This window comes from Schistocerca gregaria, unplaced genomic scaffold (assembly GCF_023897955.1).
Source record: "Schistocerca gregaria isolate iqSchGreg1 unplaced genomic scaffold, iqSchGreg1.2 ptg000169l, whole genome shotgun sequence".
NCBI classification, from domain to species: domain Eukaryota; kingdom Metazoa; phylum Arthropoda; class Insecta; order Orthoptera; family Acrididae; genus Schistocerca; species Schistocerca gregaria.
The window spans coordinates 16,305,213-16,593,570 of record NW_026061724.1 but is presented as its reverse complement, the minus strand read 5'-3'; positions in this window follow the sequence as shown (position 1 = coordinate 16,593,570).

Genomic DNA, 288,358 nt, shown 5'->3' with positions numbered 1-288,358 from the left:
AATTAAAATGAGGGGATTGGTCTTTAGCTTGTAACACACAATTAAAATCGCCCCCCAATATCAAGGTCGCAGGATTTTTTCGTAAAAGGTAAATCAGATCCTCTTTATAAAAACGAGACCTTTCCTGCCGCTTGCTAGAACCAGAGGGGGCATAAATGTTAACCAAGGTCGTGTCAAATAACCGACAACCAATGCCCCGTCCCGAGTCTAAAAGCTCAATTTCGGTAACGGGGATACCGTCACGAATTAGGAAAGCAGTACCTGCAGAAAACTCAGGTGCAAAATTTATAATAGTGCGAAATCCAGGAACAAACAGGTGTGCAACGGAGACTTCCTGCAGGAAAACAATATCAGCTGCAGAGTCATAAATAAACTGCTGCAGAGACGCTAACTTCAGAGCAGATTGAATGCCATTTATATTTAAGGTAATAAACGTGTACGCCTGCAACATCAACCAAAAAATGGGAAATGAACCCAAATTACACCACACTAGAAGCAACTACATCCATATCATCAACATCAGACATGGCAGAGGGTGATTGTCCAGAATCAACGGAATCAGAGTCGTCCTTCGCATGCTTATGTTTCTTCCGCACCGCGTGGAGATTGGGGGGCACTTTCACCCGACGACGTATCTGATGCACACCAGATTCAAGAGCAGGTGGAGTGGGGGGTTCGAGATCAGGCACGTCAACCAAAGCGTCCGAAGGATTAGCAGGGCGAGAGGAGTCAGAAGGAGGAGCCATCAAGGGGAAAACTGCATCAGGAACATCGGCAACGGTTTCAGAATGTGTAGGTATTGGAAGTGTAGGAGGTGGTAAGATAGGTTTGGAGTCTGCTGATGCGGAGCGCGCAGTTCTAGGAGCGGTTTTCCGACAAACAGCCGTCTCCACCGAAGTGTCGTCAACATGTTGTGATGCCTGTGGCGGTGGGGATGTCAACAACACCTCGACCGAATGTTGTGGCTCTTGCGCCGACGGCATGGCAGCAAGTTTGACGTCATCAGGCAAAGCAGGAGACACAGCGGGAACAGATTCCGAAACAGGCATGGGAGATTCTGGAATTCTTTCATCAGATTCGCAAACCGGCTGCGAAACAGCAGCTTCGTCATCAGTGCTACCGGTATCACTAGCACGACGGCGTTTGTTGTTGGAAACAGACGGAATCGGTATAGGAGCAGCCGATACGTCTGGGCGAGTGGGTAGCGGAGGAAAACCTGCATCAGGGGAGGGTGACACCTGTTGTGAAGAAGCTACTGCAGGAGGCAGATAGGAAACAGTGGAGGAAGCCGCTGGCACAAGATCGGCAACCGTTAATTTGCGGCGATGTGCTAGGCCATTTTTAAGCACAAATACCCGCTTAGGGCAATTAGCTCGAACATGACCATGTTCATTACATAGGAAACATGTACCAAGCTGCCCCTCATAAGTAAGATGTACACGATAACCACATACAATCAGATGGGACGGTATATTAGACTTAATATGCATTTCAACTGATCTGACACCATTATAACATTGCAGCTTATGTTGTGCAGACCAACGTTCATTTCGAATTGACCGAACAGTACCATAACCAAGCAAAGCTTCCTTAAGATAGGTGTTGTCAACTTCAGGGGGTAAATTATAAACCCGAACTGTGGTATACGTAATTTCAGCATTTGAAACAGTAACACTGCTAACAGAACCATCCCTATGACGGAACGACACTTGCTCACCATGTTTAAGTAATATCTTATCCAGCAAAACCGGGTTCAACAATTTCACAAAAAAGCAGTATAATTCTGTATCAAAATACGCCGTATGTACCTGGTCCGATGTAATGCCAATTGTGTCCACAATCCATTCGTGAATTTCCAACGATGTCGGTTGGACATTCCTGGTAGACTTGTTAAACTGAAAACTGAGAGTACACTTCCGCGGAAACAACCGGGAAGCCATAACACTTAATTAATGCGGCAAAAGCCGCAATACAACGCAAGACACAAAACAAACACTAAGGCAAAGAAACAACGAAAAACAGAAGACAAAGAAACGTCACACACAGAAGGTAAATATTCACAACCCGAGGGTAACGGCGGATCGAATACACAGCACGTCCGATCGCTGTCGCGTCTCAAGCGGAACTGACATTAGGCCACACGGTCACTGACGACCAACATTTACATGTATACGACTCATCTCGAAACGCTCACACCCCTGAGGATTTGTGTTTTCGTTCTACACAGCCGCTGCCCCTTGCTCTTTCCCACCCATTCGTTACATTCAACCTCTGACGTGACCGACCAAATATAGACTGAGAAACAAGACCACACACTTTGTGCATTCGGAATCGAAGGCAGGGCGTCCCTCGCCGCATTTGCTACGATTGCCATTTGCTACTTCTGCAGAAGCGGCGGCGGCGACGACGACGACGACGACGACGACGAATATCGCGAGAGGCTCTGAGATATGTGAGAAATACATCTATAAAATGTAATTCAGACTGCCTCGTCCCACGTTATGCTGTACCGCTTTGGCAAATGCTTTATCTGCGCCATTCGCCTTAATCGCATCTGAGAGTAATTCTTAAAAAAACGCCTGTCGCTAATTGTTCGTCATCACAGGTACTGTTTGCAATACGGCCACGACGCGCAACTGATTTCCAAAATTCATCTTTCTCCTGTGAGGATGGAACTTACGACCCCTGGTTTATTACACCAGTGCTCTACCACTGAGCTAAAGAGGCGCGGCCTAGCGGTACTCTTGGGTACTTCGTCCTAACGGTCGTCTGCATCATCAGACTTTAGCTGACAACACTTCATATTACCGGCTAATATTTGCAGCTATGGCGACAAATTACTGCTTGGCTACACATCTGACACGTAACCGATGTGCTCTCCAAACAACAACACTTGCATTTCAGAACATGTCTTTCACACATGTCTACAAAATCACCTTCACCTTCAAATACAGTTTCCTTGCGACTGACAGAGACGTAGGCAAAGTTTCAAGTTGCTATTTCCATTAAATCTCGTTAATCAGAAAAACGGTGATTTACACCGGCAGTGGAACAAAATTCCGTTCCGCCCAGCGTCTGGCTCGAACCCACGACCCTGGGTTTAAGAGTCTGACGCTCTACCGACTGAGCTAGCCGGCTACCTCGGTGAATACCTGCCGGGTAGCACGTCACACAGTACTCGTTTGGGTTGGGTGGTCCCATACAGAATCTCTCCATGATGCCTAATGTTTTCCTAACGTCACACTCGTCACGTACTTCACTTTTATGTCATAATCATTTCTGAGAGGTAAAGAAATTGCATGACAACATGCAGAGCTAGTGGCGTCAAAATTAACACACATACTTTATGTGACTCAAAAGCCGAACGAGTTACTTTCCGACGTTGTTTTAGATGTGCAAGTGATAGTCAAAACTCGCTGTGTCGGCACTCTGCCGACCATTTCGCTAGTTAACACCGGTCTTGTTGTGTGTGTTTCAAGCTGAAGAGCATCTCCAAGCAAAAAATGGTCAACAGCAACATTCAGACTGTTTCGTACTGCTCAATTGCTACATTAAAACGTTATGTTTCTTTTTCAGAACTGGAAAAACACAAGCGTGACAGCATTCGAACCTGTAATCTTCACATCCGAAGTCCGACGTCTTATCCATTAGGCCACACGGTCACTGACGACCAATATTTACATGTATACGACTCATCTCGAAACGCTCACACCCCTGAGGATTTGTGTTTTCGTTCTACACAGTCGCTGCCCCTTGCTCTTTCCCACCCATTCGTTACATTCAACCTCTGACGTGACCGACCAAATATAGACTGAGAAACAAGACCACACACTTTGTGCATTCGGAATCGAAGGCAGGGCGTCCCTCGCCGCATTTGCTACGATTGCCATTTGCTACTTCTGCAGAAGCGGCGGCGGCGACGACGACGACGACGACGACGACGACGAATATCGCGAGAGGCTCTGAGATATGTGAGAAATACATCTATAAAATGTAATTCAGACTGCCTCGTCCCACCTTATGCTGTACCGCTTTGGCAAATGCTTTATCTGCGCCATTCGCCTTAATCACATCTGAGAGTAATTCTTAAAAAAACGCCTGTCGCTAATTGTTCGTCATCACAGGTACTGTTTGCAATACGGCCACGACGGGCAACTGATTTCCAAAATTCATCTTTCTCCTGTGAGGATGGAACTTACGACCCCTGGTTTATTACACCAGTGCTCTACCACTTTTTTTTTTTTTTTTTTTTTTTTTTTTTGGTGGGCCTCCCATCACCCCTTTTAGCCCATCCTTGCGCTCTCCATAATTCGCCTTCATCGGCGTCGGCTTCTCACGCCATGTACATTACCATAAACTGATGAGACGAAGTTAACCCCTTTATCGTGGAGAAACTAATGTACCCCTTCTTTGGGCTTATTGATAATGTGAAAAAAGAATGAAGTCTGCAGTAGGTAGAAACAGAAGTTATGTTCAGTTTGTTTCCTTCTTCATCGCTGTTTTTTGTTGTCACACTTAAAGCAAATAGTCTTCCTTGACAAAGAAACGTCAGAGGGCATTTCGAAACTGCCTCTTCTCTCTGAAAATGCTTAAAAAACAAACCATATTCGGTGAGAAGCAACTATTTATAATGGCTTCTTGAAAAATAAATTAATAAACGTTGAACTCAAAGAACGGCAATTCCGGTAAAAACTAAAATAATTTTTTTTTTTTTTTTTCACGATTGTTAAGTAAGTTAGTAGTGGTGAACACTCTCTTACGTTTGTCTTCTGTGTCCGCAGATATTTCTTGTTAATTCTTTTACATCAAGGTCTTGATTAAAAAATTTGCGTATGTTTCTTTATATTTACTAGTCTTCAGTAACATGTGATGCTCAGTTAGCAGAGAGATCCAAAAATCCTCTTGGCTTTTCTCTTCCTTCGTGAAGAGGTAATGGACCGTTGCCGCTTTCAGCCAATTGACTGCGTTGCGTTTCGTGTTAGGAAAGGGTACATCATCCGGTGTCAAAAAGTCCGCAGGCGTTATAGCGTTAGGTGACGTTCGAAGGATGAGTGCCAGCTTTCGTCGGACATTCAGCCAGATATCTTTAACCTTGTCGCACACGAAACGATGTTCTTCGTTATCAATTAAACTACACGTTGCACACAAAGGCGAATCCGCTAAGTGGATCGAATGAAGTTTCGAGTTTGTTGCAACTTTCCTATTTACAACAATGTACCATGTTGCTTTCAGATGAGTAGCTAAGTTACGGTTATGAATATTTGCCCATATCACTTTCCAGTTAGAACATGGATAGTTTTGTTCTATTTTGTTGTTCTTCTTTTCTCCCATCAATTTGCCAATATTTCTTTTACGTTTGTCATGTCTTTTTCCGGAATTCTTGAACGTAGGTAGCTATATTCTATTAAAAACCATCGTAAATGGTAAAGTCCGCTCGGTATGTGCTGCACATTAATGGGTGGAGAGAGGTCATCTGGAGCTATTGCAGATAGCAAGTGCGCGGCGATACAGCTGCCGGATTGTCTTCATTGTTGAAATGTATTGGAGATGTACAGAGCCTGCGACTTTTTAGTAACATTCGTTAAGTTTAAGCCGCCATTATTGGTGGCGAGCGTCAGAGTGTCATACTGGATTTTAAATATGTGGCCACGGCTCACAAAATAGCCTATTGCTGACATAATTTGTTTGGCGATGCCGGCGGGTATTGGCAGTATCTGGGCGACATCATTGACTTTGGAAGTAATAGAGACGTTCGCTAAAGACACTCTCTGAATTTCATTTAATTGTCGAATACTATGTGTCCGTACACTAGCTCGTATGGTAGTTAGTACTTGTCTATAGTTGGCCGCAATAGTTTGACGTATATTTTTTCGGAAATCAATGCCGAGACACTTCAAGGCTGTTAGCTCACGTAAGTGACCGTGTGTGCGCATGCCAATGCCACATCCGATATTGAATATGCCGGACTTGGTTTTGTTTAACCTCGCGGCTGACGCTCGTTCGTATTTTTCTATTATGTGCATTGCCGTCTCGACTTCCGCTACATTCATAACGAGAAACCCAACATCGTCCGCATAAGCTTTACATATTATTTTGTTTCCTCGTATTTGCAATCCTTGTAACCGCTGAGTCAAGGTAGCGAGCAAAGGTTCGATGGCCATGGCAAAAAGTGCCATGGACAACGGACAACCTTGCCTGACGGAACATGCGATCTCGACTGGCCGGCTAGGCTGTCCATTTATGATGATTCTGGAGGAGTTATTCGTTACCAAACGTCGTATGAGGTCGACGAATCTCGGCGGAAAACCCATTGCGCCCATCGTTTTCAGGAGGTAGGAGTGGCTGATCCTGTCGAAGGCTTTATCGAAATCTAACGACACGATGGCACATTTTAGTCGACATACTTCTGCTATTGAAATTATGTCGCGGTAGTCGGACAGCGTCTGCTGAATTTTCCTATCTTTGCCCACGCTAGACTGATATGGGCCGGTGACGCTGGCCATTACATTTTTAAGTCTGTGGGCTAAGAGCCGCGAAAAAATTTTATAGTCACTGTTCAGCAGAGTGATTGGTCTCAAATTTCCAATTTTCTTGCCAGCCGATTTTTTTGCGATTAACACTATCATACCTTCACGAAAATCTTTCGGTATCTCCTTATTGAGGTTCAGAAGTTCATTACAGATGCATGTAATTCTATGCTTTATATGTTCCCAGAAGACTTGATAAAATTCTGCTGGTATGCCGTCAGATCCAGGGGATTTATTTTTTGCACTTTGATAGACAGCATAGTGTACATCGTCTTCGGTCGCCTCCGCTATTAGAGCTTCCGCGTACGCATTACCAACGCGTCCTTGCAGGTGGGTCAGTAAATCGTCCTGTGCTTTTTCGTCTACCTCTTTATGTGAAAACAAGTTGTCGAAATGGGTTAGTATTTCTGCTTTTATGTCGTTGTGCATTCTCAAGGTGGTTCCATTATCAGTTTTAAGCTCCGTCAGTATTTTGCGAAATCCTCGTTTAGTTTCACGAATCACATGATATATCGAAGTGGCTTCTTTTTGCGCCACAATCTCTGCTCTTGACCTTATTTGGTATCCTTCAAGCTGTTGTCGCCTTAATGTCAGTATTTTTGCCTGGAATTTTTTAATTCTCCCATGGTTCCCAATAGCTGTAGCACCTTGCAGGTAGAGTTCTCGGAGACAATGAAAGTAAAATTCTATCGTTCTTTTCCGCCAAAAGCTCTTCTCCCGGGAGTAGTTGATGAAACATCTCCGGATCTGAGGTTTGGCGCATTTGAGCCACCAATCCAAGGTCGAGTGGTAAGAGCTGAGTTTGGTCTCGCAGGCTCTCCAAGTGGTGAGAAAGGCTTCTCGACAGGCAGGATCTTTTAAGTGTGAAACATTAAGTTTCCATGGCCCTTTATATCGACAGGTTCCTTGTCGTTCCAAATTTAATGTGCATATATATGCAGCGTGGTCCGAAAAAACGGTTGGCCAAACTTCAGACTGCAGGATGCGGTGTTTCAGATTGGGCGAGACATATATTCGATCCAACCGGCTCGCTGAATGATTAGTGAGGTGGGTAAAGCCGGGTGCCGCGCCGTGCTTTTGCTCCCACGAATCAGTTAAACGGAGGTCGGTGACGATACGTTCCAGGTCCGGCGATTTGTTGTAGTTCGGAGTTTGGTCTTTGGCATGTATGACACTGTTAAAGTCGCCTCCAAGGATGGTATGGGTGCAGTGTACACCAAACAAAGGAACAATTCCCTCCTTAAAAAACTGTGCTCGTTGGCACCGATTGGTAGAACCAGATGGGGCATAGACATTAATAATCCTGGTGTTATAAAGCGTGCCGGCAATGCCTCTGCCGTTAGGCAGTTTTGTTACGTCTGTAATGACGACGCCCTCTTTGAAAAGAAATGCGGTACCCAAATCACATCCAATTCCAGGATTGACTATAGCATTATACCCCTGTATGAAGTCAAATTCGATGTTTGTTACTTCTTGTAAAAACAAAATGTCCACATCAGCTGCATACAGGAAATCTTTTAAATTTTGTAAATTAAATGGGCTACAAATTTTATTGATGTTCAGCGTAGCGATCTTATAGGCCTGCAACGGAACTACGTTAGCCAAGACGGGAGTGTAATTAGGAAAAACTCTGGCAACATATCATTTCGAAAAAACATTAAGAAATCTGACCCGAGAGACATGTGGACACAAGTCAGTAAAACTGTTCAGACTAGAAATATTCATGACTTGGGAAGGGATCAGTCGGCTTCTCCGTGTCTGGGACAGTATCCGTCGCGGCGATGACATTCAAGACGACGTCATCGCGTGGTGTGGCCATCGTGGTGACTGTAACGGTTCCTGTGGTGTCCATAATTTCGTCCTCCTTTGTAGTGTCGTCGACATCGTCTGCCCACGGATTCGACAGCCCTGTCATCGGTTCGTCATTAAGTGGTGCACTATATTCAGGTGTTTGCTGGTGATTTTTATCTTCGGTTCGAGTAATTGCTACGTCATCGGAGGGCAAACTGGCAGAACCGGAGGTACTATCCAAGGACACAGGGTCTTCGTTAGATGACTGCTGATTGCACTGCAAGTTCTCAGATGCAGATTGACGTATTTTGCCCCCTATTTGCTTCGCCTGTTCACGCAGTTGTGGTGCAGTCTGCTCTGCACCTTGACGCGCGATCCTCCGTTTTTTAGATTTCTTGGGAGATGCGTCTCGTGGTGGACTTTGGACGGTACCTGAAGAAGCCTCAGGTTGCAAAGTAGCACTACTCGAAGTGACTGACGCAAGGTCTGATTTCATTGCACTTGACGGGCTGTGGTCAGTGCCTAAGGCAGCTGCAGGATTCGGAAGAGCACCACTAGAAACGGCTGGTTGCGAGTCCGTTTTCTGTGCACCTGATACGCTTTTGATACCTCCTAAATAAGCTCCAGGATGCAGAGGAGCACTACCCGAAGCGACTGAGGTCGCGTCCGTATCCATTGCCTCATTGGGCGATTCCACGGCGACAAGGGCAGGAGCAGATATGTCTTCGCAGGAGGGTTGAGTGTCTACAGATGCTACACCTGAGTCGGTCGGTTGGTCGGTCGCTTGTGGGTCGGTATTCGTAGTAACTTCGGGGGGCGCAGTGGCACTTGCAAAACCGCGCGCTACGGCGACATACGTCATGGGCAGCGTTGACATAGCAGGGGGCCTGACGGCATCGCCGGCAGGCAGTTGCGCCACTCGCCTTTGAACACAGTCTGCACGAACGTGGCCTGGTAAATTGCAGACAGCACACGTTTTCGGTTGGTCATCATACATCACAACAGCTCTATATCCGCAGACGTTTATAAACGACGGAATGTGCTTCTGCAATTCGACTTTTAATTGGCGCACACCATTCAAAACAGGGAATTTGTGTGCAGCAGACCACCGTTCGGCAATATTACTCAAAACTTTCCCGTATGGAGCAATAACAGCATTTATCTGGTCACTTGTAATTTCAAAGGGAAGTTCAAAGACTCGCACGGTCCGAATACCTAGACCAGCATGGGCAACGGTAACCTCCCCAACATTTCCGTCAGCATGTTTAAATTTCAGAATGCCACCACAAGATCGAACTATCCTTTCACACAATTCTGGACTGGCAAGTTTCACGAAAACCACACTGTTCATAATCGAGAAATGTATGCCGATAATATCATCAAGTCCTATTTTAACAACATCCCCTAACCACTGTTCAACATCAAATGACCTCGGTCGGACAAAGTTGCGATCAAACGTGAATTTCAAAGTATCTTTTCGTTGCGGTTGCGACATCTCTTAATTCTTTTTCATGTCTACACAAATACTATAGACAGCGACGCGTTGCAGCAAGAGCAGAGACTTACCACGCGGAGCTAACGCAGCACAGCACACAGCACGGCACGTCCGACCTCCAGCGCAGCCGCTGGCTGACTGTGAAATTCCGTTCCGCCCAGCGTCTGGCTCGAACCCACGACCCTGGGTTTAAGAGTCTGACGCTCTACCGACTGAGCTAGCCGGCTACCTCAAAATTCCATTCCGCCCAGCGTCTGGCTCGAACCCATCCTTAATCTTTCTCCTGTTAGGATGGAACTTACGACTCCTGGTTTATTAGACCAGTGCTCTACCGCTGAGCTAAAGAGGCGCGGCCTTTTTTTTTTTTTTTTTTTAAACCTAACTAACCTAAGGACATCACACAACACCCAGTCATCACGAGGCAGAGAAAATCCCTGACCCCGCCGGGAATCGAACCCGGGAACCCGGGCGTGGGAAGGGAGAACGCTACCGCACGACCACGAGCTGCGGACAAAATTCATCTTTCTTCTGTGAGGATTGAACTTACGACCGCTGGTTTATTAGACCAGTGCTCTACCACTGAGCTAAAGAGGCGCGGCCTAGCGGTACTCTTGGGTACTTCGTCCTAACGGTCGTCTGCATCATCAGACTTTAGCTGACAACACTTCATATTACCGGCTAATATTTGCAGCTATGGCGACAAATTACTGCTTGGCTACACATCTGACACGTAACCGATGTGCTCTCCAAACAACAACACTTGCATTTCAGAACATGTCTTTCACACATGTCTACAAAATCACCTTCACCTTCAAATACAGTTTCCTTGCGACTGACAGAGACGTAGGCAAAGTTTCAAGTTGCTATTTCCATTAAATCTCGTTAATCAGAAAAACGGTGATTTACACCGGCAGCGGAACAAAATTCCGTTCCGCCCAGCGTCTGGCTCGAACCCACGACCCTGGGTTTAAGAGTCTGACGCTCTACCGACTGAGCTAGCCGGCTACCTCGATGAATACCTGCCGGGTAGCACGTCACACAGTACTCGTTTGGGTTGGGTGGTCCCATACAGAATCTCTCCATGATGCCTAATGTTTTCCTAACGTCACACTCGTCACGTACTTCACTTTTATGTCATAATCATTTCTGAGAGGTAAAGAAATTGCATGACAACATGCAGAGCTAGTGGCGTCAAAATTAACACACATACTTTATGTGACTCAAAAGCCGAACGAGTTACTTTCCGACGTTGTTTTAGATGTGCAAGTGATAGTCAAAACTCGCTGTGTCGGCACTCTGCCGACCATTTCGCTAGTTAACACCGGTCTTGTTGTGTGTGTTTCAAGCTGAAGAGCATCTCCAAGCAAAAAATGGTCAACAGCAACATTCAGACTGTTTCGTACTGCTCAATTGCTACATTAAAACGTTATGTTTCTTTTTCACAACTGGAAAAACACAAGCGTGACAGCATTCGAACCTGTAATCTTCAGATCCGAAGTCCGACGCCTTATCCATTAGGCCACACGGTCACTGACGACTAACATTTACATGTATACGACTCATCTCGAAACGCTCACACCCCTGAGGATTTGTGTTTTCGTTCTACACAGCCGCTGCCCCTTGCTCTTTCCCACCCATTCGTTACATTCAACCTCTGACGAGACCGACCAAATATAGACTGAGAAACAAGACCACACACTTTGTGCATTCGGAATCGAAGGCAGGGCGTCCCTCGCCGCATTTGCTACGATTGCCATTTGCTACTTCTGCAGAAGCGGCGGCGGCGGCGACGACGACGACGACGACGACGAATATCGCGAGAGGCTCTGAGATATGTGAGAAATACATCTATAAAATGTAATTCAGACTGCCTCGTCCCACCTTATGCTGTACCGCTTTGGCAAATGCTTTATCTGCGCCATTCGCCTTAATCGCATCTGAGAGTAATTCTTAAAAAAACGCCTGTCGCTAATTGTTCGTCATCACAGGTACTGTTTGCAATACGGCCACGACGCGCAACTGATTTCCAAAATTCATCTTTCTCCTGTGAGGATGGAACTTACGACCCCTGGTTTATTACACCAGTGCTCTACCACTGAGCTAAAGAGGCGCGGCCTAGCGGTACTCTTGGGTACTTCGTCCTAACGGTCGTCTGCATCATCAGACTTTAGCTGACAACACTTCACATTACCTGCTAATATTTGCAGCTATGGCGACAAATTACTGCTTGGCTACACATCTGACACGTAACCGATGTGCTCTCCAAACAACAACACTTGCATTTCAGAACATGTCTTTCACACATGTCTACAAAATCACCTTCACCTTCAAATACAGTTTCCTTGCGACTGACAGAGACGTAGGCAAAGTTTCAAGTTGCTATTTCCATTAAATCTCGTTAATCAGAAAAACGGTGATTTACACCGGCAGCGGAACAAAATTCCGTTCCGCCCAGCGTCTGGCTCGAACCCACGACCCTGGGTTTAAGAGTCTGACGCTCTACCGACTGAGCTAGCCGGCTACCTCGGTGAATACCTGCCGGGTAGCACGTCACACAGTACTCGTTTGGGTTGGGTGGTCCCATACAGAATCTCTCCATGATGCCTAATGTTTTCCTAACGTCACACTCGTCACGTACTTCACTTTTATGTCATAATCATTTCTGAGAGGTAAAGAAATTGCATGACAACATGCAGAGCTAGTGGCATCAAAATTAACACACATACTTTATGTGACTCAAAAGCCGAACGAGTTACTTTCCGACGTTGTTTTAGATGTGCAAGTGATAGTCAAAACTCGCTGTGTCGGCACTCTGCCGACCATTTCGCTAGTTAACACCGGTCTTGTTGTGTGTGTTTCAAGCTGAAGAGCATCTCCAAGCAAAAAATGGTCAACAGCAACATTCAGACTGTTTCGTACTGCTCAATTGCTACATTAAAACGTTATGTTTCTTTTTCAGAACTGGAAAAACACAAGCGTGACAGCATTCGAACCTGTAATCTTCACATCCGAAGTCCAACGCCTTATCCATTAGGCCACACGGTCACTGACGACCAACATTTACATGTATACGACTCATCTCGAAACGCTCACACCCCTGAGGATTTGTGTTTTCGTTCTACACAGCCGCTGCCCCTTGCTCTTTCCCACCCATTCGTTACATTCAACCTCTGACGTGACCGACCAAATATAGACTGAGAAACAAGACCACACACTTTGTGCATTCGGAATCGAAGGCAGGGCGTCCCCTCGCCGCATTTGCTACGATTGCCATTTGCTACTTCTGCAGAAGCGGCGGCGACGACGACGACGACGACGACGACGACGACGACGACGACGAATATCGCGAGAGGCTCTGAGATATGTGAGAAATACATCTATAAAATGTAATTCAGACTGCCTCGTCCCACGTTATGCTGTACCGCTTTGGCAAATGCTTTATCTGCGCCATTCGCCTTAATCGCATCTGAGAGTAATTCTTAAAAAAACGCCTGTCGCTAATTGTTCGTCATCACAGGTACTGTTTGCAATACGGCCACGACGCGCAACTGATTTCCAAAATTCATCTTTCTCCTGTGAGGATGGAACTTACGACCCCTGCTTTATTACACCAGTGCTCTACCACTGAGCTAAAGAGGCGCGGCCTAGCGGAACTCTTGGGTACTTCGTCCTAACGGTCGTCTGCATCATCAGACTTTAGCTGACAACACTTCATATTACCTGCTAATATTTGCAGCTATGGCGACAAATTACTGCTTGGCTACACATCTGACACGTAACCGATGTGCTCTCCAAACAACAACACTTGCATTTCAGAACATGTCTTTCACACATGTCTACAAAATCACCTTCACCTTCAAATACAGTTTCCTTGCGACTGACAGAGACGTAGGCAAAGTTTAAAGTTGCTATTTCCATTAAATCTCGTTAATCAGAAAAACGGTGATTTACACCGGCAGCGGAACAAAATTCCGTTCCGCCCAGCGTCTGGCTCGAACCCACGACCCTGGGTTTAAGAGTCTGACGCTCTACCGACTGAGCTAGCCGGCTACCTCGGTGAATACCTGCCGGGTAGCACGTCACACAGTACTCGTTTGGGTTGGGTGGTCCCATACAGAATCTCTCCATGATGCCTAATGTTTTCCTAACGTCACACTCGTCACGTACTTCACTTTTATGTCATAATCATTTCTGAGAGGTAAAGAAATTGCATGACAACATGCAGAGCTAGTGGCGTCAAAATTAACACACATACTTTATGTGACTCAAAAGCCGAACGAGTTACTTTCCGACGTTGTTTTAGATGTGCAAGTGATAGTCAAAACTCGCTGTGTCGGCACTCTGCCGACCATTTCGCTAGTTAACACCGGTCTTGTTGTGTGTGTTTCAAGCTGAAGAGCATCTCCAAGCAAAAAATGGTCAACAGCAACATTCAGACTGTTTCGTACTGCTCAATTGCTACATTACAACGTTATGTTTCTTTTTCACAACTGGAAAAACACAAGCGTGACAGCATTCGAACCTGTAATCTTCAGATCCGAAGTCCGACGCCTTATCCATTAGGCCACACGGTCACTGACGACCAACATTTACATGTATACGACTCATCTCAAAACGCTCACACCCCTGAGGATTGGTGTTTTCGTTCTACACAGCCGCTGCCCCTTGCTCTTTCCCACCCATTCGTTACATTCAACCTCTGACGTGACCGACCAAATATAGACTGAGAAACAAGACCACACACTTTGTGCATTCGGAATCGAAGGCAGGGCGTCCCTCGCCGCATTTGCTACGATTGCCATTTGCTACTTCTGCAGAAGCGGCGGCGACGACGACGACGACGACGACGACGACGACGACGACGAATATCGCGAGAGGCTCTGAAATATGTGAGAAATACATCTATAAAATGTAATTCAGACTGCCTCGTCCCACCTTATGCTGTACCGCTTTGGCAAATGCTTTATCTGCGCCATTCGCCTTAATCGCATCTGAGAGTAATTCTTAAAAAAACGCCTGTCGCTAATTGTTCGTCATCACAGGTACTGTTTGCAATACGGCCACGACGGGCAACTGATTTCCAAAATTCATCTTTCTCCTGTGAGGATGGAACTTACGACCCCTGGTTTATTACACCAGTGCTCTACCACTGAGCTAAAGAGGCGCGGCCTAGCGGTACTCTTGGGTACTTCGTCCTAACGGTCGTCTGCATCATCAGACTTTAGCTGACAACACTTCATATTACCGGCTAATATTTGCAGCTATGGCGACAAATTACTGCTTGGCTACACATCTGACACGTAACCGATGTGCTCTCCAAACAACAACACTTGCATTTCAGAACATGTCTTTCACACATGTCTACAAAATCACCTTCACCTTCAAATACAGTTTCCTTGCGACTGACAGAGACGTAGGCAAAGTTTCAAGTTGCTATTTCCATTAAATCTCGTTAATCAGAAAAACGGTGATTTACACCGGCAGTGGAACAAAATTCCGTTCCGCCCAGCGTCTGGCTCGAACCCACAACCCTGGGTTTAAGAGTCTGACGCTCTACCGACTGAGCTAGCCGGATACCTCGGTGAATACCTGCCGGGTAGCACGTCACACAGTACTCGTTTGGGTTGGGTGGTCCCATACAGAATCTCTCCATGATGCCTAATGTTTTCCTAACGTCACACTCGTCACGTACTTCACTTTTATGTCATAATCATTTCTGAGAGGTAAAGAAATTGCATGACAACATGCAGAGCTAGTGGCGTCAAAATTAACACACATACTTTATGTGACTCAAAAGCCGAACGAGTTACTTTCCGACGTTGTTTTAGATGTGCAAGTGATAGTCAAAACTCGCTGTGTCGGCACTCTGCCGACCATTTCGCTAGTTAACACCGGTCTTGTTGTGTGTGTTTCAAGCTGAAGAGCATCTCCAAGCAAAAAATGGTCAACAGCAACATTCAGACTGTTTCGTACTGCTCAATTGCTACATTAAAACGTTATGTTTCTTTTTCAGAACTGGAAAAACACAAGCGTGACAGCATTAGAACCTGTAATTTTCAGATCCGAAGTCCGACGCCTTATCCATTAGGCCACACGGTCACTGACGACCAACATTTACATGTATACGACTCATCTCGAAACGCTCACACCCCTGAGGATTTGTGTTTTCGTTCTACACAGCCGCTGCCCCTTGCTCTTTCCCACCCATTCGTTACATTCAACCTCTGACGTGACCGACCAAATATAGACTGAGAAACAAGACCACACACTTTGTGCATTCGGAATCGAAGGCAGGGCGTCCCTCGCCGCATTTGCTACGATTGCCATTTGCTACTTCTGCAGAAGCGGCGGCGGCGACGACGACGACGACGACGAATATCGCGAGAGGCTCTGAGATATGTGAGAAATACATCTATAAAATGTAATTCAGACTGCCTCGTCCCACCTTATGCTGTACCGCTTTGGCAAATGCTTTATCTGCGCCATTCGCCTTAATCGCATCTGAGAGTAATTCTTAAAAAAACGCCTGTCGCTAATTGTTCGTCATCACAGGTACTGTTTGCAATACGGCCACGACGCGCAACTGATTTCCAAAATTCATCTTTCTCCTGTGAGGATGGAACTTACAACCCCTGGTTTATTACACCAGTGCTCTACCACTGAGCTAAAGAGGCGCGGCCTAGCGGTACTCTTGGGTACTTCGTCCTAACGGTCGTCTGCATCATCAGACTTTAGCTGACAACACTTCATATTACCTGCTAATATTTGCAGCTATGGCGACAAATTACTGCTTGGCTACACATCTGACACGTAACCGATGTGCTCTCCAAACAACAACACTTGCATTTCAGAACATGTCTTTCACACATGTCTACAAAATCACCTTCACCTTCAAATACAGTTTCCTTGCGACTGACAGAGACGTAGGCAAAGTTTCAAGTTGCTATTTCCATTAAATCTCGTTAATCAGAAAAACGGTGATTTACACCGGCAGCGGAACAAAATTCCGTTCCGCCCAGCGTCTGGCTCGAACCCACGACCCTGGGTTTAAGAGTCTGACGCTCTACCGACTGAGCTAGCCGGCTACCTCGGTGAATACCTGCCGGGTAGCACGTCACACAGTACTCGTTTGGGTTGGGTGGTCCCATACAGAATCTCTCCATGATGCCTAATGTTTTCCTAACGTCACACTCGTCACGTACTTAACTTTTATGTCATAATCATTTCTGAGAGGTAAAGAAATTGCATGACAACATGCAGAGCTAGTGGCATCAAAATTAACACACATACTTTATGTGACTCAAAAGCCGAACGAGTTACTTTCCGACGTTGTTTTAGATGTGCAAGTGATAGTCAAAACTCGCTGTGTCGGCACTCTGCCGACCATTTCGCTAGTTAACACCGGTCTTGTTGTGTGTGTTTCAAGCTGAAGAGCATCTCCAAGCAAAAAATGGTCAACAGCAACATTCAGACTGTTTCGTACTGCTCAATTGCTACATTAAAACGTTATGTTTCTTTTTCAGAACTGGAAAAACACAAGCGTGACAGCATTCGAACCTGTAATCTTCACATCCGAAGTCCAACGCCTTATCCATTAGGCCACACGGTCACTGACGACCAACATTTACATGTATACGACTCATCTCGAAACGCTCACACCCCTGAGGATTTGTGTTTTCGTTCTACACAGCCGCTGCCCCTTGCTCTTTCCCACCCATTCGTTACATTCAACCTCTGACGTGACCGACCAAATATAGACTGAGAAACAAGACCACACACTTTGTGCATTCGGAATCGAAGGCAGGGCGTCCCCTCGCCGCATTTGCTACGATTGCCATTTGCTACTTCTGCAGAAGCGGCGGCGACGACGACGACGACGACGACGACGACGACGAATATCGCGAGAGGCTCTGAGATATGTGAGAAATACATCTATAAAATGTAATTCAGACTGCCTCGTCCCACGTTATGCTGTACCGCTTTGGCAAATGCTTTATCTGCGCCATTCGCCTTAATCGCATCTGAGAGTAATTCTTAAAAAAACGCCTGTCGCTAATTGTTCGTCATCACAGGTACTGTTTGCAATACGGCCACGACGCGCAACTGATTTCCAAAATTCATCTTTCTCCTGTGAGGATGGAACTTACGACCCCTGCTTTATTACACCAGTGCTCTACCACTGAGCTAAAGAGGCGCGGCCTAGCGGTACTCTTGGGTACTTCGTCCTAACGGTCGTCTGCATCATCAGACTTTAGCTGACAACACTTCATATTACCTGCTAATATTTGCAGCTATGGCGACAAATTACTGCTTGGCTACACATCTGACACGTAACCGATGTGCTCTCCAAACAACAACACTTGCATTTCAGAACATGTCTTTCACACATGTCTACAAAATCACCTTCACCTTCAAATACAGTTTCCTTGCGACTGACAGAGACGTAGGCAAAGTTTAAAGTTGCTATTTCCATTAAATCTCGTTAATCAGAAAAACGGTGATTTACACCGGCAGCGGAACAAACTTCCGTTCCGCCCAGCGTCTGGCTCGAACCCACGACCCTGGGTTTAAGAGTCTGACGCTCTACCGACTGAGCTAGCCGGCTACCTCGGTGAATACCTGCCGGGTAGCACGTCACACAGTACTCGTTTGGGTTGGGTGGTCCCATACAGAATCTCTCCATGATGCCTAATGTTTTCCTAACGTCACACTCGTCACGTACTTCACTTTTATGTCATAATCATTTCTGAGAGGTAAAGAAATTGCATGACAACATGCAGAGCTAGTGGCGTCAAAATTAACACACATACTTTATGTGACTCAAAAGCCGAACGAGTTACTTTCCGACGTTGTTTTAGATGTGCAAGTGATAGTCAAAACTCGCTGTGTCGGCACTCTGCCGACCATTTCGCTAGTTAACACCGGTCTTGTTGTGTGTGTTTCAAGCTGAAGAGCATCTCCAAGCAAAAAATGGTCAACAGCAACATTCAGACTGTTTCGTACTGCTCAATTGCTACATTAAAACGTTATGTTTCTTTTTCAGAACTGGAAAAACACAAGCGTGACAGCATTCGAACCTGTAATCTTCAGATCCGAAGTCCGACGTCTTATCCATTAGGCCACACGGTCACTGACGACCAACATTTACATGTATACGACTCATCTCGAAACGCTCACACCCCTGAGGATTGGTGTTTTCGTTCTACACAGCCTCTGCCCCTTGCTCTTTCCCACCCATTCGTTACATTCAACCTCTGACGTGACCGACCAAATATAAACTGAGAAACAAGACCACACACTTTGTGCATTCGGAATCGAAGGCAGGGCGTCCCTCGCCGCATTTGCTACGATTGCCATTTGCTACTTCTGCAGAAGCGGCGGCGACGACGACGACGACGACGAATATCGCGAGAGGCTCTGAGATATGTGAGAAATACATCTATAAAATGTAATTCAGACTGCCTCGTCCCACCTTATGCTGTACCGCTTTGGCAAATGCTTTATCTGCGCCATTCGCCTTAATCGCATCTGAGAGTAATTCTTAAAAAAACGCCTGTCGCTAATTGATCGTCATCACAGGTACTGTTTGCAATACGGCCACGACGCGCAACTGATTTCCAAAATTCATCTTTGTCCTGTGAGGATGGAACTTACGACCCCTGCTTTATTACACCAGTGCTCTACCACTGAGCTAAAGAGGCGCGGCCTAGCGGTACTCTTGGGTACTTCGTCCTAACAGTCGTCTGCATCATCAGACTTTAGCTGACAACACTTCATATTACCGGCTAATATTTGCAGCTATGGCGACAAATTACTGCTTGGCTACACATCTGACACGTAACCGATGTGCTCTCCAAACAACAACACTTGCATTTCAGAACATGTCTTTCACACATGTCTACAAAATCACCTTCACCTTCAAATACAGTTTCCTTGCGACTGACAGAGACGTAGGCAAAGTTTCAAGTTGCTATTTCCATTAAATCTCGTTAATCAGAAAAACGGTGATTTACACCGGCAGCGGAACAAAATTCCGTTCCGCCCAGCGTCTGGCTCGAACCCACGACCCTGGGTTTAAGAGTCTGACGCTCTACCGACTGAGCTAGCCGGCTACCTCGGTGAATACCTGCCGGGTAGCACGTCACACAGTACTCGTTTGGGTTGGGTGGTCCCATACAGAATCTCTCCATGATGCCTAATGTTTTCCTAACGTCACACTCGTCACGTACTTCACTTTTATGTCATAATCATTTCTGAGAGGTAAAGAAATTGCATGACAACATGCAGAGCTAGTGGCGTCAAAATTAACACACATACTTTATGTGACTCAAAAGCCGAACGAGTTACTTTCCGACGTTGTTTTAGATGTGCAAGTGATAGTCAAAACTCGCTGTGTCGGCACTCTGCCGACCATTTCGCTAGTTAACACCGGTCTTGTTGTGTGTGTTTCAAGCTGAAGAGCATCTCCAAGCAAAAAATGGTCAACAGCAACATTCAGACTGTTTCGTACTGCTCAATTGCTACATTAAAACGTTATGTTTCTTTTTCACAACTGGAAAAACACAAGCGTGACAGCATTCGAACCTGTAATCTTCAGATCCGAAGTCCGACGTCTTATCCATTAGGCCACACGGTCACTGACGACCAACATTTACATGTATACGACTCATCTCGAAACGCTCACACCCCTGAGGATTGGTGTTTTCGTTCTACACAGCCGCTGCCCCTTGCTCTTTCCCACCCATTCGTTACATTCAACCTCTGACGTAACCGACCAAATATAGACTGAGAAACAAGACCACACACTTTGTGCATTCGGAATCGAAGGCAGGGCGTCCCTCGCCGCATTTGCTACGATTGCCATTTGCTACTTCTGCAGAAGCGGCGGCGACGACGACGACGACGACGACGACGACGAATATCGCGAGAGGCTCTGAGATATGTGAGAAACACATCTATAAAATGTAATTCAGACTGCCTCGTCCCACCTTATGCTGTACCGCTTTGGCAAATGCTTTATCTGCGCCATTCGCCTTAATCGCATCTGAGAGTAATTCTTAAAAAAACGCCTGTCGCTAATTGTTCGTCATCACAGGTACTGTTTGCAATACGGCCACGACGGGCAACTGATTTCCAAAATTCATCTTTCTCCTGTGAGGATGGAACTTACGACCCCTGGTTTATTACACCAGTGCTCTACCACTGAGCTAAAGAGGCGCGGCCTAGCGGTACTCTTGGGTACTTCGTCCTAACGGTCGTCTGCATCATCAGACTTTAGCTGACAACACTTCATATTACCGGCTAATATTTGCAGCTATGGCGACAAATTACTGCTTGGCTACACATCTGACACGTAACCGATGTGCTCTCCAAACAACAACACTTGCATTTCAGAACATGTCTTTCACACATGTCTACAAAATCACCTTCACCTTCAAATACAGTTTCCTTGCGACTGACAGAGACGTAGGCAAAGTTTCAAGTTGCTATTTCCATTAAATCTCGTTAATCAGAAAAACGGTGATTTACACCGGCAGCGGAACAAAATTCCGTTCCGCCCAGCGTCTGGCTCGAACCCACGACCCTGGGTTTAAGAGTCTGACGCTCTACCGACTGAGCTAGCCGGCTACCTCGGTGAATACCTGCCGGGTAGCACGTCACACAGTACTCGTTTGGGTTGGGTGGTCCCATACAGAATCTCTCCATGATGCCTAATGTTTTCCTAACGTCACACTCGTCACGTACTTCACTTTTATGTCATAATCATTTCTGAGAGGTAAAGAAATTGCATGACAACATGCAGAGCTAGTGGCGTCAAAATTAACACACATACTTTATGTGACTCAAAAGCCGAACGAGTTACTTTCCGACGTTGTTTTAGATGTGCAAGTGATAGTCAAAACTCGCTGTGTCGGCACTCTGCCGACCATTTCGCTAGTTAACACCGGTCTTGTTGTGTGTGTTTCAAGCTGAAGAGCATCTCCAAGCAAAAAATGGTCAACAGCAACATTCAGACTGTTTCGTACTGCTCAATTGCTACATTAAAACGTTATGTTTCTTTTTCACAACTGGAAAAACACAAGCGTGACAGCATTCGAACCTGTAATCTTCAGATCCGAAGTCCGACGTCTTATCCATTAGGCCACACGGTCACTGACGACCAACATTTACATGTATACGACTCATCTCGAAACGCTCACACCCCTGAGGATTGGTGTTTTCGTTCTACACAGCCGCTGCCCCTTGCTCTTTCCCACCCATTCGTTACATTCAACCTCTGACGTAACCGACCAAATATAGACTGAGAAACAAGACCACACACTTTGTGCATTCGGAATCGAAGGCAGGGCGTCCCTCGCCGCATTTGCTACGATTGCCATTTGCTACTTCTGCAGAAGCGGCGGCGACGACGACGACGACGACGACGACGACGAATATCGCGAGAGGCTCTGAGATATGTGAGAAACACATCTATAAAATGTAATTCAGACTGCCTCGTCCCACCTTATGCTGTACCGCTTTGGCAAATGCTTTATCTGCGCCATTCGCCTTAATCGCATCTGAGAGTAATTCTTAAAAAAACGCCTGTCGCTAATTGTTCGTCATCACAGGTACTGTTTGCAATACGGCCACGACGGGCAACTGATTTCCAAAATTCATCTTTCTCCTGTGAGGATGGAACTTACGACCCCTGGTTTATTACACCAGTGCTCTACCACTGAGCTAAAGAGGCGCGGCCTAGCGGTACTCTTGGGTACTTCGTCCTAACGGTCGTCTGCATCATCAGACTTTAGCTGACAACACTTCATATTACCGGCTAATATTTGCAGCTATGGCGACAAATTACTGCTTGGCTACACATCTGACACGTAACCGATGTGCTCTCCAAACAACAACACTTGCATTTCAGAACATGTCTTTCACACATGTCTACAAAATCACCTTCACCTTCAAATACAGTTTCCTTGCGACTGACAGAGACGTAGGCAAAGTTTCAAGTTGCTATTTCCATTAAATCTCGTTAATCAGAAAAACGGTGATTTACACCGGCAGCGGAACAAAATTCCGTTCCGCCCAGCGTCTGGCTCGAACCCACGACCCTGGGTTTAAGAGTCTGACGCTCTACCGACTGAGCTAGCCGGCTACCTCGGTGAATACCTGCCGGGTAGCACGTCACACAGTACTCGTTTGGGTTGGGTGGTCCCATACAGAATCTCTCCATGATGCCTAATGTTTTCCTAACGTCACACTCGTCACGTACTTCACTTTTATGTCATAATCATTTCTGAGAGGTAAAGAAATTGCATGACAACATGCAGAGCTAGTGGCGTCAAAATTAACACACATACTTTATGTGACTCAAAAGCCGAACGAGTTACTTTCCGACGTTGTTTTAGATGTGCAAGTGATAGTCAAAACTCGCTGTGTCGGCACTCTGCCGACCATTTCGCTAGTTAACACCGGTCTTGTTGTGTGTGTTTCAAGCTGAAGAGCATCTCCAAGCAAAAAATGGTCAACAGCAACATTCAGACTGTTTCGTACTGCTCAATTGCTACATTAAAACGTTATGTTTCTTTTTCACAACTGGAAAAACACAAGCGTGACAGCATTCGAACCTGTAATCTTCAGATCCGAAGTCCGACGTCTTATCCATTAGGCCACACGGTCACTGACGACCAACATTTACATGTATACGACTCATCTCGAAACGCTCACACCCCTGAGGATTGGTGTTTTCGTTCTACACAGCCTCTGCCCCTTGCTCTTTCCCACCCATTCGTTACATTCAACCTCTGACGTAACCGACCAAATATAGACTGAGAAACAAGACCACACACTTTGTGCATTCGGAATCGAAGGCAGGGCGTCCCTCGCCGCATTTGCTACGATTGCCATTTGCTACTTCTGCAGAAGCGGCGGCGACGACGACGACGACGACGACGACGACGAATATCGCGAGAGGCTCTGAGATATGTGAGAAATACATCTATAAAATGTAATTCAGACTGCCTCGTCCCACCTTATGCTGTACCGCTTTGGCAAATGCTTTATCTGCGCCATTCGCCTTAATCGCATCTGAGAGTGATTCTTAAAAAAACGCCTGTCGCTAATTGTTCGTCATCACAGGTACTGTTTGCTATACGGCCACGACGCGCAACTGATTTCCAAAATTCAGCTTTCTCCTGTGAGGATGGAACTTACGACCCCTGGTTTATTACACCAGTGCTCTACCACTGAGCTAAAGAGGCGCGGCCTAGCGGTACTCTTGGGTACTTCGTCCTAACGGTCGTCTGCATCATCAGACTTTAGCTGACAACACTTCATATTACCGGCTAATATTTGCAGCTATGGCGACAAATTACTGCTTGGCTACACATCTGACACGTAACCGATGTGCTCTCCAAACAACAACACTTGCATTTCAGAACATGTCTTTCACACATGTCTACAAAATCACCTTCACCTTCAAATACAGTTTCCTTGCGACTGACAGAGACGTAGGCAAAGTTTCAAGTTGCTATTTCCATTAAATCTCGTTAATCAGAAAAACGGTGATTTACACCGGCAGTGGAACAAAATTCCGTTCCGCCCAGCGTCTGGCTCGAACCCACGACCCTGGGTTTAAGAGTCTGATGCTCTACCGACTGAGCTAGCCGGCTACCTCGGTGAATACCTGTCGGGTAGCACGTCACACAGTACTCGTTTGGGTTGGGTGGTCCCATACAGAATCTCTCCATGATGCCTAATGTTTTCCTAACGTCACACTCGTCACGTACTTCACTTTTATGTCATAATCATTTCTGAGAGGTAAAGAAATTGCATGACAACATGCAGAGCTAGTGGCGTCAAAATTAACACACATACTTTATGTGACTCAAAAGCCGAACGAGTTACTTTCCGACGTTGTTTTAGATGTGCAAGTGATAGTCAAAACTCGCTGTGTCGGCACTCTGCCGACCATTTCGCTAGTTAACACCGGTCTTGTTGTGTGTGTTTCAAGCTGAAGAGCATCTCCAAGCAAAAAATGGTCAACAGCAACATTCAGACTGTTTCGTACTGCTCAATTGCTACATTAAAACGTTATGTTTCTTTTTCACAACTGGAAAAACACAAGCGTGACAGCATTCGAACCTGTAATCTTCAGATCCGAAGTCCGACGCCTTATCCATTAGGCCACACGGTCACTGACGACCAACATTTACATGTATACGACTCATCTCGAAACGCTCACACCCCTGAGGATTGGTGTTTTCGTTCTACACAGCCGCTGCCCCTTGCTCTTTCCCACCCATTCGTTACATTCAACCTCTGACGTGACCGACCAAATATAGACTGAGAAACAAGACCACACACTTTGTGCATTCGGAATCGAAGGCAGGGCGTCCCTCGCCGCATTTGCTACGATTGCCATTTGCTACTTCTGCAGAAGCGGCGGCGACGACGACGACGACGACGAATATCGCGAGAGGCTCTGAGATATGTGAGAAATACATCTATAAAATGTAATTCAGACTGCCTCGTCCCACCTTATGCTGTACCGCTTTGGCAAATGCTTTATCTGCGCCATTCGCCTTAATCGCATCTGAGAGTAATTCTTAAAAAAACGCCTGTCGCTAATTGTTCGTCATCACAGGTACTGTTTGCAATACGGCCACGACGGGCAACTGATTTCCAAAATTCATCTTTCTCCTGTGAGGATGGAACTTACGACCCCTGGTTTATTACACCAGTGCTCTACCACTGAGCTAAAGAGGCGCGGCCTAGCGGTACTCTTGGGTACTTCGTCCTAACGGTCGTCTGCATCATCAGACTTTAGCTGACAACACTTCATATTACCGGCTAATATTTGCAGCTATGGCGACAAATTACTGCTTGGCTACACATCTGACACGTAACCGATGTGCTCTCCAAACAACAACACTTGCATTTCAGAACATGTCTTTCACACATGTCTACAAAATCAACTTCACCTTCAAATACAGTTTCCTTGCGACTGACAGAGACGTAGGCAAAGTTTAAAGTTGCTATTTCCATTAAATCTCGTTAATCAGAAAAACGGTGATTTACACCGGCAGTGGAACAAAATTCCGTTCCGCCCAGCGTCTGGCTCGAACCCACGACCCTGGGTTTAAGAGTCTGATGCTCTACCGACTGAGCTAGCCGGCTACCTCGGTGAATACCTGCCGGGTAGCACGTCACACAGTACTCGTTTGGGTTGGGTGGTCCCATACAGAATCTCTCCATGATGCCTAATGTTTTCCTAACGTCACACTCGTCACGTACTTCACTTTTATGTCATAATCATTTCTGAGAGGTAAAGAAATTGCATGACAACATGCAGAGCTAGTGGCGTCAAAATTAACACACATACTTTATGTGACTCAAAAGCCGAACGAGTTACTTTCCGACGTTGTTTTAGATGTGCAAGTGATAGTCAAAACTCGCTGTGTCGGCACTCTGCCGACCATTTCGCTAGTTAACACCGGTCTTGTTGTGTGTGTTTCAAGCTGAAGAGCATCTCCAAGCAAAAAATGGTCAACAGCAACATTCAGACTGTTTCGTACTGCTCAATTGCTACATTAAAACGTTATGTTTCTTTTTCACAACTGGAAAAACACAAGCGTGACAGCATTAGAACCTGTAATCTTCAGATCCGAAGTCCGACGCCTTATCCATTAGGCCACACGGTCACTGACGACCAACATTTACATGTATACGACTCATCTCGAAACGCTCACACCCCTGAGGATTGGTGTTTTCGTTCTACACAGCCGCTGCCCCTTGCTCTTTCCCACCCATTCGTTACATTCAACCTCTGACGTGACCGACCAAATATAGACTGAGAAACAAGACCACACACTTTGTGCATTCGGAATCGAAGGCAGGGCGTCCCTCGCCGCATTTGCTACGATTGCCATTTGCTACTTCTGCAGAAGCGGCGGCGACGACGACGACGACGACGACGAATATCGCGAGAGGCTCTGAGATATGTGAGAAATACATCTATAAAATGTAATTCAGACTGCCTCGTCCCACCTTATGCTGTACCGCTTTGGCAAATGCTTTATCTGCGCCATTCGCCTTAATCGCATCTGAGAGTAATTCTTAAAAAAACGCCTGTCGCTAATTGTTCGTCATCACAGGTACTGTTTGCAATACGGCCACGACGGGCAACTGATTTCCAAAATTCATCTTTCTCCTGTGAGGATGGAACTTACGACCCCTGGTTTATTACACCAGTGCTCTACCACTGAGCTAAAGAGGCGCGGCCTAGCGGTACTCTTGGGTACTTCGTCCTAACGGTCGTCTGCATCATCAGACTTTAGCTGACAACACTTCATATTACCGGCTAATATTTGCAGCTATGGCGACAAATTACTGCTTGGCTACACATCTGACACGTAACCGATGTGCTCTCCAAACAACAACACTTGCATTTCAGAACATGTCTTTCACACATGTCTACAAAATCACCTTCACCTTCAAATACAGTTTCCTTGCGACTGACAGAGACGTAGGCAAAGTTTAAAGTTGCTATTTCCATTAAATCTCGTTAATCAGAAAAACGGTGATTTACACCGGCAGTGGAACAAAATTCCGTTCCGCCCAGCGTCTGGCTCGAACCCACGACCCTGGGTTTAAGAGTCTGATGCTCTACCGACTGAGCTAGCCGGCTACCTCGGTGAATACCTGCCGGGTAGCACGTCACACAGTACTCGTTTGGGTTGGGTGGTCCCATACAGAATCTCTCCATGATGCCTAATGTTTTCCTAACGTCACACTCGTCACGTACTTCACTTTTATGTCATAATCATTTCTCAGAGGTAAAGAAATTGCATGACAACATGCAGAGCTAGTGGCGTCAAAATTAACACACATACTTTATGTGACTCAAAAGCCGAACGAGTTTCTTTCCGACGTTGTTTTAGATGTGCAAGTGATAGTCAAAACTCGCTGTGTCGGCACTCTGCCGACCATTTCGCTAGTTAACACCGGTCTTGTTGTGTGTGTTTCAAGCTGAAGAGCATCTCCAAGCAAAAAATGGTCAACAGCAACATTCAGACTGTTTCGTACTGCTCAATTGCTACATTAAAACGTTATGTTTCTTTTTCACAACTGGAAAAACACAAGCGTGACAGCATTAGAACCTGTAATTTTCACATCCGAAGTCCGACGCCTTATCCATTAGGCCACACGGTCACTGACGACCAACATTTACATGTATACGACTCATCTCGAAACGCTCACACCCCTGAGGATTTGTGTTTTCGTTCTACACAGCCGCTGCCCCTTGCTCTTTCCCACCCATTCGTTACATTCAACCTCTGACGTGACCGACCAAATATAGACTGAGAAACAAGACCACACACTTTGTGCATTCGGAATCGAAGGCAGGGCGTCCCTCGCCGCATTTGCTACGATTGCCATTTGCTACTTCTGCAGAAGCGGCGGCGACGACGACGACGACGACGACGACGAATATCGCGAGAGGCTCTGAGATATGTGAGAAATACATCTATAAAATGTAATTCAGACTGCCTCGTCCCACCTTATGCTGTACCGCTTTGGCAAATGCTTTATCTGCGCCATTCGCCTTAATCGCATCTGAGAGTAATTCTTAAAAAAACGCCTGTCGCTAATTGTTCGTCATCACAGGTACTGTTTGCAATACGGCCACGACGGGCAACTGATTTCCAAAATTCATCTTTCTCCTGTGAGGATGGAACTTACGACCCCTGGTTTATTACACCAGTGCTCTACCACTGAGCTAAAGAGGCGCGGCCTAGCGGTACTCTTGGGTACTTCGTCCTAACGGTCGTCTGCATCATCAGACTTTAGCTGACAACACTTCATATTACCGGCTAATATTTGCAGCTATGGCGACAAATTACTGCTTGGCTACACATCTGACACGTAACCGATGTGCTCTCCAAACAACAACACTTGCATTTCAGAACATGTCTTTCACACATGTCTACAAAATCACCTTCACCTTCAAATACAGTTTCCTTGCGACTGACAGAGACGTAGGCAAAGTTTCAAGTTGCTATTTCCATTAAATCTCGTTAATCAGAAAAACGGTGATTTACACCGGCAGTGGAACAAAATTCCGTTCCGCCCAGCGTCTGGCTCGAACCCACGACCCTGGGTTTAAGAGTCTGATGCTCTACCGACTGAGCTAGCCGGCTACCTCGGTGAATACCTGCCGGGTAGCACGTCACACAGTACTCGTTTGGGTTGGGTGGTCCCATACAGAATCTCTCCATGATGCCTAATGTTTTCCTAACGTCACACTCGTCACGTACTTCACTTTTATGTCATAATCATTTCTGAGAGGTAAAGAAATTGCATGACAACATGCAGAGCTAGTGGCGTCAAAATTAACACACATACTTTATGTGACTCAAAAGCCGAACGAGTTTCTTTCCGACGTTGTTTTAGATGTGCAAGTGATAGTCAAAACTCGCTGTGTCGGCACTCTGCCGACCATTTCGCTAGTTAACACCGGTCTTGTTGTGTGTGTTTCAAGCTGAAGAGCATCTCCAAGCAAAAAATGGTCAACAGCAACATTCAGACTGTTTCGTACTGCTCAATTGCTACATTAAAACGTTATGTTTCTTTTTCACAACTGGAAAAACACAAGCGTGACAGCATTAGAACCTGTAATTTTCACATCCGAAGTCCGACGCCTTATCCATTAGGCCACACGGTCACTGACGACCAACATTTACATGTATACGACTCATCTCGAAACGCTCACACCCCTGAGGATTTGTGTTTTCGTTCTACACAGCCGCTGCCCCTTGCTCTTTCCCACCCATTCGTTACATTCAACCTCTGACGTGACCGACCAAATATAGACTGAGAAACAAGACCACACACTTTGTGCATTCGGAATCGAAGGCAGGGCGTCCCTCGCCGCATTTGCTACGATTGCCATTTGCTACTTCTGCAGAAGCGGCGGCGACGACGACGACGACGACGACGACGACGACGAATATCGCGAGAGGCTCTGAGATATGTGAGAAATACATCTATAAAATGTAATTCAGACTGCCTCGTCCCACCTTATGCTGTACCGCTTTGGCAAATGCTTTATCTGCGCCATTCGCCTTAATCGCATCTGAGAGTAATTCTTAAAAAAACGCCTGTCGCTAATTGTTCGTCATCACAGGTACTGTTTGCAATACGGCCACGACGGGCAACTGATTTCCAAAATTCATCTTTCTCCTGTGAGGATGGAACTTACGACCCCTGGTTTATTACACCAGTGCTCTACCACTGAGCTAAAGAGGCGCGGCCTAGCGGTACTCTTGGGTACTTCGTCCTAACGGTCGTCTGCATCATCAGACTTTAGCTGACAACACTTCATATTACCGGCTAATATTTGCAGCTATGGCGACAAATTACTGCTTGGCTACACATCTGACACGTAACCGATGTGCTCTCCAAACAACAACACTTGCATTTCAGAACATGTCTTTCACACATGTCTACAAAATCAACTTCACCTTCAAATACAGTTTCCTTGCGACTGACAGAGACGTAGGCAAAGTTTAAAGTTGCTATTTCCATTAAATCTCGTTAATCAGAAAAACGGTGATTTACACCGGCAGTGGAACAAAATTCCGTTCCGCCCAGCGTCTGGCTCGAACCCACGACCCTGGGTTTAAGAGTCTGATGCTCTACCGACTGAGCTAGCCGGCTACCTCGGTGAATACCTGCCGGGTAGCACGTCACACAGTACTCGTTTGGGTTGGGTGGTCCCATACAGAATCTCTCCATGATGCCTAATGTTTTCCTAACGTCACACTCGTCACGTACTTCACTTTTATGTCATAATCATTTCTGAGAGGTAAAGAAATTGCATGACAACATGCAGAGCTAGTGGCGTCAAAATTAACACACATACTTTATGTGACTCAAAAGCCGAACGAGTTACTTTCCGACGTTGTTTTAGATGTGCAAGTGATAGTCAAAACTCGCTGTGTCGGCACTCTGCCGACCATTTCGCTAGTTAACACCGGTCTTGTTGTGTGTGTTTCAAGCTGAAGAGCATCTCCAAGCAAAAAATGGTCAACAGCAACATTCAGACTGTTTCGTACTGCTCAATTGCTACATTAAAACGTTATGTTTCTTTTTCACAACTGGAAAAACACAAGCGTGACAGCATTAGAACCTGTAATCTTCAGATCCGAAGTCCGACGCCTTATCCATTAGGCCACACGGTTACTGACGACCAACATTTACATGTATACGACTCATCTCGAAACGCTCACACCCCTGAGGATTGGTGTTTTCGTTCTACACAGCCGCTGCCCCTTGCTCTTTCCCACCCATTCGTTACATTCAACCTCTGACGTGACCGACCAAATATAGACTGAGAAACAAGACCACACACTTTGTGCATTCGGAATCGAAGGCAGGGCGTCCCTCGCCGCATTTGCTACGATTGCCATTTGCTACTTCTGCAGAAGCGGCGGCGACGACGACGACGACGACGAATATCGCGAGAGGCTCTGAGATATGTGAGAAATACATCTATAAAATGTAATTCAGACTGCCTCGTCCCACCTTATGCTGTACCGCTTTGGCAAATGCTTTATCTGCGCCATTCGCCTTAATCGCATCTGAGAGTAATTCTTAAAAAAACGCCTGTCGCTAATTGTTCGTCATCACAGGTACTGTTTGCAATACGGCCACGACGGGCAACTGATTTCCAAAATTCATCTTTCTCCTGTGAGGATGGAACTTACGACCCCTGGTTTATTACACCAGTGCTCTACCACTGAGCTAAAGAGGCGCGGCCTAGCGGTACTCTTGGGTACTTCGTCCTAACGGTCGTCTGCATCATCAGACTTTAGCTGACAACACTTCATATTACCGGCTAATATTTGCAGCTATGGCGACAAATTACTGCTTGGCTACACATCTGACACGTAACCGATGTGCTCTCCAAACAACAACACTTGCATTTCAGAACATGTCTTTCACACATGTCTACAAAATCACCTTCACCTTCAAATACAGTTTCCTTGCGACTGACAGAGACGTAGGCAAAGTTTAAAGTTGCTATTTCCATTAAATCTCGTTAATCAGAAAAACGGTGATTTACACCGGCAGTGGAACAAAATTCCGTTCCGCCCAGCGTCTGGCTCGAACCCACGACCCTGAGTTTAAGAGTCTGATGCTCTACCGACTGAGCTAGCCGGCTACCTCGGTGAATACCTGCCGGGTAGCACGTCACACAGTACTCGTTTGGGTTGGGTGGTCCCATACAGAATCTCTCCATGATGCCTAATGTTTTCCTAACGTCACACTCGTCACGTACTTCACTTTTATGTCATAATCATTTCTCAGAGGTAAAGAAATTGCATGACAACATGCAGAGCTAGTGGCGTCAAAATTAACACACATACTTTATGTGACTCAAAAGCCGAACGAGTTTCTTTCCGACGTTGTTTTAGATGTGCAAGTGATAGTCAAAACTCGCTGTGTCGGCACTCTGCCGACCATTTCGCTAGTTAACACCGGTCTTGTTGTGTGTGTTTCAAGCTGAAGAGCATCTCCAAGCAAAAAATGGTCAACAGCAACATTCAGACTGTTTCGTACTGCTCAATTGCTACATTAAAACGTTATGTTTCTTTTTCAGAACTGGAAAAACACAAGCGTGACAGCATTAGAACCTGTAATTTTCACATCCGAAGTCCGACGCCTTATCCATTAGGCCACACGGTCACTGACGACCAACATTTACATGTATACGACTCATCTCGAAACGCTCACACCCCTGAGGATTTGTGTTTTCGTTCTACACAGCCGCTGCCCCTTGCTCTTTCCCACCCATTCGTTACATTCAACCTCTGACGTGACCGACCAAATATAGACTGAGAAACAAGACCACACACTTTGTGCATTCGGAATCGAAGGCAGGGCGTCCCTCGCCGCATTTGCTACGATTGCCATTTGCTACTTCTGCAGAAGCGGCGGCGACGACGACGACGACGACGACGACGACGACGAATATCGCGAGAGGCTCTGAGATATGTGAGAAATACATCTATAAAATGTAATTCAGACTGCCTCGTCCCACCTTATGCTGTACCGCTTTGGCAAATGCTTTATCTGCGCCATTCGCCTTAATCGCATCTGAGAGTAATTCTTAAAAAAACGCCTGTCGCTAATTGTTCGTCATCACAGGTACTGTTTGCAATACGGCCACGACGGGCAACTGATTTCCAAAATTCATCTTTCTCCTGTGAGGATGGAACTTACGACCCCTGGTTTATTACACCAGTGCTCTACCACTGAGCTAAAGAGGCGCGGCCTAGCGGTACTCTTGGGTACTTCGTCCTAACGGTCGTCTGCATCATCAGACTTTAGCTGACAACACTTCATATTACCGGCTAATATTTGCAGCTATGGCGACAAATTACTGCTTGGCTACACATCTGACACGTAACCGATGTGCTCTCCAAACAACAACACTTGCATTTCAGAACATGTCTTTCACACATGTCTACAAAATCAACTTCACCTTCAAATACAGTTTCCTTGCGACTGACAGAGACGTAGGCAAAGTTTAAAGTTGCTATTTCCATTAAATCTCGTTAATCAGAAAAACGGTGATTTACACCGGCAGTGGAACAAAATTCCGTTCCGCCCAGCGTCTGGCTCGAACCCACGACCCTGGGTTTAAGAGTCTGATGCTCTACCGACTGAGCTAGCCGGCTACCTCGGTGAATACCTGCCGGGTAGCACGTCACACAGTACTCGTTTGGGTTGGGTGGTCCCATACAGAATCTCTCCATGATGCCTAATGTTTTCCTAACGTCACACTCGTCACGTACTTCACTTTTATGTCATAATCATTTCTGAGAGGTAAAGAAATTGCATGACAACATGCAGAGCTAGTGGCGTCAAAATTAACACACATACTTTATGTGACTCAAAAGCCGAACGAGTTACTTTCCGACGTTGTTTTAGATGTGCAAGTGATAGTCAAAACTCGCTGTGTCGGCACTCTGCCGACCATTTCGCTAGTTAACACCGGTCTTGTTGTGTGTGTTTCAAGCTGAAGAGCATCTCCAAGCAAAAAATGGTCAACAGCAACATTCAGACTGTTTCGTACTGCTCAATTGCTACATTAAAACGTTATGTTTCTTTTTCACAACTGGAAAAACACAAGCGTGACAGCATTAGAACCTGTAATCTTCAGATCCGAAGTCCGACGCCTTATCCATTAGGCCACACGGTTACTGACGACCAACATTTACATGTATACGACTCATCTCGAAACGCTCACACCCCTGAGGATTGGTGTTTTCGTTCTACACAGCCGCTGCCCCTTGCTCTTTCCCACCCATTCGTTACATTCAACCTCTGACGTGACCGACCAAATATAGACTGAGAAACAAGACCACACACTTTGTGCATTCGGAATCGAAGGCAGGGCGTCCCTCGCCGCATTTGCTACGATTGCCATTTGCTACTTCTGCAGAAGCGGCGGCGACGACGACGACGACGTCGACGACGACGAATATCGCGAGAGGCTCTGAGATATGTGAGAAATACATCTATAAAATGTAATTCAGACTGCCTCGTCCCACCTTATGCTGTACCGCTTTGGCAAATGCTTTATCTGCGCCATTCGCCTTAATCGCATCTGAGAGTAATTCTTAAAAAAACGCCTGTCGCTAATTGTTCGTCATCACAGGTACTGTTTGCAATACGGCCACGACGGGCAACTGATTTCCAAAATTCATCTTTCTCCTGTGAGGATGGAACTTACGACCCCTGGTTTATTACACCAGTGCTCTACCACTGAGCTAAAGAGGCGCGGCCTAGCGGTACTCTTGGGTACTTCGTCCTAACGGTCGTCTGCATCATCAGACTTTAGCTGACAACACTTCATATTACCGGCTAATATTTGCAGCTATGGCGACAAATTACTGCTTGGCTACACATCTGACACGTAACCGATGTGCTCTCCAAACAACAACACTTGCATTTCAGAACATGTCTTTCACACATGTCTACAAAATCACCTTCACCTTCAAATACAGTTTCCTTGCGACTGACAGAGACGTAGGCAAAGTTTCAAGTTGCTATTTCCATTAAATCTCGTTAATCAGAAAAACGGTGATTTACACCGGCAGTGGAACAAAATTCCGTTCCGCCCAGCGTCTGGCTCGAACCCACGACCCTGGGTTTAAGAGTCTGATGCTCTACCGACTGAGCTAGCCGGCTACCTCGGTGAATACCTGCCGGGTAGCACGTCACACAGTACTCGTTTGGGTTGGGTGGTCCCATACAGAATCTCTCCATGATGCCTAATGTTTTCCTAACGTCACACTCGTCACGTACTTCACTTTTATGTCATAATCATTTCTGAGAGGTAAAGAAATTGCATGACAACATGCAGAGCTAGTGGCGTCAAAATTAACACACATACTTTATGTGACTCAAAAGCCGAACGAGTTTCTTTCCGACGTTGTTTTAGATGTGCAAGTGATAGTCAAAACTCGCTGTGTCGGCACTCTGCCGACCATTTCGCTAGTTAACACCGGTCTTGTTGTGTGTGTTTCAAGCTGAAGAGCATCTCCAAGCAAAACATGGTCAACAGCAACATTCAGACTGTTTCGTACTGCTCAATTGCTACATTAAAACGTTATGTTTCTTTTTCACAACTGGAAAAACACAAGCGTAACAGCATTAGAACCTGTAATTTTCACATCCGAAGTCCGACGCCTTATCCATTAGGCCACACGGTCACTGACGACCAACATTTACATGTATACGACTCATCTCGAAACGCTCACACCCCTGAGGATTTGTGTTTTCGTTCTACACAGCCGCTGCCCCTTGCTCTTTCCCACCCATTCGTTACATTCAACCTCTGACGTGACCGACCAAATATAGACTGAGAAACAAGACCACACACTTTGTGCATTCGGAATCGAAGGCAGGGCGTCCCTCGCCGCATTTGCTACGATTGCCATTTGCTACTTCTGCAGAAGCGGCGGCGACGACGACGACGACGACGACGAATATCGCGAGAGGCTCTGAGATATGTGAGAAATACATCTATAAAATGTAATTCAGACTGCCTCGTCCCACCTTATGCTGTACCGCTTTGGCAAATGCTTTATCTGCGCCATTCGCCTTAATCGCATCTGAGAGTAATTCTTAAAAAAACGCCTGTCGCTAATTGTTCGTCATCACAGGTACTGTTTGCAATACGGCCACGACGGGCAACTGATTTCCAAAATTCATCTTTCTCCTGTGAGGATGGAACTTACGACCCCTGGTTTATTACACCAGTGCTCTACCACTGAGCTAAAGAGGCGCGGCCTAGCGGTACTCTTGGGTACTTCGTCCTAACGGTCGTCTGCATCATCAGACTTTAGCTGACAACACTTCATATTACCGGCTAATATTTGCAGCTATGGCGACAAATTACTGCTTGGCTACACATCTGACACGTAACCGATGTGCTCTCCAAACAACAACACTTGCATTTCAGAACATGTCTTTCACACATGTCTACAAAATCAACTTCACCTTCAAATACAGTTTCCTTGCGACTGACAGAGACGTAGGCAAAGTTTAAAGTTGCTATTTCCATTAAATCTCGTTAATCAGAAAAACGGTGATTTACACCGGCAGTGGAACAAAATTCCGTTCCGCCCAGCGTCTGGCTCGAACCCACGACCCTGGGTTTAAGAGTCTGATGCTCTACCGACTGAGCTAGCCGGCTACCTCGGTGAATACCTGCCGGGTAGCACGTCACACAGTACTCGTTTGGGTTGGGTGGTCCCATACAGAATCTCTCCATGATGCCTAATGTTTTCCTAACGTCACACTCGTCACGTACTTCACTTTTATGTCATAATCATTTCTGAGAGGTAAAGAAATTGCATGACAACATGCAGAGCTAGTGGCGTCAAAATTAACACACATACTTTATGTGACTCAAAAGCCGAACGAGTTACTTTCCGACGTTGTTTTAGATGTGCAAGTGATAGTCAAAACTCGCTGTGTCGGCACTCTGCCGACCATTTCGCTAGTTAACACCGGTCTTGTTGTGTGTGTTTCAAGCTGAAGAGCATCTCCAAGCAAAAAATGGTCAACAGCAACATTCAGACTGTTTCGTACTGCTCAATTGCTACATTAAAACGTTATGTTTCTTTTTCACAACTGGAAAAACACAAGCGTGACAGCATTAGAACCTGTAATTTTCACATCCGAAGTCCGACGCCTTATCCATTAGGCCACACGGTCACTGACGACCAACATTTACATGTATACGACTCATCTCGAAACGCTCACACCCCTGAGGATTTGTGTTTTCGTTCTACACAGCCGCTGCCCCTTGCTCTTTCCCACCCATTCGTTACATTCAACCTCTGACGTGACCGACCAAATATAGACTGAGAAACAAGACCACACACTTTGTGCATTCGGAATCGAAGGCAGGGCGTCCCTCGCCGCATTTGCTACGATTGCCATTTGCTACTTCTGCAGAAGCGGCGGCGACGACGACGACGACGACGACGAATATCGCGAGAGGCTCTGAGATATGTGAGAAATACATCTATAAAATGTAATTCAGACTGCCTCGTCCCACCTTATGCTGTACCGCTTTGGCAAATGCTTTATCTGCGCCATTCGCCTTAATCGCATCTAAGAGTAATTCTTAAAAAAACGCCTGTCGCTAATTGTTCGTCATCACAGGTACTGTTTGCAATACGGCCACGACGGGCAACTGATTTCCAAAATTCATCTTTCTCCTGTGAGGATGGAACTTACGACCCCTGGTTTATTACACCAGTGCTCTACCACTGAGCTAAAGAGGCGCGGCCTAGCGGTACTCTTGGGTACTTCGTCCTAACGGTCGTCTGCATCATCAGACTTTAGCTGACAACACTTCATATTACCGGCTAATATTTGCAGCTATGGCGACAAATTACTGCTTGGCTACACATCTGACACGTAACCGATGTGCTCTCCAAACAACAACACTTGCATTTCAGAACATGTCTTTCACACATGTCTACAAAATCACCTTCACCTTCAAATACAGTTTCCTTGCGACTGACAGAGACGTAGGCAAAGTTTCAAGTTGCTATTTCCATTAAATCTCGTTAATCAGAAAAACGGTGATTTACACCGGCAGTGGAACAAAATTCCGTTCCGCCCAGCGTCTGGCTCGAACCCACGACCCTGGGTTTAAGAGTCTGATGCTCTACCGACTGAGCTAGCCGGCTACCTCGGTGAATACCTGCCGGGTAGCACGTCACACAGTACTCGTTTGGGTTGGGTGGTCCCATACAGAATCTCTCCATGATGCCTAATGTTTTCCTAACGTCACACTCGTCACGTACTTCACTTTTATGTCATAATCATTTCTGAGAGGTAAAGAAATTGCATGACAACATGCAGAGCTAGTGGCGTCAAAATTAACACACATACTTTATGTGACTCAAAAGCCGAACGAGTTTCTTTCCGACGTTGTTTTAGATGTGCAAGTGATAGTCAAAACTCGCTGTGTCGGCACTCTGCCGACCATTTCGCTAGTTAACACCGGTCTTGTTGTGTGTGTTTCAAGCTGAAGAGCATCTCCAAGCAAAACATGGTCAACAGCAACATTCAGACTGTTTCGTACTGCTCAATTGCTACATTAAAACGTTATGTTTCTTTTTCACAACTGGAAAAACACAAGCGTGACAGCATTAGAACCTGTAATTTTCACATCCGAAGTCCGACGCCTTATCCATTAGGCCACACGGTCACTGACGACCAACATTTACATGTATACGACTCATCTCGAAACGCTCACACCCCTGAGGATTTGTGTTTTCGTTCTACACAGCCGCTGCCCCTTGCTCTTTCCCACCCATTCGTTACATTCAACCTCTGACGTGACCGACCAAATATAGACTGAGAAACAAGACCACACACTTTGTGCATTCGGAATCGAAGGCAGGGCGTCCCTCGCCGCATTTGCTACGATTGCCATTTGCTACTTCTGCAGAAGCGGCGGCGACGACGACGACGACGACGACGAATATCGCGAGAGGCTCTGAGATATGTGAGAAATACATCTATAAAATGTAATTCAGACTGCCTCGTCCCACCTTATGCTGTACCGCTTTGGCAAATGCTTTATCTGCGCCATTCGCCTTAATCGCATCTGAGAGTAATTCTTAAAAAAACGCCTGTCGCTAATTGTTCGTCATCACAGGTACTGTTTGCAATACGGCCACGACGGGCAACTGATTTCCAAAATTCATCTTTCTCCTGTGAGGATGGAACTTACGACCCCTGGTTTATTACACCAGTGCTCTACCACTGAGCTAAAGAGGCGCGGCCTAGCGGTACTCTTGGGTACTTCGTCCTAACGGTCGTCTGCATCATCAGACTTTAGCTGACAACACTTCATATTACCGGCTAATATTTGCAGCTATGGCGACAAATTACTGCTTGGCTACACATCTGACACGTAACCGATGTGCTCTCCAAACAACAACACTTGCATTTCAGAACATGTCTTTCACACATGTCTACAAAATCAACTTCACCTTCAAATACAGTTTCCTTGCGACTGACAGAGACGTAGGCAAAGTTTAAAGTTGCTATTTCCATTAAATCTCGTTAATCAGAAAAACGGTGATTTACACCGGCAGTGGAACAAAATTCCGTTCCGCCCAGCGTCTGGCTCGAACCCACGACCCTGGGTTTAAGAGTCTGATGCTCTACCGACTGAGCTAGCCGGCTACCTCGGTGAATACCTGCCGGGTAGCACGTCACACAGTACTCGTTTGGGTTGGGTGGTCCCATACAGAATCTCTCCATGATGCCTAATGTTTTCCTAACGTCACACTCGTCACGTACTTCACTTTTATGTCATAATCATTTCTGAGAGGTAAAGAAATTGCATGACAACATGCAGAGCTAGTGGCGTCAAAATTAACACACATACTTTATGTGACTCAAAAGCCGAACGAGTTACTTTCCGACGTTGTTTTAGATGTGCAAGTGATAGTCAAAACTCGCTGTGTCGGCACTCTGCCGACCATTTCGCTAGTTAACACCGGTCTTGTTGTGTGTGTTTCAAGCTGAAGAGCATCTCCAAGCAAAAAATGGTCAACAGCAACATTCAGACTGTTTCGTACTGCTCAATTGCTACATTAAAACGTTATGTTTCTTTTTCACAACTGGAAAAACACAAGCGTGACAGCATTAGAACCTGTAATTTTCACATCCGAAGTCCGACGCCTTATCCATTAGGCCACACGGTCACTGACGACCAACATTTACATGTATACGACTCATCTCGAAACGCTCACACCCCTGAGGATTTGTGTTTTCGTTCTACACAGCCGCTGCCCCTTGCTCTTTCCCACCCATTCGTTACATTCAACCTCTGACGTGACCGACCAAATATAGACTGAGAAACAAGACCACACACTTTGTGCATTCGGAATCGAAGGCAGGGCGTCCCTCGCCGCATTTGCTACGATTGCCATTTGCTACTTCTGCAGAAGCGGCGGCGACGACGACGACGACGACGACGAATATCGCGAGAGGCTCTGAGATATGTGAGAAATACATCTATAAAATGTAATTCAGACTGCCTCGTCCCACCTTATGCTGTACCGCTTTGGCAAATGCTTTATCTGCGCCATTCGCCTTAATCGCATCTGAGAGTAATTCTTAAAAAAACGCCTGTCGCTAATTGTTCGTCATCACAGGTACTGTTTGCAATACGGCCACGACGGGCAACTGATTTCCAAAATTCATCTTTCTCCTGTGAGGATGGAACTTACGACCCCTGGTTTATTACACCAGTGCTCTACCACTGAGCTAAAGAGGCGCGGCCTAGCGGTATTCTTGGGTACTTCGTCCTAACGGTCGTCTGCATCATCAGACTTTAGCTGACAACACTTCATATTACCGGCTAATATTTGCAGCTATGGCGACAAATTACTGCTTGGCTACACATCTGACACGTAACCGATGTGCTCTCCAAACAACAACACTTGCATTTCAGAACATGTCTTTCAAACATGTCTACAAAATCACCTTCACCTTCAAATACAGTTTCCTTGCGACTGACAGAGACGTAGGCAAAGTTTCAAGTTGCTATTTCCATTAAATCTCGTTAATCAGAAAAACGGTGATTTACACCGGCAGTGGAACAAAATTCCGTTCCGCCCAGCGTCTGGCTCGAACCCACGACCCTGGGTTTAAGAGTCTGATGCTCTACCGACTGAGCTAGCCGGCTACCTCGGTGAATACCTGCCGGGTAGCACGTCACACAGTACTCGTTTGGGTTGGGTGGTCCCATACAGAATCTCTCCATGATGCCTAATGTTTTCCTAACGTCACACTCGTCACGTACTTCACTTTTATGTCATAATCATTTCTGAGAGGTAAAGAAATTGCATGACAACATGCAGAGCTAGTGGCGTCAAAATTAACACACATACTTTATGTGACTCAAAAGCCGAACGAGTTACTTTCCGACGTTGTTTTAGATGTGCAAGTGATAGTCAAAACTCGCTGTGTCGGCACTCTGCCGACCATTTCGCTAGTTAACACCGGTCTTGTTGTGTGTGTTTCAAGCTGAAGAGCATCTCCAAGCAAAAAATGGTCAACAGCAACATTCAGACTGTTTCGTACTGCTCAATTGCTACATTAAAACGTTATGTTCCTTTTTCACAACTGGAAAAACACAAGCGTGACAGCATTCGAACCTGTAATCTTCAGATCCGAAGTCCGACGCCTTATCCATTAGGCCACACGGTCACTGACGACCAACATTTACATGTATACGACTCATCTCGAAACGCTCACACCCCTGAGGATTGGTGTTTTCGTTCTACACAGCCGCTGCCCCTTGCTCTTTCCCACCCATTCGTTACATTCAACCTCTGACGTGACCGACCAAATATAGACTGAGAAACAAGACCACACACTTTGTGCATTCGGAATCGAAGGCAGGGCGACCCTCGCCGCATTTGCTACGATTGCCATTTGCTACTTCTGCAGAAGCGGCGGCGACGACGACGACGACGACGACGAATATCGCGAGAGGCTCTGAGATATGTGAGAAATACATCTATAAAATGTAATTCAGACTGCCTCGTCCCACCTTATGCTGTACCGCTTTGGCAAATGCTTTATCTGCGCCATTCGCCTTAATCGCATCTGAGAGTAATTCTTAAAAAAACGCCTGTCGCTAATTGTTCGTCATCACAGGTACTGTTTGCAATACGGCCACGACGGGCAACTGATTTCCAAAATTCATCTTTCTCCTGTGAGGATGGAACTTACGACCCCTGGTTTATTACACCAGTGCTCTACCACTGAGCTAAAGAGGCGCGGCCTAGCGGTACTCTTGGGTACTTCGTCCTAACGGTCGTCTGCATCATCAGACTTTAGCTGACAACACTTCATATTACCGGCTAATATTTGCAGCTATGGCGACAAATTACTGCTTGGCTACACATCTGACACGTAACCGATGTGCTCTCCAAACAACAACACTTGCATTTCAGAACATGTCTTTCACACATGTCTACAAAATCACCTTCACCTTCAAATACAGTTTCCTTGCGACTGACAGAGACGTAGGCAAAGTTTAAAGTTGCTATTTCCATTAAATCTCGTTAATCAGAAAAACGGTGATTTACACCGGCAGTGGAACAAAATTCCGTTCCGCCCAGCGTCTGGCTCGAACCCACGACCCTGGGTTTAAGAGTCTGATGCTCTACCGACTGAGCTAGCCGGCTACCTCGGTGAATACCTACCGGGTAGCACGTCACACAGTACTCGTTTGGGTTGGGTGGTCCCATACAGAATCTCTCCATGATGCCTAATGTTTTCCTAACGTCACACTCGTCACGTACTTCACTTTTATGTCATAATCATTTCTGAGAGGTAAAGAAATTGCATGACAACATGCAGAGCTAGTGGCGTCAAAATTAACACACATACTTTATGTGACTCAAAAGCCGAACGAGTTACTTTCCGACGTTGTTTTAGATGTGCAAGTGATAGTCAAAACTCGCTGTGTCGGCACTCTGCCGACCATTTCGCTAGTTAACACCGGTCTTGTTGTGTGTGTTTCAAGCTGAAGAGCATCTCCAAGCAAAAAATGGTCAACAGCAACATTCAGACTGTTTCGTACTGCTCAATTGCTACATTAAAACGTTATGTTTCTTTTTCACAACTGGAAAAACACAAGTGTGACAGCATTCGAACCTGTAATCTTCAGATCCGAAGTCCGACGCCTTATCCATTAGGCCACACGGTCACTGACGACCAACATTTACATGTATACGACTCATCTCGAAACGCTCACACCCCTGAGGATTGGTGTTTTCGTTCTACACAGCCGCTGCCCCTTGCTCTTTCCCACCCATTCGTTACATTCAACCTCTGACGTGACCGACCAAATATAGACTGAGAAACAAGACCACACACTTTGTGCATTCGGAATCGAAGGCAGGGCGTCCCTCGCCGCATTTGCTACGATTGCCATTTGCTACTTCTGCAGAAGCGGCGGCGACGACGACGACGACGACGACGACGACGACGAATATCGCGAGAGGCTCTGAGATATGTGAGAAATACATCTATAAAATGTAATTCAGACTGCCTCGTCCCACCTTATGCTGTACCGCTTTGGCAAATGCTTTATCTGCGCCATTCGCCTTAATCGCATCTGAGAGTAATTCTTAAAAAAACGCCTGTCGCTAATTGTTCGTCATCACAGGTACTGTTTGCAATACGGCCACGACGGGCAACTGATTTCCAAAATTCATCTTTCTCCTGTGAGGATGGAACTTACGACCCCTGGTTTATTACACCAGTGCTCTACCACTGAGCTAAAGAGGCGCGGCCTAGCGGTATTCTTGGGTACTTCGTCCTAACGGTCGTCTGCATCATCAGACTTTAGCTGACAACACTTCATATTACCGGCTAATATTTGCAGCTATGGCGACAAATTACTGCTTGGCTACACATCTGACACGTAACCGATGTGCTCTCCAAACAACAACACTTGCATTTCAGAACATGTCTTTCAAACATGTCTACAAAATCACCTTCACCTTCAAATACAGTTTCCTTGCGACTGACAGAGACGTAGGCAAAGTTTCAAGTTGCTATTTCCATTAAATCTCGTTAATCAGAAAAACGGTGATTTACACCGGCAGTGGAACAAAATTCCGTTCCGCCCAGCGTCTGGCTCGAACCCACGACCCTGGGTTTAAGAGTCTGATGCTCTACCGACTGAGCTAGCCGGCTACCTCGGTGAATACCTGCCGGGTAGCACGTCACACAGTACTCGTTTGGGTTGGGTGGTCCCATACAGAATCTCTCCATGATGCCTAATGTTTTCCTAACGTCACACTCGTCACGTACTTCACTTTTATGTCATAATCATTTCTGAGAGGTAAAGAAATTGCATGACAACATGCAGAGCTAGTGGCGTCAAAATTAACACACATACTTTATGTGACTCAAAAGCCGAACGAGTTACTTTCCGACGTTGTTTTAGATGTGCAAGTGATAGTCAAAACTCGCTGTGTCGGCACTCTGCCGACCATTTCGCTAGTTAACACCGGTCTTGTTGTGTGTGTTTCAAGCTGAAGAGCATCTCCAAGCAAAAAATGGTCAACAGCAACATTCAGACTGTTTCGTACTGCTCAATTGCTACATTAAAACGTTATGTTTCTTTTTCACAACTGGAAAAACACAAGCGTGACAGCATTCGAACCTGTAATCTTCAGATCCGAAGTCCGACGCCTTATCCATTAGGCCACACGGTCACTGACGACCAACATTTACATGTATACGACTCATCTCGAAACGCTCACACCCCTGAGGATTGGTGTTTTCGTTCTACACAGCCGCTGCCCCTTGCTCTTTCCCACCCATTCGTTACATTCAACCTCTGACGTGACCGACCAAATATAGACTGAGAAACAAGACCACACACTTTGTGCATTCGGAATCGAAGGCAGGGCGACCCTCGCCGCATTTGCTACGATTGCCATTTGCTACTTCTGCAGAAGCGGCGGCGACGACGACGACGACGACGACGAATATCGCGAGAGGCTCTGAGATATGTGAGAAATACATCTATAAAATGTAATTCAGACTGCCTCGTCCCACCTTATGCTGTACCGCTTTGGCAAATGCTTTATCTGCGCCATTCGCCTTAATCGCATCTGAGAGTAATTCTTAAAAAAACGCCTGTCGCTAATTGTTCGTCATCACAGATACTGTTTGCAATACGGCCACGACGGGCAACTGATTTCCAAAATTCATCTTTCTCCTGTGAGGATGGAACTTACGACCCCTGGTTTATTACACCAGTGCTCTACCACTGAGCTAAAGAGGCGCGGCCTAGCGGTACTCTTGGGTACTTCGTCCTAACGGTCGTCTGCATCATCAGACTTTAGCTGACAACACTTCATATTACCGGCTAATATTTGCAGCTATGGCGACAAATTACTGCTTGGCTACACATCTGACACGTAACCGATGTGCTCTCCAAACAACAACACTTGCATTTCAGAACATGTCTTTCACACATGTCTACAAAATCACCTTCACCTTCAAATACAGTTTCCTTGCGACTGACAGAGACGTAGGCAAAGTTTAAAGTTGCTATTTCCATTAAATCTCGTTAATCAGAAAAACGGTGATTTACACCGGCAGTGGAACAAAATTCCGTTCCGCCCAGCGTCTGGCTCGAACCCACGACCCTGGGTTTAAGAGTCTGATGCTCTACCGACTGAGCTAGCCGGCTACCTCGGTGAATACCTACCGGGTAGCACGTCACACAGTACTCGTTTGGGTTGGGTGGTCCCATACAGAATCTCTCCATGATGCCTAATGTTTTCCTAACGTCACACTCGTCACGTACTTCACTTTTATGTCATAATCATTTCTGAGAGGTAAAGAAATTGCATGACAACATGCAGAGCTAGTGGCGTCAAAATTAACACACATACTTTATGTGACTCAAAAGCCGAACGAGTTACTTTCCGACGTTGTTTTAGATGTGCAAGTGATAGTCAAAACTCGCTGTGTCGGCACTCTGCCGACCATTTCGCTAGTTAACACCGGTCTTGTTGTGTGTGTTTCAAGCTGAAGAGCATCTCCAAGCAAAAAATGGTCAACAGCAACATTCAGACTGTTTCGTACTGCTCAATTGCTACATTAAAACGTTATGTTTCTTTTTCACAACTGGAAAAACACAAGTGTGACAGCATTCGAACCTGTAATCTTCAGATCCGAAGTCCGACGCCTTATCCATTAGGCCACACGGTCACTGACGACCAACATTTACATGTATACGACTCATCTCGAAACGCTCACACCCCTGAGGATTGGTGTTTTCGTTCTACACAGCCGCTGCCCCTTGCTCTTTCCCACCCATTCGTTACATTCAACCTCTGACGTGACCGACCAAATATAGACTGAGAAACAAGACCACACACTTTGTGCATTCGGAATCGAAGGCAGGGCGTCCCTCGCCGCATTTGCTACGATTGCCATTTGCTACTTCTGCAGAAGCGGCGACGACGACGACGACGACGACGACGACGAATATCGCGAGAGGCTCTGAGATATGTGAGAAATACATCTATAAAATGTAATTCAGACTGCCTCGTCCCACCTTATGCTGTACCGCTTTGGCAAATGCTTTATCTGCGCCATTCGCCTTAATCGCATCTGAGTGTAATTCTTAAAAAAACGCCTGTCGCTAATTGTTCGTCATCACAGGTACTGTTTGCAATACGGCCACGACGGGCAACTGATTTCCAAAATTCATCTTTCTCCTGTGAGGATGGAACTTACGACCCCTGGTTTATTACACCAGTGCTCTACCACTGAGCTAAAGAGGCGCGGCCTAGCGGTACTCTTGGGTACTTCGTCCTAACGGTCGTCTGCATCATCAGACTTTAGCTGACAACACTTCATATTACCGGCTAATATTTGCAGCTATGGCGACAAATTACTGCTTGGCTACACATCTGACACGTAACCGATGTGCTCTCCAAACAACAACACTTGCATTTCAGAACATGTCTTTCACACATGTCTACAAAATCACCTTCACCTTCAAATACAGTTTCCTTGCGACTGACAGAGACGTAGGCAAAGTTTAAAGTTGCTATTTCCATTAAATCTCGTTAATCAGAAAAACGGTGATTTACACCGGCAGTGGAACAAAATTCCGTTCCGCCCAGCGTCTGGCTCGAACCCACGACCCTGGGTTTAAGAGTCTGATGCTCTACCGACTGAGCTAGCCGGCTACCTCGGTGAATACCTGCCGGGTAGCACGTCACACAGTACTCGTTTGGGTTGGGTGGTCCCATACAGAATCTCTCCATGATGCCTAATGTTTTCCTAACGTCACACTCGTCACGTACTTCACTTTTATGTCATAATCATTTCTGAGAGGTAAAGAAATTGCATGACAACATGCAGAGCTAGTGGCGTCAAAATTAACACACATACTTTATGTGACTCAAAAGCCGAACGAGTTACTTTCCGACGTTGTTTTAGATGTGCAAGTGATAGTCAAAACTCGCTGTGTCGGCACTCTGCCGACCATTTCGCTAGTTAACACCGGTCTTGTTGTGTGTGTTTCAAGCTGAAGAGCATCTCCAAGCAAAAAATGGTCAACAGCAACATTCAGACTGTTTCGTACTGCTCAATTGCTACATTAAAACGTTATGTTTCTTTTTCACAACTGGAAAAACACAAGCGTGACAGCATTCGAACCTGTAATCTTCAGATCCGAAGTCCGACGCCTTATCCATTAGGCCACACGGTCACTGACGACCAACATTTACATGTATACGACTCATCTCGAAACGCTCACACCCCTGAGGATTGGTGTTTTCGTTCTACACAGCCGCTGCCCCTTGCTCTTTCCCACCCATTCGTTACATTCAACCTCTGACGTGACCGACCAAATATAGACTGAGAAACAAGACCACACACTTTGTGCATTCGGAATCGAAGGCAGGGCGACCCTCGCCGCATTTGCTACGATTGCCATTTGCTACTTCTGCAGAAGCGGCGGCGACGACGACGACGACGACGACGAATATCGCGAGAGGCTCTGAGATATGTGAGAAATACATCTATAAAATGTAATTCAGACTGCCTCGTCCCACCTTATGCTGTACCGCTTTGGCAAATGCTTTATCTGCGCCATTCGCCTTAATCGCATCTGAGAGTAATTCTTAAAAAAACGCCTGTCGCTAATTGTTCGTCATCACAGGTACTGTTTGCAATACGGCCACGACGGGCAACTGATTTCCAAAATTCATCTTTCTCCTGTGAGGATGGAACTTACGACCCCTGGTTTATTACACCAGTGCTCTACCACTGAGCTAAAGAGGCGCGGCCTAGCGGTACTCTTGGGTACTTCGTCCTAACGGTCGTCTGCATCATCAGACTTTAGCTGACAACACTTCATATTACCGGCTAATATTTGCAGCTATGGCGACAAATTACTGCTTGGCTACACATCTGACACGTAACCGATGTGCTCTCCAAACAACAACACTTGCATTTCAGAACATGTCTTTCACACATGTCTACAAAATCACCTTCACCTTCAAATACAGTTTCCTTGCGACTGACAGAGACGTAGGCAAAGTTTAAAGTTGCTATTTCCATTAAATCTCGTTAATCAGAAAAACGGTGATTTACACCGGCAGTGGAACAAAATTCCGTTCCGCCCAGCGTCTGGCTCGAACCCACGACCCTGGGTTTAAGAGTCTGATGCTCTACCGACTGAGCTAGCCGGCTACCTCGGTGAATACCTGCCGGGTAGCACGTCACACAGTACTCGTTTGGGTTGGGTGGTCCCATACAGAATCTCTCCATGATGCCTAATGTTTTCCTAACGTCACACTCGTCACGTACTTCACTTTTATGTCATAATCATTTCTGAGAGGTAAAGAAATTGCATGACAACATGCAGAGCTAGTGGCGTCAAAATTAACACACATACTTTATGTGACTCAAAAGCCGAACGAGTTACTTTCCGACGTTGTTTTAGATGTGCAAGTGATAGTCAAAACTCGCTGTGTCGGCACTCTGCCGACCATTTCGCTAGTTAACACCGGTCTTGTTGTGTGTGTTTCAAGCTGAAGAGCATCTCCAAGCAAAAAATGGTCAACAGCAACATTCAGACTGTTTCGTACTGCTCAATTGCTACATTAAAACGTTATGTTTCTTTTTCACAACTGGAAAAACACAAGTGTGACAGCATTCGAACCTGTAATCTTCAGATCCGAAGTCCGACGCCTTATCCATTAGGCCACACGGTCACTGACGACCAACATTTACATGTATACGACTCATCTCGAAACGCTCACACCCCTGAGGATTGGTGTTTTCGTTCTACACAGCCGCTGCCCCTTGCTCTTTCCCACCCATTCGTTACATTCAACCTCTGACGTGACCGACCAAATATAGACTGAGAAACAAGACCACACACTTTGTGCATTCGGAATCGAAGGCAGGGCGTCCCTCGCCGCATTTGCTACGATTGCCATTTGCTACTTCTGCAGAAGCGGCGACGACGACGACGACGACGACGACGACGAATATCGCGAGAGGCTCTGAGATATGTGAGAAATACATCTATAAAATGTAATTCAGACTGCCTCGTCCCACCTTATGCTGTACCGCTTTGGCAAATGCTTTATCTGCGCCATTCGCCTTAATCGCATCTGAGTGTAATTCTTAAAAAAACGCCTGTCGCTAATTGTTCGTCATCACAGGTACTGTTTGCAATACGGCCACGACGGGCAACTGATTTCCAAAATTCATCTTTCTCCTGTGAGGATGGAACTTACGACCCCTGGTTTATTACACCAGTGCTCTACCACTGAGCTAAAGAGGCGCGGCCTAGCGGTACTCTTGGGTACTTCGTCCTAACGGTCGTCTGCATCATCAGACTTTAGCTGACAACACTTCATATTACCGGCTAATATTTGCAGCTATGGCGACAAATTACTGCTTGGCTACACATCTGACACGTAACCGATGTGCTCTCCAAACAACAACACTTGCATTTCAGAACATGTCTTTCACACATGTCTACAAAATCACCTTCACCTTCAAATACAGTTTCCTTGCGACTGACAGAGACGTAGGCAAAGTTTAAAGTTGCTATTTCCATTAAATCTCGTTAATCAGAAAAACGGTGATTTACACCGGCAGTGGAACAAAATTCCGTTCCGCCCAGCGTCTGGCTCGAACCCACGACCCTGGGTTTAAGAGTCTGATGCTCTACCGACTGAGCTAGCCGGCTACCTCGGTGAATACCTGCCGGGTAGCACGTCACACAGTACTCGTTTGGGTTGGGTGGTCCCATACAGAATCTCTCCATGATGCCTAATGTTTTCCTAACGTCACACTCGTCACGTACTTCACTTTTATGTCATAATCATTTCTGAGAGGTAAAGAAATTGCATGACAACATGCAGAGCTAGTGGCGTCAAAATTAACACACATACTTTATGTGACTCAAAAGCCGAACGAGTTACTTTCCGACGTTGTTTTAGATGTGCAAGTGATAGTCAAAACTCGCTGTGTCGGCACTCTGCCGACCATTTCGCTAGTTAACACCGGTCTTGTTGTGTGTGTTTCAAGCTGAAGAGCATCTCCAAGCAAAAAATGGTCAACAGCAACATTCAGACTGTTTCGTACTGCTCAATTGCTACATTAAAACGTTATGTTTCTTTTTCACAACTGGAAAAACACAAGCGTGACAGCATTCGAACCTGTAATCTTCAGATCCGAAGTCCGACGCCTTATCCATTAGGCCACACGGTCCCTGACGACCAACATTTACATGTATACGACTCATCTCGAAACGCTCACACCCCTGAGGATTGGTGTTTTCGTTCTACACAGCCGCTGCCCCTTGCTCTTTCCCACCCATTCGTTACATTCAACCTCTGACGTGACCGACCAAATATAGACTGAGAAACAAGACCACACACTTTGTGCATTCGGAATCGAAGGCAGGGCGTCCCTCGCCGCATTTGCTACGATTGCCATTTGCTACTTCTGCAGAAGCGGCGACGACGACGACGACGACGACGACGACGACGAATATCGCGAGAGGCTCTGAGATATGTGAGAAATACATCTATAAAATGTAATTCAGACTGCCTCGTCCCACCTTATGCTGTACCGCTTTGGCAAATGCTTTATCTGCGCCATTCGCCTTAATCGCATCTGAGTGTAATTCTTAAAAAAACGCCTGTCGCTAATTGTTCGTCATCACAGGTACTGTTTGCAATACGGCCACGACGGGCAACTGATTTCCAAAATTCATCTTTCTCCTGTGAGGATGGAACCTACGACCCCTGGTTTATTACACCAGTGCTCTACCACTGAGCTAAAGAGGCGCGGCCTAGCGGTACTCTTGGGTACTTCGTCCTAACGGTCGTCTGCATCATCAGACTTTAGCTGACAACACTTCATATTACCGGCTAATATTTGCAGCTATGGCGACAAATTACTGCTTGGCTACACATCTGACACGTAACCGATGTGCTCTCCAAACAACAACACTTGCATTTCAGAACATGTCTTTCACACATGTCTACAAAATCACCTTCACCTTCAAATACAGTTTCCTTGCGACTGACAGAGACGTAGGCAAAGTTTAAAGTTGCTATTTCCATTAAATCTCGTTAATCAGAAAAACGGTGATTTACACCGGCAGTGGAACAAAATTCCGTTCCGCCCAGCGTCTGGATCGAACCCACAACCCTGGGTTTAAGAGTCTGACGCTCTACCGACTGAGCTAGCCGGCTACCTCGGTGAATACCTGCCGGGTAGCACGTCACACAGTACTCGTTTGGGTTGGGTGGTCCCATACAGAATCTCTCCATGATGCCTAATGTTTTCCTAACGTCACACTCGTCACGTACTTCACTTTTATGTCATAAACATTTCTGAGAGGTAAAGAAATTGCATGACAACATGCAGAGCTAGTGGCGTCAAAATTAACACACATACTTTATGTGACTCAAAAGCCGAACGAGTTACTTTCCGACGTTGTTTTAGATGTGCAAGTGATAGTCAAAACTCGCTGTGTCGGCACTCTGCCGACCATTTCGCTAGTTAACACCGGTCTTGTTGTGTGTGTTTCAAGCTGAAGAGCATCTCCAAGCAAAAAATGGTCAACAGCAACATTCAGACTGTTTCGTACTGCTCAATTGCTACATTAAAACGTTATGTTTCTTTTTCACAACTGGAAAAACACAAGCGTGACAGCATTCGAACCTGTAATCTTCAGATCCGAAGTCCGACGCCTTATCCATTAGGCCGCACGGTCACTGACGACCAACATTTACATGTATACGACTCATCTCGAAACGCTCACACCCCTGAGGATTGGTGTTTTCGTTCTACACAGCCGCTGCCCCTTGCTCTTTCCCACCCATTCGTTACATTCAACCTCTGACGTGACCGACCAAATATAGACTGAGAAACAAGACCACACACTTTGTGCATTCGGAATCGAAGGCAGGGCGTCCCTCGCCGCATTTGCTACGATTGCCATTTGCTACTTCTGCAGAAACGGCGGCGACGACGACGACGACGACGACGAATATCGCGAGAGGCTCTGAGATATGTGAGAAATACATCTATAAAATGTAATTCAGACTGCCTCGTCCCACCTTATGCTGTACCGCTTTGGCAAATGCTTTATCTGCGCCATTCGCCTTAATCGCATCTGAGAGTAATTCTTAAAAAAACGCCTGTCGCTAATTGTTCGTCATCACAGGTACTGTTTGCAATACGGCCACGACGGGCAACTGATTTCCAAAATTCATCTTTCTCCTGTGAGGATGGAACTTACGACCCCTCGTTTATTACACCAGTGCTCTACCACTGAGCTAAAGAGGCGCGGCCTAGCGGTACTCTTGGGTACTTCGTCCTAACGGTCGTCTGCATCATCAGACTTTAGCTGACAACACTTCATATTACCGGCTAATATTTGCAGCTATGGCGACAAATTACTGCTTGGCTACACATCTGACACGTAACCGATGTGCTCTCCAAACAACAACACTTGCATTTCAGAACATGTCTTTCACACATGTCTACAAAATCACCTTCACCTTCAAATACAGTTTCCTTGCGACTGACAGAGACGTAGGCAAAGTTTAAAGTTGCTATTTCCATTAAATCTCGTTAATCAGAAAAACGGTGATTTACACCGGCAGTGGAACAAAATTCCGTTCCGCCCAGCGTCTGGCTCGAACCCACGACCCTGGGTTTAAGAGTCTGATGCTCTACCGACTGAGCTAGCCGGCTACCTCGGTGAATACCTGCCGGGTAGCACGTCACACAGTACTCGTTTGGGTTGGGTGGTCCCATACAGAATCTCTCCATGATGCCTAATGTTTTCCTAACGTCACACTCGTCACGTACTTCACTTTTATGTCATAATCATTTCTGAGAGGTAAAGAAATTGCATGACAACATGCAGAGCTAGTGGCGTCAAAATTAACACACATACTTTATGTGACTCAAAAGCCGAACGAGTTACTTTCCGACGTTGTTTTAGATGTGCAAGTGATAGTCAAAACTCGCTGTGTCGGCACTCTGCCGACCATTTCGCTAGTTAACACCGGTCTTGTTGTGTGTGTTTCAAGCTGAAGAGCATCTCCAAGCAAAAAATGGTCAACAGCAACATTCAGACTGTTTCGTACTGCTCAATTGCTACATTAAAACGTTATGTTTCTTTTTCACAACTGGAAAAACACAAGCGTGACAGCATTCGAACCTGTAATCTTCAGATCCGAAGTCCGACGCCTTATCCATTAGGCCACACGGTCACTGACGACCAACATTTACATGTATACGACTCATCTCGAAACGCTCACACCCCTGAGGATTGGTGTTTTCGTTCTACACAGCCGCTGCCCCTTGCTCTTTCCCACCCATTCGTTACATTCAACCTCTGACGTGACCGACCAAATATAGACTGAGAAACAAGACCACACACTTTGTGCATTCGGAATCGAAGGCAGGGCGTCCCTCGCCGCATTTGCTACGATTGCCATTTGCTACTTCTGCAGAAGCGGTGGCGACGACGACGACGACGACGACGAATATCGCGAGAGGCTCTGAGATATGTGAGAAATACATCTATAAAATGTAATTCAGACTGCCTCGTCCCACCTTATGCTGTACCGCTTTGGCAAATGCTTTATCTGCGCCATTCGCCTTAATCGCATCTGAGTGTAATTCTTAAAAAAACGCCTGTCGCTAATTGTTCGTCATCACAGGTACTGTTTGCAATACGGCCACGACGGGCAACTGATTTCCAAAATTCATCTTTCTCCTGTGAGGATGGAACTTACGACCCCTGGTTTATTACACCAGTGCTCTACCACTGAGCTAAAGAGGCGCGGCCTAGCGGTACTCTTGGGTACTTCGTCCTAACGGTCGTCTGCATCATCAGACTTTAGCTGACAACACTTCATATTACCGGCTAATATTTGCAGCTATGGCGACAAATTACTGCTTGGCTACACATCTGACACGTAACCGATGTGCTCTCCAAACAACAACACTTGCATTTCAGAACATGTCTTTCACACATGTCTACAAAATCACCTTCACCTTCAAATACAGTTTCCTTGCGACTGACAGAGACGTAGGCAAAGTTTAAAGTTGCTATTTCCATTAAATCTCGTTAATCAGAAAAACGGTGATTTACACCGGCAGTGGAACAAAATTCCGTTCCGCCCAGCGTCTGGATCGAACCCACAACCCTGGGTTTAAGAGTCTGACGCTCTACCGACTGAGCTAGCCGGCTACCTCGGTGAATACCTGCCGGGTAGCACGTCACACAGTACTCGTTTGGGTTGGGTGGTCCCATACAGAATCTCTCCATGATGCCTAATGTTTTCCTAACGTCACACTCGTCACGTACGTCACTTTTATGTCATAAACATTTCTGAGAGGTAAAGAAATTGCATGACAACATGCAGAGCTAGTGGCGTCAAAATTAACACACATACTTTATGTGACTCAAAAGCCGAACGAGTTACTTTCCGACGTTGTTTTAGATGTGCAAGTGATAGTCAAAACTCGCTGTGTCGGCACTCTGCCGACCATTTCGCTAGTTAACACCGGTCTTGTTGTGTGTGTTTCAAGCTGAAGAGCATCTCCAAGCAAAAAATGGTCAACAGCAACATTCAGACTGTTTCGTACTGCTCAATTGCTACATTAAAACGTTATGTTTCTTTTTCACAACTGGAAAAACACAAGCGTGACAGCATTCGAACCTGTAATCTTCAGATCCGAAGTCCGACGCCTTATCCATTAGGCCACACGGTCACTGACGACCAACATTTACATGTATACGACTCATCTCGAAACGCTCACACCCCTGAGGATTGGTGTTTTCGTTCTACACAGCCGCTGCCCCTTGCTCTTTCCCACCCATTCGTTACATTCAACCTCTGACGTGACCGACCAAATATAGACTGAGAAACAAGACCACACACTTTGTGCATTCGGAATCGAAGGCAGGGCGTCCCTCGCCGCATTTGCTACGATTGCCATTTGCTACTTCTGCAGAAGCGGCGGCGACGACGACGACGACGACGACGACGAATATCGCGAGAGGCTCTGAGATATGTGAGAAATACATCTATAAAATGTAATTCAGACTGCCTCGTCCCACCTTATGCTGTACCGCTTTGGCAAATGCTTTATCTGCGCCATTCGCCTTAATCGCATCTGAGAGTAATTCTTAAAAAAACGCCTGTCGCTAATTGTTCGTCATCACAGGTACTGTTTGCAATACGGCCACGACGGGCAACTGATTTCCAAAATTCATCTTTCTCCTGTGAGGATGGAACTTACGACCCCTGGTTTATTACACCAGTGCTCTACCACTGAGCTAAAGAGGCGCGGCCTAGCGGTACTCTTGGGTACTTCGTCCTAACGGTCGTCTGCATCATCAGACTTTAGCTGACAACACTTCATATTACCGGCTAATATTTGCAGCTATGGCGACAAATTACTGCTTGGCTACACATCTGACACGTAACCGATGTGCTCTCCAAACAACAACACTTGCATTTCAGAACATGTCTTTCACACATGTCTACAAAATCACCTTCACCTTCAAATACAGTTTCCTTGCGACTGACAGAGACGTAGGCAAAGTTTAAAGTTGCTATTTCCATTAAATCTCGTTAATCAGAAAAACGGTGATTTACACCGGCAGTGGAACAAAATTCCGTTCCGCCCAGCGTCTGGCTCGAACCCACGACCCTGGGTTTAAGAGTCTGATGCTCTACCGACTGAGCTAGCCGGCTACCTCGGTGAATACCTGCCGGGTAGCACGTCACACAGTACTCGTTTGGGTTGGGTGGTCCCATACAGAATCTCTCCATGATGCCTAATGTTTTCCTAACGTCACACTCGTCACGTACTTCACTTTTATGTCATAATCATTTCTGAGAGGTAAAGAAATTGCATGACAACATGCAGAGCTTGTGGCGTCAAAATTAACACACATACTTTATGTGACTCAAAAGCCGAACGAGTTACTTTCCGACGTTGTTTTAGATGTGCAAGTGATAGTCAAAACTCGCTGTGTCGGCACTCTGCCGACCATTTCGCTAGTTAACACCGGTCTTGTTGTGTGTGTTTCAAGCTGAAGAGCATCTCCAAGCAAAAAATGGTCAACAGCAACATTCAGACTGTTTCGTACTGCTCAATTGCTACATTAAAACGTTATGTTTCTTTTTCACAACTGGAAAAACACAAGCGTGACAGCATTAGAACCTGTAATTTTCAGATCCGAAGTCCGACGCCTTATCCATTAGGCCACACGGTCACTGACGACCAACATTTACATGTATACGACTCATCTCGAAACGCTCACACCCCTGAGGATTTGTGTTTTCGTTCTACACAGCCGCTGCCCCTTGCTCTTTCCCACCCATTCGTTACATTCAACCTCTGACGTGACCGACCAAATATAGACTGAGAAACAAGACCACACACTTTGTGCATTCGGAATCGAAGGCAGGGCGTCCCTCGCCGCATTTGCTACGATTGCCATTTGCTACTTCTGCAGAAGCGGCGGCGACGACGACGACGACGACGACGAATATCGCGAGAGGCTCTGAGATATGTGAGAAATACATCTATAAAATGTAATTCAGACTGCCTCGTCCCACCTTATGCTGTACCGCTTTGGCAAATGCTTTATCTGCTCCATTCGCCTTAATCGCATCTGAGAGTAATTCTTAAAAAAACGCCTGTCGCTAATTGTTCGTCATCACAGGTACTGTTTGCAATACGGCCACGACGGGCAACTGATTTCCAAAATTCAGCTTTCTCCTGTGAGGATGGAACTTACGACCCCTGGTTTATTACACCAGTGCTCTACCACTGAGCTAAAGAGGCGCGGCCTAGCGGTACTCTTGGGTACTTCGTCCTAACGGTCGTCTGCATCATCAGACTTTAGCTGACAACACTTCATATTACCGGCTAATATTTGCAGCTATGGCGACAAATTACTGCTTGGCTACACATCTGACACGTAATCGATGTGCTCTCCAAACAACAACACTTGCATTTCAGAACATGTCTTTCACACATGTCTACAAAATCACCTTCACCTTCAAATACAGTTTCCTTGCGACTGACAGAGACGTAGGCAAAGTTTAAAGTTGCTATTTCCATTAAATCTCGTTAATCAGAAAAACGGTGATTTACACCGGCAGTGGAACAAAATTCCGTTCCGCCCAGCGTCTGGCTCGAACCCACGACCCTGGGTTTAAGAGTCTGATGCTCTACCGACTGAGCTAGCCGGCTACCTCGGTGAATACCTGCCGGGTAGCACGTCACACAGTACTCGTTTGGGTTGGGTGGTCCCATACAGAATCTCTCCATGATGCCTAATGTTTTCCTAACGTCACACTCGTCACGTACTTCACTTTTATGTCATAATCATTTCTGAGAGGTAAAGAAATTGCATGACAACATGCAGAGCTAGTGGCGTCAAAATTAACACACATACTTTATGTGACTCAAAAGCCGAACGAGTTACTTTCCGACGTTGTTTTAGATGTGCAAGTGATAGTCAAAACTCGCTGTGTCGGCACTCTGCCGACCATTTCGCTAGTTAACACCGGTCTTGTTGTGTGTGTTTCAAGCTGAAGAGCATCTCCAAGCAAAAAATGGTCAACAGCAACATTCAGACTGTTTCGTACTGCTCAATTGCTACATTAAAACGTTATGTTTCTTTTTCACAACTGGAAAAACACAAGCGTGACAGCATTCGAACCTGTAATCTTCAGATCCGAAGTCCGACGCCTTATCCATTAGGCCACACGGTCACTGACGACCAACATTTACATGTATACGACTCATCTCGAAACGCTCACACCCCTGAGGATTGGTGTTTTCGTTCTACACAGCCGCTGCCCCTTGCTCTTTCCCACCCATTCGTTACATTCAACCTCTGACGTGACCGACCAAATATAGACTGAGAAACAAGACCACACACTTTGTGCATTCGGAATCGAAGGCAGGGCGTCCCTCGCCGCATTTGCTACGATTGCCATTTGCTACTTCTGCAGAAGCGGCGGCGACGACGACGACGACGACGACGAATATCGCGAGAGGCTCTGAGATATGTGAGAAATACATCTATAAAATGTAATTCAGACTGCCTCGTCCCACCTTATGCTGTACCGCTTTGGCAAATGCTTTATCTGCGCCATTGGCCTTAATCGCATCTGAGAGTAATTCTTAAAAAAACGCCTGTCGCTAATTGTTCGTCATCACAGGTACTGTTTGCAATACGGCCACGACGGGCAACTGATTTCCAAAATTCATCTTTCTCCTGTGAGGATGGAACTTACGACCCCTGGTTTATTACACCAGTGCTCTACCACTGAGCTAAAGAGGCGCGGCCTAGCGGTACTCTTGGGTACTTCGTCCTAACGGTCGTCTGCATCATCAGACTTTAGCTGACAACACTTCATATTACCGGCTAATATTTGCAGCTATGGCGACAAATTACTGCTTGGCTACACATCTGACACGTAACCGATGTGCTCTCCAAACAACAACACTTGCATTTCAGAACATGTCTTTCACATATGTCTACAAAATCACCTTCACCTTCAAATACAGTTTCCTTGCGACTGACAGAGACGTAGGCAAAGTTTAAAGTTGCTATTTCCATTAAATCTCGTTAATCAGAAAAACGGTGATTTACACCGGCAGTGGAACAAAATTCCGTTCCGCCCAGCGTCTGGCTCGAACCCACGACCCTGGGTTTAAGAGTCTGATGCTCTACCGACTGAGCTAGCCGGCTACCTCGGTGAATACCTGCCGGGTAGCACGTCACACAGTACTCGTTTGGGTTGGGTGGTCCCATACAGAATCTCTCCATGATGCCTAATGTTTTCCTAACGTCACACTCGTCACGTACTTCACTTTTATGTCATAAACATTTCTGAGAGGTAAAGAAATTGCATGACAACATGCAGAGCTAGTGGCGTCAAAATTAACACACATACTTTATGTGACTCAAAAGCCGAACGAGTTACTTTCCGACGTTGTTTTAGATGTGCAAGTGATAGTCAAAACTCGCTGTGTCGGCACTCTGCCGACCATTTCGCTAGTTAACACCGGTCTTGTTGTGTGTGTTTCAAGCTGAAGAGCATCTCCAAGCAAAAAATGGTCAACAGCAACATTCAGACTGTTTCGTACTGCTCAATTGCTACATTAAAACGTTATGTTTCTTTTTCACAACTGGAAAAACACAAGCGTGACAGCATTCGAACCTGTAATTTTCAGATCCGAAGTCCGACGCCTTATCCATTAGGCCACACGGTCACTGACGACCAACATTTACATGTATACGACTCATCTCGAAACGCTCACACCCCTGAGGATTGGTGTTTTCGTTCTACACAGCCGCTGCCCCTTGCTCTTTCCCACCCATTCGTTACATTCAACCTCTGACGTGACCGACCAAATATAGACTGAGAAACAAGACCACACACTTTGTGCATTCGGAATCGAAGGCAGGGCGTCCCTCGCCGCATTTGCTACGATTGCCATTTGCTACTTCTGCAGAAGCGGCGACGACGACGACGACGACGACGAATATCGCGAGAGGCTCTGAGATATGTGAGAAATACATCTATAAAATGTAATTCAGACTGCCTCGTCCCACCTTATGCTGTACCGCTTTGGCAAATGCTTTATCTGCGCCATTGGCCTTAATCGCATCTGAGAGTAATTCTTAAAAAAACGCCTGTCGCTAATTGTTCGTCATCACAGGTACTGTTTGCAATACGGCCACGACGGGCAACTGATTTCCAAAATTCATCTTTCTCCTGTGAGGATGGAACTTACGACCCCTGGTTTATTACACCAGTGCTCTACCACTGAGCTAAAGAGGCGCGGCCTAGCGGTACTCTTGGGTACTTCGTCCTAACGGTCGTCTGCATCATCAGACTTTAGCTGACAACACTTCATATTACCGGCTAATATTTGCAGCTATGGCGACAAATTACTGCTTGGCTACACATCTGACACGTAACCGATGTGCTCTCCAAACAACAACACTTGCATTTCAGAACATGTCTTTCACACATGTCTACAAAATCACCTTCACCTTCAAATACAGTTTCCTTGCGACTGACAGAGACGTAGGCAAAGTTTAAAGTTGCTATTTCCATTAAATCTCGTTAATCAGAAAAACGGTGATTTACACCGGCAGTGGAACAAAATTCCGTTCCGCCCAGCGTCTGGCTCGAACCCACGACCGTGGGTTTAAGAGTCTGATGCTCTACCGACTGAGCTAGCCGGCTACCTCGGTGAATACCTGCCGGGTAGCACGTCACACAGTACTCGTTTGGGTTGGGTGGTCCCATACAGAATCTCTCCATGATGCCTAATGTTTTCCTAACGTCACACTCGTCACGTACTTCACTTTTATGTCATAATCATTTCTGAGAGGTAAAGAAATTGCATGACAACATGCAGAGCTAGTGGCGTCAAAATTAACACACATACTTTATGTGACTCAAAAGCCGAACGAGTTACTTTCCGACGTTGTTTTAGATGTGCAAGTGATAGTCAAAACTCGCTGTGTCGGCACTCTGCCGACCATTTCGCTAGTTAACACCGGTCTTGTTGTGTGTGTTTCAAGCTGAAGAGCATCTCCAAGCAAAAAATGGTCAACAGCAACATTCAGACTGTTTCGTACTGCTCAATTGCTACATTAAAACGTTATGTTTCTTTTTCACAACTGGAAAAACACAAGCGTGACAGCATTAGAACCTGTAATCTTCAGATCCGAAGTCCGACGCCTTATCCATTAGGCCACACGGTCACTGACGACCAACATTTACATGTATACGACTCATCTCGAAACGCTCACACCCCTGAGGATTGGTGTTTTCGTTCTACACAGCCGCTGCCCCTTGCTCTTTCCCACCCATTCGTTACATTCAACCTCTGACGTGACCGACCAAATATAGACTGAGAAACAAGACCACACACTTTGTGCATTCGGAATCGAAGGCAGGGCGTCCCTCGCCGCATTTGCTACGATTGCCATTTGCTACTTCTGCAGAAGCGGCGGCGACGACGACGACGACGACGACGACGACGAATATCGCGAGAGGCTCTGAGATATGTGAGAAATACATCTATAAAATGTAATTCAGACTGCCTCGTCCCACCTTATGCTGTACCGCTTTGGCAAATGCTTTATCTGCGCCATTGGCCTTAATCGCATCTGAGAGTAATTCTTAAAAAAACGCCTGTCGCTAATTGTTCGTCATCACAGGTACTGTTTGCAATACGGCCACGACGGGCAACTGATTTCCAAAATTCATCTTTTTCCTGTGAGGATGGAACTTACGACCCCTGGTTTATTACACCAGTGCTCTACCACTGAGCTAAAGAGGCGCGGCCTAGCGGTACTCTTGGGTACTTCGTCCTAACGGTCGTCTGCATCATCAGACTTTAGCTGACAACACTTCATATTACCGGCTAATATTTGCAGCTATGGCGACAAATTACTGCTTGGCTACACATCTGACACGTAACCGATGTGCTCTCCAAACAACAACACTTGCATTTCAGAACATGTCTTTCACACATGTCTACAAAATCACCTTCACCTTCAAATAGAGTTTCCTTGCGACTGACAGAGACGTAGGCAAAGTTTAAAGTTGCTATTTCCATTAAATCTCGTTAATCAGAAAAACGGTGATTTACACCGGCAGTGGAACAAAATTCCGTTCCGCCCAGCGTCTGGCTCGAACCCACGACCCTGGGTTTAAGAGTCTGATGCTCTACCGACTGAGCTAGCCGGCTACCTCGGTGAATACCTGCCGGGTAGCACGTCACACAGTACTCGTTTGGGTTGGGTGGTCCCATACAGAATCTCTCCATGATGCCTAATGTTTTCCTAACGTCACACTCGTCACGTACTTCACTTTTATGTCATAATCATTTCTGAGAGGTAAAGAAATTGCATGACAACATGCAGAGCTAGTGGCGTCAAAATTAACACACATACTTTATGTGACTCAAAAGCCGAACGAGTTACTTTCCGACGTTGTTTTAGATGTGCAAGTGATAGTCAAAACTCGCTGTGTCGGCACTCTGCCGACCATTTCGCTAGTTAACACCGGTCTTGTTGTGTGTGTTTCAAGCTCAAGAGCATCTCCAAGCAAAAAATGGTCAACAGCAACATTCAGACTGTTTCGTACTGCTCAATTGCTACATTAAAACGTTATGTTTCTTTTTCACAACTGGAAAAACACAAGCGTGACAGCATTAGAACCTGTAATCTTCAGATCCGAAGTCCGACGCCTTATCCATTAGGCCACACGGTCACTGACGACCAACATTTACATGTATACGACTCATCTCGAAACGCTCACACCCCTGAGGATTGGTGTTTTCGTTCTACACAGCCGCTGCCCCTTGCTCTTTCCCACCCATTCGTTACATTCAACCTCTGACGTGACCGACCAAATATAGACTGAGAAACAAGACCACACACTTTGTGCATTCGGAATCGAAGGCAGGGCGTCCCTCGCCGCATTTGCTACGATTGCCATTTGCTACTTCTGCAGAAGCGGCGGCGGCGACGACGACGACGACGACGACGAATATCGCGAGAGGCTCTGAGATATGTGAGAAATACATCTATAAAATGTAATTCAGACTGCCTCGTCCCACCTTATGCTGTACCGCTTTGGCAAATGCTTTATCTGCGCCATTCGCCTTAATCGCATCTGAGTGTAATTCTTAAAAAAACGCCTGTCGCTAATTGTTCGTCATCACAGGTACTGTTTGCAATACGGCCACGACGGGCAACTGATTTCCAAAATTCATCTTTCTCCTGTGAGGATGGAACTTACGACCCCTGGTTTATTACACCAGTGCTCTACCACTGAGCTAAAGAGGCGCGGCCTAGCGGTACTCTTGGGTACTTCGTCCTAACGGTCGTCTGCATCATCAGACTTTAGCTGACAACACTTCATATTACCGGCTAATATTTGCAGCTATGGCGACAAATTACTGCTTGGCTACACATCTGACACGTAACCGATGTGCTCTCCAAACAACAACACTTGCATTTCAGAACATGTCTTTCACACATGTCTACAAAATCCCCTTCACCTTCAAATACAGTTTCCTTGCGACTGACAGAGACGTAGGCAAAGTTTAAAGTTGCTATTTCCATTAAATCTCGTTAATCAGAAAAACGGTGATTTACACCGGCAGTGGAACAAAATTCCGTTCCGCCCAGCGTCTGGATCGAACCCACAACCCTGGGTTTAAGAGTCTGACGCTCTACCGACTGAGCTAGCCGGCTACCTCGGTGAATACCTGCCGGGTAGCACGTCACACAGTACTCGTTTGGGTTGGGTGGTCCCATACAGAATCTCTCCATGATGCCTAATGTTTTCCTAACGTCACACTCGTCACGTACTTCACTTTTATGTCATAATCATTTCTGAGAGGTAAAGAAATTGCATGACAACATGCAGAGCTAGTGGCGTCAAAATTAACACACATACTTTATGTGACTCAAAAGCCGAACGAGTTACTTTCCGACGTTGTTTTAGATGTGCAAGTGATAGTCAAAACTCGCTGTGTCGGCACTCTGCCGACCATTTCGCTAGTTAACACCGGTCTTGTTGTGTGTGTTTCAAGCTGAAGAGCATCTCCAAGCAAAAAATGGTCAACAGCAACATTCAGACTGTTTCGTACTGCTCAATTGCTACATTAAAACGTTATGTTTCTTTTTCACAACTGGAAAAACACAAGCGTGACAGCATTCGAACCTGTAATCTTCAGATCCGAAGTCCGACGCCTTATCCATTAGGCCACACGGTCACTGACGACCAACATTTACATGTATACGACTCATCTCGAAACGCTCACACCCCTGAGGATTGGTGTTTTCGTTCTACACAGCCGCTGCCCCTTGCTCTTTCCCACCCATTCGTTACATTCAACCTCTGACGTGACCGACCAAATATAGACTGAGAAACAAGACCACACACTTTGTGCATTCGGAATCGAAGGCAGGGCGTCCCTCGCCGCATTTGCTACGATTGCCATTTGCTACTTCTGCAGAAGCGGCGGCGACGACGACGACGACGACGACGACGACGAATATCGCGAGAGGCTCTGAGATATGTGAGAAATACATCTATAAAATGTAATTCAGACTGCCTCGTCCCACCTTATGCTGTACCGCTTTGGCAAATGCTTTATCTGCGCCATTCGCCTTAATCGCATCTGAGAGTAATTCTTAAAAAAACGCCTGTCGCTAATTGTTCGTCATCACAGGTACTGTTTGCAATACGGCCACGACGGGCAACTGATTTCCAAAATTCATCTTTCTCCTGTGAGGATGGAACTTACGACCCCTGGTTTATTACACCAGTGCTCTACCACTGAGCTAAAGAGGCGCGGCCTAGCGGTACTCTTGGGTACTTCGTCCTAACGGTCGTCTGCATCATCAGACTTTAGCTGACAACACTTCATATTACCGGCTAATATTTGCAGCTATGGCGACAAATTACTGCTTGGCTACACATCTGACACGTAACCGATGTGCTCTCCAAACAACAACACTTGCATTTCAGAACATGTCTTTCACACATGTCTACAAAATCACCTTCACCTTCAAATACAGTTTCCTTGCGACTGACAGAGACGTAGGCAAAGTTTAAAGTTGCTATTTCCATTAAATCTCGTTAATCAGAAAAACGGTGATTTACACCGGCAGTGGAACAAAATTCCGTTCCGCCCAGCGTCTGGCTCGAACCCACGACCCTGGGTTTAAGAGTCTGATGCTCTACCGACTGAGCTAGCCGGCTACCTCGGTGAATACCTGCCGGGTAGCACGTCACACAGTACTCGTTTGGGTTGGGTGGTCCCATATAGAATCTCTCCATGATGCCTAATGTTTTCCTAACGTCACACTCGTCACGTACTTCACTTTTATGTCATAATCATTTCTGAGAGGTAAAGAAATTGCATGACAACATGCAGAGCTAGTGGCGTCAAAATTAACACACATACTTTATGTGACTCAAAAGCCGAACGAGTTACTTTCCGACGTTGTTTTAGATGTGCAAGTGATAGTCAAAACTCGCTGTGTCGGCACTCTGCCGACCATTTCGCTAGTTAACACCGGTCTTGTTGTGTGTGTTTCAAGCTGAAGAGCATCTCCAAGCAAAAAATGGTCAACAGCAACATTCAGACTGTTTCGTACTGCTCAATTGCTACATTAAAACGTTATGTTTCTTTTTCACAACTGGAAAAACACAAGCGTGACAGCATTCGAACCTGTAATCTTCAGATCCGAAGTCCGACGCCTTATCCATTAGGCCACACGGTCACTGACGACCAACATTTACATGTATACGAGTCATCTCGAAACGCTCACACCCCTGAGGATTGGTGTTTTCGTTCTACACAGCCGCTGCCCCTTGCTCTTTCCCACCCATTCGTTACATTCAACCTCTGACGTGACCGACCAAATATAGACTGAGAAACAAGACCACACACTTTGTGCATTCGGAATCGAAGGCAGGGCGTCCCTCGCCGCATTTGCTACGATTGCCATTTGCTACTTCTGCAGAAGCGGCGGCGGCGACGACGACGACGACGACGACGACGAATATCGCGAGAGGCTCTGAGATATGTGAGAAATACATCTATAAAATGTAATTCAGACTGCCTCGTCCCACCTTATGCTGTACCGCTTTGGCAAATGCTTTATCTGCGCCATTCGCCTTAATCGCATCTGAGTGTAATTCTTAAAAAAACGCCTGTCGCTAATTGTTCGTCATCACAGGTACTGTTTGCAATACGGCCACGACGGGCAACTGATTTCCAAAATTCATCTTTCTCCTGTGAGGATGGAACTTACGACCCCTGGTTTATTACACCAGTGCTCTACCACTGAGCTAAAGAGGCGCGGCCTAGCGGTACTCTTGGGTACTTCGTCCTAACGGTCGTCTGCATCATCAGACTTTAGCTGACAACACTTCATATTACCGGCTAATATTTGCAGCTATGGCGACAAATTACTGCTTGGCTACACATCTGACACGTAACCGATGTGCTCTCCAAACAACAACACTTGCATTTCAGAACATGTCTTTCACACATGTCTACAAAATCACCTTCACCTTCAAATACAGTTTCCTTGCGACTGACAGAGACGTAGGCAAAGTTTAAAGTTGCTATTTCCATTAAATCTCGTTAATCAGAAAAACGGTGATTTACACCGGCAGTGGAACAAAATTCCGTTCCGCCCAGCGTCTGGATCGAACCCACAACCCTGGGTTTAAGAGTCTGACGCTCTACCGACTGAGCTAGCCGGCTACCTCGGTGAATACCTGCCGGGTAGCACGTCACACAGTACTCGTTTGGGTTGGGTGGTCCCATACAGAATCTCTCCATGATGCCTAATGTTTTCCTAACGTCACACTCGTCACGTACTTCACTTTTATGTCATAATCATTTCTGAGAGGTAAAGAAATTGCATGACAACATGCAGAGCTAGTGGCGTCAAAATTAACACACATACTTTATGTGACTCAAAAGCCGAACGAGTTACTTTCCGACGTTGTTTTAGATGTGCAAGTGATAGTCAAAACTCGCTGTGTCGGCACTCTGCCGACCATTTCGCTAGTTAACACCGGTCTTGTTGTGTGTGTTTCAAGCTGAAGAGCATCTCCAAGCAAAAAATGGTCAACAGCAACATTCAGACTGTTTCGTACTGCTCAATTGCTACATTAAAACGTTATGTTTCTTTTTCACAACTGGAAAAACACAAGCGTGACAGCATTCGAACCTGTAATCTTCAGATCCGAAGTCCGACGCCTTATCCATTAGGCCACACGGTCACTGACGACCAACATTTACATGTATACGACTCATCTCGAAACGCTCACACCCCTGAGGATTGGTGTTTTCGTTCTACACAGCCGCTGCCCCTTGCTCTTTCCCACCCATTCGTTACATTCAACCTCTGACGTGACCGACCAAATATAGACTGAGAAACAAGACCACACACTTTGTGCATTCGGAATCGAAGGCAGGGCGTCCCTCGCCGCATTTGCTACGATTGCCATTTGCTACTTCTGCAGAAGCGGCGGCGACGACGACGACGACGACGACGACGACGAATATCGCGAGAGGCTCTGAGATATGTGAGAAATACATCTATAAAATGTAATTCAGACTGCCTCGTCCCACCTTATGCTGTACCGCTTTGGCAAATGCTTTATCTGCGCCATTCGCCTTAATCGCATCTGAGAGTAATTCTTAAAAAAACGCCTGTCGCTAATTGTTCGTCATCACAGGTACTGTTTGCAATACGGCCACGACGGGCAACTGATTTCCAAAATTCATCTTTCTCCTGTGAGGATGGAACTTACGACCCCTGGTTTATTACACCAGTGCTCTACCACTGAGCTAAAGAGGCGCGGCCTAGCGGTACTCTTGGGTACTTCGTCCTAACGGTCGTCTGCATCATCAGACTTTAGCTGACAACACTTCATATTACCGGCTAATATTTGCAGCTATGGCGACAAATTACTGCTTGGCTACACATCTGACACGTAACCGATGTGCTCTCCAAACAACAACACTTGCATTTCAGAACATGTCTTTCACACATGTCTACAAAATCCCCTTCACCTTCAAATACAGTTTCCTTGCGACTGACAGAGACGTAGGCAAAGTTTAAAGTTGCTATTTCCATTAAATCTCGTTAATCAGAAAAACGGTGATTTACACCGGCAGTGGAACAAAATTCCGTTCCGCCCAGCGTCTGGCTCGAACCCACGACCCTGGGTTTAAGAGTCTGATGCTCTACCGACTGAGCTAGCCGGCTACCTCGGTGAATACCTGCCGGGTAGCACGTCACACAGTACTCGTTTGGGTTGGGTGGTCCCATACAGAATCTCTCCATGATGCCTAATGTTTTCCTAACGTCACACTCGTCACGTACTTCACTTTTATGTCATAATCATTTCTGAGAGGTAAAGAAATTGCATGACAACATGCAGAGCTAGTGGCGTCAAAATTAACACACATACTTTATGTGACTCAAAAGCCGAACGAGTTACTTTCCGACGTTGTTTTAGATGTGCAAGTGATAGTCAAAACTCGCTGTGTCGGCACTCTGCCGACCATTTCGCTAGTTAACACCGGTCTTGTTGTGTGTGTTTCAAGCTGAAGAGCATCTCCAAGCAAAAAATGGTCAACAGCAACATTCAGACTGTTTCGTACTGCTCAATTGCTACATTAAAACGTTATGTTTCTTTTTCACAACTGGAAAAACACAAGCGTGACAGCATTCGAACCTGTAATCTTCAGATCCGAAGTCCGACGCCTTATCCATTAGGCCACACGGTCACTGACGACCAACATTTACATGTATACGAGTCATCTCGAAACGCTCACACCCCTGAGGATTGGTGTTTTCGTTCTACACAGCCGCTGCCCCTTGCTCTTTCCCACCCATTCGTTACATTCAACCTCTGACGTGACCGACCAAATATAGACTGAGAAACAAGACCACACACTTTGTGCATTCGGAATCGAAGGCAGGGCGTCCCTCGCCGCATTTGCTACGATTGCCATTTGCTACTTCTGCAGAAGCGGCGGCGGCGACGACGACGACGACGACGACGACGAATATCGCGAGAGGCTCTGAGATATGTGAGAAATACATCTATAAAATGTAATTCAGACTGCCTCGTCCCACCTTATGCTGTACCGCTTTGGCAAATGCTTTATCTGCGCCATTCGCCTTAATCGCATCTGAGTGTAATTCTTAAAAAAACGCCTGTCGCTAATTGTTCGTCATCACAGGTACTGTTTGCAATACGGCCACGACGGGCAACTGATTTCCAAAATTCATCTTTCTCCTGTGAGGATGGAACTTACGACCCCTGGTTTATTACACCAGTGCTCTACCACTGAGCTAAAGAGGCGCGGCCTAGCGGTACTCTTGGGTACTTCGTCCTAACGGTCGTCTGCATCATCAGACTTTAGCTGACAACACTTCATATTACCGGCTAATATTTGCAGCTATGGCGACAAATTACTGCTTGGCTACACATCTGACACGTAACCGATGTGCTCTCCAAACAACAACACTTGCATTTCAGAACATGTCTTTCACACATGTCTACAAAATCACCTTCACCTTCAAATACAGTTTCCTTGCGACTGACAGAGACGTAGGCAAAGTTTAAAGTTGCTATTTCCATTAAATCTCGTTAATCAGAAAAACGGTGATTTACACCGGCAGTGGAACAAAATTCCGTTCCGCCCAGCGTCTGGATCGAACCCACAACCCTGGGTTTAAGAGTCTGACGCTCTACCGACTGAGCTAGCCGGCTACCTCGGTGAATACCTGCCGGGTAGCACGTCACACAGTACTCGTTTGGGTTGGGTGGTCCCATACAGAATCTCTCCATGATGCCTAATGTTTTCCTAACGTCACACTCGTCACGTACTTCACTTTTATGTCATAATCATTTCTGAGAGGTAAAGAAATTGCATGACAACATGCAGAGCTAGTGGCGTCAAAATTAACACACATACTTTATGTGACTCAAAAGCCGAACGAGTTACTTTCCGACGTTGTTTTAGATGTGCAAGTGATAGTCAAAACTCGCTGTGTCGGCACTCTGCCGACCATTTCGCTAGTTAACACCGGTCTTGTTGTGTGTGTTTCAAGCTGAAGAGCATCTCCAAGCAAAAAATGGTCAACAGCAACATTCAGACTGTTTCGTACTGCTCAATTGCTACATTAAAACGTTATGTTTCTTTTTCACAACTGGAAAAACACAAGCGTGACAGCATTCGAACCTGTAATCTTCAGATCCGAAGTCCGACGCCTTATCCATTAGGCCACACGGTCACTGACGACCAACATTTACATGTATACGACTCATCTCGAAACGCTCACACCCCTGAGGATTGGTGTTTTCGTTCTACACAGCCGCTGCCCCTTGCTCTTTCCCACCCATTCGTTACATTCAACCTCTGACGTGACCGACCAAATATAGACTGAGAAACAAGACCACACACTTTGTGCATTCGGAATCGAAGGCAGGGCGTCCCTCGCCGCATTTGCTACGATTGCCATTTGCTACTTCTGCAGAAGCGGCGGCGACGACGACGACGACGACGACGACGACGAATATCGCGAGAGGCTCTGAGATATGTGAGAAATACATCTATAAAATGTAATTCAGACTGCCTCGTCCCACCTTATGCTGTACCGCTTTGGCAAATGCTTTATCTGCGCCATTCGCCTTAATCGCATCTGAGAGTAATTCTTAAAAAAACGCCTGTCGCTAATTGTTCGTCATCACAGGTACTGTTTGCAATACGGCCACGACGGGCAACTGATTTCCAAAATTCATCTTTCTCCTGTGAGGATGGAACTTACGACCCCTGGTTTATTACACCAGTGCTCTACCACTGAGCTAAAGAGGCGCGGCCTAGCGGTACTCTTGGGTACTTCGTCCTAACGGTCGTCTGCATCATCAGACTTTAGCTGACAACACTTCATATTACCGGCTAATATTTGCAGCTATGGCGACAAATTACTGCTTGGCTACACATCTGACACGTAACCGATGTGCTCTCCAAACAACAACACTTGCATTTCAGAACATGTCTTTCACACATGTCTACAAAATCACCTTCACCTTCAAATACAGTTTCCTTGCGACTGACAGAGACGTAGGCAAAGTTTAAAGTTGCTATTTCCATTAAATCTCGTTAATCAGAAAAACGGTGATTTACACCGGCAGTGGAACAAAATTCCGTTCCGCCCAGCGTCTGGCTCGAACCCACGACCCTGGGTTTAAGAGTCTGATGCTCTACCGACTGAGCTAGCCGGCTACCTCGGTGAATACCTGCCGGGTAGCACGTCACACAGTACTCGTTTGGGTTGGGTGGTCCCATATAGAATCTCTCCATGATGCCTAATGTTTTCCTAACGTCACACTCGTCACGTACTTCACTTTTATGTCATAATCATTTCTGAGAGGTAAAGAAATTGCATGACAACATGCAGAGCTAGTGGCGTCAAAATTAACACACATACTTTATGTGACTCAAAAGCCGAACGAGTTACTTTCCGACGTTGTTTTAGATGTGCAAGTGATAGTCAATACTCGCTGTGTCGGCACTCTGCCGACCATTTCGCTAGTTAACACCGGTCTTGTTGTGTGTGTTTCAAGCTGAAGAGCATCTCCAAGCAAAAAATGGTCAACAGCAACATTCAGACTGTTTCGTACTGCTCAATTGCTACATTAAAACGTTATGTTTCTTTTTCACAACTGGAAAAACACAAGCGTGACAGCATTCGAACCTGTAATCTTCAGATCCGAAGTCCGACGCCTTATCCATTAGGCCACACGGTCACTGACGACCAACATTTACATGTATACGAGTCATCTCGAAACGCTCACACCCCTGAGGATTGGTGTTTTCGTTCTACACAGCCGCTGCCCCTTGCTCTTTCCCACCCATTCGTTACATTCAACCTCTGACGTGACCGACCAAATATAGACTGAGAAACAAGACCACACACTTTGTGCATTCGGAATCGAAGGCAGGGCGTCCCTCGCCGCATTTGCTACGATTGCCATTTGCTACTTCTGCAGAAGCGGCGGCGGCGACGACGACGACGACGACGACGACGACGAATATCGCGAGAGGCTCTGAGATATGTGAGAAATACATCTATAAAATGTAATTCAGACTGCCTCGTCCCACCTTATGCTGTACCGCTTTGGCAAATGCTTTATCTGCGCCATTCGCCTTAATCGCATCTGAGTGTAATTCTTAAAAAAACGCCTGTCGCTAATTGTTCGTCATCACAGGTACTGTTTGCAATACGGCCACGACGGGCAACTGATTTCCAAAATTCATCTTTCTCCTGTGAGGATGGAACTTACGACCCCTGGTTTATTACACCAGTGCTCTACCACTGAGCTAAAGAGGCGCGGCCTAGCGGTACTCTTGGGTACTTCGTCCTAACGGTCGTCTGCATCATCAGACTTTAGCTGACAACACTTCATATTACCGGCTAATATTTGCAGCTATGGCGACAAATTACTGCTTGGCTACACATCTGACACGTAACCGATGTGCTCTCCAAACAACAACACTTGCATTTCAGAACATGTCTTTCACACATGTCTACAAAATCACCTTCACCTTCAAATACAGTTTCCTTGCGACTGACAGAGACGTAGGCAAAGTTTAAAGTTGCTATTTCCATTAAATCTCGTTAATCAGAAAAACGGTGATTTACACCGGCAGTGGAACAAAATTCCGTTCCGCCCAGCGTCTGGATCGAACCCACAACCCTGGGTTTAAGAGTCTGACGCTCTACCGACTGAGCTAGCCGGCTACCTCGGTGAATACCTGCCGGGTAGCACGTCACACAGTACTCGTTTGGGTTGGGTGGTCCCATACAGAATCTCTCCATGATGCCTAATGTTTTCCTAACGTCACACTCGTCACGTACTTCACTTTTATGTCATAATCATTTCTGAGAGGTAAAGAAATTGCATGACAACATGCAGAGCTAGTGGCGTCAAAATTAACACACATACTTTATGTGACTCAAAAGCCGAACGAGTTACTTTCCGACGTTGTTTTAGATGTGCAAGTGATAGTCAAAACTCGCTGTGTCGGCACTCTGCCGACCATTTCGCTAGTTAACACCGGTCTTGTTGTGTGTGTTTCAAGCTGAAGAGCATCTCCAAGCAAAAAATGGTCAACAGCAACATTCAGACTGTTTCGTACTGCTCAATTGCTACATTAAAACGTTATGTTTCTTTTTCACAACTGGAAAAACACAAGCGTGACAGCATTCGAACCTGTAATCTTCAGATCCGAAGTCCGACGCCTTATCCATTAGGCCACACGGTCACTGACGACCAACATTTACATGTATACGACTCATCTCGAAACGCTCACACCCCTGAGGATTGGTGTTTTCGTTCTACACAGCCGCTGCCCCTTGCTCTTTCCCACCCATTCGTTACATTCAACCTCTGACGTGACCGACCAAATATAGACTGAGAAACAAGACCACACACTTTGTGCATTCGGAATCGAAGGCAGGGCGTCCCTCGCCGCATTTGCTACGATTGCCATTTGCTACTTCTGCAGAAGCGGCGGCGACGACGACGACGACGACGACGACGAATATCGCGAGAGGCTCTGAGATATGTGAGAAATACATCTATAAAATGTAATTCAGACTGCCTCGTCCCACCTTATGCTGTACCGCTTTGGCAAATGCTTTATCTGCGCCATTCGCCTTAATCGCATCTGAGAGTAATTCTTAAAAAAACGCCTGTCGCTAATTGTTCGTCATCACAGGTACTGTTTGCAATACGGCCACGACGGGCAACTGATTTCCAAAATTCATCTTTCTCCTGTGAGGATGGAACTTACGACCCCTGGTTTATTACACCAGTGCTCTACCACTGAGCTAAAGAGGCGCGGCCTAGCGGTACTCTTGGGTACTTCGTCCTAACGGTCGTCTGCATCATCAGACTTTAGCTGACAACACTTCATATTACCGGCTAATATTTGCAGCTATGGCGACAAATTACTGCTTGGCTACACATCTGACACGTAACCGACGTGCTCTCCAAACAACAACACTTGCATTTCAGAACATGTCTTTCACACATGTCTACAAAATCACCTTCACCTTCAAATACAGTTTCCTTGCGACTGACAGAGACGTAGGCAAAGTTTAAAGTTGCTATTTCCATTAAATCTCGTTAATCAGAAAAACGGTGATTTACACCGGCAGTGGAACAAAATTCCGTTCCGCCCAGCGTCTGGCTCGAACCCACGACCCTGGGTTTAAGAGTCTGATGCTCTACCGACTGAGCTAGCCGGCTACCTCGGTGAATACCTGCCGGGTAGCACGTCACACAGTACTCGTTTGGGTTGGGTGGTCCCATACAGAATCTCTCCATGATGCCTAATGTTTTCCTAACGTCACACTCGTCACGTACTTCACTTTTATGTCATAATCATTTCTGAGAGGTAAAGAAATTGCATGACAACATGCAGAGCTAGTGGCGTCAAAATTAACACACATACTTTATGTGACTCAAAAGCCGAACGAGTTACTTTCCGACGTTGTTTTAGATGTGCAAGTGATAGTCAAAACTCGCTGTGTCGGCACTCTGCCGACCATTTCGCTAGTTAACACCGGTCTTGTTGTGTGTGTTTCAAGCTGAAGAGCATCTCCAAGCAAAAAATGGTCAACAGCAACATTCAGACTGTTTCGTACTGCTCAATTGCTACATTACAACGTTATGTTTCTTTTTCACAACTGGAAAAACACAAGCGTGACAGCATTCGAACCTGTAATCTTCAGATCCGAAGTCCGACGCCTTATCCATTAGGCCACACGGTCACTGACGACCAACATTTACATGTATACGACTCATCTCGAAACGCTCACACCCCTGAGGATTGGTGTTTTCGTTCTACACAGCCGCTGCCCCTTGCTCTTTCCCACCCATTCGTTACATTCAACCTCTGACGTGACCGACCAAATATAGACTGAGAAACAAGACCACACACTTTGTGCATTCGGAATCGAAGGCAGGGCGTCCCTCGCCGCATTTGCTACGATTGCCATTTGCTACTTCTGCAGAAGCGGCGGCGACGACGACGACGACGACGACGACGAATATCGCAAGAGGCTCTGAGATATGTGAGAAATACATCTATAAAATGTAATTCAGACTGCCTCGTCCCACCTTATGCTGTACCGCTTTGGCATATGCTTTATCTGCGCCATTCGCCTTAATCGCATCTGAGAGTAATTCTTAAAAAAACGCCTGTCGCTAATTGTTCGTCATCACAGGTACTGTTTGCAATACGGCCACGACGGGCAACTGATTTCCAAAATTCATCTTTCTCCTGTGAGGATGGAACTTACGACCCCTGGTTTATTACACCAGTGCTCTACCACTGAGCTAAAGAGGCGCGGCCTAGCGGTACTCTTGGGTACTTCGTCCTAACGGTCGTCTGCATCATCAGACTTTAGCTGACAACACTTCATATTACCGGCTAATATTTGCAGCTATGGCGACAAATTACTGCTTGGCTACACATCTGACACGTAACCGATGTGCTCTCCAAACAACAACACTTGCATTTCAGAACATGTCTTTCACACATGTCTACAAAATCACCTTCACCTTCAAATACAGTTTCCTTGCGACTGACAGAGACGTAGGCAAAGTTTAAAGTTGCTATTTCCATTAAATCTCGTTAATCAGAAAAACGGTGATTTACACCGGCAGTGGAACAAAATTCCGTTCCGCCCAGCGTCTGGCTCGAACCCACGACCCTGGGTTTAAGAGTCTGATGCTCTACCGACTGAGCTAGCCGGCTACCTCGGTTAATAGCTGCCGGGTAGCACGTCACACAGTACTCGTTTGGGTTGGGTGGTCCCATACAGAATCTCTCCATGATGCCTAATGTTTTCCTAACGTCACACTCGTCACGTACTTCACTTTTATGTCATAATCATTTCTGAGAGGTAAAGAAATTGCATGACAACATGCAGAGCTAGTGGCGTCAAAATTAACACACATACTTTATGTGACTCAAAAGCCGAACGAGTTACTTTCCGACGTTGTTTTAGATGTGCAAGTGATAGTCAAAACTCGCTGTGTCGGCACTCTGCCGACCATTTCGCTAGTTAACACCGGTCTTGTTGTGTGTGTTTCAAGCTGAAGAGCATCTCCAAGCAAAAAATGGTCAACAGCAACATTCAGACTGTTTCGTACTGCTCAATTGCTACATTAAAACGTTATGTTTCTTTTTCACAACTGGAAAAACACAAGCGTGACAGCATTCGAACCTGTAATCTTCAGATCCGAAGTCCGACGCCTTATCCATTAGGCCACACGGTCACTGACGACCAACATTTACATGTATACGACTCATCTCGAAACGCTCACACCCCTGAGGATTGGTGTTTTCGTTCTACACAGCCGCTGCCCCTTGCTCTTTCCCACCCATTCGTTACATTCAACCTCTGACGTGACCGACCAAATATAGACTGAGAAACAAGACCACACACTTTGTGCATTCGGAATCGAAGGCAGGGCGTCCCTCGCCGCATTTGCTACGATTGCCATTTGCTACTTCTGCAGAAGCGGCGGCGACGACGACGACGACGACGACGAATATCGCGAGAGGCTCTGAGATATGTGAGAAATACATCTATAAAATGTAATTCAGACTGCCTCGTCCCACCTTATGCTGTACCGCTTTGGCAAATGCTTTATCTGCGCCATTCGCCTTAATCGCATCTGAGTGTAATTCTTAAAAAAACGCCTGTCGCTAATTGTTCGTCATCACAGGTACTGTTTGCAATACGGCCACGACGGGCAACTGATTTCCAAAATTCATCTTTCTCCTGTGAGGATGGAACTTACGACCCCTGGTTTATTACACCAGTGCTCTACCACTGAGCTAAAGAGGCGCGGCCTAGCGGTACTCTTGGGTACTTCGTCCTAACGGTCGTCTGCATCATCAGACTTTAGCTGACAACACTTCATATTACCGGCTAATATTTGCAGCTATGGCGACAAATTACTGCTTGGCTACACATCTGACACGTAACCGATGTGCTCTCCAAACAACAACACTTGCATTTCAGAACATGTCTTTCACACATGTCTACAAAATCACCTTCACCTTCAAATACAGTTTCCTTGCGACTGACAGAGACGTAGGCAAAGTTTAAAGTTGCTATTTCCATTAAATCTCGTTAATCAGAAAAACGGTGATTTACACCGGCAGTGGAACAAAATTCCGTTCCGCCCAGCGTCTGGATCGAACCCACAACCCTGGGTTTAAGAGTCTGACGCTCTACCGACTGAGCTAGCCGGCTACCTCGGTGAATACCTGCCGGGTAGCACGTCACACAGTACTCGTTTGGGTTGGGTGGTCCCATACAGAATCTCTCCATGATGCCTAATGTTTTCCTAACGTCACACTCGTCACGTACTTCACTTTTATGTCATAATCATTTCTGAGAGGTAAAGAAATTGCATGACAACATGCAGAGCTAGTGGCGTCAAAATTAACACACATACTTTATGTGACTCAAAAGCCGAACGAGTTACTTTCCGACGTTGTTTTAGATGTGCAAGTGATAGTCAAAACTCGCTGTGTCGGCACTCTGCCGACCATTTCGCTAGTTAACACCGGTCTTGTTGTGTGTGTTTCAAGCTGAAGAGCATCTCCAAGCAAAAAATGGTCAACAGCAACATTCAGACTGTTTCGTACTGCTCAATTGCTACATTAAAACGTTATGTTTCTTTTTCACAACTGGAAAAACACAAGCGTGACAGCATTCGAACCTGTAATCTTCAGATCCGAAGTCCGACGCCTTATCCATTAGGCCACACGGTCACTGACGACCAACATTTACATGTATACGACTCATCTCGAAACGCTCACACCCCTGAGGATTGGTGTTTTCGTTCTACACAGCCGCTGCCCCTTGCTCTTTCCCACCCATTCGTTACATTCAACCTCTGACGTGACCGACCAAATATAGACTGAGAAACAAGACCACACACTTTGTGCATTCGGAATCGAAGGCAGGGCGTCCCTCGCCGCATTTGCTACGATTGCCATTTGCTACTTCTGCAGAAGCGGCGACGACGACGACGACGACGACGACGACGAATATCGCGAGAGGCTCTGAGATATGTGAGAAATACATCTATAAAATGTAATTCAGACTGCCTCGTCCCACCTTATGCTGTACCGCTTTGGCAAATGCTTTATCTGCGCCATTCGCCTTAATCGCATCTGAGAGTAATTCTTAAAAAAACGCCTGTCGCTAATTGTTCGTCATCACAGGTACTGTTTGCAATACGGCCACGACGGGCAACTGATTTCCAAAATTCATCTTTCTCCTGTGAGGATGGAACTTACGACCCCTGGTTTATTACACCAGTGCTCTACCACTGAGCTAAAGAGGCGCGGCCTAGCGGTACTCTTGGGTACTTCGTCCTAACGGTCGTCTGCATCATCAGACTTTAGCTGACAACACTTCATATTACCGGCTAATATTTGCAGCTATGGCGACAAATTACTGCTTGGCTACACATCTGACACGTAACCGATGTGCTCTCCAAACAACAACACTTGCATTTCAGAACATGTCTTTCACACATGTCTACAAAATCACCTTCACCTTCAAATACAGTTTCCTTGCGACTGACAGAGACGTAGGCAAAGTTTAAAGTTGCTATTTCCATTAAATCTCGTTAATCAGAAAAACGGTGATTTACACCGGCAGTGGAACAAAATTCCGTTCCGCCCAGCGTCTGGCTCGAACCCACGACCCTGGGTTTAAGAGTCTGATGCTCTACTGACTGAGCTAGCCGGCTACCTCGGTGAATACCTGCCGGGTAGCACGTCACACAGTACTCGTTTGGGTTGGGTGGTCCCATACAGAATCTCTCCATGATGCCTAATGTTTTCCTAACGTCACACTCGTCACGTACTTCACTTTTATGTCATAATCATTTCTGAGAGGTAAAGAAATTGCATGACAACATGCAGAGCTAGTGGCGTCAAAATTAACACACATACTTTATGTGACTCAAAAGCCGAACGAGTTACTTTCCGACGTTGTTTTAGATGTGCAAGTGATAGTCAAAACTCGCTGTGTCGGCACTCTGCCGACCATTTCGCTAGTTAACACCGGTCTTGTTGTGTGTGTTTCAAGCTGAAGAGCATCTCCAAGCAAAAAATGGTCAACAGCAACATTCAGACTGTTTCGTACTGCTCAATTGCTACATTAAAACGTTATGTTTCTTTTTCACAACTGGAAAAACACAAGCGTGACAGCATTCGAACCTGTAATCTTCAGATCCGAAGTCCGACGCCTTATCCATTAGGCCACACGGTCACTGACGACCAACATTTACATGTATACGACTCATCTCGAAACGCTCACACCCCTGAGGATTGGTGTTTTCGTTCTACACAGCCGCTGCCCCTTGCTCTTTCCCACCCATTCGTTACATTCAACCTCTGACGTGACCGACCAAATATAGACTGAGAAACAAGACCACACACTTTGTGCATTCGGAATCGAAGGCAGGGCGTCCCTCGCCGCATTTGCTACGATTGCCATTTGCTACTTCTGCAGAAGCGGCGGCGACGACGACGACGACGACGACGACGACGACGAATATCGCGAGAGGCTCTGAGATATGTGAGAAATACATCTATAAAATGTAATTCAGACTGCCTCGTCCCACCTTATGCTGTACCGCTTTGGAAAATGCTTTATCTGCGCCATTCGCCTTAATCGCATCTGAGTGTAATTCTTAAAAAAACGCCTGTCGCTAATTGTTCGTCATCACAGGTACTGTTTGCAATACGGCCACGACGGGCAACTGATTTCCAAAATTCATCTTTCTCCTGTGAGGATGGAACTTACGACCCCTGGTTTATTACACCAGTGCTCTACCACTGAGCTAAAGAGGCGCGGCCTAGCGGTACTCTTGGGTACTTCGTCCTAACGGTCGTCTGCATCATCAGACTTTAGCTGACAACACTTCATATTACCGGCTAATATTTGCAGCTATGGCGACAAATTACTGCTTGGCTACACATCTGACACGTAACCGATGTGCTCTCCAAACAACAACACTTGCATTTCAGAACATGTCTTTCACACATGTCTACAAAATCACCTTCACCTTCAAATACAGTTTCCTTGCGACTGACAGAGACGTAGGCAAAGTTTAAAGTTGCTATTTCCATTAAATCTCGTTAATCAGAAAAACGGTGATTTACACCGGCAGTGGAACAAAATTCCGTTCCGCCCAGCGTCTGGATCGAACCCACAACCCTGGGTTTAAGAGTCTGACGCTCTACCGACTGAGCTAGCCGGCTACCTCGGTGAATACCTGCCGGGTAGCACGTCACACAGTACTCGTTTGGGTTGGGTGGTCCCATACAGAATCTCTCCATGATGCCTAATGTTTTCCTAACGTCACACTCGTCACGTACTAACACGCGATCTAGTGTTCATTTCTGAGAGGTAAAGAAATTGCATGACAACATGCAGAGCTAGTGGCGTCAAAATTAACACACATACTTTATGTGACTCAAAAGCCGAACGAGTTACTTTCCGACGTTGTTTTAGATGTGCAAGTGATAGTCAAAACTCGCTGTGTCGGCACTCTGCCGACCATTTCGCTAGTTAACACCGGTCTTGTTGTGTGTGTTTCAAGCTGAAGAGCATCTCCAAGCAAAAAATGGTCAACAGCAACATTCAGACTGTTTCGTACTGCTCAATTGCTACATTAAAACGTTATGTTTCTTTTTCACAACTGGAAAAACACAAGCGTGACAGCATTCGAACCTGTAATCTTCAGATCCGAAGTCCGACGCCTTATCCATTAGGCCACACGGTCACTGACGACCAACATTTACATGTATACGACTCATCTCGAAACGCTCACACCCCTGAGGATTGGTGTTTTCGTTCTACACAGCCGCTGCCCTTGCTCTTTCCCACCCATTCGTTACATTCAACCTCTGACGTGACCGACCAAATATAGACTGAGAAACAAGACCACACACTTTGTGCATTCGGAATCGAAGGCAGGGCGTCCCTCGCCGCATTTGCTACGATTGCCATTTGCTACTTCTGCAGAAGCGGCGGCGACGACGACGACGACGACGACGACGAATATCGCGAGAGGCTCTGAGATATGTGAGAAATACATCTATAAAATGTAATTCAGACTGCCTCGTCCCACCTTATGCTGTACCGCTTTGGCAAATGCTTTATCTGCGCCATTCGCCTTAATCGCATCTGAGAGTAATTCTTAAAAAAACGCCTGTCGCTAATTGTTCGTCATCACAGGTACTGTTTGCAATACGGCCACGACGGGCAACTGATTTCCAAAATTCATCTTTCTCCTGTGAGGATGGAACTTACGACCCCTGGTTTATTACACCAGTGCTCTACCACTGAGCTAAAGAGGCGCGGCCTAGCGGTACTCTTGGGTACTTCGTCCTAACGGTCGTCTGCATCATCAGACTTTAGCTGACAACACTTCATATTACCGGCTAATATTTGCAGCTATGGCGACAAATTACTGCTTGGCTACACATCTGACACGTAACCGATGTGCTCTCCAAACAACAACACTTGCATTTCAGAACATGTCTTTCACACATGTCTACAAAATCACCTTCACCTTCAAATACAGTTTCCTTGCGACTGACAGAGACGTAGGCAAAGTTTAAAGTTGCTATTTCCATTAAATCTCGTTAATCAGAAAAACGGTGATTTACACCGGCAGTGGAACAAAATTCCGTTCCGCCCAGCGTCTGGCTCGAACCCACGACGCTGGGTTTAAGAGTCTGATGCTCTACCGACTGAGCTAGCCGGCTACCTCGGTGAATACCTGCAGGGTAGCACGTCACACAGTACTCGTTTGGGTTGGGTGGTCCCATACAGAATCTCTCCATGATGCCTAATGTTTTCCTAACGTCACACTCGTCACGTACTTCACTTTTATGTCATAATCATTTCTGAGAGGTAAAGAAATTGCATGACAACATGCAGAGCTAGTGGCGTCAAAATTAACACACATACTTTATGTGACTCAAAAGCCGAACGAGTTACTTTCCGACGTTGTTTTAGATGTGCAAGTGATAGTCAAAACTCGCTGTGTCGGCACTCTGCCGACCATTTCGCTAGTTAACACCGGTCTTGTTGTGTGTGTTTCAAGCTGAAGAGCATCTCCAAGCAAAAAATGGTCAACAGCAACATTCAGACTGTTTCGTACTGCTCAATTGCTACATTAAAACGTTATGTTTCTTTTTCAGAACTGGAAAAACACAAGCGTGACAGCATTCGAACCTGTAATCTTCAGATCCGAAGTCCGACGCCTTATCCATTAGGCCACACGGTCACTGACGACCAACATTTACATGTATACGACTCATCTCGAAACGCTCACACCCCTGAGGATTGGTGTTTTCGTTCTACACAGCCGCTGCCCCTTGCTCTTTCCCACCCATTCGTTACATTCAACCTCTGACGTGACCGACCAAATATAGACTGAGAAACAAGACCACACACTTTGTGCATTCGGAATCGAAGGCAGGGCGTCCCTCGCCGCATTTGCTACGATTGCCATTTGCTACTTCTGCAGAAGCGGCGGCGACGACGACGACGACGACGACGACGACGAATATCGCGAGAGGCTCTGAGATATGTGAGAAATACATCTATAAAATGTAATTCAGACTGCCTCGTCCCACCTTATGCTGTACCGCTTTGGCAAATGCTTTATCTGCGCCATTCGCCTTAATCGCATCTGAGAGTAATTCTTAAAAAAACGCCTGTCGCTAATTGTTCGTCATCACAGGTACTGTTTGCAATACGGCAACGACGGGCAACTGATTTCCAAAATTCATCTTTCTCCTGTGAGGATGGAACTTACGACCCCTGGTTTATTACACCAGTGCTCTACCACTGAGCTAAAGAGGCGCGGCCTAGCGGTACTCTTGGGTACTTCGTCCTAACGGTCGTCTGCATCATCAGACTTTAGCTGACAACACTTCATATTACCGGCTAATATTTGCAGCTATGGCGACAAATTACTGCTTGGCTACACATCTGACACGTAACCGATGTGCTCTCCAAACAACAACACTTGCATTTCAGAACATGTCTTTCACACATGTCTACAAAATCACCTTCACCTTCAAATACAGTTTCCTTGCGACTGACAGAGACGTAGGCAAAGTTTCAAGTTGCTATTTCCATTAAATCTCGTTAATCAGAAAAACGGTGATTTACACCGGCAGTGGAACAAAATTCTGTTCCGCCCAGCGTCTGGCTCGAACCCACGACCCTGGGTTTAAGAGTCTGATGCTCTACCGACTGAGCTACCCGGCTACCTCGGTGAATACCTGCCGGGTAGCACGTCACACAGTACTCGTTTGGGTTGGGTGGTCCCATACAGAATCTCTCCATGATGCCTAATGTTTTCCTAACGTCACACTCGTCACGTACTTCACTTTTATGTCATAATCATTTCTGAGAGGTAAAGAAATTGCATGACAACATGCAGAGCTAGTGGCGTCAAAATTAACACACATACTTTATGTGACTCAAAAGCCGAACGAGTTACTTTCCGACGTTGTTTTAGATGTGCAAGTGATAGTCAAAACTCGCTGTGTCGGCACTCTGCCGACCATTTCGCTAGTTAACACCGGTCTTGTTGTGTGTGTTTCAAGCTGAAGAGCATCTCCAAGCAAAAAATGGTCAACAGCAACATTCAGACTGTTTCGTACTGCTCAATTGCTACATTAAAACGTTATGTTTCTTTTTCAGAACTGGAAAAACACAAGCGTGACAGCATTAGAACCTGTAATTTTCAGATCCGAAGTCCGACGCCTTATCCATTAGGCCACACGGTCACTGACGACCAACATTTACATGTATACGACTCATCTCGAAACGCTCACACCCCTGAGGATTTGTGTTTTCGTTCTACACAGCCGCTGCCCCTTGCTCTTTCCCACCCATTCGTTACATTCAACCTCTGACGTGACCGACCAAATATAGACTGAGAAACAAGACCACACACTTTGTGCATTCGGAATCGAAGGCAGGGCGTCCCTCGCCGCATTTGCTTCGATTGCCATTTGCTACTTCTGCAGAAGCGGCGGCGGCGACGACTACGACGACGACGACGACGACGACGAATATCGCGAGAGGCTCTGAGATATGTGAGAAATACATCTATAAAATGTAATTCAGACTGCCTTGTCCCACCTTATGCTGTACCGCTTTGACAAATGCTTTATCTGCGCCATTCGCCTTAATCGCATCTGAGAGTAATTCTTAAAAAAACGCCTGTCGCTAATTGTTCGTCATCACAGGTACTGTTTGCAATACGGCCACGACGCGCAACTGATTTCCAAAATTCATCTATCTCCTGTGAGGATGGAGCTTACGACCCCTGGTTTATTACACCAGTGCTCTACCACTGAGCTAAAGAGGCGCGGCCTAGCGGTACTCTTGGGTACTTCGTCCTTACGGTCGTCTGCATCATCAGACTTTAGCTGACAACACTTCATATTACCGGCTAATATTTGCAGCTATGGCGACAAATTACTGCTTGGCTACACATCTGACACGTAACCGATGTGCTCTCCAAACAACAACACTTGCATTTCAGAACATGTCTTTCACACATGTCTACAAAATCACCTTCACCTTCAAATACAGTTTCCTTGCGACTGACAGAGACGTAGGCAAAGTTTAAAGTTGCTATTTCCATTAAATCTCGTTAATCAGAAAAACGGTGATTTACACCTGCAGCGGAACAAAATTCCGTTCCGCCCAGCGTCTGGCTCGAACCTACGAACCTGGGTTTTAGAGTCTGCCGCTCTACCGACTGAGCTAGTCGGCTACCTCGGTGAATACCTGCCGGGTAGCACGTCACACAGTACTCGTTTGGGTTGGGTGGTCCATACAGAATCTCTCCATGATGCCTAATGTTTTCCTAACGTCACACTCGTCACGTACTTCACTTTTATGTCATAATCATTTCTTAGAGGTAAAGAAATTGCATGACAACATGCAGAGCTAGTGGCGTCAAAATTAACACACATACTTTATGTGACTCAAAAGCCGAACGAGTTACTTTCCGACGTTGTTTTAGATGTGCAAGTGATAGTCAAAACTCGCTGTGTCGGCACTCTGCCGACCATTTCGCTAGTTAACACCGGTCTTGTTGTGTGTGTTTCAAGCTGAAGAGCATCTCCAAGCAAAAAATGGTCAACAGCAACATTCAGACTGTTTCGTACTGCTCAATTGCTACATTAAAACGTTATGTTTCTTTTTCAGAACTGGAAAAACACAAGCGTGACAGCATTAGAAACTGTAATTTTCAGATCAGAAGTCCGACGCCTTATCCATTAGGCCACACGGTCACTGACGACCAACATTTACATGTATACGACTCATCTCGAAACGCTCACACCCCTGAGGATTTGTGTTTTCGTTCTACACAGCCGCTGCCCCTTGCTCTTTCCCACCCATTCGTTACATTCAACCTCTGACGTGACCGACCAAATATAGACTGAGAAACAAGACCACACACTTTGTGCATTCGGAATCGAAGGCAGGGCGTCCCTCGCCGCATTTGCTTCGATTGCCATTTGCTACTTCTGCAGAAGCGGCGGCGGCGACGACTACGACGACGACGACGACGACGACGAATATCGCGAGAGGCTCTGAGATATGTGAGAAATACATCTATAAAATGTAACTCAGACTGCCTTGTCCCACCTTATGCTGTACCGCTTTGACAAATGCTTTATCTGCGCCATTCGCCTTAATCGCATCTGAGAGTAATTCTTAAAAAAACGCCTGGCGCTAATTGTTCGTCATCACAGGTACTGTTTGCAATACGGCCACGACGCGCAACTGATTTCCAAAATTCATCTATCTCCTGTGAGGATGGAGCTTACGACCCCTGGTTTATTACACCAGTGCTCTACCACTGAGCTAAAGAGGCGCGGCCTAGCGGTACTCTTGGGTACTTCGTCCTTACGGTCGTCTGCATCATCAGACTTTAGCTGACAACACTTCATATTACCGGCTAATATTTGCAGCTATGGCGACAAATTACTGCTTGGCTACACATCTGACACGTAACCGATGTGCTCTCCAAACAACAACACTTGCATTTCAGAACATGTCTTTCACACATGTCTACAAAATCACCTTCACCTTCAAATACAGTTTCCTTGCGACTGACAGAGACGTAGGCAAAGTTTAAAGTTGCTATTTCCATTAAATCTCGTTAATCAGAAAAACGGTGATTTACACCTGCAGCGGAACAAAATTCCGTTCCGCCCAGCGTCTGGCTCGAACCCACGAACCTGGGTTTTAGAGTCTGCCGCTCTACCGACTGAGCTAGTCGGCTACCTCGGTGAATACCTGCCGGGTAGCACGTCACACAGTACTCGTTTGGGTTGGGTGGTCCATACAGAATCTCTCCATGATGCCTAATGTTTTCCTAACGTCACACTCGTCACGTACTTCACTTTTATGTCATAATCATTTCTTAGAGGTAAAGAAATTGCATGACAACATGCAGAGCTAGTGGCGTCAAAATTAACACACATACTTTATGTGACTCAAAAGCCGAACGAGTTACTTTCCGACGTTGTTTTAGATGTGCAAGTGATAGTCAAAACTCGCTGTGTCGGCACTCTGCCGACCATTTCGCTAGTTAACACCGGTCTTGTTGTGTGTGTTTCAAGCTGAAGAGCATCTCCAAGCAAAAAATGGTCAACAGCAACATTCAGACTGTTTCGTACTGCTCAATTGCTACATTAAAACGTTATGTTTCCTTTTCAGAACTGGAAAAACACAAGCGTGACAGCATTCGAACCTGTAATCTTCACATCCGAAGTCCGACGCCTTATCCATTAGGCCACACGGTCACTGACGACCAACATTTACATGTATACGACTCATCTCGAAACGCTCACACCCCTGAGGATTTGTGTTTTCGTTCTACACAGCCGCTGCCCCTTGCTCTTTCCCACCCATTCGTTGCATTCAACCTCTGACGTGACCGACCAAATATAGACTGAGAAACAAGACCACACACTTTGTGCATTCGGAATCGAAGGCAGGGCGTCCCTCGCCGCATTTGCTACGATTGCCATTTGCTACTTCTGCAGAAGCGGCGGCGACGACGACGACGACGACGACGACGACGACGACGACGAATATCGCGAGAGGCTCTGAGATATGTGAGAAATACATCTATAAAATGTAATTCAGACTGCCTCGTCCCACCTTATGCTGTACCGCTTTGGCAAATGCTTTATCTGCGCCATTCGCCTTAATCGCATCTGAGAGTAATTCTTAAAAAAACGCCTGTCGCTAATTGATCGTCATCACAGGTACTGTTTGCAATACGGCCACGACGCGCAACTGATTTCCAAAATTCATCTTTCTCCTGTGAGGACGGAACTTACGACCCCTGGTTTATTACACCAGTGCTCTACCACTGAGCTAAAGAGGCGCGGCCTAGCGGTACTCTTGGGTACTTCGTCCTAACGGTCGTCTGGATCATCAGACTTTAGCTGACAACACTTCATATTACCGGCTAATATTTGCAGCTATGGCGACAAATTACTGCTTGGCTACACATCTGACACGTAACCGATGTGCTCTCCAAACAACAACACTTGCATTTCAGAACATGTCTTTCACACATGTCTACAAAATCACCTTAACCTTCAAATACAGTTTCCTTGCGACTGACAGAGACGTAGGCAAAGTTTAAAGTTGCTATTTCCATTAAATCTCGTTAATCAGAAAAACGGTGATTTACACCTGCAGCGGAACAAAATTCCGTTCCGCCCAGCGTCTGGCTCGAACCCACGACGCTGGGTTTAAGAGTCTGACGCTCTACCGACTGAGCTAGCCGGCTACCTCGGTGAATACCTGCCGGGTAGCACGTCACACAGTACTCGTTTGGGTTGGGTGGTCCCATACAGAATCTCGCCATGATGCCTAATGTTTTCCTAACGTCACACTCGTCACGTATTTCACTTTTATGTCATAATCATTTCTGAGAGGTAAAGAAATTGCATGACAACATGCAGAGCTAGTGGCGTCAAAATTAACACACATACTTTATGTGACTCAAAAGCCGAACGAGTTACTTTCCGACGTTGTTTTAGATGTGCAAGTGATGGTCAAAACTCGCTGTGTCGGCTCTCTGCCGACCATTTCGCTAGTTAACACCGGTCTTGTTGTGTGTGTTTCAAGCTGAAGAGCATCTCCAAGCAAAAAATGGTCAACAGCAACATTCAGACTGTTTCGTACTGCTCAATTGCTACATTACAACGTTATGTTTCTTTTTCAGAACTGGAAAAACACAAGCGTGACAGCATTCGAACCTGTAATCTTCACATCCGAAGTCCGACGCCTTATCCATTTTTTTTTTTTTTTTTAAAGAATGAAGTCTTCAGTAGGTAGAAACAGAAGTTATGTTCAGTTTGTTTCCTTCTTCATCGCTGTTTTTTGTTGTCACACTTAAAGCAAATAGTCTTCCTTGACAAAGAAACGTCAGAGGGCATTTCGAAACTGCCTCTTCTCTCTGAAAATGCTTAAAAAACAAACCATATTCGGTGAGAAGCAACTATTTATAATGGCTTCTTGAAAAATAAATTAATAAACGTTGAACTCAAAGAACGGCAATTCCGGTAAAAACTAAAATAATTTTTTTTTTTCACGATTGTTAAGTAAGTTAGTAGTGGTGAACACTCTCTTACGTTTGTCTTCTGTGTCCGCAGATATTTCTTGTTAATTCTTTTACATCAAGGTCTTGATTAAAAAATTTGCGTATGTTTCTTTATATTTACTAGTCTTCAGTAACATGTGATGCTCAGTTAGCAGAGAGATCCAAAAATCCTCTTGGCTTTTCTCTTCCTTCGTGAAGAGGTAATGGACCGTTGCCGCTTTCAGCCAATTGACTGCGTTGCGTTTCGTGTTAGGAAAGGGTACATCATCCGGTGTCAAAAAGTCCGCAGGCGTTATAGCGTTAGGTGACGTTCGAAGGATGAGTGCCAGCTTTCGTCGGACATTCAGCCAGATATCTTTAACCTTGTCGCACACGAAACGATGTTCTTCGTTATCAATTAAACTACACGTTGCACACAAAGGCGAATCCGCTAAGTGGATCGAATGAAGTTTCGAGTTTGTTGCAACTTTCCTATTTACAACAAAGTACCATGTTGCTTTCAGATGAGTAGCTAAGTTACGGTTATGAATATTTGCCCATATCACTTTCCAGTTAGAACATGGATAGTTTTGTTCTATTTTGTTGTTCTTCTTTTCTCCCATCAATTTGCCATATATTTCTTTTACGTTTGTCATGTCTTTTTCCGGAATTCTTGAACGTAGGTAGCTATATTCTATTAAAAACCATCGTAAATGGTAAAATCCGCTCGGTATGTGCTGCACATTAATGGGTGGAGAGAGGTCATCTGGAGCTATTTCAGATAGCAAGTGCGCGGCGATACAGCTGCCGGATTGTCTCCATTGTTGAAATGTATTGGAGATGTACAGAGCCTGCGACTTTTTAGTAACATTCGTTAAGTTTAAGCCGCCATTATTAGTGGCGAGCGTCAAAGTGTCATACTGGATTTTAAATATGTGGCCACGGCTCACAAAATAGCCTATTGCTGACATAATTTGTTTGGCGATGCCGGCGGGTATTGGCAGTATCTGGGCGACATCATTGACTTTGGAAGTAATAGAGACGTTCGCTAAAGACACTCTCTGAATTTCATTTAATTGTCGAATACTATGTGTCCGTACACTAGCTCGTATGGTAGTTAGTACTTGTCTATAGTTGGCCGCAATAGTTTGACGTATATTTTTTCGGAAATCAATGCCGAGACACTTCAAGGCTGTTAGCTCACGTAACTGACCGTGTGTGCGCATGCCAATGCCACATCCGATATTGAATATGCCGGACTTGGTTTTGTTTAACCTCGCGGCTGACGCTCGTTCGTATTTTTCTATTATGTGCATTGCCGTCTCGACTTCCGCTACATTCATAACGAGAAACCCAACATCGTCCGCATAAGCTTTACATATTATTTTGTTTCCTCGTATTTGCAATCCTTGTAACCGCTGAGTCAAGGTAGCGAGCAAAGGTTCGATGGCCATGGCAAAAAGTGCCATGGACAACGGACAACCTTGCCTGACGGAACATGCGATCTCGACTGGCCGGCTAGGCTGTCCATTTATGATGATTCTGGAGGAGTTATTCGTTACCAAACGTCGTATGAGGTCGACGAATCTCGGCGGAAAACCCATTGCGCCCATCGTTTTCAGGAGGTAGGAGTGGCTGATCCTGTCGAAGGCTTTATCGAAATCTAACGACACGATGGCACATTTTAGTCGACATACTTCTGCTATTGAAATTATGTCGCGGTAGTCGGACAGCGTCTGCTGAATTTTCCTATCTTTGCCCACGCTAGACTGATATGGGCCGGTGACGCTGGCCATTACATTTTTAAGTCTGTGGGCTAAGAGCCGCGAAAAAATTTTATAGTCACTGTTCAGCAGAGTGATTGGTCTCAAATTTCCAATTTTCTTGCCAGCCGATTTTTTTGCGATTAACACTATCATACCTTCACGAAAATCTTTCGGTATCTCCTTATTGAGGTTCAGAAGTTCATTACAGATGCATGTAATTCTATGTTTTATATGTTCCCAGAAGACTTGATAAAATTCTGCTGGTATGCCGTCAGCTCCAGGGGATTTATTTTTTGCACTTTGATAGACAGCATAGTGTACATCGTCTTCGGTCGCCTCCGCTATTAGAGCTTCCGCGTACGCGTTACCAACGCGTCCTTGCAGGTGGGTCAGTAAATCGTCCTGTGCTTTTTCGTCTACCTCTTTATGTGAAAACAAGTTGTCGAAATGGGTTAGTATTTCTGCTTTTATGTCGTTGTGCATTGTCAAGGTGGTTCCATTATCAGTTTTAAGCTCCGTCAGTATTTTGCGGAATCCTCGTTTAGTTTCACGAATCACATGATATATCGAAGTGGCTTCTTTTTGCGCCACAGTCTCTGCTCTTGATCTTATTTGGTATCCTTCAAGCTGTTGTCGCCTTAATGTCAGTATTTTTGCCTGGAATTTTTTAATTCTCCCATGGTTCCCAATAGCTGTAGCACCTTGCAGGTAGAGTTCTCGGAGACAATGAAAGTAAAATTCTATCGTTCTTTTCCGCCAAAAGCTCTTCTCCCGGGAGTAGTTGATGAAACATCTCCGGATCTGAGGTTTGGCGCATTTGAGCCACCAATCCAAGGTCGAGTGGTAAGAGCTGAGTTTGGTCTCGCAGGCTCTCCAAGTGGTGAGAAAGGCTTCTCGACAGGCAGGATCTTTTAAGTGTGAAACATTAAGTTTCCATGGCCCTTTATATCGACAGGTTCCTTGTCGTTCCAAATTTAATGTGCATATATATGCAGCGTGGTCCGAAAAAACGGTTGGCCAAACTTCAGACTGCAGGATGCGGTGTTTCAGATTGGGCGAGACATATATTCGATCCAACCGGCTCGCTGAATGATTAGTGAGATGGGTAAAGCCGGGTGCAGCGCCGTGCTTTTGCTCCCACGAATCAGTTAAACGGAGGTCGGTGACGATACGTTCCAGTTCCGGCGATTTGTTGTAGTTCGGAGTTTGGTCTTTGGCATGTATGACACTGTTAAAGTCGCCACCAAGGATGGTATGGGTGCAGTGTACACCAAACAAAGGAACAATTCCCTCCTTAAAAAACTGTGCTCGTTGGCACCGATTGGTAGAACCAGATGGGGCATAGACATTAATAATCCTGGTGTTATAAAGCGTGCCGGCAATGCCTCTGCCGTTAGGCAGTTTTGTTACGTCTGTAATGACGACGCCCTCTTTGAAAAGAAATGCGGTACCCAAATCACATCCAATTCCAGGATTGACTATAGCATTATACCCCTGTATGAAGTCAAGTTCGATGTTTGTTACTTCTTGTAAAAACAAAATGTCCACATCAGCTGCATACAGGAAATCTTTTAAATTTTGTAAATTAAATGGGCTACAAATTTTATTGATGTTCAGCGTAGCGATCTTATAGGCCTGCAACGGAACTACGTTAGCCAAGACGGGAGTGTAATTAGGAAAAACTCTGGCAACATATCATTTCGAAAAAACATTAAGAAATCTGACCCGAGAGACATGTGGACACAAGTCAGTAAAACCGTTCAGACTAGAAATATTCATGACTTGGGAAGGGATCAGTCGGCTTCTCCGTGTCTGGGACAGTATCCGTCGCGGCGATAACATTCAAGACGACGTCATCGCGTGGTGTGGCCATCGTGGTGACTGTAACGGTTCCTGTGGTGTCCATAATTTCGTCCTCCTTTGTAGTGTCGTCGACATCGTCTGCCCACGTATTCGACAGCCCTGTCATCGGTTCGTCATTAAGTGGTGCACTATATTCAGGTGTTTGCTGGTGATTTTTATCTTCGGTTCGGGTAATTGCTACGTCATCGGAGGGCAAACTGGCAGAACCGGAGGTACTATCCAAGGACACAGGGTCTTCGTTAGATGACTGCTGATTGCACTGCAAGTTCTCAGATGCAGATTGACGTATTTTGCCCCCTATTTGCTTCGCCTGTTCACGCAGTTGTGGTGCAGTCTGCTCTGCACCTTGACGCGCGATCCTCCGTTTTTTAGATTTCTTGGGAGATGCGTCTCGTGGTGGACTTTGGACGGTACCTGAAGAAGCCTCAGGTTGCAAAGTAGCACTACTCGAAGTGACTGACGCCAGGTCTGATTTCATTGCACTTGACGGGCTGTGGTCAGTGCCTAAGGCAGCTGCAGGATTCGGAAGAGCACCACTAGAAACGGCTGGTTGCGAGTCCGTTTTCTGTGCACCTGATACGCTTTTGATACCTCCTAAAGAAGCTCCAGGATGCAGAGGAGCACTACCCGAAGCGACTGAGGTCGCGTCCGTATCCATTGCCTCATTGGGCGATTCCACGGCGACAAGGGCAGGAGCAGATATGTCTTCGCAGGAGGGTTGAGTGTCTACAGATGCTACACCTGAGTCGGTCGGTTGGTCGGTCGCTTGTGGGTCGGTATTCGTAGTAACTTCGGGGGGCGCAGTGGCACTTGCAAAACCGCGCGCTACGGCGACATACGTCACGGGCAGCGTTGACATGGCAGGGGGCCTGACGGCATCGCCGGCAGGCAGTTGCGCCACTCGCCTTTGAACACAGTCTGCACGAACGTGGCCTGGTAAATTGCAGACAGCACACGTTTTCGGTTGGTCATCATACATCACAACAGCTCTATATCCGCAGACGTTTATAAACGACGGAATGTGCTTCTGCAATTCGACTTTTAATTGGCGCACACCATTCAAAACAGGGAATTTGTGTGCAGCAGACCACCGTTCGGCAATATTACTCAAAACTTTCCCATATGGAGCAATAACAGCATTTATCTGGTCACTTGTAATTTCAAAGGGAATTTCAAAGACTCGCACGGTCCGAATACCTAGACCAGCATGGGCAACGGTAACCTCCCCAACATTTCCGTCAGCATGTTTAAATTTCAGAATGCCACCACAAGATCGAACTATCCTTTCACACAATTCTGGACTGGCAAGTTTCACGAAAACCACACTGTTCATAATCGAGAAATGTATGCCGATAATATCATCAAGTCCTATTTTAACATCATCCTCTAACCACTGTTCAACATCAAATGCCCTCGGTCGGACAAAGTTGCGATCAAACGTGAATTTCAAAGTATCTTTTCGTTGCGGTTGCGACATCTCTTAATTCTTTTTCATGTCTACACAAATACTATAGACAGCGACGCGTTGCAGCAAGAGCAGAGACTTACCACGCGGAGCTAACGCAGCACAGCACACAGCACGGCACGTCCGACCTCCAGCGCAGCCGCTGGCTGACTGTCCATTAGGCCACACGGTCACTGACGACCAACATTTACATGTATACGACTCATCTCGAAACGCTCACACCCCTGAGGATTTGTGTTTTCGTTCAACACAGCCGCTGCCCCTTGCTCTTTCCCACACATTCGTTACATTCAACCTCTGACGTGACCGACCAAATATAGACTGAGAAACAAGACCACACACTTTGTGCATTCGGAATCGAAGGCAGGGCGTCCCTCGCCGCATTTGCTACGATTGCCATTTGCTACTTCTGCAGAAGCGGCGGCGGCGACGACTACGACGACGACGACGACGACGACGACGAATATCGCGAGAGGCTCTGAGATATGTGAGAAATACATCTATAAAATGTAATTCAGACTGCCTCGTCCCACCTTATGCTGTACCGCTTTGGCAAATGCTTTATCTGCGCCATTCGCCTTAATCGCATCTGAGAGTAACTCTTAAAAAAACGCCTGTCGCTAATTGTTCGTCATCACAGGTACTGTTTGCAATACGGCCACGACGCGCAACTGATTTCCAAAATTCATCTTTCTCCTGTGAGGATGGAACTTGCGACCCCTGGTTTATTACACCAGTGCTCTACCACTGAGCTAAAGAGGCGCGGCCTAGCGGTACTCTTGGGTACTTCGTCCTTACGGTCGTCTGCATCATCAGACTTTAGCTGACAACACTTCATATTACCGGCTAATATTTGCAGCTATTTCGACAAATTACTGCTTGGCTACACATCTGACACGTAACCGATGTGCTCTCCAAACAACAACACTTGCATTTCAGAACATGTCTTTCACACATGTCTACAAAATCACCTTCACCTTCAAATACAGTTTCCTTGCGACTGACAGAGACGTAGGCAAAGTTTAAAGTTGCTATTTCCATTAAATCTCGTTAATCAGAAAAACGGTGATTTACACCTGTAGCGGAAAAAATTCCGTTCCGCCCAGCGTCTGGCTCGAAAACACGACCCTGGGTTTAAGAGTCTGACGCTCTACCGACTGAGCTAGCCGGCTACCTCGGTGAATACCTGCCGGGTAGCACGTCACACAGTACTCGTTTGGGTTGGGTGGTCCCATACAGAATCTCTCCATGATGCCTAATGTTTTCCTAACGTCACACTCGTCACGTACTTCACTTTTATGTCATAATCATTTCTGAGAGGTAAAGAAATTGCATGACAACATGCAGAGCTAGTGGCGTCAAAATTAACACACATACTTTATGTGACTCAAAAGCCGAACGAGTTACTTTCCGACGTTGTTTTAGATGTGCAAGTGATAGTCAAAACTCGCTGTGTCGGCACTCTGCCGACCATTTCGCTAGTTAACACCGGTCTTGTTGTGTGTGTTTCAAGCTCAAGAGCATCTCCAAGCAAAAAATGGTCAACAGCAACATTCAGACGGTTTCGTACTGCTCAATTGCTACATTAAAACGTTATGTTTCTTTTTCAGAACTGGAAAAACACAAGCGTGACAGCATTCGAACCTGTAATCTTCAGATCCGAAATCCGACACATTATCCATTAGGCAACACGGTCACTGACGACCAACATTTACATGTATACGACTCATCTCGAAACGCTCACACCCCTGAGGATTTGTGTTTTCGTTCTACACAGCCGCTGCCCCTTGCTCTTTCCCACCCATTCGTTACATTCAACCTCTGACGAGACCGACCAAATATAGACTGAGAAACAAGACCACACACTTTGTGCATTCGGAATCGAAGGCAGGGCGTCCCTCGCCGCATTTGCTACGATTGCCATTTGCTACTTCTGCAGAAGCGGCGGCGGCGACGACGACGACGACGACGACGACGACGACGAATATCGCGAGAGGCTTTGAGATATGTGAGAAATACATCTATAAAATGTAATTCAGACTGCCTCGTCCCACCTTATGCTGTACCGCTTTGGCAAATGCTTTATCTGCGCCATTCGCCTTAATCGCATCTGAGAGTAATTCTTCAAAAAACGCCTGTCGCTAATTGTTCGTCATCACAGATACTGTTTGCTATACGGCCACGACGCGCAACTGATTTCCAAAATTCATCTTTCTCCTGTGAGGATGGAACTTACGACCCCTCGTTTATTAGACCAGTGCTCTACCACTGAGCTAAAGACGCGCGGCCTAGCGGTACTCTTGGGTACTTCGTCCTTACGGTCGTCTGCATCATCAGACTTTAGCTGACAACACTTCATATTACCGGCTAATATTTGCAGCTATTTCGACAAATTACTGCTTGGCTACACATCTGACACGTAACCGATGTGCTCTCCAAACAACAACACTTGCATTTCAGAAAATGTCTTTCACACATGTCTACAAAATCACCTTAACCTTCAAATACAGTTTCCTTGCGACTGACAGAGACGTAGGCAAAGTTTAAAGTTGCTATTTCCATTAAATCTCGTTAATCAGAAAAACGGTAATTTACACCTGCAGCGGAACAAAATTCCGTTCCGCCCAGCGTCTGGCTCGAACCCACGACCCTGGGATTAAGAGTCTGACACTCTACCGACTGAGCTAGCCGGCTACCTCGGTGAATACCTGCCGGGTAGCACGTCACACAGTACTCGTTTGGGTTGGGTGGTCCCATACAGAATCTCTCCATGGTGCCTAATGTTTTTCTAACGTCACACTCGTCACGTACTTCACTTTTATGTCATAATCATTTCTGAGAGGTAAAGAAATTGCATGACAACATGCAGAGCTAGTGGCGTCAAAATTAACACACATACTTTATGTGACTCAAAAGCCGAACGAGTTACTTTACGACCTTGTTTTATATGTGCAAGTGCCAGTCAAAACTCGCGGTGTCGGCACTCTGCCGACCATTTCGCTAGTTAACACCGGTCTTGTTGTGTGTGTTTCAAGCTCAAGAGCATCTCCAAGCAAAAAATGGTCAACAGCAACATTCAGACGGTTTCGTACTGCTCAATTGCTACATTAAAACGTTATGTTTCTTTTTCAGAACTGGAAAAACACAAGCGTGACAGCATTCAAACCTGTAATCTTCAGATCCGAAATCCGACGCCTTATCCATTAGGCCACACGGTCACTGACGACCAACATTTACATGTATACGACTCATCTCGAAACGCTCACACCCCTGAGGATTTGTGTTTTCGTTCTACACAGCCGCTGCCCCTTGCTCTTTCCCACCCATTCGTTACATTCAACCTCTGACGAGACCGACCAAATATAGACTGAGAAACAAGACCACACACTTTGTGCATTCGGAATCGAAGGCAGGGCGTCCCTCGCCGCATTTGCTACGATTGCCATTTGCTACTTCTGCAGAAGCGGCGGCGGCGACGACGACGACGACGACGACGACGACGAATATCGCGAGAGGCTTTGAGATATGTGAGAAATACATCTATAAAATGTAATTCAGACTGCCTCGTCCCACCTTATGCTGTACCGCTTTGGCAAATGCTTTATCTGCGCCATTCGCCTTAATCGCATCTGAGAGTAATTCTTCAAAAAACGCCTGTCGCTAATTGTTCGTCATCACAGATACTGTTTGCTATACGGCCACGACGCGCAACTGATTTCCAAAATTCATCTTTCTCCTGTGAGGATGGAACTTACGACCCCTGGTTTATTAGACCAGTGCTCTACCACTGAGCTAAAGACGCGCGGCCTAGCGGTACTGTTGGGTACTTCGTCCTTACGGTCGTCTGCATCATCAGACTTTAGCTGACAACACTTCATATTACCGGCTAATATTTGCAGCTATTTCGACAAATTACTGCTTGGCTACACATCTGACACGTAACCGATGTGCTCTCCAAACAACAACACTTGCATTTCAGAAAATGTCTTTCACACATGTCTACAAAATCACCTTAACCTTCAAATACAGTTTCCTTGCGACTGACAGAGACGTAGGCAAAGTTTAAAGTTGCTATTTCCATTAAATCTCGTTAATCAGAAAAACGGTAATTTACACCTGCAGCGGAACAAAATTCCGTTCCGCCCAGCGTCTGGCTCGAACCCACGACCCTGGGATTAAGAGTCTGACACTCTACCGACTGAGCTAGCCGGCTACCTCGGTGAATACCTGCCGGGTAGCACGTCACACAGTACTCGTTTGGGTTGGGTGGTCCCATACAGAATCTCTCCATGGTGCCTAATGTTTTCCTAACGTCACACTCGTCACGTACTTCACTTTTATGTCATAATCATTTCTGAGAGGTAAAGAAATTGCATGACAACATGCAGAGCTAGTGGCGTCAAAATTAACACACATACTTTATGTGACTCAAAAGCCGAACGAGTTACTTTACGACCTTGTTTTATATGTGCAAGTGCCAGTCAAAACTCGCGGTGTCGGCACTCTGCCGACCATTTCGCTAGTTAACACCGGTCTTATTGTGTGTGTTTCAAGCTCAAGAGCATCTCCAAGCAAAAAATGGTCAACAGCAACATTCAGACGGTTTCGTACTGCTCAATTGCTACATTAAAACGTTATGTTTCTTTTTCAGAACTGGAAAAACACAAGCGTGACAGCATTCAAACCTGTAATCTTCAGATCCGAAATCCGACGCCTTATCCATTAGGCCACACGGTCCCTGACGACCAACATTTACATGTATACGACTCATCTCGAAACGCTCACACCCCTGAGGATTTGTGTTTTCGTTCTACACAGCCGCTGCCCCTTGCTCTTTCCCACCCATTCGTTACATTCAACCTCTGACGAGACCGACCAAATATAGACTGAGAAACAAGACCACACACTTTGTGCATTCGGAATCGAAGGCAGGGCGTCCCTCGCTGCATTTGCTACGATTGCCATTTGCTACTTCTGCAGAAGCGGCGGCGGCGACGACGACGACGACGACGACGACGACGAATATCGCGAGAGGCTTTGAGATATGTGAGAAATACATCTATAAAATGTAACTCAGACTGCCTCGTCCCACCTTATGCTGTACCGCTTTGGCAAATGCTTTATCTGCGCCATTCGCCTTAATCGCATCTGAGAGTAATTCTTAAAAAAACGCCTGTCGCTAATTGTTCGTCATCACAGATACTGTTTGCTATACGGCCACGACGCGCAACTGATTTCCAAAATTCATCTTTCTCCTGTGAGGATGGAACTTACGACCCCTCGTTTATTAGACCAGTGCTCTACCACTGAGCTAAAGACGCGCGGCCTAGCGGTACTCTTGGGTACTTCGTCCTTACGGTCGTCTGCATCATCAGACTTTAGCTGACAACACTTCATATTACCGGCTAATATTTGCAGCTATTTCGACAAATTACTGCTTGGCTACACATCTGACACGTAACCGATGTGCTCTCCAAACAACAACACTTGCATTTCAGAACATGTCTTTCACACATGTCTACAAAATCACCTTAACCTTCAAATACAGTTTCCTTGCGACTGACAGAGACGTAGGCAAAGTTTAAAGTTGCTATTTCCATTAAATCTCGTTAATCAGAAAAACGGTAATTTACACCTGCAGCGGAACAAAATTCCGTTCCGCCCAGCGTCTGGCTCGAACCCACGACCCTGGGATTAAGAGTCTGACACTCTACCGACTGAGCTAGCCGGCTACCTCGGTGAATACCTGCCGGGTAGCACGTCACACAGTACTCGTTTGGGTTGGGTGGTCCCATACAGAATCTCTCCATGGTGCCTAATGTTTTCCTAACGTCACACTCGTCACGTACTTCACTTTTATGTCATAATCATTTCTGAGAGGTAAAGAAATTGCATGACAACATGCAGAGCTAGTGGCGTCAAAATTAACACACATACTTTATGTGACTCAAAAGCCGAACGAGTTACTTTACGACCTTGTTTTATATGTGCAAGTGCCAGTCAAAACTCGCGGTGTCGGCACTCTGCCGACCATTTCGCTAGTTAACACCGGTCTTGTTGTGTGTGTTTCAAGCTCAAGAGCATCTCCAAGCAAAAAATGGTCAACAGCAACATTCAGACGGTTTCGTACTGCTCAATTGCTACATTAAAACGTTATGTTTCTTTTTCAGAACCGGAAAAACACAAGTGTGACAGCATTCAAACCTGTAATCTTCAGATCCGAAATCCGACGCCTTATCCATTAGGCCACACGGTCCCTGACGACCAACATTTACATGTATACGACTCATCTCGAAACGCTCACACCCCTGAGGATTTGTGTTTTCGTTCTACACAGCCGCTGCCCCTTGCTCTTTCCCACCCATTCGTTACATTCAACCTCTGACGAGACCGACCAAATATAGACTGAGAAACAAGACCACACACTTTGTGCATTCGGAATCGAAGGCAGGGCGTCCCTCGCTGCATTTGCTACGATTGCCATTTGCTACTTCTGCAGAAGCGGCGGCGGCGGCGGCGACGACGACGACGACGACGACGAATATCGCGAGAGGCTTTGAGATATGTGAGAAATACATCTATAAAATGTAATTCAGACTGCCTCGTCCCACCTTATGCTGTACCGCTTTGGCAAATGCTTTATCTGCGCCATTCGCCTTAATCGCATCTGAGAGTAATTCTTAAAAAAACGCCTGTCGCTAATTGTTCGTCATCACAGATACTGTTTGCTATACGGCCACGACGCGCAACTGATTTCCAAAATTCATCTTTCTCCTGTGAGGATGGAACTTACGACCCCTCGTTTATTAGACCAGTGCTCTACCACTGAGCTAAAGACGCGCGGCCTAGTGGTACTCTTGGGTACTTCGTCCTTACGGTCGTCTGCATCATCAGACTTTAGCTGACAACACTTCATATTACCGGCTAATATTTGCAGCTATTTCGACAAATTACTGCTTGGCTACACATCTGACACGTAACCGATGTGCTCTCCAAACAACAACACTTGCATTTCAGAACACGTCTTTCACACATGTCTACAAAATCACCTTCACCTTCAAATACCGTTTCCTTGCGACTGACAGAGACGTAGGCAAAGTTTAAAGTTGCTATTTCCATTAAATCTCGTTAATCAGAAAAACGGTAATTTACACCTGCAGCGGAACAAAATTCCGTTCCGCCCAGCGTCTGGCTCGAACCCACGACCCTGGGATTAAGAGTCTGACACTCTACCGACTGAGCTAGCCGGCTACCTCGGTGAATACCTGCCGGGTAGCACGTCACACAGTACTCGTTTGGGTTGGGTGGTCCCATACAGAATCTCTCCATGGTGCCTAATGTTTTCCTAACGTCACACTCGTCACGTACTTCACTTTTATGTCATAATCATTTCTGAGAGGTAAAGAAATTGCATGACAACATGCAGAGCTAGTGGCGTCAAAATTAACACACATACTTTATGTGACTCAAAAGCCGAACGAGTTACTTTACGACCTTGTTTTATATGTGCAAGTGCCAGTCAAAACTCGCGGTGTCGGCACTCTGCCGACCATTTCGCTAGTTAACACCGGTCTTGTTGTGTGTGTTTCAAGCTCAAGAGCATCTCCAAGCAAAAAATGGTCAACAGCAACATTCAGACGGTTTCGTACTGCTCAATTGCTACATTAAAACGTTATGTTTCTTTTTCAGAACTGGAAAAACACAAGCGTGACAGCATTCAAACCTGTAATCTTCAGATCCGAAATCCGACGCCTTATCCATTAGGCCACACGGTCACTGACGACCAACATTTACATGTATACGACTCATCTCGAAACGCTCACACCCCTGAGGATTTGTGTTTTCGTTCTACACAGCCGCTGCCCCTTGCTCTTTCCCACCCATTCGTTACATTCAACCTCTGACGAGACCGACCAAATATAGACTGAGAAACAAGACCACACACTTTGTGCATTCGGAATCGAAGGCAGGGCGTCCCTCGCTGCATTTGCTACGATTGCCATTTGCTACTTCTGCAGAAGCGGCGGCGGCGACGACGACGACGACGACGACGACGACGAATATCGCGAGAGGCTTTGAGATATGTGAGAAATACATCTATAAAATGTAACTCAGACTGCCTCGTCCCACCTTATGCTGTACCGCTTTGGCAAATGCTTTATCTGCGCCATTCGCCTTAATCGCATCTGAGAGTAATTCTTAAAAAAACGCCTGTCGCTAATTGTTCGTCATCACAGATACTGTTTGCTATACGGCCACGACGCGCAACTGATTTCCAAAATTCATCTTTCTCCTGTGAGGATGGAACTTACGACCCCTCGTTTATTAGACCAGTGCTCTACCACTGAGCTAAAGACGCGCGGCCTAGCGGTACTCTTGGGTACTTCGTCCTTACGGTCGTCTGCATCATCAGACTTTAGCTGACAACACTTCATATTACCGGCTAATATTTGCAGCTATTTCGACAAATTACTGCTTGGCTACACATCTGACACGTAACCGATGTGCTCTCCAAACAACAACACTTGCATTTCAGAACATGTCTTTCACACATGTCTACAAAATCACCTTAACCTTCAAATACAGTTTCCTTGCGACTGACAGAGACGTAGGCAAAGTTTAAAGTTGCTATTTCCATTAAATCTCGTTAATCAGAAAAACGGTAATTTACACCTGCAGCGGAACAAAATTCCGTTCCGCCCAGCGTCTGGCTCGAACCCACGACCCTGGGATTAAGAGTCTGACACTCTACCGACTGAGCTAGCCGGCTACCTCGGTGAATACCTGCCGGGTAGCACGTCACACAGTACTCGTTTGGGTTGGGTGGTCCCATACAGAATCTCTCCATGGTGCCTAATGTTTTCCTAACGTCACACTCGTCACGTACTTCACTTTTATGTCATAATCATTTCTGAGAGGTAAAGAAATTGCATGACAACATGCAGAGCTAGTGGCGTCAAAATTAACACACATACTTTATGTGACTCAAAAGCCGAACGAGTTACTTTACGACCTTGTTTTATATGTGCAAGTGCCAGTCAAAACTCGCGGTGTCGGCACTCTGCCGACCATTTCGCTAGTTAACACCGGTCTTGTTGTGTGTGTTTCAAGCTCAAGAGCATCTCCAAGCAAAAAATGGTCAACAGCAACATTCAGACGGTTTCGTACTGCTCAATTGCTACATTAAAACGTTATGTTTCTTTTTCAGAACCGGAAAAACACAAGTGTGACAGCATTCAAACCTGTAATCTTCAGATCCGAAATCCGACGCCTTATCCATTAGGCCACACGGTCCCTGACGACCAACATTTACATGTATACGACTCATCTCGAAACGCTCACACCCCTGAGGATTTGTGTTTTCGTTCTACACAGCCGCTGCCCCTTGCTCTTTCCCACCCATTCGTTACATTCAACCTCTGACGAGACCGACCAAATATAGACTGAGAAACAAGACCACACACTTTGTGCATTCGGAATCGAAGGCAGGGCGTCCCTCGCTGCATTTGCTACGATTGCCATTTGCTACTTCTGCAGAAGCGGCGGCGGCGACGACGACGACGACGACGACGACGACGACGAATATCGCGAGAGGCTTTGAGATATGTGAGAAATACATCTATAAAATGTAACTCAGACTGCCTCGTCCCACCTTATGCTGTACCGCTTTGGCAAATGCTTTATCTGCGCCATTCGCCTTAATCGCATCTGAGAGTAATTCTTAAAAAAACGCCTGTCGCTAATTGTTCGTCATCACAGATACTGTTTGCTATACGGCCACGACGCGCAACTGATTTCCAAAATTCATCTTTCTCCTGTGAGGATGGAACTTACGACCCCTCGTTTATTAGACCAGTGCTCTACCACTGAGCTAAAGACGCGCGGCCTAGCGGTACTCTTGGGTACTTCGTCCTTACGGTCGTCTGCATCATCAGACTTTAGCTGACAACACTTCATATTACCGGCTAATATTTGCAGCTATTTCGACAAATTACTGCTTGGCTACACATCTGACACGTAACCGATGTGCTCTCCAAACAACAACACTTGCATTTCAGAACATGTCTTTCACACATGTCTACAAAATCACCTTAACCTTCAAATACAGTTTCCTTGCGACTGACAGAGACGTAGGCAAAGTTTAAAGTTGCTATTTCCATTAAATCTCGTTAATCAGAAAAACGGTAATTTACACCTGCAGCGGAACAAAATTCCGTTCCGCCCAGCGTCTGGCTCGAACCCACGACCCTGGGATTAAGAGTCTGACACTCTACCGACTGAGCTAGCCGGCTACCTCGGTGAATACCTGCCGGGTAGCACGTCACACAGTACTCGTTTGGGTTGGGTGGTCCCATACAGAATCTCTCCATGGTGCCTAATGTTTTCCTAACGTCACACTCGTCACGTACTTCACTTTTATGTCATAATCATTTCTGAGAGGTAAAGAAATTGCATGACAACATGCAGAGCTAGTGGCGTCAAAATTAACACACATACTTTATGTGACTCAAAAGCCGAACGAGTTACTTTACGACCTTGTTTTATATGTGCAAGTGCCAGTCAAAACTCGCGGTGTCGGCACTCTGCCGACCATTTCGCTAGTTAACACCGGTCTTGTTGTGTGTGTTTCAAGCTCAAGAGCATCTCCAAGCAAAAAATGGTCAACAGCAACATTCAGACGGTTTCGTACTGCTCAATTGCTACATTAAAACGTTATGTTTCTTTTTCAGAACCGGAAAAACACAAGTGTGACAGCATTCAAACCTGTAATCTTCAGATCCGAAATCCGACGCCTTATCCATTAGGCCACACGGTCCCTGACGACCAACATTTACATGTATACGACTCATCTCGAAACGCTCACACCCCTGAGGATTTGTGTTTTCGTTCTACACAGCCGCTGCCCCTTGCTCTTTCCCACCCATTCGTTACATTCAACCTCTGACGAGACCGACCAAATATAGACTGAGAAACAAGACCACACACTTTGTGCATTCGGAATCGAAGGCAGGGCGTCCCTCGCTGCATTTGCTACGATTGCCATTTGCTACTTCTGCAGAAGCGGCGGCGGCGGCGGCGACGACGACGACGACGACGACGAATATCGCGAGAGGCTTTGAGATATGTGAGAAATACATCTATAAAATGTAATTCAGACTGCCTCGTCCCACCTTATGCTGTACCGCTTTGGCAAATGCTTTATCTGCGCCATTCGCCTTAATCGCATCTGAGAGTAATTCTTAAAAAAACGCCTGTCGCTAATTGTTCGTCATCACAGATACTGTTTGCTATACGGCCACGACGCGCAACTGATTTCCAAAATTCATCTTTCTCCTGTGAGGATGGAACTTACGACCCCTCGTTTATTAGACCAGTGCTCTACCACTGAGCTAAAGACGCGCGGCCTAGTGGTACTCTTGGGTACTTCGTCCTTACGGTCGTCTGCATCATCAGACTTTAGCTGACAACACTTCATATTACCGGCTAATATTTGCAGCTATTTCGACAAATTACTGCTTGGCTACACATCTGACACGTAACCGATGTGCTCTCCAAACAACAACACTTGCATTTCAGAACACGTCTTTCACACATGTCTACAAAATCACCTTCACCTTCAAATACCGTTTCCTTGCGACTGACAGAGACGTAGGCAAAGTTTAAAGTTGCTATTTCCATTAAATCTCGTTAATCAGAAAAACGGTAATTTACACCTGCAGCGGAACAAAATTCCGTTCCGCCCAGCGTCTGGCTCGAACCCACGACCCTGGGATTAAGAGTCTGACACTCTACCGACTGAGCTAGCCGGCTACCTCGGTGAATACCTGCCGGGTAGCACGTCACACAGTACTCGTTTGGGTTGGGTGGTCCCATACAGAATCTCTCCATGGTGCCTAATGTTTTCCTAACGTCACACTCGTCACGTACTTCACTTTTATGTCATAATCATTTCTGAGAGGTAAAGAAATTGCATGACAACATGCAGAGCTAGTGGCGTCAAAATTAACACACATACTTTATGTGACTCAAAAGCCGAACGAGTTACTTTACGACCTTGTTTTATATGTGCAAGTGCCAGTCAAAACTCGCGGTGTCGGCACTCTGCCGACCATTTCGCTAGTTAACACCGGTCTTGTTGTGTGTGTTTCAAGCTCAAGAGCATCTCCAAGCAAAAAATGGTCAACAGCAACATTCAGACGGTTTCGTACTGCTCAATTGCTACATTAAAACGTTATGTTTCTTTTTCAGAACCGGAAAAACACAAGTGTGACAGCATTCAAACCTGTAATCTTCAGATCCGAAATCCGACGCCTTATCCATTAGGCCACACGGTCCCTGACGACCAACATTTACATGTATACGACTCATCTCGAAACGCTCACACCCCTGAGGATTTGTGTTTTCGTTCTACACAGCCGCTGCCCCTTGCTCTTTCCCACCCATTCGTTACATTCAACCTCTGACGAGACCGACCAAATATAGACTGAGAAACAAGACCACACACTTTGTGCATTCGGAATCGAAGGCAGGGCGTCCCTCGCTGCATTTGCTACGATTGCCATTTGCTACTTCTGCAGAAGCGGCGGCGGCGGCGGCGACGACGACGACGACGACGACGAATATCGCGAGAGGCTTTGAGATATGTGAGAAATACATCTATAAAATGTAATTCAGACTGCCTCGTCCCACCTTATGCTGTACCGCTTTGGCAAATGCTTTATCTGCGCCATTCGCCTTAATCGCATCTGAGAGTAATTCTTAAAAAAACGCCTGTCGCTAATTGTTCGTCATCACAGATACTGTTTGCTATACGGCCACGACGCGCAACTGATTTCCAAAATTCATCTTTCTCCTGTGAGGATGGAACTTACGACCCCTCGTTTATTAGACCAGTGCTCTACCACTGAGCTAAAGACGCGCGGCCTAGTGGTACTCTTGGGTACTTCGTCCTTACGGTCGTCTGCATCATCAGACTTTAGCTGACAACACTTCATATTACCGGCTAATATTTGCAGCTATTTCGACAAATTACTGCTTGGCTACACATCTGACACGTAACCGATGTGCTCTCCAAACAACAACACTTGCATTTCAGAACACGTCTTTCACACATGTCTACAAAATCACCTTCACCTTCAAATACCGTTTCCTTGCGACTGACAGAGACGTAGGCAAAGTTTAAAGTTGCTATTTCCATTAAATCTCGTTAATCAGAAAAACGGTAATTTACACCTGCAGCGGAACAAAATTCCGTTCCGCCCAGCGTCTGGCTCGAACCCACGACCCTGGGATTAAGAGTCTGACACTCTACCGACTGAGCTAGCCGGCTACCTCGGTGAATACCTGCCGGGTAGCACGTCACACAGTACTCGTTTGGGTTGGGTGGTCCCATACAGAATCTCTCCATGGTGCCTAATGTTTTCCTAACGTCACACTCGTCACGTACTTCACTTTTATGTCATAATCATTTCTGAGAGGTAAAGAAATTGCATGACAACATGCAGAGCTAGTGGCGTCAAAATTAACACACATACTTTATGTGACTCAAAAGCCGAACGAGTTACTTTACGACCTTGTTTTATATGTGCAAGTGCCAGTCAAAACTCGCGGTGTCGGCACTCTGCCGACCATTTCGCTAGTTAACACCGGTCTTGTTGTGTGTGTTTCAAGCTCAAGAGCATCTCCAAGCAAAAAATGGTCAACAGCAACATTCAGACGGTTTCGTACTGCTCAATTGCTACATTAAAACGTTATGTTTCTTTTTCAGAACTGGAAAAACACAAGCGTGACAGCATTCAAACCTGTAATCTTCAGATCCGAAATCCGACGCCTTATCCATTAGGCCACACGGTCACTGACGACCAACATTTACATGTATACGACTCATCTCGAAACGCTCACACCCCTGAGGATTTGTGTTTTCGTTCTACACAGCCGCTGCCCCTTGCTCTTTCCCACCCATTCGTTACATTCAACCTCTGACGAGACCGACCAAATATAGACTGAGAAACAAGACCACACACTTTGTGCATTCGGAATCGAAGGCAGGGCGTCCCTCGCTGCATTTGCTACGATTGCCATTTGCTACTTCTGCAGAAGCGGCGGCGGCGGCGGCGACGACGACGACGACGACGACGACGACGAATATCGCGAGAGGCTTTGAGATATGTGAGAAATACATCTATAAAATGTAACTCAGACTGCCTCGTCCCACCTTATGCTGTACCGCTTTGGCAAATGCTTTATCTGCGCCATTCGCCTTAATCGCATCTGAGAGTAATTCTTAAAAAAACGCCTGTCGCTAATTGTTCGTCATCACATATACTGTTTGCTATACGGCCACGACGCGCAACTGATTTCTAAAATTCATCTTTCTCCTGTGAGGATGGAACTTACGACCCCTCGTTTATTAGACCAGTGCTCTACCACTGAGCTAAAGACGCGCGGCCTAGCGGTACTCTTGGGTACTTCGTCCTTACGGTCGTCTGCATCATCAGACTTTAGCTGACAACACTTCATATTACCGGCTAATATTTGCAGCTATTTCGACAAATTACTGCTTGGCTACACATCTGACACGTAACCGATGTGCTCTCCAAACAACAACACTTGCATTTCAGAACATGTGTTTCACACATGTCTACAAAATCACCTTCACCTTCAAATACAGTTTCCTTGCGACTGACAGAGACGTAGGCAAAGTTTAAAGTTGCTATTTCCATTAAATCTCGTTAATCAGAAAAACGGTAATTTACACCTGCAGCGGAACAAAATTCCGTTCCGCCCAGCGTATGGCTCGAACCCACGACCCTGGGATTAAGAGTCTCACACTCTACCGACTGAGCTAGCCGGCTACCTCGGTGAATACCTGCCGGGTAGCACGTCACACAGTACTCGTTTGGGTTGGGTGGTCCCATACAGAATCTCTCCATGGTGCCTAATGTTTTCCTAACGTCACACTCGTCACGTACTTCACTTTTATGTCATAATCATTTCTGAGACGTAAAGAAATTGCATGACAACATGCAGAGCTAGTGGCGTCAAAATTAACACACATACTTTATGTGACTCAAAAGCCGAACGAGTTACTTTACGACCTTGTTTTATATGTGCAAGTGCCAGTCAAAACTCGCGGTGTCGGCACTCTGCCGACCATTTCGCTAGTTAACACCGGTCTTGTTGTGTGTGTTTCAAGCTCAAGAGCATCTCCAAGCAAAAAATGGTCAACAGCAACATTCAGACGGTTTCGTACTGCTCAATTGCTACATTAAAACGGTATGTTTCTTTTTCAGAACTGGAAAAACACAAGCGTGACAGCATTCAAACCTGTAATCTTCAGATCCGAAATCCGACGCCTTATCCATTAGGCCACACGGTCACTGACGACCAACATTTACATGTATACGACTCATCTCGAAACGCTCACACCCCTGAGGATTTGTGTTTTCGTTCTACACAGCCGCTGCCCCTTGCTCTTTCCCACCCATTCGTTACATTCAACCTCTGACGAGACCGACCAAATATAGACTGAGAAACAAGACCACACACTTTGTGCATTCGGAATCGAAGGCAGGGCGTCCCTCGCTGCATTTGCTACGATTGCCATTTGCTACTTCTGCAGAAGCGGCGGCGGCGGCGACGACGACGACGACGACGACGAATATCGCGAGAGGCTTTGAGATATGTGAGAAATACATCTATAAAATGTAATTCAGACTACCTCGTCCCACCTTATGCTGTACCGCTTTGGCAAATGCTTTATCTGCGCCATTCGCCTTAATCGCATCTGAGAGTAATTCTTAAAAAAACGCCTGTCGCTAATTGTTCGTCATCACAGATACTGTTTGCTATACGGCCACGACGCGCAACTGATTTCCAAAATTCATCTTTCTCCTGTGAGGATGGAACTTACGACCCCTCGTTTATTAGACCAGTGCCCTACCACTGAGCTAAAGACGCGCGGCCTAGTGGTACTCTTGGGTACTTCGTCCTTACGGTCGTCTGCATCATCAGACTTTAGCTGACAACACTTCATATTACCGGCTAATATTTGCAGCTATTTCGACAAATTACTGCTTGGCTACACATCTGACACGTAACCGATGTGCTCTCCAAACAACAACACTTGCATTTCAGAACACGTCTTTCACACATGTCTACAAAATCACCTTCACCTTCAAATACAGTTTCCTTGCGACTGACAGAGACGTAGGCAAAGTTTAAAGTTGCTATTTCCATTAAATCTCGTTAATCAGAAAAACGGTAATTTACACCTGCAGCGGAACAAAATTCCGTTCCGCCCAGCGTCTGGCTCGAACCCACGACCCTGGGATTAAGAGTCTGACACTCTACCGACTGAGCTACCCGGCTACCTCGGTGAATACCTGCCTGGTAGCACGTCACACAGTACTCGTTTGGGTTGGGTGGTCCCATACAGAATCTCTCCATGGTGCCTAATGTTTTCCTAACGTCACACTCGTCACGTACTTCACTTTTATGTCATAATCATTTCTGAGAGGTAAAGAAATTGCATGACAACATGCAGAGCTAGTGGCGTCAAAATTAACACACATACTTTATGTGACTCAAAAGCCTAACGAGTTACTTTACGACCTTGTTTTATATGTGCAAGTGCCAGTCAAAACTCGCGGTGTCGGCACTCTGCCGACCATTTCGCTAGTTAACACCGGTCTTGTTGTGTGTGTTTCAAGCTCAAGAGCATCTCCAAGCAAAAAATGGTCAACAGCAACATTCAGACGGTTTCGTACTGCTCAATTGCTACATTAAAACGTTATGTTTCTTTTTCAGAACTGGAAAAACACAAGCGTGACAGCATTCAAACCTGTAATCTTCAGATCCGAAATCCGACGCCTTATCCATTAGGCCACACGGTCACTGACGACCAACATTTACATGTATACGACTCATCTCGAAACGCTCACACCCCTGAGGATTTGTGTTTTCGTTCTACACAGCCGCTGCCCCTTGCTCTTTCCCACCCATTCGTTACATTCAACCTCTGACGTGACCGACCAAATATAGACTGAGAAACAAGACCACACACTTTGTGCATTCGGAATCGAAGGCAGGGCGTCCCTCGCCGCATTTGCTTCGATTGCCATTTGCTACTTCTGCAGAAGCGGCGGCGGCGACGACGACGACGACGACGACGACGACGACGAATATCGCGAGAGGCTTTGAGATATGTGAGAAATACATCTATAAAATGTAACTCAGACTGCCTCGTCCCACCTTATGCTGTACCGCTTTGGCAAATGCTTTATCTGCGCCATTCGCCTTAATCGCATCTGAGAGTAATTCTTAAAAAAACGCCTGTCGCTAATTGTTCGTCATCACATATACTGTTGCTATACGGCCACGACGCGCAACTGATTTCTAAAAATCATCTTTCTCCTGTGAGGATGGAACTTACGACCCCTCGTTTATTAGACCAGTGCTCTACCACTGAGCTAAAGACGCGCGGCCTAGCGGTACTCTTGGGTACTTCGTCCTTACGGTCGTCTGCATCATCAGACTTTAGCTGACAACACTTCATATTACCGGCTAATATTTGCAGCTATTTCGACAAATTACTGCTTGGCTACACATCTGACACGTAACCGATGTGCTCTCCAAACAACAACACTTGCATTTCAGAACATGTGTTTCACACATGTCTACAAAATCACCTTCACCTTCAAATACAGTTTCCTTGCGACTGACAGAGACGTAGGCAAAGTTTAAAGTTGCTATTTCCATTAAATCTCGTTAATCAGAAAAACGGTAATTTACACCTGCAGCGGAACAAAATTCCGTTCCGCCCAGCGTATGGCTCGAACCCACGACCCTGGGATTAAGAGTCTCACACTCCACCGACTGAGCTAGCCGGCTACCTCGGTGAATACCTGCCAGGTAGCACGTCACACAGTACTCGTTTGGGTTGGGTGGTCCCATACAGAATCTCTCCATGGTGCCTAATGTTTTCCTAACGTCACACTCGTCACGTACTTCACTTTTATGTCATAATCATTTCTGAGAGGTAAAGAAATTGCATGACAACATGCAGAGCTAGTGGCGTCAAAATTAACACACATACTTTATGTGACTCAAAAGCCGAACGAGTTACTTTACGACCTTGTTTTATATGTGCAAGTGCCAGTCAAAACTCGCGGTGTCGGCACTCTGCCGACCATTTCGCTAGTTAACACCGGTCTTGTTGTGTGTGTTTCAAGCTCAAGAGCATCTCCAAGCAAAAAATGGTCAACAGCAACATTCAGACGGTTTCGTACTGCTCAATTGCTACATTAAAACGTTATGTTTCTTTTTCAGAACTGGAAAAACACAAGCGTGACAGCATTCAAACCTGTAATTTTCAGATCCGAAATCAGACGCCTTATCCATTAGGCCACACGGTCACTGACGACCAACATTTACATGTATACGACTCATCTCGAAACGCTCACACCCCTGAGGATTTGTGTTTTCGTTCTACACAGCCGCTGCCCCTTGCTCTTTCCCACCCATTCGTTACATTCAACCTCTGACGAGACCGACCAAATATAGACTGAGAAACAAGACCACACACTTTGTGCATTCGGAATCGAAGGCAGGGCGTCCCTCGCTGCATTTGCTACGATTGCCATTTGCTACTTCTGCAGAAGCGGCGGCGGCGGCGGCGACGACGACGAATATCGCGAGAGGCTTTGAGATATGTGAGAAATACATCTATAAAATGTAACTCAGACTGCCTCGTCCCACCTTATGCTGTACCGCTTTGGCAAATGCTTTATCTGCGCCATTCGCCTTAATCGCATCTGAGAGTAATTCTTAAAAAAACGCCTGTCGCTAATTGTTCGTCATCACATATACTGTTTGCTATACGTCCACGACGCGCAACTGATTTCTAAGATTCATCTTTCTCCTGTGAGGATGGAACTTACGACCCCTCGTTTATTAGACCAGTGCTCTACCACTGAGCTAAAGACGCGCGGCCTAGTGGTACTCTTGGGTACTTCGTCCTTACGGTCGTCTGCATCATCAGACTTTAGCTGACAACACTTCATATTACCGGCTAATATTTGCAGCTATTTCGACAAATTACTGCTTGGCTACACATCTGACACGTAACCGATGTGCTCTCCAAACAACAACACTTGCATTTCAGAACATGTGTTTCACACATGTCTACAAAATCACCTTCACCTTCAAATACAGTTTCCTTGCGACTGACAGAGACGTAGGCAAAGTTTAAAGTTGCTATTTCCATTAAATCTCGTTAATCAGAAAAACGGTAATTTACACCTGCAGCGGAACAAAATTCCGTTCCGCCCAGCGTATGGCTCGAACCCACGACCCTGGGATTAAGAGTCTCACACTCTACCGACTGCGCTAGCCAGCTACCTCGGTGAATACCTGCCGGGTAGCACGTCACACAGTACTCGTTTGGGTTGGGTGGTCCCATACAGAATCTCTCCATGGTGCCTAATGTTTTCCTAACGTCACACTCGTCACGTACTTCACTTTTATGTCATAATCATTTCTGAGAGGTAAAGAAATTGCATGACAACATGCAGAGCTAGTGGCGTCAAAATTAACACACATACTTTATGTGACTCAAAAGCCTAACGAGTTACTTTACGACCTTGTTTTATATGTGCAAGTGCCAGTCAAAACTCGCGGGGTCGGCACTCTGCCGACCATTTCGCTAGTTAACACCGGTCTTGTTGTGTGTGTTTCAAGCTCAAGAGCATCTCCAAGCAAAAAATGGTCAACAGCAACATTCAGACGGTTTCGTACTGCTCAATTGCTACATTAAAACGTTATGTTTCTTTTTCAGAACTGGAAAAACACAAGCGTGACAGCATTCAAACCTGTAATCTTCAGATCCGAAATCCGACGCCTTATCCATTAGGCCACACGGTCACTGACGACCAACATTTACATGTATACGACTCATCTCGAAACGCTCACACCCCTGAGGATTTGTGTTTTCGTTCTACACAGCCGCTGCCCCTTGCTCTTTCCCACCCATTCGTTACATTCAACCTCTGACGAGACCGACCAAATACAGACTGAGAAACAAGACCACACACTTTGTGCATTCGGAATCGAAGGCAGGGCGTCCCTCGCTGCATTTGCTACGATTGCCATTTGCTACTTCTGCAGAAGCGGCGGCGGCGGCGGCGACGACGACGAATATCGCGAGAGGCTTTGAGATATGTGAGAAATACATCTATAAAATGTAACTCAGACTGCCTCGTCCCACCTTATGCTGTACCGCTTTGGCAAATGCTTTATCTGCGCCATTCGCCTTAATCGCATCTGAGAGTAATTCTTAAAAAAACGCCTGTCGCTAATTGTTCGTCATCACATATACTGTTTGCTATACGGCCACGACGCGCAACTGATTTCTAAAATTCATCTTTCTCCTGTGAGGATGGAACTTACGACCCCTCGTTTATTAGACCAGTGCCCTACCACTGAGCTAAAGACGCGCGGCCTAGCGGTACTCTTGGGTACTTCGTCCTTACGGTCGTCTGCATCATCAGACTTTAGCTGACAACACTTCATATTACCGGCTAATATTTGCAGCTATTTCGACAAATTACTGCTTGGCTACACATCTGACACGTAACCGATGTGCTCTCCAAACAACAACACTTGCATTTCAGAACATGTGTTTCACACATGTCTACAAAATCACCTTCACCTTCAAATACAGTTTCCTTGCGACTGACAGAGACGTAGGCAAAGTTTAAAGTTGCTATTTCCATTAAATCTCGTTAATCAGAAAAACGGTAATTTACACCTGCAGCGGAACAAAATTCCGTTCCGCCCAGCGTATGGCTCGAACCCACGACCCTGGGATTAAGAGTCTCACACTCTACCGACTGAGCTAGCCGGCTACCTCGGTGAATACCTGCCAGGTAGCACGTCACACAGTACTCGTTTGGGTTGGGTGGTCCCATACAGAATCTCTCCATGGTGCCTAATGTTTTCCTAACGTCACACTCGTCACGTACTTCACTTTTATGTCATAATCATTTCTGAGAGGTAAAGAAATTGCATGACAACATGCAGAGCTAGTGGCGTCAAAATTAACACACATACTTTATGTGACTCAAAAGCCGAACGAGTTACCTTACGACCTTGTTTTATATGTGCAAGTGCCAGTCAAAACTCGCGGTGTCGGCACTCTGCCGACCATTTCGCTAGTTAACACCGGTCTTGTTGTGTGTGTTTCAAGCTCAAGAGCATCTCCAAGCAAAAAATGGTCAACAGCAACATTCAGACGGTTTCGTACTGCTCAATTGCTACATTAAAACGTTATGTTTCTTTTTCAGAACTGGAAAAACACAAGCGTGACAGCATCCAAACCTGTAATCTTCAGATCCGAAATCCGACGCCTTATCCATTAGGCCACACGGTCACTGACGACCAACATTTACATGTATACGACTCATCTCGAAACGCTCACACCCCTGAGGATTTGTGTTTTCGTTCTACACAGCCGCTGCCCCTTGCTCTTTCCCACCCATTCGTTACATTCAACCTCTGACGTGACCGACCAAATATAGACTGAGAAACAAGACCACACACTTTGTGCATTCGGAATCGAAGGCAGGGCGTCCCTCGCCGCATTTGCTTCGATTGCCATTTGCTACTTCTGCAGAAGCGGCGGCGGCGACGACGACGACGACGACGACGACGACGAATATCGCGAGAGGCTTTGAGATATGTGAGAAATACATCTATAAAATGTAACTCAGACTGCCTCGTCCCACCTTATGCTGTACCGCTTTGGCAAATGCTTTATCTGCGCCATTCGCCTTAATCGCATCTGAGAGTAATTCTTAAAAAAACGCCTGTCGCTAATTGTTCGTCATCACATATACTGTTTGCTATACGGCCACGACGCGCAACTGATTTCTAAAATTCATCTTTCTCCTGTGAGGATGGAACTTACGACCCCTCGTTTATTAGACCAGTGCTCTACCACTGAGCTAAAGACGCGCGGCCTAGCGGTACTCTTGGGTACTTCGTCCTTACGGTCGTCTGCATCATCAGACTTTAGCTGACAACACTTCATATTACCGGCTAATATTTGCAGCTATTTCGACAAATTACTGCTTGGCTACACATCTCACACGTAACCGATGTGCTCTCCAAACAACAACACTTGCATTTCAGAACATGTGTTTCACACATGTCTACAAAATCACCTTCACCTTCAAATACAGTTTCCTTGCGACTGACAGAGACGTAGGCAAAGTTTAAAGTTGCTATTTCCATTAAATCTCGTTAATCAGAAAAACGGTAATTTACACCTGCAGCGGAACAAAATTCCGTTCCGCCCAGCGTATGGCTCGAACCCACGACCCTGGGATTAAGAGTCTCACACTCTACCGACTGAGCTAGCCGGCTACCTCGGTGAATACCTGCCAGGTAGCACGTCACACAGTACTCGTTTGGGTTGGGTGGTCCCATAAGGAATCTCTCCATGGTGCCTAATGTTTTCCTAACGTCACACTCGTCACGTACTTCACTTTTATGTCATAATCATTTCTGAGAGGTAAAGAAATTGCATGACAACATGCAGAGCTAGTGGCGTCAAAATTAACACACATACTTTATGTGACTCAAAAGCCGAACGAGTTACTTTACGACCTTGTTTTATATGTGCAAGTGCCAGTCAAAACTCGCGGTGTCGGCACTCTGCCGACCATTTCGCTAGTTAACACCGGTCTTGTTGTGTGTGTTTCAAGCTCAAGAGCATCTCCAAGCAAAAAATGGTCAACAGCAACATTCAGACGGTTTCGTACTGCTCAATTGCTACATTAAAACGTTATGTTTCTTTTTCAGAACTGGAAAAACACAAGCGTGACAGCATTCAAACCTGTAATCTTCAGATCCGAAATCCGACGCCTTATCCATTAGGCCACACGGTCACTGACGACCAACATTTACATGTATACGACTCATCTCGAAACGCTCACACCCCTGAGGATTTGTGTTTTCGTTCTACACAGCCGCTGCCCCTTGCTCTTTCCCACCCATTCGTTACATTCAACCTCTGACGAGACCGACCAAATATAGACTGAGAAACAAGACCACACACTTTGTGCATTCGGAATCGAAGGCAGGGCGTCCCTCGCTGCATTTGCTACGATTGCCATTTGCTACTTCTGCAGAAGCGGCGGCGGCGGCGGCGACGACGACGAATATCGCGAGAGGCTTTGAGATATGTGAGAAATACATCTATAAAATGTATCTCAGACTGCCTCGTCCCACCTTATGCTGTACCGCTTTGGCAAATGCTTTATCTGCGCCATTCGCCTTAATCGCATCTGAGAGTAATTCTTAAAAAAACGCCTGTCGCTAATTGTTCGTCATCACATATACTGTTTGCTATACGGCCACGACGCGCAACTGATTTCTAAAATTCATCTTTCTCCTGTGAGGATGGAACTTACGACCCCTCGTTTATTAGACCAGTGCTCTACCACTGAGCTAAAGACGCGCGGCCTAGCGGTACTCTTGGGTACTTCGTCCTTACGGTCGTCTGCATCATCAGACTTTAGCTGACAACACTTCATATTACCGGCTAATATTTGCAGCTATTTCGACAAATTACTGCTTGGCTACACATCTGACACGTAACCGATGTGCTCTCCAAACAACAACACTTGCATTTCAGAACATGTGTTTCACACATGTCTACAAAATCACCTTCACCTTCAAATACAGTTTCCTTGCGACTGACAGAGACGTAGGCAAAGTTTAAAGTTGCTATTTCCATTAAATCTCGTTAATCAGAAAAACGGTAATTTACACCTGCAGCGGAACAAAATTCCGTTCCGCCCAGCGTATGGCTCGAACCCACGACCCTGGGATTAAGAGTCTCACACTCTACCGACTGAGCTAGCCGGCTACCTCGGTGAATACCTGCCGGGTAGCACGTCACACAGTACTCGTTTGGGTTGGGTGGTCCCATACAGAATCTCTCCATGGTGCCTAATGTTTTCCTAACGTCACACTCGTCACGTACTTCACATTTATGTCATAATCATTTCTGAGAGGTAAAGAAATTGCATGACAACATGCAGAGCTAGTGGCGTCAAAATTAACACACATACTTTATGTGACTCAAAAGCCGAACGAGTTACTTTACGATCTTGTTTTATATGTGCAAGTGCCAGTCAAAACTCGCGGTGTCGGCACTCTGCCGACCATTTCGCTAGTTAACACCGGTCTTGTTGTGTGTGTTTCAAGCTCAAGAGCATCTCCAAGCAAAAAATGGTCAACAGCAACATTCAGACGGTTTCGTACTGCTCAATTGCTACATTAAAACGTTATGTTTCTTTTTCAGAACTGGAAAAACACAAGCGTGACAGCATTCAAACCTGTAATCTTCAGATCCGAAATCCGACGCCTTATCCATTAGGCCACACGGTCACTGACGACCAACATTTACATGTATACGACTCATCTCGAAACGCTCACACCCCTGAGGATTTGTGTTTTCGTTCTACACAGCCGCTGCCCCTTGCTCTTTCCCACCCATTCGTTACATTCAACCTCTGACGAGACCGACCAAATATAGACTGAGAAACAAGACCACACACTTTGTGCATTCGGAATCGAAGGCAGGGCGTCCCTCGCTGCATTTGCTACGATTGCCATTTGCTACTTCTGCAGAAGCGGCGGCGGCGGCGACGACGACGACGACGACGAATATCGCGAGAGGCTTTGAGATATGTGAGAAATACATCTATAAAATGTAATTCAGACTGCCTCGTCCCACCTTATGCTGTACCGCTTTGGCAAATGCTTTATCTGCGCCATTCGCCTTAATCGCATCTGAGAGTAATTCTTAAAAAAACGCCTGTCGCTAATTGTTCGTCATCACAGATACTGTTTGCTATACGGCCACGACGCGCAACTGATTTCCAAAATTCATCTTTCTCCTGTGAGGATGGAACTTACGACCCCTCGTTTATTAGACCAGTGCTCTACCACTGAGCTAAAGACGCGCGGCCTAGCGGTACTCTTGGGTACTTCGTCCTTACGGTCGTCTGCATCATCAGACTTTAGCTGACAACACTTCATATTACCGGCTAATATTTGCAGCTATTTCGACAAATTACTGCTTGGCTACACATCTGACACGTAACCGATGTGCTCTCCAAACAACAACACTTGCATTTCAGAACATGTGTTTCACACATGTCTACAAAATCACCTTCACCTTCAAATACAGTTTCCTTGCGACTGACAGAGACGTAGGCAAAGTTTAAAGTTGCTATTTCCATTAAATCTCGTTAATCAGAAAAACGGTAATTTACACCTGCAGCGGAACAAAATTCCGTTCCGCCCAGCGTATGGCTCGAACCCACGACCCTGGGATTAAGAGTCTCACACTCTACCGACTGAGCTAGCCGGCTACCTCGGTGAATACCTGCCGGGTAGCACGTCACACAGTACTCGTTTGGGTTGGGTGGTCCCATACAGAATCTCTCCATGGTGCCTAATGTTTTCCTAACGTCACACTCGTCACGTACTTCACATTTATGTCATAATCATTTCTGAGAGGTAAAGAAATTGCATGACAACATGCAGAGCTAGTGGCGTCAAAATTAACACACATACTTTATGTGACTCAAAAGCCGAACGAGTTACTTTACGACCTTGTTTTATATGTGCAAGTGCCAGTCAAAACTCGCGGTGTCGGCACTCTGCCGACCATTTCGCTAGTTAACACCGGTCTTGTTGTGTGTGTTTCAAGCTCAAGAGCATCTCCAAGCAAAAAATGGTCAACAGCAACATTCAGACGGTTTCGTACTGCTCAATTGCTACATTAAAACGTTATGTTTCTTTTTCAGAACTGGAAAAACACAAGCGTGACAGCATTCAAACCTGTAATCTTCAGATCCGAAATCCGACGCCTTATCCATTAGGCCACACGGTCACTGACGACCAACATTTACATGTATACGACTCATCTCGAAACGCTCACACCCCTGAGGATTTGTGTTTTCGTTCTACACAGCCGCTGCCCCTTGCTCTTTCCCACCCATTCGTTACATTCAACCTCTGACGAGACCGACCAAATATAGACTGAGAAACAAGACCACACACTTTGTGCATTCGGAATCGAAGGCAGGGCGTCCCTCGCTGCATTTGCTACGATTGCCATTTGCTACTTCTGCAGAAGCGGCGGCGGCGGCGGCGGCGACGACGACGACGACGACGACGAATATCGCGAGAGGCTTTGAGATATGTGAGAAATACATCTATAAAATGTAATTCAGACTGCCTCGTCCCACCTTATGCTGTACCGCTTTGGCAAATGCTTTATCTGCGCCATTCGCCTTAATCGCATCTGAGAGTAATTCTTAAAAAAACGCCTGTCGCTAATTGTTCGTCATCACAGATACTGTTTGCTATACGGCCACGACGCGCAACTGATTTCCAAAATTCATCTTTCTCCTGTGAGGATGGAACTTACGACCCCTCGTTTATTAGACCAGTGCTCTACCACTGAGCTAAAGACGCGCGGCCTAGCGGTACTCTTGGGTACTTCGTCCTTACGGTCGTCTGCATCATCAGACTTTAGCTGACAACACTTCATATTACCGGCTAATATTTGCAGCTATTTCGACAAATTACTGCTTGGCTACACATCTGACACGTAACCGATGTGCTCTCCAAACAACAACACTTGCATTTCAGAACACGTCTTTCACACATGTCTACAAAATCACCTTCACCTTCAAATACAGTTTCCTTGCGACTGACAGAGACGTAGGCAAAGTTTAAAGTTGCTATTTCCATTAAATCTCGTTAATCAGAAAAACGGTAATTTACACCTGCAGCGGAACAAAATTCCGTTCCGCCCAGCGTCTGGCTCGAACCCACGACCCTGGGATTAAGAGTCTGACACTCTACCGACTGAGCTACCCGGCTACCTCGGTGAATACCTGCCGGGTAGCACGTCACACAGTACTCGTTTGGGTTGGGTGGTCCCATACAGAATCTCTCCATGGTGCCTAATGTTTTCCTAACGTCACACTCGTCACGTACTTCACTTTTATGTCATAATCATTTCTGAGAGGTAAAGAAATTGCATGACAACATGCAGAGCTAGTGGCGTCAAAATTAACACACATACTTTATGTGACTCAAAAGCCGAACGAGTTACTTTACGACCATGTTTTATATGTGCAAGTGCCAGTCAAAACTCGCGGTGTCGGCACTCTGCCGACCATTTCGCTAGTTAACACCGGTCTTGTTGTGTGTGTTTCAAGCTCAAGAGCATCTCCAAGCAAAAAATGGTCAACAGCAACATTCAGACGGTTTCGTACTGCTCAATTGCTACATTAAAACGTTATGTTTCTTTTTCAGAACTGGAAAAACACAAGCGTGACAGCATTCAAACCTGTAATCTTCAGATCCGAAATCCGACGCCTTATCCATTAGGCCACACGGTCACTGACGACCAACATTTACATGTATACGACTCATCTCGAAACGCTCACACCCCTGAGGATTTGCGTTTTCGTTCTACACAGCCGCTGCCCCTTGCTCTTTCCCACCCATTCGTTACATTCAACCTCTGACGAGACCGACCAAATATAGACTGAGAAACAAGACCACACACTTTGTGCATTCGGAATCGAAGGCAGGGCGTCCCTCGCTGCATTTGCTACGATTGCCATTTGCTACTTCTGCAGAAGCGGCGGCGGCGGCGGCGACGACGACGACGACGACGACGACGAATATCGCGAGAGGCTTTGAGATATGTGAGAAATACATCTATAAAATGTAACTCAGACTGCCTCGTCCCACCTTATGCTGTACCGCTTTGGCAAATGCTTTATCTGCGCCATTCGCCTTAATCGCATCTGAGAGTAATTCTTAAAAAAACGCCTGTCGCTAATTGTTCGTCATCACATATACTGTTTGCTATACGGCCACGACGCGCAACTGATTTCTAAAATTCATCTTTCTCCTGTGAGGATGGAACTTACGACCCCTCGTTTATTAGACCAGTGCTCTACCACTGAGCTGAAGACGCGCGGCCTAGCGGTACTCTTGGGTACTTCGTCCTTACGGTCGTCTGCATCATCAGACTTTAGCTGACAACACTTCATATTACCGGCTAATATTTGCAGCTATTTCGACAAATTACTGCTTGGCTACACATCTGACACGTAACCGATGTGCTCTCCAAACAACAACACTTGCATTTCAGAACATGTGTTTCACACATGTCTACAAAATCACCTTCACCTTCAAATACAGTTTCCTTGCGACTGACAGAGACGTAGGCAAAGTTTAAAGTTGCTATTTCCATTAAATCTCGTTAATCAGAAAAACGGTAATTTACACCTGCAGCGGAACAAAATTCCGTTCCGCCCAGCGTATGGCTCGAACCCACGACCCTGGGATTAAGAGTCTCACACTCTACCGACTGAGCTAGCCGGCTACCTCGGTGAATACCTGCCGGGTAGCACGTCACACAGTACTCGTTTGGGTTGGGTGGTCCCATACAGAATCTCTCCATGGTGCCTAATGTTTTCCTAACGTCACACTCGTCACGTACTTCACTTTTATGTCATAATCATTTCTGAGAGGTAAAGAAATTGCATGACAACATGCAGAGCTAGTGGCGTCAAAATTAACACACATACTTTATGTGACTCAAAAGCCGAACGAGTTACTTTACGACCTTGTTTTATATGTGCAAGTGCCAGTCAAAACTCGCGGTGTCGGCACTCTGCCGACCATTTCGCTAGTTAACACCGGTCTTGTTGTGTGTGTTTCAAGCTCAAGAGCATCTCCAAGCAAAAAATGGTCAACAGCAACATTCAGACGGTTTCGTACTGCTCAATTGCTACATTAAAACGTTATGTTTCTTTTTCAGAACTGGAAAAACACAAGCGTGACAGCATTCAAACCTGTAATCTTCAGATCCGAAATCCGACGCCTTATCCATTAGGCCACACGGTCCCTGACGACCAACATTTACATGTATACGACTCATCTCGAAACGCTCACACCCCTGAGGATTTGTGTTTTCGTTCTACACAGCCGCTGCCCCTTGCTCTTTCCCACCCATTCGTTACATTCAACCTCTGACGAGACCGACCAAATATAGACTGAGAAACAAGACCACACACTTTGTGCATTCGGAATCGAAGGCAGGGCGTCCCTCGCTGCATTTGCTACGATTGCCATTTGCTACTTCTGCAGAAGCGGCGGCGGCGGCGGCGGCGACGACGACGACGACGACGAATATCGCGAGAGGCTTTGAGATATGTGAGAAATACATCTATAAAATGTAATTCAGACTGCCTCGTCCCACCTTATGCTGTACCGCTTTGGCAAATGTTTTATCTGCGCCATTCGCCTTAATCGCATCTGAGAGTAATTCTTAAAAAAACGCCTGTCGCTAATTGTTCGTCATCACAGATACTGTTTGCTATACGGCCACGACGCGCAACTGATTTCCAAAATTCATCTTTCTCCTGTGAGGATGGAACTTACGACCCCTCGTTTATTAGACCAGTGCTCTACCACTGAGCTAAAGACGCGCGGCCTAGCGGTACTCTTGGGTACTTCGTCCTTACGGTCGTCTGCATCATCAGACTTTAGCTGACAACACTTCATATTACCGGCTAATATTTGCAGCTATTTCGACAAATTACTGCTTGGCTACACATCTGACACGTAACCGATGTGCTCTCCAAACAACAACACTTGCATTTCAGAACACGTCTTTCACACATGTCTACAAAATCACCTTCACCTTCAAATACAGTTTCCTTGCGACTGACAGAGACGTAGGCAAAGTTTAAAGTTGCTATTTCCATTAAATCTCGTTAATCAGAAAAACGGTAATTTACACCTGCAGCGGAACAAAATTCCGTTCCGCCCAGCGTCTGGCTCGAACCCACGACCCTGGGATTAAGAGTCTGACACTCTACCGACTGAGCTACCCGGCTACCTCGGTGAATACCTGCCGGGTAGCACGTCACACAGTACTCGTTTGGGTTGGGTGGTCCCATACAGAATCTCTCCATGGTGCCTAATGTTTTCCTAACGTCACACTCGTCACGTACTTCACTTTTATGTCATAATCATTTCTGAGAGGTAAAGAAATTGCATGACAACATGCAGAGCTAGTGGCGTCAAAATTAACACACATACTTTATGTGACTCAAAAGCCGAACGAGTTACTTTACGACCTTGTTTTATATGTGCATGTGCCAGTCAAAACTCGCGGTGTCGGCACTCTACCGACCATTTCGCTAGTTAACACCGGTCTTGTTGTGTGTGTTTCAAGCTCAAGAGCATCTCCAAGCAAAAAATGGTCAACAGCAACATTCAGACGGTTTCGTACTGCTCAATTGCTACATTAAAACGTTATGTTTCTTTTTCAGAACTGGAAAAACACAAGCGTGACAGCATTCAAACCTGTAATCTTCAGATCCGAAATCCGACGCCTTATCCATTAGGCCACACGGTCACTGACGACCAACATTTACATGTATACGACTCATCTCGAAACGCTCACACCCCTGAGGATTTGCGTTTTCGTTCTACACAGCCGCTGCCCCTTGCTCTTTCCCACCCATTCGTTACATTCAACCTCTGACGAGACCGACCAAATATAGACTGAGAAACAAGACCACACACTTTGTGCATTCGGAATCGAAGGCAGGGCGTCCCTCGCTGCATTTGCTACGATTGCCATTTGCTACTTCTGCAGAAGCGGCGGCGGCGGCGGCGACGACGACGACGACGACGACGAATATCGCGAGAGGCTTTGAGATATGTGAGAAATACATCTATAAAATGTAACTCAGACTGCCTCGTCCCACCTTATGCTGTACCGCTTTGGCAAATGCTTTATCTGCGCCATTCGCCTTAATCGCATCTGAGAGTAATTCTTAAAAAAACGCCTGTCGCTAATTGTTCGTCATCACATATACTGTTGCTATACGGCCACGACGCGCAACTGATTTCTAAAATTCATCTTTCTCCTGTGAGGATGGAACTTACGACCCCTCGTTTATTAGACCAGTGCTCTACCACTGAGCTGAAGACGCGCGGCCTAGCGGTACTCTTGGGTACTTCGTCCTTACGGTCGTCTGCATCATCAGACTTTAGCTGACAACACTTCATATTACCGGCTAATATTTGCAGCTATTTCGACAAATTACTGCTTGGCTACACATCTGACACGTAACCGATGTGCTCTCCAAACAACAACACTTGCATTTCAGAACATGTGTTTCACACATGTCTACAAAATCACCTTCACCTTCAAATACAGTTTCCTTGCGACTGACAGAGACGTAGGCAAAGTTTAAAGTTGCTATTTCCATTAAATCTCGTTAATCAGAAAAACGGTAATTTACACCTGCAGCGGAACAAAATTCCGTTCCGCCCAGCGTATGGCTCGAACCCACGACCCTGGGATTAAGAGTCTCACACTCTACCGACTGAGCTAGCCGGCTACCTCGGCGAATACCTGCCAGGTAGCACGTCACACAGTACTCGTTTGGGTTGGGTGGTCCCATACAGAATCTCTCCATGGTGCCTAATGTTTTCCTAACGTCACACTCGTCACGTACTTCACTTTTATGTCATAATCATTTCTGAGAGATAAAGAAATTGCATGACAACATGCAGACTTAGTGCGTCAAAATTAACACACATACTTTATGTGACTCAAAAGCCGAACGAGTTACTTTCCGACGTTGTTTTAGATGTGCAAGTGATAGTCAAAACTCGCTGTGTCGGCACTCTGCCGACCATTTCGCTAGTTAACACCGGTCTTGTTGTGTGTATTTCAAGCTCAAGAGCATCTCCAAGCAAAAAATGGTCAACAGCAACGTTCAGACGGTTTCGTACTGCTCAATTGCTACATTAAAACGTCATGTTTCTTTTTCAGAACTGGAAAAACACAAGCGTGACAGCATTCAAACCTGTAATCTTCAGATCCGAAATCCGACGCCTTATCCATTAGGCGACACGGTCACTGACGACCAACATTTACATGTATACGACTCATCTCGAAACGCTCACACCCCTGAGGATTTGTGTTTTCGTTCTACACACCCGCTGCCCCTTGCTATTTCCCACCCATTCGTTACATTCAACCTCTGACGAGACCGACCAAATATAGACTGAGAAACAAGACCACACACTTTGTGCATTCGGAATCGAAGGCAGGGCGTCCCTCGCCGCATTTGCTACGATTGCCATTTGCTACTTCTGCAGAAGCGGCGGCGGCGACGACGACGACGAGGACGACCACGAATATCGCGAGATGCTTTGAGATATGTGAGAAATACATCTATAAAATGTAATTCAGACTGCCTCGTCCCACCTTATGCTGTACCGCTTTGGCAAATGCTTTATCTGCGCCATTCGCCTTAATCGCATCTGAGAGTAATTCTTAAAAAAACGCCTGTCGCTAATTGTTCGTCATCACAGATACTGTTTGCTATACGGCCACGACGCGCAACTGATTTCCAAAATTCATCTTCCTCCTGTGAGGATGGAACTTACGACCCCTGGTTTATTAGACCAGTGCTCTACCACTGAGCTAAAGACGCGCGGCCTAGCGGTACTCTTGGGTACTTCGTCCTTCCGGTCGTCTGCATCATCAGACTTTAGCTGACAACACTTCATATTACCGGCTAATATTTGCAGCTATTTCGACAAATTACTGCTTGGCTACACATCTGACACGTAACCGATGTGCTCTCCAAACAACAACACTTGCATTTCAGAACATGTGTTTCACACATGTCTACAAAATCACCTTCACCTTCAAATACAGTTTCCTTGCGACTGACAGAGACGTAGGCAAAGTTTAAAGTTGCTATTTCCATTAAATCTCGTTAATCAGAAAAACGGTAATTTACACCTGCAGCGGAACAAAATTCCGTTCCGCCCAGCGTCTGGCTCGAACCCACGACCCTTGGATTAAGAGTCTGACACTCTACCGACTGAGCTAGCCGGCTACCTCGGTGAATACCTGCCGGGTAGCACGTCACACAGTACTCGTTTGGGTTGGGTGGTCCCATACAGAATCTCTCCATGGTGCCTAATGTTTTCCTAACGTCACACTCGTCACGTACTTCACTTTTATGTCATAATCATTTCTGAGAGGTAAAGAAATTGCATGACAACATGCAGAGCTAGTGGCGTCAAAATTAACACACATACTTTATGTGACTCAAAAGCCGAACGAGTTACTTTACGACCTTGTTTTATATGTGCAAGTGCCAGTCAAAACTCGCGGTGTCGGCACTCTGCCGACCATTTCGCTAGTTAACACCGGTCTTGTTGTGTGTGTTTCAAGCTCAAGAGCATCTCCAAGCAAAAAATGGTCAACAGCAACATTCAGACGGTTTCGTACTGCTCAATTGCTACATTAAAACGTTATGTTTCTTTTTCAGAACTGGAAAAACACAAGCGTGACAGCATTCAAACCTGTAATCTTCAGATCCGAAATCCGACGCCTTATCCATTAGGCCACACGGTCACTGACGACCAACATTTACATGTATACGACTCATCTCGAAACGCTCACACCCCTGAGGATTTGTGTTTTCGTTCTACACAGCCGCTGCCCCTTGCTCTTTCCCACCCATTCGTTACATTCAACCTCTGACGAGACCGACCAAATATAGACTGAGAAACAAGACCACACACTTTGTGCATTCGGAATCGAAGGCAGGGCGTCCCTCGCTGCATTTGCTACGATTGCCATTTGCTACTTCTGCAGAAGCGGCGGCGGCGGCGGCGGCGACGACGACGACGACGACGACGAATATCGCGAGAGGCTCTGAGATATGTGAGAAATACATCTATAAAATGTAATTCAGACTGCCTCGTCCCACCTTATGCTGTACCGCTTTGGCAAATGCTTTATCTGCGCCATTCGCCTTAATCGCATCTGAGAGTAATTCTTAAAAAAACGCCTGTCGCTAATTGTTCGTCATCACAGATACTGTTTGCTATACGGCCACGACGCGCAACTGATTTCCAAAATTCATCTTTCTCCTGTGAGGATGGAACTTACGACCCCTGGTTTATTAGACCAGTGCTCTACCACTGAGCTAAAGACGCGCGGCCTAGCGGTACTCTTGGGTACTTCGTCCTTACGGTCGTCTGCATCATCAGACTTTAGCTGACAACACTTCATATTACCGGCTAATATTTGCAGCTATTTCGACAAATTACTGCTTGGCTACACATCTGACACGTAACCGATGTGCTCTCCAAACAACAACACTTGCATTTCAGAACATGTGTTTCACACATGTCTACAAAATCACCTTCACCTTCAAATACAGTTTCCTTGCGACTGACAGAGACGTAGGCAAAGTTTAAAGTTGCTATTTCCATTAAATCTCGTTAATCAGAAAAACGGTAATTTACACCTGCAGCGGAACAAAATTCCGTTCCGCCCAGCGTCTGGCTCGAACCCACTACCCTTGGATGAAGAATCTGACACTCTACCGACTGAGCTAGCCGGCTACCTCGGTGAATACCTGCCGGGTAGCACGTCACACAGTACTCGTTTGGGTTGGGTGGTCCCATACAGAATCTCTCCATGGTGCCTAATGTTTTCCTAACGTCACACTCGTCACGTACTTCACTTTTATGTCATAATCATTTCTGAGAGGTAAAGAAATTGCATGACAACATGCAGAGCTAGTGGCGTCAAAATTAACACACATACTTTATGTGACTCAAAAGCCGAACGAGTTACTTTACGACCTTGTTTTATATGTGCAAGTGCCAGTCAAAACTCGCGGTGTCCGCACTCTGCCGACCATTTCGCTAGTTAACACCGGTCTTGTTGTGTGTGTTTCAAGCTCAAGAGCATCTCCAAGCAAAAAATGGTCAACAGCAACATTCAGACGGTTTCGTACTGCTCAATTGCTACATTAAAACGTTATGTTTCTTTTTCAGAACTGGAAAAACACAAGCGTGACAGCATTCAAACCTGTAATCTTCAGATCCGAAATCCGACGCCTTATCCATTAGGCCACACGGTCACTGACGACCAACATTTACATGTATACGACTCATCTCGAAACGCTCACACCCCTGAGGATTTGTGTTTTCGTTCTACACAGCCGCTGCCCCTTGCTCTTTCCCACCCATTCGTTACATTCAACCTCTGACGAGACCGACCAAATATAGACTGAGAAACAAGACCACACACTTTGTGCATTCGGAATCGAAGGCAGGGCGTCCCTCGCTGCATTTGCTACGATTGCCATTTGCTACTTCTGCAGAAGCGGCGGCGGCGGCGGCGGCGGCGGCGGCGGCGACGACGACGACGACGACGAATATCGCGAGAGGCTCTGAGATATGTGAGAAATACATCTATAAAATGTAATTCAGACTGCCTCGTCCCACCTTATGCTGTACCGCTTTGGCAAATGCTTTATCTGCGCCATTCGCCTTAATCGCATCTGAGAGTAATTCTTAAAAAAACGCCTGTCGCTAATTGTTCGTCATCACAGATACTGTTTGCTATACGGCCACGACGCGCAACTGATTTCCAAAATTCATCTTTCTCCTGTGAGGATGGAACTTACGACCCCTGGTTTATTAGACCAGTGCTCTACCACTGAGCTAAAGACGCGCGGCCTAGCGGTACTCTTGGGTACTTCGTCCTTACGGTCGTCTGCATCATCAGACTTTAGCTGACAACACTTCATATTACCGGCTAATATTTGCAGCTATTTCGACAAATTACTGCTTGGCTACACATCTGACACGTAACCGATGTGCTCTCCAAACAACAACACTTGCATTTCAGAACATGTGTTTCACACATGTCTACAAAATCACCTTCACCTTCAAATACAGTTTCCTTGCGACTGACAGAGACGTAGGCAAAGTTTAAAGTTGCTATTTCCATTAAATCTCGTTAATCAGAAAAACGGTAATTTACACCTGCAGCGGAACAAAATTCCGTTCCGCCCAGCGTCTGGCTCGAACCCACGACCCTTGGATTAAGAATCTGACACTCTACCGACTGAGCTAGCCGGCTACCTCGGTGAATACCTGCCGGGTAGCACGTCACACAGTACTCGTTTGGGTTGGGTGGTCCCATACAGAATCTCTCCATGGTGCCTAATGTTTTCCTAACGTCACACTCGTCACGTACTTCACTTTTATGTCATAATCATTTCTGAGAGGTAAAGAAATTGCATGACAACATGCAGAGCTAGTGGCGTCAAAATTAACACACATACTTTATGTGACTCAAAAGCCGAACGAGTTACTTTACGACCTTGTTTTATATGTGCAAGTGCCAGTCAAAACTCGCGGTGTCGGCACTCTGCCGACCATTTCGCTAGTTAACACCGGTCTTGTTGTGTGTGTTTCAAGCTCAAGAGCATCTCCAAGCAAAAAATGGTCAACAGCAACATTCAGACGGTTTCGTACTGCTCAATTGCTACATTAAAACGTTATGTTTCTTTTTCAGAACTGGAAAAACACAAGCGTGACAGCATTCAAACCTGTAATCTTCAGATCCGAAATCCGACGCCTTATCCATTAGGCCACACCGTCACTGACGACCAACATTTACATGTATACGACTCATCTCGAAACGCTCACACCCCTGAGGATTTGTGTTTTCGTTCTACACAGCCGCTGCCCCTTGCTCTTTCCCACCCATTCGTTACATTCAACCTCTGACGAGACCGACCAAATATAGACTGAGAAACAAGACCACACACTTTGTGCATTCGGAATCGAAGGCAGGGCGTCCCTCGCTGCATTTTCTACGATTGCCATTTGCTACTTCTGCAGAAGCGGCGGCGGCGGCGGCGGCGACGACGACGACGACGACGAATATCGCGAGAGGCTTTGAGATATGTGAGAAATACATCTATAAAATGTAATTCAGACTGCCTCGTCCCACCTTATGCTGTACCGCTTTGGCAAATGCTTTATCTGCGCCATTCGCCTTAATCGCATCTGAGAGTAATTCTTAAAAAAAACGCCTGTCGCTAATTGTTCGTCATCACAGATACTGTTTCCTATACGGCCACGACGCGCAACTGATTTCCAAAATTCATCTTTCTCCTGTGAGGATGGAACTTACGACCCCTCGTTTATTAGACCAGTGCTCTACCACTGAGCTAAAGACGCGCGGCCTAGCGGTACTCTTGGGTACTTCGTCCTTCCGGTCGTCTGCATCATCAGACTTTAGCTGACAACACTTCATATTACCGGCTAATATTTGCAGCTATTTCGACAAATTACTGCTTGGCTACACATCTGACACGTAACCGATGTGCTCTCCAAACAACAACACTTGCATTTCAGAACACGTCTTTCACACATGTCTACAAAATCACCTTCACCTTCAAATACAGTTTCCTTGCGACTGACAGAGACGTAGGCAAAGTTTAAAGTTGCTATTTCCATTAAATCTCGTTAATCAGAAAAACGGTAATTTACACCTGCAGCGGAACAAAATTCCGTTCCGCCCAGCGTCTGGCTCGAACCCACGACCCTGGGATTAAGAGTCTGACACTCTACCGACTGAGCTAGCCGGCTACCTCGGTGAATACCTGCCGGGTAGCACGTCACACAGTACTCGTTTGGGTTGGGTGGTCCCATACAGAATCTCTCCATGATGCCTAATGTTTTCCTAACGTCACACTCGTCACGTACTTCACTTTTATGTCATAATCATTTCTGAGAGATAAAGAAATTGCATGACAACATGCAGAGCTAGTGGCGTCAAAATTAACACACATACTTTATGTGACTCAAAAGCCGAACGAGTTACTTTCCGACGTTGTTTTAGATGTGCAAGTGATAGTCAAAACTCGCTGTGTCGGCACTCTGCCGACCATTTCGCTAGTTAACACCGGTCTTGTTGTGTGTGTTTCAAGCTCAAGAGCATCTCCAAGCAAAAAATGGTCAACAGCAACATTCAGACGGTTTCGTACTGCTCAATTGCTACATTAAAACGTTATGTTTCTTTTTCAGAACTGGAAAAACACAAGCGTGACAGCATTCGAACCTGTAATCTTCAGATCCGAAATCCGACGCATTATCCATTAGGCCACACGGTCACTGACGACCAACATTTACATGTATACGACTCATCTCGAAACGCTCACACCCCTGAGGATTTGTGTTTTCGTTCTACACAGCCGCTGCCCCTTGCTCTTTCCCACCCATTCGTTACATTCAACCTCTGACGAGACCGACCAAATATAGACTGAGAAACAAGACCACACACTTTGTGCATTCGGAATCGAAGGCAGGGCGTCCCTCGCTGCATTTGCTACGATTGCCATTTGCTACTTCTGCAGAAGCGGCGGCGGCGGCGGCGGCGGCGACGACGACGACGACGACGACGACGACGACGAATATCGCGAGAGGCTTTGAGATATGTGAGAAATACATCTATAAAATGTAACTCAGACTGCCTCGTCCCACCTTATGCTGTACCGCTTTGGCAAATGCTTTATCTGCGCCATTCGCCTTAATCGCATCTGAGAGTAATTCTTAAAAAAACGCCTGTCGCTAATTGTTCGTCATCACATATACTGTTTGCTATACGGCCACGACGCGCAACTGATTTCTAAAATTCATCTTTCTCCTGTGAGGATGGAACTTACGACCCCTCGTTTATTAGACCAGTGCTCTACCACTGAGCTAAAGACGCGCGGCCTAGCGGTACTCTTGGGTACTTCGTCCTTACGGTCGTCTGCATCATCAGACTTTAGCTGACAACACTTCATATTACCGGCTAATATTTGCAGCTATTTCGACAAATTACTGCTTGGCTACACATCTGACACGTAACCGATGTGCTCTCCAAACAACAAAACTTGCATTTCAGAACATGTGTTTCACACATGTCTACAAAATCACCTTCACCTTCAAATACAGTTTCCTTGCGACTGACAGAGACGTAGGCAAAGTTTAAAGTTGCTATTTCCATTAAATCTCGTTAATCAGAAAAACGGTAATTTACACCTGCAGCGGAACAAAATTCCGTTCCGCCCAGCGTCTGGCTCGAACCCACGACCCTGGGATTAAGAGTCTGACACTCTACCGACTGAGCTAGCCGGCTACGTCGGTGAATACCTGCCAGGTAGCACGTCACACAGTACTCGTTTGGGTTGGGTGGTCCCATACAGAATCTCTCCATGGTGCCTAATGTTTTCCTAACGTCACACTCGTCACGTACTTCACTTTTATGTCATAATCATTTCTGAGAGGTAAAGAAATTGCATGACAACATGCAGAGCTAGTGGCGTCAAAATTAACACACATACTTTATGTGACTCAAAAGCCGAACGAGTTACTTTACGACCTTGTTTTATATGTGCAAGTGCCAGTCAAAACTCGCGGTGTCGGCACTCTGCCGACCATTTCGCTAGTTAACACCGGTCTTGTTGTGTGTGTTTCAAGCTCAAGAGCATCTCCAAGCAAAAAATGGTCAACAGCAACATTCAGACGGTTTCGTACTGCTCAATTGCTACATTAAAACATTATGTTTCTTTTTCAGAACTGGAAAAACACAAGCGTGACAGCATTCAAACCTGTAATCTTCAGATCCGAAATCCGACGCCTTATCCATTAGGCCACACGGTCACTGACGACCAACATTTACATGTATACGACTCATCTCGAAACGCTCACACCCCTGAGGATTTGTGTTTTCGTTCTACACAGCCGCTGCCCCTTGCTCTTTCCCACCCATTCGTTACATTCAACCTCTGACGAGACCGACCAAATATAGACTGAGAAACAAGACCACACACTTTGTGCATTCGGAATCGAAGGCAGGGCGTCCCTCGCTGCATTTTCTACGATTGCCATTTGCTACTTCTGCAGAAGCGGCGGCGGCGGCGGCGGCGACGACGACGACGACGACGAATATCGCGAGAGGCTTTGAGATATGTGAGAAATACATCTATAAAATGTAATTCAGACTGCCTCGTCCCACCTTATGCTGTACCGCTTTGGCAAATGCTTTATCTGCGCCATTCGCCTTAATCGCATCTGAGAGTAATTCTTAAAAAAACGCCTGTCGCTAATTGTTCGTCATCACAGATACTGTTTGCTATACGGCCACGACGCGCAACTGATTTCCAAAATTCATCTTTCTCCTGTGAGGATGGAACTTACGACCCCTCGTTTATTAGACCAGTGCTCTACCACTGAGCTAAAGACGCGCGGCCTAGCGGTACTCTTGGGTACTTCGTCCTTCCGGTCGTCTGCATCATCAGACTTTAGCTGACAACACTTCATATTACCGGCTAATATTTGCAGCTATTTCGACAAATTACTGCTTGGCTACACATCTGACACGTAACCGATGTGCTCTCCAAACAACAACACTTGCATTTCAAAACACGTCTTTCACACATGTCTACAAAATCACCTTCACCTTCAAATACAGTTTCCTTGCGACTGACAGAGACGTAGGCAAAGTTTAAAGTTGCTATTTCCATTAAATCTCGTTAATCAGAAAAACGGTAATTTACACCTGCAGCGGAACAAAATTCCGTTCCGCCCAGCGTCTGGCTCGAACCCACGACCCTGGGATTAAGAGTCTGACACTCTACCGACTGAGCTAGCCGGCTACCTCGGTGAATACCTGCCAGGTAGCACGTCACACAGTACTCGTTTGGGTTGGGTGGTCCCATACAGAATCTCTCCATGGTGCCTAATGTTTTCCTAACGTCACACTCGTCACGTACTTCACTTTTATGTCATAATCATTTCTGAGAGGTAAAGAAATTGCATGACAACATGCAGAGCTAGTGGCGTCAAAATTAACACACATACTTTATGTGACTCAAAAGCCGAACGAGTTACTTTACGACCTTGTTTTATATGTGCAAGTGCCAGTCAAAACTCGCGGTGTCGGCACTCTGCCGACCATTTCGCTAGTTAACACCGGTCTTGTTGTGTGTGTTTCAAGCTCAAGAGCATCTCCAAGCAAAAAATGGTCAACAGCAACATTCAGACGGTTTCGTACTGCTCAATTGCTACATTAAAACGTTATGTTTCTTTTTCAGAACTGGAAAAACACAAGCGTGACAGCATTCAAACCTGTAATCTTCAGATCCGAAATCCGACGCCTTATCCATTAGGCCACACGGTCACTGACGACCAACATTTACATGTATACGACTCATCTCGAAACGCTCACACCCCTGAGGATTTGTGTTTTCGTTCTACACAGCCGCTGCCCCTTGCTCTTTCCCACCCATTCGTTACATTCAACCTCTGACGAGACCGACCAAATATAGACTGAGAAACAAGACCACACACTTTGTGCATTCGGAATCGAAGGCAGGGCGTCCCTCGCTGCATTTGCTACGATTGCCATTTGCTACTTCTGCAGAAGCGGCGGCGGCGGCGACGACGACGACGACGACGACGACGAATATCGCGAGAGGCTTTGAGATATGTGAGAAATACATCTATAAAATGTAATTCAGACTGCCTCGTCCCACCTTAAGCTGTACCGCTTTGGCAAATGCTTTATCTGCGCCATTCGCCTTAATCGCATCTGAGAGTAATTCTTAAAAAAACGCCTGTCGCTAATTGTTCGTCATCACAGATACTGTTTGCTATACGGCCACGACGCGCAACTGATTTCCAAAATTCATCTTTCTCCTGTGAGGATGGAACTTACGACCCCTCGTTTATTAGACCAGTGCTCTACCACTGAGCTAAAGACGCGCGGCCTAGCGGTACTCTTGGGTACTTCGTCCTTCCGGTCGTCTGCATCATCAGACTTTAGCTGACAACACTTCATATTACCGGCTAATATTTGCAGCTATTTCGACAAATTACTGCTTGGCTACACATCTGACACGTAACCGATGTGCTCTCCAAACAACAACACTTGCATTTCAGAACACGTCTTTCACACATGTCTACAAAATCACCTTCACCTTCAAATACAGTTTCCTTGCGACTGACAGAGACGTAGGCAAAGTTTAAAGTTGCTATTTCCATTAAATCTCGTTAATCAGAAAAACGGTAATTTACACCTGCAGCGGAACAAAATTCCGTTCCGCCCAGCGTCTGGCTCGAACCCACGACCCTGGGATTAAGAGTCTGACACTCTACCGACTGAGCTAGCCGGCTACCTCGGTGAATACCTGCCGGGTAGCACGTCACACAGTACTCGTTTGGGTTGGGTGGTCCCATACAGAATCTCTCCATGATGCCTAATGTTTTTCTAACGTCACACTCGTCACGTACTTCACTTTTATGTCATAATCATTTCTGAGAGATAAAGAAATTGCATGACAACATGCAGAGCTAGTGGCGTCAAAATTAACACACATACTTTATGTGACTCAAAAGCCGAACGAGTTACTTTACGACCTTGTTTTATATGTGCAAGTGCCAGTCAAAACTCGCGGTGTCGGCACTCTGCCGACCATTTCGCTAGTTAACACCGGTCTTGTTGTGTGTGTTTCAAGCTCAAGAGCATCTCCAAGCAAAAAATGGTCAACAGCAACATTCAGACGGTTTCGTACTGCTCAATTGCTACATTAAAACGTTATGTTTCTTTTTCAGAACTGGAAAAACACAAGCGTGACAGCATTCAAACCTGTAATCTTCAGATCCGAAATCCGACGCCTTATCCATTAGGCCACACGGTCACTGACAACCAACATTTACATGTATACGACTCATCTCGAAACGCTCACACCCCTGAGGATTTGTGTTTTCGTTCTACACAGCCGCTGCCCCTTGCTCTTTCCCACCCATTCGTTACATACAACCTCTGACGAGACCGACCAAATATAGACTGAGAAACAAGACCACACACTTTGTGCATTCGTAATCGAAGGCAGGGCGTCCCTCGCCGCATTTGCTACGATTGCCATTTGCTACTTCTGCAGAAGCGGCGGCGGCGACGACGACGACGACGACGACGACGACGACGACGAATATCGCGAGAGGCTTTGAGATATGTGAGAAATACATCTATAAAATGTAATTCAGACTGCCTCGTCCCACCTTATGCTGTACCGCTTTGGCAAATGCTTTATCTGCGCCATTCGCCTTAATCGCATCTGAGAGTAATTCTTAAAAAAACGCCTGTCGCTAATTGTTCGTCATCACAGATACTGTTTGCTATACGGCGACGACGCGCAACTGATTTCCAAAATTCATCTTTCTCCTGTGAGGATGGAACTTACGACCCCTCGTTTATTAGACCAGTGCTCTACCACTGAGCTAAAGACGCGCGGCCTAGCGGTACTCTTGGGTACTTCGTCCTTCCGGTCGTCTGCATCATCAGACTTTAGCTGACAACACTTCATATTACCGGCTAATATTTGCAGCTATTTCGACAAATTACTGCTTGGCTACACATCTGACACGTAACCGATGTGCTCTCCAAACAACAACACTTGCATTTCAAAACACGTCTTTCACACATGTCTACAAAATCACCTTCACCTTCAAATACAGTTTCCTTGCGACTGACAGAGACGTAGGCAAAGTTTAAAGTTGCTATTTCCATTAAATCTCGTTAATCAGAAAAACGGTAATTTACACCTGCAGCGGAACAAAATTCCGTTCCGCCCAGCGTCTGGCTCGAACCCACGACCCTGGGATTAAGAGTCTGACACTCTACCGACTGAGCTAGCCGGCTACCTCGGTGAATACCTGCCAGGTAGCACGTCACACAGTACTCGTTTGGGTTGGGTGGTCCCATACAGAATCTCTCCATGGTGCCTAATGTTTTCCTAACGTCACACTCGTCACGTACTTCACTTTTATGTCATAATCATTTCTGAGAGGTAAAGAAATTGCATGACAACATGCAGAGCTAGTGGCGTCAAAATTAACACACATACTTTATGTGACTCAAAAGCCGAACGAGTTACTTTACGACCTTGTTTTATATGTGCAAGTGCCAGTCAAAACTCGCGGTGTCGGCACTCTGCCGACCATTTCGCTAGTTAACACCGGTCTTGTTGTGTGTGTTTCAAGCTCAAGAGCATCTCCAAGCAAAAAATGGTCAACAGCAACATTCAGACGGTTTCGTACTGCTCAATTGCTACATTAAAACGTTATGTTTCTTTTTCAGAACTGGAAAAACACAAGCGTGACAGCATTCAAACCTGTAATCTTCAGATCCGAAATCCGACGCCTTATCCATTAGGCCACACGGTCACTGACGACCGACATTTACATGTATACGACTCATCTCGAAACGCTCACACCCCTGAGGATTTGTGTTTTCGTTCTACACAGCCGCTGCCCCTTGCTCTTTCCCACCCATTCGTTACATTCAACCGCTGACGAGACCGACCAAATATAGACTGAGAAACAAGACCACACACTTTGTGCATTCGGAATCGAAGGCAGGGCGTCCCTCGCTGCATTTGCTACGATTGCCATTTGCTACTTCTGCAGAAGCGGCGGCGGCGGCGACGACGACGACGACGACGACGACGAATATCGCGAGAGGCTTTGAGATATGTGAGAATTACATCTATAAAATGTAATTCAGACTGCCTCGTCCCACCTTAAGCTGTACCGCTTTGGCAAATGCTTTATCTGCGCCATTCGCCTTAATCGCATCTGAGAGTAATTCTTAAAAAAACGCCTGTCGCTAATTGTTCGTCATCACAGATACTGTTTGCTATACGGCCACGACGCGCAACTGATTTCCAAAATTCATCTTTCTCCTGTGAGGATGGAACTTACGACCCCTCGTTTATTAGACCAGTGCTCTACCACTGAGCTAAAGACGCGCGGCCTAGCGGTACTCTTGGGTACTTCGTCCTTCCGGTCGTCTGCATCATCAGACTTTAGCTGACAACACTTCATATTACCGGCTAATATTTGCAGCTATTTCGACAAATTACTGCTTGGCTACACATCTGACACGTAACCGATGTGCTCTCCAAACAACAACACTTGCATTTCAAAACACGTCTTTCACACATGTCTACAAAATCACCTTCACCTTCAAATACAGTTTCCTTGCGACTGACAGAGACGTAGGCAAAGTTTAAAGTTGCTATTTCCATTAAATCTCGTTAATCAGAAAAACGGTAATTTACACCTGCAGCGGAACAAAATTCCGTTCCGCCCAGCGTCTGGCTCGAACCCACGACCCTGGGATTAAGAGTCTGACACTCTACCGACTGAGCTAGCCGGCTACCTCGGTGAATACCTGCCGGGTAGCACGTCACACAGTACTCGTTTGGGTTGGGTGGTCCCATACAGAATCTCTCCATGGTGCCTAATGTTTTCCTAACGTCACACTCGTCACGTACTTCACTTTTATGTCATAATCATTTCTGAGAGGTAAAGAAATTGCATGACAACATGCAGAGCTAGTGGCGTCAAAATTAACACACATACTTTATGTGACTCAAAAGCCGAACGAGTTACTTTCCGACGTTGTTTTAGATGTGCAAGTGATAGTCAAAACTCGCTGTGTCGGCACTCTGCCGACCATTTCGCTAGTTAACACCGGTCTTGTTGTGTGTGTTTCAAGCTCAAGAGCATCTCCAAGCAAAAAATGGTCAACAGCAACATTCAGACGGTTTCGTACTGCTCAATTGCTACATTAAAACGTTATGTTTCTTTTTCAGAACTGGAAAAACACAAGCGTGACAGCATTCGAACCTGTAATCTTCAGATCCGAAATCCGACGCATTATCCATTAGGCCACACGGTCACTGACGACCAACATTTACATGTATACGACTCATCTCGAAACGCTCACACCCCTGAGGATTTGTGTTTTCGTTCTACACAGCCGCTGCCCCTTGCTCTTTCCCACCCATTCGTTACATTCAACCTCTGACGAGACCGACCAAATATAGACTGAGAAACAAGACCACACACTTTGTGCATTCGGAATCGAAGGCAGGGCGTCCCTCGCCGCATTTGCTACGATTGCCATTTGCTACTTCTGCAGAAGCGGCGGCGGCGACGACGACGACGACGACGACGACGACGACGAATATCGCGAGAGGCTTTGAGATATGTGAGAAATACATCTATAAAATGTAATTCAGACTGCCTCGTCCCACCTTATGCTGTACCGCTTTGGCAAATGCTTTATCTGCGCCATTCGCCTTAATCGCATCTGAGAGTAATTCTTAAAAAAACGCCTGTCGCTAATTGTTCGTCATCACAGATACTGTTTGCTATACGGCGACGACGCGCAACTGATTTCCAAAATTCATCTTTCTCCTGTGAGGATGGAACTTACGACCCCTCGTTTATTAGACCAGTGCTCTACCACTGAGCTAAAGACGCGCGGCCTAGCGGTACTCTTGGGTACTTCGTCCTTACGGTCGTCTGCATCATCAGACTTTAGCTGACAACACTTCATATTACCGGCTAATATTTGCAGCTATTTCGACAAATTACTGCTTGGCTACACATCTGACACGTAACCGATGTGCTCTCCAAACAACAACACTTGCATTTCAGAACATGTGTTTCACACATGTCTACAAAATCACCTTCACCTTCAAATACAGTTTCCTTGCGACTGACAGAGACGTAGGCAAAGCTTAAAGTTGCTATTTCCATTAAATCTCGTTAATCAGAAAAACGGTAATTTACACCTGCAGCGGAACAAAATTCCGTTCCGCCCAGCGTCTGGCTCGAACCCACGACTCTGGGATTAAGAGTCTGACACTCTACCGACTGAGCTAGCCGGCTACCTCGGTGAATACCTGCCGGGTAGCACGTCACACAGTACTCGTTTGGGTTGGGTGGTCCCATACAGAATCTCTCCATGGTGCCTAATGTTTTCCTAACGTCACACTCGTCACGTACTTCACTTTTATGTCATAATCATTTCTGAGAGGTAAAGAAATTGCATGACAACATGCAGAGCTAGTGGCGTCAAAATTAACACACATACTTTATGTGACTCAAAAGCCGAACGAGTTACTTTACGACCTTGTTTTATATGTGCAAGTGCCAGTCAAAACTCGCGGTGTCGGCACTCTGCCGACCATTTCGCTAGTTAACACCGGTCTTGTTGTGTGTGTTTCAAGCTCAAGAGCATCTCCAAGCAAAAAATGGTCAACAGCAACATTCAGACGGTTTCGTACTGCTCAATTGCTACATTAAAACGTTATGTTTCTTTTTCAGAACTGGAAAAACACAAGCGTGACAGCATTCAAACCTGTAATCTTCAGATCCGAAATCCGACGCATTATCCATTAGGCCACACGGTCACTGACGACCAACATTTACATGTATACGACTCATCTCGAAACGCTCACACCCCTGAGGATTTGTGTTTTCGTTCTACACAGCCGCTGCCCCTTGCTCTTTCCCACCCATTCGTTACATTCAACCTCTGACGAGACCGACCAAATATAGACTGAGAAACAAGACCACACACTTTGTGCATTCGGAATCGAAGGCAGGGCGTCCCTCGCCGCATTTGCTACGATTGCCATTTGCTACTTCTGCAGAAGCGGCGGCGGCGTCGACGACGACGACGACGACGATGACGAATATCGCGAGAGGCTTTGAGATATGTGAGAAATACATCTATAAAATGTAATTCAGACTGCCTCGTCCCACCTTATGCTGTACCGCTTTGGCAAATGCTTTATCTGCGCCATTCGCCTTAATCGCATCTGAGAGTAATTCTTAAAAAAACGCCTGTCGCTAATTGTTCGTCATCACAGATACTGTTTGCTATACGGCCACGACGCGCAACTGATTTCCAAAATTCATCTTTCTCCTGTGAGGATGGAACTTACGACCCCTGGTTTATTAGACCAGTGCTCTACCACTGAGCTAAAGACGCGCGGCCTAGCGGTACTCTTGGGTACTTCGTCCTTACGGTCGTCTGCATCATCAGACTTTAGCTGACAACACTTCATATTACCGGCTAATATTTGCAGCTATTTCGACAAATTACTGCTTGGCTACACATCTGACACGTAACCGATGTGCTCTCCAAACAACAACACTTGCATTTCAGAACATGTGTTTCACACATGTCTACAAAATCACCTTCACCTTCAAATACAGTTTCCTTGCGACTGACAGAGACGTAGGCAAAGCTTAAAGTTGCTATTTCCATTAAATCTCGTTAATCAGAAAAACGGTAATTTACACCTGCAGCGGAACAAAATTCCGTTCCGCCCAGCGTCTGGCTCGAACCCACGACTCTGGGATTAAGAGTCTGACACTCTACCGACTGAGCTAGCCGGCTACCTCGGTGAATACCTGCCGGGTAGCACGTCACACAGTACTCGTTTGGGTTGGGTGGTCCCATACAGAATCTCTCCATGGTGCCTAATGTTTTCCTAACGTCACACTCGTCACGTACTTCACTTTTATGTCATAATCATTTCTGAGAGGTAAAGAAATTGCATGACAACATGCAGAGCTAGTGGCGTCAAAATTAACACACATACTTTATGTGACTCAAAAGCCGAACGAGTTACTTTACGACCTTGTTTTATATGTGCAAGTGCCAGTCAAAACTCGCGGTGTCGGCACTCTGCCGACCATTTCGCTAGTTAACACCGGTCTTGTTGTGTGTGTTTCAAGCTCAAGAGCATCTCCAAGCAAAAAATGGTCAACAGCAACATTCAGACGGTTTCGTACTGCTCAATTGCTACATTAAAACGTTATGTTTCTTTTTCAGAACTGGAAAAACACAAGCGTGACAGCATTCAAACCTGTAATCTTCAGATCCGAAATCCGACGCCTTATCCATTAGGCCACACGGTCACTGACGACCAACATTTACATGTATACGACTCATCTCGAAACGCTCACACCCCTGAGGATTTGTGTTTTCGTTCTACACAGCCGCTGCCCCTTGCTCTTTCCCACCCATTCGTTACATTCAACCTCTGACGAGACCGACCAAATATAGACTGAGAAACAAGACCACACACTTTGTGCATTCGGAATCGAAGGCAGGGCGTCCCTCGCTGCATTTGCTACGATTGCCATTTGCTACTTCTGCAGAAGCGGCGGCGGCGGCGGCGGCGACGACGACGACGAAGACGACGAATATCGCGAGAGGCTCTGAGATATGTGAGAAATACATCTATAAAATGTAATTCAGACTGCCTTGTCCCACCTTATGCTGTACCGCTTTGACAAATGCTTTATCTGCGCTATTCGCCTTAATCGCATCTGAGAGTAATTCTTAAAAAAACGCCTGTCGCTAATTGTTCGTCATCACAGGTACTGTTTGCAATACGGCCACGACGCGCAACTGATTTCCAAAATTCATCTATCTCCTGTGAGGATGGAGCTTACGACCCCTGGTTTATTACACCAGTGCTCTACCACTGAGCTAAAGAGGCGCGGCCTAGCGGTACTCTTGGGTACTTCGTCCTTACGGTCGTCTGCATCATCAGACTTTAGCTGACAACACTTCATATTACCGGCTAATATTTGCAGCTATTTCGACAAATTACTGCTTGGCTACACATCTGACACGTAACCGATGTGCTCTCCAAACAACAACACTTGCATTTCAGAACATGTGTTTCACACATGTCTACAAAATCACCTTCACCTTCAAATACAGTTTCCTTGCGACTGACAGAGACGTAGGCAAAGCTTAAAGTTGCTATTTCCATTAAATCTCGTTAATCAGAAAAACGGTAATTTACACCTGCAGCGGAACAAAATTCCGTTCCGCCCAGCGTCTGGCTCGAACCCACGACCCTGGGATTAAGAGTCTGACACTCTACCGACTGAGCTAGCCGGCTACCTCGGTGAATACCTGCCGGGTAGCACGTCACACAGTACTCGTTTGGGTTGGGTGGTCCCATACAGAATCTCTCCATGGTGCCTAATGTTTTCCTAACGTCACACTCGTCACGTACTTCACTTTTATGTCATAATCATTTCTGAGAGGTAAAGAAATTGCATGACAACATGCAGAGCTAGTGGCGTCAAAATTAACACACATACTTTATGTGACTCAAAAGCCGAACGAGTTACTTTACGACCTTGTTTTATATGTGCAAGTGCCAGTCAAAACTCGCGGTGTCGGCACTCTGCCGACCATTTCGCTAGTTAACACCGGTCTTGTTGTGTGTGTTTCAAGCTCAAGAGCATCTCCAAGCAAAAAATGGTCAACAGCAACATTCAGACGGTTTCGTACTGCTCAATTGCTACATTAAAACGTTATGTTTCTTTTTCAGAACTGGAAAAACACAAGCGTGACAGCATTCAAACCTGTAATCTTCAGATCCGAAATCCGACGCATTATCCATTAGGCCACACCGTCACTGACGACCAACATTTACATGTATACGACTCATCTCGAAACGCTCACACCCCTGAGGATTTGTGTTTTCGTTCTACACAGCCGCTGCCCCTTGCTCTTTCCCACCCATTCGTTACATTCAACCTCTGACGAGACCGACCAAATATAGACTGAGAAACAAGACCACACACTTTGTGCATTCGGAATCGAAGGCAGGGCGTCCCTCGCCGCATTTGCTACGATTGCCATTTGCTACTTCTGCAGAAGCGGCGGCGGCGGCGACGACGACGACGACGACGACGAATATCGCGAGAGGCTTTGAGATATGTGAGAAATACATCTATAAAATGTAATTCAGATTGCCTCGTCCCACCTTATGCTGTACCGCTTTGGCAAATGCTTTATCTGCGCCATTCGCCTTAATCGCATCTGAGAGTAATTCTTAAAAAAACGCCTGTCGCTAATTGTTCGTCATCACAGATACTGTTTGCTATACGGCCACGACGCGCAACTGATTTCCAAAATTCATCTTTCTCCTGTGAGGATGGAACTTACGACCCCTCGTTTATTAGACCAGTGCTCTACCACTGAGCTAAAGACGCGCGGCCTAGCGGTACTCTTGGGTACTTCATCCTTCCGGTCGTCTGCATCATCAGACTTTAGCTGACAACACTTCATATTACCGGCTAATATTTGCAGCTATTTCGACAAATTACTGCTTGGCTACACATCTGACACGTAACCGATGTGCTCTCCAAACAACAACACTTGCATTTCAAAACACGTCTTTCACACATGTCTACAAAATCACCTTCACCTTCAAATACAGTTTCCTTGCGACTGACAGAGACGTAGGCAAAGTTTAAAGTTGCTATTTCCATTAAATCTCGTTAATCAGAAAAACGGTAATTTACACCTGCAGCGGAACAAAATTCCGTTCCGCCCAGCGTCTGGCTCGAACCCACGACCCTGGGATTAAGAGTCTGACACTCTACCGACTGAGCTAGCCGGCTACCTCGGTGAATACCTGCCGGGTAGCACGTCACACAGTACTCGTTTGGGTTGGGTGGTCCCATACAGAATCTCTCCATGGTGCCTAATGTTTTCCTAACGTCACACTCGTCACGTACTTCACTTTTATGTCATAATCATTTCTGAGAGGTAAAGAAATTGCATGACAACATGCAGAGCTAGTGGCGTCAAAATTAACACACATACTTTATGTGACTCAAAAGCCGAACGAGTTACTTTCCGACGTTGTTTTAGATGTGCAAGTGATAGTCAAAACTCGCTGTGTCGGCACTCTGCCGACCATTTCGCTAGTTAACACCGGTCTTGTTGTGTGTGTTTCAAGCTCAAGAGCATCTCCAAGCAAAAAATGGTCAACAGCAACATTCAGACGGTTTCGTACTGCTCAATTGCTACATTAAAACGTTATGTTTCTTTTTCAGAACTGGAAAAACACAAGCGTGACAGCATTCGAACCTGTAATCTTCAGATCCGAAGTCCGACGCATTATCCATTAGGCCACACGGTCACTGACGACCAACATTTACATGTATACGACTCATCTCGAAACGCTCACACCCCTGAGGATTTGTGTTTTCGTTCTACACAGCCGCTGCCCCTTGCTCTTTCCCACCCATTCGTTACATTCAACCTCTGACGAGACCGACCAAATATAGACTGAGAAACAAGACCACACACTTTGTGCATTCGGAATCGAAGGCAGGGCGTCCCTCGCTGCATTTGCTACGATTGCCATTTGCTACTTCTGCAGAAGCGGCGGCGGCGGCGGCGGCGACGACGACGACGAAGACGACGAATATCGCGAGAGGCTCTGAGATATGTGAGAAATACATCTATAAAATGTAATTCAGACTGCCTTGTCCCACCTTATGCTGTACCGCTTTGACAAATGCTTTATCTGCGCTATTCGCCTTAATCGCATCTGAGAGTAATTCTTAAAAAAACGCCTGTCGCTAATTGTTCGTCATCACAGGTACTGTTTGCTATACGGCCACGACGCGCAACTGATTTCCAAAATTCATCTATCTCCTGTGAGGATGGAGCTTACGACCCCTGGTTTATTACACCAGTGCTCTACCACTGAGCTAAAGAGGCGCGGCCTAGCGGTACTCTTGGGTACTTCGTCCTTACGGTCGTCTGCATCATCAGACTTTAGCTGACAACACTTCATATTACCGGCTAATATTTGCAGCTATTTCGACAAATTACTGCTTGGCTACACATCTGACACGTAACCGATGTGCTCTCCAAACAACAACACTTGCATTTCAGAACATGTGTTTCACACATGTCTACAAAATCACCTTCACCTTCAAATACAGTTTCCTTGCGACTGACAGAGACGTAGGCAAAGCTTAAAGTTGCTATTTCCATTAAATCTCGTTAATCAGAAAAACGGTAATTTACACCTGCAGCGGAACAAAATTCCGTTCCGCCCAGCGTCTGGCTCGAACCCACGACCCTGGGATTAAGAGTCTGACACTCTACCGACTGAGCTAGCCGGCTACCTCGGTGAATACCTGCCGGGTAGCACGTCACACAGTACTCGTTTGGGTTGGGTGGTCCCATACAGAATCTCTCCATGGTGCCTAATGTTTTCCTAACGTCACACTCGTCACGTACTTCACTTTTATGTCATAATCATTTCTGAGAGGTAAAGAAATTGCATGACAACATGCAGAGCTAGTGGCGTCAAAATTAACACACATACTTTATGTGACTCAAAAGCCGAACGAGTTACTTTACGACCTTGTTTTATATGTGCAAGTGCCAGTCAAAACTCGCGGTGTCGGCACTCTGCCGACCATTTCGCTAGTTAACACCGGTCTTGTTGTGTGTGTTTCAAGCTCAAGAGCATCTCCAAGCAAAAAATGGTCAACAGCAACATTCAGACGGTTTCGTACTGCTCAATTGCTACATTAAAACGTTATGTTTCTTTTTCAGAACTGGAAAAACACAAGCGTGACAGCATTCAAACCTGTAATCTTCAGATCCGAAATCCGACGCATTATCCATTAGGCCACACGGTCACTGACGACCAACATTTACATGTATACGACTCATCTCGAAACGCTCACACCCCTGAGGATTTGTGTTTTCGTTCTACACAGCCGCTGCCCCTTGCTCTTTCCCACCCATTCGTTACATTCAACCTCTGACGAGACCGACCAAATATAGACTGAGAAACAAGACCACACACTTTGTGCATTCGGAATCGAAGGCAGGGCGTCCCTCGCCGCATTTGCTACGATTGCCATTTGCTACTTCTGCAGAAGCGGCGGCGGCGGCGACGACGACGACGACGACGACGACGAATATCGCGAGAGGCTTTGAGATATGTGAGAAATACATCTATAAAATGTAATTCAGATTGCCTCGTCCCACCTTATGCTGTACCGCTTTGGCAAATGCTTTATCTGCGCCATTCGCCTTAATCGCATCTGAGAGTAATTCTTAAAAAAACGCCTGTCGCTAATTGTTCGTCATCACAGATACTGTTTGCTATACGGCCACGACGCGCAACTGATTTCCAAAATTCATCTTTCTCCTGTGAGGATGGAACTTACGACCCCTCGTTTATTAGACCAGTGCTCTACCACTGAGCTAAAGACGCGCGGCCTAGCGGTACTCTTGGGTACTTCGTCCTTCCGGTCGTCTGCATCATCAGACTTTAGCTGACAACACTTCATATTACCGGCTAATATTTGCAGCTATTTCGACAAATTACTGCTTGGCTACACATCTGACACGTAACCGATGTGCTCTCCAAACAACAACACTTGCATTTCAAAACACGTCTTTCACACATGTCTACAAAATCACCTTCACCTTCAAATACAGTTTCCTTGCGACTGACAGAGACGTAGGCAAAGTTTAAAGTTGCTATTTCCATTAAATCTCGTTAATCAGAAAAACGGTAATTTACACCTGCAGCGGAACAAAATTCCGTTCCGCCCAGCGTCTGGCTCGAACCCACGACCCTGGGATTAAGAGTCTGACACTCTACCGACTGAGCTAGCCGGCTACCTCGGTGAATACCTGCCGGGTAGCACGTCACACAGTACTCGTTTGGGTTGGGTGGTCCCATACAGAATCTCTCCATGGTGCCTAATGTTTTCCTAACGTCACACTCGTCACGTACTTCACTTTTATGTCATAATCATTTCTGAGAGGTAAAGAAATTGCATGACAACATGCAGAGCTAGTGGCGTCAAAATTAACACACATACTTTATGTGACTCAAAAGCCGAACGAGTTACTTTCCGACGTTGTTTTAGATGTGCAAGTGATAGTCAAAACTCGCTGTGTCGGCACTCTGCCGACCATTTCGCTAGTTAACACCGGTCTTGTTGTGTGTGTTTCAAGCTCAAGAGCATCTCCAAGCAAAAAATGGTCAACAGCAACATTCAGACGGTTTCGTACTGCTCAATTGCTACATTAAAACGTTATGTTTCTTTTTCAGAACTGGAAAAACACAAGCGTGACAGCATTCGAACCTGTAATCTTCAGATCCGAAATCCGACGCATTATCCATTAGGCCACACGGTCACTGACGACCAACATTTACATGTATACGACTCATCTCGAAACGCTCACACCCCTGAGGATTTGTGTTTTCGTTCTACACAGCCGCTGCCCCTTGCTCTTTCCCACCCATTCGTTACATTCAACCTCTGACGAGACCGACCAAATATAGACTGAGAAACAAGACCACACACTTTGTGCATTCGGAATCGAAGGCAGGGCGTCCCTCGCCGCATTTGCTACGATTGCCATTTGCTACTTCTGCAGAAGCGGCGGCGGCGACGACGACGACGACGACGACGACGACGACGAATATCGCGAGAGGCTTTGAGATATGTGAGAAATACATCTATAAAATGTAATTCAGACTGCCTCGTCCCACCTTATGCTGTACCGCTTTGGCAAATGCTTTATCTGCGCCATTCGCCTTAATCGCATCTGAGAGTAATTCTTAAAAAAACGCCTGTCGCTAATTGTTCGTCATCACAGATACTGTTTGCTATACGGCCACGACGCGCAACTGATTTCCAAAATTCATCTTTCTCCTGTGAGGATGGAACTTACGACCCCTCGTTTATTAGACCAGTGCTCTACCACTGAGCTAAAGACGCGCGGCCTAGCGGTACTCTTGGGTACTTCGTCCTTACGGTCGTCTGCATCATCAGACTTTAGCTGACAACACTTCATATTACCGGCTAATATTTGCAGCTATTTCGACAAATTACTGCTTGGCTACACATCTGACACGTAACCGATGTGCTCTCCAAACAACAACACTTGCATTTCAGAACATGTGTTTCACACATGTCTACAAAATCACCTTCACCTTCAAATACAGTTTCCTTGCGACTGACAGAGACGTAGGCAAAGCTTAAAGTTGCTATTTCCATTAAATCTCGTTAATCAGAAAAACGGTAATTTACACCTGCAGCGGAACAAAATTCCGTTCCGCCCAGCGTCTGGCTCGAACCCACGACTCTGGGATTAAGAGTCTGACACTCTACCGACTGAGCTAGCCGGCTACCTCGGTGAATACCTGCCGGGTAGCACGTCACACAGTACTCGTTTGGGTTGGGTGGTCCCATACAGAATCTCTCCATGGTGCCTAATGTTTTCCTAACGTCACACTCGTCACGTACTTCACTTTTATGTCATAATCATTTCTGAGAGGTAAAGAAATTGCATGACAACATGCAGAGCTAGTGGCGTCAAAATTAACACACATACTTTATGTGACTCAAAAGCCGAACGAGTTACTTTACGACCTTGTTTTATATGTGCAAGTGCCAGTCAAAACTCGCGGTGTCGGCACTCTGCCGACCATTTCGCTAGTTAACACCGGTCTTGTTGTGTGTGTTTCAAGCTCAAGAGCATCTCCAAGCAAAAAATGGTCAACAGCAACATTCAGACGGTTTCGTACTGCTCAATTGCTACATTAAAACGTTATGTTTCTTTTTCAGAACTGGAAAAACACAAGCGTGACAGCATTCAAACCTATAATCTTCAGATCCGAAATCCGACGCATTATCCATTAGGCCACACGGTCACTGACGACCAACATTTACATGTATACGACTCATCTCGAAACGCTCACACCCCTGAGGATTTGTGTTTTCGTTCTACACAGCCGCTGCCCCTTGCTCTTTCCCACCCATTCGTTACATTCAACCTCTGACGAGACCGACCAAATATAGACTGAGAAACAAGACCACACACTTTGTGCATTCGGAATCGAAGGCAGGGCGTCCCTCGCCGCATTTGCTACGATTGCCATTTGCTACTTCTGCAGAAGCGGCGGCGGCGTCGACGACGACGACGACGACGATGACGAATATCGCGAGAGGCTTTGAGATATGTGAGAAATACATCTATAAAATGTAATTCAGACTGCCTCGTCCCACCTTATGCTGTACCGCTTTGGCAAATGCTTTATCTGCGCCATTCGCCTTAATCGCATCTGAGAGTAATTCTTAAAAAAACGCCTGTCGCTAATTGTTCGTCATCACAGATACTGTTTGCTATACGGCCACGACGCGCAACTGATTTCCAAAATTCATCTTTCTCCTGTGAGGATGGAACTTACGACCCCTGGTTTATTAGACCAGTGCTCTACCACTGAGCTAAAGACGCGCGGCCTAGCGGTACTCTTGGGTACTTCGTCCTTACGGTCGTCTGCATCATCAGACTTTAGCTGACAACACTTCATATTACCGGCTAATATTTGCAGCTATTTCGACAAATTACTGCTTGGCTACACATCTGACACGTAACCGATGTGCTCTCCAAACAACAACACTTGCATTTCAGAACATGTGTTTCACACATGTCTACAAAATCACCTTCACCTTCAAATACAGTTTCCTTGCGACTGACAGAGACGTAGGCAAAGCTTAAAGTTGCTATTTCCATTAAATCTCGTTAATCAGAAAAACGGTAATTTACACCTGCAGCGGAACAAAATTCCGTTCCGCCCAGCGTCTGGCTCGAACCCACGACCCTGGGATTAAGAGTCTGACACTCTACCGACTGAGCTAGCCGGCTACCTCGGTGAATACCTGCCGGGTAGCACGTCACACAGTACTCGTTTGGGTTGGGTGGTCCCATACAGAATCTCTCCATGGTGCCTAATGTTTTCCTAACGTCACACTCGTCACGTACTTCACTTTTATGTCATAATCATTTCTGAGAGGTAAAGAAATTGCATGACAACATGCAGAGCTAGTGGCGTCAAAATTAACACACATACTTTATGTGACTCAAAAGCCGAACGAGTTACTTTACGACCTTCTTTTATATGTGCAAGTGCCAGTCAAAACTCGCGGTGTCGGCACTCTGCCGACCATTTCGCTAGTTAACACCGGTCTTGTTGTGTGTGTTTCAAGCTCAAGAGCATCTCCAAGCAAAAAATGGTCAACAGCAACATTCAGACGGTTTCGTACTGCTCAATTGCTACATTAAAACGTTATGTTTCTTTTTCAGAACTGGAAAAACACAAGCGTGACAGCATTCAAACCTGTAATCTTCAGATCCGAAATCCGACGCCTTATCCATTAGGCCACACGGTCACTGACGACCAACATTTACATGTATACGACTCATCTCGAAACGCTCACACCCCTGAGGATTTGTGTTTTCGTTCTACACAGCCGCTGCCCCTTGCTCTTTCCCACCCATTCGTTACATTCAACCTCTGACGAGACCGACCAAATATAGACTGAGAAACAAGACCACACACTTTGTGCATTCGGAATCGAAGGCAGGGCGTCCCTCGCTGCATTTGCTACGATTGCCATTTGCTACTTCTGCAGAAGCGGCGGCGGCGGCGGCGGCGACGACGACGACGAAGACGACGAATATCGCGAGAGGCTCTGAGATATGTGAGAAATACATCTATAAAATGTAATTCAGACTGCCTTGTCCCACCTTATGCTGTACCGCTTTGACAAATGCTTTATCTGCGCTATTCGCCTTAATCGCATCTGAGAGTAATTCTTAAAAAAACGCCTGTCGCTAATTGTTCGTCATCACAGGTACTGTTTGCAATACGGCCACGACGCGCAACTGATTTCCAAAATTCATCTATCTCCTGTGAGGATGGAGCTTACGACCCCTGGTTTATTACACCAGTGCTCTACCACTGAGCTAAAGAGGCGCGGCCTAGCGGTACTCTTGGGTACTTCGTCCTTACGGTCGTCTGCATCATCAGACTTTAGCTGACAACACTTCATATTACCGGCTAATATTTGCAGCTATTTCGACAAATTACTGCTTGGCTACACATCTGACACGTAACCGATGTGCTCTCCAAACAACAACACTTGCATTTCAGAACATGTGTTTCACACATGTCTACAAAATCACCTTCACCTTCAAATACAGTTTCCTTGCGACTGACAGAGACGTAGGCAAAGCTTAAAGTTGCTATTTCCATTAAATCTCGTTAATCAGAAAAACGGTAATTTACACCTGCAGCGGAACAAAATTCCGTTCCGCCCAGCGTCTGGCTCGAACCCACGACCCTGGGATTAAGAGTCTGACACTCTACCGACTGAGCTAGCCGGCTACCTCGGTGAATACCTGCCGGGTAGCACGTCACACAGTACTCGTTTGGGTTGGGTGGTCCCATACAGAATCTCTCCATGGTGCCTAATGTTTTCCTAACGTCACACTCGTCACGTACTTCACTTTTATGTCATAATCATTTCTGAGAGGTAAAGAAATTGCATGACAACATGCAGAGCTAGTGGCGTCAAAATTAACACACATACTTTATGTGACTCAAAAGCCGAACGAGTTACTTTACGACCTTGTTTTATATGTGCAAGTGCCAGTCAAAACTCGCGGTGTCGGCACTCTGCCGACCATTTCGCTAGTTAACACCGGTCTTGTTGTGTGTGTTTCAAGCTCAAGAGCATCTCCAAGCAAAAAATGGTCAACAGCAACATTCAGACGGTTTCGTACTGCTCAATTGCTACATTAAAACGTTATGTTTCTTTTTCAGAACTGGAAAAACACAAGCGTGACAGCATTCAAACCTGTAATCTTCAGATCCAAAATCCGACGCATTATCCATTAGGCCACACGGTCACTGACGACCAACATTTACATGTATACGACTCATCTCGAAACGCTCACACCCCTGAGGATTTGTGTTTTCGTTCTACACAGCCGCTGCCCCTTGCTCTTTCCCACCCATTCGTTACATTCAACCTCTGACGAGACCGACCAAATATAGACTGAGAAACAAGACCACACACTTTGTGCATTCGGAATCGAAGGCAGGGCGTCCCTCGCCGCATTTGCTACGATTGCCATTTGCTACTTCTGCAGAAGCGGCGGCGGCGACGACGACGACGACGACGACGACGACGAATATCGCGAGAGGCTTTGAGATATGTGAGAAATACATCTATAAAATGTAATTCAGACTGCCTCGTCCCACCTTATGCTGTACCGCTTTGGCAAATGCTTTATCTGCGCCATTCGCCTTAATCGCATCTGAGAGTAATTCTTAAAAAAACGCCTGTCGCTAATTGTTCGTCATCACAGATACTGTTTGCTATACGGCCACGACGCGCAACTGATTTCCAAAATTCATCTTTCTCCTGTGAGGATGGAACTTACGACCCCTGGTTTATTAGACCAGTGCTCTACCACTGAGCTAAAGACGCGCGGCCTAGCGGTACTCTTGGGTACTTCGTCCTTACGGTCGTCTGCATCATCAGACTTTAGCTGACAACACTTCATATTACCGGCTAATATTTGCAGCTATTTCGACAAATTACTGCTTGGCTACACATCTGACACGTAACCGATGTGCTCTCCAAACAACAACACTTGCATTTCAGAACATGTGTTTCACACATGTCTACAAAATCACCTTCACCTTCAAATACAGTTTCCTTGCGACTGACAGAGACGTAGGCAAAGTTTAAAGTTGCTATTTCCATTAAATCTCGTTAATCAGAAAAACGGTAATTTACACCTGCAGCGGAACAAAATTCCGTTCCGCCCAGCGTCTGGCTCGAACCCACGACCCTGGGATTAAGAGTCTGACACTCTACCGACTGAGCTAGCCGGCTACCTCGGTGAATACCTGCCGGGTAGCACGTCACACAGTACTCGTTTGGGTTGGGTGGTCCCATACAGAATCTCTCCATGGTGCCTAATGTTTTCCTAACGTCACACTCGTCACGTACTTCACTTTTATGTCATAATCATTTCTGAGAGGTAAAGAAATTGCATGACAACATGCAGAGCTAGTGGCGTCAAAATTAACACACATACTTTATGTGACTCAAAAGCCGAACGAGTTACTTTACGACCTTGTTTTATATGTGCAAGTGCCAGTCAAAACTCGCGGTGTCGGCACTCTGCCGACCATTTCGCTAGTTAACACCGGTCTTGTTGTGTGTGTTTCAAGCTCAAGAGCATCTCCAAGCAAAAAATGGTCAACAGCAACATTCAGACGGTTTCGTACTGCTCAATTGCTACATTAAAACGTTATGTTTCTTTTTCAGAACTGGAAAAACACAAGCGTGACAGCATTCAAACCTGTAATCTTCAGATCCGAAATCCGACGCCTTATCCATTAGGCCACACGGTCACTGACGACCAACATTTACATGTATACGACTCATCTCGAAACGCTCACACCCCTGAGGATTTGTGTTTTCGTTCTACACAGCCGCTGCCCCTTGCTCTTTCCCACCCATTCGTTACATTCAACCTCTGACGAGACCGACCAAATATAGACTGAGAAACAAGACCACACACTTTGTGCATTCGGAATCGAAGGCAGGGCGTCCCTCGCTGCATTTGCTACGATTGCCATTTGCTACTTCTGCAGAAGCGGCGGCGGCGGCGGCGGCGGCGACGACGACGACGACGACGAATATCGCGAGAGGCTTTGAGATATGTGAGAAATACACCTATAAAATGTAATTCAGACTGCCTCGTCCCACCTTATGCTGTACCGCTTTGGCAAATGCTTTATCTGCGCCATTCGCCTTAATCGCATCTGAGAGTAATTCTTAAAAAAACGCCTGTCGCTAATTGTTCGTCATCACAGATACTGTTTGCTATACGGCAACGACGCGCAACTGATTTCCAAAATTCATCTTTCTCCTGTGAGGATGGAACTTACGACCCCTCGTTTATTAGACCAGTGCTCTACCACTGAGCTAAAGACGCGCGGCCTAGCGGTACTCTTGGGTACTTCGTCCTTACGGTCGTCTGCATCATCAGACTTTAGCTGACAACACTTCATATTACCGGCTAATATTTGCAGCTATTTCGACAAATTACTGCTTGGCTACACATCTGACACGTAACCGATGTGCTCTCCAAACAACAACACTTGAATTTCAGAACACGTCTTTCACAAATGTCTACAAAATCACCTTCACCTTCAAATACAGTTTCCTTGCGACTGACAGAGACGTAGGCAAAGCTTAAAGTTGCTATTTCCATTAAATCTCGTTAATCAGAAAAACGGTAATTTACACCTGCAGCGGAACAAAATTCCGTTCCGCCCAGCGTCTGGCTCGAACCCACGACCCTGGGATTAAGAGTCTGACACTCTACCGACTGAGCTAGCCGGCTACCTCGGTGAATACCTGCCGGGTAGCACGTCACACAGTACTCGTTTGGGTTGGGTGGTCCCATACAGAATCTCTCCATGGTGCCTAATGTTTTCCTAACGTCACACTCGTCACGTACTTCACTTTTATGTCATAATCATTTCTGAGAGGTAAAGAAATTGCATGACAACATGCAGAGCTAGTGGCGTCAAAATTAACACACATACTTTATGTGACTCAAAAGCCGAACGAGTTACTTTACGACCTTCTTTTATATGTGCAAGTGCCAGTCAAAACTCGCGGTGTCGGCACTCTGCCGACCATTTCGCTAGTTAACACCGGTCTTGTTGTGTGTGTTTCAAGCTCAAGAGCATCTCCAAGCAAAAAATGGTCAACAGCAACATTCAGACGGTTTCGTACTGCTCAATTGCTACATTAAAACGTTATGTTTCTTTTTCAGAACTGGAAAAACACAAGCGTGACAGCATTCAAACCTGTAATCTTCAGATCCGAAATCCGACGCCTTATCCATTAGGCCACACGGTCACTGACGACCAACATTTACATGTATACGACTCATCTCGAAACGCTCACACCCCTGAGGATTTGTGTTTTCGTTCTACACAGCCGCTGCCCCTTGCTCTTTCCCACCCATTCGTTACATTCAACCTCTGACGAGACCGACCAAATATAGACTGAGAAACAAGACCACACACTTTGTGCATTCGGAATCGAAGGCAGGGCGTCCCTCGCTGCATTTGCTACGATTGCCATTTGCTACTTCTGCAGAAGCGGCGGCGGCGGCGGCGGCGACGACGACGACGAAGACGACGAATATCGCGAGAGGCTCTGAGATATGTGAGAAATACATCTATAAAATGTAATTCAGACTGCCTTGTCCCACCTTATGCTGTACCGCTTTGACAAATGCTTTATCTGCGCTATTCGCCTTAATCGCATCTGAGAGTAATTCTTAAAAAAACGCCTGTCGCTAATTGTTCGTCATCACAGGTACTGTTTGCAATACGGCCACGACGCGCAACTGATTTCCAAAATTCATCTATCTCCTGTGAGGATGGAGCTTACGACCCCTGGTTTATTACACCAGTGCTCTACCACTGAGCTAAAGAGGCGCGGCCTAGCGGTACTCTTGGGTACTTCGTCCTTACGGTCGTCTGCATCATCAGACTTTAGCTGACAACACTTCATATTACCGGCTAATATTTGCAGCTATTTCGACAAATTACTGCTTGGCTACACATCTGACACGTAACCGATGTGCTCTCCAAACAACAACACTTGCATTTCAGAACATGTGTTTCACACATGTCTACAAAATCACCTTCACCTTCAAATACAGTTTCCTTGCGACTGACAGAGACGTAGGCAAAGCTTAAAGTTGCTATTTCCATTAAATCTCGTTAATCAGAAAAACGGTAATTTACACCTGCAGCGGAACAAAATTCCGTTCCGCCCAGCGTCTGGCTCGAACCCACGACCCTGGGATTAAGAGTCTGACACTCTACCGACTGAGCTAGCCGGCTACCTCGGTGAATACCTGCCGGGTAGCACGTCACACAGTACTCGTTTGGGTTGGGTGGTCCCATACAGAATCTCTCCATGGTGCCTAATGTTTTCCTAACGTCACACTCGTCACGTACTTCACTTTTATGTCATAATCATTTCTGAGAGGTAAAGAAATTGCATGACAACATGCAGAGCTAGTGGCGTCAAAATTAACACACATACTTTATGTGACTCAAAAGCCGAACGAGTTACTTTACGACCTTGTTTTATATGTGCAAGTGCCAGTCAAAACTCGCGGTGTCGGCACTCTGCCGACCATTTCGCTAGTTAACACCGGTCTTGTTGTGTGTGTTTCAAGCTCAAGAGCATCTCCAAGCAAAAAATGGTCAACAGCAACATTCAGACGGTTTCGTACTGCTCAATTGCTACATTAAAACGTTATGTTTCTTTTTCAGAACTGGAAAAACACAAGCGTGACAGCATTCAAACCTGTAATCTTCAGATCCAAAATCCGACGCATTATCCATTAGGCCACACGGTCACTGACGACCAACATTTACATGTATACGACTCATCTCGAAACGCTCACACCCCTGAGGATTTGTGTTTTCGTTCTACACAGCCGCTGCCCCTTGCTCTTTCCCACCCATTCGTTACATTCAACCTCTGACGAGACCGACCAAATATAGACTGAGAAACAAGACCACACACTTTGTGCATTCGGAATCGAAGGCAGGGCGTCCCTCGCCGCATTTGCTACGATTGCCATTTGCTACTTCTGCAGAAGCGGCGGCGGCGACGACGACGACGACGACGACGACGACGAATATCGCGAGAGGCTTTGAGATATGTGAGAAATACATCTATAAAATGTAATTCAGACTGCCTCGTCCCACCTTATGCTGTACCGCTTTGGCAAATGCTTTATCTGCGCCATTCGCCTTAATCGCATCTGAGAGTAATTCTTAAAAAAACGCCTGTCGCTAATTGTTCGTCATCACAGATACTGTTTGCTATACGGCCACGACGCGCAACTGATTTCCAAAATTCATCTTTCTCCTGTGAGGATGGAACTTACGACCCCTGGTTTATTAGACCAGTGCTCTACCACTGAGCTAAAGACGCGCGGCCTAGCGGTACTCTTGGGTACTTCGTCCTTACGGTCGTCTGCATCATCAGACTTTAGCTGACAACACTTCATATTACCGGCTAATATTTGCAGCTATTTCGACAAATTACTGCTTGGCTACACATCTGACACGTAACCGATGTGCTCTCCAAACAACAACACTTGCATTTCAGAACATGTGTTTCACACATGTCTACAAAATCACCTTCACCTTCAAATACAGTTTCCTTGCGACTGACAGAGACGTAGGCAAAGTTTAAAGTTGCTATTTCCATTAAATCTCGTTAATCAGAAAAACGGTAATTTACACCTGCAGCGGAACAAAATTCCGTTCCGCCCAGCGTCTGGCTCGAACCCACGACCCTGGGATTAAGAGTCTGACACTCTACCGACTGAGCTAGCCGGCTACCTCGGTGAATACCTGCCGGGTAGCACGTCACACAGTACTCGTTTGGGTTGGGTGGTCCCATACAGAATCTCTCCATGGTGCCTAATGTTTTCCTAACGTCACACTCGTCACGTACTTCACTTTTATGTCATAATCATTTCTGAGAGGTAAAGAAATTGCATGACAACATGCAGAGCTAGTGGCGTCAAAATTAACACACATACTTTATGTGACTCAAAAGCCGAACGAGTTACTTTACGACCTTGTTTTATATGTGCAAGTGCCAGTCAAAACTCGCGGTGTCGGCACTCTGCCGACCATTTCGCTAGTTAACACCGGTCTTGTTGTGTGTGTTTCAAGCTCAAGAGCATCTCCAAGCAAAAAATGGTCAACAGCAACATTCAGACGGTTTCGTACTGCTCAATTGCTACATTAAAACGTTATGTTTCTTTTTCAGAACTGGAAAAACACAAGCGTGACAGCATTCAAACCTGTAATCTTCAGATCCGAAATCCGACGCCTTATCCATTAGGCCACACGGTCACTGACGACCAACATTTACATGTATACGACTCATCTCGAAACGCTCACACCCCTGAGGATTTGTGTTTTCGTTCTACACAGCCGCTGCCCCTTGCTCTTTCCCACCCATTCGTTACATTCAACCTCTGACGAGACCGACCAAATATAGACTGAGAAACAAGACCACACACTTTGTGCATTCGGAATCGAAGGCAGGGCGTCCCTCGCTGCATTTGCTACGATTGCCATTTGCTACTTCTGCAGAAGCGGCGGCGGCGGCGGCGGCGACGACGACGACGACGACGAATATCGCGAGAGGCTTTGAGATATGTGAGAAATACACCTATAAAATGTAATTCAGACTGCCTCGTCCCACCTTATGCTGTACCGCTTTGGCAAATGCTTTATCTGCGCCATTCGCCTTAATCGCATCTGAGAGTAATTCTTAAAAAAACGCCTGTCGCTAATTGTTCGTCATCACAGATACTGTTTGCTATACGGCAACGACGCGCAACTGATTTCCAAAATTCATCTTTCTCCTGTGAGGATGGAACTTACGACCCCTCGTTTATTAGACCAGTGCTCTACCACTGAGCTAAAGACGCGCGGCCTAGCGGTACTCTTGGGTACTTCGTCCTTACGGTCGTCTGCATCATCAGACTTTAGCTGACAACACTTCATATTACCGGCTAATATTTGCAGCTATTTCGACAAATTACTGCTTGGCTACACATCTGACACGTAACCGATGTGCTCTCCAAACAACAACACTTGAATTTCAGAACACGTCTTTCACAAATGTCTACAAAATCACCTTCACCTTCAAATACAGTTTCCTTGCGACTGACAGAGACGTAGGCAAAGTTTAAAGTTGCTATTTCCTTTAAATCTCGTTAATCAGAAAAACGGTAATTTACACCTGCAGCGGAACAAAATTCCGTTCCGCCCAGCGTCTGGCTCGAACCCACGACTCTGGGATTAAGAGTCTGACACTCTACGGACTGAGCTAGCCGGCTACCTCGGTGAATACCTGCCGGGTAGCACGTCACACAGTACTCGTTTGGGTTGGGTGGTCCCATACAGAATCTCTCCATGATGCCTAATGTTTTCCTAACGTCACACTCGTCACGTACTTCACTTTTATGTCATAATCATTTCTGAGAGATAAAGAAATTGCATGACAACATGCAGAGCTAGTGGCGTCAAAATTAACACACATACTTTATGTGACTCAAAAGCCGAACGAGTTACTTTCCGACGTTGTTTTAGATGTGCAAGTGATAGTCAAAACTCGCTGTGTCGGCACTCTGCCGACCATTTCGCTAGTTAACACTGGTCTTGTTGTGTGTGTTTCAAGCTGAAGAGCATCTCCAAGCAAAAAATGGTCAACAGCAACATTCAGACGGTTTCGTACTGCTCAATTGCTACATTAAAACGTTATGTTTCTTTTTCAGAACTGGAAAAACACAAGCGTGACAGCATTCGAACCTGTAATCTTCAGATCCGAAATCCGACGCATTATCCATTAGGCCACACGGTCACTGACGACCAACATTTACATGTATACGACTCATCTCGAAACGCTCACACCCCTGAGGATTTGTGTTTTCGTTCTACACAGCCGCTGCCCCTTGCTCTTTCCCACCCATTCGTTACATTCAACCTCTGACGAGACCGACCAAATATAGACTGAGAAACAAGACCACACACTTTGTGCATTCGGAATCGAAGGCAGGGCGTCCCTCGCCGCATTTGCTACGATTGCCATTTGCTACTTCTGCAGAAGCGGCGGCGGCGACGACGACGACGACGACGACGACGACGACGACGACGAATATCGCGAGAGGCTTTGAGATATGTGAGAAATACATCTATAAAATGTAATTCAGACTGCCTCGTCCCACCTTATGCTGTACCGTTTTGGCAAATGCTTTATCTGCGCCATTCGCCTTAATCGCATCTGAGAGTAATTCTTAAAAAAAATTCCTGTCGCTAATTGTTCGTCATCACAGATACTGTTTGCTATACGGCCACGACGCGCAACTGATTTCCAAAATTCATCTTTCTCCTGTGAGGATGGAACTTACGACCCCTCGTTTATTAGACCAGTGCTCTACCACTGAGCTAAAGACGCGTGGCCTAGCGGTACTCTTGGGTACTTCGTCCTTACGGTCGTCTGCATCATCAGACTTTAGCTGACAACACTTCATATTACCGGCTAATATTTGCAGCTATTTCGACAAATTACTGCTTGGCTACACATCTGACACGTAACCGATGTGCTCTCCAAACAACAACACTTGCATTTCAGAACATGTGTTTCACACATGTCTACAAAATCACCTTCACCTTCAAATACAGTTTCCTTGCGACTGACAGAGACGTAGGCAAAGCTTAAAGTTGCTATTTCCATTAAATCTCGTTAATCAGAAAAACGGTAATTTACACCTGCAGCGGAACAAAATTCCGTTCCGCCCAGCGTCTGGCTCGAACCCACGACCCTGGGATTAAGAGTCTGACACTCTACCGACTGAGCTCGGTGAATACCTGCCGGGTAGCACGTCACACAGTACTCGTTTGGGTTGGGTGGTCCCATACAGAATCTCTCCATGGTGCCTAATGTTTTCCTAACGTCACACTCGTCACGTACTTCACTTTTATGTCATAATCATTTCTGAGAGGTAAAGAAATTGCATGACAACATGCAGAGCTAGTGGCGTCAAAATTAACACACATACTTTATGTGACTCAAAAGCCGAACGAGTTACTTTACGACCTTGTTTTATATGTGCAAGTGCCAGTCAAAACTCGCGGTGTCGGCACTCTGCCGACCATTTCGCTAGTTAACACCGGTCTTGTTGTGTGTGTTTCAAGCTCAAGAGCATCTCCAAGCAAAAAATGGTCAACAGCAACATTCAGACGGTTTCGTACTGCTCAATTGCTACATTAAAACGTTATGTTTCTTTTTCAGAACTGGAAAAACACAAGCGTGACAGCATTCAAACCTGTAATCTTCAGATCCGAAATCCGACGCCTTATCCATTAGGCCACACGGTCACTGACGACCAACATTTACATGTATACGACTCATCTCGAAACGCTCACACCCCTGAGGATTTGTGTTTTCGTTCTACACAGCCGCTGCCCCTTGCTCTTTCCCACCCATTCGTTACATTCAACCTCTGACGAGACCGACCAAATATAGACTGAGAAACAAGACCACACACTTTGTGCATTCGGAATCGAAGGCAGGGCGTCCCTCGCTGCATTTGCTACGATTGCCATTTGCTACTTCTGCAGAAGCGGCGGCGGCGACGACGACGACGACGACGACGACGACGAATATCGCGAGAGGCTTTGAGATATGTGAGAAATACATCTATAAAATGTAATTCAGACTGCCTCGTCCCACCTTAAGCTGTACCGCTTTGGCAAATGCTTTATCTGCGCCATTCGCCTTAATCGCATCTGAGAGTAATTCTTAAAAAAACGCCTGTCGCTAATTGTTCGTCATCACAGATACTGTTTGCTATACGGCCACGACGCGCAACTGATTTCCAAAATTCATCTTTCTCCTGTGAGGATGGAACTTACGACCCCTGGTTTATTAGACCAGTGCTCTACCACTGAGCTAAAGACGCGCGGCCTAGCGGTACTCTTGGGTACTTCGTCCTTACGGTCGTCTGCATCATCAGACTTTAGCTGACAACACTTCATATTACCGGCTAATATTTGCAGCTATTTCGACAAATTACTGCTTGGCTACACATCTGACACGTAACCGATGTGCTCTCCAAACAACAACACTTGCATTTCAGAACATGTGTTTCACACATGTCTACAAAATCACCTTCACCTTCAAATACAGTTTCCTTGCGACTGACAGAGACGTAGGCAAAGTTTAAAGTTGCTATTTCCATTAAATCTCGTTAATCAGAAAAACGGTAATTTACACCTGCAGCGGAACAAAATTCCGTTCCGCCCAGCGTCTGGCTCGAACCCACGACCCTGGGATTAAGAGTCTGACACTCTACCGACTGAGCTAGCCGGCTACCTCGGTGAATACCTGCCGGGTAGCACGTCACACAGTACTCGTTTGGGTTGGGTGGTCCCATACAGAATCTCTCCATGGTGCCTAATGTTTTCCTAACGTCACACTCGTCACGTACTTCACTTTTATGTCATAATCATTTCTGAGAGGTAAAGAAATTGCATGACAACATGCAGAGCTAGTGGCGTCAAAATTAACACACATACTTTATGTGACTCAAAAGCCGAACGAGTTACTTTACGACCTTGTTTTATATGTGCAAGTGCCAGTCAAAACTCGCGGTGTCGGCACTCTGCCGACCATTTCGCTAGTTAACACCGGTCTTGTTGTGTGTGTTTCAAGCTCAAGAGCATCTCCAAGCAAAAAATGGTCAACAGCAACATTCAGACGGTTTCGTACTGCTCAATTGCTACATTAAAACGTTATGTTTCTTTTTCAGAACTGGAAAAACACAAGCGTGACAGCATTCAAACCTGTAATCTTCAGATCCGAAATCCGACGCCTTATCCATTAGGCCACACGGTCACTGACGACCAACATTTACATGTATACGACTCATCTCGAAACGCTCACACCCCTGAGGATTTGTGTTTTCGTTCTACACAGCCGCTGCCCCTTGCTCTTTCCCACCCATTCGTTACATTCAACCTCTGACGAGACCGACCAAATATAGACTGAGAAACAAGACCACACACTTTGTGCATTCGGAATCGAAGGCAGGGCGTCCCTCGCTGCATTTGCTACGATTGCCATTTGCTACTTCTGCAGAAGCGGCGGCGGCGGCGGCGGCGACGACGACGACGACGACGACGAATATCGCGAGAGGCTTTGAGATATGTGAGAAATACACCTATAAAATGTAATTCAGACTGCCTCGTCCCACCTTATGCTGTACCGCTTTGGCAAATGCTTTATCTGCGCCATTCGCCTTAATCGCATCTGAGAGTAATTCTTAAAAAAACGCCTGTCGCTAATTGTTCGTCATCACAGATACTGTTTGCTATACGGCAACGACGCGCAACTGATTTCCAAAATTCATCTTTCTCCTGTGAGGATGGAACTTACGACCCCTCGTTTATTAGACCAGTGCTCTACCACTGAGCTAAAGACGCGCGGCCTAGCGGTACTCTTGGGTACTTCGTCCTTACGGTCGTCTGCATCATCAGACTTTAGCTGACAACACTTCATATTACCGGCTAATATTTGCAGCTATTTCGACAAATTACTGCTTGGCTACACATCTGACACGTAACCGATGTGCTCTCCAAACAACAACACTTGAATTTCAGAACACGTCTTTCACAAATGTCTACAAAATCACCTTCACCTTCAAATACAGTTTCCTTGCGACTGACAGAGACGTAGGCAAAGTTTAAAGTTGCTATTTCCTTTAAATCTCGTTAATCAGAAAAACGGTAATTTACACCTGCAGCGGAACAAAATTCCGTTCCGCCCAGCGTCTGGCTCGAACCCACGACTCTGGGATTAAGAGTCTGACACTCTACGGACTGAGCTAGCCGGCTACCTCGGTGAATACCTGCCGGGTAGCACGTCACACAGTACTCGTTTGGGTTGGGTGGTCCCATACAGAATCTCTCCATGGTGCCTAATGTTTTCCTAACGTCACACTCGTCACGTACTTCACTTTTATGTCATAATCATTTCTGAGAGGTAAAGAAATTGCATGACAACATGCAGAGCTAGTGGCGTCAAAATTAACACACATACTTTATGTGACTCAAAAGCCGAACGAGTTACTTTACGACCTTGTTTTATATGTGCAAGTGCCAGTCAAAACTCGCGGTGTCGGCACTCTGCCGACCATTTCGCTAGTTAACACCGGTCTTGTTGTGTGTGTTTCAAGCTCAAGAGCATCTCCAAGCAAAAAATGGTCAACAGCAACATTCAGACGGTTTCGTACTGCTCAATTGCTACATTAAAACGTTATGTTTCTTTTTCAGAACTGGAAAAACACAAGCGTGACAGCATTCAAACCTGTAATCTTCAGATCCGAAATCCGACGCCTTATCCATTAGGCCACACCGTCACTGACGACCAACATTTACATGTATACGACTCATCTCGAAACGCTCACACCCCTGAGGATTTGTGTTTTCGTTCTACACAGCCGCTGCCCCTTGCTCTTTCCCACCCATTCGTTACATTCAACCTCTGACGAGACCGACCAAATATAGACTGAGAAACAAGACCACACACTTTGTGCATTCGGAATCGAAGGCAGGGCGTCCCTCGCTGCATTTGCTACGATTGCCATTTGCTACTTCTGCAGAAGCGGCGGCGGCGACGACGACGACGACGACGACGACGACGAATATCGCGAGAGGCTTTGAGATATGTGAGAAATACATCTATAAAATGTAATTCAGACTGCCTCGTCCCACCTTAAGCTGTACCGCTTTGGCAAATGCTTTATCTGCGCCATTCGCCTTAATCGCATCTGAGAGTAATTCTTAAAAAAACGCCTGTCGCTAATTGTTCGTCATCACAGATACTGTTTGCTATACGGCCACGACGCGCAACTGATTTCCAAAATTCATCTTTCTCCTGTGAGGATGGAACTTACGACCCCTGGTTTATTAGACCAGTGCTCTACCACTGAGCTAAAGACGCGCGGCCTAGCGGTACTCTTGGGTACTTCGTCCTTACGGTCGTCTGCATCATCAGACTTTAGCTGACAACACTTCATATTACCGGCTAATATTTGCAGCTATTTCGACAAATTACTGCTTGGCTACACATCTGACACGTAACCGATGTGCTCTCCAAACAACAACACTTGCATTTCAGAACATGTGTTTCACACATGTCTACAAAATCACCTTCACCTTCAAATACAGTTTCCTTGCGACTGACAGAGACGTAGGCAAAGTTTAAAGTTGCTATTTCCATTAAATCTCGTTAATCAGAAAAACGGTAATTTACACCTGCAGCGGAACAAAATTCCGTTCAGCCCAGCGTCTGGCTCGAACCCACGACCCTGGGATTAAGAGTCTGACACTCTACCGACTGAGCTAGCCGGCTACCTCGGTGAATACCTGCCGGGTAGCACGTCACACAGTACTCGTTTGGGTTGGGTGGTCCCATACAGAATCTCTCCATGGTGCCTAATGTTTTCCTAACGTCACACTCGTCACGTACTTCACTTTTATGTCATAATCATTTCTGAGAGGTAAAGAAATTGCATGACAACATGCAGAGCTAGTGGCGTCAAAATTAACACACATACTTTATGTGACTCAAAAGCCGAACGAGTTACTTTACGACCTTGTTTTATATGTGCAAGTGCCAGTCAAAACTCGCGGTGTCGGCACTCTGCCGACCATTTCGCTAGTTAACACCGGTCTTGTTGTGTGTGTTTCAAGCTCAAGAGCATCTCCAAGCAAAAAATGGTCAACAGCAACATTCAGACGGTTTCGTACTGCTCAATTGCTACATTAAAACGTTATGTTTCTTTTTCAGAACTGGAAAAACACAAGCGTGACAGCATTCAAACCTGTAATCTTCAGATCCGAAATCCGACGCCTTATCCATTAGGCCACACGGTCACTGACGACCAACATTTACATGTATACGACTCATCTCGAAACGCTCACACCCCTGAGGATTTGTGTTTTCGTTCTACACAGCCGCTGCCCCTTGCTCTTTCCCACCCATTCGTTACATTCAACCTCTGACGAGACCGACCAAATATAGACTGAGAAACAAGACCACACACTTTGTGCATTCGGAATCGAAGGCAGGGCGTCCCTCGCTGCATTTGCTACGATTGCCATTTGCTACTTCTGCAGAAGCGGCGGCGGCGGCGGCGGCGACGACGACGACGACGACGACGAATATCGCGAGAGGCTTTGAGATATGTGAGAAATACACCTATAAAATGTAATTCAGACTGCCTCGTCCCACCTTATGCTGTACCGCTTTGGCAAATGCTTTATCTGCGCCATTCGCCTTAATCGCATCTGAGAGTAATTCTTAAAAAAACGCCTGTCGCTAATTGTTCGTCATCACAGATACTGTTTGCTATACGGCAACGACGCGCAACTGATTTCCAAAATTCATCTTTCTCCTGTGAGGATGGAACTTACGACCCCTCGTTTATTAGACCAGTGCTCTACCACTGAGCTAAAGACGCGCGGCCTAGCGGTACTCTTGGGTACTTCGTCCTTACGGTCGTCTGCATCATCAGACTTTAGCTGACAACACTTCATATTACCGGCTAATATTTGCAGCTATTTCGACAAATTACTGCTTGGCTACACATCTGACACGTAACCGATGTGCTCTCCAAACAACAACACTTGAATTTCAGAACACGTCTTTCACAAATGTCTACAAAATCACCTTCACCTTCAAATACAGTTTCCTTGCGACTGACAGAGACGTAGGCAAAGTTTAAAGTTGCTATTTCCTTTAAATCTCGTTAATCAGAAAAACGGTAATTTACACCTGCAGCGGAACAAAATTCCGTTCCGCCCAGCGTCTGGCTCGAACTCACGACTCTGGGATTAAGAGTCTGACACTCTACGGACTGAGCTAGCCGGCTACCTCGGTGAATACCTGCCGGGTAGCACGTCACACAGTACTCGTTTGGGTTGGGTGGTCCCATACAGAATCTCTCCATGGTGCCTAATGTTTTCCTAACGTCACACTCGTCACGTACTTCACTTTTATGTCATAATCATTTCTGAGAGGTAAAGAAATTGCATGACAACATGCAGAGCTAGTGGCGTCAAAATTAACACACATACTTTATGTGACTCAAAAGCCGAACGAGTTACTTTACGACCTTGTTTTATATGTGCAAGTGCCAGTCAAAACTCGCGGTGTCGGCACTCTGCCGACCATTTCGCTAGTTAACACCGGTCTTGTTGTGTGTGTTTCAAGCTCAAGAGCATCTCCAAGCAAAAAATGGTCAACAGCAACATTCAGACGGTTTCGTACTGCTCAATTGCTACATTAAAACGTTATGTTTCTTTTTCAGAACTGGAAAAACACAAGCGTGACAGCATTCAAACCTGTAATCTTCAGATCCGAAATCCGACGCCTTATCCATTAGGCCACACCGTCACTGACGACCAACATTTACATGTATACGACTCATCTCGAAACGCTCACACCCCTGAGGATTTGTGTTTTCGTTCTACACAGCCGCTGCCCCTTGCTCTTTCCCACCCATTCGTTACATTCAACCTCTGACGAGACCGACCAAATATAGACTGAGAAACAAGACCACACACTTTGTGCATTCGGAATCGAAGGCAGGGCGTCCCTCGCTGCATTTGCTACGATTGCCATTTGCTACTTCTGCAGAAGCGGCGGCGGCGGCGGCGACGACGACGACGACGAATATCGCGAGAGGCTTTGAGATATGTGAGAAATACATCTATAAAATGTAACTCAGACTGCCTCGTCCCACCTTATGCTGTACCGCTTTGGCAAATGCTTTATCTGCGCCATTCGCCTTAATCGCATCTGAGAGTAATTCTTAAAAAAACGCCTGTCGCTAATTGTTCGTCATCACAGATACTGTTTGCTATACGGCCACGACGCGCAACTGATTTCCAAAATTCATCTTTCTCCTGTGAGGATGGAACTTACGACCCCTCGTTTATTAGACCAGTGCTCTACCACTGAGCTAAAGAGGCGCGGCCTAGCGGTACTCTTGGGTACTTCGTCCTTACAGTCGTCTGCATCATCAGACTTTAGCTGACAACACTTCATATTACCGGCTAATATTTGCAGCTATTTCGACAAATTACTGCTTGGCTACACATCTGACACGTAACCGATGTGCTCTCCAAACAACAACACTTGCATTTCAGAACACGTCTTTCACACATGTCTACAAAATCACCTTCACCTTCAAATACAGTTTCCTTGCGACTGACAGAGACGTAGGCAAAGTTTAAAGTTGCTATTTCCATTAAATCTCGTTAATCAGAAAAACGGTAATTTACACCTGCAGCGGAACAAAATTCCGTTCCGCCCAGCGTCTGGCTCGAACCCACGACCCTGGGATTAAGAGTCTGACACTCTACCGACTGAGCTAGCCTGCTACCTCGGTGAATACCTGCCGGGTAGCACGTCACACAGTACTCGTTTGGGCTGGGTGGTCCCATACAGAATCTCTCCATGGTGCCTAATGTTTTCCTAACGTCACACTCGTCACGTACTTCACTTTTATGTCATAATCATTTCTGAGAGGTAAAGAAATTGCATGACAACATGCAGAGCTAGTGGCGTCAAAATTAACACACATACTTTATGTGACTCAAAAGCCGAACGAGTTACTTTACGACCTTGTTTTATATGTGCAAGTGCCAGTCAAAACTCGCGGTGTCGGCACTCTGCCGACCATTTCGCTAGTTAACACCGGTCTTGTTGTGTGTGTTTCAAGCTCAAGAGCATCTCCAAGCAAAAAATGGTCAACAGCAACATTCAGACGGTTTCGTACTGCTCAATTGCTACATTAAAACGTTATGTTTCTTTTTCAGAACTGGAAAAACACAAGCGTGACAGCATTCAAACCTGTAATCTTCAGATCCGAAATCCGACGCCTTATCCATTAGGCCACACCGTCACTGACGACCAACATTTACATGTATACGACTCATCTCGAAACGCTCACACCCCTGAGGATTTGTGTTTTCGTTCTACACAGCCGCTGCCCCTTGCTCTTTCCCACCCATTCGTTACATTCAACCTCTGACGAGACCGACCAAATATAGACTGAGAAACAAGACCACACACTTTGTGCATTCGGAATCGAAGGCAGGGCGTCCCTCGCTGCATTTGCTACGATTGCCATTTGCTACTTCTGCAGAAGCGGCGGCGGCGGCGGCGACGACGACGACGACGAATATCGCGAGAGGCTTTGAGATATGTGAGAAATACATCTATAAAATGTAACTCAGACTGCCTCGTCCCACCTTATGCTGTACCGCTTTGGCAAATGCTTTATCTGCGCCATTCGCCTTAATCGCATCTGAGAGTAATTCTTAAAAAAACGCCTGTCGCTAATTGTTCGTCATCACAGATACTGTTTGCTATACGGCCACGACGCGCAACTGATTTCCAAAATTCATCTTTCTCCTGTGAGGATGGAACTTACGACCCCTCGTTTATTAGACCAGTGCTCTACCACTGAGCTAAAGAGGCGCGGCCTAGCGGTACTCTTGGGTACTTCGTCCTTACAGTCGTCTGCATCATCAGACTTTAGCTGACAACACTTCATATTACCGGCTAATATTTGCAGCTATTTCGACAAATTACTGCTTGGCTACACATCTGACACGTAACCGATGTGCTCTCCAAACAACAACACTTGCATTTCAGAACACGTCTTTCACACATGTCTACAAAATCACCTTCACCTTCAAATACAGTTTCCTTGCGACTGACAGAGACGTAGGCAAAGTTTAAAGTTGCTATTTCCATTAAATCTCGTTAATCAGAAAAACGGTAATTTACACCTGCAGCGGAACAAAATTCCGTTCCGCCCAGCGTCTGGCTCGAACCCACGACCCTGGGATTAAGAGTCTGACACTCTACCGACTGAGCTAGCCTGCTACCTCGGTGAATACCTGCCGGGTAGCACGTCACACAGTACTCGTTTGGGCTGGGTGGTCCCATACAGAATCTCTCCATGGTGCCTAATGTTTTCCTAACGTCACACTCGTCACGTACTTCACTTTTATGTCATAATCATTTCTGAGAGGTAAAGAAATTGCATGACAACATGCAGAGCTAGTGGCGTCAAAATTAACACACATACTTTATGTGACTCAAAAGCCGAACGAGTTACTTTACGACCTTGTTTTATATGTGCAAGTGCCAGTCAAAACTCGCGGTGTCGGCACTCTGCCGACCATTTCGCTAGTTAACACCGGTCTTGTTGTGTGTGTTTCAAGCTCAAGAGCATCTCCAAGCAAAAAATGGTCAACAGCAACATTCAGACGGTTTCGTACTGCTCAATTGCTACATTAAAACGTTATGTTTCTTTTTCAGAACTGGAAAAACACAAGCGTGACAGCATTCAAACCTGTAATCTTCAGATCCGAAATCCGACGCATTATCCATTAGGCCACACGGTCACTGACGACCAACATTTACATGTATACGACTCATCTCGAAACGCTCACACCCCTGAGGATTTGTGTTTTCGTTCTACACAGCCGCTGCCCCTTGCTCTTTCCCACCCATTCGTTACATTCAACCTCTGACGAGACCGACCAAATATAGACTGAGAAACAAGACCACACACTTTGTGCATTCGGAATCGAAGGCAGGGCGTCCCTCGCTGCATTTGCTACGATTGCCATTTGCTACTTCTGCAGAAGCGGCGGCGGCGGCGGCGACGACGACGACGACGACGACGACGACGACGACGACGACGAATATCGCGAGAGGCTTTGAGATATGTGAGAAATACATCTATAAAATGTAACTCAGACTGCCTCGTCCCACCTTATGCTGTACCGCTTTGGCAAATGCTTTATCTGCGCCATTCGCCTTAATCGCATCTGAGAGTAATTCTTAAAAAAACGCCTGTCGCTAATTGTTCGTCATCACATATACTGTTTGCTATACGGCCACGACGCGCAACTGATTTCTAAAATTCATCTTTCTCCTGTGAGGATGGAACTTACGACCCCTCGTTTATTAGACCAGTGCTCTACCACTGAGCTAAAGACGCGCGGCCTAGCGGTACTCTTGGGTACTTCGTCCTTACGGTCGTCTGCATCATCAGACTTTAGCTGACAACACTTCATATTACCGGCTAATATTTGCAGCTATTTCGACAAATTACTGCTTGGCTACACATCTGACACGTAACCGATGTGCTCTCCAAACAACAACACTTGCATTTCAGAACACGTCTTTCACACATGTCTACAAAATCACCTTCACCTTCAAATACAGTTTCCTTGCGACTGACAGAGACGTAGGCAAAGTTTAAAGTTGCTATTTCCATTAAATCTCGTTAATCAGAAAAACGGTAATTTACACCTGCAGCGGAACAAAATTCCGTTCCGCCCAGCGTCTGGCTCGAACCCACGACCCTGGGATTAAGAGTCTGACACTCTACCGACTGAGCTAGCCGGCTACCTCGGTGAATACCTGCCGGGTAGCACGTCACACAGTACTCGTTTGGGTTGGGTGGTCCCATACAGAATCTCTCCATGGTGCCTAATGTTTTCCTAACGTCACACTCGTCACGTACTTCACTTTTATGTCATAATCATTTCTGAGAGGTAAAGAAATTGCATGACAACATGCAGAGCTAGTGGCGTCAAAATTAACACACATACTTTATGTGACTCAAAAGCCGAACGAGTTACTTTACGACCTTGTTTTATATGTGCAAGTGCCAGTCAAAACTCGCGGTGTCGGCACTCTGCCGACCATTTCGCTAGTTAACACCGGTCTTGTTGTGTGTGTTTCAAGCTCAAGAGCATCTCCAAGCAAAAAATGGTCAACAGCAACATTCAGACGGTTTCGTACTGCTCAATTGCTACATTAAAACGTTATGTTTCTTTTTCAGAACTGGAAAAACACAAGCGTGACAGCATTCAAACCTGTAATCTTCAGATCCGAAATCCGACGCCTTATCCATTAGGCCACACGGTCACTGACGACCAACATTTACATGTATACGACTCATCTCGAAACGCTCACACCCCTGAGGATTTGTGTTTTCGTTCTACACAGCCGCTGCCCCTTGCTCTTTCCCACCCATTCGTTACATTCAACCTCTGACGAGACCGACCAAATATAGACTGAGAAACAAGACCACACACTTTGTGCATTCGGAATCGAAGGCAGGGCGTCCCTCGCCTCATTTGCTACGATTGCCATTTGCTACTTCTGCAGAAGCGGCGGCGGCGGCGACGACGACGACGACGACGACGACGACGACGACGAATATCGCGAGAGGCTTTGAGATATGTGAGAAATACATCTATAAAATGTAACTCAGACTGCCTCGTCCCACCTTATGCTGTACCGCTTTGGCAAATGCTTTATCTGCGCCATTCGCCTTAATCGCATCTGAGAGTAATTCTTAAAAAAACGCCTGTCGCTAATTGTTCGTCATCACATATACTGTTTGCTATACGGCCACGACGCGCAACTGATTTCTAAAATTCATCTTTCTCCTGTGAGGATGGAACTTACGACCCCTCGTTTATTAGACCAGTGCTCTACCACTGAGCTAAAGACGCGCGGCCTAGCGGTACTCTTGGGTACTTCGTCCTTACGGTCGTCTGCATCATCAGACTTTAGCTGACAACACTTCATATTACCGGCTAATATTTGCAGCTATTTCGACAAATTACTGCTTGGCTACACATCTGACACGTAACCGATGTGCTCTCCAAACAACAACACTTGCATTTCAGAACACGTCTTTCACACATGTCTACAAAATCACCTTCACCTTCAAATACAGTTTCCTTGCGACTGACAGAGACGTAGGCAAAGTTTAAAGTTGCTATTTCCATTAAATCTCGTTAATCAGAAAAACGGTAATTTACACCTGCAGCGGAACAAAATTCCGTTCCGCCCAGCGTCTGGCTCGAACCCACGACCCTGGGATTAAGAGTCTGACACTCTACCGACTGAGCTAGCCGGCTACCTCGGTGAATACCTGCCGGGTAGCACGTCACACAGTACTCGTTTGGGTTGGGTGGTCCCATACAGAATCTCTCCATGGTGCCTAATGTTTTCCTAACGTCACACTCGTCACGTACTTCACTTTTATGTCATAATCATTTCTGAGAGGTAAAGAAATTGCATGACAACATGCAGAGCTAGTGGCGTCAAAATTAACACACATACTTTATGTGACTCAAAAGCCGAACGAGTTACTTTACGACCTTGTTTTATATGTGCAAGTGCCAGTCAAAACTCGCGGTGTCGGCACTCTGCCGACCATTTCGCTAGTTAACACCGGTCTTGTTGTGTGTGTTTCAAGCTCAAGAGCATCTCCAAGCAAAAAATGGTCAACAGCAACATTCAGACGGTTTCGTACTGCTCAATTGCTACATTAAAACGTTATGTTTCTTTTTCAGAACTGGAAAAACACAAGCGTGACAGCATTCAAACCTGTAATCTTCAGATCCGAAATCCGACGCCTTATCCATTAGGCCACACGGTCACTGACGACCAACATTTACATGTATACGACTCATCTCGAAACGCTCACACCCCTGAGGATTTGTGTTTTCGTTCTACACAGCCGCTGCCCCTTGCTCTTTCCCACCCATTCGTTACATTCAACCTCTGACGAGACCGACCAAATATAGACTGAGAAACAAGACCACACACTTTGTGCATTCGGAATCGAAGGCAGGGCGTCCCTCGCTGCATTTGCTACGATTGCCATTTGCTACTTCTGCAGAAGCGGCGGCGGCGGCGACGACGACGACGACGACGACGACGAATATCGCGAGAGGCTTTGAGATATGTGAGAAATACATCTATAAAATGTAATTCAGACTGCCTCGTCCCACCTTATGCTGTACCGCTTTGGCAAATGCTTTATCTGCGCCATTCGCCTTAATCGCATCTGAGAGTAATTCTTAAAAAAACGCCTGTCGCTAATTGTTCGTCATCACAGATACTGTTTGCTATACGGCCACGACGCGCAACTGATTTCCAAAATTCATCTTTCTCCTGTGAGGATGGAACTTACGACCCCTCGTTTATTAGACCAGTGCTCTACCACTGAGCTAAAGAGGCGCGGCCTAGCGGTACTCTTGGGTACTTCGTCCTTACGGTCGTCTGCATCATCAGACTTTAGCTGACAACACTTCATATTACCGGCTAATATTTGCAGCTATTTCGACAAATTACTGCTTGGCTACACATCTGACACGTAACCGATGTGCTCTCCAAACAACAACACTTGCATTTCAGAACACGTCTTTCACACATGTCTACAAAATCACCTTCACCTTCAAATACAGTTTCCTTGCGACTGACAGAGACGTAGGCAAAGTTTAAAGTTGCTATTTCCATGAAATCTCGTTAATCAGAAAAACGGTAATTTACACCTGCAGCGGAACAAAATTCCGTTCCGCCCAGCGTCTGGCTCGATCCCACGACCCTGGGATTAAGAGTCTGACACTCTACCGACTGAGCTAGCCGGCTACCTCGGTGAATACCTGCCAGGTAGCACGTCACACAGTACTCGTTTGGGTTGGGTGGTCCCATACAGAATCTCTCCATGATGCCTAATGTTTTCCTAACGTCACACTCGTCACGTACTTCACTTTTATGTCATAATCATTTCTGAGAGGTAAAGAAATTGCATGACAACATGCAGAGCTAGTGGCGTCAAAATTAACACACATACTTTATGTGACTCAAAAGCCGAACGAGTTACTTTCCGACGTTGTTTTAGATGTGCAAGTGATAGTCAAAACTCGCTGTGTCGGCACTCTGCCGACCATTTCGCTAGTTAACACCGGTCTTGTTGTGTGTGTTTCAAGCTCAAGAGCATCTCCAAGCAAAAAATGGTCAACAGCAACATTCAGACGGTTTCGTACTGCTCAATTGCTACATTAAAACGTTATGTTTCTTTTTCAGAACTGGAATAACACAAGCGTGACAGCATTCGAACCTGTAATCTTCAGATCCGAAATCCGACGCATTATCCATTAGGCCACACGGTCACTGACGACCAACATTTACATGTATACGACTCATCTCGAAACGCTCACACCCCTGAGGATTTGTGTTTTCGTTCTACACAGCCGCTGCCCCTTGCTCTTTCCCACCCATTCGTTACATTCAACCTCTGACGAGACCGACCAAATATAGACTGAGAAACAAGACCACACACTTTGTGCATTCGGAATCGAAGGCAGGGCGTCCCTCGCCGCATTTGCTACGATTGCCATTTGCTACTTCTGCAGAAGCGGCGGCGGCGACGACGACGACGACGACGACGAATATCGCGAGAGGCTTTGAGATATGTGAGAAATACATCTATAAAATGTAATTCAGACTGCCTCGTCCCACCTTATGCTGTACCGCTTTGGCAAATGCTTTATCTGCGCCATTCGCCTTAATCGCATCTGAGAGTAATTCTTAAAAAAACGCCTGTCGCTAATTGTTCGTCATCACATATACTGTTTGCTATACGGCCACGACGCGCAACTGATTTCTAAAATTCATCTTTCTCCTGTGAGGATGGAACTTACGACCCCTCGTTTATTAGACCAGTGCTCTACCACTGAGCTAAAGACGCGCGGCCTAGCGGTACTCTTGGGTACTTCGTCCTTACGGTCGTCTGCATCATCAGACTTTAGCTGACAACACTTCATATTACCGGCTAATATTTGCAGCTATTTCGACAAATTACTGCTTGGCTACACATCTGACACGTAACCGATGTGCTCTCCAAACAACAACACTTGCATTTCAGAACACGTCTTTCACACATGTCTACAAAATCACCTTCACCTTCAAATACAGTTTCCTTGCGACTGACAGAGACGTAGGCAAAGTTTAAAGTTGCTATTTCCATTAAATCTCGTTAATCAGAAAAACGGTAATTTACACCTGCAGCGGAACAAAATTCCGTTCCGCCCAGCGTCTGGCTCGAACCCACGACCCTGGGATTAAGAGTCTGACACTCTACCGACTGAGCTAGCCGGCTACCTCGGTGAATACCTGCCGGGTAGCACGTCACACAGTACTCGTTTGGGTTGGGTGGTCCCATACAGAATCTCTCCATGGTGCCTAATGTTTTCCTAACGTCACACTCGTCACGTACTTCACTTTTATGTCATAATCATTTCTGAGAGGTAAAGAAATTGCATGACAACATGCAGAGCTAGTGGCGTCAAAATTAACACACATACTTTATGTGACTCAAAAGCCGAACGAGTTACTTTACGACCTTGTTTTATATGTGCAAGTGCCAGTCAAAACTCGCGGTGTCGGCACTCTGCCGACCATTTCGCTAGTTAACACCGGTCTTGTTGTGTGTGTTTCAAGCTCAAGAGCATCTCCAAGCAAAAAATGGTCAACAGCAACATTCAGACGGTTTCGTACTGCTCAATTGCTACATTAAAACGTTATGTTTCTTTTTCAGAACTGGAAAAACACAAGCGTGACAGCATTCAAACCTGTAATCTTCAGATCCGAAATCCGACGCCTTATCCATTAGGCCACACGGTCACTGACGACCAACATTTACATGTATACGACTCATCTCGAAACGCTCACACCCCTGAGGATTTGTGTTTTCGTTCTACACAGCCGCTGCCCCTTGCTCTTTCCCACCCATTCGTTACATTCAACCTCTGACGAGACCGACCAAATATAGACTGAGAAACAAGACCACACACTTTGTGCATTCGGAATCGAAGGCAGGGCGTCCCTCGCTGCATTTGCTACGATTGCCATTTGCTACTTCTGCAGAAGCGGCGGCGGCGGCGACGACGACGACGACGACGACGACGAATATCGCGAGAGGCTTTGAGATATGTGAGAAATACATCTATAAAATGTAATTCAGACTGCCTCGTCCCACCTTATGCTGTACCGCTTTGGCAAATGCTTTATCTGCGCCATTCGCCTTAATCGCATCTGAGAGTAATTCTTAAAAAAACGCCTGTCGCTAATTGTTCGTCATCACAGATACTGTTTGCTATACGGCCACGACGCGCAACTGATTTCCAAAATTCATCTTTCTCCTGTGAGGATGGAACTTACGACCCCTCGTTTATTAGACCAGTGCTCTACCACTGAGCTAAAGAGGCGCGGCCTAGCGGTACTCTTGGGTACTTCGTCCTTACGGTCGTCTGCATCATCAGACTTTAGCTGACAACACTTCATATTACCGGCTAATATTTGCAGCTATTTCGACAAATTACTGCTTGGCTACACATCTGACACGTAACCGATGTGCTCTCCAAACAACAACACTTGCATTTCAGAACACGTCTTTCACACATGTCTACAAAATCACCTTCACCTTCAAATACAGTTTCCTTGCGACTGACAGAGACGTAGGCAAAGTTTAAAGTTGCTATTTCCATGAAATCTCGTTAATCAGAAAAACGGTAATTTACACCTGCAGCGGAACAAAATTCCGTTCCGCCCAGCGTCTGGCTCGATCCCACGACCCTGGGATTAAGAGTCTGACACTCTACCGACTGAGCTAGCCGGCTACCTCGGTGAATACCTGCCGGGTAGCACGTCACACAGTACTCGTTTGGGTTGGGTGGTCCCATACAGAATCTCTCCATGATGCCTAATGTTTTCCTAACGTCACACTCGTCACGTACTTCACTTTTATGTCATAATCATTTCTGAGAGATAAAGAAATTGCATGACAACATGCAGAGCTAGTGGCGTCAAAATTAACACACATACTTTATGTGACTCAAAAGCCGAACGAGTTACTTTCCGACGTTGTTTTAGATGTGCAAGTGATAGTCAAAACTCGCTGTGTCGGCACTCTGCCGACCATTTCGCTAGTTAACACCGGTCTTGTTGTGTGTGTTTCAAGCTCAAGAGCATCTCCAAGCAAAAAATGGTCAACAGCAACATTCAGACGGTTTCGTACTGCTCAATTGCTACATTAAAACGTTATGTTTCTTTTTCAGAACTGGAATAACACAAGCGTGACAGCATTCGAACCTGTAATCTTCAGATCCGAAATCCGACGCATTATCCATTAGGCCACACGGTCACTGACGACCAACATTTACATGTATACGACTCATCTCGAAACGCTCACACCCCTGAGGATTTGTGTTTTCGTTCTACACAGCCGCTGCCCCTTGCTCTTTCCCACCCATTCGTTACATTCAACCTCTGACGAGACCGACCAAATATAGACTGAGAAACAAGACCACACACTTTGTGCATTCGGAATCGAAGGCAGGGCGTCCCTCGCCGCATTTGCTACGATTGCCATTTGCTACTTCTGCAGAAGCGGCGGCGGCGACGACGACGACGACGACGACGACGAATATCGCGAGAGGCTTTGAGATATGTGAGAAATACATCTATAAAATGTAATTCAGACTGCCTCGTCCCACCTTATGCTGTACCGCTTTGGCAAATGCTTTATCTGCGCCATTCGCCTTAATCGCATCTGAGAGTAATTCTTAAAAAAACGCCTGTCGCTAATTGTTCGTCATCACAGATACTGTTTGCTATACGGCCACGACGCGCAACTGATTTCCAAAATTCATCTTTCTCCTGTGAGGATGGAACTTACGACCCCTCGTTTATTAGACCAGTGCTCTACCACTGAGCTAAAGAGGCGCGGCCTAGCGGTACTCTTGGGTACTTCGTCCTTACGGTCGTCTGCATCATCAGACTTTAGCTGACAACACTTCATATTACCGGCTAATATTTGCAGCTATTTCGACAAATTACTGCTTGGCTACACATCTGACACGTAACCGATGTGCTCTCCAAACAACAACACTTGCATTTCAGAACACGTCTTTCACACATGTCTACAAAATCACCTTCACCTTCAAATACAGTTTCCTTGCGACTGACAGAGACGTAGGCAAAGTTTAAAGTTGCTATTTCCATGAAATCTCGTTAATCAGAAAAACGGTAATTTACACCTGCAGCGGAACAAAATTCCGTTCCGCCCAGCGTCTGGCTCGATCCCACGACCCTGGGATTAAGAGTCTGACACTCTACCGACTGAGCTAGCCGGCTACCTCGGTGAATACCTGCCGGGTAGCACGTCACACAGTACTCGTTTGGGTTGGGTGGTCCCATACAGAATCTCTCCATGATGCCTAATGTTTTCCTAACGTCACACTCGTCACGTACTTCACTTTTATGTCATAATCATTTCTGAGAGATAAAGAAATTGCATGACAACATGCAGAGCTAGTGGCGTCAAAATTAACACACATACTTTATGTGACTCAAAAGCCGAACGAGTTACTTTCCGACGTTGTTTTAGATGTGCAAGTGATAGTCAAAACTCGCTGTGTCGGCACTCTGCCGACCATTTCGCTAGTTAACACCGGTCTTGTTGTGTGTGTTTCAAGCTCAAGAGCATCTCCAAGCAAAAAATGGTCAACAGCAACATTCAGACGGTTTCGTACTGCTCAATTGCTACATTAAAACGTTATGTTTCTTTTTCAGAACTGGAATAACACAAGCGTGACAGCATTCGAACCTGTAATCTTCAGATCCGAAATCCGACGCATTATCCATTAGGCCACACGGTCACTGACGACCAACATTTACATGTATACGACTCATCTCGAAACGCTCACACCCCTGAGGATTTGTGTTTTCGTTCTACACAGCCGCTGCCCCTTGCTCTTTCCCACCCATTCGTTACATTCAACCTCTGACGAGACCGACCAAATATAGACTGAGAAACAAGACCACACACTTTGTGCATTCGGAATCGAAGGCAGGGCGTCCCTCGCCGCATTTGCTACGATTGCCATTTGCTACTTCTGCAGAAGCGGCGGCGGCGACGACGACGACGACGACGACGAATATCGCGAGAGGCTTTGAGATATGTGAGAAATACATCTATAAAATGTAATTCAGACTGCCTCGTCCCACCTTATGCTGTACCGCTTTGGCAAATGCTTTATCTGCGCCATTCGCCTTAATCGCATCTGAGAGTAATTCTTAAAAAAACGCCTGTCGCTAATTGTTCGTCATCACATATACTGTTTGCTATACGGCCACGACGCGCAACTGATTTCTAAAATTCATCTTTCTCCTGTGAGGATGGAACTTACGACCCCTCGTTTATTAGACCAGTGCTCTACCACTGAGCTAAAGACGCGCGGCCTAGCGGTACTCTTGGGTACTTCGTCCTTACGGTCGTCTGCATCATCAGACTTTAGCTGACAACACTTCATATTACCGGCTAATATTTGCAGCTATTTCGACAAATTACTGCTTGGCTACACATCTGACACGTAACCGATGTGCTCTCCAAACAACAACACTTGCATTTCAGAACACGTCTTTCACACATGTCTACAAAATCACCTTCACCTTCAAATACAGTTTCCTTGCGACTGACAGAGACGTAGGCAAAGTTTAAAGTTGCTATTTCCATTAAATCTCGTTAATAAGAAAAACGGTAATTTACACCTGCAGCGGAACAAAATTCCGTTCCGCCCAGCGTCTGGCTCGAACCCACGACCCTGGGATTAAGAGTCTGACACTCTACCGACTGAGCTAGCCGGCTACCTCGGTGAATACCTGCCGGGTAGCACGTCACACAGTACTCGTTTGGGTTGGGTGGTCCCATACAGAATCTCTCCATGATGCCTAATGTTTTTCTAACGTCACACTCGTCACGTACTTCACTTTTATGTCATAATCATTTCTGAGAGATAAAGAAATTGCATGACAACATGCAGAGCTAGTGGCGTCAAAATTAACACACATACTTTATGTGACTCAAAAGCCGAACGAGTTACTTTACGACCTTGTTTTATATGTGCAAGTGCCAGTCAAAACTCGCGGTGTCGGCACTCTGCCGACCATTTCGCTAGTTAACACCGGTCTTGTTGTGTGTGTTTCAAGCTCAAGAGCATCTCCAAGCAAAAAATGGTCAACAGCAACATTCAGACGGTTTCGTACTGCTCAATTGCTACATTAAAACGTTATGTTTCTTTTTCAGAACTGGAAAAACACAAGCGTGACAGCATTCAAACCTGTAATCTTCAGATCCGAAATCCGACGCATTATCCATTAGGCCACACGGTCACTGACGACCAACATTTACATGTATACGACTCATCTCGAAACGCTCACACCCCTGAGGATTTGTGTTTTCGTTCTACACAGCCGCTGCCCCTTGCTCTTTCCCACCCATTCGTTACATTCAACCTCTGACGAGACCGACCAAATATAGACTGAGAAACAAGACCACACACTTTGTGCATTCGGAATCGAAGGCAGGGCGTCCCTCGCTGCATTTGCTACGATTGCCATTTGCTACTTCTGCAGAAGCGGCGGCGGCGGCGGCGACGACGACGACGACGACGACGACGACGACGACGACGAATATCGCGAGAGGCTTTGAGATATGTGAGAAATACATCTATAAAATGTAACTCAGGCTGCCTCGTCCCACCTTATGCTGTACCGCTTTGGCAAATGCTTTATCTGCGCCATTCGCCTTAATCGCATCTGAGAGTAATTCTTAAAAAAACGCCTGTCGCTAATTGTTCGTCATCACATATACTGTTTGCTATACGGCCACGACGCGCAACTGATTTCTAAAATTCATCTTTCTCCTGTGAGGATGGAACTTACGACCCCTCGTTTATTAGACCAGTGCTCTACCACTGAGCTAAAGACGCGCGGCCTAGCGGTACTCTTGGGTACTTCGTCCTTACGGTCGTCTGCATCATCAGACTTTAGCTGACAACACTTCATATTACCGGCTAATATTTGCAGCTATTTCGACAAATTACTGCTTGGCTACACATCTGACACGTAACCGATGTGCTCTCCAAACAACAACACTTGCATTTCAGAACACGTCTTTCACACATGTCTACAAAATCACCTTCACCTTCAAATACAGTTTCCTTGCGACTGACAGAGACGTAGGCAAAGTTTAAAGTTGCTATTTCCATTAAATCTCGTTAATCAGAAAAACGGTAATTTACACCTGCAGCGGAACAAAATTCCGTTCCGCCCAGCGTCTGGCTCGAACCCACGACCCTGGGATTAAGAGTCTGACACTCTACCGACTGAGCTAGCCGGCTACCTCGGTGAATACCTGCCGGGTAGCACGTCACACAGTACTCGTTTGGGTTGGGTGGTCCCATACAGAATCTCTCCATGGTGCCTAATGTTTTCCTAACGTCACACTCGTCACGTACTTCACTTTTATGTCATAATCATTTCTGAGAGGTAAAGAAATTGCATGACAACATGCAGAGCTAGTGGCGTCAAAATTAACACACATACTTTATGTGACTCAAAAGCCGAACGAGTTACTTTACGACCTTGTTTTATATGTGCAAGTGCCAGTCAAAACTCGCGGTGTCGGCACTCTGCCGACCATTTCGCTAGTTAACACCGGTCTTGTTGTGTGTGTTTCAAGCTCAAGAGCATCTCCAAGCAAAAAATGGTCAACAGCAACATTCAGACGGTTTCGTACTGCTCAATTGCTACATTAAAACGTTATGTTTCTTTTTCAGAACTGGAAAAACACAAGCGTGACAGCATTCAAACCTGTAATCTTCAGATCCGAAATCCGACGCCTTATCCATTAGGCCACACGGTCACTGACGACCAACATTTACATGTATACGACTCATCTCGAAACGCTCACACCCCTGAGGATTTGTGTTTTCGTTCTACACAGCCGCTGCCCCTTGCTCTTTCCCACCCATTCGTTACATTCAACCTCTGACGAGACCGACCAAATATAGACTGAGAAACAAGACCACACACTTTGTGCATTCGGAATCGAAGGCAGGGCGTCCCTCGCCTCATTTGCTACGATTGCCATTTGCTACTTCTGCAGAAGCGGCGACGGCGGCGACGACGACGACGACGACGACGAATATCGCGAGAGGCTTTGAGATATGTGAGAAATACATCTATAAAATGTAATTCAGACTGCCTCGTCCCACCTTATGCTGTACCGCTTTGGCAAATGCTTTATCTGCGCCATTCGCCTTAATCGCATCTGAGAGTAATTCTTAAAAAAACGCCTGTCGCTAATTGTTCGTCATCACATATACTGTTTGCTATACGGCCACGACGCGCAACTGATTTCTAAAATTCATCTTTCTCCTGTGAGGATGGAACTTACGACCCCTCGTTTATTAGACCAGTGCTCTACCACTGAGCTAAAGACGCGCGGCCTAGCGGTACTCTTGGGTACTTCGTCCTTACGGTCGTCTGCATCATCAGACTTTAGCTGACAACACTTCATATTACCGGCTAATATTTGCAGCTATTTCGACAAATTACTGCTTGGCTACACATCTGACACGTAACCGATGTGCTCTCCAAACAACAACACTTGCATTTCAGAACACGTCTTTCACACATGTCTACAAAATCACCTTCACCTTCAAATACAGTTTCCTTGCGACTGACAGAGACGTAGGCAAAGTTTAAAGTTGCTATTTCCATTAAATCTCGTTAATCAGAAAAACGGTAATTTACACCTGCAGCGGAACAAAATTCCGTTCCGCCCAGCGTCTGGCTCGAACCCACGACCCTGGGATTAAGAGTCTGACACTCTACCGACTGAGCTAGCCGGCTACCTCGGTGAATACCTGCCGGGTAGCACGTCACACAGTACTCGTTTGGGTTGGGTGGTCCCATACAGAATCTCTCCATGGTGCCTAATGTTTTCCTAACGTCACACTCGTCACGTACTTCACTTTTATGTCATAATCATTTCTGAGAGATAAAGAAATTGCATGACAACATGCAGAGCTAGTGGCGTCAAAATTAACACACATACTTTATGTGACTCAAAAGCCGAACGAGTTACTTTACGACCTTGTTTTATATGTGCAAGTGGCAGTCAAAACTCGCGGTGTCGGCACTCTGCCGACCATTTCGCTAGTTAACACCGGTCTTGTTGTGTGTGTTTCAAGCTCAAGAGCATCTCCAAGCAAAAAATGGTCAACAGCAACATTCAGACGGTTTCGTACTGCTCAATTGCTACATTAAAACGTTATGTTTCTTTTTCAGAACTGGAAAAACACAAGCGTGACAGCATTCAAACCTGTAATCTTCAGATCCGAAATCCGACGCCTTATCCATTAGGCCACACGGTCACTGACGACCAACATTTACATGTATACGACTCATCTCGAAACGCTCACACCCCTGAGGATTTGTGTTTTCGTTCTACACAGCCGCTGCCCCTTGCTCTTTCCCACCCATTCGTTACATTCAACCTCTGACGAGACCGACCAAATATAGACTGAGAAACAAGACCACACACTTTGTGCATTCGGAATCGAAGGCAGGGCGTCCCTCGCTGCATTTGCTACGATTGCCATTTGCTACTTCTGCAGAAGCGGCGGCGGCGGCGACGACGACGACGACGACGACGAATATCGCGAGAGGCTTTGAGATATGTGAGAAATACATCTATAAAATGTAATTCAGACTGCCTCGTCCCACCTTATGCTGTACCGCTTTGGCAAATGCTTTATCTGCGCCATTCGCCTTAATCGCATCTGAGAGTAATTCTTAAAAAAACGCCTGTCGCTAATTGTTCGTCATCACAGATACTGTTTGCTATACGGCCACGACGCGCAACTGATTTCCAAAATTCATCTTTCTCCTGTGAGGATGGAACTTACGACCCCTCGTTTATTAGACCAGTGCTCTACCACTGAGCTAAAGAGGCGCGGCCTAGCGGTACTCTTGGGTACTTCGTCCTTACGGTCGTCTGCATCATCAGACTTTAGCTGACAACACTTCATATTACCGGCTAATATTTGCAGCTATTTCGACAAATTACTGCTTGGCTACACATCTGACACGTAACCGATGTGCTCTCCAAACAACAACACTTGCATTTCAGAACACGTCTTTCACACATGTCTACAAAATCACCTTCACCTTCAAATACAGTTTCCTTGCGACTGACAGAGACGTAGGCAAAGTTTAAAGTTGCTATTTCCATGAAATCTCGTTAATCAGAAAAACGGTAATTTACACCTGCAGCGGAACAAAATTCCGTTCCGCCCAGCGTCTGGCTCGATCCCACGACCCTGGGATTAAGAGTCTGACACTCTACCGACTGAGCTAGCCGGCTACCTCGGTGAATACCTGCCGGGTAGCACGTCACACAGTACTCGTTTGGGTTGGGTGGTCCCATACAGAATCTCTCCATGATGCCTAATGTTTTCCTAACGTCACACTCGTCACGTACTTCACTTTTATGTCATAATCATTTCTGAGAGATAAAGAAATTGCATGACAACATGCAGAGCTAGTGGCGTCAAAATTAACACACATACTTTATGTGACTCAAAAGCCGAACGAGTTACTTTCCGACGTTGTTTTAGATGTGCAAGTGATAGTCAAAACTCGCTGTGTCGGCACTCTGCCGACCATTTCGCTAGTTAACACCGGTCTTGTTGTGTGTGTTTCAAGCTCAAGAGCATCTCCAAGCAAAAAATGGTCAACAGCAACATTCAGACGGTTTCGTACTGCTCAATTGCTACATTAAAACGTTATGTTTCTTTTTCAGAACTGGAATAACACAAGCGTGACAGCATTCGATCCTGTAATCTTCAGATCCGAAATCCGACGCATTATCCATTAGGCCACACGGTCACTGACGACCAACATTTACATGTATACGACTCATCTCGAAACGCTCACACCCCTGAGGATTTGTGTTTTCGTTCTACACAGCCGCTGCCCCTTGCTCTTTCCCACCCATTCGTTACATTCAACCTCTGACGAGACCGACCAAATATAGACTGAGAAACAAGACCACACACTTTGTGCATTCGGAATCGAAGGCAGGGCGTCCCTCGCCGCATTTGCTACGATTGCCATTTGCTACTTCTGCAGAAGCGGCGGCGGCGACGACGACGACGACGACGACGAATATCGCGAGAGGCTTTGAGATATGTGAGAAATACATCTATAAAATGTAATTCAGACTGCCTCGTCCCACCTTATGCTGTACCGCTTTGGCAAATGCTTTATCTGCGCCATTCGCCTTAATCGCATCTGAGAGTAATTCTTAAAAAAACGCCTGTCGCTAATTGTTCGTCATCACATATACTGTTTGCTATACGGCCACGACGCGCAACTGATTTCTAAAATTCATCTTTCTCCTGTGAGGATGGAACTTACGACCCCTCGTTTATTAGACCAGTGCTCTACCACTGAGCTAAAGACGCGCGGCCTAGCGGTACTCTTGGGTACTTCGTCCTTACGGTCGTCTGCATCATCAGACTTTAGCTGACAACACTTCATATTACCGGCTAATATTTGCAGCTATTTCGACAAATTACTGCTTGGCTACACATCTGACACGTAACCGATGTGCTCTCCAAACAACAACACTTGCATTTCAGAACACGTCTTTCACACATGTCTACAAAATCACCTTCACCTTCAAATACAGTTTCCTTGCGACTGACAGAGACGTAGGCAAAGTTTAAAGTTGCTATTTCCATTAAATCTCGTTAATCAGAAAAACGGTAATTTACACCTGCAGCGGAACAAAATTCCGTTCCGCCCAGCGTCTGGCTCGAACCCACGACCCTGGGATTAAGAGTCTGACACTCTACCGACTGAGCTAGCCGGCTACCTCGGTGAATACCTGCCGGGTAGCACGTCACACAGTACTCGTTTGGGTTGGGTGGTCCCATACAGAATCTCTCCATGATGCCTAATGTTTTCCTAACGTCACACTCGTCACGTACTTCACTTTTATGTCATAATCATTTCTGAGAGATAAAGAAATTGCATGACAACATGCAGAGCTAGTGGCGTCAAAATTAACACACATACTTTATGTGACTCAAAAGCCGAACGAGTTACTTTCCGACGTTGTTTTAGATGTGCAAGTGATAGTCAAAACTCGCTGTGTCGGCACTCTGCCGACCATTTCGCTAGTTAACACCGGTCTTGTTGTGTGTGTTTCAAGCTCAAGAGCATCTCCAAGCAAAAAATGGTCAACAGCAACATTCAGACGGTTTCGTACTGCTCAATTGCTACATTAAAACGTTATGTTTCTTTTTCAGAACTGGAATAACACAAGCGTGACAGCATTCGATCCTGTAATCTTCAGATCCGAAATCCGACGCATTATCCATTAGGCCACACGGTCACTGACGACCAACATTTACATGTATACGACTCATCTCGAAACGCTCACACCCCTGAGGATTTGTGTTTTCGTTCTACACAGCCGCTGCCCCTTGCTCTTTCCCACCCATTCGTTACATTCAACCTCTGACGAGACCGACCAAATATAGACTGAGAAACAAGACCACACACTTTGTGCATTCGGAATCGAAGGCAGGGCGTCCCTCGCCGCATTTGCTACGATTGCCATTTGCTACTTCTGCAGAAGCGGCGGCGGCGACGACGACGACGACGACGACGAATATCGCGAGAGGCTTTGAGATATGTGAGAAATACATCTATAAAATGTAATTCAGACTGCCTCGTCCCACCTTATGCTGTACCGCTTTGGCAAATGCTTTATCTGCGCCATTCGCCTTAATCGCATCTGAGAGTAATTCTTAAAAAAACGCCTGTCGCTAATTGTTCGTCATCACATATACTGTTTGCTATACGGCCACGACGCGCAACTGATTTCTAAAATTCATCTTTCTCCTGTGAGGATGGAACTTACGACCCCTCGTTTATTAGACCAGTGCTCTACCACTGAGCTAAAGACGCGCGGCCTAGCGGTACTCTTGGGTACTTCGTCCTTACGGTCGTCTGCATCATCAGACTTTAGCTGACAACACTTCATATTACCGGCTAATATTTGCAGCTATTTCGACAAATTACTGCTTGGCTACACATCTGACACGTAACCGATGTGCTCTCCAAACAACAACACTTGCATTTCAGAACACGTCTTTCACACATGTCTACAAAATCACCTTCACCTTCAAATACAGTTTCCTTGCGACTGACAGAGACGTAGGCAAAGTTTAAAGTTGCTATTTCCATTAAATCTCGTTAATCAGAAAAACGGTAATTTACACCTGCAGCGGAACAAAATTCCGTTCCGCCCAGCGTCTGGCTCGAACCCACGACCCTGGGATTAAGAGTCTGACACTCTACCGACTGAGCTAGCCGGCTACCTCGGTGAATACCTGCCGGGTAGCACGTCACACAGTACTCGTTTGGGTTGGGTGGTCCCATACAGAATCTCTCCATGATGCCTAATGTTTTTCTAACGTCACACTCGTCACGTACTTCACTTTTATGTCATAATCATTTCTGAGAGATAAAGAAATTGCATGACAACATGCAGAGCTAGTGGCGTCAAAATTAACACACATACTTTATGTGACTCAAAAGCCGAACGAGTTACTTTACGACCTTGTTTTATATGTGCAAGTGCCAGTCAAAACTCGCGGTGTCGGCACTCTGCCGACCATTTCGCTAGTTAACACCGGTCTTGTTGTGTGTGTTTCAAGCTCAAGAGCATCTCCAAGCAAAAAATGGTCAACAGCAACATTCAGACGGTTTCGTACTGCTCAATTGCTACATTAAAACGTTATGTTTCTTTTTCAGAACTGGAAAAACACAAGCGTGACAGCATTCAAACCTGTAATCTTCAGATCCGAAATCCGACGCCTTATCCATTAGGCCACACGGTCACTGACAACCAACGTTTACATGTATACGACTCATCTCGAAACGCTCACACCCCTGAGGATTTGTGTTTTCGTTCTACACAGCCGCTGCCCCTTGCTCTTTCCCACCCATTCGTTACATACAACCTCTGACGAGACCGACCAAATATAGACTGAGAAACAAGACCACACACTTTGTGCATTCGTAATCGAAGGCAGGGCGTCCCTCGCTGCATTTGCTACGATTGCCATTTGCTACTTCTGCAGAAGCGGCGGCGGCGACGACGACGACGACGACGACGACGAATATCGCGAGAGGCTTTGAGATATGTGAGAAATACATCTATAAAATGTAATTCAGACTGCCTCGTCCCACCTTATGCTGTACCGCTTTGGCAAATGCTTTATCTGCGCCATTCGCCTTAATCGCATCTGAGAGTAATTCTTAAAAAAACGCCTGTCGCTAATTGTTCGTCATCACAGATACTGTTTGCTAAACGGCCACGACGCGCAACTGATTTCCAAAATTCATCTTCCTCCTGTGAGGATGGAACTTACGACCCCTCGTTTATTAGACCAGTGCTCTACCACTGAGCTAAAGAGGCGCGGCCTAGCGGTACTCTTGGGTACTTCGTCCTTACGGTCGTCTGCATCATCAGACTTTAGCTGACAACACTTCATATTAACGGCTAATATTTGCAGCTATTTCGACAAATTACTGCTTGGCTACACATCTGACACGTAACCGATGTGCTCTCCAAACAACAACACTTGCATTTCAGAACACGTCTTTCACACATGTCTACAAAATCACCTTCACCTTCAAATACAGTTTCCTTGCGACTGACAGAGACGTAGGCAAAGTTTAAAGTTGCTATTTCCATTAAATCTCGTTAATCAGAAAAACGGTAATTTACACCTGCAGCGGAACAAAATTCCGTTCCGCCCAGCGTCTGGCTCGAACCCACGACCCTGGGATTAAGAGTCTGACACTCTACCGACTGAGCTAGCCGGCTACCTCGGTGAATACCTGCCGGGTAGCACGTCACACAGTACTCGTTTGGGTTGGGTGGTCCCATACAGAATCTCTCCATGATGCCTAATGTTTTCCTAACGTCACACTCGTCACGTACTTCACTTTTATGTCATAATCATTTCTGAGAGATAAAGAAATTGCATGACAACATGCAGAGCTAGTGGCGTCAAAATTAACACACATACTTTATGTGACTCAAAAGCCGAACGAGTTACTTTCCGACGTTGTTTTAGATGTGCAAGTGATAGTCAAAACTCGCTGTGTCGGCACTCTGCCGACCATTTCGCTAGTTAACACCGGTCTTGTTGTGTGTGTTTCAAGCTCAAGAGCATCTCCAAGCAAAAAATGGTCAACAGCAACATTCAGACGGTTTCGTACTGCTCAATTGCTACATTAAAACGTTATGTTTCTTTTTCAGAACTATAATAACACAAGCGTGACAGCATTCGAACCTGTAATCTTCAGATCCGAAATCCGACGCATTATCCATTAGGCCACACGGTCACTGACGACCAACATTTACATGTATACGACTCATCTCGAAACGCTCACACCCCTGAGGATTTGTGTTTTCGTTCTACACAGCCGCTGCCCCTTGCTCTTTCCCACCCATTCGTTACATTCAACCTCTGACGAGACCGACCAAATATAGACTGAGAAACAAGACCACACACTTTGTGCATTCGGAATCGAAGGCAGGGCGTCCCTCGCCGCATTTGCTACGATTGCCATTTGCTACTTCTGCAGAAGCGGCGGCGGCGACGACGACGACGACGACGACGACGACGAATATCGCGAGAGGCTTTGAGATATGTGAGAAATACATCTATAAAATGTAATTCAGACTGCCTCGTCCCACCTTATGCTGTACCGCTTTGGCAAATGCTTTATCTGCGCCATTCGCCTTAATCGCATCTGAGAGTAATTCTTAAAAAAACGCCTGTCGCTAATTGTTCGTCATCACATATACTGTTTGCTATACGGCCACGACGCGCAACTGATTTCTAAAATTCATCTTTCTCCTGTGAGGATGGAACTTACGACCCCTCGTTTATTAGACCAGTGCTCTACCACTGAGCTAAAGACGCGCGGCCTAGCGGTACTCTTGGGTACTTCGTCCTTACGGTCGTCTGCATCATCAGACTTTAGCTGACAACACTTCATATTACCGGCTAATATTTGCAGCTATTTCGACAAATTACTGCTTGGCTACACATCTGACACGTAACCGATGTGCTCTCCAAACAACAACACTTGCATTTCAGAACACGTCTTTCACACATGTCTACAAAATCACCTTCACCTTCAAATACAGTTTCCTTGCGACTGACAGAGACGTAGGCAAAGTTTAAAGTTGCTATTTCCATTAAATCTCGTTAATCAGAAAAACAGTAATTTACACCTGCAGCGGAACAAAATTCCGTTCCGCCCAGCGTCTGGCTCGAACCCACGACCCGGGGATTAAGAGTCTGACACTCTACCGACTGAGCTAGCCGGCTACCTCGGTGAATACCTGCCGGGTAGCACGTCACACAGTACTCGTTTGGGTTGGGTGGTCCCATACAGAATCTCTCCATGATGCCTAATGTTTTCCTAACGTCACACTCGTCACGTACTTCACTTTTATGTCATAATCATTTCTGAGAGATAAAGAAATTGCATGACAACATGCAGAGCTAGTGGCGTCAAAATTAACACACATACTTTATGTGACTCAAAAGCCGAACGAGTTACTTTCCGACTTTGTTTTAGATGTGCAAGTGATAGTCAAAACTCGCTGTGTCGGCACTCTGCCGACCATTTCGCTAGTTAACACCGGTCTTGTTGTGTGTGTTTCAAGCTCAAGAGCATCTCCAAGCAAAAAATGGTCAACAGCAACATTCAGACGGTTTCGTACTGCTCAATTGCTACATTAAAACGTTATGTTTCTTTTTCAGAACTGGAAAAACACAAGCGTGACAGCATTCAAACCTGTAATCTTCAGATCCGAAATCCGACGCCTTATCCATTAGGCCACACGGTCACTGACGACCAACATTTACATGTATACGACTCATCTCGAAACGCTCACACCCCTGAGGATTTGTGTTTTCGTTCTACACAGCCGCTGCCCCTTGCTCTTTCCCACCCATTCGTTACATTCAACCTCTGACGAGACCGACCAAATATAGACTGAGAAACAAGACCACACACTTTGTGCATTCGGAATCGAAGGCAGGGCGTCCCTCGCTGCATTTGCTACGATTGCCATTTGCTACTTCTGCAGAAGCGGCGGCGGCGGCGGCGGCGACGACGACGACGACGACGACGACGACGACGACGACGAATATCGCGAGAGGCTTTGAGATATGTGAGAAATACATCTATAAAATGTAACTCAGACTGCCTCGTCCCACCTTATGCTGTACCGCTTTGGCAAATGCTTTATCTGCGCCATTCGCCTTAATCGCATCTGAGAGTAATTCTTAAAAAAACGCCTGTCGCTAATTGTTCGTCATCACATATACTGTTTGCTATACGGCCACGACGCGCAACTGATTTCTAAAATTCATCTTTCTCCTGTGAGGATGGAACTTACGACCCCTCGTTTATTAGACCAGTGCTCTACCACTGAGCTAAAGACGCGCGGCCTAGCGGTACTCTTGGGTACTTCGTCCTTACGGTCGTCTGCATCATCAGACTTTAGCTGACAACACTTCATATTACCGGCTAATATTTGCAGCTATTTCGACAAATTACTGCTTGGCTACACATCTGACACGTAACCGATGTGCTCTCCAAACAACAACACTTGCATTTCAGAACACGTCTTTCACACATGTCTACAAAATCACCTTCACCTTCAAATACAGTTTCCTTGCGACTGACAGAGACGTAGGCAAAGTTTAAAGTTGCTATTTCCATTAAATCTCGTTAATCAGAAAAACGGTAATTTACACCTGCAGCGGAACAAAATTCCGTTCCGCCCAGCGTCTGGCTCGAACCCACGACCCTGGAATTAAGAGTCTGACACTCTACCGACTGAGCTAGCCGGCTACCTCGGTGAATACCTGCCGGGTAGCACGTCACACAGTACACGTTTGGGTTGGGTGGTCCCATACAGAATCTCTCCATGGTGCCTAATGTTTTCCTAACGTCACACTCGTCACGTACTTCACTTTTATGTCATAATCATTTCTGAGAGGTAAAGAAATTGCATGACAACATGCAGAGCTAGTGGCGTCAAAATTAACACACATACTTTATGTGACTCAAAAGCCGAACGAGTTACTTTACGACCTTGTTTTATATGTGCAAGTGCCAGTCAAAACTCGCGGTGTCGGCACTCTGCCGACCATTTCGCTAGTTAACACCGGTCTTGTTGTGTGTGTTTCAAGCTCAAGAGCATCTCCAAGCAAAAAATGGTCAACAGCAACATTCAGACGGTTTCGTACTGCTCAATTGCTACATTAAAACGTTATGTTTCTTTTTCAGAACTGGAAAAACACAAGCGTGACAGCATTCAAACCTGTAATCTTCAGATCCGAAATCCGACGCCTTATCCATTAGGCCACACGGTCACTGACGACCAACATTTACATGTATACGACTCATCTCGAAACGCTCACACCCCTGAGGATTTGTGTTTTCGTTCTACACAGCCGCTGCCCCTTGCTCTTTCCCACCCATTCGTTACATTCAACCTCTGACGAGACCGACCAAATATAGACTGAGAAACAAGACCACACACTTTGTGCATTCGGAATCGAAGGCAGGGCGTCCCTCGCCTCATTTGCTACGATTGCCATTTGCTACTTCTGCAGAAGCGGCGGCGGCGACGACGACGACGACGACGACGACGACGACGAATATCGCGAGAGGCTTTGAGATATGTGAGAAATACATCTATAAAATGTAACTCAGACTGCCTCGTCCCACCTTATGCTGTACCGCTTTGGCAAATGCTTTATCTGCGCCATTCGCCTTAATCGCATCTGAGAGTAATTCTTAAAAAAACGCCTGTCGCTAATTGTTCGTCATCACATATACTGTTTGCTATACGGCCACGACGCGCAACTGATTTCTAAAATTCATCTTTCTCCTGTGAGGATGGAACTTACGACCCCTCGTTTATTAGACCAGTGCTCTACCACTGAGCTAAAGACGCGCGGCCTAGCGGTACTCTTGGGTACTTCGTCCTTACGGTCGTCTGCATCATCAGACTTTAGCTGACAACACTTCATATTACCGGCTAATATTTGCAGCTATTTCGACAAATTACTGCTTGGCTACACATCTGACACGTAACCGATGTGCTCTCCAAACAACAACACTTGCATTTCAGAACACGTCTTTCACACATGTCTACAAAATCACCTTCACCTTCAAATACAGTTTCCTTGCGACTGACAGAGACGTAGGCAAAGTTTAAAGTTGCTATTTCCATTAAATCTCGTTAATCAGAAAAACGGTAATTTACACCTGCAGCGGAACAAAATTCCGTTCCGCCCAGCGTCTGGCTCGAACCCACGACCCTGGGATTAAGAGTCTGACACTCTACCGACTGAGCTAGCCGGCTACCTCGGTGAATACCTGCCGGGTAGCACGTCACACAGTACTCGTTTGGGTTGGGTGGTCCCATACAGAATCTCTCCATGGTGCCTAATGTTTTCCTAACGTCACACTCGTCACGTACTTCACTTTTATGTCATAATCATTTCTGAGAGGTAAAGAAATTGCATGACAACATGCAGAGCTAGTGGCGTCAAAATTAACACACATACTTTATGTGTCTCAAAAGCCGAACGAGTTACTTTACGACCTTGTTTTATATGTGCAAGTGCCAGTCAAAACTCGCGGTGTCGGCACTCTGCCGACCATTTCGCTAGTTAACACCGGTCTTGTTGTGTGTGTTTCAAGCTCAAGAGCATCTCCAAGCAAAAAATGGTCAACAGCAACATTCAGACGGTTTCGTACTGCTCAATTGCTACATTAAAACGTTATGTTTCTTTTTCAGAACTGGAAAAACACAAGCGTGACAGCATTCAAACCTGTAATCTTCAGATCCGAAATCCGACGCCTTATCCATTAGGCCACACGGTCACTGACGACCAACATTTACATGTATACGACTCATCTCGAAACGCTCACACCCCTGAGGATTTGTGTTTTCGTTCTACACAGCCGCTGCCCCTTGCTCTTTCCCACCCATTCGTTACATACAACCTCTGACGAGACCGACCAAATATAGACTGAGAAACAAGACCACACACTTTGTGCATTCGGAATCGAAGGCAGGGCGTCCCTCGCTGCATTTGCTACGATTGCCATTTGCTACTTCTGCAGAAGCGGCGGCGGCGACGACGACGACGACGACGACGACGACGAATATCGCGAGAGGCTTTGAGATATGTGAGAAATACATCTATAAAATGTAATTCAGACTGCCTCGTCCCACCTTATGCTGTACCGCTTTGGCAAATGCTTTATCTGCGCCATTCGCCTTAATCGCATCTGAGAGTAATTCTTAAAAAAACGCCTGTCGCTAATTGTTCGTCATCACAGATACTGTTTGCTATACGGCCACGACGCGCAACTGATTTCCAAAATTCATCTTTCTCCTGTGAGGATGGAACTTACGACCCCTCGTTTATTAGACCAGTGCTCTACCACTGAGCTAAAGACGCGCGGCCTAGCGGTACTCTTGGGTACTTCGTCCTTACGGTCGTCTGCATCATCAGACTTTAGCTGACAACACTTCATATTACCGGCTAATATTTGCAGCTATTTCGACAAATTACTGCTTGGCTACACATCTGACACGTAACCGATGTGCTCTCCAAACAACAACACTTGCATTTCAGAACACGTCTTTCACACATGTCTACAAAATCACCTTCACCTTCAAATACAGTTTCCTTGCGACTGACAGAGACGTAGGCAAAGTTTAAAGTTGCTATTTCCATTAAATCTCGTTAATCAGAAAAACGGTAATTTACACCTGCAGCGGAACAAAATTCCGTTCCGCCCAGCGTCTGGCTCGAACCCACGACCCTGGAATTAAGAGTCTGACACTCTACCGACTGAGCTAGCCGGCTACCTCGGTGAATACCTGCCGGGTAGCACGTCACACAGTACTCGTTTGGGTTGGGTGGTCCCATACAGAATCTCTCCATGATGCCTAATGTTTTCCTAACGTCACACTCGTCACGTACTTCACTTTTATGTCATAATCATTTCTGAGAGATAAAGAAATTGCATGACAACATGCAGAGCTAGTGGCGTCAAAATTAACACACATACTTTATGTGACTCAAAAGCCGAACGAGTTACTTTCCGACGTTGTTTTAGATGTGCAAGTGATAGTCAAAACTCGCTGTGTCGGCACTCTGCCGACCATTTCGCTAGTTAACACCGGTCTTGTTGTGTGTGTTTCAAGCTCAAGAGCATCTCCAAGCAAAAAATGGTCAACAGCAACATTCAGACGGTTTCGTACTGCTCAATTGCTACATTAAAACGTTATGTTTCTTTTTCAGAACTGGAAAAACACAAGCGTGACAGCATTCAAACCTGTAATCTTCAGATCCGAAATCCGACGCCTTATCCATTAGGCCACACGGTCACTGACGACCAACATTTACATGTATACGACTCATCTCGAAACGCTCACACCCCTGAGGATTTGTGTTTTCGTTCTACACAGCCGCTGCCCCTTGCTCTTTCCCACCCATTCGTTACATTCAACCTCTGACGAGACCGACCAAATATAGACTGAGAAACAAGACCACACACTTTGTGCATTCGGAATCGAAGGCAGGGCGTCCCTCGCTGCATTTGCTACGATTGCCATTTGCTACTTCTGCAGAAGCGGCGGCGGCGACGACGACGACGACGACGACGACGACGACGACGAATATCGCGAGAGGCTTTGAGATATGTGAGAAATACATCTATAAAATGTAACTCAGACTGCCTCGTCCCACCTTATGCTGTACCGCTTTGGCAAATGCTTTATCTGCGCCATTCGCCTTAATCGCATCTGAGAGTAATTCTTAAAAAAACGCCTGTCGCTAATTGTTCGTCATCACAGATACTGTTTGCTATACGGCCACGACGCGCAACTGATTTCCAAAATTCATCTTTCTCCTGTGAGGATGGAACTTACGACCCCTGGTTTATTACACCAGTGCTCTACCACTGAGCTAAAGAGGCGCGGCCTAGCGGTACTCTTGGGTACTTCGTCCTTACGGTCGTCTGCATCATCAGACTTTAGCTGACAACACTTCATATTACCGGCTAATATTTGCAGCTATTTCGACAAATTACTGCTTGGCTACACATCTGACACGTAACCGATGTGCTCTCCAAACAACAACACTTGCATTTCAGAACACGTCTTTCACACATGTCTACAAAATCACCTTCACCTTCAAATACAGTTTCCTTGCGACTGACAGAGACGTAGGCAAAGTTTAAAGTTGCTATTTCCATTAAATCTCGTTAATCAGAAAAACGGTAATTTACACCTGCAGCGGAACAAAATTCCGTTCCGCCCAGCGTCTGGCTCGAACCCACGACCCTGGGATTAAGAGTCTGACACTCTACCGACTGAGCTAGCCGGCTACCTCGGTGAATACCTGCCGGGTAGCACGTCACACAGTACTCGTTTGGGTTGGGTGGTCCCATACAGAATCTCTCCATGATGCCTAATGTTTTCCTAACGTCACACTCGTCACGTACTTCACTTTTATGTCATAATCATTTCTGAGAGATAAAGAAATTGCATGACAACATGCAGAGCTAGTGGCGTCAAAATTAACACACATACTTTATGTGACTCAAAAGCCGAACGAGTTACTTTCCGACGTTGTTTTAGATGTGCAAGTGATAGTCAAAACTCGCTGTGTCGGCACTCTGCCGACCATTTCGCTAGTTAACACCGGTCTTGTTGTGTGTGTTTCAAGCTCAAGAGCATCTCCAAGCAAAAAATGGTCAACAGCAACATTCAGACGGTTTCGTACTGCTCAATTGCTACATTAAAACGTTATGTTTCTTTTTCAGAACTGGAATAACACAAGCGTGACAGCATTCGAACCTGTAATCTTCAGATCCGAAATCCGACGCATTATCCATTAGGCCACACGGTCACTGACGACCAACATTTACATGTATACGACTCATCTCGAAACGCTCACACCCCTGAGGATTTGTGTTTTCGTTCTACACAGCCGCTGCCCCTTGCTCTTTCCCACCCATTCGTTACATTCAACCTCTGACGAGACCGACCAAATATAGACTGAGAAACAAGACCACACACTTTGTGCATTCGGAATCGAAGGCAGGGCGTCCCTCGCCGCATTTACACGCGATCTAGTGTGCTACTTCTGCAGAAGCGGCGGCGACGACGACGACGACGACGACGACGACGACGAATATCGCGAGAGGCTTTGAGATATGTGAGAAATACATCTATAAAATGTAATTCAGACTGCCTCGTCCCACCTTATGCTGTACCGCTTTGGCAAATGCTTTATCTGCGCCATTCGCCTTAATCGCATCTGAGAGTAATTCTTAAAAAAACGCCTGTCGCTAATTGTTCGTCATCACAGATACTGTTTGCTATACGGCCACGACGCGCAACTGATTTCCAAAATTCATCTTTCTCCTGTGAGGATGGAACTTACGACCCCTCGTTTATTAGACCAGTGCTCTACCACTGAGCTAAAGAGGCGCGGCCTAGCGGTACTCTTGGGTACTTCGTCCTTACGGTCGTCTGCATCATCAGACTTTAGCTGACAACACTTCATATTACCGGCTAATATTTGCAGCTATTTCGACAAATTACTGCTTGGCTACACATCTGACACGTAACCGATGTGCTCTCCAAACAACAACACTTGCATTTCAGAACACGTCTTTCACACATGTCTACAAAATCACCTTCACCTTCAAATACAGTTTCCTTGCGACTGACAGAGACGTAGGCAAAGTTTAAAGTTGCTATTTCCATTAAATCTCGTTAATCAGAAAAACGGTAATTTACACCTGCAGCGGAACAAAATTCCGTTCCGCCCAGCGTCTGGCTCGAACCCACGACCCTGGAATTAAGAGTCTGACACTCTACCGACTGAGCTAGCCGGCTACCTCGGTGAATACCTGCCGGGTAGCACGTCACACAGTACTCGTTTGGGTTGGGTGGTCCCATACAGAATCTCTCCATGATGCCTAATGTTTTCCTAACGTCACACTCGTCACGTACTTCACTTTTATGTCATAATCATTTCTGAGAGATAAAGAAATTGCATGACAACATGCAGAGCTAGTGGCGTCAAAATTAACACACATACTTTATGTGACTCAAAAGCCGAACGAGTTACTTTCCGACGTTGTTTTAGATGTGCAAGTGATAGTCAAAACTCGCTGTGTCGGCACTCTGCCGACCATTTCGCTAGTTAACACCGGTCTTGTTGTGTGTGTTTCAAGCTCAAGAGCATCTCCAAGCAAAAAATGGTCAACAGCAACATTCAGACGGTTTCGTACTGCTCAATTGCTACATTAAAACGTTATGTTTCTTTTTCAGAACTGGAAAAACACAAGCGTGACAGCATTCAAACCTGTAATCTTCAGATCCGAAATCCGACGCCTGATCCATTAGGCCACACGGTCACTGACGACCAACATTTACATGTATACGACTCATCTCGAAACGCTCACACCCCTGAGGATTTGTGTTTTCGTTCTACACAGCCGCTGCCCCTTGCTCTTTCCCACCCATTCGTTACATTCAACCTCTGACGAGACCGACCAAATATAGACTGAGAAACAAGACCACACACTTTGTGCATTCGGAATCGAAGGCAGGGCGTCCCTCGCTGCATTTGCTACGATTGCCATTTGCTACTTCTGCAGAAGCGGCGGCGGCGACGACGACGACGACGACGACGACGACGACGAATATCGCGAGAGGCTTTGAGATATGTGAGAAATACATCTATAAAATGTAACTCAGACTGCCTCGTCCCACCTTATGCTGTACCGCTTTGGCAAATGCTTTATCTGCGCCATTCGCCTTAATCGCATCTGAGAGTAATTCTTAAAAAAACGCCTGTCGCTAATTGTTCGTCATCACATATACTGTTTGCTATACGGCCACGACGCGCAACTGATTTCTAAAATTCATCTTTCTCCTGTGAGGATGGAACTTACGACCCCTCGTTTATTAGACCAGTGCTCTACCACTGAGCTAAAGACGCGCGGCCTAGCGGTACTCTTGGGTACTTCGTCCTTACGGTCGTCTGCATCATCAGACTTTAGCTGACAACACTTCATATTACCGGCTAATATTTGCAGCTATTTCGACAAATTACTGCTTGGCTACACATCTGACACGTAACCGATGTGCTCTCCAAACAACAACACTTGCATTTCAGAACATGTCTTTCACACATGTCTACAAAATCACCTTCACCTTCAAATACAGTTTCCTTGCGACTGACAGAGACGTAGGCAAAGTTTAAAGTTGCTATTTCCATTAAATCTCGTTAATCAGAAAAACGGTAATTTACACCTGCAGCGGAACAAAATTCCGTTCCGCCCAGCGTCTGGCTCGAACCCACGACCCTGGGATTAAGAGTCTGACACTCTACCGATTGAGCTAGCCGGCTACCTCGGTGAATACCTGCCGGGTAGCACGTCACACAGTACACGTTTGGGTTGGGTGGTCCCATACAGAATCTCTCCATGGTGCCTAATGTTTTCCTAACGTCACACTCGTCACGTACTTCACTTTTATGTCATAATCATTTCTGAGAGGTAAAGAAATTGCATGACAACATGCAGAGCTAGTGGCGTCAAAATTAACACACATACTTTATGTGACTCAAAAGCCGAACGAGTTACTTTACGACCTTGTTTTATATGTGCAAGTGCCAGTCAAAACTCGTGGTGTCGGCACTCTGCCGACCATTTCGCTAGTTAACACCGGTCTTGTTGTGTGTGTTTCAAGCTCAAGAGCATCTCCAAGCAAAAAATGGTCAACAGCAACATTCAGACGGTTTCGTACTGCTCAATTGCTACATTAAAACGTTATGTTTCTTTTTCAGAACTGGAAAAACACAAGCGTGACAGCATTCAAACCTGTAATCTTCAGATCCGAAATCCGACGCATTATCCATTAGGCCACACGGTCACTGACGACCAACATTTACATGTATACGACTCATCTCGAAACGCTCACACCCCTGAGGATTTGTGTTTTCGTTCTACACAGCCGCTGCCCCTTGCTCTTTCCCACCCATTCGTTACATTCAACCTCTGACGAGACCGACCAAATATAGACTGAGAAACAAGACCACACACTTTGTGCATTCGGAATCGAAGGCAGGGCGTCCCTCGCTGCATTTGCTACGATTGCCATTTGCTACTTCTGCAGAAGCGGCGGCGGCGACGACGACGACGACGACGACGACGACGACGAATATCGCGAGAGGCTTTGAGATATGTGAGAAATACATCTATAAAATGTAACTCAGACTGCCTCGTCCCACCTTATGCTGTACCGCTTTGGCAAATGCTTTATCTGCGCCATTCGCCTTAATCGCATCTGAGAGTAATTCTTAAAAAAACGCCTGTCGCTAATTGTTCGTCATCACATATACTGTTTGCTATACGGCCACGACGCGCAACTGATTTCTAAAATTCATCTTTCTCCTGTGAGGATGGAACTTACGACCCCTCGTTTATTAGACCAGTGCTCTACCACTGAGCTAAAGACGCGCGGCCTAGCGGTACTCTTGGGTACTTCGTCCTTACGGTCGTCTGCATCATCAGACTTTAGCTGACAACACTTCATATTACCGGCTAATATTTGCAGCTATTTCGACAAATTACTGCTTGGCTACACATCTGACACGTAACCGATGTGCTCTCCAAACAACAACACTTGCATTTCAGAACACGTCTTTCACACATGTCTACAAAATCACCTTCACCTTCAAATACAGTTTCCTTGCGACTGACAGAGACGTAGGCAAAGTTTAAAGTTGCTATTTCCATTAAATCTCGTTAATCAGAAAAACGGTAATTTACACCTGCAGCGGAACAAAATTCCGTTCCGCCCAGCGTCTGGCTCGAACCCACGACCCTGGGATTAAGAGTCTGACACTCTACCGATTGAGCTAGCCGGCTACCTCGGTGAATACCTGCCGGGTAGCACGTCACACAGTACACGTTTGGGTTGGGTGGTCCCATACAGAATCTCTCCATGGTGCCTAATGTTTTCCTAACGTCACACTCGTCACGTACTTCACTTTTATGTCATAATCATTTCTGAGAGGTAAAGAAATTGCATGACAACATGCAGAGCTAGTGGCGTCAAAATTAACACACATACTTTATGTGACTCAAAAGCCGAACGAGTTACTTTACGACCTTGTTTTATATGTGCAAGTGCCAGTCAAAACTCGCGGTGTCGGCACTCTGCCGACCATTTCGCTAGTTAACACCGGTCTTGTTGTGTGTGTTTCAAGCTCAAGAGCATCTCCAAGCAAAAAATGGTCAACAGCAACATTCAGACGGTTTCGTACTGCTCAATTGCTACATTAAAACGTTATGTTTCTTTTTCAGAACTGGAAAAACACAAGCGTGACAGCATTCAAACCTGTAATCTTCAGATCCGAAATCCGACGCCTTATCCATTAGGCCACACGTTCACTGACGACCAACATTTACATGTATACGACTCATCTCGAAACGCTCACACCCCTGAGGATTTGTGTTTTCGTTCTACACAGCCGCTGCCCCTTGCTCTTTCCCACCCATTCGTTACATTCAACCTCTGACGAGACCGACCAAATATAGACTGAGAAACAAGACCACACACTTTGTGCATTCGGAATCGAAGGCAGGGCGTCCCTCGCTGCATTTGCTACGATTGCCATTTGCTACTTCTGCAGAAGCGGCGGCGGCGACGACGACGACGACGACGACGACGACGACGAATATCGCGAGAGGCTTTGAGATATGTGAGAAATACATCTATAAAATGTAACTCAGACTGCCTCGTCCCACCTTATGCTGTACCGCTTTGGCAAATGCTTTATCTGCGCCATTCGCCTTAATCGCATCTGAGAGTAATTCTTAAAAAAACGCCTGTCGCTAATTGTTCGTCATCACATATACTGTTTGCTATACGGCCACGACGCGCAACTGATTTCTAAAATTCATCTTTCTCCTGTGAGGATGGAACTTACGACCCCTCGTTTATTAGACCAGTGCTCTACCACTGAGCTAAAGACGCGCGGCCTAGCGGTACTCTTGGGTACTTCGTCCTTACGGTCGTCTGCATCATCAGACTTTAGCTGACAACACTTCATATTACCGGCTAATATTTGCAGCTATTTCGACAAATTACTGCTTGGCTACACATCTGACACGTAACCGATGTGCTCTCCAAACAACAACACTTGCATTTCAGAACATGTCTTTCACACATGTCTACAAAATCACCTTCACCTTCAAATACAGTTTCCTTGCGACTGACAGAGACGTAGGCAAAGTTTAAAGTTGCTATTTCCATTAAATCTCGTTAATCAGAAAAACGGTAATTTACACCTGCAGCGGAACAAAATTCCGTTCCGCCCAGCGTCTGGCTCGAACCCACGACCCTGGGATTAAGAGTCTGACACTCTACCGATTGAGCTAGCCGGCTACCTCGGTGAATACCTGCCGGGTAGCACGTCACACAGTACACGTTTGGGTTGGGTGGTCCCATACAGAATCTCTCCATGGTGCCTAATGTTTTCCTAACGTCACACTCGTCACGTACTTCACTTTTATGTCATAATCATTTCTGAGAGGTAAAGAAATTGCATGACAACATGCAGAGCTAGTGGCGTCAAAATTAACACACATACTTTATGTGACTCAAAAGCCGAACGAGTTACTTTACGACCTTGTTTTATATGTGCAAGTGCCAGTCAAAACTCGTGGTGTCGGCACTCTGCCGACCATTTCGCTAGTTAACACCGGTCTTGTTGTGTGTGTTTCAAGCTCAAGAGCATCTCCAAGCAAAAAATGGTCAACAGCAACATTCAGACGGTTTCGTACTGCTCAATTGCTACATTAAAACGTTATGTTTCTTTTTCAGAACTGGAAAAACACAAGCGTGACAGCATTCAAACCTGTAATCTTCAGATCCGAAATCCGACGCATTATCCATTAGGCCACACGGTCACTGACGACCAACATTTACATGTATACGACTCATCTCGAAACGCTCACACCCCTGAGGATTTGTGTTTTCGTTCTACACAGCCGCTGCCCCTTGCTCTTTCCCACCCATTCGTTACATTCAACCTCTGACGAGACCGACCAAATATAGACTGAGAAACAAGACCACACACTTTGTGCATTCGGAATCGAAGGCAGGGCGTCCCTCGCTGCATTTGCTACGATTGCCATTTGCTACTTCTGCAGAAGCGGCGGCGGCGACGACGACGACGACGACGACGACGACGACGAATATCGCGAGAGGCTTTGAGATATGTGAGAAATACATCTATAAAATGTAACTCAGACTGCCTCGTCCCACCTTATGCTGTACCGCTTTGGCAAATGCTTTATCTGCGCCATTCGCCTTAATCGCATCTGAGAGTAATTCTTAAAAAAACGCCTGTCGCTAATTGTTCGTCATCACATATACTGTTTGCTATACGGCCACGACGCGCAACTGATTTCTAAAATTCATCTTTCTCCTGTGAGGATGGAACTTACGACCCCTCGTTTATTAGACCAGTGCTCTACCACTGAGCTAAAGACGCGCGGCCTAGCGGTACTCTTGGGTACTTCGTCCTTACGGTCGTCTGCATCATCAGACTTTAGCTGACAACACTTCATATTACCGGCTAATATTTGCAGCTATTTCGACAAATTACTGCTTGGCTACACATCTGACACGTAACCGATGTGCTCTCCAAACAACAACACTTGCATTTCAGAACACGTCTTTCACACATGTCTACAAAATCACCTTCACCTTCAAATACAGTTTCCTTGCGACTGACAGAGACGTAGGCAAAGTTTAAAGTTGCTATTTCCATTAAATCTCGTTAATCAGAAAAACGGTAATTTACACCTGCAGCGGAACAAAATTCCGTTCCGCCCAGCGTCTGGCTCGAACCCACGACCCTGGGATTAAGAGTCTGACACTCTACCGATTGAGCTAGCCGGCTACCTCGGTGAATACCTGCCGGGTAGCACGTCACACAGTACACGTTTGGGTTGGGTGGTCCCATACAGAATCTCTCCATGGTGCCTAATGTTTTCCTAACGTCACACTCGTCACGTACTTCACTTTTATGTCATAATCATTTCTGAGAGGTAAAGAAATTGCATGACAACATGCAGAGCTAGTGGCGTCAAAATTAACACACATACTTTATGTGACTCAAAAGCCGAACGAGTTACTTTACGACCTTGTTTTATATGTGCAAGTGCCAGTCAAAACTCGTGGTGTCGGCACTCTGCCGACCATTTCGCTAGTTAACACCGGTCTTGTTGTGTGTGTTTCAAGCTCAAGAGCATCTCCAAGCAAAAAATGGTCAACAGCAACATTCAGACGGTTTCGTACTGCTCAATTGCTACATTAAAACGTTATGTTTCTTTTTCAGAACTGGAAAAACACAAGCGTGACAGCATTCAAACCTGTAATCTTCAGATCCGAAATCCGACGCATTATCCATTAGGCCACACGGTCACTGACGACCAACATTTACATGTATACGACTCATCTCGAAACGCTCACACCCCTGAGGATTTGTGTTTTCGTTCTACACAGCCGCTGCCCCTTGCTCTTTCCCACCCATTCGTTACATTCAACCTCTGACGAGACCGACCAAATATAGACTGAGAAACAAGACCACACACTTTGTGCATTCGGAATCGAAGGCAGGGCGTCCCTCGCTGCATTTGCTACGATTGCCATTTGCTACTTCTGCAGAAGCGGCGGCGGCGACGACGACGACGACGACGACGACGACGACGAATATCGCGAGAGGCTTTGAGATATGTGAGAAATACATCTATAAAATGTAACTCAGACTGCCTCGTCCCACCTTATGCTGTACCGCTTTGGCAAATGCTTTATCTGCGCCATTCGCCTTAATCGCATCTGAGAGTAATTCTTAAAAAAACGCCTGTCGCTAATTGTTCGTCATCACATATACTGTTTGCTATACGGCCACGACGCGCAACTGATTTCTAAAATTCATCTTTCTCCTGTGAGGATGGAACTTACGACCCCTCGTTTATTAGACCAGTGCTCTACCACTGAGCTAAAGACGCGCGGCCTAGCGGTACTCTTGGGTACTTCGTCCTTACGGTCGTCTGCATCATCAGACTTTAGCTGACAACACTTCATATTACCGGCTAATATTTGCAGCTATTTCGACAAATTACTGCTTGGCTACACATCTGACACGTAACCGATGTGCTCTCCAAACAACAACACTTGCATTTCAGAACACGTCTTTCACACATGTCTACAAAATCACCTTCACCTTCAAATACAGTTTCCTTGCGACTGACAGAGACGTAGGCAAAGTTTAAAGTTGCTATTTCCATTAAATCTCGTTAATCAGAAAAACGGTAATTTACACCTGCAGCGGAACAAAATTCCGTTCCGCCCAGCGTCTGGCTCGAACCCACGACCCTGGGATTAAGAGTCTGACACTCTACCGATTGAGCTAGCCGGCTACCTCGGTGAATACCTGCCGGGTAGCACGTCACACAGTACACGTTTGGGTTGGGTGGTCCCATACAGAATCTCTCCATGGTGCCTAATGTTTTCCTAACGTCACACTCGTCACGTACTTCACTTTTATGTCATAATCATTTCTGAGAGGTAAAGAAATTGCATGACAACATGCAGAGCTAGTGGCGTCAAAATTAACACACATACTTTATGTGACTCAAAAGCCGAACGAGTTACTTTACGACCTTGTTTTATATGTGCAAGTGCCAGTCAAAACTCGCGGTGTCGGCACTCTGCCGACCATTTCGCTAGTTAACACCGGTCTTGTTGTGTGTGTTTCAAGCTCAAGAGCATCTCCAAGCAAAAAATGGTCAACAGCAACATTCAGACGGTTTCGTACTGCTCAATTGCTACATTAAAACGTTATGTTTCTTTTTCAGAACTGGAAAAACACAAGCGTGACAGCATTCAAACCTGTAATCTTCAGATCCGAAATCCGACGCCTTATCCATTAGGCCACACGTTCACTGACGACCAACATTTACATGTATACGACTCATCTCGAAACGCTCACACCCCTGAGGATTTGTGTTTTCGTTCTACACAGCCGCTGCCCCTTGCTCTTTCCCACCCATTCGTTACATTCAACCTCTGACGAGACCGACCAAATATAGACTGAGAAACAAGACCACACACTTTGTGCATTCGGAATCGAAGGCAGGGCGTCCCTCGCTGCATTTGCTACGATTGCCATTTGCTACTTCTGCAGAAGCGGCGGCGGCGACGACGACGACGACGACGACGACGACGACGAATATCGCGAGAGGCTTTGAGATATGTGAGAAATACATCTATAAAATGTAACTCAGACTGCCTCGTCCCACCTTATGCTGTACCGCTTTGGCAAATGCTTTATCTGCGCCATTCGCCTTAATCGCATCTGAGAGTAATTCTTAAAAAAACGCCTGTCGCTAATTGTTCGTCATCACATATACTGTTTGCTATACGGCCACGACGCGCAACTGATTTCTAAAATTCATCTTTCTCCTGTGAGGATGGAACTTACGACCCCTCGTTTATTAGACCAGTGCTCTACCACTGAGCTAAAGACGCGCGGCCTAGCGGTACTCTTGGGTACTTCGTCCTTACGGTCGTCTGCATCATCAGACTTTAGCTGACAACACTTCATATTACCGGCTAATATTTGCAGCTATTTCGACAAATTACTGCTTGGCTACACATCTGACACGTAACCGATGTGCTCTCCAAACAACAACACTTGCATTTCAGAACACGTCTTTCACACATGTCTACAAAATCACCTTCACCTTCAAATACAGTTTCCTTGCGACTGACAGAGACGTAGGCAAAGTTTAAAGTTGCTATTTCCATTAAATCTCGTTAATCAGAAAAACGGTAATTTACACCTGCAGCGGAACAAAATTCCGTTCCGCCCAGCGTCTGGCTCGAACCCACGACCCTGGGATTAAGAGTCTGACACTCTACCGATTGAGCTAGCCGGCTACCTCGGTGAATACCTGCCGGGTAGCACGTCACACAGTACACGTTTGGGTTGGGTGGTCCCATACAGAATCTCTCCATGGTGCCTAATGTTTTCCTAACGTCACACTCGTCACGTACTTCACTTTTATGTCATAATCATTTCTGAGAGGTAAAGAAATTGCATGACAACATGCAGAGCTAGTGGCGTCAAAATTAACACACATACTTTATGTGACTCAAAAGCCGAACGAGTTACTTTACGACCTTGTTTTATATGTGCAAGTGCCAGTCAAAACTCGCGGTGTCGGCACTCTGCCGACCATTTCGCTAGTTAACACCGGTCTTGTTGTGTGTGTTTCAAGCTCAAGAGCATCTCCAAGCAAAAAATGGTCAACAGCAACATTCAGACGGTTTCGTACTGCTCAATTGCTACATTAAAACGTTATGTTTCTTTTTCAGAACTGGAAAAACACAAGCGTGACAGCATTCAAACCTGTAATCTTCAGATCCGAAATCCGACGCCTTATCCATTAGGCCACACGTTCACTGACGACCAACATTTACATGTATACGACTCATCTCGAAACGCTCACACCCCTGAGGATTTGTGTTTTCGTTCTACACAGCCGCTGCCCCTTGCTCTTTCCCACCCATTCGTTACATTCAACCTCTGACGAGACCGACCAAATATAGACTGAGAAACAAGACCACACACTTTGTGCATTCGGAATCGAAGGCAGGGCGTCCCTCGCTGCATTTGCTACGATTGCCATTTGCTACTTCTGCAGAAGCGGCGGCGGCGACGACGACGACGACGACGACGACGACGACGAATATCGCGAGAGGCTTTGAGATATGTGAGAAATACATCTATAAAATGTAACTCAGACTGCCTCGTCCCACCTTATGCTGTACCGCTTTGGCAAATGCTTTATCTGCGCCATTCGCCTTAATCGCATCTGAGAGTAATTCTTAAAAAAACGCCTGTCGCTAATTGTTCGTCATCACATATACTGTTTGCTATACGGCCACGACGCGCAACTGATTTCTAAAATTCATCTTTCTCCTGTGAGGATGGAACTTACGACCCCTCGTTTATTAGACCAGTGCTCTACCACTGAGCTAAAGACGCGCGGCCTAGCGGTACTCTTGGGTACTTCGTCCTTACGGTCGTCTGCATCATCAGACTTTAGCTGACAACACTTCATATTACCGGCTAATATTTGCAGCTATTTCGACAAATTACTGCTTGGCTACACATCTGACACGTAACCGATGTGCTCTCCAAACAACAACACTTGCATTTCAGAACACGTCTTTCACACATGTCTACAAAATCACCTTCACCTTCAAATACAGTTTCCTTGCGACTGACAGAGACGTAGGCAAAGTTTAAAGTTGCTATTTCCATTAAATCTCGTTAATCAGAAAAACGGTAATTTACACCTGCAGCGGAACAAAATTCCGTTCCGCCCAGCGTCTGGCTCGAACCCACGACCCTGGGATTAAGAGTCTGACACTCTACCGATTGAGCTAGCCGGCTACCTCGGTGAATACCTGCCGGGTAGCACGTCACACAGTACACGTTTGGGTTGGGTGGTCCCATACAGAATCTCTCCATGGTGCCTAATGTTTTCCTAACGTCACACTCGTCACGTACTTCACTTTTATGTCATAATCATTTCTGAGAGGTAAAGAAATTGCATGACAACATGCAGAGCTAGTGGCGTCAAAATTAACACACATACTTTATGTGACTCAAAAGCCGAACGAGTTACTTTACGACCTTGTTTTATATGTGCAAGTGCCAGTCAAAACTCGCGGTGTCGGCACTCTGCCGACCATTTCGCTAGTTAACACCGGTCTTGTTGTGTGTGTTTCAAGCTCAAGAGCATCTCCAAGCAAAAAATGGTCAACAGCAACATTCAGACGGTTTCGTACTGCTCAATTGCTACATTAAAACGTTATGTTTCTTTTTCAGAACTGGAAAAACACAAGCGTGACAGCATTCAAACCTGTAATCTTCAGATCCGAAATCCGACGCCTTATCCATTAGGCCACACGTTCACTGACGACCAACATTTACATGTATACGACTCATCTCGAAACGCTCACACCCCTGAGGATTTGTGTTTTCGTTCTACACAGCCGCTGCCCCTTGCTCTTTCCCACCCATTCGTTACATTCAACCTCTGACGAGACCGACCAAATATAGACTGAGAAACAAGACCACACACTTTGTGCATTCGGAATCGAAGGCAGGGCGTCCCTCGTTGCATTTGCTACGATTGCCATTTGCTACTTCTGCAGAAGCGGCGGCGGCGGCGACGACGACGACGACGACGACGACGAATATCGCGAGAGGCTTTGAGATATGTGAGAAATACATCTATAAAATGTAATTCAGACTGCCTCGTCCCACCTTATGCTGTACCGCTTTGGCAAATGCTTTATCTGCGCCATTCGCCTTAATCGCATCTGAGAGTAATTCTTAAAAAAACTCCTGTCGCTAATTGTTCGTCATCACATATACTGTTTGCTATACGGCCACGACGCGCAACTGATTTCTAAAATTCATCTTTCTCCTGTGAGGATGGAACTTACGACCCCTCGTTTATTAGACCAGTGCTCTACCACTGAGCTAAAGACGCGCGGCCTAGCGGTACTCTTGGGTACTTCGTCCTTACGGTCGTCTGCATCATCAGACTTTAGCTGACAACACTTCATATTACCGGCTAATATTTGCAGCTATTTCGACAAATTACTGCTTGGCTACACATCTGACACGTAACCGATGTGCTCTCCAAACAACAACACTTGCATTTCAGAACACGTCTTTCACACATGTCTACAAAATCACCTTCACCTTCAAATACAGTTTCCTTGCGACTGACAGAGACGTAGGCAAAGTTTAAAGTTGCTATTTCCATTAAATCTCGTTAATCAGAAAAACGGTAATTTACACCTGCAGCGGAACAAAATTCCGTTCCGCCCAGCGTCTGGCTCGAACCCACGACTCTGGGATTAAGAGTCTGACACTCTACCGACTGAGCTAGCCGGCTACCTCGGTGAATACCTGCCGGGTAGCACGTCACACAGTACTCGTTTGGGTTGGGTGGTCCCATACAGAATCTCTCCATGGTGCCTAATGTTTTCCTAACGTCACACTCGTCACGTACTTCACTTTTATGTCATAATCATTTCTGAGAGGTAAAGAAATTGCATGACAACATGCAGAGCTAGTGGCGTCAAAATTAACACACATACTTTATGTGACTCAAAAGCCGAACGAGTTACTTTACGACCTTGTTTTATATGTGCAAGTGCCAGTCAAAACTCGCGGTGTCGGCACTCTGCCGACCATTTCGCTAGTTAACACCGGTCTTGTTGTGTGTGTTTCAAGCTCAAGAGCATCTCCAAGCAAAAAATGGTCAACAGCAACATTCAGACGGTTTCGTACTGCTCAATTGCTACATTAAAACGTTATGTTTCTTTTTCAGAACTGGAAAAACACAAGCGTGACAGCATTCAAACCTGTAATCTTCAGATCCGAAATCCGACGCCTTATCCATTAGGCCACACGGTCACTGACGACCAACATTTACATGTATACGACTCATCTCGAAACGCTCACACCCCTGAGGATTTGTGTTTTCGTTCTACACAGCCGCTGCCCCTTGCTCTTTCCCACCCATTCGTTACATACAACCTCTGACGAGACCGACCAAATATAGACTGAGAAACAAGACCACACACTTTGTGCATTCGGAATCGAAGGCAGGGCGTCCCTCGCTGCATTTGCTACGATTGCCATTTGCTACTTCTGCAGAAGCGGTGGCGGCGACGACGACGACGACGACGACGACGACGAATATCGCGAGAGGCTTTGAGATATGTGAGAAATACATCTATAAAATGTAATTCAGACTGCCTCGTCCCACCTTATGCTGTACCGCTTTGGCAAATGCTTTATCTGCGCCATTCGCCTTAATCGCATCTGAGAGTAATTCTTAAAAAAACGCCTGTCGCTAATTGTTCGTCATCACAGATACTGTTTGCTATACGGCCACGACGCGCAACTGATTTCCAAAATTCATCTTTCTCCTGTGAGGATGGAACTTACGACCCCTCGTTTATTAGACCAGTGCTCTACCACTGAGCTAAAGAGGCGCGGCCTAGCGGTACTCTTGGGTACTTCGTCCTTACGGTCGTCTGCATCATCAGACTTTAGCTGACAACACTTCATATTACCGGCTAATATTTGCAGCTATTTCGACAAATTACTGCTTGGCTACACATCTGACACGTAACCGATGTGCTCTCCAAACAACAACACTTGCATTTCAGAACACGTCTTTCACACATGTCTACAAAATCACCTTCACCTTCAAATACAGTTTCCTTGCGACTGACAGAGACGTAGGCAAAGTTTAAAGTTGCTATTTCCATTAAATCTCGTTAATCAGAAAAACGGTAATTTACACCTGCAGCGGAACAAAATTCCGTTCCGCCCAGCGTCTGGCTCGAACCCACGACCCTGGGATTAAGAGTCTGACACTCTACCGACTGAGCTAGCCGGCTACCTCGGTGAATACCTGCCGGGTAGCACGTCACACAGTACTCGTTTGGGTTGGGTGGTCCCATACAGAATCTCTCCATGATGCCTAATGTTTTCCTAACGTCACACTCGTCACGTACTTCACTTTTATGTCATAATCATTTCTGAGAGATAAAGAAATTGCATGACAACATGCAGAGCTAGTGGCGTCAAAATTAACACACATACTTTATGTGACTCAAAAGCCGAACGAGTTACTTTCCGACGTTGTTTTAGATGTGCAAGTGATAGTCAAAACTCGCTGTGTCGGCACTCTGCCGACCATTTCGCTAGTTAACACCGGTCTTGTTGTGTGTGTTTCAAGCTCAAGAGCATCTCCAAGCAAAAAATGGTCAACAGCAACATTCAGACGGTTTCGTACTGCTCAATTGCTACATTAAAACGTTATGTTTCTTTTTCAGAACTGGAATAACACAAGCGTGACAGCATTCGAACCTGTAATCTTCAGATCCGAAATCCGACGCATTATCCATTAGGCCACACGGTCACTGACGACCAACATTTACATGTATACGACTCATCTCGAAACGCTCACACCCCTGAGGATTTGTGTTTTCGTTCTACACAGCCGCTGCCCCTTGCTCTTTCCCACCCATTCGTTACATTCAACCTCTGACGAGACCGACCAAATATAGACTGAGAAACAAGACCACACACTTTGTGCATTCGGAATCGAAGGCAGGGCGTCCCTCGCCGCATTTGCTACGATTGCCATTTGCTACTTCTGCAGAAGCGGCGGCGGCGACGACGACGACGACGACGACGAATATCGCGAGAGGCTTTGAGATATGTGAGAAATACATCTATAAAATGTAATTCAGACTGCCTCGTCCCACCTTATGCTGTACCGCTTTGGCAAATGCTTTATCTGCGCCATTCGCCTTAATCGCATCTGAGAGTAATTCTTAAAAAAACTCCTGTCGCTAATTGTTCGTCATCACATATACTGTTTGCTATACGGCCACGACGCGCAACTGATTTCTAAAATTCATCTTTCTCCTGTGAGGATGGAACTTACGACCCCTCGTTTATTAGACCAGTGCTCTACCACTGAGCTAAAGACGCGCGGCCTAGCGGTACTCTTGGGTACTTCGTCCTTACGGTCGTCTGCATCATCAGACTTTAGCTGACAACACTTCATATTACCGGCTAATATTTGCAGCTATTTCGACAAATTACTGCTTGGCTACACATCTGACACGTAACCGATGTGCTCTCCAAACAACAACACTTGCATTTCAGAACACGTCTTTCACACATGTCTACAAAATCACCTTCACCTTCAAATACAGTTTCCTTGCGACTGACAGAGACGTAGGCAAAGTTTAAAGTTGCTATTTCCATTAAATCTCGTTAATCAGAAAAACGGTAATTTACACCTGCAGCGGAACAAAATTCCGTTCCGCCCAGCGTCTGGCTCGAACCCACGACTCTGGGATTAAGAGTCTGACACTCTACCGACTGAGCTAGCCGGCTACCTCGGTGAATACCTGCCGGGTAGCACGTCACACAGTACACGTTTGGGTTGGGTGGTCCCATACAGAATCTCTCCATGGTGCCTAATGTTTTCCTAACGTCACACTCGTCACGTACTTCACTTTTATGTCATAATCATTTCTGAGAGGTAAAGAAATTGCATGACAACATGCAGAGCTAGTGGCGTCAAAATTAACACACATACTTTATGTGACTCAAAAGCCGAACGAGTTACTTTACGACCTTGTTTTATATGTGCAAGTGCCAGTCAAAACTCGCGGTGTCGGCACTCTGCCGACCATTTCGCTAGTTAACACCGGTCTTGTTGTGTGTGTTTCAAGCTCAAGAGCATCTCCAAGCAAAAAATGGTCAACAGCAACATTCAGACGGTTTCGTACTGCTCAATTGCTACATTAAAACGTTATGTTTCTTTTTCAGAACTGGAAAAACACAAGCGTGACAGCATTCAAACCTGTAATCTTCAGATCCGAAATCCGACGCCTTATCCATTAGGCCACACGGTCACTGACGACCAACATTTACATGTATACGACTCATCTCGAAACGCTCACACCCCTGAGGATTTGTGTTTTCGTTCTACACAGCCGCTGCCCCTTGCTCTTTCCCACCCATTCGTTACATACAACCTCTGACGAGACCGACCAAATATAGACTGAGAAACAAGACCACACACTTTGTGCATTCGGAATCGAAGGCAGGGCGTCCCTCGCTGCATTTGCTACGATTGCCATTTGCTACTTCTGCAGAAGCGGCGGCGGCGACGACGACGACGACGACGACGACGACGAATATCGCGAGAGGCTTTGAGATATGTGAGAAATACATCTATAAAATGTAATTCAGACTGCCTCGTCCCACCTTATGCTGTACCGCTTTGGCAAATGCTTTATCTGCGCCATTCGCCTTAATCGCATCTGAGAGTAATTCTTAAAAAAACGCCTGTCGCTAATTGTTCGTCATCACAGATACTGTTTGCTATACGGCCACGACGCGCAACTGATTTCCAAAATTCATCTTTCTCCTGTGAGGATGGAACTTACGACCCCTCGTTTATTAGACCAGTGCTCTACCACTGAGCTAAAGAGGCGCGGCCTAGCGGTACTCTTGGGTACTTCGTCCTTACGGTCGTCTGCATCATCAGACTTTAGCTGACAACACTTCATATTACCGGCTAATATTTGCAGCTATTTCGACAAATTACTGCTTGGCTACACATCTGACACGTAACCGATGTGCTCTCCAAACAACAACACTTGCATTTCAGAACATGTCTTTCACACATGTCTACAAAATCACCTTCACCTTCAAATACAGTTTCCTTGCGACTGACAGAGACGTAGGCAAAGTTTAAAGTTGCTATTTCCATTAAATCTCGTTAATCAGAAAAACGGTAATTTACACCTGCAGCGGAACAAAATTCCGTTCCGCCCAGCGTCTGGCTCGAACCCACGACCCTGGGATTAAGAGTCTGACACTCTACCGACTGAGCTAGCCGGCTACCTCGGTGAATACCTGCCGGGTAGCACGTCACACAGTACTCGTTTGGGTTGGGTGGTCCCATACAGAATCTCTCCATGATGCCTAATGTTTTCCTAACGTCACACTCGTCACGTACTTCACTTTTATGTCATAATCATTTCTGAGAGATAAAGAAATTGCATGACAACATGCAGAGCTAGTGGCGTCAAAATTAACACACATACTTTATGTGACTCAAAAGCCGAACGAGTTACTTTCCGACGTTGTTTTAGATGTGCAAGTGATAGTCAAAACTCGCTGTGTCGGCACTCTGCCGACCATTTCGCTAGTTAACACCGGTCTTGTTGTGTGTGTTTCAAGCTCAAGAGCATCTCCAAGCAAAAAATGGTCAACAGCAACATTCAGACGGTTTCGTACTGCTCAATTGCTACATTAAAACGTTATGTTTCTTTTTCAGAACTGGAATAACACAAGCGTGACAGCATTCGAACCTGTAATCTTCAGATCCGAAATCCGACGCATTATCCATTAGGCCACACGGTCACTGACGACCAACATTTACATGTATACGACTCATCTCGAAACGCTCACACCCCTGAGGATTTGTGTTTTCGTTCTACACAGCCGCTGCCCCTTGCTCTTTCCCACCCATTCGTTACATTCAACCTCTGACGAGACCGACCAAATATAGACTGAGAAACAAGACCACACACTTTGTGCATTCGGAATTGAAGGCAGGACGTCCCTCGCCGCATTTGCTACGATTGCCATTTGCTACTTCTGCAGAAGCGGCGGCGGCGACGACGACGACGACGACGACGACGACGAATATCGCGAGAGGCTTTGAGATATGTGAGAAATACATCTATAAAATGTAATTCAGACTGCCTCGTCCCACCTTATGCTGTACCGCTTTGGCAAATGCTTTATCTGCGCCATTCGCCTTAATCGCATCTGAGAGTAATTCTTAAAAAAACGCCTGTCGCTAATTGTTCGTCATCACATATACTGTTTGCTATACGGCCACGACGCGCAACTGATTTCTAAAATTCATCTTTCTCCTGTGAGGATGGAACTTACGACCCCTCGTTTATTAGACCAGTGCTCTACCACTGAGCTAAAGACGCGCGGCCTAGCGGTACTCTTGGGTACTTCGTCCTTACGGTCGTCTGCATCATCAGACTTTAGCTGACAACACTTCATATTACCGGCTAATATTTGCAGCTATTTCGACAAATTACTGCTTGGCTACACATCTGACACGTAACCGATGTGCTCTCCAAACAACAACACTTGCATTTCAGAACACGTCTTTCACACATGTCTACAAAATCACCTTCACCTTCAAATACAGTTTCCTTGCGACTGACAGAGACGTAGGCAAAGTTTAAAGTTGCTATTTCCATTAAATCTCGTTAATCAGAAAAACGGTAATTTACACCTGCAGCGGAACAAAATTCCGTTCCGCCCAGCGTCTGGCTCGAACCCACGACCCTGGGATTAAGAGTCCGACACTCTACCGACTGAGCTAGCCGGCTACCTCGGTGAATACCTGCCGGGTAGCACGTCACACAGTACTCGTTTGGGTTGGGTGGTCCCATACAGAATCTCTCCATGGTGCCTAATGTTTTCCTAACGTCACACTCGTCACGTACTTCACTTTTATGTCATAATCATTTCTGAGAGGTAAAGAAATTGCATGACAACATGCAGAGCTAGTGGCGTCAAAATTAACACACATACTTTATGTGACTCAAAAGCCGAACGAGTTACTTTACGACCTTGTTTTATATGTGCAAGTGCCAGTCAAAACTCGCGGTGTCGGCACTCTGCCGACCATTTCGCTAGTTAACACCGGTCTTGTTGTGTGTGTTTCAAGCTCAAGAGCATCTCCAAGCAAAAAATGGTCAACAGCAACATTCAGACGGTTTCGTACTGCTCAATTGCTACATTAAAACGTTATGTTTCTTTTTAAGAACTGGAAAAACACAAGCGTGACAGCATTCAAACCTGTAATCTTCAGATCCAAAATCCGACGCCTTATCCATTAGGCCACACGGTCACTGACGACCAACATTTACATGTATACGACTCATCTCGAAACGCTCACACCCCTGAGGATTTGTGTTTTCGTTCTACACAGCCGCTGCCCCTTGCTCTTTCCCACCCATTCGTTACATACAACCTCTGACGAGACCGACCAAATATAGACTGAGAAACAAGACCACACACTTTGTGCATTCGGAATCGAAGGCAGGGCGTCCCTCGCTGCATTTGCTACGATTGCCATTTGCTACTTCTGCAGAAGCGGCGGCGGCGACGACGACGACGACGACGACGACGAATATCGCGAGAGGCTTTGAGATATGTGAGAAATACATCTATAAAATGTAATTCAGACTGCCTCGTCCCACCTTATGCTGTACCGCTTTGGCAAATGCTTTATCTGCGCCATTCGCCTTAATCGCATCTGAGAGTAATTCTTAAAAAAACGCCTGTTGCTAATTGTTCGTCATCACAGATACTGTTTGCTATACGGCCACGACGCGCAACTGATTTCCAAAATTCATCTTTCTCCTGTGAGGATGGAACTTACGACCCCTCGTTTATTAGACCAGTGCTCTACCACTGAGCTAAAGAGGCGCGGCCTAGCGGTACTCTTGGGTACTTCGTCCTTACGGTCGTCTGCATCATCAGACTTTAGCTGACAACACTTCATATTACCGGCTAATATTTGCAGCTATTTCGACAAATTACTGCTTGGCTACACATCTGACACGTAACCGATGTGCTCTCCAAACAACAACACTTGCATTTCAGAACACGTCTTTCACACATGTCTACAAAATCACCTTCACCTTCAAATACAGTTTCCTTGCGACTGACAGAGACGTAGGCAAAGTTTAAAGTTGCTATTTCCATTAAATCTCGTTAATCAGAAAAACGGTAATTTACACCTGCAGCGGAACAAAATTCCGTTCCGCCCAGCGTCTGGCTCGAACCCACGATCCTGGGATTAAGAGTCTGACACTCTACCGACTGAGCTAGCCGGCTACCTCGGTGAATACCTGCCGGGTAGCACGTCACACAGTACTCGTTTGGGTTGGGTGGTCCCATACAGAATCTCTCCATGATGCCTAATGTTTTCCTAACGTCACACTCGTCACGTACTTCACTTTTATGTCATAATCATTTCTGAGAGATAAAGAAATTGCATGACAACATGCAGAGCTAGTGGCGTCAAAATTAACACACATACTTTATGTGACTCAAAAGCCGAACGAGTTACTTTCCGACGTTGTTTTAGATGTGCAAGTGATAGTCAAAACTCGCTGTGTCGGCACTCTGCCGACCATTTCGCTAGTTAACACCGGTCTTGTTGTGTGTGTTTCAAGCTCAAGAGCATCTCCAAGCAAAAAATGGTCAACAGCAACATTCAGACGGTTTCGTACTGCTCAATTGCTACATTAAAACGTTATGTTTCTTTTTCAGAACTGGAAAAACACAAGCGTGACAGCATTCAAACCTGTAATCTTCAGATCCGAAATCCGACGCCTTATCCATTAGGCCACACGGTCACTGACGACCAACATTTACATGTATACGACTCATCTCGAAACGCTCACACCCCTGAGGATTTGTGTTTTCGTTCTACACAGCCGCTGCCCCTTGCTCTTTCCCACCCATTCGTTACATTCAACCTCTGACGAGACCGACCAAATATAGACTGAGAAACAAGACCACACACTTTGTGCATTCGGAATCGAAGGCAGGGCGTCCCTCGCCGCATTTGCTACGATTGCCATTTGCTACTTCTGCAGAAGCGGCGGCGGCGACGACGACGACGACGACGACGACGACGACGAATATCGCGAGAGGCTTTGAGATATGTGAGAAATACATCTATAAAATGTAATTCAGACTGCCTCGTCCCACCTTATGCTGTACCGCTTTGGCAAATGCTTTATCTGCGCCATTCGCCTTAATCGCATCTGAGAGTAATTCTTAAAAAAACGCCTGTCGCTAATTGTTCGTCATCACATATACTGTTTGCTATACGGCCACGACGCGCAACTGATTTCTAAAATTCATCTTTCTCCTGTGAGGATGGAACTTACGACCCCTCGTTTATTAGACCAGTGCTCTACCACTGAGCTAAAGACGCGCGGCCTAGCGGTACTCTTGGGTACTTCGTCCTTACGGTCGTCTGCATCATCAGACTTTAGCTGACAACACTTCATATTACCGGCTAATATTTGCAGCTATTTCGACAAATTACTGCTTGGCTACACATCTGACACGTAACCGATGTGCTCTCCAAACAACAACACTTGCATTTCAGAACACGTCTTTCACACATGTCTACAAAATCACCTTCACCTTCAAATACAGTTTCCTTGCGACTGACAGAGACGTAGGCAAAGTTTAAAGTTGCTATTTCCATTAAATCTCGTTAATCAGAAAAACGGTAATTTACACCTGCAGCGGAACAAAATTCCGTTCCGCCCAGCGTCTGGCTCGAACCCACAACCCTGGGATTAAGAGTCTGACACTCTACCGACTGAGCTAGCCGGCTACCTCGGTGAATACCTGCCGGGTAGCACGTCACACAGTACTCGTTTGGGTTGGGTGGTCCCATACAGAATCTCTCCATGATGCCTAATGTTTTCCTAACGTCACACTCGTCACGTACTTCACTTTTATGTCATAATCATTTCTGAGAGATAAAGAAATTGCATGACAACATGCAGAGCTAGTGGCGTCAAAATTAACACACATACTTTATGTGACTCAAAAGCCGAACGAGTTACTTTACGACCTTGTTTTATATGTGCAAGTGCCAGTCAAAACTCGCGGTGTCGGCACTCTGCCGACCATTTCGCTAGTTAACACCGGTCTTGTTGTGTGTGTTTCAAGCTCAAGAGCATCTCCAAGCAAAAAATGGTCAACAGCAACATTCAGACGGTTTCGTACTGCTCAATTGCTACATTAAAACGTTATGTTTCTTTTTCAGAACTGGAAAAACACAAGCGTGACAGCATTCAAACCTGTATTCTTCAGATCCGAAATCCGACGCCTTATCCATTAGGCCACACGGTCACTGACGACCAACATTTACATGTATACGACTCATCTCGAAACGCTCACACCCCTGAGGATTTGTGTTTTCGTTCTACACAGCCGCTGCCCCTTGCTCTTTCCCACCCATTCGTTACATTCAACCTCTGACGAGACCGACCAAATATAGACTGAGAAACAAGACCACACACTTTGTGCATTCGGAATCGAAGGCAGGGCGTCCCTCGCCGCATTTGCTACGATTGCCATTTGCTACTTCTGCAGAAGCGGCGGCGGCGACGACGACGACGACGACGACGACGACGACGAATATCGCGAGAGGCTTTGAGATATGTGAGAAATACATCTATAAAATGTAATTCAGACTGCCTCGTCCCACCTTATGCTGTACCGCTTTGGCAAATGCTTTATCTGCGCCATTCGCCTTAATCGCATCTGAGAGTAATTCTTAAAAAAACGCCTGTCGCTAATTGTTCGTCATCACATATACTGTTTGCTATACGGCCACGACGCGCAACTGATTTCTAAAATTCATCTTTCTCCTGTGAGGATGGAACTTACGACCCCTCGTTTATTAGACCAGTGCTCTACCACTGAGCTAAAGACGCGCGGCCTAGCGGTACTCTTGGGTACTTCGTCCTTACGGTCGTCTGCATCATCAGACTTTAGCTGACAACACTTCATATTACCGGCTAATATTTGCAGCTATTTCGACAAATTACTGCTTGGCTACACATCTGACACGTAACCGATGTGCTCTCCAAACAACAACACTTGCATTTCAGAACACGTCTTTCACACATGTCTACAAAATCACCTTCACCTTCAAATACAGTTTCCTTGCGACTGACAGAGACGTAGGCAAAGTTTAAAGTTGCTATTTCCATTAAATCTCGTTAATCAGAAAAACGGTAATTTACACCTGCAGCGGAACAAAATTCCGTTCCGCCCAGCGTCTGGCTCGAACCCACGACCCTGGGATTAAGAGTCTGACACTCTACCGACTGAGCTAGCCGGCTACCTCGGTGAATACCTGCCGGGTAGCACGTCACACAGTACTCGTTTGGGTTGGGTGGTCCCATACAGAATCTCTCCATGGTGCCTAATGTTTTCCTAACGTCACACTCGTCACGTACTTCACTTTTATGTCATAATCATTTCTGAGAGGTAAAGAAATTGCATGACAACATGCAGAGCTAGTGGCGTCAAAATTAACACACATACTTTATGTGACTCAAAAGCCGAACGAGTTACTTTACGACCTTGTTTTATATGTGCAAGTGCCAGTCAAAACTCGCGGTGTCGGCACTCTGCCGACCATTTCGCTAGTTAACACCGGTCTTGTTGTGTGTGTTTCAAGCTCAAGAGCATCTCCAAGCAAAAAATGGTCAACAGCAACATTCAGACGGTTTCGTACTGCTCAATTGCTACATTAAAACGTTATGTTTCTTTTTCAGAACTGGAAAAACACAAGCGTGACAGCATTCAAACCTGTAATCTTCAGATCCGAAATCCGACGCCTTATCCATTAGGCCACACGGTCACTGACGACCAACATTTACATGTATACGACTCATCTCGAAACGCTCACACCCCTGAGGATTTGTGTTTTCGTTCTACACAGCCGCTGCCCCTTGCTCTTTCCCACCCATTCGTTACATACAACCTCTGACGAGACCGACCAAATATAGACTGAGAAACAAGACCACACACTTTGTGCATTCGGAATCGAAGGCAGGGCGTCCCTCGCTGCATTTGCTACGATTGCCATTTGCTACTTCTGCAGAAGCGGCGGCGGCGACGACGACGACGACGACGACGACGACGAATATCGCGAGAGGCTTTGAGATATGTGAGAAATACATCTATAAAATGTAATTCAGACTGCCTCGTCCCACCTTATGCTGTACCGCTTTGGCAAATGCTTTATCTGCGCCATTCGCCTTAATCGCATCTGAGAGTAATTCTTAAAAAAACGCCTGTCGCTAATTGTTCGTCATCACAGATACTGTTTGCTATACGGCCACGACGCGCAACTGATTTCCAAAATTCATCTTTCTCCTGTGAGGATGGAACTTACGACCCCTCGTTTATTAGACCAGTGCTCTACCACTGAGCTAAAGAGGCGCGGCCTAGCGGTACTCTTGGGTACTTCGTCCTTACGGTCGTCTGCATCATCAGACTTTAGCTGACAACACTTCATATTACCGGCTAATATTTGCAGCTATTTCGACAAATTACTGCTTGGCTACACATCTGACACGTAACCGATGTGCTCTCCAAACAACAACACTTGCATTTCAGAACACGTCTTTCACACATGTCTACAAAATCACCTTCACCTTCAAATACAGTTTCCTTGCGACTGACAGAGACGTAGGCAAAGTTTAAAGTTGCTATTTCCATTAAATCTCGTTAATCAGAAAAACGGTAATTTACACCTGCAGCGGAACAAAATTCCGTTCCGCCCAGCGTCTGGCTCGAACCCACAACCCTGGGATTAAGAGTCTGACACTCTACCGACTGAGCTAGCCGGCTACCTCGGTGAATACCTGCCGGGTAGCACGTCACACAGTACTCGTTTGGGTTGGGTGGTCCCATACAGAATCTCTCCATGATGCCTAATGTTTTCCTAACGTCACACTCGTCACGTACTTCACTTTTATGTCATAATCATTTCTGAGAGATAAAGAAATTGCATGACAACATGCAGAGCTAGTGGCGTCAAAATTAACACACATACTTTATGTGACTCAAAAGCCGAACGAGTTACTTTCCGACGTTGTTTTAGATGTGCAAGTGATAGTCAAAACTCGCTGTGTCGGCACTCTGCCGACCATTTCGCTAGTTAACACCGGTCTTGTTGTGTGTGTTTCAAGCTCAAGAGCATCTCCAAGCAAAAAATGGTCAACAGCAACATTCAGACGGTTTCGTACTGCTCAATTGCTACATTAAAACGTTATGTTTCTTTTTCAGAACTGGAAAAACACAAGCGTGACAGCATTCAAACCTGTAATCTTCAGATCCGAAATCCGACGCCTTATCCATTAGGCCACACGGTCACTGACGACCAACATTTACATGTATACGACTCATCTCGAAACGCTCACACCCCTGAGGATTTGTGTTTTCGTTCTACACAGCCGCTGCCCCTTGCTCTTTCCCACCCATTCGTTACATTCAACCTCTGACGAGACCGACCAAATATAGACTGAGAAACAAGACCACACACTTTGTGCATTCGGAATCGAAGGCAGGGCGTCCCTCGCCGCATTTGCTACGATTGCCATTTGCTACTTCTGCAGAAGCGGCGGCGGCGACGACGACGACGACGACGACGACGAATATCGCGAGAGGCTTTGAGATATGTGAGAAATACATCTATAAAATGTAATTCAGACTGCCTCGTCCCACCTTATGCTGTACCGCTTTGGCAAATGCTTTATCTGCGCCATTCGCCTTAATCGCATCTGAGAGTAATTCTTAAAAAAACGCCTGTCGCTAATTGTTCGTCATCACATATACTGTTTGCTATACGGCCACGACGCGCAACTGATTTCTAAAATTCATCTTTCTCCTGTGAGGATGGAACTTACAACCCCTCGTTTATTAGACCAGTGCTCTACCACTGAGCTAAAGACGCGCGGCCTAGTGGTACTCTTGGGTACTTCGTCCTTACGGTCGTCTGCATCATCAGACTTTAGCTGACAACACTTCATATTACCGGCTAATATTTGCAGCTATTTCGACAAATTACTGCTTGGCTACACATCTGACACGTAACCGATGTGCTCTCCAAACAACAACACTTGCATTTCAGAACACGTCTTTCACACATGTCTACAAAATCACCTTCACCTTCAAATACAGTTTCCTTGCGACTGACAGAGACGTAGGCAAAGTTTAAAGTTGCTATTTCCATTAAATCTCGTTAATCAGAAAAACGGTAATTTACACCTGCAGCGGAACAAAATTCCGTTCCGCCCAGCGTCTGGCTCGAACCCACGACCCTGGGATTAAGAGTCTGACACTCTACCGACTGAGCTAGCCGGCTACCTCGGTGAATACCTGCCGGGTAGCACGTCACACAGTACGCGTTTGGGTTGGGTGGTCCCATACAGAATCTCTCCATGGTGCCTAATGTTTTCCTAACGTCACACTCGTCACGTACTTCACTTTTATGTCATAATCATTTCTGAGAGGTAAAGAAATTGCATGACAACATGCAGAGCTAGTGGCGTCAAAATTAACACACATACTTTATGTGACTCAAAAGCCGAACGAGTTACTTTACGACCTTGTTTTATATGTGCAAGTGCCAGTCAAAACTCGCGGTGTCGGCACTCTGCCGACCATTTCGCTAGTTAACACCGGTCTTGTTGTGTGTGTTTCAAGCTCAAGAGCATCTCCAAGCAAAAAATGGTCAACAGCAACATTCAGACGGTTTCGTACTGCTCAATTGCTACATTAAAACGTTATGTTTCTTTTTCAGAACTGGAAAAACACAAGCGTGACAGCATTCAAACCTGTAATCTTCAGATCCGAAATCCGACGCCTTATCCATTAGGCCACACGGTCACTGACGACCAACATTTACATGTATACGACTCATCTCGAAACGCTCACACCCCTGAGGATTTGTGTTTTCGTTCTACACAGCCGCTGCCCCTTGCTCTTTCCCACCCATTCGTTACATACAACCTCTGACGAGACCGACCAAATATAGACTGAGAAACAAGACCACACACTTTGTGCATTCGGAATCGAAGGCAGGGCGTCCCTCGCTGCATTTGCTACGATTGCCATTTGCTACTTCTGCAGAAGCGGCGGCGGCGACGACGACGACGACGACGACGACGACGACGACGACGAATATCGCGAGAGGCTTTGAGATATGTGAGAAATACATCTATAAAATGTAATTCAGACTGCCTCGTCCCACCTTATGCTGTACCGCTTTGGCAAATGCTTTATCTGCGCCATTCGCCTTAATCGCATCTGAGAGTAATTCTTAAAAAAACGCCTGTCGCTAATTGTTCGTCATCACAGATACTGTTTGCTATACGGCCACGACGCGCAACTGATTTCCAAAATTCATCTTTCTCCTGTGAGGATGGAACTTACGACCCCTCGTTTATTAGACCAGTGCTCTACCACTGAGCTAAAGACGCGCGGCCTAGCGGTACTCTTGGGTACTTCGTCCTTACGGTCGTCTGCATCATCAGACTTTAGCTGACAACACTTCATATTACCGGCTAATATTTGCAGCTATTTCGACAAATTACTGCTTGGCTACACATCTGACACGTAACCGATGTGCTCTCCAAACAACAACACTTGCATTTCAGAACACGTCTTTCACACATGTCTACAAAATCACCTTCACCTTCAAATACAGTTTCCTTGCGACTGACAGAGACGTAGGCAAAGTTTAAAGTTGCTATTTCCATTAAATCTCGTTAATCAGAAAAACGGTAATTTACACCTGCAGCGGAACAAAATTCCGTTCCGCCCAGCGTCTGGCTCGAACCCACGACCCTGGGATTAAGAGTCTGACACTCTACCGACTGAGCTAGCCGGCTACCTCGGTGAATACCTGCCGGGTAGCACGTCACACAGTACTCGTTTGGGTTGGGTGGTCCCATACAGAATCTCTCCATGGTGCCTAATGTTTTCCTAACGTCACACTCGTCACGTACTTCACTTTTATGTCATAATCATTTCTGAGAGGTAAAGAAATTGCATGACAACATGCAGAGCTAGTGGCGTCAAAATTAACACACATACTTTATGTGACTCAAAAGCCGAACGAGTTACTTTACGACCTTGTTTTATATGTGCAAGTGCCAGTCAAAACTCGCGGTGTCGGCACTCTGCCGACCATTTCGCTAGTTAACACCGGTCTTGTTGTGTGTGTTTCAAGCTCAAGAGCATCTCCAAGCAAAAAATGGTCAACAGCAACATTCAGACGGTTTCGTACTGCTCAATTGCTACATTAAAACGTTATGTTTCTTTTTCAGAACTGGAAAAACACAAGCGTGACAGCATTCAAACCTGTAATCTTCAGATCCGAAATCCGACGCCTTATCCATTAGGCCACACGGTCACTGACGACCAACATTTACATGTATACGACTCATCTCGAAACGCTCACACCCCTGAGGATTTGTGTTTTCGTTCTACACAGCCGCTGCCCCTTGCTCTTTCCCACCCATTCGTTACATTCAACCTCTGACGAGACCGACCAAATATAGACTGAGAAACAAGACCACACACTTTGTGCATTCGGAATCGAAGGCAGGGCGTCCCTCGCCGCATTTGCTACGATTGCCATTTGCTACTTCTGCAGAAGCGGCGGCGGCGACGACGACGACGACGACGACGACGACGACGACGAATATCGCGAGAGGCTTTGAGATATGTGAGAAATACATCTATAAAATGTAATTCAGACTGCCTCGTCCCACCTTATGCTGTACCGCTTTGGCAAATGCTTTATCTGCGCCATTCGCCTTAATCGCATCTGAGAGTAATTCTTAAAAAAACGCCTGTCGCTAATTGTTCGTCATCACATATACTGTTTGCTATACGGCCACGACGCGCAACTGATTTCTAAAATTCATCTTTCTCCTGTGAGGATGGAACTTACGACCCCTCGTTTATTAGACCAGTGCTCTACCACTGAGCTAAAGACGCGCGGCCTAGCGGTACTCTTGGGTACTTCGTCCTTACGGTCGTCTGCATCATCAGACTTTAGCTGACAACACTTCATATTACCGGCTAATATTTGCAGCTATTTCGACAAATTACTGCTTGGCTACACATCTGACACGTAACCGATGTGCTCTCCAAACAACAACACTTGCATTTCAGAACACGTCTTTCACACATGTCTACAAAATCACCTTCACCTTCAAATACAGTTTCCTTGCGACTGACAGAGACGTAGGCAAAGTTTAAAGTTGCTATTTCCATTAAATCTCGTTAATCAGAAAAACGGTAATTTACACCTGCAGCGGAACAAAATTCCGTTCCGCCCAGCGTCTGGCTCGAACCCACGACCCTGGGATTAACAGTCTGACACTCTACCGACTGAGCTAGCCGGCTACCTCGGTGAATACCTGCCGGGTAGCACGTCACACAGTACTCGTTTGGGTTGGGTGGTCCCATACAGAATCTCTCCATGGTGCCTAATGTTTTCCTAACGTCACACTCGTCACGTACTTCACTTTTATGTCATAATCATTTCTGAGAGGTAAAGAAATTGCATGACAACATGCAGAGCTAGTGGCGTCAAAATTAACACACATACTTTATGTGACTCAAAAGCCGAACGAGTTACTTTACGACCTTGTTTTATATGTGCAAGTGCCAGTCAAAACTCGTGGTGTCGGCACTCTGCCGACCATTTCGCTAGTTAACACCGGTCTTGTTGTGTGTGTTTCAAGCTCAAGAGCATCTCCAAGCAAAAAATGGTCAACAGCAACATTCAGACGGTTTCGTACTGCTCAATTGCTACATTAAAACGTTATGTTTCTTTTTCAGAACTGGAAAAACACAAGCGTGACAGCATTCAAACCTGTAATCTTCAGATCCGAAATCCGACGCCTTATCCATTAGGCCACACGGTCACTGACGACCAACATTTACATGTATACGACTCATCTCGAAACGCTCACACCCCTGAGGATTTGTGTTTTCGTTCTACACAGCCGCTGCCCCTTGCTCTTTCCCACCCATTCGTTACATACAACCTCTGACGAGACCGACCAAATATAGACTGAGAAACAAGACCACACACTTTGTGCATTCGGAATCGAAGGCAGGGCGTCCCTCGCTGCATTTGCTACGATTGCCATTTGCTACTTCTGCAGAAGCGGCGGCGGCGACGACGACGACGACGACGACGACGACGAATATCGCGAGAGGCTTTGAGATATGTGAGAAATACATCTATAAAATGTAATTCAGACTGCCTCGTCCCACCTTATGCTGTACCGCTTTGGCAAATGCTTTATCTGGGCCATTCGCCTTAATCGCATCTGAGAGTAATTCTTAAAAAAACGCCTGTCGCTAATTGTTCGTCATCACAGATACTGTTTGCTATACGGCCACGACGCGCAACTGATTTCCAAAATTCATCTTTCTCCTGTGAGGATGGAACTTACGACCCCTCGTTTATTAGACCAGTGCTCTACCACTGAGCTAAAGAGGCGCGGCCTAGCGGTACTCTTGGGTACTTCGTCCTTACGGTCGTCTGCATCATCAGACTTTAGCTGACAACACTTCATATTACCGGCTAATATTTGCAGCTATTTCGACAAATTACTGCTTGGCTACACATCTGACACGTAACCGATGTGCTCTCCAAACAACAACACTTGCATTTCAGAACACGTCTTTCACACATGTCTACAAAATCACCTTCACCTTCAAATACAGTTTCCTTGCGACTGACAGAGACGTAGGCAAAGTTTAAAGTTGCTATTTCCATTAAATCTCGTTAATCAGAAAAACGGTAATTTACACCTGCAGCGGAACAAAATTCCGTTCCGCCCAGCGTCTGGCTCGAACCCACAACCCTGGGATTAAGAGTCTGACACTCTACCGACTGAGCTAGCCGGCTACCTCGGTGAATACCTGCCGGGTAGCACGTCACACAGTACTCGTTTGGGTTGGGTGGTCCCATACAGAATCTCTCCATGATGCCTAATGTTTTCCTAACGTCACACTCGTCACGTACTTCACTTTTATGTCATAATCATTTCTGAGAGATAAAGAAATTGCATGACAACATGCAGAGCTAGTGGCGTCAAAATTAACACACATACTTTATGTGACTCAAAAGCCGAACGAGTTACTTTCCGACGTTGTTTTAGATGTGCAAGTGATAGTCAAAACTCGCTGTGTCGGGACTCTGCCGACCATTTCGCTAGTTAACACCGGTCTTGTTGTGTGTGTTTCAAGCTCAAGAGCATCTCCAAGCAAAAAATGGTCAACAGCAACATTCAGACGGTTTCGTACTGCTCAATTGCTACATTAAAACGTTATGTTTCTTTTTCAGAACTGGAAAAACACAAGCGTGACAGCATTCAAACCTGTAATCTTCAGATCCGAAATCCGACGCCTTATCCATTAGGCCACACGGTCACTGACGACCAACATTTACATGTATACGACTCATCTCGAAACGCTCACACCCCTGAGGATTTGTGTTTTCGTTCTACACAGCCGCTGCCCCTTGCTCTTTCCCACCCATTCGTTACATACAACCTCTGACGAGACCGACCAAATATAGACTGAGAAACAAGACCACACACTTTGTGCATTCGGAATCGAAGGCAGGGCGTCCCTCGCCGCATTTGCTACGATTGCCATTTGCTACTTCTGCAGAAGCGGCGGCGGCGACGACGACGACGACGACGACGACGACGAATATCGCGAGAGGCTTTGAGATATGTGAGAAATACATCTATAAAATGTAATTCAGACTGCCTCGTCCCACCTTATGCTGTACCGCTTTGGCAAATGCTTTATCTGCGCCATTCGCCTTAATCGCATCTGAGAGTAATTCTTAAAAAAACGCCTGTCGCTAATTGTTCGTCATCACATATACTGTTTGCTATACGGCCACGACGCGCAACTGATTTCTAAAATTCATCTTTCTCCTGTGAGGATGGAACTTACAACCCCTCGTTTATTAGACCAGTGCTCTACCACTGAGCTAAAGACGCGCGGCCTAGCGGTACACTTGGGTACTTCGTCCTTACGGTCGTCTGCATCATCAGACTTTAGCTGACAACACTTCATATTACCGGCTAATATTTGCAGCTATTTCGACAAATTACTGCTTGGCTACACATCTGACACGTAACCGATGTGCTCTCCAAACAACAACACTTGCATTTCAGAACACGTCTTTCACACATGTCTACAAAATCACCTTCACCTTCAAATACAGTTTCCTTGCGACTGACAGAGACGTAGGCAAAGTTTAAAGTTGCTATTTCCATTAAATCTCGTTAATCAGAAAAACGGTAATTTACACCTGCAGCGGAACAAAATTCCGTTCCGCCCAGCGTCTGGCTCGAACCCACGACCCTGGGATTAAGAGTCTGACACTCTACCGACTGAGCTAGCCGGCTACCTCGGTGAATACCTGCCGGGTAGCACGTCACACAGTACGCGTTTGGGTTGGGTGGTCCCATACAGAATCTCTCCATGGTGCCTAATGTTTTCCTAACGTCACACTCGTCACGTACTTCACTTTTATGTCATAATCATTTCTGAGAGGTAAAGAAATTGCATGACAACATGCAGAGCTAGTGGCGTCAAAATTAACACACATACTTTATGTGACTCAAAAGCCGAACGAGTTACTTTACGACCTTGTTTTATATGTGCAAGTGCCAGTCAAAACTCGCGGTGTCGGCACTCTGCCGACCATTTCGCTAGTTAACACCGGTCTTGTTGTGTGTGTTTCAAGCTCAAGAGCATCTCCAAGCAAAAAATGGTCAACAGCAACATTCAGACGGTTTCGTACTGCTCAATTGCTACATTAAAACGTTATGTTTCTTTTTCAGAACTGGAAAAACACAAGCGTGACAGCATTCAAACCTGTAATCTTCAGATCCGAAATCCGACGCCTTATCCATTAGGCCACACGGTCACTGACGACCAACATTTACATGTATACGACTCATCTCGAAACGCTCACACCCCTGAGGATTTGTGTTTTCGTTCTACACAGCCGCTGCCCCTTGCTCTTTCCCACCCATTCGTTACATACAACCTCTGACGAGACCGACCAAATATAGACTGAGAAACAAGACCACACACTTTGTGCATTCGGAATCGAAGGCAGGGCGTCCCTCGCTGCATTTGCTACGATTGCCATTTGCTACTTCTGCAGAAGCGGCGGCGGCGACGACGACGACGACGACGACGACGACGAATATCGCGAGAGGCTTTGAGATATGTGAGAAATACATCTATAAAATGTAATTCAGACTGCCTCGTCCCACCTTATGACGACGACGACGACGACGACGACGACGAATATCGCGAGAGGCTTTGAGATATGTGAGAAATACATCTATAAAATGTAATTCAGACTGCCTCGTCCCACCTTATGCTGTACCGCTTTGGCAAATGCTTTATCTGCGCCATTCGCCTTAATCGCATCTGAGAGTAATTCTTAAAAAAACGCCTGTCGCTAATTGTTCGTCATCACAGATACTGTTTGCTATACGGCCACGACGCGCAACTGATTTCCAAAATTCATCTTTCTCCTGTGAGGATGGAACTTACGACCCCTCGTTTATTAGACCAGTGCTCTACCACTGAGCTAAAGAGGCGCGGCCTAGCGGTACTCTTGGGTACTTCGTCCTTACGGTCGTCTGCATCATCAGACTTTAGCTGACAACACTTCATATTACCGGCTAATATTTGCAGCTATTTCGACAAATTACTGCTTGGCTACACATCTGACACGTAACCGATGTGCTCTCCAAACAACAACACTTGCATTTCAGAACACGTCTTTCACACATGTCTACAAAATCACCTTCACCTTCAAATACAGTTTCCTTGCGACTGACAGAGACGTAGGCAAAGTTTAAAGTTGCTATTTCCATTAAATCTCGTTAATCAGAAAAACGGTAATTTACACCTGCAGCGGAACAAAATTCCGTTCCGCCCAGCGTCTGGCTCGAACCCACAACCCTGGGATTAAGAGTCTGACACTCTACCGACTGAGCTAGCCGGCTACCTCGGTGAATACCTGCCGGGTAGCACGTCACACAGTACTCGTTTGGGTTGGGTGGTCCCATACAGAATCTCTCCATGATGCCTAATGTTTTCCTAACGTCACACTCGTCACGTACTTCACTTTTATGTCATAATCATTTCTGAGAGATAAAGAAATTGCATGACAACATGCAGAGCTAGTGGCGTCAAAATTAACACACATACTTTATGTGACTCAAAAGCCGAACGAGTTACTTTCCGACGTTGTTTTAGATGTGCAAGTGATAGTCAAAACTCGCTGTGTCGGCACTCTGCCGACCATTTCGCTAGTTAACACCGGTCTTGTTGTGTGTGTTTCAAGCTCAAGAGCATCTCCAAGCAAAAAATGGTCAACAGCAACATTCAGACGGTTTCGTACTGCTCAATTGCTACATTAAAACGTTATGTTTCTTTTTCAGAACTGGAAAAACACAAGCGTGACAGCATTCAAACCTGTAATCTTCAGATCCGAAATCCGACGCCTTATCCATTAGGCCACACGGTCACTGACGACCAACATTTACATGTATACGACTCATCTCGAAACGCTCACACCCCTGAGGATTTGTGTTTTCGTTCTACACAGCCGCTGCCCCTTGCTCTTTCCCACCCATTCGTTACATTCAACCTCTGACGAGACCGACCAAATATAGACTGAGAAACAAGACCACACACTTTGTGCATTCGGAATCGAAGGCAGGGCGTCCCTCGCCGCATTTGCTACGATTGCCATTTGCTACTTCTGCAGAAGCGGCGGCGGCGACGACGACGACGACGACGACGACGAATATCGCGAGAGGCTTTGAGATATGTGAGAAATACATCTATAAAATGTAATTCAGACTGCCTCGTCCCACCTTATGCTGTACCGCTTTGGCAAATGCTTTATCTGCGCCATTCGCCTTAATCGCATCTGAGAGTAATTCTTAAAAAAACGCCTGTCGCTAATTGTTCGTCATCACATATACTGTTTGCTATACGGCCACGACGCGCAACTGATTTCTAAAATTCATCTTTCTCCTGTGAGGATGGAACTTACAACCCCTCGTTTATTAGACCAGTGCTCTACCACTGAGCTAAAGACGCGCGGCCTAGCGGTACTCTTGGGTACTTCGTCCTTACGGTCGTCTGCATCATCAGACTTTAGCTGACAACACTTCATATTACCGGCTAATATTTGCAGCTATTTCGACAAATTACTGCTTGGCTACACATCTGACACGTAACCGATGTGCTCTCCAAACAACAACACTTGCATTTCAGAACACGTCTTTCACACATGTCTACAAAATCACCTTCACCTTCAAATACAGTTTCCTTGCGACTGACAGAGACGTAGGCAAAGTTTAAAGTTGCTATTTCCATTAAATCTCGTTAATCAGAAAAACGGTAATTTACACCTGCAGCGGAACAAAATTCCGTTCCGCCCAGCGTCTGGCTCGAACCCACGACCCTGGGATTAAGAGTCTGACACTCTACCGACTGAGCTAGCCGGCTACCTCGGTGAATACCTGCCGGGTAGCACGTCACACAGTACGCGTTTGGGTTGGGTGGTCCCATACAGAATCTCTCCATGGTGCCTAATGTTTTCCTAACGTCACACTCGTCACGTACTTCACTTTTATGTCATAATCATTTCTGAGAGGTAAAGAAATTGCATGACAACATGCAGAGCTAGTGGCGTCAAAATTAACACACATACTTTATGTGACTCAAAAGCCGAACGAGTTACTTTACGACCTTGTTTTATATGTGCAAGTGCCAGTCAAAACTCGCGGTGTCGGCACTCTGCCGACCATTTCGCTAGTTAACACCGGTCTTGTTGTGTGTGTTTCAAGCTCAAGAGCATCTCCAAGCAAAAAATGGTCAACAGCAACATTCAGACGGTTTCGTACTGCTCAATTGCTACATTAAAACGTTATGTTTCTTTTTCAGAACTGGAAAAACACAAGCGTGACAGCATTCAAACCTGTAATCTTCAGATCCGAAATCCGACGCCTTATCCATTAGGCCACACGGTCACTGACGACCAACATTTACATGTATACGACTCATCTCGAAACGCTCACACCCCTGAGGATTTGTGTTTTCGTTCTACACAGCCGCTGCCCCTTGCTCTTTCCCACCCATTCGTTACATACAACCTCTGACGAGACCGACCAAATATAGACTGAGAAACAAGACCACACACTTTGTGCATTCGGAATCGAAGGCAGGGCGTCCCTCGCTGCATTTGCTACGATTGCCATTTGCTACTTCTGCAGAAGCGGCGGCGGCGACGACGACGACGACGACGACGACGACGACGACGAATATCGCGAGAGGCTTTGAGATATGTGAGAAATACATCTATAAAATGTAATTCAGACTGCCTCGTCCCACCTTATGCTGTACCGCTTTGGCAAATGCTTTATCTGCGCCATTCGCCTTAATCGCATCTGAGAGTAATTCTTAAAAAAACGCCTGTCGCTAATTGTTCGTCATCACAGATACTGTTTGCTATACGGCCACGACGCGCAACTGATTTCCAAAATTCATCTTTCTCCTGTGAGGATGGAACTTACGACCCCTCGTTTATTAGACCAGTGCTCTACCACTGAGCTAAAGACGCGCGGCCTAGCGGTACTCTTGGGTACTTCGTCCTTACGGTCGTCTGCATCATCAGACTTTAGCTGACAACACTTCATATTACCGGCTAATATTTGCAGCTATTTCGACAAATTACTGCTTGGCTACACATCTGACACGTAACCGATGTGCTCTCCAAACAACAACACTTGCATTTCAGAACACGTCTTTCACACATGTCTACAAAATCACCTTCACCTTCAAATACAGTTTCCTTGCGACTGACAGAGACGTAGGCAAAGTTTAAAGTTGCTATTTCCATTAAATCTCGTTAATCAGAAAAACGGTAATTTACACCTGCAGCGGAACAAAATTCCGTTCCGCCCAGCGTCTGGCTCGAACCCACGACCCTGGGATTAAGAGTCTGACACTCTACCGACTGAGCTAGCCGGCTACCTCGGTGAATACCTGCCGGGTAGCACGTCACACAGTACTCGTTTGGGTTGGGTGGTCCCATACAGAATCTCTCCATGGTGCCTAATGTTTTCCTAACGTCACACTCGTCACGTACTTCACTTTTATGTCATAATCATTTCTGAGAGGTAAAGAAATTGCATGACAACATGCAGAGCTAGTGGCGTCAAAATTAACACACATACTTTATGTGACTCAAAAGCCGAACGAGTTACTTTACGACCTTGTTTTATATGTGCAAGTGCCAGTCAAAACTCGCGGTGTCGGCACTCTGCCGACCATTTCGCTAGTTAACACCGGTCTTGTTGTGTGTGTTTCAAGCTCAAGAGCATCTCCAAGCAAAAAATGGTCAACAGCAACATTCAGACGGTTTCGTACTGCTCAATTGCTACATTAAAACGTTATGTTTTTTCAGAACTGGAAAAACACAAGCGTGACAGCATTCAAACCTGTAATCTTCAGATCCGAAATCCGACGCCTTATCCATTAGGCCACACGGTCACTGACGACCAACATTTACATGTATACGACTCATCTCGAAACGCTCACACCCCTGAGGATTTGTGTTTTCGTTCTACACAGCCGCTGCCCCTTGCTCTTTCCCACCCATTCGTTACATTCAACCTCTGACGAGACCGACCAAATATAGACTGAGAAACAAGACCACACACTTTGTGCATTCGGAATCGAAGGCAGGGCGTCCCTCGCCGCATTTGCTACGATTGCCATTTGCTACTTCTGCAGAAGCGGCGGCGGCGACGACGACGACGACGACGACGACGACGACGACGACGACGAATATCGCGAGAGGCTTTGAGATATGTGAGAAATACATCTATAAAATGTAATTCAGACTGCCTCGTCCCACCTTATGCTGTACCGCTTTGGCAAATGCTTTATCTGCGCCATTCGCCTTAATCGCATCTGAGAGTAATTCTTAAAAAAACGCCTGTCGCTAATTGTTCGTCATCACATATACTGTTTGCTATACGGCCACGACGCGCAACTGATTTCTAAAATTCATCTTTCTCCTGTGAGGATGGAACTTACGACCCCTCGTTTATTAGACCAGTGCTCTACCACTGAGCTAAAGACGCGCGGCCTAGCGGTACTCTTGGGTACTTCGTCCTTACGGTCGTCTGCATCATCAGACTTTAGCTGACAACACTTCATATTACCGGCTAATATTTGCAGCTATTTCGACAAATTACTGCTTGGCTACACATCTGACACGTAACCGATGTGCTCTCCAAACAACAACACTTGCATTTCAGAACACGTCTTTCACACATGTCTACAAAATCACCTTCACCTTCAAATACAGTTTCCTTGCGACTGACAGAGACGTAGGCAAAGTTTAAAGTTGCTATTTCCATTAAATCTCGTTAATCAGAAAAACGGTAATTTACACCTGCAGCGGAACAAAATTCCGTTCCGCCCAGCGTCTGGCTCGAACCCACGACCCTGGGATTAACAGTCTGACACTCTACCGACTGAGCTAGCCGGCTACCTCGGTGAATACCTGCCGGGTAGCACGTCACACAGTACTCGTTTGGGTTGGGTGGTCCCATACAGAATCTCTCCATGGTGCCTAATGTTTTCCTAACGTCACACTCGTCACGTACTTCACTTTTATGTCATAATCATTTCTGAGAGGTAAAGAAATTGCATGACAACATGCAGAGCTAGTGGCGTCAAAATTAACACACATACTTTATGTGACTCAAAAGCCGAACGAGTTACTTTACGACCTTGTTTTATATGTGCAAGTGCCAGTCAAAACTCGCGGTGTCGGCACTCTGCCGACCATTTCGCTAGTTAACACCGGTCTTGTTGTGTGTGTTTCAAGCTCAAGAGCATCTCCAAGCAAAAAATGGTCAACAGCAACATTCAGACGGTTTCGTACTGCTCAATTGCTACATTAAAACGTTATGTTTCTTTTTCAGAACTGGAAAAACACAAGCGTGACAGCATTCAAACCTGTAATCTTCAGATCCGAAATCCGACGCCTTATCCATTAGGCCACACGGTCACTGACGACCAACATTTACATGTATACGACTCATCTCGAAACGCTCACACCCCTGAGGATTTGTGTTTTCGTTCTACACAGCCGCTGCCCCTTGCTCTTTCCCACCCATTCGTTACATTCAACCTCTGACGAGACCGACCAAATATAGACTGAGAAACAAGACCACACACTTTGTGCATTCGGAATCGAAGGCAGGGCGTCCCTCGCCGCATTTGCTACGATTGCCATTTGCTACTTCTGCAGAAGCGGCGGCGGCGACGACGACGACGACGACGACGACGACGACGACGACGAATATCGCGAGAGGCTTTGAGATATGTGAGAAATACATCTATAAAATGTAATTCAGACTGCCTCGTCCCACCTTATGCTGTACCGCTTTGGCAAATGCTTTATCTGCGCCATTCGCCTTAATCGCATCTGAGAGTAATTCTTAAAAAAACGCCTGTCGCTAATTGTTCGTCATCACATATACTGTTTGCTATACGGCCACGACGCGCAACTGATTTCTAAAATTCATCTTTCTCCTGTGAGGATGGAACTTACGACCCCTCGTTTATTAGACCAGTGCTCTACCACTGAGCTAAAGACGCGCGGCCTAGCGGTACTCTTGGGTACTTCGTCCTTACGGTCGTCTGCATCATCAGACTTTAGCTGACAACACTTCATATTACCGGCTAATATTTGCAGCTATTTCGACAAATTACTGCTTGGCTACACATCTGACACGTAACCGATGTGCTCTCCAAACAACAACACTTGCATTTCAGAACACGTCTTTCACACATGTCTACAAAATCACCTTCACCTTCAAATACAGTTTCCTTGCGACTGACAGAGACGTAGGCAAAGTTTAAAGTTGCTATTTCCATTAAATCTCGTTAATCAGAAAAACGGTAATTTACACCTGCAGCGGAACAAAATTCCGTTCCGCCCAGCGTCTGGCTCGAACCCACGACCCTGGGATTAACAGTCTGACACTCTACCGACTGAGCTAGCCGGCTACCTCGGTGAATACCTGCCGGGTAGCACGTCACACAGTACTCGTTTGGGTTGGGTGGTCCCATACAGAATCTCTCCATGGTGCCTAATGTTTTCCTAACGTCACACTCGTCACGTACTTCACTTTTATGTCATAATCATTTCTGAGAGGTAAAGAAATTGCATGACAACATGCAGAGCTAGTGGCGTCAAAATTAACACACATACTTTATGTGACTCAAAAGCCGAACGAGTTACTTTACGACCTTGTTTTATATGTGCAAGTGCCAGTCAAAACTCGCGGTGTCGGCACTCTGCCGACCATTTCGCTAGTTAACACCGGTCTTGTTGTGTGTGTTTCAAGCTCAAGAGCATCTCCAAGCAAAAAATGGTCAACAGCAACATTCAGACGGTTTCGTACTGCTCAATTGCTACATTAAAACGTTATGTTTCTTTTTCAGAACTGGAAAAACACAAGCGTGACAGCATTCAAACCTGTAATCTTCAGATCCGAAATCCGACGCCTTATCCATTAGGCCACACGGTCACTGACGACCAACATTTACATGTATACGACTCATCTCGAAACGCTCACACCCCTGAGGATTTGTGTTTTCGTTCTACACAGCCGCTGCCCCTTGCTCTTTCCCACCCATTCGTTACATACAACCTCTGACGAGACCGACCAAATATAGACTGAGAAACAAGACCACACACTTTGTGCATTCGGAATCGAAGGCAGGGCGTCCCTCGCTGCATTTGCTACGATTGCCATTTGCTACTTCTGCAGAAGCGGCGGCGGCGACGACGACGACGACGACGACGACGACGAATATCGCGAGAGGCTTTGAGATATGTGAGAAATACATCTATAAAATGTAATTCAGACTGCCTCGTCCCACCTTATGCTGTACCGCTTTGGCAAATGCTTTATCTGGGCCATTCGCCTTAATCGCATCTGAGAGTAATTCTTAAAAAAACGCCTGTCGCTAATTGTTCGTCATCACAGATACTGTTTGCTATACGGCCACGACGCGCAACTGATTTCCAAAATTCATCTTTCTCCTGTGAGGATGGAACTTACGACCCCTCGTTTATTAGACCAGTGCTCTACCACTGAGCTAAAGAGGCGCGGCCTAGCGGTACTCTTGGGTACTTCGTCCTTACGGTCGTCTGCATCATCAGACTTTAGCTGACAACACTTCATATTACCGGCTAATATTTGCAGCTATTTCGACAAATTACTGCTTGGCTACACATCTGACACGTAACCGATGTGCTCTCCAAACAACAACACTTGCATTTCAGAACACGTCTTTCACACATGTCTACAAAATCACCTTCACCTTCAAATACAGTTTCCTTGCGACTGACAGAGACGTAGGCAAAGTTTAAAGTTGCTATTTCCATTAAATCTCGTTAATCAGAAAAACGGTAATTTACACCTGCAGCGGAACAAAATTCCGTTCCGCCCAGCGTCTGGCTCGAACCCACAACCCTGGGATTAAGAGTCTGACACTCTACCGACTGAGCTAGCCGGCTACCTCGGTGAATACCTGCCGGGTAGCACGTCACACAGTACTCGTTTGGGTTGGGTGGTCCCATACAGAATCTCTCCATGATGCCTAATGTTTTCCTAACGTCACACTCGTCACGTACTTCACTTTTATGTCATAATCATTTCTGAGAGATAAAGAAATTGCATGACAACATGCAGAGCTAGTGGCGTCAAAATTAACACACATACTTTATGTGACTCAAAAGCCGAACGAGTTACTTTCCGACGTTGTTTTAGATGTGCAAGTGATAGTCAAAACTCGCTGTGTCGGCACTCTGCCGACCATTTCGCTAGTTAACACCGGTCTTGTTGTGTGTGTTTCAAGCTCAAGAGCATCTCCAAGCAAAAAATGGTCAACAGCAACATTCAGACGGTTTCGTACTGCTCAATTGCTACATTAAAACGTTATGTTTCTTTTTCAGAACTGGAAAAACACAAGCGTGACAGCATTCAAACCTGTAATCTTCAGATCCGAAATCCGACGCCTTATCCATTAGGCCACACGGTCACTGACGACCAACATTTACATGTATACGACTCATCTCGAAACGCTCACACCCCTGAGGATTTGTGTTTTCGTTCTACACAGCCGCTGCCCCTTGCTCTTTCCCACCCATTCGTTACATACAACCTCTGACGAGACCGACCAAATATAGACTGAGAAACAAGACCACACACTTTGTGCATTCGGAATCGAAGGCAGGGCGTCCCTCGCCGCATTTGCTACGATTGCCATTTGCTACTTCTGCAGAAGCGGCGGCGGCGACGACGACGACGACGACGACGACGACGAATATCGCGAGAGGCTTTGAGATATGTGAGAAATACATCTATAAAATGTAATTCAGACTGCCTCGTCCCACCTTATGCTGTACCGCTTTGGCAAATGCTTTATCTGCGCCATTCGCCTTAATCGCATCTGAGAGTAATTCTTAAAAAAACGCCTGTCGCTAATTGTTCGTCATCACATATACTGTTTGCTATACGGCCACGACGCGCAACTGATTTCTAAAATTCATCTTTCTCCTGTGAGGATGGAACTTACAACCCCTCGTTTATTAGACCAGTGCTCTACCACTGAGCTAAAGACGCGCGGCCTAGCGGTACTCTTGGGTACTTCGTCCTTACGGTCGTCTGCATCATCAGACTTTAGCTGACAACACTTCATATTACCGGCTAATATTTGCAGCTATTTCGACAAATTACTGCTTGGCTACACATCTGACACGTAACCGATGTGCTCTCCAAACAACAACACTTGCATTTCAGAACACGTCTTTCACACATGTCTACAAAATCACCTTCACCTTCAAATACAGTTTCCTTGCGACTGACAGAGACGTAGGCAAAGTTTAAAGTTGCTATTTCCATTAAATCTCGTTAATCAGAAAAACGGTAATTTACACCTGCAGCGGAACAAAATTCCGTTCCGCCCAGCGTCTGGCTCGAACCCACGACCCTGGGATTAAGAGTCTGACACTCTACCGACTGAGCTAGCCGGCTACCTCGGTGAATACCTGCCGGGTAGCACGTCACACAGTACGCGTTTGGGTTGGGTGGTCCCATACAGAATCTCTCCATGGTGCCTAATGTTTTCCTAACGTCACACTCGTCACGTACTTCACTTTTATGTCATAATCATTTCTGAGAGGTAAAGAAATTGCATGACAACATGCAGAGCTAGTGGCGTCAAAATTAACACACATACTTTATGTGACTCAAAAGCCGAACGAGTTACTTTACGACCTTGTTTTATATGTGCAAGTGCCAGTCAAAACTCGCGGTGTCGGCACTCTGCCGACCATTTCGCTAGTTAACACCGGTCTTGTTGTGTGTGTTTCAAGCTCAAGAGCATCTCCAAGCAAAAAATGGTCAACAGCAACATTCAGACGGTTTCGTACTGCTCAATTGCTACATTAAAACGTTATGTTTCTTTTTCAGAACTGGAAAAACACAAGCGTGACAGCATTCAAACCTGTAATCTTCAGATCCGAAATCCGACGCCTTATCCATTAGGCCACACGGTCACTGACGACCAACATTTACATGTATACGACTCATCTCGAAACGCTCACACCCCTGAGGATTTGTGTTTTCGTTCTACACAGCCGCTGCCCCTTGCTCTTTCCCACCCATTCGTTACATACAACCTCTGACGAGACCGACCAAATATAGACTGAGAAACAAGACCACACACTTTGTGCATTCGGAATCGAAGGCAGGGCGTCCCTCGCTGCATTTGCTACGATTGCCATTTGCTACTTCTGCAGAAGCGGCGGCGGCGACGACGACGACGACGACGACGACGACGACGACGAATATCGCGAGAGGCTTTGAGATATGTGAGAAATACATCTATAAAATGTAATTCAGACTGCCTCGTCCCACCTTATGCTGTACCGCTTTGGCAAATGCTTTATCTGCGCCATTCGCCTTAATCGCATCTGAGAGTAATTCTTAAAAAAACGCCTGTCGCTAATTGTTCGTCATCACATATACTGTTTGCTATACGGCCACGACGCGCAACTGATTTCTAAAATTCATCTTTCTCCTGTGAGGATGGAACTTACGACCCCTCGTTTATTAGACCAGTGCTCTACCACTGAGCTAAAGACGCGCGGCCTAGCGGTACTCTTGGGTACTTCGTCCTTACGGTCGTCTGCATCATCAGACTTTAGCTGACAACACTTCATATTACCGGCTAATATTTGCAGCTATTTCGACAAATTACTGCTTGGCTACACATCTGACACGTAACCGATGTGCTCTCCAAACAACAACACTTGCATTTCAGAACACGTCTTTCACACATGTCTACAAAATCACCTTCACCTTCAAATACAGTTTCCTTGCGACTGACAGAGACGTAGGCAAAGTTTAAAGTTGCTATTTCCATTAAATCTCGTTAATCAGAAAAACGGTAATTTACACCTGCAGCGGAACAAAATTCCGTTCCGCCCAGCGTCTGGCTCGAACCCACGACCCTGGGATTAAGAGTCTGACACTCTACCGACTGAGCTAGCCGGCTACCTCGGTGAATACCTGCCGGGTAGCACGTCACACAGTACTCGTTTGGGTTGGGTGGTCCCATACAGAATCTCTCCATGGTGCCTAATGTTTTCCTAACGTCACACTCGTCACGTACTTCACTTTTATGTCATAATCATTTCTGAGAGGTAAAGAAATTGCATGACAACATGCAGAGCTAGTGGCGTCAAAATTAACACACATACTTTATGTGACTCAAAAGCCGAACGAGTTACTTTACGACCTTGTTTTATATGTGCAAGTGCCAGTCAAAACTCGCGGTGTCGGCACTCTGCCGACCATTTCGCTAGTTAACACCGGTCTTGTTGTGTGTGTTTCAAGCTCAAGAGCATCTCCAAGCAAAAAATGGTCAACAGCAACATTCAGACGGTTTCGTACTGCTCAATTGCTACATTAAAACGTTATGTTTCTTTTTCAGAACTGGAAAAACACAAGCGTGACAGCATTCAAACCTGTAATCTTCAGATCCGAAATCCGACGCCTTATCCATTAGGCCACACGGTCACTGACGACCAACATTTACATGTATACGACTCATCTCGAAACGCTCACACCCCTGAGGATTTGTGTTTTCGTTCTACACAGCCGCTGCCCCTTGCTCTTTCCCACCCATTCGTTACATACAACCTCTGACGAGACCGACCAAATATAGACTGAGAAACAAGACCACACACTTTGTGCATTCGGAATCGAAGGCAGGGCGTCCCTCGCTGCATTTGCTACGATTGCCATTTGCTACTTCTGCAGAAGCGGCGGCGGCGACGACGACGACGACGACGACGACGACGAATATCGCGAGAGGCTTTGAGATATGTGAGAAATACATCTATAAAATGTAATTCAGACTGCCTCGTCCCACCTTATGCTGTACCGCTTTGGCAAATGCTTTATCTGCGCCATTCGCCTTAATCGCATCTGAGAGTAATTCTTAAAAAAACGCCTGTCGCTAATTGTTCGTCATCACAGATACTGTTTGCTATACGGCCACGACGCGCAACTGATTTCCAAAATTCATCTTTCTCCTGTGAGGATGGAACTTACGACCCCTCGTTTATTAGACCAGTGCTCTACCACTGAGCTAAAGAGGCGCGGCCTAGCGGTACTCTTGGGTACTTCGTCCTTACGGTCGTCTGCATCATCAGACTTTAGCTGACAACACTTCATATTACCGGCTAATATTTGCAGCTATTTCGACAAATTACTGCTTGGCTACACATCTGACACGTAACCGATGTGCTCTCCAAACAACAACACTTGCATTTCAGAACACGTCTTTCACACATGTCTACAAAATCACCTTCACCTTCAAATACAGTTTCCTTGCGACTGACAGAGACGTAGGCAAAGTTTAAAGTTGCTATTTCCATTAAATCTCGTTAATCAGAAAAACGGTAATTTACACCTGCAGCGGAACAAAATTCCGTTCCGCCCAGCGTCTGGCTCGAACCCACAACCCTGGGATTAAGAGTCTGACACTCTACCGACTGAGCTAGCCGGCTACCTCGGTGAATACCTGCCGGGTAGCACGTCACACAGTACTCGTTTGGGTTGGGTGGTCCCATACAGAATCTCTCCATGATGCCTAATGTTTTCCTAACGTCACACTCGTCACGTACTTCACTTTTATGTCATAATCATTTCTGAGAGATAAAGAAATTGCATGACAACATGCAGAGCTAGTGGCGTCAAAATTAACACACATACTTTATGTGACTCAAAAGCCGAACGAGTTACTTTCCGACGTTGTTTTAGATGTGCAAGTGATAGTCAAAACTCGCTGTGTCGGCACTCTGCCGACCATTTCGCTAGTTAACACCGGTCTTGTTGTGTGTGTTTCAAGCTCAAGAGCATCTCCAAGCAAAAAATGGTCAACAGCAACATTCAGACGGTTTCGTACTGCTCAATTGCTACATTAAAACGTTATGTTTCTTTTTCAGAACTGGAAAAACACAAGCGTGACAGCATTCAAACCTGTAATCTTCAGATCCGAAATCCGACGCCTTATCCATTAGGCCACACGGTCACTGACGACCAACATTAACATGTATACGACTCATCTCGAAACGCTCACACCCCTGAGGATTTGTGTTTTCGTTCTACACAGCCGCTGCCCCTTGCTCTTTCCCACCCATTCGTTACATACAACCTCTGACGAGACCGACCAAATATAGACTGAGAAACAAGACCACACACTTTGTGCATTCGGAATCGAAGGCAGGGCGTCCCTCGCCGCATTTGCTACGATTGCCATTTGCTACTTCTGCAGAAGCGGCGGCGGCGACGACGACGACGACGAATATCGCGAGAGGCTTTGAGATATGTGAGAAATACATCTATAAAATGTAATTCAGACTGCCTCGTCCCACCTTATGCTGTACCGCTTTGGCAAATGCTTTATCTGCGCCATTCGCCTTAATCGCATCTGAGAGTAATTCTTAAAAAAACGCCTGTCGCTAATTGTTCGTCATCACATATACTGTTTGCTATACGGCCACGACGCGCAACTGATTTCTAAAATTCATCTTTCTCCTGTGAGGATGGAACTTACAACCCCTCGTTTATTAGACCAGTGCTCTACCACTGAGCTAAAGACGCGCGGCCTAGCGGTACTCTTGGGTACTTCGTCCTTACGGTCGTCTGCATCATCAGACTTTAGCTGACAACACTTCATATTACCGGCTAATATTTGCAGCTATTTCGACAAATTACTGCTTGGCTACACATCTGACACGTAACCGATGTGCTCTCCAAACAACAACACTTGCATTTCAGAACACGTCTTTCACACATGTCTACAAAATCACCTTCACCTTCAAATACAGTTTCCTTGCGACTGACAGAGACGTAGGCAAAGTTTAAAGTTGCTATTTCCATTAAATCTCGTTAATCAGAAAAACGGTAATTTACACCTGCAGCGGAACAAAATTCCGTTCCGCCCAGCGTCTGGCTCGAACCCACGACCCTGGGATTAAGAGTCTGACACTCTACCGACTGAGCTAGCCGGCTACCTCGGTGAATACCTGCCGGGTAGCACGTCACACAGTACGCGTTTGGGTTGGGTGGTCCCATACAGAATCTCTCCATGGTGCCTAATGTTTTCCTAACGTCACACTCGTCACGTACTTCACTTTTATGTCATAATCATTTCTGAGAGGTAAAGAAATTGCATGACAACATGCAGAGCTAGTGGCGTCAAAATTAACACACATACTTTATGTGACTCAAAAGCCGAACGAGTTACTTTACGACCTTGTTTTATATGTGCAAGTGCCAGTCAAAACTCGCGGTGTCGGCACTCTGCCGACCATTTCGCTAGTTAACACCGGTCTTGTTGTGTGTGTTTCAAGCTCAAGAGCATCTCCAAGCAAAAAATGGTCAACAGCAACATTCAGACGGTTTCGTACTGCTCAATTGCTACATTAAAACGTTATGTTTCTTTTTCAGAACTGGAAAAACACAAGCGTGACAGCATTCAAACCTGTAATCTTCAGATCCGAAATCCGACGCCTTATCCATTAGGCCACACGGTCACTGACGACCAACATTTACATGTATACGACTCATCTCGAAACGCTCACACCCCTGAGGATTTGTGTTTTCGTTCTACACAGCCGCTGCCCCTTGCTCTTTCCCACCCATTCGTTACATACAACCTCTGACGAGACCGACCAAATATAGACTGAGAAACAAGACCACACACTTTGTGCATTCGGAATCGAAGGCAGGGCGTCCCTCGCTGCATTTGCTACGATTGCCATTTGCTACTTCTGCAGAAGCGGCGGCGGCGACGACGACGACGACGACGACGACGACGAATATCGCGAGAGGCTTTGAGATATGTGAGAAATACATCTATAAAATGTAATTCAGACTGCCTCGTCCCACCTTATGCTGTACCGCTTTGGCAAATGCTTTATCTGCGCCATTCGCCTTAATCGCATCTGAGAGTAATTCTTAAAAAAACGCCTGTCGCTAATTGTTCGTCATCACAGATACTGTTTGCTATACGGCCACGACGCGCAACTGATTTCCAAAATTCATCTTTCTCCTGTGAGGATGGAACTTACGACCCCTCGTTTATTAGACCAGTGCTCTACCACTGAGCTAAAGAGGCGCGGCCTAGCGGTACTCTTGGGTACTTCGTCCTTACGGTCGTCTGCATCATCAGACTTTAGCTGACAACACTTCATATTACCGGCTAATATTTGCAGCTATTTCGACAAATTACTGCTTGGCTACACATCTGACACGTAACCGATGTGCTCTCCAAACAACAACACTTGCATTTCAGAACACGTCTTTCACACATGTCTACAAAATCACCTTCACCTTCAAATACAGTTTCCTTGCGACTGACAGAGACGTAGGCAAAGTTTAAAGTTGCTATTTCCATTAAATCTCGTTAATCAGAAAAACGGTAATTTACACCTGCAGCGGAACAAAATTCCGTTCCGCCCAGCGTCTGGCTCGAACCCACGACCCTGGGATTAAGAGTCTGACACTCTACCGACTGAGCTAGCCGGCTACCTCGGTGAATACCTGCCGGGTAGCACGTCACACAGTACTCGTTTGGGTTGGGTGGTCCCATACAGAATCTCTCCATGATGCCTAATGTTTTCCTAACGTCACACTCGTCACGTACTTCACTTTTATGTCATAATCATTTCTGAGAGATAAAGAAATTGCATGACAACATGCAGAGCTAGTGGCGTCAAAATTAACACACATACTTTATGTGACTCAAAAGCCGAACGAGTTACTTTCCGACGTTGTTTTAGATGTGCAAGTGATAGTCAAAACTCGCTGTGTCGGCACTCTGCCGACCATTTCGCTAGTTAACACCGGTCTTGTTGTGTGTGTTTCAAGCTCAAGAGCATCTCCAAGCAAAAAATGGTCAACAGCAACATTCAGACGGTTTCGTACTGCTCAATTGCTACATTAAAACGTTATGTTTCTTTTTCAGAACTGGAAAAACACAAGCGTGACAGCATTCAAACCTGTAATCTTCAGATCCGAAATCCGACGCCTTATCCATTAGGCCACACGGTCACTGACGACCAACATTTACATGTATACGACTCATCTCGAAACGCTCACACCCCTGAGGATTTGTGTTTTCGTTCTACACAGCCGCTGCCCCTTGCTCTTTCCCACCCATTCGTTACATTCAACCTCTGACGAGACCGACCAAATATAGACTGAGAAACAAGACCACACACTTTGTGCATTCGGAATCGAAGGCAGGGCGTCCCTCGCCGCATTTGCTACGATTGCCATTTGCTACTTCTGCAGAAGCGGCGGCGGCGACGACGACGACGACGACGACGACGAATATCGCGAGAGGCTTTGAGATATGTGAGAAATACATCTATAAAATGTAATTCAGACTGCCTCGTCCCACCTTATGCTGTACCGCTTTGGCAAATGCTTTATCTGCGCCATTCGCCTTAATCGCATCTGAGAGTAATTCTTAAAAAAACGCCTGTCGCTAATTGTTCGTCATCACAGATACTGTTTGCTATACGGCCACGACGCGCAACTGATTTCCAAAATTCATCTTTCTCCTGTGAGGATGGAACTTACGACCCCTCGTTTATTAGACCAGTGCTCTACCACTGAGCTAAAGAGGCGCGGCCTAGCGGTACTCTTGGGTACTTCGTCCTTACGGTCGTCTGCATCATCAGACTTTAGCTGACAACACTTCATATTACCGGCTAATATTTGCAGCTATTTCGACAAATTACTGCTTGGCTACACATCTGACACGTAACCGATGTGCTCTCCAAACAACAACACTTGCATTTCAGAACACGTCTTTCACACATGTCTACAAAATCACCTTCACCTTCAAATACAGTTTCCTTGCGACTGACAGAGACGTAGGCAAAGTTTAAAGTTGCTATTTCCATTAAATCTCGTTAATCAGAAAAACGGTAATTTACACCTGCAGCGGAACAAAATTCCGTTCCGCCCAGCGTCTGGCTCGAACCCACAACCCTGGGATTAAGAGTCTGACACTCTACCGACTGAGCTAGCCGGCTACCTCGGTGAATACCTGCCGGGTAGCACGTCACACAGTACTCGTTTGGGTTGGGTGGTCCCATACAGAATCTCTCCATGATGCCTAATGTTTTCCTAACGTCACACTCGTCACGTACTTCACTTTTATGTCATAATCATTTCTGAGAGATAAAGAAATTGCATGACAACATGCAGAGCTAGTGGCGTCAAAATTAACACACATACTTTATGTGACTCAAAAGCCGAACGAGTTACTTTCCGACGTTGTTTTAGATGTGCAAGTGATAGTCAAAACTCGCTGTGTCGGCACTCTGCCGACCATTTCGCTAGTTAACACCGGTCTTGTTGTGTGTGTTTCAAGCTCAAGAGCATCTCCAAGCAAAAAATGGTCAACAGCAACATTCAGACGGTTTCGTACTGCTCAATTGCTACATTAAAACGTTATGTTTCTTTTTCAGAACTGGAAAAACACAAGCGTGACAGCATTCAAACCTGTAATCTTCAGATCCGAAATCCGACGCCTTATCCATTAGGCCACACGGTCACTGACGACCAACATTAACATGTATACGACTCATCTCGAAACGCTCACACCCCTGAGGATTTGTGTTTTCGTTCTACACAGCCGCTGCCCCTTGCTCTTTCCCACCCATTCGTTACATACAACCTCTGACGAGACCGACCAAATATAGACTGAGAAACAAGACCACACACTTTGTGCATTCGGAATCGAAGGCAGGGCGTCCCTCGCCGCATTTGCTACGATTGCCATTTGCTACTTCTGCAGAAGCGGCGGCGGCGACGACGACGACGACGAATATCGCGAGAGGCTTTGAGATATGTGAGAAATACATCTATAAAATGTAATTCAGACTGCCTCGTCCCACCTTATGCTGTACCGCTTTGGCAAATGCTTTATCTGCGCCATTCGCCTTAATCGCATCTGAGAGTAATTCTTAAAAAAACGCCTGTCGCTAATTGTTCGTCATCACATATACTGTTTGCTATACGGCCACGACGCGCAACTGATTTCTAAAATTCATCTTTCTCCTGTGAGGATGGAACTTACAACCCCTCGTTTATTAGACCAGTGCTCTACCACTGAGCTAAAGACGCGCGGCCTAGCGGTACTCTTGGGTACTTCGTCCTTACGGTCGTCTGCATCATCAGACTTTAGCTGACAACACTTCATATTACCGGCTAATATTTGCAGCTATTTCGACAAATTACTGCTTGGCTACACATCTGACACGTAACCGATGTGCTCTCCAAACAACAACACTTGCATTTCAGAACACGTCTTTCACACATGTCTACAAAATCACCTTCACCTTCAAATACAGTTTCCTTGCGACTGACAGAGACGTAGGCAAAGTTTAAAGTTGCTATTTCCATTAAATCTCGTTAATCAGAAAAACGGTAATTTACACCTGCAGCGGAACAAAATTCCGTTCCGCCCAGCGTCTGGCTCGAACCCACGACCCTGGGATTAAGAGTCTGACACTCTACCGACTGAGCTAGCCGGCTACCTCGGTGAATACCTGCCGGGTAGCACGTCACACAGTACGCGTTTGGGTTGGGTGGTCCCATACAGAATCTCTCCATGGTGCCTAATGTTTTCCTAACGTCACACTCGTCACGTACTTCACTTTTATGTCATAATCATTTCTGAGAGGTAAAGAAATTGCATGACAACATGCAGAGCTAGTGGCGTCAAAATTAACACACATACTTTATGTGACTCAAAAGCCGAACGAGTTACTTTACGACCTTGTTTTATATGTGCAAGTGCCAGTCAAAACTCGCGGTGTCGGCACTCTGCCGACCATTTCGCTAGTTAACACCGGTCTTGTTGTGTGTGTTTCAAGCTCAAGAGCATCTCCAAGCAAAAAATGGTCAACAGCAACATTCAGACGGTTTCGTACTGCTCAATTGCTACATTAAAACGTTATGTTTCTTTTTCAGAACTGGAAAAACACAAGCGTGACAGCATTCAAACCTGTAATCTTCAGATCCGAAATCCGACGCCTTATCCATTAGGCCACACGGTCACTGACGACCAACATTTACATGTATACGACTCATCTCGAAACGCTCACACCCCTGAGGATTTGTGTTTTCGTTCTACACAGCCGCTGCCCCTTGCTCTTTCCCACCCATTCGTTACATACAACCTCTGACGAGACCGACCAAATATAGACTGAGAAACAAGACCACACACTTTGTGCATTCGGAATCGAAGGCAGGGCGTCCCTCGCTGCATTTGCTACGATTGCCATTTGCTACTTCTGCAGAAGCGGCGGCGGCGACGACGACGACGACGACGACGACGACGAATATCGCGAGAGGCTTTGAGATATGTGAGAAATACATCTATAAAATGTAATTCAGACTGCCTCGTCCCACCTTATGCTGTACCGCTTTGGCAAATGCTTTATCTGCGCCATTCGCCTTAATCGCATCTGAGAGTAATTCTTAAAAAAACGCCTGTCGCTAATTGTTCGTCATCACAGATACTGTTTGCTATACGGCCACGACGCGCAACTGATTTCCAAAATTCATCTTTCTCCTGTGAGGATGGAACTTACGACCCCTCGTTTATTAGACCAGTGCTCTACCACTGAGCTAAAGAGGCGCGGCCTAGCGGTACTCTTGGGTACTTCGTCCTTACGGTCGTCTGCATCATCAGACTTTAGCTGACAACACTTCATATTACCGGCTAATATTTGCAGCTATTTCGACAAATTACTGCTTGGCTACACATCTGACACGTAACCGATGTGCTCTCCAAACAACAACACTTGCATTTCAGAACACGTCTTTCACACATGTCTACAAAATCACCTTCACCTTCAAATACAGTTTCCTTGCGACTGACAGAGACGTAGGCAAAGTTTAAAGTTGCTATTTCCATTAAATCTCGTTAATCAGAAAAACGGTAATTTACACCTGCAGCGGAACAAAATTCCGTTCCGCCCAGCGTCTGGCTCGAACCCACGACCCTGGGATTAAGAGTCTGACACTCTACCGACTGAGCTAGCCGGCTACCTCGGTGAATACCTGCCGGGTAGCACGTCACACAGTACTCGTTTGGGTTGGGTGGTCCCATACAGAATCTCTCCATGATGCCTAATGTTTTCCTAACGTCACACTCGTCACGTACTTCACTTTTATGTCATAATCATTTCTGAGAGATAAAGAAATTGCATGACAACATGCAGAGCTAGTGGCGTCAAAATTAACACACATACTTTATGTGACTCAAAAGCCGAACGAGTTACTTTCCGACGTTGTTTTAGATGTGCAAGTGATAGTCAAAACTCGCTGTGTCGGCACTCTGCCGACCATTTCGCTAGTTAACACCGGTCTTGTTGTGTGTGTTTCAAGCTCAAGAGCATCTCCAAGCAAAAAATGGTCAACAGCAACATTCAGACGGTTTCGTACTGCTCAATTGCTACATTAAAACGTTATGTTTCTTTTTCAGAACTGGAAAAACACAAGCGTGACAGCATTCAAACCTGTAATCTTCAGATCCGAAATCCGACGCCTTATCCATTAGGCCACACGGTCACTGACGACCAACATTTACATGTATACGACTCATCTCGAAACGCTCACACCCCTGAGGATTTGTGTTTTCGTTCTACACAGCCGCTGCCCCTTGCTCTTTCCCACCCATTCGTTACATTCAACCTCTGACGAGACCGACCAAATATAGACTGAGAAACAAGACCACACACTTTGTGCATTCGGAATCGAAGGCAGGGCGTCCCTCGCCGCATTTGCTACGATTGCCATTTGCTACTTCTGCAGAAGCGGCGGCGGCGACGACGACGACGACGACGACGACGACGACGAATATCGCGAGAGGCTTTGAGATATGTGAGAAATACATCTATAAAATGTAATTCAGACTGCCTCGTCCCACCTTATGCTGTACCGCTTTGGCAAATGCTTTATCTGCGCCATTCGCCTTAATCGCATCTGAGAGTAATTCTTAAAAAAACGCCTGTCGCTAATTGTTCGTCATCACATATACTGTTTGCTATACGGCCACGACGCGCAACTGATTTCTAAAATTCATCTTTCTCCTGTGAGGATGGAACTTACGACCCCTCGTTTATTAGACCAGTGCTCTACCACTGAGCTAAAGACGCGCGGCCTAGCGGTACTCTTGGGTACTTCGTCCTTACGGTCGTCTGCATCATCAGACTTTAGCTGACAACACTTCATATTACCGGCTAATATTTGCAGCTATTTCGACAAATTACTGCTTGGCTACACATCTGACACGTAACCGATGTGCTCTCCAAACAACAACACTTGCATTTCAGAACACGTCTTTCACACATGTCTACAAAATCACCTTCACCTTCAAATACAGTTTCCTTGCGACTGACAGAGACGTAGGCAAAGTTTAAAGTTGCTATTTCCATTAAATCTCGTTAATCAGAAAAACGGTAATTTCCACCTGCAGCGGAACAAAATTCCGTTCCGCCCAGCGTCTGGCTCGAACCCACGACCCTGGGATTAAGAGTCTGACACTCTACCGACTGAGCTAGCCGGCTACCTCGGTGAATACCTGCCGGGTAGCACGTCACACAGTACTCGTTTGGGTTGGGTGGTCCCATACAGAATCTCTCCATGGTGCCTAATGTTTTCCTAACATCACACTCGTCACGTACTTCACTTTTATGTCATAATCATTTCTGAGAGGTAAAGAAATTGCATGACAACATGCAGAGCTAGTGGCGTCAAAATTAACACACATACTTTATGTGACTCAAAAGCCGAACGAGTTACTTTACGACCTTGTTTTATATGTGCAAGTGCCAGTCAAAACTCGCGGTGTCGGCACTCTGCCGACCATTTCGCTAGTTAACACCGGTCTTGTTGTGTGTGTTTCAAGCTCAAGAGCATCTCCAAGCAAAAAATGGTCAACAGCAACATTCAGACGGTTTCGTACTGCTCAATTGCTACATTAAAACGTTATGTTTCTTTTTCAGAACTGGAAAAACACAAGCGTGACAGCATTCAAACCTGTAATCTTCAGATCCGAAATCCGACGCCTTATCCATTAGGCCACACGGTCACTGACGACCAACATTAACATGTATACGACTCATCTCGAAACGCTCACACCCCTGAGGATTTGTGTTTTCGTTCTACACAGCCGCTGCCCCTTGCTCTTTCCCACCCATTCGTTACATACAACCTCTGACGAGACCGACCAAATATAGACTGAGAAACAAGACCACACACTTTGTGCATTCGGAATCGAAGGCAGGGCGTCCCTCGCCGCATTTGCTACGATTGCCATTTGCTACTTCTGCAGAAGCGGCGGCGGCGACGACGACGACGACGAATATCGCGAGAGGCTTTGAGATATGTGAGAAATACATCTATAAAATGTAATTCAGACTGCCTCGTCCCACCTTATGCTGTACCGCTTTGGCAAATGCTTTATCTGCGCCATTCGCCTTAATCGCATCTGAGAGTAATTCTTAAAAAAACGCCTGTCGCTAATTGTTCGTCATCACATATACTGTTTGCTATACGGCCACGACGCGCAACTGATTTCTAAAATTCATCTTTCTCCTGTGAGGATGGAACTTACAACCCCTCGTTTATTAGACCAGTGCTCTACCACTGAGCTAAAGACGCGCGGCCTAGCGGTACTCTTGGGTACTTCGTCCTTACGGTCGTCTGCATCATCAGACTTTAGCTGACAACACTTCATATTACCGGCTAATATTTGCAGCTATTTCGACAAATTACTGCTTGGCTACACATCTGACACGTAACCGATGTGCTCTCCAAACAACAACACTTGCATTTCAGAACACGTCTTTCACACATGTCTACAAAATCACCTTCACCTTCAAATACAGTTTCCTTGCGACTGACAGAGACGTAGGCAAAGTTTAAAGTTGCTATTTCCATTAAATCTCGTTAATCAGAAAAACGGTAATTTACACCTGCAGCGGAACAAAATTCCGTTCCGCCCAGCGTCTGGCTCGAACCCACGACCCTGGGATTAAGAGTCTGACACTCTACCGACTGAGCTAGCCGGCTACCTCGGTGAATACCTGCCGGGTAGCACGTCACACAGTACGCGTTTGGGTTGGGTGGTCCCATACAGAATCTCTCCATGGTGCCTAATGTTTTCCTAACGTCACACTCGTCACGTACTTCACTTTTATGTCATAATCATTTCTGAGAGGTAAAGAAATTGCATGACAACATGCAGAGCTAGTGGCGTCAAAATTAACACACATACTTTATGTGACTCAAAAGCCGAACGAGTTACTTTACGACCTTGTTTTATATGTGCAAGTGCCAGTCAAAACTCGCGGTGTCGGCACTCTGCCGACCATTTCGCTAGTTAACACCGGTCTTGTTGTGTGTGTTTCAAGCTCAAGAGCATCTCCAAGCAAAAAATGGTCAACAGCAACATTCAGACGGTTTCGTACTGCTCAATTGCTACATTAAAACGTTATGTTTCTTTTTCAGAACTGGAAAAACACAAGCGTGACAGCATTCAAACCTGTAATCTTCAGATCCGAAATCCGACGCCTTATCCATTAGGCCACACGGTCACTGACGACCAACATTTACATGTATACGACTCATCTCGAAACGCTCACACCCCTGAGGATTTGTGTTTTCGTTCTACACAGCCGCTGCCCCTTGCTCTTTCCCACCCATTCGTTACATACAACCTCTGACGAGACCGACCAAATATAGACTGAGAAACAAGACCACACACTTTGTGCATTCGGAATCGAAGGCAGGGCGTCCCTCGCTGCATTTGCTACGATTGCCATTTGCTACTTCTGCAGAAGCGGCGGCGGCGACGACGACGACGACGACGACGACGAATATCGCGAGAGGCTTTGAGATATGTGAGAAATACATCTATAAAATGTAATTCAGACTGCCTCGTCCCACCTTATGCTGTACCGCTTTGGCAAATGCTTTATCTGCGCCATTCGCCTTAATCGCATCTGAGAGTAATTCTTAAAAAAACGCCTGTCGCTAATTGTTCGTCATCACAGATACTGTTTGCTATACGGCCACGACGCGCAACTGATTTCCAAAATTCATCTTTCTCCTGTGAGGATGGAACTTACGACCCCTCGTTTATTAGACCAGTGCTCTACCACTGAGCTAAAGAGGCGCGGCCTAGCGGTACTCTTGGGTACTTCGTCCTTACGGTCGTCTGCATCATCAGACTTTAGCTGACAACACTTCATATTACCGGCTAATATTTGCAGCTATTTCGACAAATTACTGCTTGGCTACACATCTGACACGTAACCGATGTGCTCTCCAAACAACAACACTCGCATTTCAGAACACGTCTTTCACACATGTCTACAAAATCACCTTCACCTTCAAATACAGTTTCCTTGCGACTGACAGAGACGTAGGCAAAGTTTAAAGTTGCTATTTCCATTAAATCTCGTTAATCAGAAAAACGGTAATTTACACCTGCAGCGGAACAAAATTCCGTTCCGCCCAGCGTCTGGCTCGAACCCACGACCCTGGGATTAAGAGTCTGACACTCTACCGACTGAGCTAGCCGGCTACCTCGGTGAATACCTGCCGGGTAGCACGTCACACAGTACTCGTTTGGGTTGGGTGGTCCCATACAGAATCTCTCCATGATGCCTAATGTTTTCCTAACGTCACACTCGTCACGTACTTCACTTTTATGTCATAATCATTTCTGAGAGATAAAGAAATTGCATGACAACATGCAGAGCTAGTGGCGTCAAAATTAACACACATACTTTATGTGACTCAAAAGCCGAACGAGTTACTTTCCGACGTTGTTTTAGATGTGCAAGTGATAGTCAAAACTCGCTGTGTCGGCACTCTGCCGACCATTTCGCTAGTTAACACCGGTCTTGTTGTGTGTGTTTCAAGCTCAAGAGCATCTCCAAGCAAAAAATGGTCAACAGCAACATTCAGACGGTTTCGTACTGCTCAATTGCTACATTAAAACGTTATGTTTCTTTTTCAGAACTGGAAAAACACAAGCGTGACAGCATTCGAACCTGTAATCTTCAGATCCGAAATCCGACGCATTATCCATTAGGCCACACGGTCACTGACGACCAACATTTACATGTATACGACTCATCTCGAAACGCTCACACCCCTGAGGATTTGTGTTTTCGTTCTACACAGCCGCTGCCCCTTGCTCTTTCCCACCCATTCGTTACATACAACCTCTGACGAGACCGACCAAATATAGACTGAGAAACAAGACCACACACTTTGTGCATTCGGAATCGAAGGCAGGGCGTCCCTCGCCGCATTTGCTACGATTGCCATTTGCTACTTCTGCAGAAGCGGCGGCGGCGACGACGACGACGACGAATATCGCGAGAGGCTTTGAGATATGTGAGAAATACATCTATAAAATGTAATTCAGACTGCCTCGTCCCACCTTATGCTGTACCGCTTTGGCAAATGCTTTATCTGCGCCATTCGCCTTAATCGCATCTGAGAGTAATTCTTAAAAAAACGCCTGTCGCTAATTGTTCGTCATCACATATACTGTTTGCTATACGGCCACGACGCGCAACTGATTTCTAAAATTCATCTTTCTCCTGTGAGGATGGAACTTACAACCCCTCGTTTATTAGACCAGTGCTCTACCACTGAGCTAAAGACGCGCGGCCTAGCGGTACTCTTGGGTACTTCGTCCTTACGGTCGTCTGCATCATCAGACTTTAGCTGACAACACTTCATATTACCGGCTAATATTTGCAGCTATTTCGACAAATTACTGCTTGGCTACACATCTGACACGTAACCGATGTGCTCTCCAAACAACAACACTTGCATTTCAGAACACGTCTTTCACACATGTCTACAAAATCACCTTCACCTTCAAATACAGTTTCCTTGCGACTGACAGAGACGTAGGCAAAGTTTAAAGTTGCTATTTCCATTAAATCTCGTTAATCAGAAAAACGGTAATTTACACCTGCAGCGGAACAAAATTCCGTTCCGCCCAGCGTCTGGCTCGAACCCACGACCCTGGGATTAAGAGTCTGACACTCTACCGACTGAGCTAGCCGGCTACCTCGGTGAATACCTGCCGGGTAGCACGTCACACAGTACGCGTTTGGGTTGGGTGGTCCCATACAGAATCTCTCCATGGTGCCTAATGTTTTCCTAACGTCACACTCGTCACGTACTTCACTTTTATGTCATAATCATTTCTGAGAGGTAAAGAAATTGCATGACAACATGCAGAGCTAGTGGCGTCAAAATTAACACACATACTTTATGTGACTCAAAAGCCGAACGAGTTACTTTACGACCTTGTTTTATATGTGCAAGTGCCAGTCAAAACTCGCGGTGTCGGCACTCTGCCGACCATTTCGCTAGTTAACACCGGTCTTGTTGTGTGTGTTTCAAGCTCAAGAGCATCTCCAAGCAAAAAATGGTCAACAGCAACATTCAGACGGTTTCGTACTGCTCAATTGCTACATTAAAACGTTATGTTTCTTTTTCAGAACTGGAAAAACACAAGCGTGACAGCATTCAAACCTGTAATCTTCAGATCCGAAATCCGACGCCTTATCCATTAGGCCACACGGTCACTGACGACCAACATTTACATGTATACGACTCATCTCGAAACGCTCACACCCCTGAGGATTTGTGTTTTCGTTCTACACAGCCGCTGCCCCTTGCTCTTTCCCACCCATTCGTTACATACAACCTCTGACGAGACCGACCAAATATAGACTGAGAAACAAGACCACACACTTTGTGCATTCGGAATCGAAGGCAGGGCGTCCCTCGCTGCATTTGCTACGATTGCCATTTGCTACTTCTGCAGAAGCGGCGGCGGCGACGACGACGACGACGACGACGACGACGAATATCGCGAGAGGCTTTGAGATATGTGAGAAATACATCTATAAAATGTAATTCAGACTGCCTCGTCCCACCTTATGCTGTACCGCTTTGGCAAATGCTTTATCTGCGCCATTCGCCTTAATCGCATCTGAGAGTAATTCTTAAAAAAACGCCTGTCGCTAATTGTTCGTCATCACAGATACTGTTTGCTATACGGCCACGACGCGCAACTGATTTCCAAAATTCATCTTTCTCCTGTGAGGATGGAACTTACGACCCCTCGTTTATTAGACCAGTGCTCTACCACTGAGCTAAAGAGGCGCGGCCTAGCGGTACTCTTGGGTACTTCGTCCTTACGGTCGTCTGCATCATCAGACTTTAGCTGACAACACTTCATATTACCGGCTAATATTTGCAGCTATTTCGACAAATTACTGCTTGGCTACACATCTGACACGTAACCGATGTGCTCTCCAAACAACAACACTTGCATTTCAGAACACGTCTTTCACACATGTCTACAAAATCACCTTCACCTTCAAATACAGTTTCCTTGCGACTGACAGAGACGTAGGCAAAGTTTAAAGTTGCTATTTCCATTAAATCTCGTTAATCAGAAAAACGGTAATTTACACCTGCAGCGGAACAAAATTCCGTTCCGCCCAGCGTCTGGCTCGAACCCACGACCCTGGGATTAAGAGTCTGACACTCTACCGACTGAGCTAGCCGGCTACCTCGGTGAATACCTGCCGGGTAGCACGTCACACAGTACTCGTTTGGGTTGGGTGGTCCCATACAGAATCTCTCCATGATGCCTAATGTTTTCCTAACGTCACACTCGTCACGTACTTCACTTTTATGTCATAATCATTTCTGAGAGATAAAGAAATTGCATGACAACATGCAGAGCTAGTGGCGTCAAAATTAACACACATACTTTATGTGACTCAAAAGCCGAACGAGTTACTTTCCGACGTTGTTTTAGATGTGCAAGTGATAGTCAAAACTCGCTGTGTCGGCACTCTGCCGACCATTTCGCTAGTTAACACCGGTCTTGTTGTGTGTGTTTCAAGCTCAAGAGCATCTCCAAGCAAAAAATGGTCAACAGCAACATTCAGACGGTTTCGTACTGCTCAATTGCTACATTAAAACGTTATGTTTCTTTTTCAGAACTGGAAAAACACAAGCGTGACAGCATTCAAACCTGTAATCTTCAGATCCGAAATCCGACGCCTTATCCATTAGGCCACACGGTCACTGACGACCAACATTTACATGTATACGACTCATCTCGAAACGCTCACACCCCTGAGGATTTGTGTTTTCGTTCTACACAGCCGCTGCCCCTTGCTCTTTCCCACCCATTCGTTACATTCAACCTCTGACGAGACCGACCAAATATAGACTGAGAAACAAGACCACACACTTTGTGCATTCGGAATCGAAGGCAGGGCGTCCCTCGCCGCATTTGCTACGATTGCCATTTGCTACTTCTGCAGAAGCGGCGGCGGCGACGACGACGACGACGACGACGACGACGACGAATATCGCGAGAGGCTTTGAGATATGTGAGAAATACATCTATAAAATGTAATTCAGACTGCCTCGTCCCACCTTATGCTGTACCGCTTTGGCAAATGCTTTATCTGCGCCATTCGCCTTAATCGCATCTGAGAGTAATTCTTAAAAAAACGCCTGTCGCTAATTGTTCGTCATCACATATACTGTTTGCTATACGGCCACGACGCGCAACTGATTTCTAAAATTCATCTTTCTCCTGTGAGGATGGAACTTACGACCCCTCGTTTATTAGACCAGTGCTCTACCACTGAGCTAAAGACGCGCGGCCTAGCGGTACTCTTGGGTACTTCGTCCTTACGGTCGTCTGCATCATCAGACTTTAGCTGACAACACTTCATATTACCGGCTAATATTTGCAGCTATTTCGACAAATTACTGCTTGGCTACACATCTGACACGTAACCGATGTGCTCTCCAAACAACAACACTTGCATTTCAGAACACGTCTTTCACACATGTCTACAAAATCACCTTCACCTTCAAATACAGTTTCCTTGCGACTGACAGAGACGTAGGCAAAGTTTAAAGTTGCTATTTCCATTAAATCTCGTTAATCAGAAAAACGGTAATTTCCACCTGCAGCGGAACAAAATTCGTTCCGCCCAGCGTCTGGCTCGAACCCACGACCCTGGGATTAAGAGTCTGACACTCTACCGACTGAGCTAGCCGGCTACCTCGGTGAATACCTGCCGGGTAGCACGTCACACAGTACTCGTTTGGGTTGGGTGGTCCCATACAGAATCTCTCCATGGTGCCTAATGTTTTCCTAACATCACACTCGTCACGTACTTCACTTTTATGTCATAATCATTTCTGAGAGGTAAAGAAATTGCATGACAACATGCAGAGCTAGTGGCGTCAAAATTAACACACATACTTTATGTGACTCAAAAGCCGAACGAGTTACTTTACGACCTTGTTTTATATGTGCAAGTGCCAGTCAAAACTCGCGGTGTCGGCACTCTGCCGACCATTTCGCTAGTTAACACCGGTCTTGTTGTGTGTGTTTCAAGCTCAAGAGCATCTCCAAGCAAAAAATGGTCAACAGCAACATTCAGACGGTTTCGTACTGCTCAATTGCTACATTAAAACGTTATGTTTCTTTTTCAGAACTGGAAAAACACAAGCGTGACAGCATTCAAACCTGTAATCTTCAGATCCGAAATCCGACGCCTTATCCATTAGGCCACACGGTCACTGACGACCAACATTTACATGTATACGACTCATCTCGAAACGCTCACACCCCTGAGGATTTGTGTTTTCGTTCTACACAGCCGCTGCCCCTTGCTCTTTCCCACCCATTCGTTACATTCAACCTCTGACGAGACCGACCAAATATAGACTGAGAAACAAGACCACACACTTTGTGCATTCGGAATCGAAGGCAGGGCGTCCCTCGCCGCATTTGCTACGATTGCCATTTGCTACTTCTGCAGAAGCGGCGGCGGCGACGACGACGACGACGACGACGACGACGACGAATATCGCGAGAGGCTTTGAGATATGTGAGAAATACATCTATAAAATGTAATTCAGACTGCCTCGTCCCACCTTATGCTGTACCGCTTTGGCAAATGCTTTATCTGCGCCATTCGCCTTAATCGCATCTGAGAGTAATTCTTAAAAAAACGCCTGTCGCTAATTGTTCGTCATCACATATACTGTTTGCTATACGGCCACGACGCGCAACTGATTTCTAAAATTCATCTTTCTCCTGTGAGGATGGAACTTACGACCCCTCGTTTATTAGACCAGTGCTCTACCACTGAGCTAAAGACGCGCGGCCTAGCGGTACTCTTGGGTACTTCGTCCTTACGGTCGTCTGCATCATCAGACTTTAGCTGACAACACTTCATATTACCGGCTAATATTTGCAGCTATTTCGACAAATTACTGCTTGGCTACACATCTGACACGTAACCGATGTGCTCTCCAAACAACAACACTTGCATTTCAGAACACGTCTTTCACACATGTCTACAAAATCACCTTCACCTTCAAATACAGTTTCCTTGCGACTGACAGAGACGTAGGCAAAGTTTAAAGTTGCTATTTCCATTAAATCTCGTTAATCAGAAAAACGGTAATTTACACCTGCAGCGGAACAAAATTCCGTTCCGCCCAGCGTCTGGCTCGAACCCACGACCCTGGGATTAAGAGTCTGACACTCTACCGACTGAGCTAGCCGGCTACCTCGGTGAATACCTGCCGGGTAGCACGTCACACAGTACTCGTTTGGGTTGGGTGGTCCCATACAGAATCTCTCCATGGTGCCTAATGTTTTCCTAACGTCACACTCGTCACGTACTTCACTTTTATGTCATAATCATTTCTGAGAGGTAAAGAAATTGCATGACAACATGCAGAGCTAGTGGCGTCAAAATTAACACACATACTTTATGTGACTCAAAAGCCGAACGAGTTACTTTACGACCTTGTTTTATATGTGCAAGTGCCAGTCAAAACTCGCGGTGTCGGCACTCTGCCGACCATTTCGCTAGTTAACACCGGTCTTGTTGTGTGTGTTTCAAGCTCAAGAGCATCTCCAAGCAAAAAATGGTCAACAGCAACATTCAGACGGTTTCGTACTGCTCAATTGCTACATTAAAACGTTATGTTTCTTTTTCAGAACTGGAAAAACACAAGCGTGACAGCATTCAAACCTGTAATCTTCAGATCCGAAATCCGACGCCTTATCCATTAGGCCACACGGTCACTGACGACCAACATTTACATGTATACGACTCATCTCGAAACGCTCACACCCCTGAGGATTTGTGTTTTCGTTCTACACAGCCGCTGCCCCTTGCTCTTTCCCACCCATTCGTTACATACAACCTCTGACGAGACCGACCAAATATAGACTGAGAAACAAGACCACACACTTTGTGCATTCGGAATCGAAGGCAGGGCGTCCCTCGCTGCATTTGCTACGATTGCCATTTGCTACTTCTGCAGAAGCGGCGGCGACGACGACGACGACGACGACGACGACGACGAATATCGCGAGAGGCTTTGAGATATGTGAGAAATACATCTATAAAATGTAATTCAGACTGCCTCGTCCCACCTTATGCTGTACCGCTTTGGCAAATGCTTTATCTGCGCCATTCGCCTTAATCGCATCTGAGAGTAATTCTTAAAAAAACGCCTGTCGCTAATTGTTCGTCATCACAGATACTGTTTGCTATACGGCCACGACGCGCAACTGATTTCCAAAATTCATCTTTCTCCTGTGAGGATGGAACTTACGACCCCTCGTTTATTAGACCAGTGCTCTACCACTGAGCTAAAGAGGCGCGGCCTAGCGGTACTCTTGGGTACTTCGTCCTTACGGTCGTCTGCATCATCAGACTTTAGCTGACAACACTTCATATTACCGGCTAATATTTGCAGCTATTTCGACAAATTACTGCTTGGCTACACATCTGACACGTAACCGATGTGCTCTCCAAACAACAACACTTGCATTTCAGAACACGTCTTTCACACATGTCTACAAAATCACCTTCACCTTCAAATACAGTTTCCTTGCGACTGACAGAGACGTAGGCAAAGTTTAAAGTTGCTATTTCCATTAAATCTCGTTAATCAGAAAAACGGTAATTTACACCTGCAGCGGAACAAAATTCCGTTCCGCCCAGCGTCTGGCTCGAACCCACAACCCTGGGATTAAGAGTCTGACACTCTACCGACTGAGCTAGCCGGCTACCTCGGTGAATACCTGCCGGGTAGCACGTCACACAGTACTCGTTTGGGTTGGGTGGTCCCATACAGAATCTCTCCATGATGCCTAATGTTTTCCTAACGTCACACTCGTCACGTACTTCACTTTTATGTCATAATCATTTCTGAGAGATAAAGAAATTGCATGACAACATGCAGAGCTAGTGGCGTCAAAATTAACACACATACTTTATGTGACTCAAAAGCCGAACGAGTTACTTTCCGACGTTGTTTTAGATGTGCAAGTGATAGTCAAAACTCGCTGTGTCGGCACTCTGCCGACCATTTCGCTAGTTAACACCGGTCTTATTGTGTGTGTTTCAAGCTCAAGAGCATCTCCAAGCAAAAAATGGTCAACAGCAACATTCAGACGGTTTCGTACTGCTCAATTGCTACATTAAAACGTTATGTTTCTTTTTCAGAACTGGAAAAACACAAGCGTGACAGCATTCAAACCTGTAATCTTCAGATCCGAAATCCGACGCCTTATCCATTAGGCCACACGGTCACTGACGACCAACATTTACATGTATACGACTCATCTCGAAACGCTCACACCCCTGAGGATTTGTGTTTTCGTTCTACACAGCCGCTGCCCCTTGCTCTTTCCCACCCATTCGTTACATTCAACCTCTGACGAGACCGACCAAATATAGACTGAGAAACAAGACCACACACTTTGTGCATTCGGAATCGAAGGCAGGGCGTCCCTCGCCGCATTTGCTACGATTGCCATTTGCTACTTCTGCAGAAGCGGCGGCGGCGACGACGACGACGACGACGACGACGACGAATATCGCGAGAGGCTTTGAGATATGTGAGAAATACATCTATAAAATGTAATTCAGACTGCCTCGTCCCACCTTATGCTGTACCGCTTTGGCAAATGCTTTATCTGCGCCATTCGCCTTAATCGCATCTGAGAGTAATTCTTAAAAAAACGCCTGTCGCTAATTGTTCGTCATCACATATACTGTTTGCTATACGGCCACGACGCGCAACTGATTTCTAAAATTCATCTTTCTCCTGTGAGGATGGAACTTACAACCCCTCGTTTATTAGACCAGTGCTCTACCACTGAGCTAAAGACGCGCGGCCTAGCGGTACTCTTGGGTACTTCGTCCTTACGGTCGTCTGCATCATCAGACTTTAGCTGACAACACTTCATATTACCGGCTAATATTTGCAGCTATTTCGACAAATTACTGCTTGGCTACACATCTGACACGTAACCGATGTGCTCTCCAAACAACAACACTTGCATTTCAGAACACGTCTTTCACAGATGTCTACAAAATCACCTTCACCTTCAAATACAGTTTCCTTGCGACTGACAGAGACGTAGGCAAAGTTTAAAGTTGCTATTTCCATTAAATCTCGTTAATCAGAAAAACGGTAATTTACACCTGCAGCGGAACAAAATTCCGTTCCGCCCAGCGTCTGGCTCGAACCCACGACCCTGGGATTAAGAGTCTGACACTCTACCGACTGAGCTAGCCGGCTACCTCGGTGAATACCTGCCGGGTAGCACGTCACACAGTACTCGTTTGGGTTGGGTGGTCCCATACAGAATCTCTCCATGATGCCTAATGTTTTCCTAACGTCACACTCGTCACGTACTTCACTTTTATGTCATAATCATTTCTGAGAGATAAAGAAATTGCATGACAACATGCAGAGCTAGTGGCGTCAAAATTAACACACATACTTTATGTGACTCAAAAGCCGAACGAGTTACTTTCCGACGTTGTTTTAGATGTGCAAGTGATAGTCAAAACTCGCTGTGTCGGCACTCTGCCGACCATTTCGCTAGTTAACACCGGTCTTGTTGTGTGTGTTTCAAGCTCAAGAGCATCTCCAAGCAAAAAATGGTCAACAGCAACATTCAGACGGTTTCGTACTGCTCAATTGCTACATTAAAACGTTATGTTTCTTTTTCAGAACTGGAAAAACACAAGCGTGACAGCATTCAAACCTGTAATCTTCAGATCCGAAATCCGACGCCTTATCCATTAGGCCACACGGTCACTGACGACCAACATTTACATGTATACGACTCATCTCGAAACGCTCACACCCCTGAGGATTTGTGTTTTCGTTCTACACAGCCGCTGCCCCTTGCTCTTTCCCACCCATTCGTTACATACAACCTCTGACGAGACCGACCAAATATAGACTGAGAAACAAGACCACACACTTTGTGCATTCGGAATCGAAGGCAGGGCGTCCCTCGCTGCATTTGCTACGATTGCCATTTGCTACTTCTGCAGAAGCGGCGGCGGCGACGACGACGACGACGACGACGACGACGACGAATATCGCGAGAGGCTTTGAGATATGTGAGAAATACATCTATAAAATCTAATTCAGACTGCCTCGTCCCACCTTATGCTGTACCGCTTTGGCAAATGCTTTATCTGCGCCATTCGCCTTAATCGCATCTGAGAGTAATTCTTAAAAAAACGCCTGTCGCTAATTGTTCGTCATCACATATACTGTTTGCTATACGGCCACGACGCGCAACTGATTTCTAAAATTCATCTTTCTCCTGTGAGGATGGAACTTACGACCCCTCGTTTATTAGACCAGTGCTCTACCACTGAGCTAAAGAGGCGCGGCCTAGCGGTACTCTTGGGTACTTCGTCCTTACGGTCGTCTGCATCATCAGACTTTAGCTGACAACACTTCATATTACCGGCTAATATTTGCAGCTATTTCGACAAATTACTGCTTGGCTACACATCTGACACGTAACCGATGTGCTCTCCAAACAACAACACTTGCATTTCAGAACACGTCTTTCACACATGTCTACAAAATCACCTTCACCTTCAAATACAGTTTCCTTGCGACTGACAGAGACGTAGGCAAAGTTTAAAGTTGCTATTTCCATTAAATCTCGTTAATCAGAAAAACGGTAATTTACACCTGCAGCGGAACAAAATTCCGTTCCGCCCAGCGTCTGGCTCGAACCCACGACCCTGAGATTAAGAGTCTGACACTCTACCGACTGAGCTAGCCGGCTACCTCGGTGAATACCTGCCGGGTAGCACGTCACACAGTACTCGTTTGGGTTGGGTGGTCCCATACAGAATCTCTCCATGATGCCTAATGTTTTCCTAACGTCACACTCGTCACGTACTTCACTTTTATGTCATAATCATTTCTGAGAGATAAAGAAATTGCATGACAACATGCAGAGCTAGTGGCGTCAAAATTAACACACATACTTTATGTGACTCAAAAGCCGAAAGAGTTACTTTCCGACGTTGTTTTAGATGTGCAAGTGATAGTCAAAACTCGCTGTGTCGGCACTCTGCCGACCATTTCGCTAGTTAACACCGGTCTTGTTGTGTGTGTTTCAAGCTCAAGAGCATCTCCAAGCAAAAAATGGTCAACAGCAACATTCAGACGGTTTCGTACTGCTCAATTGCTACATTAAAACGTTATGTTTCTTTTTCAGAACTGGAAAAACACAAGCGTGACAGCATTCAAACCTGTAATCTTCAGATCCGAAATCCGACGCCTTATCCATTAGGCCACACGGTCACTGACGACCAACATTTACATGTATACGACTCATCTCGAAACGCTCACACCCCTGAGGATTTGTGTTTTCGTTCTACACAGCCGCTGCCCCTTGCTCTTTCCCACCCATTCGTTACATTCAACCTCTGACGAGACCGACCAAATATAGACTGAGAAACAAGACCACACACTTTGTGCATTCGGAATCGAAGGCAGGGCGTCCCTCGCCGCATTTGCTACGATTGCCATTTGCTACTTCTGCAGAAGCGGCGGCGGCGACGACGACGACGACGACGACGACGACGACGACGAATATCGCGAGAGGCTTTGAGATATGTGAGAAATACATCTATAAAATGTAATTCAGACTGCCTCGTCCCACCTTATGCTGTACCGCTTTGGCAAATGCTTTATCTGCGCCATTCGCCTTAATCGCATCTGAGAGTAATTCTTAAAAAAACGCCTGTCGCTAATTGTTCGTCATCACATATACTGTTTGCTATACGGCCACGACGCGCAACTGATTTCTAAAATTCATCTTTCTCCTGTGAGGATGGAACTTACGACCCCTCGTTTATTAGACCAGTGCTCTACCACTGAGCTAAAGACGCGCGGCCTAGCGGTACTCTTGGGTACTTCGTCCTTACGGTCGTCTGCATCATCAGACTTTAGCTGACAACACTTCATATTACCGGCTAATATTTGCAGCTATTTCGACAAATTACTGCTTGGCTACACATCTGACACGTAACCGATGTGCTCTCCAAACAACAACACTTGCATTTCAGAACACGTCTTTCACACATGTCTACAAAATCACCTTCACCTTCAAATACAGTTTCCTTGCGACTGACAGAGACGTAGGCAAAGTTTAAAGTTGCTATTTCCATTAAATCTCGTTAATCAGAAAAACGGTAATTTACACCTGCAGCGGAACAAAATTCCGTTCCGCCCAGCGTCTGGCTCGAACCCACGACCCTGGGATTAAGAGTCTGACACTCTACCGACTGAGCTAGCCGGCTACCTCGGTGAATACCTGCCGGGTAGCACGTCACACAGTACTCGTTTGGGTTGGGTGGTCCCATACAGAATCTCTCCATGGTGCCTAATGTTTTCCTAACGTCACACTCGTCACGTACTTCACTTTTATGTCATAATCATTTCTGAGAGGTAAAGAAATTGCATGACAACATGCAGAGCTAGTGGCGTCAAAATTAACACACATACTTTATGTGACTCAAAAGCCGAACGAGTTACTTTACGACCTTGTTTTATATGTGCAAGTGCCAGTCAAAACTCGCGGTGTCGGCACTCTGCCGACCATTTCGCTAGTTAACACCGGTCTTGTTGTGTGTGTTTCAAGCTCAAGAGCATCTCCAAGCAAAAAATGGTCAACAGCAACATTCAGACGGTTTCGTACTGCTCAATTGCTACATTAAAACGTTATGTTTCTTTTTCAGAACTGGAAAAACACAAGCGTGACAGCATTCAAACCTGTAATCTTCAGATCCGAAATCCGACGCCTTATCCATTAGGCCACACGGTCACTGACGACCAACATTTACATGTATACGACTCATCTCGAAACGCTCACACCCCTGAGGATTTGTGTTTTCGTTCTACACAGCCGCTGCCCCTTGCTCTTTCCCACCCATTCGTTACATACAACCTCTGACGAGACCGACCAAATATAGACTGAGAAACAAGACCACACACTTTGTGCATTCGGAATCGAAGGCAGGGCGTCCCTCGCTGCATTTGCTACGATTGCCATTTGCTACTTCTGCAGAAGCGGCGGCGGCGACGACGACGACGACGACGACGACGACGACGAATATCGCGAGAGGCTTTGAGATATGTGAGAAATACATCTATAAAATCTAATTCAGACTGCCTCGTCCCACCTTATGCTGTACCGCTTTGGCAAATGCTTTATCTGCGCCATTCGCCTTAATCGCATCTGAGAGTAATTCTTAAAAAAACGCCTGTCGCTAATTGTTCGTCATCACATATACTGTTTGCTATACGGCCACGACGCGCAACTGATTTCTAAAATTCATCTTTCTCCTGTGAGGATGGAACTTACGACCCCTCGTTTATTAGACCAGTGCTCTACCACTGAGCTAAAGAGGCGCGGCCTAGCGGTAGTCTTGGGTACTTCGTCCTTACGGTCGTCTGCATCATCAGACTTTAGCTGACAACACTTCATATTACCGGCTAATATTTGCAGCTATTTCGACAAATTACTGCTTGGCTACACATCTGACACGTAACCGATGTGCTCTCCAAACAACAACACTTGCATTTCAGAACACGTCTTTCACACATGTCTACAAAATCACCTTCACCTTCAAATACAGTTTCCTTGCGACTGACAGAGACGTAGGCAAAGTTTAAAGTTGCTATTTCCATTAAATCTCGTTAATCAGAAAAACGGTAATTTACACCTGCAGCGGAACAAAATTCCGTTCCGCCCAGCATCTGGCTAGAACCCACGACCCTGGGATTAAGAGTCTGACACTTTACCGACTGAGCTAGCCGGCTACCTCGGTGAATACCTGCCGGGTAGCACGTCACACAGTACTCGTTTGGGTTGGGTGGTCCCATACAGAATCTCTCCATGGTGCCTAATGTTTTCCTAACGTCACACTCGTCACGTACTTCACTTTTATGTCATAATCATTTCTGAGAGGTAAAGAAATTGCATGACAACATGCAGAGCTAGTGGCGTCAAAATTAACACACATACTTTATGTGACTCAAAAGCCGAACGAGTTACTTTACGACCTTGTTTTATATGTGCAAGTGCCAGTCAAAACTCGCGGTGTCGGCACTCTGCCGACCATTTCGCTAGTTAACACCGGTCTTGTTGTGTGTGTTTCAAGCTCAAGAGCATCTCCAAGCAAAAAATGGTCAACAGCAACATTCAGACGGTTTCGTACTGCTCAATTGCTACATTAAAACGTTATGTTTCTTTTTCAGAACTGGAAAAACACAAGCGTGACAGCATTCAAACCTGTAATCTTCAGATCCGAAATCCGACGCCTTATCCATTAGGCCACACGGTCACTGACGACCAACATTTACATGTATACGACTCATCTCGAAACGCTCACACCCCTGAGGATTTGTGTTTTCGTTCTACACAGCCGCTGCCCCTTGCTCTTTCCCACCCATTCGTTACATACAACCTCTGACGAGACCGACCAAATATAGACTGAGAAACAAGACCACACACTTTGTGCATTCGGAATCGAAGGCAGGGCGTCCCTCGCTGCATTTGCTACGATTGCCATTTGCTACTTCTGCAGAAGCGGCGGCGGCGACGACGACGACGACGACGACGACGACGACGACGAATATCGCGAGAGGCTTTGAGATATGTGAGAAATACATCTATAAAATGTAATTCAGACTGCCTCGTTCCACCTTATGCTGTACCGCTTTGGCAAATGCTTTATCTGCGCCATTCGCCTTAATCGCATCTGAGAGTAATTCTTAAAAAAACGCCTGTCGCTAATTGTTCGTCATCACAGATACTGTTTGCTATACGGCCACGACGCGCAACTGATTTCCAAAATTCATCTTTCTCCTGTGAGGATGGAACTTACGACCCCTCGTTTATTAGACCAGTGCTCTACCACTGAGCTAAAGAGGCGCGGCCTAGCGGTACTCTTGGGTACTTCGTCCTTACGGTCGTCTGCATCATCAGACTTTAGCTGACAACACTTCATATTACCGGCTAATATTTGCAGCTATTTCGACAAATTACTGCTTGGCTACACATCTGACACGTAACCGATGTGCTCTCCAAACAACAACACTTGCATTTCAGAACACGTCTTTCACACATGTCTACAAAATCACCTTCACCTTCAAATACAGTTTCCTTGCGACTGACAGAGACGTAGGCAAAGTTTAAAGTTGCTATTTCCATTAAATCTCGTTAATCAGAAAAACGGTAATTTACACCTGCAGCGGAACAAAATTCCGTTCCGCCCAGCGTCTGGCTCGAACCCACGACCCTGGAATTAAGAGTCTGACACTCTACCGACTGAGCTAGCCGGCTACCTCGGTGAATACCTGCCGGGTAGCACGTCACACAGTACTCGTTTGGGTTGGGTGGTCCCATACAGAATCTCTCCATGATGCCTAATGTTTTCCTAACGTCACACTCGTCACGTACTTCACTTTTATGTCATAATCATTTCTGAGAGATAAAGAAATTGCATGACAACATGCAGAGCTAGTGGCGTCAAAATTAACACACATACTTTATGTGACTCAAAAGCCGAACGAGTTACTTTCCGACGTTGTTTTAGATGTGCAAGTGATAGTCAAAACTCGCTGTGTCGGCACTCTGCCGACCATTTCGCTAGTTAACACCGGTCTTGTTGTGTGTGTTTCAAGCTCAAGAGCATCTCCAAGCAAAAAATGGTCAACAGCAACATTCAGACGGTTTCGTACTGCTCAATTGCTACATTAAAACGTTATGTTTCTTTTTCAGAACTGGAAAAACACAAGCGTGACAGCATTCAAACCTGTAATCTTCAGATCCGAAATCCGACGCCTTATCCATTAGGCCACACGGTCACTGACGACCAACATTTACATGTATACGACTCATCTCGAAACGCTCACACCCCTGAGGATTTGTGTTTTCGTTCTACACAGCCGCTGCCCCTTGCTCTTTCCCACCCATTCGTTACATTCAACCTCTGACGAGACCGACCAAATATAGACTGAGAAACAAGACCACACACTTTGTGCATTCGGAATCGAAGGCAGGGCGTCCCTCGCCGCATTTGCTACGATTGCCATTTGCTACTTCTGCAGAAGCGGCGGCGGCGACGACGACGACGACGACGAAGACGACGACGAATATCGCGAGAGGCTTTGAGATATGTGAGAAATACATCTATAAAATGTAATTCAGACTGCCTCGCCCCACCTTATGCTGTACCGCTTTGGCAAATGCTTTATCTGCGCCATTCGCCTTAATCGCATCTGAGAGTAATTCTTAAAAAAACGCCTGTCGCTAATTGTTCGTCATCACATATACTGTTTGCTATACGGCCACGACGCGCAACTGATTTCTAAAATTCATCTTTCTCCTGTGAGGATGGAACTTACGACCCCTCGTTTATTAGACCAGTGCTCTACCACTGAGCTAAAGACGCGCGGCCTAGCGGTACTCTTGGGTACTTCGTCCTTACGGTCGTCTGCATCATCAGACTTTAGCTGACAACACTTCATATGACCGGCTAATATTTGCAGCTATTTCGACAAATTACTGCTTGGCTACACATCTGACACGTAACCGATGTGCTCTCCAAACAACAACACTTGCATTTCAGAACACGTCTTTCACACATGTCTACAAAATCACCTTCACCTTCAAATACAGTTTCCTTGCGACTGACAGAGACGTAGGCAAAGTTTAAAGTTGCTATTTCCATTAAATCTCGTTAATCAGAAAAACGGTAATTTACACCTGCAGCGGAACAAAATTCCGTTCCGCCCAGCGTCTGGCTCGAACCCACGACCCTGGGATTAAGAGTCTGACACTCTACCGACTGAGCTAGCCGGCTACCTCGGTGAATACCTGCCGGGTAGCACGTCACACAGTACTCGTTTGGGTTGGGTGGTCCCATACAGAATCTCTCCATGATGCCTAATGTTTTCCTAACGTCACACTCGTCACGTACTTCACTTTTATGTCATAATCATTTCTGAGAGATAAAGAAATTGCATGACAACATGCAGAGCTAGTGGCGTCAAAATTAACACACATACTTTATGGGACTCAAAAGCCGAACGAGTTACTTTCCGACGTTGTTTTAGATGTGCAAGTGATAGTCAAAACTCGCTGTGTCGGCACTCTGCCGACCATTTCGCTAGTTAACACCGGTCTTGTTGTGTGTGTTTCAAGCTCAAGAGCATCTCCAAGCAAAAAATGGTCAACAGCAACATTCAGACGGTTTCGTACTGCTCAATTGCTACATTAAAACGTTATGTTTCTTTTTCAGAACTGGAAAAACACAAGCGTGACAGCATTCAAACCTGTAATCTTCAGATCCGAAATCCGACGCCTTATCCATTAGGCCACACGGTCACTGACGACCAACATTTACATGTATACGACTCATCTCGAAACGCTCACACCCCTGAGGATTTGTGTTTTCGTTCTACACAGCCGCTGCCCCTTGCTCTTTCCCACCCATTCGTTACATTCAACCTCTGACGAGACCGACCAAATATAGACTGAGAAACAAGACCACACACTTTGTGCATTCGGAATCGAAGGCAGGGCGTCCCTCGCCGCATTTGCTACGATTGCCATTTGCTACTTCTGCAGAAGCGGCGGCGGCGACGACGACGACGACGACGACGACGACGACGAATATCGCGAGAGGCTTTGAGATATGTGAGAAATACATCTATAAAATGTAATTCAGACTGCCTCGTCCCACCTTATGCTGTACCGCTTTGGCAAATGCTTTATCTGCGCCATTCGCCTTAATCGCATCTGAGAGTAATTCTTAAAAAAACGCCTGTCGCTAATTGTTCGTCATCACATATACTGTTTGCTATACGGCCACGACGCGCAACTGATTTCTAAAATTCATCTTTCTCCTGTGAGGATGGAACTTACGACCCCTCGTTTATTAGACCAGTGCTCTACCACTGAGCTAAAGACGCGCGGCCTAGCGGTACTCTTGGGTACTTCGTCCTTACGGTCGTCTGCATCATCAGACTTTAGCTGACAACACTTCATATTACCGGCTAATATTTGCAGCTATTTCGACAAATTACTGCTTGGCTACACATCTGACACGTAACCGATGTGCTCTCCAAACAACAACACTTGCATTTCAGAACACGTCTTTCACACATGTCTACAAAATCACCTTCACCTTCAAATACAGTTTCCTTGCGACTGACAGAGACGTAGGCAAAGTTTAAAGTTGCTATTTCCATTAAATCTCGTTAATCAGAAAAACGGTAATTTACACCTGCAGCGGAACAAAATTCCGTTCCGCCCAGCGTCTGGCTCGAACCCACGACCCTGGGATTAAGAGTCTGACACTCTACCGACTGAGCTAGCCGGCTACCTCGGTGAATACCTGCCGGGTAGCACGTCACACAGTACTCGTTTGGGTTGGGTGGTCCCATACAGAATCTCTCCATGGTGCCTAATGTTTTCCTAACGTCACACTCGTCACGTACTTCACTTTTATGTCATAATCATTTCTGAGAGGTAAAGAAATTGCATGACAACATGCAGAGCTAGTGGCGTCAAAATTAACACACATACTTTATGTGACTCAAAAGCCGAACGAGTTACTTTACGACCTTGTTTTATATGTGCAAGTGCCAGTCAAAACTCGCGGTGTCGGCACTCTGCCGACCATTTCGCTAGTTAACACCGGTCTTGTTGTGTGTGTTTCAAGCTCAAGAGCATCTCCAAGCAAAAAATGGTCAACAGCAACATTCAGACGGTTTCGTACTGCTCAATTGCTACATTAAAACGTTATGTTTCTTTTTCAGAACTGGAAAAACACAAGCGTGACAGCATTCAAACCTGTAATCTTCAGATCCGAAATCCGACGCCTTATCCATTAGGCCACACGGTCACTGACGACCAACATTTACATGTATACGACTCATCTCGAAACGCTCACACCCCTGAGGATTTGTGTTTTCGTTCTACACAGCCGCTGCCCCTTGCTCTTTCCCACCCATTCGTTACATTCAACCTCTGACGAGACCGACCAAATATAGACTGAGAAACAAGACCACACACTTTGTGCATTCGGAATCGAAGGCAGGGCGTCCCTCGCCGCATTTGCTACGATTGCCATTTGCTACTTCTGCAGAAGCGGCGGCGGCGACGACGACGACGACGACGAAGACGACGACGAATATCGCGAGAGGCTTTGAGATATGTGAGAAATACATCTATAAAATGTAATTCAGACTGCCTCGCCCCACCTTATGCTGTACCGCTTTGGCAAATGCTTTATCTGCGCCATTCGCCTTAATCGCATCTGAGAGTAATTCTTAAAAAAACGCCTGTCGCTAATTGTTCGTCATCACATATACTGTTTGCTATACGGCCACGACGCGCAACTGATTTCTAAAATTCATCTTTCTCCTGTGAGGATGGAACTTACGACCCCTCGTTTATTAGACCAGTGCTCTACCACTGAGCTAAAGACGCGCGGCCTAGCGGTACTCTTGGGTACTTCGTCCTTACGGTCGTCTGCATCATCAGACTTTAGCTGACAACACTTCATATTACCGGCTAATATTTGCAGCTATTTCGACAAATTACTGCTTGGCTACACATCTGACACGTAACCGATGTGCTCTCCAAACAACAACACTTGCATTTCAGAACACGTCTTTCACACATGTCTACAAAATCACCTTCACCTTCAAATACAGTTTCCTTGCGACTGACAGAGACGTAGGCAAAGTTTAAAGTTGCTATTTCCATTAAATCTCGTTAATCAGAAAAACGGTAATTTACACCTGCAGCGGAACAAAATTCCGTTCCGCCCAGCGTCTGGCTCGAACCCACGACCCTGGGATTAAGAGTCTGACACTCTACCGACTGAGCTAGCCGGCTACCTCGGTGAATACCTGCCGGGTAGCACGTCACACAGTACTCGTTTGGGTTGGGTGGTCCCATACAGAATCTCTCCATGATGCCTAATGTTTTCCTAACGTCACACTCGTCACGTACTTCACTTTTATGTCATAATCATTTCTGAGAGATAAAGAAATTGCATGACAACATGCAGAGCTAGTGGCGTCAAAATTAACACACATACTTTATGGGACTCAAAAGCCGAACGAGTTACTTTCCGACGTTGTTTTAGATGTGCAAGTGATAGTCAAAACTCGCTGTGTCGGCACTCTGCCGACCATTTCGCTAGTTAACACCGGTCTTGTTGTGTGTGTTTCAAGCTCAAGAGCATCTCCAAGCAAAAAATGGTCAACAGCACCATTCAGACGGTTTCGTACTGCTCAATTGCTACATTAAAACGTTATGTTTCTTTTTCAGAACTGGAAAAACACAAGCGTGACAGCATTCAAACCTGTAATCTTCAGATCCGAAATCCGACGCCTTATCCATTAGGCCACACGGTCACTGACGACCAACATTTACATGTATACGACTCATCTCGAAACGCTCACACCCCTGAGGATTTGTGTTTTCGTTCTACACAGCCGCTGCCCCTTGCTCTTTCCCACCCATTCGTTACATTCAACCTCTGACGAGACCGACCAAATATAGACTGAGAAACAAGACCACACACTTTGTGCATTCGGAATCGAAGGCAGGGCGTCCCTCGCCGCATTTGCTACGATTGCCATTTGCTACTTCTGCAGAAGCGGCGGCGGCGACGACGACGACGACGACGACGACGACGACGAATATCGCGAGAGGCTTTGAGATATGTGAGAAATACATCTATAAAATGTAATTCAGACTGCCTCGTCCCACCTTATGCTGTACCGCTTTGGCAAATGCTTTATCTGCGCCATTCGCCTTAATCGCATCTGAGAGTAATTCTTAAAAAAACGCCTGTCGCTAATTGTTCGTCATCACATATACTGTTTGCTATACGGCCACGACGCGCAACTGATTTCTAAAATTCATCTTTCTCCTGTGAGGATGGAACTTACGACCCCTCGTTTATTAGACCAGTGCTCTACCACTGAGCTAAAGACGCGCGGCCTAGCGGTACTCTTGGGTACTTCGTCCTTACGGTCGTCTGCATCATCAGACTTTAGCTGACAACACTTCATATTACCGGCTAATATTTGCAGCTATTTCGACAAATTACTGCTTGGCTACACATCTGACACGTAACCGATGTGCTCTCCAAACAACAACACTTGCATTTCAGAACACGTCTTTCACACATGTCTACAAAATCACCTTCACCTTCAAATACAGTTTCCTTGCGACTGACAGAGACGTAGGCAAAGTTTAAAGTTGCTATTTCCATTAAATCTCGTTAATCAGAAAAACGGTAATTTACACCTGCAGCGGAACAAAATTCCGTTCCGCCCAGCGTCTGGCTCGAACCCACGACCCTGGGATTAAGAGTCTGACACTCTACCGACTGAGCTAGCCGGCTACCTCGCTGAATACCTGCCGGGTAGCACGTCACACAGTACTCGTTTGGGTTGGGTGGTCCCATACAGAATCTCTCCATGGTGCCTAATGTTTTCCTAACGTCACACTCGTCACGTACTTCACTTTTATGTCATAATCATTTCTGAGAGGTAAAGAAATTGCATGACAACATGCAGAGCTAGTGGCGTCAAAATTAACACACATACTTTATGTGACTCAAAAGCCGAACGAGTTACTTTACGACCTTGTTTTATATGTGCAAGTGCCAGTCAAAACTCGCGGTGTCGGCACTCTGCCGACCATTTCGCTAGTTAACACCGGTCTTGTTGTGTGTGTTTCAAGCTCAAGAGCATCTCCAAGCAAAAAATGGTCAACAGCAACATTCAGACGGTTTCGTACTGCTCAATTGCTACATTAAAACGTTATGTTTCTTTTTCAGAACTGGAAAAACACAAGCGTGACAGCATTCAAACCTGTAATCTTCAGATCCGAAATCCGACGCCTTATCCATTAGGCCACACGGTCACTGACGACCAACATTTACATGTATACGACTCATCTCGAAACGCTCACACCCCTGAGGATTTGTGTTTTCGTTCTACACAGCCGCTGCCCCTTGCTCTTTCCCACCCATTCGTTACATTCAACCTCTGACGAGACCGACCAAATATAGACTGAGAAACAAGACCACACACTTTGTGCATTCGGAATCGAAGGCAGGGCGTCCCTCGCCGCATTTGCTACGATTGCCATTTGCTACTTCTGCAGAAGCGGCGGCGGCGACGACGACGACGACGACGACGACGACGACGAATATCGCGAGAGGCTTTGAGATATGTGAGAAATACATCTATAAAATGTAATTCAGACTGCCTCGTCCCACCTTATGCTGTACCGCTTTGGCAAATGCTTTATCTGCGCCATTCGCCTTAATCGCATCTGAGAGTAATTCTTAAAAAAACGCCTGTCGCTAATTGTTCGTCATCACATATACTGTTTGCTATACGGCCACGACGCGCAACTGATTTCTAAAATTCATCTTTCTCCTGTGAGGATGGAACTTACGACCCCTCGTTTATTAGACCAGTGCTCTACCACTGAGCTAAAGACGCGCGGCCTAGCGGTACTCTTGGGTACTTCGTCCTTACGGTCGTCTGCATCATCAGACTTTAGCTGACAACACTTCATATTACCGGCTAATATTTGCAGCTATTTCGACAAATTACTGCTTGGCTACACATCTGACACGTAACCGATGTGCTCTCCAAACAACAACACTTGCATTTCAGAACACGTCTTTCACACATGTCTACAAAATCACCTTCACCTTCAAATACAGTTTCCTTGCGACTGACAGAGACGTAGGCAAAGTTTAAAGTTGCTATTTCCATTAAATCTCGTTAATCAGAAAAACGGTAATTTACACCTGCAGCGGAACAAAATTCCGTTCCGCCCAGCGTCTGGCTCGAACCGACGACCCTGGGATTAAGAGTCTGACACTCTACCGACTGAGCTAGCCGGCTACCTCGGTGAATACCTGCCGGGTAGCACGTCACACAGTACTCGTTTGGGTTGGGTGGTCCCATACAGAATCTCTCCATGGTGCCTAATGTTTTCCTAACGTCACACTCGTCACGTACTTCACTTTTATGTCATAATCATTTCTGAGAGGTAAAGAAATTGCATGACAACATGCAGAGCTAGTGGCGTCAAAATTAACACACATACTTTATGTGACTCAAAAGCCGAACGAGTTACTTTACGACCTTGTTTTATATGTGCAAGTGCCAGTCAAAACTCGCGGTGTCGGCACTCTGCCGACCATTTCGCTAGTTAACACCGGTCTTGTTGTGTGTGTTTCAAGCTCAAGAGCATCTCCAAGCAAAAAATGGTCAACAGCAACATTCAGACGGTTTCGTACTGCTCAATTGCTACATTAAAACGTTATGTTTCTTTTTCAGAACTGGAAAAACACAAGCGTGACAGCATTCAAACCTGTAATCTTCAGATCCGAAATCCGACGCCTTATCCATTAGGCCACACGGTCACTGACGACCAACATTTACATGTATACGACTCATCTCGAAACGCTCACACCCCTGAGGATTTGTGTTTTCGTTCTACACAGCCGCTGCCCCTTGCTCTTTCCCACCCATTCGTTACATACAACCTCTGACGAGACCGACCAAATATAGACTGAGAAACAAGACCACACACTTTGTGCATTCGGAATCGAAGGCAGGGCGTCCCTCGCTGCATTTGCTACGATTGCCATTTGCTACTTCTGCAGAAGCGGCGGCGGCGACGACGACGACGACGACGACGACGACGAATATCGCGAGAGGCTTTGAGATATGTGAGAAATACATCTATAAAATGTAATTCAGACTGCCTCGTCCCACCTTATGACGACGACGACGACGACGACGACGACGAATATCGCGAGAGGCTTTGAGATATGTGAGAAATACATCTATAAAATGTAATTCAGACTGCCTCGTCCCACCTTATGCTGTACCGCTTTGGCAAATGCTTTATCTGCGCCATTCGCCTTAATCGCATCTGAGAGTAATTCTTAAAAAAACGCCTGTCGCTAATTGTTCGTCATCACAGATACTGTTTGCTATACGGCCACGACGCGCAACTGATTTCCAAAATTCATCTTTCTCCTGTGAGGATGGAACTTACGACCCCTCGTTTATTAGACCAGTGCTCTACCACTGAGCTAAAGAGGCGCGGCCTAGCGGTACTCTTGGGTACTTCGTCCTTACGGTCGTCTGCATCATCAGACTTTAGCTGACAACACTTCATATTACCGGCTAATATTTGCAGCTATTTCGACAAATTACTGCTTGGCTACACATCTGACACGTAACCGATGTGCTCTCCAAACAACAACACTTGCATTTCAGAACACGTCTTTCACACATGTCTACAAAATCACCTTCACCTTCAAATACAGTTTCCTTGCGACTGACAGAGACGTAGGCAAAGTTTAAAGTTGCTATTTCCATTAAATCTCGTTAATCAGAAAAACGGTAATTTACACCTGCAGCGGAACAAAATTCCGTTCCGCCCAGCGTCTGGCTCGAACCCACGACCCTGGGATTAAGAGTCTGACACTCTACCGACTGAGCTAGCCGGCTACCTCGGTGAATACCTGCCGGGTAGCACGTCACACAGTACTCGTTTGGGTTGGGTGGTCCCATACAGAATCTCTCCATGATGCCTAATGTTTTCCTAACGTCACACTCGTCACGTACTTCACTTTTATGTCATAATCATTTCTGAGAGATAAAGAAATTGCATGACAACATGCAGAGCTAGTGGCGTCAAAATTAACACACATACTTTATGTGACTCAAAAGCCGAACGAGTTACTTTCCGACGTTGTTTTAGATGTGCAAGTGATAGTCAAAACTCGCTGTGTCGGCACTCTGCCGACCATTTCGCTAGTTAACACCGGTCTTGTTGTGTGTGTTTCAAGCTCAAGAGCATCTCCAAGCAAAAAATGGTCAACAGCAACATTCAGACGGTTTCGTACTGCTCAATTGCTACATTAAAACGTTATGTTTCTTTTTCAGAACTGGAAAAACACAAGCGTGACAGCATTCAAACCTGTAATCTTCAGATCCGAAATCCGACGCCTTATCCATTAGGCCACACGGTCACTGACGACCAACATTTACATGTATACGACTCATCTCGAAACGCTCACACCCCTGAGGATTTGTGTTTTCGTTCTACACAGCCGCTGCCCCTTGCTCTTTCCCACCCATTCGTTACATTCAACCTCTGACGAGACCGACCAAATATAGACTGAGAAACAAGACCACACACTTTGTGCATTCGGAATCGAAGGCAGGGCGTCCCTCGCCGCATTTGCTACGATTGCCATTTGCTACTTCTGCAGAAGCGGCGGCGGCGACGACGACGACGACGACGACGACGACGACGAATATCGCGAGAGGCTTTGAGATATGTGAGAAATACATCTATAAAATGTAATTCAGACTGCCTCGTCCCACCTTATGCTGTACCGCTTTGGCAAATGCTTTATCTGCGCCATTCGCCTTAATCGCATCTGAGAGTAATTCTTAAAAAAACGCCTGTCGCTAATTGTTCGTCATCACATATACTGTTTGCTATACGGCCACGACGCGCAACTGATTTCTAAAATTCATCTTTCTCCTGTGAGGATGGAACTTACGACCCCTCGTTTATTAGACCAGTGCTCTACCACTGAGCTAAAGACGCGCGGCCTAGCGGTACTCTTGGGTACTTCGTCCTTACGGTCGTCTGCATCATCAGACTTTAGCTGACAACACTTCATATTACCGGCTAATATTTGCAGCTATTTCGACAAATTACTGCTTGGCTACACATCTGACACGTAACCGATGTGCTCTCCAAACAACAACACTTGCATTTCAGAACACGTCTTTCACACATGTCTACAAAATCACCTTCACCTTCAAATACAGTTTCCTTGCGACTGACAGAGACGTAGGCAAAGTTTAAAGTTGCTATTTCCATTAAATCTCGTTAATCAGAAAAACGGTAATTTACACCTGCAGCGGAACAAAATTCCGTTCCGCCCAGCGTCTGGCTCGAACCGACGACCCTGGGATTAAGAGTCTGACACTCTACCGACTGAGCTAGCCGGCTACCTCGGTGAATACCTGCCGGGTAGCACGTCACACAGTACTCGTTTGGGTTGGGTGGTCCCATACAGAATCTCTCCATGGTGCCTAATGTTTTCCTAACGTCACACTCGTCACGTACTTCACTTTTATGTCATAATCATTTCTGAGAGGTAAAGAAATTGCATGACAACATGCAGAGCTAGTGGCGTCAAAATTAACACACATACTTTATGTGACTCAAAAGCCGAACGAGTTACTTTACGACCTTGTTTTATATGTGCAAGTGCCAGTCAAAACTCGCGGTGTCGGCACTCTGCCGACCATTTCGCTAGTTAACACCGGTCTTGTTGTGTGTGTTTCAAGCTCAAGAGCATCTCCAAGCAAAAAATGGTCAACAGCAACATTCAGACGGTTTCGTACTGCTCAATTGCTACATTAAAACGTTATGTTTCTTTTTCAGAACTGGAAAAACACAAGCGTGACAGCATTCAAACCTGTAATCTTCAGATCCGAAATCCGACGCCTTATCCATTAGGCCACACGGTCACTGACGACCAACATTTACATGTATACGACTCATCTCGAAACGCTCACACCCCTGAGGATTTGTGTTTTCGTTCTACACAGCCGCTGCCCCTTGCTCTTTCCCACCCATTCGTTACATACAACCTCTGACGAGACCGACCAAATATAGACTGAGAAACAAGACCACACACTTTGTGCATTCGGAATCGAAGGCAGGGCGTCCCTCGCTGCATTTGCTACGATTGCCATTTGCTACTTCTGCAGAAGCGGCGGCGGCGACGACGACGACGACGACGACGACGACGAATATCGCGAGAGGCTTTGAGATATGTGAGAAATACATCTATAAAATGTAATTCAGACTGCCTCGTCCCACCTTATGACGACGACGACGACGACGACGACGACGAATATCGCGAGAGGCTTTGAGATATGTGAGAAATACATCTATAAAATGTAATTCAGACTGCCTCGTCCCACCTTATGCTGTACCGCTTTGGCAAATGCTTTATCTGCGCCATTCGCCTTAATCGCATCTGAGAGTAATTCTTAAAAAAACGCCTGTCGCTAATTGTTCGTCATCACAGATACTGTTTGCTATACGGCCACGACGCGCAACTGATTTCCAAAATTCATCTTTCTCCTGTGAGGATGGAACTTACGACCCCTCGTTTATTAGACCAGTGCTCTACCACTGAGCTAAAGAGGCGCGGCCTAGCGGTACTCTTGGGTACTTCGTCCTTACGGTCGTCTGCATCATCAGACTTTAGCTGACAACACTTCATATTACCGGCTAATATTTGCAGCTATTTCGACAAATTACTGCTTGGCTACACATCTGACACGTAACCGATGTGCTCTCCAAACAACAACACTTGCATTTCAGAACACGTCTTTCACACATGTCTACAAAATCACCTTCACCTTCAAATACAGTTTCCTTGCGACTGACAGAGACGTAGGCAAAGTTTAAAGTTGCTATTTCCATTAAATCTCGTTAATCAGAAAAACGGTAATTTACACCTGCAGCGGAACAAAATTCCGTTCCGCCCAGCGTCTGGCTCGAACCCACGACCCTGGGATTAAGAGTCTGACACTCTACCGACTGAGCTAGCCGGCTACCTCGGTGAATACCTGCCGGGTAGCACGTCACACAGTACTCGTTTGGGTTGGGTGGTCCCATACAGAATCTCTCCATGATGCCTAATGTTTTCCTAACGTCACACTCGTCACGTACTTCACTTTTATGTCATAATCATTTCTGAGAGATAAAGAAATTGCATGACAACATGCAGAGCTAGTGGCGTCAAAATTAACACACATACTTTATGTGACTCAAAAGCCGAACGAGTTACTTTCCGACGTTGTTTTAGATGTGCAAGTGATAGTCAAAACTCGCTGTGTCGGCACTCTGCCGACCATTTCGCTAGTTAACACCGGTCTTGTTGTGTGTGTTTCAAGCTCAAGAGCATCTCCAAGCAAAAAATGGTCAACAGCAACATTCAGACGGTTTCGTACTGCTCAATTGCTACATTAAAACGTTATGTTTCTTTTTCAGAACTGGAAAAACACAAGCGTGACAGCATTCAAACCTGTAATCTTCAGATCCGAAATCCGACGCCTTATCCATTAGGCCACACGGTCACTGACGACCAACATTTACATGTATACGACTCATCTCGAAACGCTCACACCCCTGAGGATTTGTGTTTTCGTTCTACACAGCCGCTGCCCCTTGCTCTTTCCCACCCATTCGTTACATTCAACCTCTGACGAGACCGACCAAATATAGACTGAGAAACAAGACCACACACTTTGTGCATTCGGAATCGAAGGCAGGGCGTCCCTCGCCGCATTTGCTACGATTGCCATTTGCTACTTCTGCAGAAGCGGCGGCGGCGACGACGACGACGACGACGACGACGACGAATATCGCGAGAGGCTTTGAGATATGTGAGAAATACATCTATAAAATGTAATTCAGACTGCCTCGTCCCACCTTATGCTGTACCGCTTTGGCAAATGCTTTATCTGCGCCATTCGCCTTAATCGCATCTGAGAGTAATTCTTAAAAAAACGCCTGTCGCTAATTGTTCGTCATCACATATACTGTTTGCTATACGGCCACGACGCGCAACTGATTTCTAAAATTCATCTTTCTCCTGTGAGGATGGAACTTACGACCCCTCGTTTATTAGACCAGTGCTCTACCACTGAGCTAAAAACGCGCGGCCTAGCGGTACTCTTGGGTACTTCGTCCTTACGGTCGTCTGCATCATCAGACTTTAGCTGACAACACTTCATATTACCGGCTAATATTTGCAGCTATTTCGACAAATTACTGCTTGGCTACACATCTGACACGTAACCGATGTGCTCTCCAAACAACAACACTTGCATTTCAGAACACGTCTTTCACACATGTCTACAAAATCACCTTCACCTTCAAATACAGTTTCCTTGCGACTGACAGAGACGTAGGCAAAGTTTAAAGTTGCTATTTCCATTAAATCTCGTTAATCAGAAAAACGGTAATTTACACCTGCAGCGGAACAAAATTCCGTTCCGCCCAGCGTCTGGCTCGAACCCACGACCCTGGGATTAAGAGTCTGACACTCTACCGACTGAGCTAGCAGGCTACCTCGGTGAATACCTGCCGGGTAGCACGTCACACAGCACTCGTTTGGGTTGGGTGGTCCCATACAGAATCTCTCCATGGTGCCTAATGTTTTCCTAACGTCACACTCGTCACGTACTTCACTTTTATGTCATAATCATTTCTGAGAGGTAAAGAAATTGCATGACAACATGCAGAGCTAGTGGCGTCAAAATTAACACACATACTTTATGTGACTCAAAAGCCGAACGAGTTACTTTACGACCTTGTTTTATATGTGCAAGTGCCAGTCAAAACTCGCGGTGTCGGCACTCTGCCGACCATTTCGCTAGTTAACACCGGTCTTGTTGTGTGTGTTTCAAGCTCAAGAGCATCTCCAAGCAAAAAATGGTCAACAGCAACATTCAGACGGTTTCGTACTGCTCAATTGCTACATTAAAACGTTATGTTTCTTTTTCAGAACTGGAAAAACACAAGCGTGACAGCATTCAAACCTGTAATCTTCAGATCCGAAATCCGACGCCTTATCCATTAGGCCACACGGTCACTGACGACCAACATTTACATGTATACGACTCATCTCGAAACGCTCACACCCCTGAGGATTTGTGTTTTCGTTCTACACAGCCGCTGCCCCTTGCTCTTTCCCACCCATTCGTTACATTCAACCTCTGACGAGACCGACCAAATATAGACTGAGAAACAAGACCACACACTTTGTGCATTCGGAATCGAAGGCAGGGCGTCCCTCGCCGCATTTGCTACGATTGCCATTTGCTACTTCTGCAGAAGCGGCGGCGGCGACGACGACGACGACGACGACGACGACGAATATCGCGAGAGGCTTTGAGATATGTGAGAAATACATCTATAAAATGTAATTCAGACTGCCTCGTCCCACCTTATGCTGTACCGCTTTGGCAAATGCTTTATCTGCGCCATTCGCCTTAATCGCATCTGAGAGTAATTCTTAAAAAAACGCCTGTCGCTAATTGTTCGTCATCACATATACTGTTTGCTATACGGCCACGACGCGCAACTGATTTCTAAAATTCATCTTTCTCCTGTGAGGATGGAACTTACGACCCCTCGTTTATTAGACCAGTGCTCTACCACTGAGCTAAAGACGCGCGGCCTAGCGGTACTCTTGGGTACTTCGTCCTTACGGTCGTCTGCATCATCAGACTTTAGCTGACAACACTTCATATTACCGGCTAATATTTGCAGCTATTTCGACAAATTACTGCTTGGCTACACATCTGACACGTAACCGATGTGCTCTCCAAACAACAACACTTGCATTTCAGAACACGTCTTTCACACATGTCTACAAAATCACCTTCACCTTCAAATACAGTTTCCTTGCGACTGACAGAGACGTAGGCAAAGTTTAAAGTTGCTATTTCCATTAAATCTCGTTAATCAGAAAAACGGTAATTTACACCTGCAGCGGAACAAAATTCCGTTCCG